Below are 288358 nucleotides of genomic sequence, written 5' to 3' on the forward strand. Positions count from 1 at the left end.
TTATCCTTGAATATATTGCTTTACTACGCTAGTTGAAAAGAGATACCAATCACATAACAGATAGACACAAGAGAAAAAGAGATATAACACACCTCAAGACATTGGCTGGCTGGTTCTCCACCTTCATAAACACCTGTACATTGTCAACTCCACACGAGCAGTATCTCTTTAACCTACACAACAGAAGAGAGCATGGCCAAGAAGGAGTGATATGACATTAACTCAGGAACAATACATGTGTATGCAACATCTCAACATTATCAGAGCTGCTAACATTTACACATCAAACTTTGCTTGCTGTGTAAAATCAGTTTATTTGTTTGTTTGTTTGTTTGTTAATTTCCATCTGAGAAGATGGCTGGATAGCCTATATTCAGCTGCACTAGCTGGTCTTCTATGAGGTCTAGTTACGTGGGAGCTGGGACCACTTCACCGGGTTAAACACCCTGCTCTTTGCGATGAATGAATGAAGCAGGATCATTGCGTGCATGAGTTGTGACTCTCTCACACACGGTACCTCCAGTGTACGTCCTATCCGAGCTAGGACAGAGCGTTTTACCTCTTACAAGAGGGGGATGATATGATTACACACAACACTGCTAAGCGGGACTTGGGAATTGAACCCGGGTCCTTTGGATCTGTAGGCAGAAGCGCTACCGACTGAGCAAACTCACTGCAACACCAATGAAAAAGACATGATGCCGGCCATCATACTCCAGGGCACTATCATACGATCATACCCAGGGTTACGGAGATCTTGTCTTCACAAGATGTACAGTTACACATTGCTATCATGGTGGCCAAATTTTGGCAATTGGCGTTAACTTTTCCAATTCCAATTCACCACTGTTAAGCTGTGTTGAACATAACTATACTCAGGTGTACAATAATAATGATAATACTTTTTTCCCCTAATCATTGCGGGAATAATAGGAAAAGATGTTATGCTGGCTCATTTGATCTGTGCAAGAAGTGGTAGGTAATTTCTGATCTTTTCCTCCAAAGATATCATTGATTATAATCAATGGCAAAAATGCTTGCCAAAGTTACATGGTTTTGAGGGAATGCAAAGAAAGTGCACACACTTAAACCACAGGCCCTATGAAAGAAACCGACCCTTGGAATTCCATTTTTGATAATGAACAGAATTTAATTTTCAATTTACATTAGGATACCCAAGATCCTTAATTAAAAGGAATTCATAGTTGTTGGGTTTTTTTTTTTTTGTTTTTTTTTTTTTGTTTTTTTTTGGGGGGTGGTATTTTTTAATACATCAGTACTACAAAATCTTTATACATAAGGCAGTTACATTTGCTTTCTCCTTTTTTCAGTAACCCATGGTACAGTGACTGTCACACACAAAAAATGTGATAATTCAACAAACTAACAGATTTCTTTTTGGCATCCCCAGGTACCACAACCGAGTCATACTGTGTGTTATTACACAATGGGCAAATGGGCAATTTCCCTTATCAGGAAAATGAAGAGAGAATTAACATTTCAGAGGAATTATGGAAGATGCTTGGAGATGATCATATTTCTTCTCATCCATCAAGGTAGTGATATCAGCTGAAAAAAAGACTACAGCATAATCAGTTGACCATGACTGGAGATAACATATATACAGCCAATGAAAGACATAAAAAAAAAATTAGGTGGTTCTCATCTACATATATTGGAAAATTACAAGTGAATATCTATTGAATGTATGTAATAAAGAAAATAAAAACATATTACAGATCCTCTGTAATTGTTTTCATTCCAATAGACTTTGAAATATTTCAGACTGAAATATTCAGAACATGAGTTTTGGTTTGCCATGCAGAAAATATGTGTCACATTGTATTTCCCCTACGAATTCAATCTTAAAGGTAGGTGATACCTTTTACAGACCTCCCAAAATGCAGCAAAACATTAAATATGAACCTCAGGGGACTTGTTTAGGCCACTGCTGAGAAATTTGGAAGTCAACAGTTATCTACAATTTGAATAATGCACAAAACTCAACTACTCAGTAGTTCTGTGTGTCAGCCACACTTGAGCCTTTTTGTTGCAGTCTTCTGTATTTTTTTTTTAAATCTATAAACACATATCTAAAAGTATAAGAGCTGATGTAATAACATATAGAGTGTGTGGCAAGAATGTACATGTATATAGAAATGTTTGTAAGTTTTGATGAACTTTCTTCACAAAATATACATGATGGACACGCATGCAGTGCTTGGGTCTGCAAAGGTAGCCTAGTAATGTACTGGAATTTACGGTGAGCCCCGAAAAAAATTCAATTCAAAATCTAACGGTCAATAAAAATGAACTAAATGTTACCTTCCACTTTCAATACTTCATGGGAGTTTCTAAAATGATACTCTCTTCAACATACCACTGTATTTATACAACTCTTCATTTAAGGCATGCAAATGGGATTCCCTACCTTTAAGGTGGATTTACTATTTTGACAGAAATTCTGATTTAGATTTTATATCCTCATCAGAAAGATGAAAAGTAAAACATTTCAGACTTCCTTGTAAGGAAAAGTAAAAGCAAATAAAGGACAAAATGTACCTATTCATTTCTTCCAGCATACGTACGTAAGCTTTATGCACCATAGGCATACTAAAATATCCATAAAATCATATGTCTGGTTAGGTGTATATAACACTGGCTGCATCAGGCCATATCTTGGAGTAGTAAATCAATACACCTTCTACGCAATTACCTAGATGGACACACTCTGGGAGGAAGGGACAAAATCAAGTACAAAAATAACAGACACAGGTATTATGTTTAGACCGAAACGATCCAAGAAATTTTAACATGTCACAGAGGGGGGGGGGGGGGGGAGAGAAGGAGCAAGAGAGAGAGAAGAAAGAGAGATGGCGGTAGAGATGAGGATGAAAAAATGTAAAAAGAAAGAGAAAAGAGAAAATGTTAGAAGGAAAGAGAGAAGAAATAGGACAGGAACGGAAAATATGAGAAAGGAAATCAAAGATATCAGTAATGAAGCCAAATAAAGACCCCCCCCCCCCAAAAAAAAAAAAAAAAAAAAAAAAAAAAGCAAGATTGCCGCTTATGAAAATAGAGCTGGGAATGCAAAAATTAGGAAGAAAGAAAGAGAGAAAGAGGGAAAAGGAGAGAGAGGGTGAAAGAGAGAGAAAAAGAAAGAAAGCTATATATGCTATGCATACATCTGTTTATACATTAAAGGGATATTATAGTTTTGATTGAGACCTAACTTCAGGTTTCTAACATTTTTGGTGAGATATTGGAGAAACCTCTCATGAAATATGAAAGAGCATGTAATTCCAAGAGGAATTCAATGCTAATTTGATGAAAATTGGTTTTGAAATGGCTAATATATCCAAAACAAAGCAATCCTTGAAAAGGTATGATCTACTTTTTATTAGGATCGCTTTGTGTTACTTTGTCTTTGGATGTTTCAGCTATTCCAAAACCGATTTTCATCTAATAAACTCTGAATTCCTCTTAGAATAGTATGCCCTGTATTACTTCATAAGTGGTTGCTTGGTATCTCGCAGAAATTTAAAAGCTCAATCCTCACCTCCACCAATACAATACCATCCCTTTAACTTCTGTGACAACTTTGATTCCTGGTCCATTGGACATCCAGTGATTATGCATAAATTATGCTGCAGTTACGCTGATGCACTTTTCTCAGCACCTTATCCCCTGGTATCTTAGGGGCAAATATGTACACTCACTTCTATATATACCTACAAACAAGTACATATCTGGGTCAAGCCAGGATATCTCAATTTATTCAGTCAGAAAGGGCGTCACACGTGAAATATCAAATCGCTAAGGCGTGGGGGGGGGGGAGGGCTTGGTCTAGATGACAGAGTATGGAATGATGACAATTTAATCTCAACTGTCAGCTTTTTAAAAAAGGGGGAGGGAAGAAAAAAAAAAAACATGTTGATAAATAATATTCACTGTCCTGAGGGGCGGGGTGAAAAGTGAGCACACTGACCCACAGCTTGTGGCAAAATATGATGAAAATAACTCGAGGGTGGGGCACTGATGATAATGAGACTATCCTGATAATGTTTGTTTATTCCCAAACAATCAAAACTGTCAATATTTGATGCATCACTGAGTGTATATGCTCACGAGTCATACTCAGTAAAACTATCAATGTGAGGGTTGGTAAGCAGGCTAAATATCCCTCTTCCAAAGCATCCCCCACATTCCTGCTCGTCTTGGCTGATGTCTTTTTTTTTTTTTTTTTTTATTCGGGGGGGGGGGGGGGAAGCTACAGAAATATGTAGGAATATATTCTATGCCTTGAGCAATATCTCCATACATTGACCAACATCCATATTTTTGAAGTAGATGACTTCACAATACAACTCTGTATACAACTTTGGTTTGAAATAACGCAATGAATGCGAAGAATAGCATGTAGTACTTGTACAAATAAAATGCAACTGAATATTTTAAGATTCCTTCACTGTGTATTTTGTGTGTGTGTGTGTGTGTGTGTGATGATGATACCTGTAGCAGAATATATCTCACAAACTCTACAATTACTTCAGAATCTGCTGATATTCATCATCTCATAAATGCCAGTTTTAAACATAAAAATGTAACCTGTTCCAATGTTTTAATATTATAACTTTTGAAAGACTCCTTTGGTTCTTATCAAGCATGGCTCTACAGCATTTTGAACTGATCTACTGTAAAAATTGATATATTTGTGAGATTAATTTTTGGCACTGAGCATCTCAGAATTATTTTTACTAGTCCTTGAATTCACCCTGTGCAATTATCAACTCCTTCAAAATGTGCATAGAAAACTGTGAAGATACTATCACTGTTTTAGAATTCGCACTAGCCAAGAGTAGCGTGAAATACACAAAAATCAATATAACATGAAAATTTTTGCTTTTGCAGTATTGTGTTTGAATGTATGTACACAAAATTACTTTTTTTTTTACAGTATGCTATGGTTGCTTCCTTTGAAAATGTTTCAGTGATGGGTTTTTCTTTTTTTGTTAAAGCTTGTGTCTTTTATGGGTTATCTTTTACATTTAGACTGATAAATTCTATATTATGTACAAGCTGGATTCTGAAAAAAAAAATTGATAGATCAGCACTATACAAATGACGCACAGGTTGGAGTGTGTCAGTAGGAATTGTGTGCATAAGGTGACTATGGAATGTTTAATCCCTAAGGTGAAGCTGAATGAGTTTAGGCTAAATTCCATAGTTAATGCATGCACAGTATTCTTCTGAAGCACTAACAGACATTTGCATATCTGTTTTAGAGAACCGGGGACAAATTTTTTCCAGAAATCAATTTCTTTATTATGTAAGCTGATGGCAAATCTACTGGATTCATTTCCTTTTGGCTTGCCATAGGTGCTTTGCTTCCTTTATAGAGGGACTTGACAAATCTACTGGATGTAGGCTTGACTGTACTAGACAAATTTACTGATGCCTGGTTAGTTACAATGTAACCAATAGGCAAAAGTATACAATGACATGTTTACAGTGGCTATTGTGTGTCTCAGAGTCCATGAGGCCACATTGGCAGTGAAAATAAACACACAGCTCTCAACCACTGACATTAAAGGACAAGTTTACCTTTATAAACATAAGGATTGAGAGAATGTAGCAATATTAGTAGAACACATCATTGAAAGTTTTAGGAAAATTGGACAATCTGTTCAAAAGTTATGAATTTTCGAAGTTTTTGTGCAGTAACCGCTGGATGAGAAGACTACTGCAGTGAATGAATAACTTAGATGTCACATGCGTACAACAATATAAGGAAAATATAAAGAGAATTTCACAAAATTTCATCTTTTGAAAAAAGTACACATTCCCTTGACTCGTTACCGACATATGTTATGGGAAATATTATTCCCCCTGCCTTCAGAAAGAGGCAAGTCAAGTGCTCTTTTATTATGCAAAAAAATAGTGAAAATATGATGAATTTTCTTTACATTTTCTTTATACTGTTGTACGCATATGACTCACAAGCTGTAGTAGTCTCCTCATCCAGTTGTTCCAACACAAAATTTTTAAAAATTCATAACTTTTGCATCGATTGTCCAATTTTCCTCAAACTTTCACTGATGTGTTCTACTAATATTGCTACATTCTCTCAATCCTTATGTTAATGAAGGTGAACTTGTCCTTTAAAGAATTTTCTCAACCCATTCTATAAGATCGAAAATCAATATACAGGGACTTAACTAGGTTATCATAGTGAATGGTAGCTTTACAAATGGTAACGAAAGGGTTTGTTTCAATGAAATCAGCAAGCTCCCAATCAATGATACACTGTAATTCATTATGCAGTGAAGCAATTGATTGATTAGATTGCAGCATTAATAACAGCAACACTACATCAGAAGCATGCTGGATATGCAAGACGGAAGCTGCAAATTACATTTGTCATGAATTAATCAAACAATTTGTAACAGCAATTCTGACTGTGCAACGCAATTACACAGATTACGTAAACAAAGATCTTCAAAATGTGTCCTTGAAAATGTATCTCCATTTCAAATCTTGCAGCCAAGTGTATAATGTCTTCTTTTCAACCATGGAAAAGATCTGAGTAGACTTTACCACATACACTGTTCCTTTGCTACTTAAACAGGCTCACCATGAAAACATATCACTCCTTAAAGGATGGTATAGTTTTGGTTGGGACGGGACTTTACATTTCTGACTTTTTTGTGAGATAATGAGAAATCTCATATGAAATATGAAAGGGTATACAATTCTAACAAGAATCAAAAGTTTATTTGATGAAAATTGGTTTTGAAGTGGCTGAGATATCCAGAAACAAGAGGTCCTAATAAAAGGAGGGACCCACCTTTTGTTAGGAACACTTTGTTTTACTTTGTCTTTGGATATCCCAGCCATTTCAAAACCAATTTTCATCAAATAACTTAAAATTCCTCTTAGAATTGTATGCCCTTTCATATTTCATGAGTAGTTTCTGATTATCTCGCAAAAAGTTAATATCTGAATCCCCCATCTTAACCAAAATTATACCCTCCCTTTAATGACAACTTTTCTCATCAGCAAAATCAGAAAACTGTGAGGGTTCATACAAGACATTTGCTTCTATGCTTTTATTTTTCCACATTTTCAGTTTGGCTTCGCTCTGCAAAAAAAGTAAAAATAAAAACACTGAATGGAAAACATCTGATATCAGAGTATGAATGTTGGGAACATTACCAAAATCTCAATAAACAGACACACACACAATCAATCAATGAATATATTTCAACAAAGTTGTATTTTGAAAATGCTTCTCAAAGTAGAAGGTTTACATAGGCCAACATGAATCATATAAAAAAAATAGATAATTTGGCGTATCTGAAAAATATACCTTGCAGCTGTACCTTGTACATTCAAAAGTTTGTAGCAACCCAAGATGTTTACAAGACTGAATTTCATGATGCCATGTTCACTTCCCAAATCAACACAGATAGTCATTTTGACTTCTGAATGATAAAACATCTCTTAAAAGGCACTTGTGGTTTAGATTAAGTACCTGAAGAATGTTTTCTAATGCATATTGTGACTAAGACCGTCAACATTCAAGCAAGAACAGAAACATATAAATGCAATCAGAAAAAGGCAATGTTTTCTTTTTCTTACCTCTGTCTAATGACTGGATCCGCAATCTCCGGATGGATGTACTTGCACAATGCTTCTTTTAAAAGAACTGTCTCTTGAAGTCTGTTTTTGTGAAAGACAGAGAGGAAACTGTTGCCAGTATCAAAAATCTTCCATTCTCTGTTAGTGAGTTCAGATTCATGACCTCAACTCCAGGTACAGTCAGAGTCAACATTTTTGTAATGTGGATATTTTTTTTGTGCATTTTGCACGACCAGAAACTAGCACGAAAATAAAAGTGCATGAAACTTTTTGCTTGTTAGTGTATGATATACCACCAGGTAATGTCTTGATTTTATAAAATGTTGATTTTAGTTGGTAATGATGAATAATTATGCACCTTACTTTCATTTTCGAGAGTCATCTTACTCAGCAGAATGCGAAAAATTATTCGCTCACAAAATATCCACTTTTACAGCAATCCATATACAATTACAAATAGTGACTACACTGCATATCACTCGTAGGCTCTACAGCTTGCAATGGAAGTTAGAACATGCAGAAGTTGATTAAAAAAAAAAATCAGCCACAGCACATCTTCACCCCTCTGCAGTAATAATCTCTTTCCTCATAAAAGACCTATTTCATTATAATCATCATTTTTTCCACTCATTCCAACTTATTCGGGAAGACATTGACTTGCAATGTTGATTTGAGTCAACCAGAATCAGAGGGGCAGTCAATGGATGCGTACTGCCAAGTTGGCAGAGGCGTTATGTACTAAACCCACGTGATAACCGTTTAAAGTGTATGCTGAAAGTTGTGTGCTTCAATAGATGGTCTGATATTAAAAACTCAGAGACACAAACATGTGACTAACATGTGACTACTAAACATGGGGATAGAAAATGAGGTGAGCCCTGGTCAGGTCCTGAGGTTTCTGTAACGCCTGGGGATTATCTAATAACTACTTTGTGTGCAGGGCATGCATACATATTTAATTCCTCAAATAGATAGTAATATGCATGTGTAAATTGGGATGAAAATCAAAATGACTTGCCAGTCATGGTACATCCATTAATCGGTCTGTTTGTTACCTGATGTCAATGTACTCAGCTTCTGCTTGAGGGAAGAGCCATTTTACATGCCACATCATCAGTTTAGTCCTGCAAGGAAACAAGGATCACAATTTTATCTAAATCAATGAATTAATGAGTTGCAAAAATAACAACTTGATGTACTTGTAAGAAGTCATTAACTTGAATAAATACAATGTACGCAGTACCCAATGCTAAAAGGGATCAGAACCAGAAATGGCTGTGGGGCAGAAACTCGGTATTCTAGTAGATACAGTGGAAACTCAGTATAACGAGATCCTTGGGACCAAGACAATTAGTTCTTTATAACAGATGTTTTGTTACATCAGTAGTCAATAAACAATACCAAAACAAAGGAAGTAAATTCATTGGAACCAGAGAAATTAGTTTGACATATCAGGTATTTTGTTATATTTTATCTCTTTATGTAGAATTTCCACTGTACAAGGGTCCAATCTGAGTATGTATGCCACTACTAAAAACACTGAATATTCAGTGTTTATCTATATTGATGAAGGGCAACTTGCAATTAGTTACAATGATCACAAATTTGTATCAGTTAACAATACAATCAATTTCTGACCAGTTTGTGACAGCTTTAAGACAATCTGTGATCTGTGCGCTAGCAAAACCCTCTCGTCTTTTTTTTCTCCCCATTTCTCACACTATCAGGTCGACCTCTTTGTTATGCAACAGATAAACGCCCTACAGACAGACCGTGGCACTCACTTTTTGTTGAAGCTGGTAGAATTTTCCCGATGCTTGGTGAAATGATGGGGCAGAAGCCTGAGTCTGATGTGTCTCTTGTATGCCTCTTTGCTCACAAGTTTCCACTGTCAGGGCAAAACAATGCAAACTTACAAACTAGTTGGCCATGGCCTGCCGTAATTTCAGTTTATGAGCAATCAGACACTACAGACCTACATGTAGTAATGGACTATCTGATTCAGTCGTTTCTACGAAATATACTCCAATACTTGGAATCATGTTTGCATGCAAGAGTAATAAGTTATTGCAATGTTGGGCAAACCTCAAGTAATTGTGTTGTTTACTTTTTTTTTTCCACGAACAACCTGTGATGAAAAAGAGCGCTCAGATTTGTAATATTTTCGAAATCTGAAAAGGCTATTTGCAAACAGGAATGTGGAAAGTGTTCTGTGAGTTTCATGGATACTGCTCCTTATTCTAAATGACATTGTTCTTACACAAAATGGATATTTGGATACATATAACTTAAATGCAGATCAGGAAATTATGAGCTCTTGTGGTAATATGAACTCATTTAGTAAACAGAAAGGTGTAACAGGTGACACACACATGCATCAACTGGAAATATGTCATCCTTTCAGAAAATAATCTATGTTCATTTTTTTTTTCATTTTGCACAATTGGCATAGAATCATGTTGTAATATAAACCAACACAATAATCCCCTTATAGCTTTACAGTACAAAAGAAGTTGCTATCATGGCAACTGAAATGATTAGTTATGAGTCTAAATACTTGAAATGGCTCAGATGCGTGTTGTTAGACATGTTACTCACTCTGAAATTGAGGAAGCCTGGTTTATTCTTGATATCACCGACTGCACTGTAGCGCTTCCTGTCTGCATCTTCCAGAAACCTGTAGTCTGAGAAAGGGAATCACTTTGTCATAAGCACCACATCACGATAACATCATTTAAATTATGAATGTAAGCTTTAATTAAAAAACTCAATACCATATAAGGAAGATATGTAATTAAAAAAATTTAGAAATTCTGACTGTTATTTCATTATCTCACAAAGAAAATAGCATGTTGGAATACTTTGGCATAGCGTTTATGGTAAATACTTGAACAAAGTTTGAAAATAGGACTAGTACAATAAACATCTTCAAAATCCCATCCCCCTCCCCCCCCCAAAAAAAAAAAAAAAAAAAAAAATACATAAATACATAAGGAAGTTTAAGTCTCATCTCCAGAATGCAAACACCTAAATTTATCCACAAATCAATATTAAAAATGATATACAGTTGAACCTCTCGTATCCGCACAAGTCGGGACCGGGGCTCATCCAGATAAGGGATTTGGCCGGATACGGGAGACTCAATGCTTTATACATGTACATATACATACACATGTACTGATGTAGCAGATTGTAGTACCACATGTAGTAATGTGTATACTGCAACCTTTTCATTGTTACACTCAGTAACAGACCCCAAAATAGAGGTGTATGTTAATGTTGGAAGTAATATGTAATTCATGTGTGTTTGTGTAGGAGTTCTCAAGGAGTTGGGAATCCCCCTTTCCTCCCGTAATTATAAAAAAAAAAAATAAAAAAAAAATCACGGCGAGATTGCGTCCGTATAATAGAGAGATCCGGATAAAGGGAGGCCGGATAAGAGAGGTTCAACTGTAGATGGTGCAAAATGACTACACTGCAAATGGACTGCTCAGCAAAGAAAAAGGAAGAAGATAGCATTAGAATGTGAGAGCAGATTCATCTTATGTTTATAGAAGTAGCATAATTAGAGTAAGACAACTATCTTCATCATTCAATGACAAATCTTACTCTTCTCTTAATTCAAAGCTTTTGTTTTGGCTGAAATTAGACATACCACTCAGAAGATAATTTTCACTGAAGTCTTTCACAGCTACAAAGGCTGTCTTGTCCCTGATGCCTGAACAACCAGACTGGGATTTGTGCTGCTTTACACAAGCTAAACTGTGAGTTGTAAAGGACAAATACAAACAAGACAGGAAATGAATTATCACAGACTAACTAGTGAAATATATTAGATGCACTACTCAATCAGCAAATGACAATAAGTGAGATATGTGATGCATGAAATTTAATTCACTATATTTGCTGCAAGAATACTGACAATATTTCACGATACAGTATATTTGTTTGAATACATTTAAACAGCCAAATGGTGTTGATACTTCATTACAAAGATTCTATGTATTTCGAAAAACTGAGAAACAATATGATGACACTCTTTCTTTATCAAGAAAAAACACTGCTGCACTTGAAAAGCAAAATAAGGTACAGATTATTCATCAATACCAACTTACATGTCGATGCAATACATTATCTATAATGTGAAAATAATTGTTGGTTTTCTAATCCACCCCAGTGGCTGGCGAATAAACATCCATTCAATTGGACCACCCATAAATCTCCACACGACCAGATCTTTCCTCTTGTCAAGACATGGTGGGATACTTTGCTCAGTTTTTAGGTAGCCTACAACAGACTCAGAAAAACTTGCCAGCTGTGCCAATATATTTGCTACTTTTTTTTTTTTTTTTTTTTTTTTTTGGGGGGGGGGGGGAATCTGCAATTATTACTATCTATCTTAGATCATTTTGACCACAGCTATTCCCAAAGCTACTATGGTAATTGACTGGTTTGAAATATAGATGTGTAATGTGCAACATACATTTCTCTGAAACAAAACAAAACAAAACAAAACATAAAATCATAGTAGGCCTAAAGAAGGAAAGGCCTTTTTGAAACACATACACAGCAATTTATGTTTGTTTGAAAGATTGGGGTCTTACCAACAGGTGGTTGTCTGACATCTTGGACAGGTATACTTTGCTCTTTCAGAGGCACAGACCATGCACTTCCTGTTTTGGTGCAAGCATGCGTGGAAAAAATATGACAGAAATGGAGAAGACTGTTGGAAATTGAAGAAGTATGAGAGAATGCATTTCCTCTCATTTAAAAAAGACTAACAAATCTACAACTAGAAGCACTAATGAATTAAATGAAGGTCATTTAAGTTTGAAACATATACATATAGGTCTACCCTCTTAAATGATGATTCTGAAATTATAACTCTTATAATACTATTATTCTTTTGAATTAGATATGGAAACGCAATGTACAAGATGTTACAAGACCAAACTGAAGTAAACAGATCAACCACTGAGGTGCCATATGGTCATCCTTATTGACCAGTGTAAATACACTGTATATACCTTGAGTATGTGTCAGTCTAGGCCATTATGACATGTTTTTACATTAATGACAGTATTCTGGGTCTGGATCTGGGCCCCATTTCATAAAATGTTGATATGATAGCAACTCTTCCTGGAATGACAATTGTCATAGTAACGACAAGAATCCAGCTTCCTGATTGGCTGTTGCTATTGGAAGTTGTCATTCCACCTAAAGTTGTCATGCTAACATCTTTTATGAAATGGGGCCCAGGTTGGTTTGTCAGTCATTAATGTCCTCCCAGCAGACACTATCTACAATAACTTGATGACATGAGAAATGCATTGCATGTGGAATAACTTCATGGTATTATAGTTTTAACGATTAGATCCTGAAGGATACACTATAGATGGAAGGAGAAAATTATTTGTAATAGTATTATTTGTAGCAGTGCAGTCCACATGAAATAACGCAAAATATTCTGTGGGTAAACACATACAACATGTGGAGGCAATTTCTGCACTGTAAAATCAGAAGCCAAACTAACTAGAAATTCTAGGCTTCTGAAGAGCAAAGTGTGGCGTTATAAATGTACCTTCCTATCCATGCTGATATCTCAAATTCGGGAAACCCAAATTGCACGAAAATGACACTCTTCAGAGGATAGTTTAGCTTTTTTCCAACCACTCGCATAAATTTGAACCAAATTGGTCATCACATCAGGGAGCTACGAATACGATATCAACGTTGACTTTCCTGTTATTGCTCACGACAACTCACTTTTCATTGGCAATCGCAGCGCACACAGCCTGCACAATAAAACTGAAGTAAGCTACTGTACGAGCTGAAATTTTCACACACAGATATTTTCGTGAATTGCTACATGTACTTGGAGAACATTTTCGCGTGTTGTTAATTTTGCAGTTGCGAGGGTCTAACTGAACTTAAAATACTTATTTGCGCGTTGTTATTTTCACGTGTTGTTATTTTCGCGGTTCAAAGGCGATTTGCGAAATTTGCGAAAATAAAACCACTGTAAAAATTTCAGCTCGTACAGTATCTAATAAGTATGCAACTATTGTGCCAACTTAAGTTTAATGCAAGTAAACTGGGAGCAAAAAAATCAACACCAATCTCATGATCAAGACAATGCAATGGCAATATAACATTATTTATAAATTTAAAATGATTTAGGTCTAGACCTATGATGGCAAGTTGAATGAACTCAGGTGAGAAATGCAGTTCCTAGAATGCACATAACCACACATAGACTGAGATACACATGCAGACAGACAAACATACACTCTATCCAGAGTTTTTCAGTGTAATTTGCAAAGTATCCAATCCAGTTCCTGATCAACACTACTGATCAAGAGACACGCTTTCGGAAAAATTACTACCAACACCATTTGGTATATATGGGACTGTCATTTTCGACGTCTCGACAGCTACAAAGCGCAAGCATTTCAAGCATTTGCACGAGAGATACCAGTCTAGACCTACTAACTTTAACCAAACTTAATTTTTACAACTAACAATTATGCATTCGTTAAATATGCAACATTTGTGTTATTCTACTTGCCTCTGTCTCTCTGATAATGCTGGAAAGTCAGTCTCTTCGTCGACATTCATCGTCATTCACGTGTGCTGCATTCATACACGTAAATTACACGTGCGTTCGATGTTTGTGTTTACGCTGTAACACGCGACGCGGACGACGCAAGAGTGGAAGCTCACCGGACGGACCAATTGGCTGTGCACTGCAGGCGTTGATGTTTAACGTGTGTTTGTAGGACGGTTTATAGGATCTACACATTATCAAAATTCCAGCAACATGATGGATTGAATGAATGAATGAATGAATGAATGAATGAATGAATGAATGAATGAATGAATGAATGAATGAATGAATGAATGAATGAATGAATGAATGAATGAATGAATGAATGAATGAATGAATGAATGAGATTTGAATGAATGAATAATTGATTGATTGATTGATTTCCTTTACTGATTCATTGGCCATCTTGGCAATTCTTCGTACATTAAATGACAGCATTATACATTTATAAAAGAACACCCAGACTACCTATAGGTAATTCATGTAATTCAAAGAAATTACACAAACTGCAAATGAAAATGAAACACAATGACACATGACATCATAATTATCCACTGGCCTACTGAACACAAGGACCATTAACATATCATTTTTATACAATTCCGGCTTTAACTTCAAGTATTCATTGATATCCTTTCCTGAAATATTAAAAAATGAATAGATGAATAATATGGGTTTACGTCCCACCTTACGAAAAAAACAACAACAACAAACAATCACATGCACTAGATCGACAGATATAATCTGAGACCCACCACTTGACTATTCACTCGATTTCTGAAACATATGATCCATATTATCTCACTGAAGAATGCCCTGAAATCACTGCAACATTCGCATAATTATTTACACATCTAACACAAGAATCGTTCGGTGGTAAATTTACAAGTATGCAAAAAAATAATAATAATAATAAAACGGGCAATAAAACAAATCCCTTGGGTATGCCAAGTATCACAGCGCGAACATCATAAACGAATGTTCGACCCGTTTGACTCTTTCTGGCTTCTTCAGCAAAAAGAAAAAAAGAAACAATAAATAAAATCATGTAAATCAGCAATGTAATGCGAAGATGAACACCATTAACCAATTTTTGAGATAACAAATGCAAAAGTATTGTACTTAGCGGAATAGAAAAAAAAAAGTTGGCTTTACATATTGTATTGAGGCAAATCCATATCATGAAAAACATTGTATGTAAATACAACATAATTGCTAAAAAAAAAAGAAATACACATAACAAATCTGTTACAAAAGAACTTCTGAAATGAATATAGGCCTACGAAACGTGCGAGGACAACGTCTGATTCTTGATCTGTTTAAATTGTAGCAACGACACAGATAATTATCATTTATACTCACACATATTCAGTTACAGTCTTTAATTGAATCCATAGACAATTACCATGATCTACTTATTATATTGTTTGCATATAAATGGTTCGATTCTGTAAGATATACTCCGTCTGAGACTGAGCAGACGCTATACACAGGCTGGGCAGAAGACGCGCTGTAATCCATGTTGTTTGTCAGATTGTATTACATGGCTTGCATATTGATATCGTTGTATAGGTCCATGAACATTTACCATTTTTATTTCCTTGACAGATGTTCACGAAACTTGGCAGGTAGCATATCTACAGGGTGATATAATTTCCTTTTTTTTTCAATGAGCACCTCCCCACCCCCCCCCCCCATTTTTCTTTGAAATCTTCATTAGAACCCCCAAAAGATAGAGATAAGTTCACGCTGTTCGCTATAAAGACTGTACTTTCAAGTTTGCTTATGGTGGATCCAGAGGTGCCCTGCATGGGGCGAGGGAGGATTGGGGTAAAAATTTCAGCATCTTCTGGAAAACCCCACTACGGTTTTCACCAAACTTGCCAGATAGCATCCTTTATACGGTGATAGGATCTCAGGTTGTTTAAAGGAGAACTCCGGCTGATTATCAGACTTCAGACTTTTACATTACAACTATTGGTTATACTTGGTACTGAGTTCCAAAATCAATAGTGGCTGGATAAGGAAGAAGAATGTTTTCAAAATTTATACAAATCACAATGAACAAGAATGACGACATTTCAGCTTCATGAGTGGCGGCTCAGTTATAAGCAGAACAAAAGAAGAAGGCATGCGTAAATTCTACACAGGTGACCTTGTTAAGCAAGCGGTATTGTAATGGATTTACGAAATTTCTGAAGTATATGAGACTCCTATTACTCATACATTAATGGTGAGCCCCTACTCATGCATTCTACGGTGAAGCTGCCATGTCATCATCCTTGTTTAGGAGAGTACGTGTACAATGTAATTTGCTTTGGGTTTTTAGAGTATTGGTTTCTCTGCTCAAGGACCACATTATTATTAATTACACAAATCTAAACATGGAGCTGTCGATTTATGTCTCCATGACTGGACTTCCTCATTAACTTGAATAGGAGAGAGCAGGTGCATGAATGGCATGCTTTGTTACTAGGCTATATAGAGGAAGAAACATCCATTATTATATCTGATTATATATTGTGATACATTGAAACGGTCTATTGGATGGCAAAAAGATCAAATCCTTCACTTCACCTTTTTTTTCTCCCTAGAGTTGTTCTCCTTCAGCAGTGATTTTTTGTAGAGGTAAAGGAGACGGATTTACAATATTATCTATGAATATGTTTTATGAAAGTTTGTTTATGAACAAAACAAGTCAGGTAGAGGCAACGACAATGTCCTGATCATAATGATAATGGTTGTGACGGCCATTGCTGTTTTTGAAAATGCAGTAAACTTCGAGACGCCATAACCTTTTTGTTCTTTAATTTCTGGATTCAACTCCTGCCAATATCTACTTATTTGTCCTTACTCTTCTGTTTTACAGTGTTTAACATTACTTGGAACACGGAGTATAGCGATGATAAAGAGTGGGCATTTTTGTTCGAAGTGCTGGCCCAACATAGCAATAGTCACCGACCATCTGTGTGTATTGGCATGAAAATCAACTTCTGAATGACTTAAACTGATAACCATTGGCAGTTTGGTGGCGTAAAATTTATAGATTTGGGGGAAAACTGTTAAATTTGTTTATATCGGTGAGGACAAGGGTTTTGCCATGAAGGCAGGGGGTAGGTCTAAACACAGATCGTACATTTTGGTTCTGATTTTACCGAGCGTGCCTCATAAGACAACAGGTGCCGAAAATTCCTTCCGTGATCACAGAATTCGATTTTCACAGGATTCAATAAATTGACAGGCCCCATGTCAAACACACTGTTTTGGTTGTGCAATGTTTATGAAAATGAACGAATCTCTCGTTTATTTGTACTAAAGAAGAGAAGGAATTTTGTCTCAGAGGCAGAGGTTTTATAATTTGCTCCTTTGTATGTTTGCAGTAGCTTGTCTCACAAAGCAGCAAGCCGTCTGAGTGTGCATGTATCTGAATAAAATTCAGGTTTTGAAAGGATTCACTTGACTGGAAAATGTTAACCGCACCCAGTCTGGTGGCGCAGGCAGGTGTTAGAGGAGTGATATCTCTTCGCAATTTGAACACATTTTTATGCGGAGGTTCTATAGAATGACCTTCCATAGATTTCAGATATGGAGACAATGCAAAGAAAATATTCTCGGTTTTCACTAGTTTAAACTGTATTTTAGTAAAATGTTGAAACGTTGATGGTAATATAGTACAGAACAAATCCTTCATTTTTTTCAAATCTTCTTACCATGAAAAACACCATGACTGAAAGAAAAAGGGATGGTTATTAGAATCTTATAAAAAATAACATTCAAAACCATCTAGCCAGCGCACTTTCGTGCATAATTTTGTACGCCAGGTTTAGCCCTTAAATGTTAAATCTTTCTGCTGAAGTAATTGGCTAATGCGTGTTTTCTGCGTGTAGTACAAAAAGAAGTAGGCCCTACATTTTTCTTGTTACTGATTTTTGTTCGCGTGCCCTGTTGTCTGCACACGAGAAAAATGCTTCCGAAAATATATAGAAAGAAACAGCGAACTGCTGCTCGCTGGGTTTGTTGTATAAGTGATGTATACTTAAACCATGCTTGGACCTACTTATGAACTATGAACGGAGTTTTTTTTTTTTTTTTTTTTCAACCCCGTCAACTCCCTACGCCACCTGATAAGGCGCACCTTGATGATTGTGGTTGTGAATAGTCCATCGTCGATGACAAAAGAACCGTTTCCCTCATTTCGGTGTTATTTGGCTGACGTTACTTTTCAGATTCGATTGCCCTTGAATGAACACGCGGGTGAGCAGCAAACATCAAACCATGAGGGGAAAAAAATATCTCACAAAGATGGGAAATTACTAAAGTGGACACTATTGAGAAGTGCTGTCTTTTCTCAAATTAATTCATTTACATCTGCGATGGAGCGCATGACTTCTTGGCGGCATCGCAAGGAGCATGGGTATAAAGGAGACATTTTTTTTTCTCCGTCACTAACTGGTTCTAGAATGCACCATACCTAAAATGCAATATACCCAGCCAGCATCAGCATGATCAGTAGGCCAGTTCTGTAATGTATTCAGAATTTGCATGCTTTGTTAACAAAAGTTGCCCTTAACAACCAAGAAGCCCGCCCGACGGAGCAACAACTAAGCAAATTCCTGCCGATGGAACTTAATGGGAGGGCGCAGGTGATTGAAATGCTTCTTTACGAGACTGTTGGAAGAGAAACATCCATATAAATTGTAATTAATTACAGAAACGGTCTATTCGCCGTCCCCTTCAATATAGGACGTTTGGAGGACATGCGAAGAAAATTAGTAGAGATTGTAGTTGTTTACCTCAAAATGCTGCATGCAAAAAAAAAAAAAAAAAAAAAAAAAAAAAAACGCATTAGCCATTACTTAATTCGGAAGATTTAACATTAAACCTAGCAAATGATATTAAGCATAATATTGTGCGCAAGATGGTTCCATGTTCATTCTTTTATGAAGTACTAATGCTCCTTTTTTTCAGACCGGGGTATTAATAACAAGGAGATTTGAATAAAAACTCAAAGTAGTTGTTCCGTACAAGATACTGTGTAACCACCAAGTTCCATACAGAATATTAACATTTCCTCTGAAATGCAGCTTAAAATTGTTAAGATTAAGAACCTCTTCTTTGGTCTCCGTATCCAAACGCTATGGCAGAGCGGCTTGGAGCATGGAACATCAAATCCCGTGAAATATGAAGTACAGTATATATAGTCATGCTCTATATGCAACCTACGCATAAATCTGCACAAAGAGATTCCACTCCTTCTCCAACACCTCCCTGATACCAGTGAACACTTATTTCATCAATAGGGCAGCCAGTGGACATTTCGTCCCTTTTGTATTTTCTCGTCTAGCTTGCCTCACATAGCATCAGTTGGCGGGAATTTGCATTCATTTGAATGAGATCAGACTTATGAAAGGGGGTGTGGTGTGACAAGAGTGTGCCAGACCCAGGGGGTGTGGTGTGACCCCCCCCCCCCATTTTCTTTTCATTTTATTTCTTTTGTCTGAACAAAATTTAAGGAGGGGGCATGTGGTGTGACCCACCCCCCATTTTTCCCCATTTTATTTCTTTTGTCTGAACAAAATTAAAGGAGGGGGCGTGTGGTGTGACCAACTCCCCCCCCCCCATTTTTTCCCATTTTATTTCTTTTGTCTGAACAAAGTTTAAGGAGGCGGCGTGTGATGTGACCCCCCCCCCCGCCCCTCATGATTTTTCATTTCATTTCTTTTGTCTGAACAAAATTTAAGGGGGGGGGGCGTGTGGTGTGACCCCCTCCCCCCCCCCCATTTTCCCCATTTTATTTCTTTTGTCTAAATGAAATTTAAGGGGATTGGGGGTGCGCCTGGTGCGTTCCCCATTTTAACTTCAGGTCTAGACCGAGATTTACTTTTCCCAGCTTTTCAAACGGTGGTCGCGTTCCGAGGTTCTTTTTTTTTTTTTTTTAACCATGTCGCGGTAGTTTTCGTCTGTTTTGATTTTTCTTTTGTAAACTCCTGTTGTTGTATTGTCCCAGGCGAGGAATTTTATTATGTGGACGTTGTCGCGACGTTGTTGCCGCTTTAAGGTGCATCAAAACAGAGTTTAGGCATACAGTGTATATGTAAAACTCTCGAAGTTCCTCGTCTCCTTACCGTCTGTAACTACAGAGGGCGCATCTCCTTTTATGGCGAACCGACGTTTTACGTGCGGAGAGAAAATGAAAGCAACAGAGACAGAGAGGGAGAGAGGGAGGGATATTTAGTAATCATTCTGAGAGTTTTGGCAAGCTATTTACCTCATTGGCATTACAGTGGTAATCATAACAATTAGGTAATTTTCAATACAGTTCTGAATCAAGCAGTCGAATATGAAAGAAAATTATTCATACCAAATTTGGCAAACTTTTCACCAAATAATGCTTCGTTTGAGATCATAAATGGTTGACTGCGGTATCAAATACTTGAAAATAGATTGACACGCATAACCTGCAGACTAGTTTTTTTTTTTTTTTTTTTTTTGAGATCGTAAGACTGAAGATGGTGTATATAAATTTTGGACGAAGAGCTAACTCTGCTTTTCGCTTTTTGCACCAAATACTACGTTGAATCAGAGTTTTTGAAATAATTACTTTGCTTTGTTGAACGAAATAGAAGAAAAACTGGGACATCATTCAATAAATTGAACATCGATTTCCCGTACAGACATTTCGGCTTTTTCAGTAATATTGTGAGCAGATATAATTTGATTTGTCGTTGTCAATTAATTTTATTTTAATCCATTAATAGGGTAGGAGGCCAGTAACTGCACGATTTTCTTCCATGAAAACACACACACACAAAAAAAAAAAAACAAAACCACCCTGTCATTTTCATAATGATTACATTCCAATATTCTTGTGCTACCTTAGTATGACCATATTGATTACTAGTAATTAACATTAATCAATTAAGTATTTTTTTTTTCTTGAGACCCGGATGAAATAATTACGCAGCAGAGTTTGACAACTATTCATATCTTGATGGGCTCGGTTGCCGATCACATCGCAGGCGTGGAAAATAAGGCGCCAATAAAAAGCGAGGATAATTGAATTACACTCTATACAAAAATATGAAAAATATATAGATTTGATATATTTGCATATTTGATCAATCTGTCACACGCAAAGCTAAACAACAAAACTGTCCTAAATTCATCCAAAAATGTTAGATTAAAGACCTAATCAATGGATATAATAGCAGAGAAAGCACGTGTCAGTGTAGGCCTACTCTCATCTGTAAGGGCTCTCTTTTTGATAATCCGGATCTCTGTCGTTTGTAAGAGTTTTGTGATGCCAATTTGAAGCCGCATTCCGGGAAAAAAAATATGGCAAACCAGGGAGATGTTAGAGAAAGGAAAAACACAAGAATATCTCCTTAATACCCATGCCCCGTGCCGGCCAGAAGTTACGTGCTCTTTCGCAGGTGTTATTAATTAGGGTGCACGTCACGAGACCGACACCCACGAGTCATACAGCTCACAAGTCATACGGCCCACGAGTTCGACACTAAGCCAACAAGGCCCACGAGACTGACACATATACGCGCCGTCTATCTGTCGAACTCGTGGGCTGTTTTTACCTAGTGAGTGTCGAACTCATGGGCTTTATTTGCCTAGTGTCGAACTCATGGGCTGTATGACTCGTGAGCTGTATGACTCATGATCCTGTTTTCAATGTCGAACTCGTGGGCTGTATGACTCGTGGGTGTCGGTCTAGTGGGATGACCCCATTAATTCCTTTGACAAAAGACAGCCATTGTATCTAAGCACATTGTATGCATCACGTCTAAATTACAGCATACCTATAGCCAGCAGCAATTCGCTGTCCCCTTCAATGTTTTCGGCAGCGATTGTTTAGTGTGCAAGTAGTATAGGACTTGCCAAGAAAATCTATCAAAACTGTACTTTTTTAATCTGTAAAATGCAACTAAACAAACACAAACACACACACATTAGCTAATTATACTTCATTCGAAAGATTTGATATTCAAGTTCTAAACCTGGTGAACAATATTAGGCACTCAAAAACTTATGTACAGGTTATTTATTTGTTAACTTATTTATGAGATACTTGCACTCCTTTTTTCAGTGTGGGGTATCAATAACGAAGAGATTTGAAGAAAAAAAAAACTTAAAGTAATCATTCCGTACAAGATTACCACCAAGTTCCATACAGGATTTCAACATTTCCTCTGAAATGAAGCTTAAAAATGTTAGATCTAGAACCTGTTATTTGGTCGTCATATCCAAACTCTATAGAAGAGCCGTTTGGAGCATCATGGAACATCACAGCCCGTGAAATGAAAAGCATTCAGTTGTTATGCTATAGAACACATACGCATAAATTTGCACAAATTGCGAAGAGATTCCACTCTTTCACTCGGCGAACCAATACCGTCTTTCTATCACCTCGTTTCTTTCTTTGTACAGAGAAAGAACCGCACACACACACACACCCGCCCACACACAAATCATAAGAACAGCTGACAGCTAATTGTTTAAAGCCGGAGCGATTACGATTAATTAAACCCACGTCCAACCGAAGAATACATTTTAGTTTAACTATCCATAAATTGAGAGTTATCTTTCTCCTTGCTGCTCTGAATCAAATCACATGAAATCCATGGCAGGTCTTTTAATGCCTATAGCAAATGACAAGAGAAGAAAACCCAATTTAAGAATTAAAAATGAGAAACGAATGAAAATGAAAATGAAAACGTTATCAATGCTGAATAAATCTAACATTTAATCAAGAAAGCTCTCAATCAAGCAAGCTCTCAATCAAACGAACTGTTGCACAGACAGGAACTCTAAATTTGCCAGTAAGAGACATTATACTTATTCTTTGACATTCGTTCAGTTGTGTCTGCATAAATTAATATTGTATACATTATTATGCGATATTGTCAACACGTCATTTAGCACGGCTGGAGAGAAATCGTATAGAACTCGTATTGAATTTAAGATGACTGTCTGCAGAATGTTGAACATACAGACTTTTGCTGTCTATTTCATGTGAAAATGATTTTGTAATTTATTCAAAACATTCATATGTTCGTCAGGTAAATCTCTTACTCCGGTAACACTGAAACGAACAAAATGATATAAAGTAACACTAAGTGATATATTGTACGTTCATTGAAATGACGCACTAAGTGATATGTATATCACTTACGATTAAATTACAACCCTGAAACTCTACGTAAAATAGACGATAACCTCATAACCTAGCAGAAAGAGATCCCTAACAATATTGACAAAGTAGACACTGCAGTAATAAACACCAAAAAACATCAACAAACAAACAAACAAACAAACACAACTAAAAACCAAACACCCAAAAAGCAAAACACAACAAAACTATCAAACAAACAAACAAACAAACAAACAAACAAACAAACAAACTGCAGCATAGCAACCTTTCAAGCCTTCGACAACAAACGCCTGGCAATACAACCACTAGGCATAATAATTATATGGGGTCAATCATGGCTAAATTTTGGATGGATAGGATTTTATCCTCGGGGTAATTGTATTCAATCGGGAGATATCATTTACGTTATAGAACGCGGATCCATGCGGACCGGGGGGTTCTCGGGTCATATTTATTTCTCGGTATGTTTATTGCTAGGGAATTCACATGTTGAACAGAAATTCAGGGGTCAAAGATTAATGGAAACGTTTATGGAGGACGATACAACTACGTGTACATGATACTGAGGATATTGGCTTTGCCAAACAACTAGGTCGTTATAAGACGAACAATATGTTAGCTGGTCCTTCTTTATGGAATGCTTTGCCAAATGACTTAAAGTGTATCCACAGTTTGAATTTATTTAAGAAAAGATATAAAATACATTTATTAAGTCAATAATTTTTCTGCTTTTGTATGATTTTTAATCCAATTATTATGTATAAGGATTAACATATTATGCTAACTTGCCTTTTTGTTTTGTTTCTTGTCAGTTTTGTACTTTGTAATGTCTTCTGTTTAAGTTTTCATGATGTGTGTTTTGTCTTGTCAATGTATAATTGAATGTATATTTCTTGGGGATTGACCGTGAAAGGCTGGTTTAAACCTATGTTGATTCCTCCACTTCTCTTGATATAACGCCTATGTTTTTTATGGGTCTTTTTTTTTTGCCTTTATGATGTCCTTTGTATGCTGTCATGTACAATGTAATTGCCTCTTTTATCAGATTTGTGGAAATAAATTGAATTGAATTGAATTGAATTGTTCTGTTATACGCAATGTCGTAGGTACATTTGCTTATAACGCCTCTACCCTACCATGCCTACGGAATAATCTACACCAGAATTTAAGACAAATCACTGATATCAGCAGATTCAAATTTGCATTGAAAACGCTTTTTTTACAGTGTATGCAAACATGAAGGTCAGTACCGTCATTGTAATTGGAATTGTATGTTTTTGTATGATCTTTCCATTCTTTTTAGCGCATATAGGGACACATGCACTATGTGTTATGCGTTATCATAAGTACTGTTGAATGCACCTGGTCCTCAGGATATAGAGTAAGCACAACAAGGATGCCTACATGATGATACACTTACGAAGTATGACTGATATGTTTGCCACAAATCATGCGTTGATAGGCATTATAGCACCATCATATTCAGTCTTATCAACCACCGACGCATGGAAAAGTAAGATTAATGAGACATGGAGAAAACGTATAAATTCATAGTTGGTGTTCTTTTCGTGTAACCGTTAAAGGGATGATATGGTTTTGATTGACATGAGGTTTCAAGTAGCTTTTAGTGACATAATGAGAAACCTCTTATAAAATGTCAAAGAGCATACAATTCGAAGATAAATCAAAAGTTTATTAACCCGATGAAAATCGGATTTGAAATGGCTGAGATATCAAATAAAAATGTAAAACAAAGTGGTCCTAATAAAAGGTGGGTCCCATTTTTGATAGAACCTCTTTGTTTTTGGATATCTCAGACATTTAAAAAACAATTTTTATCAAATAAAATTTGAATTCCTCTTAGAATGATATGCTCTTAACCTCATGGTTTGAGGTTTCTCATTATCTCACAAAAAAAAAAGCTTGAAAACGTGATGCCCCATCTCAACCAAAACTACGCTATCCCTTTAACTCCTACTCAGTGTCATATGAGATCAAAAAAAAAAAAGAAAAGAAAAGAAAAAAGAAGAACCAGTCTTAATTTGCCTTACGACCATGAATGGTATCTTATGACGTGCTAGATGGAATTATTCAAAGCTACAATCACTGTATAAAATAGATTTAGATATTGTTCTTCACCGTAACATTTTTCAAATCAGGAAACCATATGACCATTATTATGCAGGGTGTCTATCCCGGTGAAGTGGTCCCACCCCACATCCAACTGGACCCCATGGAAGACCAGCTTAGTGTAGCTGAACATGGGCTATCCAGCCATCTTCACAGATGGAAAATGAACAACAACAACAACAACAACAACATCCCTGGCAACGCTTCCCTACCCCCACCATCCAATTGACACATTTCTAAGGTTTCTCTGACGTAGCAGCAAGGAACGTAATTCGTATAAGCTCAACAAATCAATGCTCGGGAACTCAGTGATAATGAAATAATAATCAGGAATAATTAAAAACTCGATTTCATTAAACTACCCGATCCATTTATACATGCATCAAAATACGTTTAAGTCTCGTAAACGCGCTTTCTCTCGCTCTGATGACCAATGTTTTATTGACTGCGTTCTTCCAACTGCATTGCACCCTCCCTCCCCCATCCCAATGATAAGCATGCACGTGTAATGATAGTTACATAACCTTTGATTAATAATGCTAACTTCTTTTTTTAAGTGGTGAAATAGGGGCAGACACATGTCAACTACTAGTAATATATAAAGTGATCCTAATATCGGTTATATTTCACGCATTGTCGACCGTAGCAGGGTGTGCAAACCGCAGCGCGAGCGCGTATAAGTGCACTGGTGCAATAACCGAATTCTGGTAATTGAGTTGGCTGCGTGTGGTTTGCACTGCAGCCAAGCGCGATATCACAATCCCCGCCCCTTCGATACCGCAAACGACGGAGCCGGTGCGCTGTGTTATCACCCATACCGAGGCACGCGTAATGTGAATAACTGGAACGGGTCGTCCGTTTTTTTCGCGAGCCACCGACGCACTTGTGATGGTTACCACGTCTCAATGGATCGTATCTCCTCCTTTCTCACACTGTCATCGTAGGACACTTTAAACACAGGATCTGAATCCGCGCGTGAAGGGAAGGGATTGCTTCAGTCGTGTTTTATGGGGGACAAAACACAGGCTCGCTACCACCATCAGCGTGGTACCAATGCACCTGTTATACTGTCACTACCACAGAGGAAACATTTATTCGCTGAGCCATCGAACGCGACAGACGACGGTAATCAACGGGCGGACTCGCACTCACGTGTATTTCGAGCTGTTATCATGACAGGGATCTGCCTAGATCGCTACGGCAATAATGAGCTTTATTCGTACCACAAACTCGCTTGCTTTTATCAAATGAATTGGAATTTAACATTTGAGTGAGCAACGTCGCAGTTGGTCCATCGAGCAAAGGCACTCAATTTGCATGACTTTCCACCAACCAGATTTTCATCTTCAGAAGATACGAAACAAGTTCCTTGCTTTCCGCGTGCGTACAGTAATTCTCTGGTGTTGCTCTCCTATATTTGACGCTACAAACAAGTTGCTATATCTTTGAATTTGATGGTCTACCTACATTTCCTGTAGGAGTTAATGATAATCTCTTTACTCTTTCGAAAATTTACTGAAATTTGTTTCCATTGACGTAAGCATCATGGGGAGAATGAAAACGTTGTCCACTCGGAAGCTGTCCACTCTGCTAACGGTTATAGCTGTCTGCCTGAGCGGCTCCAGCGGTTTGGCCACGTCCTCGTACGCCTCGCAGACCCACCCGAACATGTCGGCTTTGAAATCAGACGACGGGGTGACGGATCTTTATTTCGGCGGGATATTTCCCATGAGGGGCACAACATGGAACGGAGGACAAGGCTGCCTTCCAGCCACCATGCTGGGCCTCGAGGACGTGAATAACAGGACCGATATCTTGCCGGGATATCGCCTTAACATGCTCTGGAATGACAGCATGGTAAGTACACACTATAGACTACTGCAGCCTTTGTCTGTGTGTGTGTATGTGTTTATGTGTGTGTGTGTTTACAGTATGTGTTTTTTTTTTTAAATAGTTAGAATGGAAAAAAATGTGTGAAGTGATGTTATGTCAAGACCAAGTTAAAGCCAGCCAACACTCTTGCTTTGGTAGAGCATATGGAAGAAAAGAGTATTATTCATTATTATGAAGACTCAATAATACTGAAAGTATTGTGGACTTTAATGGTTGTCTCGCTAAGCAGGTGATATATTGAAGTGTCACTATTATTAATTTAGTTTTTTCTCTCTCTCTCTTTGCTCAAAGCTGATATGCCCTTGAGACAAATTCTCGGGACAATTGATGTGTCCTAAATCATGATTAAGATAATATAGTTTTCAACAGGAACAATGTGTTAATAAGAATTGCATATAAAACCAGGGCCCCTTGCACCCAAATATAATGAAGGAAGGAGATATACTGGTAGATCTAGTGGCTTAGTGCCTCATTTGGTTGCCCTTTTTCTTCTTAGTTTAGCAGTGGGAGCTGATGGCATGAATTATAATTTCCCAACATTTTCTCCCTTATAGTCCCAGGCTTTTAGTGTGTACCTGATATGTTCAGCAAGACTGCTGTGTGAAGATTATTGAAATGTTTCTCACACATAATGTTCCTCTCAAAGTTGATATATGAATACATGGATACCAATATTACCATGTTATGTAATGGTACCTATCTTTATGGTAGCACTTAGCATGGGAGTAAACAAAACCCCTAACTCTGAGTAGCATGGGTAGATTATCATCCCAATAGCTATAAAATATTAATGTAAATATATATCTCTCAGAGATTCATCAACAACTTTGTGATTTATATATAGAATCCTTTTCTAGTGCAAACTTTTGTGAATGGAGTTATTGTTTATCTCAGATATATGAGAAGTAGCCAGCAATTATGGTGTAGATAGATCCTATAGGTGATATAAACACAGCATACCTGATGGAGTGCATGAAACAGATATTGTAATCTCCTTGCCCATTCTCTTCTTACCATCTGTGCTACTGTATGATTGATGTCTGACTTGCATGATATCATCTCTGACATTTTGAGGCAGACTGAACACATTATACCTACATGAACAGCAATCCCTCTCCCAGAAAAAGAGATGGATATAGAGCCGTGGGTATACATGCAAGATAAGCCTGAGCTTCTTTTCCAACCAACTCCATCCCACCCTCCCATTTTTTCTTCTACCGATGTCCTTGTCAGTAGAGCTAGTTTCAAAATAGCCAGGGAACCGGAGACATTTGGCGGGGAGTGACAGAGAAACTTGTGACTGTCACTGGCATCGTGTCTCTGAATGTAAACTGTATTCCAAGAACGTGCCACAAGACTCGCCCACAGACACATCGACTCGAACATAATTATGTCCTGCGTACGTGTGCCGGCATGTATAGACAATTGCGCTAATCCCGTCCGGAGCACCACGCATTTGTCACAGTCTTGTCACTGGAGTTCTGCCTCGCTCAAATTCATGTCTCCTGCCGAACAGTTCTCCTGCCAAACAGCTCTCCCCTCAGAAAGAAATCGATAGAACTGCCAAAAATTTTCAGTGTTACTGCTAAAAAGAGGAAATGACAAGCTGTGCTCCTATGAAATAATTTCTTTCACTTTTGATTTATTGTCTCGCTTTATTTGAGTTATCAAGTTTTGTTGTGTTTGTTTCTGAAGAAAATTTACATTTCAATGTTTTAATCTCTTTGCATGATAAACTGGATTTGATTGAGACGGTGGATATATTTATTTGAAAGTTCTGAGCAAAGTTTGTTTACACTGATGTTAATGCTCAACTTAAAAGCCATTTCAGCAAGAACTAGATTTTTAGAATCATTTCCATATTGGTAGTGGATTTTGTTTCCATAAATGAGAGATATAATCCCATTACCAACATGGGCATCTGTTGTGTACCATAAGAATGACCATTTAAGACAAGGGCTCTCTTAAAGCTATGTGGAGTTTATACTTAGAGTTAGATTATGATCAGGAAAAGATATCTAACGTGGAACCTAACAGTTCAATATGAATAGACAGTTAAGAGCAATCAACAATGATGAATGTATACAAAATATAATGGCTTGCATTATATTTCACTGTGTCATAGGAATTGAATGGTATAATATTCTGTTATACGGGTATTTTTTTTTAAATCAAAATTTTGATTGAATTTGTGTGTGTGTGTGTGTGTTTTTTAAAGGAACTCTCATCCAAATCATGCTAAAATTTCAGTCCATTTGCCCACTGCTGGTCCAATGTCTAACATATAATTCTGTGATAATTGCCCCAACATTTCAGACCTACTTAATGACTTGAAACCATCAATTTCTGCAATTTACCTCGGCGTGTGAGAGGTTTAGTCTAGGCGCTTTGCTCTAGTGACCCTATGTCTTCCCTCTAGCAGACAGAGCTCTTCCATTTTCTCTGCCAGGCCATTCAATACCCTTCCCGACGATGACGACATCTCGGAGAGACTGCTCACATCAACAACCACCTGACATGATTTAGGGCCTACTGTTTGCATAGTATATATACATCAATAGAGCCTGATAGGGAGCTTGGGTTTTTTGGCGGCCAGAATCTCAACCTCCCTCCACTATGTCGGTCACCATATAGATTCCGATGCACTTCTGAAAATGGAACTGACCTCCACCGCAATAAATTGCTTTTATTTCTGCATGATGGCATACTCACGGGTGACCTGGTAACATTGCCACTCATATGTATGGTTGGGATAGGATCAGGGTAGGGTTAAGATGGGAGGGGGTGGGGAGAGGCAGTCCATACACTTGCATTATACGGAAAGTAACAGATAAGGGTAAAAACCTGAAACATTATGATGCAGACTATGACCAGTTGTATAGCCTGGGGTTTGCCCTTCATCGTAGGTTACGTCTCATAAATGTGGTTTGTTGTGATCAAAAGTTCTTTAACCCATCAGCCATCTCAAAACATAGGACAAGGTAGTTGTGGATGCCAGCTAATGGGATGTGTGCATCTCAATTGTAGCAATAAATGGCTCAGCAAGAGATGTTGAGAAATTGAAGGAGAACTCTGGATGATTTTCAGACTTTTGCATTTGAATGTCTATAACTTGGTTTTATTGGGTACAGAGTTAGAGAATTTAGAGTGATTAGGATAAAGAATAAGAATAATTTCAAAATTCATTATAAATCACGGTGAAAAAAGGATGACGACATATCAGTTTCACATAAGAATGCAGGATTGGATGCTAATGAAGCAGAACAAAAAAGAAAGTATGCATGGCCTCTACACAGGTGAGGTTGTTAAGCAAGTTGTATTGTAATGGAATGACATTGCTATTTTTCTTGAATATATATGTGAGTCTCCTATGTCATCATCCTTGTTCAGTGTAATTTGCTTTGGGTTTTTCAGAGTATTGGTTTATTTGCTCATTGACCACAATAAATTCCACAAATCTATACAGGGCACTTGATTTATGTACTACATGATGTGAAATTATGAAAATCATCTGGAATTTCCCCTTACCCATTTAGGACAAAAGCTGAGAGTGTGTTTGAAGAGGCCAATGTCTACAATATTAAGGCATGGGCTGCTGTCGAAATTCATTAACATACTTTAACTCCTGTGTCCTAGATCCTGTTTACAGTGAGTGAAAAGGCCGGCTCTGCCACGGCCGAGCCCGGCCTTCATTTCACTGTAAATGCGCAAAAGGCCAAATGTGGTACCAAAATCGGCCGTGCATTTGGCCAAGCTCTGCAGGTAGTCTCGGGTGCAGCCGAGCTGTGGCCGAGCCGCGGCTGAGCCTGGCCTTTTCTCACTGTAAACGCAGACTGGACCAAATGCGGTACCAAATTTAGTCTGGCTTCCAGACCCTCTGCCTGTACTATTTCGCTATTCAGGGTATTAATGCCCTCAACATCGAAAACTAGTATCGTTTAAGGGGGTTTTGTCCTGCAGACGTCTTTGCCTTTGGCAAAGGCGGCGACTTTGTTGTGGGGCGGCGACTTCATCGCCGCGGAGTCCAGTTGGCAAAGAGTATGGAAACCAGACTATACCACATTGCGACCGGTGCCCTCCCAATAATAATGTTTGTTTACAAGCAGAGCGCCACCATGACAAAATATTGAAAAGTTTGAATTAGAAGCCCGGGCTGAGCCTGGCACTGTAAACGGACAAAAATTGCGGGGCCGAGTACCGCAATTGAGGCCGGGTTCGGCCGCGGCTCGGCCACGGCTTGGCCTGGCCCTGCACTGTAAACGGGGTCGCAGTCTTGGCTGAAATGATGGATAAATTATTGCCAAGTCCATAATATTTATTTCTAGTATGTTATGAGCTACTTTTGAAGTAAAACATCTAATAGGTACTCATGGCATGTGAGGGTTAATATGAAATCCAAATTGCCAAACAATTGTTGATTTTATTTACCTTGATGTTGTAGATGTCGTGTGTCTCATGCAAGTAAGCAGCATTGAAAATATTGATGCTTAAAATAAAATTGGTGTCAAACTCAAGAGCCATGATGTACTGAATACCACTGCTGTAGAATATTTGATTGTCATCGTGACAATAGTGCCGTAAGATGATAAATGTAGACTTTGATCTACTTGAAAACAATTTAGTGCCACAGTCTATCACAATAGAATCTTGAATATGACAAAATTATGGCTTGTATTGCTTTGATCTCAGACTCTCTTATGTGGCATCATATAAAACTTCTGCTATGGAAGGGGTGCTATACAGGGTTAGGGTTGAACAAAAACCTAAAACAAAACAAACTCTCCCTAAAAGACATCAGATATTTGACATTGCCAATAGAAGTGCCCCTTGAGCTGATCAGCACCACCCCACTCTTAAAAAACACATTCCATAGCCCATGTAAAGTTATATAGGGCTTATGGTGTTTGAACAAAATGGAAACAAAACTGGATTTGTGACTGTAATATGACTATGGCCTTTACATGTCATTGGTTTCATTAGACATCAACATTTTCTTTTTGCCCTATAGTACATTTAGGAGCACATGTGCTGTCTGGTCTCAAGTTGATAATTTACTTTACAACTATGGGCACAAGATAAAACAGTCACACTGGCACTACCAATACATGAAAGATAAATGGGAAAAATATTATGTCTTATCTGATAAGGAAGGTAAGCAACTTTGACTGTGTAAGGTTACAAAAACACATCTTGCATTCAAGCTGCAGACTTGTCCATTGAGGAAAGAAGATGTTACAAGTTGCTGTATTATACATTTTGTCCATGTACTGTAAAACCAAAAATGTTTATGTGCGTGAAACTTTCACAAATTTTGCAAGGAGCCAAGATTTGCAAAAGTGAAATGCACGCAAGTGTTTGTCTACACAATGCATTGAATGCCAGTGGGGATTTGAAAAATTTTCATGCCACCGAAAGGCAGTCTCCAGTGCGCAAAACTTTTATGCTGCAAATATATCTGGTTTGCAGTAATTCATAGGATCAGCAATCTATGAAGTGAGTAACTATTTTATCACCAAATGTATCCCAAATACTCTTATACTTGTTTGCAAATTCATCCTCTCATTTCTTATTTCAGCCATTGTAAATCATTCCACAATTTCATGGGGCTTAGTTCTGGATACTTGTGATATGAAGATGATAAGAAAGGTTAGAGTAACAGCCATTGACTGATATGAATGTGCTTAAAGGGAGGATTTCACTAAAACACCCCCTTCAAAAACAACACTCTTCATGGCATGCAACTGAAATGCGTGCTTTGTTTCTCTCTAGCATTCGAGCCTCGTGTGGAATATGACTTTGGACATGCACATTGCATGATTCCACTGCTTTGGTTTTCTAGAGAAGTCCCACTGTGAACTCCGTCTTGGCATGGGAGAGTCAATGTTTACAAAGTTACTGCTCATCAGAGTTTCTGTTTATAGATGCAAATGGAGATTTGATGATTTACAGTCTGGGGAAATGTTCTGCAGCAGTCCATGCATCCCATGTGTTCAGTCATGGTATAGTGGTCTGGATGAGGGGAGGATGGGGTAGGAGGACAACAAGAGAATAGCAGAGCCGCTAGGAGAGGATGGACAGGGTATCGGAGAAAGGCAAGCAGAAAATGGGAGAAGAGGATAGGATTGGAGGAGAATTTAAAGAGGAAATTATGAGGTTTATTAGAAGGGAGAGAAAAGGGAGATGTAAAAAGTGAAATGGCATATAGTGAAAGAGAAAGAAATGTCATGACTAAAAGAGGAGTGTTATTGTAGAGGGGGAAGGGAGAATAGGATTGGATGGAAGAGTGAAATGAGGAAGGTGATGTGGGGCGAGGCAGAAGAAGAAGAGGAGGAAATAGGGAAAGAGGACAAGAATTGGTGGAGCAGATGAGTGCCCAAGGATACTGTGAGGGAGGATGGATAATGAGCATGTAGTAATGGATATACCTCTCCAAAAAATCCAGTTAGAGTCCGAGAATCGCATAAACAGGTCAGATCTATCACATGGCTGCGTGGTTTTTTAGTGGGCACCCGGGCCGGGGCCGGACACCCAGTGGATAAATCTTTTTATAGGCCTCTTTGTCGGCTCACTTGAAGTGTGATTGCGAGAGGGGATTGATGACACCTAATCAGATTTTGGCATGCGAGATTAAGCTCTCACCCATTTTCTATCTCCATCGAAAGAATGATAGGGAGATGGACAGAGAGAAAAGGAGACACAAATAAAGTAGGGATGACATAGAGAAAGATATTTAGGAAGAGAAAGAGGATGTAAAGAGATGGAGAAGGAGAGGGAGAGACAAATGTAGAAGAGGATGTTACCTTGTGACCCCTTAAACCTCATGAATTATGTATAAGGAGGGCTGGGTGAGGGCACGGAGGTGTGAACAGCGTTGAACTCCTTGTGGAGAAAATTGATTCCCCGAGTTCTTCCCCTCGGGTAGTTTGTAGCCAAGATTTCAGTGGGCAGTGACACCTTTCTTCAGGATGTCGTCCTCTCGATCTGTCCATCGAGAGAGAGAGACGACGGCCAGTCACCTGCAGATATGCCGGATATCGGTTGATGTATTCCAGACAAGCAGACAACAGCCTCTATCCGTCATCGAGTTTACCTTTCCTGACACTTTGTTATCGACGTGGTACGTTCTCACCCCCTCTGTGGTAGAATCTGATAGGAGAGCGATATGATATGTAACGCTGCATCCCTCCGACTCGCGTGCCATCAACCATCTCCTCTAATGCATCTTACATGATCACTTGAAAGTACTGTCACTTTGTACAGACTGTCTGAGAATTGGAGACATCACTCAAATCCTATGGCTTAACTGTTCCTCCTAGCATTTCTTGTTCAATGACAACAGAAAATGTGATAAATGTAAAAAAAAAATGGTGAGGAGGAAAAATTTACAGTGTGAATTTACCAACATCTGACTTCCAATTTGATATCATGTTCACAGTACAGTGAAAACACATAGGTAACATATTCTACCATTTCTTTTCATTCAGTAAAGGGATACAAACTTTGTATATGACTGATGTTTAGGAGGGATATGCAGAGACTCCAACTCTCCCGTTTTCGACGGGAGATCTCCCGCCGAAAGCCCATTTTTGCAAAATCTCCCGTTCTCCCGCTTGAGATTTGATTTCTCCCGCCCTGGCTCTGTGTCTCCAGGTGGAAAGGATTTCTTACTTATTGCTATCGTATGTTGAAAAAATAAGCCTTAGATAGCACCAGAGAACATCTAGAACCCTAGGAACTTCGCGGTTTGCACACATCAACTTGGAGTCTCCCGTTTGCTAGGGGTTTCGGGCGGGAGAATCTCCAGATCAGGAGGTGCTTACGGTTGGAGTCTCTGGATATGACTTATCTATTATCAGAGGAAAGCTAAATAAAGAAGCAGTGATATGTGTACTTGTGTGAATGCCAGCAACAGCCACCAAAAAAAAAAAAGAACTTTCATCTCTCATCATCTTCCAAACATCCAAAAACTCCCTTGTTTTATTAACCCGTTGAGGACGGGCTAATTTTATTACAACACGCATTTCCCATAGACACCTGCTCGAGTATACTTGGGACTTGTCCTCAACAGGTTAATGTTAATAATCCAATAATAAAGCGCATTTGAACATGTACATTTAAAAACGGAAGGTGTGCTATGAATATATTATTAATTATTATTACTATTATTGTTATCATTATTATTATTATCATTATATTATCATTATTATTACTATGTATCATACAGGTACATTCATCCTACCATCTATGTACAGTGAGTAATGTCTACCTTTTTGAATGTCTCAATTCTCCTTTCTGGTGTTGAAACTAAAATTAAGAATTATTAAATTCATATCTGCTGTAAAATGTCTTTTTTTATGCATGTTTACAAGAAAAGAATGTTTACGGTCATTCTTGTCGGTGCTTGGGGAGATCTATCACTGAGAAGTAAGGATATAATTGATGCACTGGTATGTACCTTTAAAATGAATATTGATGTGTTGAGGGATAGAACATAATACAATGAAATACAGAGCTACTGTGGGAAGCATAATTGGCATTAAATGAAGTGGATTTCATATTTCAAAAACACAGACAAAAGGATAATGGTAGAGACCTGGCTGGAAAAATGAAAATTTATGTTTGGGGTAATTGTCACATATTGTTCCTACATATTCCACAAACACCGAAGAAAAGAATCACCGAAACATGAAATAATGTTATCATGTATATGAAATATATTTTACTCTCTCACTTTCAAGTGAGGTAGATAGAGATAAAGAGATAGAGAGCATAAAGAGAGAGAGAAAAAAAGAGATGATCCTTTGCAACATATATCTTGTTGCAAAATGTCCACTGTACCTATATCTCTCTGGAACATTTCCCCTACAACTCCTGTACCAGGAGGATGGTTTCAGATCGGTTTTATGCATACACCTAAAGGTCCATGACCTAGAATGCAATTTGATGACTGAATTTTGTCGGTAGCATAAAGAAATAAAAACTCAATTATACCCACGGCAGGGACCCCATGTTAAAAAAAAAGAAGCCAAACAAACATTCATATGTGGGAAATTATGGTCTAAAGTTTGAATAAATTAGAATCAAATGCTTGCCGATCCCACGTCCTGTTTATGGAAATTGCATAATTGCTGCTGTTCGATATTAGAAAGTATTATTATGTGTGTTCCAAGGATTACCTGGATATTGAGCCTACCCAATCTAGACCTGTCATGATGATAAGATTTAGTTCCTAGAAATAAAATTGCAGCCAACAGGCATATCCATGATTTATATAGTGAAAGGAAAATCCATGGAATATATATGAAATGTACCAAAACCGCTGGTGACAAATACAAACAACATTGATTTTAACTGAATTTCAGTGATATATATAACAGAGAAGGCAGAGTTTTGGGAGATAGAAAGAGAGACTGTTTAGAAAATGGAAATAGTATTGTTATGGTTTTTTTGTGTGTTTTTGTGTTGTTTTTTTTTTTGGGGGGGGGGAATCTGAATGGATGAAAATGAAAGTATGCAGCTCACATTATCTTTCAGTGAAGGTGGATATTGGTAAACATATGAAGAGAAATGAGCAGAATATACAGAAATGGAATTTTGGTTAGCCTGTAATCTAACAAAATTGTGGGAAAATTGAAGCAGATATGAGGAGAATGTGCGGAACTGTTTCTGTGTTTTTTGGTTAAATTTTTATCCAACATGAGACCAGTACAAATCAAAGGTGAATCACAGTTGGCCATTGATGTAGAGATAGCATTGTTATATCAACAGTTTGTATCACTGTAATGGTCTCTGCATGGGCTTGACAATAGGTGACAAAAGACACTATTGGTCGAGACAAATCAGATATTGTTTGACATGATGTCATACCATTGTTATAATTTAAACTGAGGCACATCAGAAATATCTACATGTAGGATCCACCGACAAAGGTCTCTCATAAAAACTGAATAATAACTAATGTAACTATTTGACAACATTCAATTAGCTTTCAGAAAATACATTATTAATACTAGTGCTAGTGCATATATGTTTAATCATGATGTATGATGTAGATGCTGGTACATCCATATATCTATTTCTCTATCCATCTATTCCATAATATCTGTGTGTGATGTAAAAGCATTTTCAGATATTACTTGTATTCATCATTCATAGTTGTTCATTGTGGTATGTTTGCATCACTGTGACTTGTGATTTGGAAGCAATAATTTGTTTTTGATTGTGATGTCTTCTTAAGTTTGCCGGGATCACTTGTGGGCCATCAGACTTACATTAAAGCATCTGTCACAGAGAAATGCTGTTTGAGTTTAGTTGAGCTGAACAATATGATACTGTTCTGATCAACAGATTAGGATTCTTTTCATGATATGGAATCTGTCTTGGCGCACTCAGCGGCATTAATTAATACTGCCAGGAGTGCAGGATATCCAAGCCCAGGAATTTAGTAGATAATTGTTCATCAGAGAAGTCTTTTTTAAAGAGCAAGTTTTGAAATGGCAAGATCAGGCTTTTGCTACCAAATTATCAATGAATGGAAATGAGACAAATTCCATATCATGCAAAGAACGTTGATGCATTGATCAAAGCATTATTATTATTTTTTCTTGCATAATTATCTATCCATCTACAATGCACAATTTTATTACACCGGACCTAATTTCTTTCATTTTTTAACCATCAAATATATCACTTTTGTTTTTGTATTCAAATGTATGGATAAGTTCTTATCTTGGGCCCAAATAACAAATTCAGCATCTATTGTACATGTTCCCACTAAAGTCACCATCCCTGGAACAATTAACAAAACTTATCGCTATATTGGGCAAGACAAGACAATTTCTCAACTGTCTTTGTTCTGATGGTATGCATAAGATTTATGTATTAGTAAATTGATATACAATATGTTTGTCTCTCACTCCTCAGCCATGTACAAACTCTTGACTGTCTCTACAACAACAACAACAAAAAAAGCTTATTCAAACCTTCTATAGAACGAGGTGTGAAATAAGCATTGATGTACATCCAAGGTTGCAGATATCTTGTGGCAGATTGAATGGCTGCATCCATTATTTATTCTTTCTTTGTGGTTGGTGCAGAAATTCACAGATGTTGGTTCTGTTCACACTGCAGTGGGAATTTCCCCAAATGCAGTTCTCCCAGAAGGCATAATTTCTATTGTGTATTCAATTTGTTGTATAGTCTGGTAATACTGGACATAGAAAATCAACACTAGGTGTGAATGGTCTGTCGAAACAAAAACAGACCATATTAATTCTATGTGAAACAAGGTACATAGAGAATCACCTGACTGTTATATTTGGAAGTGACCCTGCAAGTTTATGAAATGAGACTTCCTCAAATGGCAGGGATCTCCCCACCCACTGAAGTTATCAAATAACTGAATATTTGATATATAGATATATTTGATCATAGTATTTCCCATTGACCTTTTCTCCATATAATTGTTTATCATCATGTGTAATAACTCTTACTTATATTTCATATGTGTATGATGCATGGGAAAATTAAGTTTATTTTTTTACTTTTTTGTGGGAGATTTGTTGATTTAAAAAAAAGAAAAAAGCTGCTTGTTTTTCTGTGCAGGTAGCAAAGACAGAAAATATTTGTATTGAACCCATCATAAACTTTTTATGTAAACTGTTTCCCTGTCAAGATGTCAGAAATATATTTTCATATTCTGACTCCTCAGAATTCACCGTTTTAATGTGCTGCATAGCTGCTGAATGTATATGGCATACTTCAGGCAATGCAAATTATGGAATGAATAAACCGAGTGGCAGTACTACAGTGCATTAGAGCAGCTTGCTAATGCATACAAAGCCCAGGGTGTTTCTAGCCATTACTCCTTGTGAAAAGCTATCTCTGTTCCTTTTAACCTCCACTAAGGAGGTTATTTCTGTGTAGGCATATGTTTGTTTGTTTGGTTGGTTGGTTGGTTGGTTGGCTGAAAAATTTCTTTTAACAGACTGGATGAAAGTCCCATGAAAGGTCCATTGTGGTAAAATAAATGGTTGATTAGTTTTTCATGGTGATCCAGACCATGATCTGGATCCTGGACTTTTCTTATGGATATGTGCACAATTCTATGGCACTAGTGATTTTCGTTATTCTTTCCAAGGTTTTGATCATCAGTAGATTTATTGCTGAGTGTTGATGATTATAGAGCCAGCCCTCGGGCACGTGATATGAAGGAAATATGGACAAGATTTACATTGCATTACATTCACAGTGCTTACAAACATTTTGCACAGATATAAATTTTCCTTCTCTTTTTGAATTATGATTACATTGAAAAATATTTGCTGTCCAGTCTGCAGAATGATGTGTTGCTCTCTGTGAAGCAGTGTAATGCACTGGTTCATACGATATGAATCATTTCAATCACATATTAAAAATTTTCTGATTTCTCCCTTTCAAGCTGCTGTTAGTACTAAGATATTGTTCCTTTCAGCTGCGTAGACCTCTAAGTGTTCATGGGAGGCATAAGTGCATTAACTCAGCAGACATTTTACTAAATGCCAATACCCTTTTCTGCTTCTTGGCTGACCCTTCTATCTCTGGTCCTTTTAATGTAGCGAGCCAATCAACGAAGAAGTTCATGCAGATTTCCTATCTCAGATTTTTTTTTTTCCCCTGTCCTGAAGTGGACTCTGCCGAACCTTCTGATTTCCACACGAAGTGTGCAAGGTACTTGAAGGTCGTTATGTACATTACGTGTAGGCCCTGGAGATGAGACAGAAAAAGCTGGGATGCTCTGAACTTGAGAGAGGTGACCTTTGATCACAAATATTATTGACTCATCTTTTGCTTCAAGTGCTCGATGCCCCATAACTGTTGTTTGGTGAGAGACCAAAAAAAAAAAAAAAAAAAAGAGAAAAAAAGCTCACTGGCAGATATATATCATGTGCGTAGCATTCGCATGCAAACAAATAGCATTTCATCAAACTATGGCAGGTTGGTTATACAAATATTTTCATGGGCAAAAATTGCAATGGTCGTAATTTTATGAATCTGATTCTGTTTGATGACTGTTTGCCCTTTGGCAAGTTGAAACGTGACTTCAGAATTAACAGCAGAATATGAAGCGGATAGCCTGAGAATTTTGTGATGTCAACTTCGATTTACCCAGTGTTCAGAAAATGTCACATATTTACCACATCTGAAATCATTTAGCATATAAACTAGAATAAATTTCTTACCTCTGCTCAGTCTGCCTGCTTTGAATAGAGATCAAACTTCAGGAATAGGTGAAAAATATATTTATATACTATAACCTCCTGTGTGCATACTGTATTAGTAGTGTGAAATATTCGTATCTACAATTTCTCTAAATGCCCAGGAATAATAAAGGAAATATTGATTATAATGATGATAATAACAGAAATCATACTAATGATAATGAAATTGATATCATTATAGATACAATTGTTGTAATCATTGCTGTTATTATTCTGCCAAACCAACACTGCTGAACAGCTTTGCACACTCTGTATCAACCTATTGAGGATGAGTCCCGAGTATACTCGGACACGTGTCTATGGGAAATGTGTGTTGTAGCAAAATCAGCCCATCCTAAACGGGTGAAAAAAAAACAACAACAACATGCAATAGTATTGTGTGGTGAAAATCATGTGATAGATAGTCACCCAGTAAGGTCTTTTAGGTTGTGCGTGATAAAAAGATCTACCAGAATGTCACGACTGGTTTATTGTGAATGACAAAGTATAAAATATTGCTGTATGTACTTGTAAATGTATAAGACAAAGAGCTCATCTCATTAGATCCCTTCAAAGGACTTCATCTTTGACATTATAGCATCCATTCTATGGTACCCCTTCCCCCTGTTTTATGGGATAATTGCACCACTTTAGCTTGCGGCTATGACACAGGAGACTTTAATTCAGCTCTGATGTCTCCGTAACTAGACTAATGGTATGAGAGACAGATCTTTAATAGCATCTGTAGACTTGAAAGGGGGGGGGGGGGAGGAGGGGTGAGGCATACGACCCATCACCACTAAAGCCTGCTAAATGGTCCTAACATCAATATCCTAGCGTCAGTTATTTTTCAGTTTTCCAGACTCACAAAGCTTTTTCATGACATTCAATCTGTCCTGCTTTATTTCCTAAACCCTATCCTGAAGCAGTAAGATTAACCTGTTGATCATTAGATGTACTATAAAAGCGGAAATTTTTGTGGTGCTGAAATTTTCTTGCAACCAGAAACTGGCACGAAAACTGTACCACTGTGTAATGTCTTGATTCTGTGGAAATAAAAGCATGCAAAACTCACTTTATGAGGCAGAATGCGAGTAAATACTTGCAAGAAAATATCAACTTTAGCAGTATATTGTTTTAAAGTATGCATTTTGATGTCTAGATTAGATGTAAAGTCACGTGTGCAAGAAATTGAACATTTAGTCCCAACAGGTCTTTGAAAAAATACCTCAATTCCTGAGAAAAAAAAAATCTTATTCCAATATATTCTGAGATTCTGATTTTTTTTTTTAAACAGAATGCTGTTAGGATATGATACTTTTTATGAATAGGCAAATATAGTATTTCTTGTGCAAAGGATGTGTTCACAGAAAGATGTGTTTGACCCTGAATTGCAGCTTTTGATGCCTCTGCCACTAAGTGTCACCGGAGGCATTATTGCAGTAGAAGCCTCTTTTCTATTAACTATTTCTTTTAGCTGTAATTTAACAAGTGAAGTTTTGTTTACGTAGCATAGATTGGTAGCATACTTTGACTACTTCACATCTACTTGACAAGACACTTTCCAACTTTAAGCAGCATTATCGATTCAAACAGCCTTCTTGTTTGTCACTATTTAATGAAGTTGGTCGTTACTCAAGTTACATGTATGACTGTGGTCATCGGCATTTTTTTTTAGCAGTTATATGTGCAGTCAAACCTGTGTATAGCTGCTACTCAAGGGAGACAAAAAGTGGCCATTATAGACAGGTGACCACTACAGTATAGATAGGGTTGTTAATACACAGATTTTTATCTCAGAGGGAATTGTTTGTAGTGGCCGTATGTAGCAGGTGGCGGCTAAAGACTGGTAGCCACTAATGAAGGTTTGACTGTACTTCAATAATGGAAGCGCTATTCAAGTTCATTTATAATGTTTTTGTTTTGAGTTGGTTATTGATTGTTATGTACTTTATAACATTTATCTCATCCTGCTTTTAACAATTTTATGTCAATGTTTTCTTATATCAAGTATTATACATGCAAAAAGTGCAGATATAAAGTCCTTCTTTAAAAAAAGAAAGACAAGTCAAACCAAACTACTTCACCCAGACATAATTGGAATGTCAGCTCTGGATAAAAATACAGGGCTTTGCATCTCTCTACCTAATCCCTCATATCTGATTTAAAGATGAAATGTTGATGACAGGGAAGATTTTTGCAAATATCAGTTCAAATAGCCTCCCACTCGCAGTGGGAAATGGAATATTTCCCCACATCAAGGACTGTATCTTATTGCTTTCTCCCAGAGGTTATTAGGAATTACAGTGTGTGTTGGAGAAAGTTTATTGTACACTGTTGGATAATGCATTTATATGTTTGGTGTGCATATTCTGATTATATCCAGGATCTGTTACTAGCTATATCAATGTTGGTTGTCACTTAAATGTATTAAAGCTAAAATATTATATTTTGGATTTTGTTTGTACTTTGGAAGTAGGTATGTTGTGATTATTTCTTGTTGGTTTTAATATGAGCTTAAATTGTTGGTGAGACAGTTTTGTCGAAGTAAAATGGTTGTAAATATTCTCCTTTTTAGTAACATGAATTGGATGAAAGAGAAGAGAATGGATTATACTGCCTAGTAACCCATAGTATCTGATATATGCAGAAATTTTCACCTTTCATCATAATGTGATGGTAACATCAGGCCCAAATGATCAAAAAAAAAAAAAAATCTTTGTAGTTCGAGTTATTACAAAGCAGCCCAGGTTTCATGTAAGAGATGCCCCCCCCCCCCCCCAGTGTGTCAGCCCTACACATACAACATGCTTGTTCCAGATTCCCCCTTTGAGTATGAAAATGGGTTAAGACTTTTGACTCTCTATCATAGGCTTTTGGAAGGGAAGCCGCTCAAAATTGCCCCCATCACAGGCATTTGGAAGGGAAGCTAGCAAAATAACCCCTCTATCACAGGTTTTTAAAAGGGAAGCTTCTAGAATTACCTCCTAAATGAAGGAAGATTGCCGAGGAAAAGAGTGTCCACACTTAGTCAGAACCCTATTCTAGACCCTATATCAGGACTGTTTGAGAAGGACTTTAAGCCGCTGAAGACTAGTTCTGAGTATACTCGGGCAGGTGTATATCGGAAATGCATGTTATAGTTAAATCAGTGGGTTAAAACTACCCCTAATTAAAAAATATTTAGATAAAAATACTAAAGGACCCCTATTTGAACAACTTCTCTGGATTTTTTTCCCCGAAGTCAGCCCCTAATATATATCCCTCTTCCTGAAAAATCAGGAATGTGCATGCTGTACCGATGACCTGAGTGTGTGAGTGTGTGTGTGTGTGTGTGTGTGTGTGTGTGTGTGTATGTAAGGGGGGGGGGGAGGGACCTAATCTTCATTGTGCATTTTTGGTCAATTGAGAAAGATGTCTGCATGATAACTGTCAATGAATAGAGATTTCCCTTTCCTGTAGTCCCTATTATGTCACCATAGCCTTCCTGATGGACTAAGGAACATTGATACACCCAATTAGGCTTGCAAATTATCAGCAACTAGTTCAAATTTAGATGGGATTAAATCAAAAGTGTTGGAAGTAAGTCTGAGTACCCCTGCACATAAGGGCCCGAATTCACGAAGGTGGTACAATTGAAACCATGGTTTAAACCATGGACAATTTGTATGGAGCGCCAAGTGTCGCATGGCCTATTTCATTACGAAATCAGTAATTTCGTGATGAAATGACAACATTTCGTCAACGAAATGAACATTGCATCAATGAAATGGTCATTTCATCAATGAAATGACTGATTTTGTGATGAAATAGGCCATGCGACACTTGGCGCTCAGTACAAATTGTCCATGGATTAAACCATGGTTTCAATTGCACCACCTTCGGGAATTCGGGCCAAAGGGTTTAAAAATCTTACTAAAATGCTGAGCAAGAGTGATATATAAGGGGATCGAGGTGTAGATATCTGATTTAAATAACTCTTTCTCTCTCTTTACAAAAAATGAAATAAAAGGTGATTTCTCTTCCTCTACAGTGATCGATGCCGCAGATATATTTTTTGAGCTTGCAAATGACCTTTGGAAATCAAATGTCTGTTAAAACTGCTTCCACTCTGACGTCATCCCAGCCTGTTGTTGGGGAGGTAGTTCTGCCACTGGTATTGAAAGCGACATGCCTCTGGGGATATGACTAGAAAAAGAAAAATAAATCAGAATGTAATGAAAGCATCCTCCCTGCATATTCTCTCAAACTGCCAAGGGTTAATTGAATAGGAACGCTTTGTTTTGCAGGCCGCATAATAAATTTACATTACTAATACAATTCATCAGCTCTGTCCTTAAATGTAAAGATTAAAGGGGACCTCTAGCCTCAGGAAGACTTTTGTTTATCTGTTTTTGCTTTAAAAACTCATGCCAATGATATAGCTATAGCATGGCTGCCATTTCAGTGAAGAGAAGAACCAATGAATACTTGATTGCATTTGTAGAATTTATCTAAATTGTAAGGTCCACCAAATCAATACTGTTAAGTGAGTTTTGCTTCAGGATAGAAGCGCTGCAAGACTGAGGTTTAGTGACCATGTGCATAAAAACTGGAATCTTGTTTGTTAGCATTTTTGCTCCATTAACAGAGACAAACCGTGAGTGAAAAAAAACAAAACACCCCGAAACAATGTTTAGCCGTATTCCTTTCATTGATCCAGCTTCAGACTTTTATTCATGCATAACATGTGCAAACATGAATGAGACAGGTGTACCATTTTAGCAGACCATGTAATTTTCTGATGTTCTTCCTGATTGAGCAATTGTGCTAATTCTGAGAACAGGCATCAAATACAGCATGTGGGAATGCTAAACTAGGATACAGCCTTGCCATTTGACATGGCACTAAACAGAGTTCAAGTCAAAATTCAGAACTATAAATTCAGAATTGTGATGTCACATGCATGAAATAATACACACTGTAAATAAGTTATGAAGAGAGTTTCACAACATTTCATTTCATTTTAAAAGTATACTTTCTCTTAACTTGACATATTGGCATGTGATGTTAGGGAAAATTAATATTCCCCTGCTCATTGGAAGAGAAAAATCTAATGCTGTGTTATTATGCGAGAAAAGTGAACGTGCAGCTGTATGCTTAATTTTCTGTATATCTTCTTTATATCGTTCTACGCATGTTACATCACAAACTGTAGTAGTCTTCTCATCCAGCGATGGCAGCACTAAAAATTCAAAAATTTATTACTTTTATCAATTCCAGAATTGGACAGATAGATGCATGAGCATATAAATATATCATTCAGGGCATCAAATATTCATACATTTTGGACAGTGAGTCCAACATGGGGAGGACGTTGTGAAAGCATTAGATCCCCTGTGACCCTGGCCTAGTGTCAATATGAATACAAATAATAAAAATTCAATGAAAGTTGAACCTACCCTGCATTTGACCGGTGAAGCTGTCTTTGTAGTTCAAGTATAATGTATTCCTGTTACAACGAACATAATTTCCACATAATTTCATTATACTGAAAGTAAAAATTTGCTTCCAAAATTCATAATCATTAAAGTCTGTGGTGCCAAGTTCCCTTACAATGAACATGGTTGTAGCAAAATTCTTTTTGCAACAAAGTCATATTTAGTACCATTGATAAAGAAAAACACTAGAAATGTACTCTTTTACAATGAAAAAAATGCAGATCACTTGCAAAATTACATGACAGAACAAACATTTACAGAGCATCTCTGTGTGGGCAAATGTTTTACATTTTCCACTCACTTTGCTCTTTGTGCCATACACTGTGTCTGATAGAAACTTGTGTTACGTCATGCTATATGTTCAAACTAGTGTATTCTATCCCATAGATGTAGTATGTGCAGTGCATGCAGTGTGTGCTGTGTGGAATAGTGACAACATGCATGCATCATATGTGTGTGTGTGTGTGCAATGAAGTGTTGGTATGTATCAAATGCTTCAATATTAGTTCATATGGAGCACAAAAGTAGGAGCAAGAAGGAAAGGCCATGTAGAATCCTAAACATTCACTTTTATATGTTTGCGTTTTCAATTTAACACCCATTTTGCACGCTCTAAACATTTTAAATTTAAATAACTTTTTGTTTAAATTCTCTTGAATGAAAAATGTTATCAAAATCAATGAGATAGCATCACATCTAGCTTTCCTTTTCCAAAAATGATGAGGGTACAGTAATCAAGATACAATTTATGTGTGTTTATTCAAATTCATGAAATTCTTCTGTCGATGCAGGGCAATTTGTCAATCAGTTGCAATTTATGCGTGGTTTGAATGTTTTTATCATTATTTATTCTGTTTGTTCAGTTTATGATGTAATTTTGATATAACAAAGAATACTACTGGTCCCAAGGACTTTGTTACAACAGCCATAGTTGTATGTATCTACTCTTAGTTCTGAAGTAAGATAGGACTGCATGGCAATAAGATATGTGGGTCATACTGTGAAAACAATTTCTAAAGATTTAAACAAATAAACAATTTCTGTCGAATAAAATGAAGAGAATGATTAACATATCCCTTATACCAAGAAGTATCTTTGTGGACAACTCATTGCAAATGTAGACCAAGAAAAAAACAGAAAGAAACAGGAATGAGACTGAGCCATCTTACATCCCACAGGGTGCCTGCCAGCTTGCTACATGCCTGTAAGAAAAAGGAAAAAAATCTGTCACTGCTTGACATAAATCACACTAAATTTTGTGTGCCTAAGCTACCAACATGGCATATGGGTATCCATTAACATGGGGGGCACAACTCTGTATGTGTGTGTGTGTGTGTGTGTGTGTGTGTGTGTGTTGTGCCAGATAATGTGTATCTCCTTACCTTAGGTCTTTTAGTGAGTGTGTGTGTGTGTGTGTGTGTATGTGTGTGTGTGTGTGTGTGCACTTGCCCTTGTATTCCACATGTGATTCATGCAGCCGCCGGTAACTCTAATTCAAATGTGAAGAGGTTCCAGCCTGCATATTTGGGGAGGGGATACGATGGGAGGAATATCGCCATAGTAATATTTTTTCCCTCTCATTTCTGTTTTTTTTTCCCTCCCTCTTCCAGTCCCTCTTTTAAGATCATGATCATTTGATGGTTAGGGCAGTCAAGGGCTGAATTGTGTGTGTGTGTGTGAGTGTATGTGTGTGTGTCTCGTGTGGTTTGGTAGTGGGAGGGTCCCGGAGTGTGTGCATGTCATGTTTTATGAGGCCATGATTGCATCCTGGGGCAAGATCACAGCCAGTGAATCTCCCTTAGATACGGGGTCCGCACCGCCCCGCTGTCTGTCATGCCAGTCGTATTCCCGTCAAGACGGATATTGTTGGTAAAACAGATTTGTTACTCGGGTTTTTCTTGTCCTGGATGTCGAAGTAATTGGTATCCTGTTCTTTTTTTTCCCTCCCTCTTTTTTTTTTTTTTTTTTTGAGGATGCCATAGAATTTCATGGGTGTGCTCTATCTTAGCTTCTGTGTTGAGGAATTAGTCAAGAATGCTGTATTTATAATCATTATTTGAAGCAAAACCTCTATATAAGCAATCAGTTACATCATGCTTACATCGCTGCTTATTTTCTGAGATGGATTTTAATGGTGTCACTCCAATTAACATAGATTGTAAAGCCATCATGGTATAACCAGCTCTGTGAGAATGTTTGAGGAGCTCTAACTGTATGTATTTTGTAGCCACAACTGGCTTTCAAAGATGCACATTTCAGGCAGCTCTCGTCAGACATTCGCGAAATTTTGATCACATTTGTATCCAGGCAAAGCTCGAGTCCTGCATAAATGCTTCTATTGTGTGTGTAGGCACAGATGTTTGCCATGGACAGCCGTTTCAACAATCCACAATGTACAGTGTGTAGCAGTGATGGAATAAGTCTGGCTGACATTGATTTTCACTCTATTCTCATCCGTCTTCACTTCAATACACAATTCCGCATGCAGTGTGTCGAAAGACTGAATTTAATATGTGTAAGAGAAGAAATGCACATATGCCTGAAAAAACACACCAAAAGAGATAAGGGCAGCAGACAATTATGCTAGCATTCAGCTGTAAAATATACACAGACACCACACACATACAAACACACACACATACAACCACACACACAATATATATATGCATATATATTATATATTCATACATACATTTAGGTGTATAAAATATGGATAATGCATTTATTATACAACATTGTTACATAAAGATGTAAAATAGGAAGTTGCATAACATATTTTCTGAGTCAGCAATCATATACTTTGAGCTTACACTGTCCTTTAATTTCCTGTCTCTCTCTCTCTCTCTTTCTTTTTCTCTCTCTTTCTATCGACACAAATGGTATGCCAATACCATGTTTGGGAGAATCATGTGCAGAAAAGCATGTGCCAGCAGTTGCGAAGATATAACATTATCATTTGTTGTTGTTACTTTCTATTTCATGTGAGGAATTAGCTAGTTGTGCTCTACAATTCTTCTGACATTTTTCTGAATAATCCTGCTGTGTGATTTAATCATCTTGGTGTGACATCTGTATATCCTGTACTACCCTACTTTGGCAAAAGGAAGCAAGTGACAAAAGTGATATTTCTCGTAAAAGAGCAAATTGTTTCTGTCATTTACACTGATGTCAATGGACTACCATGATGTCTTATCTAACATATCTCCTCGTAGGATGAGTGTTTCTGTATGAAATTTGGCCTGGAAGAAGAGCTCATTATGTGAATTATGAAAACATCAATAACTCAAATTCGGATGGTATGTCACTTGCTTCCTTTTGCCAAAGTAGGGCAGTGTAGTTTTCATGCACAAATTAATTGTCCAGAGAGAGGCATATGTATGTGGTACAAGGTGTACAGGTTCCTTGGGGCAAACTAATCAGGCAATCCGCAGTGTATAGTCGCTGCGGGCATTAAGCAGGAGCCGAAGTGTACACTGTATGTGCAGTCCTGAGTGCAATGAAGTCATGATGTATGCTGTCACAACATGAGCTGTGGTAGGAAGAACCATTTGATTGACGTCTACATTGACCAGAAATGTGTGTATGTGTGTATGATGTCTAGGTGTTGTATATGTGTGTGTGTCTCTCTCTCTCTTTGCATGTGTATGTCTGTGTATTGTGTATGTGTACATCTGTGTGTTGTGTATGTGTACATCTCTGTGTTGTGTATGTGTATAGAGTGTGTGTAGGTGTGTCTGCATGAGTAGATGTTTCTGCATTAACCAGAAATGAGCATATCTGCATCTTGTGTTTGTGTAGTTTAGGCCTATATGTAGATTTACCTGCATTAGTTTGTGTACAGCTTATGTATTAGTGAGATGTTTGTGTGTAGAGAGTATATTGATAGTTGGATTTATTATGGGTGTTTCTCTGCATAAATGGGTGTGCCCAACCTACTTTATTCTGCACATCATCCAGATCAACCCCAAAGTGCAGTTTCCATAATCGTTTCGTATCTGCTGTGAATGTATTCTATACTTTTGTGCAATTTGAATTATGAGTTAGGTCTCTTCTGTGCAGTCATCATATCTGACTTACATGTTGATAAATTATATGTGGATAGTATTAAGGCAATATATAAGCCCTAAATATGATTAGATGAATGTTTGTGTAAGTTGGTATGTTTATATGTAGGTATAGGTATGTATGGATGGCATGCTTTTGTATAATATGGCATTATAGACAAACCTACACAAGGGAATGAGATAACTAAAGGTTGGACATATGTGTCTTTATGATGATAGACATGGTCAATCTGCAACAAAGTATGTTTATAAATTGTTTGTATTTGAATATGGTTTGTTTCAAGAATGAGGGATATTGAGCCCTAGACTATCACAGTGATAATTTGTGTGTATGTGTGTGTGTCTGTCTGATCTGGATATCTAAAAGACAATTCAATTAATTGGTGCTAGAGTTCTATGATTGCCTGATTTTACTATTCTATAAAGCTAGCACATGTTGAAATATCTAATCAAAATGAAATGTAATGTCCCACAGCAAAAGCACTCTTTTATTTTGTTGTTATTGTTTCTGACTGTATGGTAGCATGCTACTCACAGCTGAATAAAACGAAGTCTCATTGAAGAGGCTGCCAGAAATATATATCACATGCTGAGAGTGAATTTCAAAAGGTAGAGAATGGCATGAATTCTAATGGTACATGTACATTTCATATCTTGGTAGATAACATTATGTTTTCTTTGCTTATCTTATGTCGGGGCACCCGACAGCATCGCTCCATTTCCATGTGCCCCTCAACCCTCAGAGAGACGCACACGTTGACCGCAAATCAAATAGCATTAGACCTCTGAAGATCTCCAGCTGGTTCAAGTGAACACACATTTTTAAAGTGTCAAATGTAACTGCCTACAAACCATCCTTACTCCAGTTTTTTTTCCTCCACCGCCAACCCTCATTGCACAACTTGCACCCTATCTGTAATGTAGACACATTTTATGCAAGTGAGAACACTCGCTTGCCTTTATGGTTGTTCTTGTTGTGGGACGTAATTAAATTTTAGGCTTTGGTCAGATCGGCTCGCGAGTGGATGCAGACGTAGAGAGCCATCCAAATTATTTCATTACCTCTTTCGGGCTTGGCTGGTGATAATTGGTGTGTTACCGTGAACACATACATGTATGAGGCGAGGGTGTGTGCTATTCATAATTTTTGCAGAGTGCGATCGGTTTGCTCCCTTTGACTGCATGATGCATCCATTTACCACTTGATTGGTTGTATTATACGAGAGAAAGAAAAATATAATAACCAGTTTGATCATGTTGGTAGTTCAGATTAGGCAGTAATGGTCACGGCACTAGCGTTGCACTTACACGACCTAGAAAAGCACCACGAACAAATAACAAATATTCCATTTTACACACTAGCATGATGGAGTGGCCACTGAATTAGAAGTAATTTCCGATGTGTTTTATTGATGTGATCTCGCAACCACAGGTATAGAGTCATTCTCAAGGCCATGTATTAATTTACTGGTTTGACTGCATTTTGCATTGTGTTTATTATAGGAGAATATACTGAGGCAAAGTATTGATAATTATATTGGAAAGTTGATCATTACTTTTATCTTCACCTCTGTTGATAGGAATGCATTTACTACTGTCATTGTCATTATCATTTTAATCATTAACTCTATTCTCACTATTATTACTACTAAAGTGATGATGATAAAGATAATGATTGTTATTCTTTGTTATCGTACTTAGTAAGGCAGTTCTAGGAGAAGGATGACATCAGGAGAAAGTATGATTGATAGTATGTATTTTGTTTGAAGCTGGGGAATGCATCAAGCCATGCTTCCTTTGCAAAATCCATAAGTGACTGCTTTGGTAAGGGACAGATTTTTTTTGCAGGGTCCTGTTGCCATCATATTTCTGCAGTCTTTCACAGCTATTCACAACCCTAGTACTGCCTCCATCAATGTGGCGATCATATAATATTACTCTGGATATTACATGCATTTACATTGATAATCCCTAGAAAAATGTAATTTTTTGAGGGACAAGAAAGTTTTTAGTCACATCATGTCATAAATAGCACTTTAATGCCATTTCAATGAAGAGACAAAGTGTAGTCATCAGAATTATAAATGTCAAGTGTGGATATGCATTTTGCTAAGGAAGAGCTAAGGAAGAGGATGGAAAATGATACAGAAACATCACAAATAGGACTGAATGGTATTTTTTAGAAATATACATTGGACTTCAGAAATATTTGGTAGAAATAAGTGTTATAAGCCACATAATTTAGATGTACTGCTTTTTGTTTACATGTTGGCAGATGCTACTCCTGTTAGAATTGTTAATGTTCCTGTGAGTTTGCCCTTTTCACACTTTAAAAGGCAGTCAAGCATAATGTTGTAAAAAACCCAGAAAGTAGCCTACACTCTATTTCATCCAGAAGGCTTACTGTATCATTAGCATATTTATTCTAATTTAGGTGTGCCAAACGCTATCATATGGTCACTTCAGCGCTTTGAATAAGAAGTGAAATGAAAACTCTCTCACAGCAACAGCAACACTTACACTTGCATCGTCGCAGAGATGGGGAAAAACAAATCCATTTTCTGTCATACATACTGCTCACAAAACCCTGGGATCTATTTCACCACTGTTTGCCGTCCTCTAGCCAGGCTTGCTATAGCTGTTCTGTATGCCAACTTTGCCTCTCCAGCTATTAAACAATGACAGCAATTGTCATGTTGACACTGGAATTGTTGTGAGTGGAGGGCACTGTTTGTGTTGGACTCTATGCTTTGTCATTGGCCCATTGACTGCCGTGGTGATGGAGGGCCATCAGGTGCCACATGTTCCTTTTCACCTATCAAGTCCTGAGCAAAATTTGTTGTAAGAATGACATCTTGTTACCAGATTGCCATTTGCTATAATCCTACATATTATTTTGGAAGAATATTACAATTCAGTAATCCTAGGCAAAATATTTACAATATGTATAACACTTTATGACAAATACATAATCTTGTTCATTCTTATGATTTTTATTTGTTTTGTTGTTATTGTTGTTGTTGAACTAATTATATATATATATATATATATATATATATATATATACACACTTTTTTTCAAGATTTGATCAATTTTATCTGCTGCAGGCAGTTTTACATATATAAGCCATTAATTGTCAAATGAAATAAACTTGTTCAAGGTATTGGGACTGGAAGGGAAGATTGTTCCATGAAATGAAGATTTCAGGAGTTTAAAATGATAAAGATCATGGTCACGTACAGGCTGTATTCTTTGATCTGTATACTTAAAAGTCTTTTCCAACAGAGTCCACAGGAATCTTTCTTAGAACTAGGTAGCACTCCAAGAAAATGCAGAATCCAAAAGCTTTGTAAGATATAAAAATGTAGCTCTGATCAATTCCCTGAGTAGTGTCATCGCAAATTTGACTGATACAACCCTCACAATGAGTGTATTTTTAGGAATGCATTTACTGATATCCAGAGAGCATCTGGTAAAGTGCCAGGATGACCCCCTTTAGAGTTCTTTTTGTTTTGTTTTTTGTGTTTTTTGTTTTTAAAGAAAGAAAGGAAAGGGCAAATTGTACTTTATGAACATTTTGAGTATGTAGGGGTTGGCATTTCCTTTCGATATGAAGTGTTCTCATCAATAACGTGAAAGAGAAGAAATTAAGATGTCCGCCCATTCACATAGACGTCACTTGTGATTGATGTAGTGGACTGGCTCCACTTCCAAGGGGCTGTTTACTTTTTGAGTGTTAAAACTGCAAAGTTCGCATCAGGCCGCTGACACTATGTAAACAAGGCACTCATCGGATATCACCGCCATGACCTCGTCCAGTCAGAGAATATTCCAGTTGACCGGATGGACGGTGGATGAAATTAATTTTCTGGACCGCCAGTATACAAGTTAAAGAGTACACAGCACTCGGTTGAATTCCCCCCTGCCCTAGTTCGCCAAGCCTGCATACCAAGTAGGTACCGTAAAAGATTCTAGCTGGCCAAACTAATGAGCTGTTTCCGTAATGGTCAGTGTGGAGGGATAGAGTGAAGTTCTTGTGGTCAGTGGTATCAGTCTCATTAATATGACCATTATAAATTATTCCACTGCACTACTGATGTGTAGGAGGATTAAGTAGGGGGAATGCATAATTTTTTGCTGTTATTATCAATGAGTCACCACCAGTAAAAAAAGTAAAAATAATAGCTGGTGTTTTTATGCCTCCGCCACGAAGTGGTGCCGGAGGCATTATGTTTTCGGGTTGTCCGTCCGTCCGTCCGTCCGTCCTTCCGTCCGTCCGTCCGTCCTTCCGTCCGTCCGTCCGTCCGTCCTTCCGTCCGTCCGTAATGAATTTTGTGGACAAGGTAACTATCAAAACCCATTGAGGTATCCTAATGAAACTTGGCATGTATGTGTATTAGGGGGTGAAGTTGTGCCTATCAACTTTTGGGTGCACATGCTCAAGGTCAAAGGTCAAAAGGTCAAGGTCAAATACATAAAATTTCACTATTTCCACCACATCTATTGAATGCCTGAAGATATTTTCTTGAAACTTAGTGTATACATGTATTACCCAATTAAGATTCTCTGGTGAAAGTTTGGGTCATGAGGTCAAAGGTCAAAGGTCAAAAGGTCAGGGTCAAATACATAAAATTTCACTATTTCCACCATATCTATTGAATGCCTGAAGATATTTTCTTGAAACTTAGTGTATACATGTATTACCCAATTAAGATTCTCTGGTGAAAGTTTGGGTCATGAGGTTAAAGGTCAAAGGTCAAAAGGACAAGTAAAAATATTAAAACTTTTTTTTTCTCCATACCTTGGAAAATTGTTCAAGGTATCTTCATGGAACATAGTATATACATATACTGACTGGAAGTGATTATCTAGAGAATGTAGGGTTCGTGGGGTCAAAGGTCAGGGGTCAAAGGTCAAGTGCAACACTTCAAAATTTTACTATTTCCCTCCTATCATCCAATGCCAGCAGGGTTATTTTTTTTAACACTTGGTGTATGCATACATGTGTAACCTAATAGAAATTCTGTGGAAAGTTTTTTTTTTCTTCTTTTTTTGCCTCAAAGGTCAAAAGGTCAAAGATCAAGTGAAAGTGCTGAACTAACTTTTTCCTCCATATCTCGGAAGTGGCTCAAGTTATCTTGAAACTTAGTACATATTTTGCATGTTCTACCTGAAAGTGATTATCTTATGAATTTTAGGGTCAAGGGCCAGATGAAAATGGTAACAATTTACTATTCAATTCAGAAATTGCACTTTTTCTCCACACCTGTACCTTGAAAATTACTCAATGCCTAAATGTATGAATAGGTCAAAGTCGAGTTAAAGTCCTTAAATCCCTAGATACATGCTCTCCTATTCATCCAATTAAACCTAGGTCAAGGAAGGTGAACATTCAACACATTTGTGACAAACTTGTCATTTCAATATTTTGCCAATTTTGTGAAAATGTAATCACACATTGTCTACATGTACTATCTAGACCTATTGGGAAAATCATGCATTATGGCGGAGGCATACCAGTCGCCAAAGCGACATTTCTAGTTTCTTCATAGAATGATTTTGATGAAATTGCTTGTGTTTCATTATGTTTGATATACTGTAGCTACCCATTTGATTTGAATTATTCAGGCAGATCAATAATATTCTCTGTCACGGTGTATCTTTCATCAGTTACATTTCACAACATACAGAAAGTCTGTCAACATGTTTTGAATTATGCAAGTCTGTTGTTCCTAAGAAATGGTGGTGTATCATATACACAGTAAATTAATTACGGTGGTGGGTGTTGCAGCATGGAACAGGCAGGTACTGGTTTATGGTACATCAGAGTGTAACCAGAGGAGTGCTATGCAATACAAAGTACAAAGTTTAAAATGCCTAGATGCTTGATTAACAACTCAAGACATCATACTTTGCACTCATGCAGCACTTGCTTGTAGCATTAATTTGTCATTTGGAATAATCTATACTCGTTAAGTTTAAATTTTGATGATTATGTGGTTACTTGGGGGGGCATTTCAGTGCCTATTGGGAAATAATGTCTGGACTTTTGGCTCAAAGTCAAACTCAAGACTTTCATCTTGTACGTAGCAGTGACATTTTAAGACCCTGATCTTGAAAAGGTTAATTCATGGTCAAAAGGATATTTGCAAGTCAGGCTAGCATCTGGTGTTAGTGAACTTGGACAAAAGACAAGTGCACTCGTTCAGCACAGGAAGAAGTTGAGGGGTGAGGGTGGAGGGGGAGGGGGGAGGGGTAGGGGGTAAGGGGAGGGCTGAGCATCTCCCATAGTGATATTATGAAAAAAAATGCACTTCCATGTTTTTATCTCTATAGCATGTGGTTCCCTGCACCATAATGGAGCCATTTCTGAAATTTGAAAGTCAATACTTGACCTCGGCATCCTCTGATGGCATGGAAACAATATTAAATTCTTGCAATCTGCTCTTTTTGGGGGCATTTTTTGTTTTGCTCTGTTGGCTATGCTTTGCTTGGTTTTGTTTTTGTTATATTTTTATTAGTTTTTCTTAGGCAATAAAGGGCCTTAGTGATACAAAAAGAAAGATATACAATAGGGGATTTGTTTTAGTTTAAATGTCAATTCATTGGTAGTATTGTATCCAGCCATGTATCGAGGTTCTGACCCAATATGAAATCTTCCTCAGGAAACTTTGATATGCACCGCTTTTTCTTGCAAACTCTTTTTTTTTTTCTTCAAGTCTTGTATTACATGATGCACACTTGAAATCATGAAAGAAACAATAGCAGTAACAAAGTTTGCCCAGGTTCTGTGAGACAAGAAAAGTCACTCTTGTATCCTACCTCTTGACCTAATTGTGGCTGATATTCTCAAGTTTCTTGGAATGAATCTCAAATCGCTATAAACCTGTATGCACTCCAAAATGTCAATAAGCTCTCAAGAATATATAACTGCAAATGAAAACACTTGAAAAGTAATATCAAACAGACGAGAGGATCCTTGGGTTGGTTTCAAAAAGAGCAATGCCAATGCCAGTTGTTGTGTGCCAGAAATCAGAACACAATAATCGTAGTTGGTCAGAATTATTATTAAATACTAACCTTTGAAAACAACAACAACAACAACAACAACTTCAATTTTTGAATCTTAACAATAAATTTGTTTCAGCCATGAAATTCTATGTATACCTTGAAGTTTGGGAGAAATTTGGGGAGATCCAAACTTGGAAAGGTAAACATCTTTTAGTCATGCAAATATTTTGCATTTATAAATCGTTTTAAAGCAAGACGTGATCTAGTTTAAAAGGTTTTCTGTGGTTAACAGTGTATACCATGGTCATACACTGTTACAGCACTGTCAATTTATTGCTTAAGCCTTCCTGCTTAAATTACATTGTATATCAATCAACTACCAAGACACATGTAAGGCAGGCAAATGGTCTCATTAAAGTTGTTGGCCCACTGATACAAAAATTAGAGGAAGAAAGAGATTGCTCCAGTTTGAAAAAAAAAACCCAGAAAGATGAGTAGACAAAACAAAGAATAATATTGCTTCTAAAATTGTTAGAGTGTTGATAATGCTGTTTGATGTAATTCTCATTACAAGTCTGTGGAATGCGCGTGAGGAAATCAAAGTTAAAAATTCAAGAAAAGTCCCATCCTCATTACTAAGTTGGATCAATCAACATATGGTGCTGTAACAGTGGAAATATTTTGTGATGTGGATTTTTTTTTGTACATTTTGAATAACGAGAAACCAGTGTTTTACAAAAATAAAGGCATGTGAATATTTTGCTTGTTACATGCAACACTTAGTTATATTTTGATTCCAAATGATTAAAGACACAGAAATCCCTCTAACTCAACAGAAACACAAATATATATATTATATATATATATATATATATATATATATATATATATATCTTTCAAAACTTTCTGCTTGTATGGTGCTCTATTTCAGACATCCACCATTTCACTAACTTGTAGTTTTACAGCATACTTTCATCACATACATCCTAGAAAGCTTGGCGGAGGCTTACTCGGCTCATCCACTAGAATAAAAACAATTTTCAGCATATATGACATAATCATTTATTCTAACTAAATGCTTCAAATTTACTAGAGTGCTATGTTAAGGGAAGACACTCATTCTAATCGCAAAGAGCATAATACATACCTTATTCCTATTTCCCCTGTTCCTGCATAATACAAGTATATTGTGTGCAAAGCTTACAGCGAAACACTCCCTCATCCTTGCTTCCATTTTGTCTTGCATACAATCTGTAATCCATGGACTTTTGCTCTCAGACATTTTGCAACAAACTTGGATTTTAGTCAACTCATACATTTTGTAGATTTACCACCAAGTGAAAGTTACCATGTCTACATTGTGTACTGTATATGCCAAATATTTCACGAGGTTTTCATTTTTGCAAATTTCACGAGTCAGTTGCTATTCGCGAAATTAAAGACACGCGAAAATATTGACTCTGAACTCGATGTGGATGTGATGTATGCGTGTACATTTCTCCGTTCAGTAGGAGACTCCACTATTGTTAATTCAACCACTCGCGAAATCGTCGGGAATTCCCGATGCGCAAAAACTTAGACTCGCGAAATATATGGCATATATTGTATATAAGTTCTTGATTCAGCTCTAGCCCATCCATTTTGTTGGCATGATATTTTAATTCTAAATAATTATCTTCCCCTTCTCTTCAGTTATTTCAATCTATGTATGGTAGTTCCCAACATGAAAGTAAATAGGCCTACTACACACAATGTTTGTATAGATTCAATTGTGCATCATTGTTGTTCTGCCTGTGTTCTGAAAAATCAGAGGTCTCATGAAGATGTGAACGTACTGATGTCACTTAACCCTTGTGTGCTTTCAGTGCTGATTTGCACAGAAAACCTCATAGCATTGCATGTACTGTCTAACGTCCATGGTTCAGAAAGGGTTAAGACTAAAGTATCATTGTGTTATCCCATTAATTTCCAAAAAATGGATGAACCACGTAAATGAGAATATAGGAACTTATGTTCGTCTATACACTTTACAGAAGTCTTTGGGTTAATATCTCACATTTTTGCATGCTTCTATCAAATAATGCTATTCACAGTAAAAATTAATTTTCCCTTTTGGAAGAAAGGGGGGGGGGGGCTGAATAATCCTTGCAGAATCCTAGTGTAGTGCTAATCAGAGGGAATGTTATTGACTTGTTTTCAAACGGTAGGCGCTGAAAATCAGATATTACGTTTGATGAAGTCGTACACGCCATATTAATGCTAAATACCCCACGGCAGACAAAACCTCACATAAATTTGATGTGCTGCCAAATGAGAATAACAACCTTTTTAATGCTGACACAAATCCGGCGGCTAATCAACTCGTCTGGCACAGAAGGAACAAAATATTAGTCGGAGGTCAGGACTCGTAATGACTGGGCCATTTACGCTTGTACTGATAGAAAAAGACATCTGCATTTCGTGCATTCAGGAATTATGTCGCGTTACGCTGGCATGGGGCTTTAAATTAAATAAGCATGTGCCACGCCTGCCCCGTGTCCCTAATTACAAGGTTTCCATAGGGGGAAAAAAAAAAGACACACATCGCAAGTAGCTCTGAGCATTAAGCTATTGATGTTTGGTAGCAATCGTGCATGTGTGTGTATGCGTTTTGTGTGTGTACGTGGGTGCACGGTCTTGTGCATCTTCCGATGTAGATCAGCGATAAGATTGTAGCCAGCATGAACCCTGTGCTGTGCTAATTGAAAGAAGCACTTGGCTGCAACTGTTCAGTTATGAAGGCAGGTCATAGATTTGGCCAGTGACTATTCACTTGCTTGTCATCAGGCTCATTGTACTCAAAGCTCTACATGCTAAATCTCTACCTTAAAAAAAAAAAGTTGTAAATTATGATTTTCCATCTTGAAGTTGTTTGCTTCTCTCTCTGTGTTCTGTATCAAATTTCAAAATAGATTTTTGGAGTATCAACATTTCTTTAGCCATCGCATAATTTAAGATTAGGGCTTTTGTGTGTATGTATATCTTGATTACAATAGGTAATTTTGATAAGAGTACTAGGCAATTCCAGTGCTGGTTTACTTGCATCTGTGTTATGCAAACACAAATTCTTTGTGAAACTATTTACACGTGTGTCTTATGATTCTCAAAGAATTTCACAAATTATTTGTGAAATTATTTTATACATATGTCTTGCAATCAGTTGAGCAGTATCATAGAAAGGCATTTGTGTGTATGTGAACACATTTAATATGTTTGCAAGTTTGCTGAATATTTGTGAGGGGATATTCATCTTGTTTTGTACTTGACATTCTGAGTGGACATCATCTGCTTGCCAGCATGAATTGTTGCTGATTCTACATTCTAGGCCATCACCAAGCTGTGAACTTGAACAAAAAATGTCTCTTGAGGTACATATAAATCTTAAGGAATCAAGGACCCGTATTTATACCAGCCATTGAAGTCGATGGCTGCAGGGGGCAATTTTCCAACTTTCCTGTGATAGAATGAGGGGGTTTACATACCACCTGCTCAATTTTCTTTGTTTCCCTTGGTCCTAGGATGTTTGTAGGCATGAAACTAGCAGAGGTTGTGTGCGTTCAAACACAGTCATTTGCAAGGTAATGGTCTGCCGGGAGCCCTGGGCCTTGTATAGCAAAATTATGATTTCCTCCTATTCCCATCCCCTTCCATCCCCTAGTCAATCCTCATGATAACAAAATAAAGAGTCTAAAACAAACAAAATCCATACTTTATGAAGCAAACATATTCTGTAAGATTATAATTACATAAAATAAAACATGTGTCTCAGGCAGCTGCCATTGATGGTACATAAATGATACACCCCCTCCCTTGACTAAGGTGTTAGATTACTCCAAATACTAATCTCAATTTAATGACTTGTCTTTGTGAAATGTTGAAAGTACCAATTATACATCAGTATGCTTTTGTTTCTTGTGGGGATAAAGATCCAGATCCCATTAAACATCTTTCAACTGCATAAATGAAGGGCAAGAAAAGTGCAATTATTTAGTTGGTACATCCTTCGGTTTGTCACAAAGACAATTTACTGGTTCATAATCAGATATCTGTACGTAATCAGTACCACAGCTGAACAGCATAAATATAAAACTTTCTAAATGAAACTTACTACCCAGCAAGAGAATGTCATTTGTGACATTGTGAATGTCAATGTCAACTGAAGTTTGATAATGTTGGACCTTATTTTTAAACCTTTGAACCCTCTTATTTCATACAACTGATTGCTTTTTCTCTACATCATTCAAGATATGAATCAGGTAGCTTATGTAAGTCAATAACTGCATTATTACCAAACCTGCGTCAGGGCATTTTGGAGAACAGCCTAGAGTGGAGATGGTTTTGTGCTCCAATGCACTAACTATTACTGGGTTATGACGTATTTAGATTGATGAAAAAGTGTAGCTATTTAGGGGACTCATAAACAACTTTGTACGATTATGTGCTAAATATATCTGGAATCATTCAATTGTGTATATGTTTGGGTCTAAATTCTGCCTGTTTTATCAGTAAGAAAAGAACAATATGGAATGAATACTCTCTGACTTTCGTGGTTCTACAAGAGGACATCAAGGATGCCTGTGGTTGGGTTTGAAGCGAATCGGTTCTCACTGTAGAAACCGCATCAGGCTCCTCTCTCATCACTACTCACTTCGAGGGACATTTTATGTTAAACAACCACAATTTGGGTCAATCTCAGGCGAGCGGTAAATTGTCATTAAATCCCATATCTGCCGGCAGCCCTGAAGGACACCGCGGTTTTGACGAAGCACCCCCATTGCATCATTTACACATCGATATTGCCGGGTGCAGAAAAGGGCACAGGAGAAGTTGTGCCTTCTGAAGAGCAAGACGGCAGGAACTCATGCCCTCCAATAAAATTCATGTGCTGAAGGAACCCTAATGCAAAAATAGACGGAACTGCACCGCATGCCTCGCGTGGCGATATACCAGCAGTTTGTACGAATCCTGCAGTTCCATTTATTTTCATTGATAATCACTGCAGCGTCGTGAGCAGGGGGACTCCATGCTCTGCTTGTTTGGGGTTGTGTGACATTGACCTGATTTTGGAATCCCTAGCTGTCATTCACCTGAAGTCAGAGCTCCGCTCAAATTTCTTTTATCACCAGGGCATGTACTGCGAGCATGATTAATCATGAATCAATGCTTGTTTGCGCGGGCTCAGGAAAACATTCAAGAACGTTGAGGAATTCTTACGGAGCATTCATGTCTTGCTCTCGGATGTGCCAAGGCAGCTGGTAGACATGTCTCTTTATCACATGCAAATCCGTGCTTCAGGATGCCTTCTTGGTGTCGAATACTTCATTTGTAAACTTTATTAATATGAAATACATGACTGTAAAATTAATTCAAAACCACTTTGATGATAAACTACCATATTTCAATTGCACATGAACACACAAGGAATATTTTGAAATAATCAAATATTGTATTAGGCCAATATTAATCTAATGTGATCTTGTGTATTATTCTCAAGCTGGAACTTAAAGACACAAGCACAATTGACAACAATTTGGGTATTCCAGTGACCCTTTGCCATTACATAGTATGTTACATCTTGCAGGGTTTAGGCAATTAGTTGTCCATAATGTGTACTTCCCCATTCACTTTCTCACTCTTTATCTGTGTAATCTTTTTGTCTTTCTCATTCCCAGTCTCTTTCAGCTGATACAAAATGTCTATCATCAAGTTAGTTACTGGAATCATGCTGTGGGTGAGCAACACACATTGCTCAAAGTATTCATGTGTGCGCCTTTTCATTAGTTTGATGCTTACTTTCAATTCAATTTGCAATCTTATCAGGGTCCCAGATCAAGACTGTTATTGCCATGTTGTGCTTCAATGTGCCAATGATTAGAGAATCTTGAAGGGGGGGGGGGGGGAGGAATGGGTAAAGGGAAGTGCGGAGGTGGAGACATATTAAAAGCAGAGAATGTGCAATATCATAAATCAGGATGATACCAGAAAATATCAGCGGCACCATCAAGCTCTCTGCAAAGATTTATTTCAGCTGTCATCAAGACGTTAAAAGCAAAAATTTGTCCTCAAATTGATCCTCCTAGTCTGGATGGGAAGGGGGAGGGTAGGTAGGTATGCTACTGTGAATTATGAAAGCTCGTTCTGCATCCATTGTCTTAAAGAGTTAAAGTGGGTGGCGACTACAGGAAATGTTGAGAATGTGGGGCAAGAATGAGCTATTTCTGTGCAAACCTTTGTCACAGCCTAATCCTGCCGAATTCTGTTAAAGGGTCAGAACAACATTTCATCTCCTCAATGTATTGTATTTCAAAGTAGCTAAGAGGGGCCTGGAGGCATATTGTTTACTGTATATATGCCATATATTTTGTGAGGCTTTTATTTTCATTTTATTCATATTTGGGTGCTATTCGCTAATATATAAACTTGCGAAATTATTAACTCTGATCTCGACATCAGTGTGATGGGCATGCATACATTTCTCCTTTCCTGATCATGACTATACTTCACGATTGCAAATTTAACCACTTGCCAAATTGTTGGGATATCCCAATTTGTGAAAATTAGATTCACTAAATATATGGTGTATACAGTATGTTTCACGTGTTGTTCGCTCATGTGTGGTCCCAGTCAAGGAAACTACTTATTGATGACAATCTCCTTGACCTGTACCTTAAGAAATGATGGCATGTATGTATTTCTTTAAAACACAGAATTATACTTATTCCTGTAAGTATTCTTATTCATATTTTTGATGAGAGAGTTGTTTATTTTTGTCATGATTATGTTAAGTTAGTGGGTACATGAAGCTTAGTGATATTATCTATTTGAATGAAATTCTTTTGAAGAACTGAATGAATATTACTGTAGTCTAATTCTCTTGTTACATGACTGTAAGTTTAGCCATGAATAGCTTTTTTTTTTTGGTCGTTTGAAATGCATTTCCTTTTACAACATTTATATTGAGTTTCACTGCATCAACACAAAGAAAATAAGGTCTATTGTTTAAACTTCATCTGAATTATTCTTTAGCTTCGGAAATTTCATAAATTTCAAATATTTTATTCTTTCCCTTGCATGTGATGGCTACTACAGAAGGGGTTTTGTCAAGCAGGCTGTGCAGAAGAGCAGGTTGCATGCAAATCACTGTGCTTGTATGTAGCTCCGACCTTCTGAGAGAATCTAATAACGAGTTGGTTATTGGTGTGGGACCGCTTGTTAACTCGTTTGTTTTTCGGTAAAGTGGGCTATAGGGTCAGGGGGACATTGTCTGGGCTGGCCAGATTTTTGTAGTGGCATTTAATTTCTGTTTGCCCAGGGTATGACCTTTGTCTTGTCCTAGTTTAAGATTGAATTTAGCACTGTATACATTGCTGAAGGTTCTTGAAGGAGTTAAGTCTCAGGAGTGGGGTAGTGTAATTGCCAAACAAAGTTTCATTTTGTGATATCCTGCATTCATAGAGGTACAGATGAATGCGTCTGTACCCTTTGAAGGTAGACTGGACTAAAGAAGAGAATATCAGCAAGACAGTAAAATGTGAAATAAAAGACTTATCAATTTGTAATCATTTGAAATATCTAAGGGCCTGTGGGTTGATGCAGAATGTTTTGAATACTAGAGTTAAACACCACTCCTTTCTTAAGTTTCCTTCTATGAAAAGCAGAAATAAAGCAATTAAACCAAAAAAATGTGTTCATTTCATTATAATCTGATATTTATCAAGTAAGAATTTGAGATTAGTAGGCTTTAGAGTAATAGAGTAAAAGAGTAATATCAATCACAGTCACATATGTGCAAATCTAACGAGACGACATCATTTTTGAAATCTCTCAAAAGTTTAAACAAATGAAGATCAATTTTAGTTGATAACTTAGCAGCTACAACTCCCTCATTAAACTTAAAATTGCGAAGTGTTTATAACACAAAATTTATTCCGTGCAATGGATATGACTTATTCCTTTTTCATGTTTTTAAAGAAAATTACATTGTGAAGATTTGCATGTCTGTCAGCGGGACACTGAAGAGACAGTTGGAATCACTTCATTAGATCTATAGCTTGTAAATGATATACTGTTTGGAAAAATCTTCTATAATTTAGAAACCTTAGAACTTTTTTAATACCATGTGCTTTTTAAATGAAATGTCCATGTTTCTTTTTGTTTGACTGCAACTCACAATTTGCTGATGTCAGTGTATACAGGAAGTGGCATTTCGGTTTGTATAGGGTGCTATAGAAGATGACAAAACTGATAGTCATGCAGATCATGGAAATGTTGCCGCTTCTGTTTTAAAGAAAAAGAAAGACCTTCCTTTGATTGTTAAAGGAAACTGTGCCTAATAAATTTCATTCAAGAGCAAATTGCATGGATGAGGATGCATGTTCCTGTTTCACATTTGGAGAACCAAAATGTAGGTCATGGCTTTTATTGGCAATATACCTCTCCTGAAGGTCATAGGAAGCCATGGAATGAGGCTTGGTCGATGACAGATGAATGGAAATTTGTGTATGATCTGGCTCTCGAATAAAATCACATGAAATTGAAATCTAACTCGCTGCACAGAAATGCGGCGATTCGCAAATTTGTTTACGATAGTGAACTGGCCCATTGAACAGTGAGAGCTGGTGACTATTTTCTTACTATGTGGCAAGTTTGTCGTTATTGTTTCATTATATGTCTACATTTTACAGCAACCTATGCAAGATTAAATGCTCAGCATAATATGTGCCTACCTGTGTATGCTACCACTTTGTGACAAAGTGTCAGGTCATGCTCTCAGCTAAATTAAAAGTGTTTGATGTCGAGTGACTTCACATTACAAAAATATTACTCCATTAGAAAACTTTTGCTCTTATTGTTTTAATTGTCATTAGATTGATCAATTTAAAGATTACTCCTTTACCTGTCACGTAATGAGCAATCGGTAGGGTTTCTAGAGCACCATTTGTTACTCTTATCAGAGGGAAAACTGTTTTCCCCACAGTTTCTCTCTTTATGGCTGAGTAAGTTTCAGGAACTGGGGCTCCACTCCATGAATTATTGATGCGTGCCGCCAAGAGGGTTAAGAATTTGTCGGAACCTCTCGCCGAATTACGTATGCTCCACATACGCAGCATTTACATTCTGAGCATGAAGGATATACCTGTGTTATTGAATTAAGATTTGAAAATGAAATACGTTGATGGGGGTGTGCACATTGTAGCGTGAGATGCATAAGTGATGCTGCAATTAAGGTTCTACTTGACTCTCGTTGAAATGGTTGGCATCACTGTTTAGCAAGGCTCTAATTGAATGACTTCAGACTTGTGCGTCAAAAGATTCCATCAAGGATTCCAGAGCCCGACCCCACTTTCATCAGTGTCCTTTGGTCTAGAGCCTTGAGAGTTTTTCTCCCAAAATGTGAAACTCTTTCACCCTTGTCAATCAATGCAAAATACCTTCTATAAATATACCTGTCACTAAATACGTGGCTTGCTCTTACAGAAATTTCTTTCTCAAATGCTTGCCTCTTTCTCCAAGAGGTTGTTTTTTCTGATTTGTTTGTTTCTTGTCATACAAATGCTATTTGAAATCAGAAAAACAAGAACAGAAAAAGCAAAACAGCTTTTTCAGTGTGACTTGGTTGTTGCAAATTTCAAGGAATAAAAAAAAAAAAAACCACCCACCTCACATCCGTAATGATTGACCAAAAGAATCAGCACAGTATTAGTGACATATACCATTGACTTGGATATATGTATTTGTGAGTCATGGAAATACTTTGGGTTTTTAAAAATCAGCAACTGTCTCTATTATCATTCTCTGCATTTTTATTATTTTTGTGTATTTGCTGATGTAACAATGTCATTATACACCTGTACTTGTAACATGTATTACTTTGATTGTTATCAAATTATAATAAGACAGAGAAATTGGTTTCTCATGTATACCATATTCTGAAGGTTAATTTGATGAGTCAAAGAAACAGTCTTATGTGCTTGATATTGTATTTTAATCAGATTGGTTTATAGGCAGCTAGTTTTTAATTCACTTGTCTTTGTATTGTACTGTAACCTGCTTCATTCTGTAAAACATCCTGCCTGTTTGCACTCGTTACTCATGATTATGTTTGAATTATGTATGTCATGATTATTACTTTGTAAGGCACAGTAAAAAATATTATAGTAGCTGTGGAATATAAATGTACTTTATTATTATTATTATTATTATCATTATTATTATTATTATTATTATTATTATTATTATTATTATTATTATTATTATTACTATCATGATTATTATTATTATTATTATTATTATTATCATTATTACTATCATGATTATTACTATTGTTATTGTTATTATTGTCAAGAAATTGCCTCATTACATAATTCAACTCATGTATATTGTAAGTACTGATTTTTGACAGCAGCCAAAGTAAACTTGTATCCATATAACTATTATTCTCTTCCTACTGTTGGCTTGCAGTATTTAAGTAACAGAAATTGAAAAAACTGTGGTATAATTTTCTTTTTGTAAATTGATGGTACGAATGTCGTTAAACATTGAAAATGGTAAGAGAACAGACCTTAGGTAATGAGGCATTCTCAATTCCAGGTACCAGATTTGTGTTCTGTCGGGGTCCAGGGTCCCGTTGCATAAAACTTTTTTTGCAACCTTAGAAAATTCTGGTTGGGATTTGCCCAACCTGAATTTTTTAAGGTTGCTCATCTAAGAATGTAAAATCCGTTGCATAAAAACTCTGGTTGGGAGCTTCCAACCGGAATTTTGTGATTTCAACCGGAAAAAAATCCGGTTGGAGTTTTATGCAACGGGCCCCTGGTAAGCCTAGCTTTGTACATTTATCTTGTGTGGCACAAAACGCCAGTAATGTAGATCAGAGAGATTATTACAGTCGGATACAAAGCAGGCTGTATGGCATTAACACATTCGTACACGACAACCTGGCAACATCAAAGGGATATTGAAATAATCCATTGAGCATGTACCATTGTGCATGGCAGAAATTGAGAAAACAGGTGAATTAATTTGTAAGGAGTTCTGGCGGCAGCACATGTTAAATGAGCTTATCATGAAGCCTTTGTGTAATTCCTTTAACACTCGTTCCTTAGATTTGTATGTTTGTTTTTTAAAGGGATGGTATAGTATTGGTCGAGATTAGGATTGGGCTTTTAACTTTTTGGAAGATACCAAGAAACCACTTATCTTGTAATCTCATGCTTTCCAGCATTCAAAAATATTCCATGTCTAGTCTATCATTTTTGTGTGTGTGTGTGGATTTTAAATGTGAGGAATAGAAACGCTTCATGCCTTAATACATATGCTCTATATACTGTTAAACGAGGAATGGTCGTGGGCATTTTAATTTTGCGAATTCGGTGAGAGCCAAGATTCGTGAAATCAAAATGCAAGCGAAAGTTCTTGTTTACACTGTATGCATTGAATGTTAGACACATCTCGCCAGAAAAAAAAAAAAAATTCATGCCACAAAAAAAAGGCCGTCAGCTCCAATTCGCGAAAATTTCATGCTGTGAAAATATATATTTTTTTCAGTATTTGATTAGAGTAGAAACAAATGGGGGGGGGGGGGGGCTGGCAGACGTACAATGGAATACACATGTATTGATACTGCTGAACATTAATTTCTCAAACATTTCTAAATCATTGATTTGTGTATGTTAGGTAACCATACACTGGTGGTCAGATTGGTTTCATGCTTTTGAATGGCCCGTTTGGTTTAAAAAAAAAATGGAAGAAAAGATTGATGGAAGGTGATGGGTTAAAAATTCTTAAAAAGTTTTTTTTTTTTTTAATTCTCAAGTCTTTACTGATCTTGTGTGTCTCTCTTTCTCTTTTTAAAAAAAAAAATCTTGGAAGGAAGTTCTCTGCCACTTTCGTATTTCGATAGTCTGTCCCATGAAGTATATCTCTCAGCATGCAGAGTCTAATACCTCTCCCAGTGTGCTGATCAGCACTAGCAATGAATTGTCTGTGCTCATTTGCAAGCCACCCTAATTTCCTCATCAGTTCTTCCTCGTAAGTACCAGTATTAAGCATCTTTTTTTTTTTATTTCAACCATGAGGCTGTGCAGAACATATCATTTGCATTTAATGTCCCTCGAATGCTCCTCATGCTATCTAACTCTTGGAGCTCTATTTCGGTCGTGTGAAATTACAGGTGCATATTTTTCATGACAAAAAAAACCACAAAAACCCCAAACAACAACAACACAAATATACCCACAGTTAAAATTACGAGCAAGCTCTATACTCTTTCTTCAATACGCATGGAAAGTAGTGTGGCTGAATATGATGTCTACTGTACGAGCTGAAATTTTCGCGGTGGTTTTATATTCGTGAATTTCGCGAATCGCCTTTGAACCGCGAAAATAACAACGCGCAAATAACTAAGTTCAGTTAGACCCTCGCAACCGCGAAATTAACAACACGCGAAAATGTCCTCCGAGTAGCAATTCGCGAAAATATCTGTACGCGAAAATTTCAGCTCGTACAGTATATCTCATGTGAATATCAGCTGTAGTGATGCTGCTTTAAGCAGCTGCTCAATCATAATTTCAGCAATTACATCTAATTGCATTTATCAGTGATAGTAATTCTGTAATTGAATTGTGCAGTGTGTATTTTTGGTTTTTACCTCTCAGTTTCACTTGTGTTGTACTTTGTGTGTATCAAAGCACATTGAGATTAATATATCAATATAAATTTGTGATACCACATCTAACCTTATAATCAATAGAAAATTATGATATTATTCTTTTGTCATTCATGATTTATATGTTCCTTCTGAGATCAGGATTACCTTTGAATGTAATCATGTATAGCTTGAAAAGATTTGCTTCTTTATTAAAGAATAACTTAGCAAGAGAACAAGTCATTGACTCGACATGCAGTGCTATGACTCTGAACTGTAGGAAATTGAACTTTCTCATAAATTTAACCCTAATCTTCATTCCAGTCAGATGAAATATGAAGACCCACATCAGCAGTTTCTATCACTGAAAATTGTAAATTCTCTGCAATCCTGGATTTCATTGCCAGGCATCCTGGACCAAGACTTGCCTTCTGCGTATCCAGGGAAATAGCTCAATTTTAGTCTAATCTTCCAGAGTACGTTAGCGTTGCTCCCATGCATAGATGTGAGCAGTGCCCCATCTTCGTTGATTTCAATTCCCACGGCAATCATTTCAGTTTGATGTCAATTGAAGGACTGCTATGTGTTAGGCTGGTTGAACAGGGATAGAGAGGGAGAGAAAAGAGGATAAGAGAAGCAATTATGCACAATTCATGAGGACTTCCCGAGCTGAAATCAGATCTCACGGAAACTGATACTGGCAAGTTCTTGCCGTAGAAATCTGAAGGTGCATGTATGCGATGCGTTAAGCATTTTTCATCCTCATCGAATTTCAGGCGTGATTCGATGAAAGTCCGATGGTGTCGCTCTCTCTCTCTGTCTCACTCTTCTTCCTCCAACCTGCTGCCCCACCCAGCCCACCGGAGTTTCTTCGTAGCCAGGCGTTAGTGATCCCATGTCAAACATTTTAGCCGTGTTTGTATCTCCCTCCGACGACACAGATAGAAATTTGATGTCAGTCTGCCGTGGGCTCTCTGCTCTCCCGTCCAACTCCTCACCAACACATGATGGAGTGGACTATATGTGATAACCTCAATTCTGCTACAAAAATTTATACCTCTCTTCTACATATTTGATACCAACCTAGTTCTTGTGGTAGGCACGTATGTGTGAGCGTTGCTTCTCCAAACATATGTCTATTGAGAGAGAGGATACAGTGTACAGATCAAATTGTTCTAATTCAATTCATAGGAAATCCAACCCTCTGCATAAACTCTGCATGTGTGGTAGATAAGTAATACTTTGCTTTTGTGAGGTAAGTGTAAGCATCTCATATTTCTATAGCATCACCAGCCGGCCATGGAGAGACCTGGTTCGTTTGAGAATGGCGGAGCAAATACAAACTGAGCATTTTCATTTTAGGAAACAGATGAGCAATGAGAGTAAAGAAAATGGAAAAAGAACTAAAAAAAATCACCCCAGAAAGCAGAGAGATTCTCAGTTAGGATGTGAAGAAAAAAAAAAGATGTGGATATCAAAGAAGAGGGAACAGAAAAGAGCTGCATTGGATTAAATTATTGCAATCTCCGAGTAGGAAATTTGATACTCCGAGAGGATTTGGTGCTCCAGCCGGGTGCGACAGAAAGTGGAGAGAAATGCAGAGATTTGAGAGGGGTCGAAGGTGGCGCTGAAATGCGGCGGCGCTGAAACGCAGCGTTCTCGTGGGGGGAACAATGGTCTGTGTTTGTCGAGCAGCACACTCCGTCAAACCCATGTGTGTTTTAGCAATGAGTAGTCATTGCGTGCATGGCAAGAATAAACGAAAGAGCTGATGAGAGCTTGCACAAAACTGAGCTCCACCGGGAAATTGGGAGTCAACCTCACTTAGCAATACAGGGTCAGGAAAAAAGAGTCGCTGGAGGAATTAAAGTGGCAGGGGAGGGGGTAGGGAATGTCATGCTTGTAGTTGACTGGTTAGTGTAGTAAAAACATGCAGCAGTGTTTTTATAATGCAAGCATCAACAAAATCTGCTTGTGTTATTTGTTGTTGCCTGTACACTGCCTGTACACCCTTAAAGCTTTAATACTGTCATATCATTAATGAGGTTAATCATGAGCTGTATCAAATCACAACTTAGGGCCCTAAAGTTCATGCATGCTGTCCTCATTCAACTTAGAATTGCTTAAAGGCATAATTTACCATTTGCACATGAACCAAAAACCCAGCATTAGTGCCTTATAATAGTTCTAAAATGTGAGTTAGGGATAGAAACAACCACTGTAAAAATCTGAATCATTATAATCGATGTTAAGTATTGTTAAATGCACAAAATGTGAACAATGCTTATAATAAAAATGTTTCCAGACTAAGCCGTCTACAGTTATGGTTTTTTGAGAAAAATACTGATATCTCCTTATATTTTAGGCTTTATTGGGAAATTTTATGTGGTAGAATGTTCCTTGATACAACAGACCTACACATATGCATCAAATGTGATATCTTGAAAATTTTTTAAATCACTGCTCCCAAAGTTAAACAGAACCTTTAATATGATGTAAAAATTTGAAGATGGTAACATTACAGTGTACATTTGAAGTTTTATAACTGTTATGCAAGGTTTGTTGCATTACTTTATTTTCATAGTGTGCATCAACTAAATTATCTCACATATCCTCATATCAGAAATGTGAGAATTGTTATGTGCTACCGCAGTTTATGGTAAATATCATTTACAAAGAATTTTTCCTGGTTACCTGAGTTAGAGTTAGTGTCAATACGGGACTTAAAAATATTGCTTGTGTGAAATTTACTTGGAAGATATTACACATACGACCTGTGCCAAATTCTACTGTGCTCAAAGTTGCTGAATGCTGATAACTATGAGCAGGCCTTTTGATGTGTTTACAAGCAAAGCTCTGGCTAGAAATAGAAAAAAAAAATGGAATGATGCCTTATTGGTATTGGCATGAAGAAAAAAAAAAGAGCTTAATAGGTGACATCAATAACTCAATATATGAGTGAATTCAGTGAGCTCCAGTGCCATCTTCATAGCATGGAGTGGTGCTGTGCTTCTGGTATTTCAAGGTTACCAAATGATTTCACATCTTGTGTAGAAAATGTTTCCCCTGCTTCTCTGAAAAAAAAAGAGTCTAATTTATCTACTGTAAACAGATATACAGACATTTCTATCAGTGATTACTCTGGGGAAGACATCAGAGAATTCTGATCTTCAAGAAATCTGGAGCTATTTCTTCTTCTCTTTTTTCTATCAGTGAGCTGTTATGAACCAATTTGTATTCCCCGCTTTTCTCGGAAGAGAGATGTAGACTCAGTTTAAATGTAGATGAAAAGCAGAAAATGTTGGATTGCAATGTATAGGCTTCCCATGGTCATTAGATGCCTGGATGAGTGATGGCTATTTGAAAATAATTCCATACCTGGAAAAGCCATGAACAAGAAATTATCTGTTCTCTGGAAAAAAGGAAGTTCATTTGTTATCTCTCAAAGTTGTTTTTACTACTTTTAATGTTGATTAAAAAGTGTGTAATTTTCTCATGGGACAATGCCAAGCTCATATGATATTGCAAACAAATGTTTATACATTTTAAAAACTTTGCTATTGTGAGCTCATAGAAATGCTTACAGAATTTAGTTTTGTGTATGGTGTAGGAATCATGTATCAATGCTTCAGGTTTTACAGTTGCTGTTGCCATGATTTAAAAAAAAAAATTAGTATGTGATGGTTTTGTCTGCTGAAACAAGAAAAAAAAAACACAGCAAAAAAAAAAAAAAAAAAAAAAAAAACCAAGCCCTTGAACTGCTTTAGCCAAAATAAAATGGTGCCAATGTATACATTTCCCCCCCTTTTTTTTTTGGGGGGGGGGGGGAAGGGGAGGGGAGGAGAGGGAGTTGTTAAGTTTCCAGTCAGTTAAGAGTTTGGGAGGTGGAATGGTGCAAAGAAGGAGAGACGCTAAGAAGTGGGGCGTGAAGTTGAAGTCACAGCCGTGGAGAGAGAGCGGGCGTTTTTCAAGAAGATTCTTGAACGGAGAGGCACTGTTAGGGACGTTCAAGAGTGGTCCTCCAAGCCATCAGATGTAACAGCACAGAGTAGGCCTTGGAGATTTTCCTGCCGCTGATTGGCATGAAAACCATCATGTCACATGCTTGTCTGGTTTTACAAAGTTTCTGAAAAAAGAAAGAAGCAACAACGGCAGTGACAAAAAAAAAAGGAAAACAAAGCAAAAGCGATTGAAGAGGTGGAGGGCCAGTCAAGATCCAAACATGTTCTGGTCTGTTTATGACGGCGTGAGTGGAAATACATTGGTTTCTGATGGTCACCCGAGAGAGGTTGAGGTGCAGGTAGGCAGAATTTGTAGACGCAAACATTCTCCTCGAAGTCATGTGATACATCCGAATCCCATTTAAACATTGGCTATTATCACAGTTATCCTACAGTAAAATTGAAAGCTTTTGCAGAATATACTTTTCACATGTTAATTCTTTGTCTTTAAATTTTCAATTTCAGTCAGCATCAATCGTTTATGATTTCACAGAAAAGAGCACACACCCTGATATGCCACAAATATCTCGATCTGTGTTGTTATTTCTGCAGTAATTCAGCACAGCAAGAAATTCTTGAATGTCTTCTCCACAAAATATTTCATGTTTTTAGAATCTGCTATGATTCCACCTCAGAATTTGAGTACAGATTAAATGATCGCGTAACTGCCATTTCTTTATTATGGTTTTTAAAAAATCTGAATTTTGACCATTCCCAGCTCTTGTTTCAAAAGGATTTTTCTTTGTTTCTAGTGAATTTTAATATGCACCACTATGAAAATTGCTCTTTCTTTCCTACTTTTGAACCCAATCATCCCTATTTTTCAGTCAGAGAGGTTGGGAGGTCTGCTTGAGTAACAACCAAACTTTATTCCTCCCCTCACCTCAAACACCATTGTCCTGCAGTCTTGATCCCGACGTGGGCTAAATAGATTATGTCTACTTTGCATGAATGCATATTCGTGACAATATAGAAATTATTATCATTACTTCTATCAAATCTAGAATGCCTATTGCAAGAAACTCGCTGTAAATAAAATTCTTAGGAAGAGATATACAAAGTACCACCGTAAAGGACAGTGTAAAATAAATGAGACAAGTTTTACCAGTGTCTTCAAGCATGATTGCGTCCAAACCTTAATAAAAGATTCATAGGGTTTGCTTCGGGCTATTTTGACCTCCTCGAGTGCTAACACTCGATCAGAACTGAATCCGTCATTAGTAAACAGCAACACATAAACCTCTCAACACTACGCACAGGACTGCTGGCGAGGCATTAAGTGAGCATGGAAGATTGTCATCGGACGCCATTCAAACCAAATCAATATGGATTGACCAAGGAATGACCCATATATTTGTAATTTTGACCTGATGCATTTCTGTGAATTGAAAGGAAGGGAGGATTTGATTCTAGCACCTTGCAAAGATGAATAATTGATTGGAGAAATTCAAGTCCCCCTGGTCATCACATTCAGATGACTGGAAAGAGCTCTTTATGTTGTGACTGAAAACAGTGAATTAAAAAACAGGAAATTTCCCCTTGGTCTGATATGTGTACTGAAGTTTATAAAGTCAGCACATTCCTCAGCTGATGTTTTAGGGCCCCGATGTCATGTGGTGACCTCCTTTCAGTAAGTTTGAAGTCAGAAAGTCCATTCACGTCAACCCTTTGAAAATATTTAAAAAAATGAAATGTAGAGTAAAATATATAGAAGCAGTTTTAAATGTAAGGACCTACCTGCTACTATTTGATAAATCAGTGGTGGAATATGTGTTAAGTCTGTATGTTTAGAATTACTTTTTGCACTTTTTAACTTATATAGGGTTAAGCATTTTCAATGTAAAATTTATGTATGATAAAAATTTAGATATATGCATGCATTTCTGTAGAAATAAATAAATATACAGAGGGCCCATATATGTTTGCATATATAAAATGCATTTGTTTTTCTGTCAATATACACTCAGCCAAAAAAAGGAAAGTAAACCCTTTTTTAAAGCTCATATTTCTCATAGAATATTTGACTTAATATTGATGCTTTATACACCATGTTAAAGGTAATTTAATTGGCTATCAACCTGGTAGTTCATATAAAAGGGAAACTTTACGCATGTGTGGACACATGTGTTTTTCTCTTTCAAGGCACAAAAGTAAAAATTGCAAAAGTGGACAAATTCTCATTCATGTGTATGTGCTCTTCGTGTAATAGTGAGAACAAAAGACAAGTTTAACACAGTGAGAAACACAAATCAATTTGCAAAAATCACCTTCTGACCTCTATAATGTCTTTTCAGCCACCAAAGATAAAGGAAGGCAAGAAATAACAGAGGAAATGAAGAATCTTCTGTCAAATCCAAATGCAAATGACATTAGAGAAGAAGCAATATTAGCAAAAATTGTGGACATTTGAAATGTTATTTCAAATTAAGGAAATTGAAAACGATCATCTGGTTCTTGAATTTGTCTTATGAATTCTAAAATATCTGAATTAAGGAATGAAATGCAGAAATTCTTTCCATTTTATCACCTTTGTGACTAACTCCTTATGTCATCTGAATTTTAGTTGAAAAAAAAACCCTCTATTTTCCCCCTTCAGTTTCCACTTTGTTTTCATTGGAGGATATAAAAAGCTACAAGGGATCGAAAACTTCTTTTTGCTATTCATTCATGTCTCTTATTGTGTTAAACTGATCTTTTGTTTTCAATGCTATTGTGAAGGGTATTTGCAAATGAATGACAAATTGTCAATTTCTGCAATTTTTACTTTATTGTGCATTGGAAGACAAAAACAAATGTGTTCACTTATGCATGGAATTTCCCTTTGTACTAACCTACGAAGTTGATAGCCAATTAAATAAACTTTAATATGGTATATGACACAAAGACTTTTACCAAAATCTTCTATGAAAAATGTGTAATGGAAAATGTGTTTACTTTCTTTTTTTACTGAGTGTATATTCATAGATGTCACTGTCATTTTAGAAGCATGGAACCCCTGATATGTGACGGCCGTACAATCTGATAGAATTGTAAATGTACATAATTTCATTTCAAAATGTCATGGCTGTTCACTGACTGCAGAAGAACTATCCCAGTTCCTATCTCCCTATCGCTGCATTTTATATCACATCTTTTCTTTTTTCAGTTTGAAGCATTTTTTTTTAATATGTGTGCATGTACGCATGGCTGCTCCCCTCCTGCACATTGCACACGGCTAATGTGCAGTGACTGTCTACAAATTATACTTCAATCGCTTTCAAATTCACTGAATTTCACAGCATGCCGTAGCCACTTCCTGTCGATGCGGCGCTGTCTGTCTGAACCTTGCTTCCACGTGCGCAAGGATGCATTAGAGGATCTGTTCTGAGCACACTTTGTTCTGCTCACTCACGGGAGGGAAGTGTCGATGGTGCCGATGCTGACAAGACAGCCATCTGTGTCAATATACGATAGCTTTGATGCTCTGTCGCACGACTCGTTTCATCCATGAAACAATGACAATAACATACAAACAACCTCTTCTTCCCCCGCCTCCTTCTCACACCGGTGTTGATACATTTTAGTCAATTGGTTTACTAACACGTTTAAATATATGGATGCATTTCTTTCAGGATATTGCATCAGTCTGTTCAATATGCCATTTTCAAAATATGATTAAACTTCGGCATATTTTTCTCCCAAAAACGTAGTAGCAAGCTATTAAATGCACCTGTTCTACCTCCATGCTTAGAATCAGATGTCATGCATTACTGTGGGATACTGCCAATATGTAAAGTGCCATCGTGGGGCCCTGTCATGGTTGCATTGTGGGATAACTCGATGGCATTGTCATTTCTGGTTGTCCAGCTTGTGTTCTTATCCACATTTGATGCAATATCATCAGTGCTTACATATCATTCATTACTACAAACTCTTTTCCTCAGTGCGAATTTCATGTGTAAAGACGTGAATTGGTTTTCACTTGGAATGATTTGTGGCCATTAAAGTCATGGACTGTCATTGTGATGTTGCAATGTGCTGGTCACATAATGGTAAAGAAATCTCAAAAGTACCCATGGATAAAAGATATGATCTGGGTTGAATGGCTGACCAGCTCTCTTGTGCATGGTGCTTCTAATCTGACTTATCCTGAGCTGCATTTATCTATCGCCAGAGAGAGAAACAGGATTCAAAACATGCTGCAAATGGCATTTACTAATGTGGTTTGAAATCGCCATTCTTGGTGTGTCGCATTTATCTAACCGTCCTACAATCGCGATTTGAGTGTTGTCACTGCGCATTTGCTTTACGCCGTTTGACCCAGAAAGGGAAGGTGTACCACCAGACAGGCCTTCATTATTCATACACAAATAATGGGTAGAAAATGGCGCATGCTTTTCTCTGCAACTGGAAACAGGTGGGAGTTGATCTTGAGATGTAAACATGTTTCAAAACAGCATTGTGTTTATGTACTTGCAGAAAGGCGATTGTGGTCTCAAACACGTTTCAAATTGCCCTTCGAATGGCATTTCAGTCGACATTCATAAACACATTTTATAACACAGATGCGCTTATCTAATGCTCGAAAGTGCATCAAATGTGTTTAGGATCATGATTCTGCCTCAGAAAATTTTTTAGATAAAGCGCAGCCCTGGTCACATATATGTGTTCATGTCCTGGTTTGGTGAGGAAGATGCAGCCCATCTTGAATCCACGTAAGTTGCTTCCTATCCACCCCACAATGCATCTGAAGTAGGGCCAGCTGGGAAGCATTTGCATATTTTGGTGGTGCCCTGAATTGATGCTATGTTTCTCAAACCTTTTTGGCAAGCTTTCCGGTCGACAGAAACAAATTTTCTTTGGGCATGCACAAAACTTGCAATATTACTTCCAAGCTGGTGCATTCATCTTACTCGCCCAATGTTTTACAGTTCATGCATTTGATCTGCATGCAGTCATAGTTGTAGCTATTTCTGGCTATCCCTTGGGCGATCTTTCTGGTTGTTAGGAGCCATGTCTGTTAGAGATCCATACGATTTGAATACAGTCCATTCTCAGTTATCTGGCCATGTCGGGACTGGCGCCAATCCACACAAAATAATGTTGCCACATAAGCGAGATATGCCAGCACAGTGCTTTTAACCCATTGAGGACGGTTTGATTTTGCCACAACATGCATTTCCCATAGACGCTTGCCTGAGTATACTTTGGATTTGTCCTCAACGGGTTAAGGAAGTTGTAATTAGGTACACATAAGACATTGTTGATGAACTATTCACTGTGATGACTTACATGATGTTTGCCATGTTTGATTAAACTCAGATAATGTTGTGATGAAATAGAACAGGTATGACAGGAAGTATGCCTTCCTTGGTCTTTGTTCTTTTTCGCAAAGCTATTTTTGGTTGCTATGAATATTCATTGCATAGTGATGGACAGTTGATCCTGACTTTTTATTTCTTAATATTTGAAAGATAATCATAATAATGTATATAATAATTGACAGTTCTTATTTAGTGCATAACATAAAGTGATAATGTCCCTATGTGCTTAAAAAATGAAAAGATTATACAAGAACAGACAATTCCAATTTACAGTGATGGTACCGAGATTCATGTTTGCTTACATTGTAAACAAATGCGTCTTGAAAGTAGACTTGAATCTATTTATATCAGTGATTTGTCTTAATTTCTAAGGTAAATTATTCCATAAGGTAGGGGCATTGACAGCAAATGTTCATTCTCCGTAGAATTTGGTTCTTCTGTTCAGAATAACAAACAAATCTTTGCTTTTTGAACGAAGCTTCCTCTCTGGTGTGTAGATTTGAAGTAGCTCCCTTAAATGATGTGGAGAAATTATATAAAAACATTCGAATGCTAATAACAATATCTTAAACTGAATCCAATTTTTCACTGGAAGCCAGTGTAAGCTTCTTAAAACTGGTAAAATATGTTTACGTTTCTTGATTTTGGATACTGCTCGTGCAGCAGAGTTTTGGATTGATTGTGATCTCTGTATCTTTTTGACCGGCAGTCCATAAAGCAATCCATTACAAAAATCAAGGTGGCACATGACAAAAGTATGAACTAATTGTTCTGCGGTGTGTTTGTCAATAAACTCTCGAATTTTCCCAATTTTGTAAAGTGCAAATGAAGCAGAGCAACATTTGTGCAACACAAAATTTTCCATGAGCAATTTGTCATCCAAGATAATACCTATTTCTCTTGTACTTTCAGTGAAGAAAATGCAAAGACAATCATGTGCCAGGGCCCTGTTTTATCAAAAGATAAAATCGATTTTAAATTTCCTTACCACACAGTCTGCCATAGACTTACAGTTCAAATCAACTTTATAATCAATTCTAACTCTTCATAAAACAGGGCCCTATCATGTCTAAGTAATGGCCTGTTAACTTGGGTCAGAATATGTGTGCATGTTTAGAACAGGTTACCACAACTTAAAAGACCTTCCAGGTGGTGAATATGTGAAATGGGAATGTGACAGTGTGTTCAAATTGCATATCTCGGGATAGGAGTGTAATACACAACTCCAAACAAGAGTGTTTGAAGAAAATAAAGACAAAATCATGTCAACTGTTTTCACAATGTGTCTGAAACGGTTTCCTCTCCACCATCCTTCACGGAAACTTCATACATTCAAAGTCAGGTGGCGGCCCATCATAGAGCCCATTCCTAAAAGTAATAATGCTGTTCATGTGCTCTTGTGCAGTTTAAATATTTCACTGTGCTACCTTCTCCACTTCATTTTATCAGTAGCTTTGTGTTGCTTGCGGTGAGCTTAGCTATTTGTAAAATGTTCAGACACTTTAATCAAAGGGAACTCTATATTGGGTCCTGCTCTCACTAATCACCAAACTGCAACAACGGTATCTTGGGTAAAATCCGATATTCCGCCTTAGCAAGACTTGCAAGACTTGCCTGCATCCATTGTTTTATTTTTTCTTCCTTGCTAATGCTGTTTTTCTTTTTTTTTTCTTTTTTTTTTGGGGGGGGGGAGGGAGATCATGGTGTATGACGTATGATGGCATATATTGGGTGAATGTGATATTCCCACTGTTTCTGAAAGGTACACTTTTAAATATCTTTCCTGTGGCATCATGTGTGAGATTTTCATCCAAAAGTACACAGAGTAAATTGATGCCAATCACCCCCGCGGTGTTTCTACAGAAAATTGGAACATTCTATTTGGCTTCGAGAGAGGAAATCTAGAACACAGGCATGCATGCGTGTTCTTTGCATGCCCAAAACGACATGGGAGGCAGGAGTTTTTGGATGGTAAAAGAATCAAATAAAGCAACAAAACAAGACAAAAGTGAAAGCGAGGTGCACAAACTTGTGAATATTATGACCAGTGAGCGCAAGGAAGCTGCTGGACACTGGAGGTTTTGGACCCCGTGAGTGTATCCATCCTGGGAGCACAGAATCAAGGCAATGACAGTCTGGGAGTGAAGTCGACAGACAATGTGACAGGGTCAGCAAGCTAAGAAATTGAGTTGGGAAGAATCAGAAATTGAGAGAAAGATATTGAGTAGGGGGGGAAGGGGAGGGGGAGGGGAGAGTCAGAGGAATTGAGATGAAACATATTGAAGGAGGAGATAGGGTGTTATCTTATATCCCAGTAGGTATGTGTGCAGTATGCATGTCAGAAGATGTGTGCAATCCATCAGCCAGACTGCCGTGCCTACAACGTGCTGATGCTCAGTGGCACTGTAGGTGTAACAAGTTTGCGACTCATATCACAAGAATGAAATGGTGATTGTAAAACCGGTTGGCAATCATCCAGAGGGTCGTCAATCAATATCGAGTCGAACTCTACTGTGAGCTGTGAAAGTGATGATAGTTATGCTACGTCAGGTTACAATTTTTGCGTGGCGGGGCAAGATGGAAGAAAATTGTGTTCACTATCAGTGGTTCTGTGGCAAGGTTTAAACAAATAATGTCTTACTTCTTGAGATGAGCAGAATTTACTGCTTTTTGTGTGTTTCTTTTTCCAGTCCCCTCTTTATTTCACTCCCGTCTCTGTCCTTCTCTTTTAATTATCCCTGCTCAATAACCTGAAGCAAATTGTATCTCCATTGTTTTGGCAGCAAGGGGCCCCTCAGAAACCGAAGTGACTAGTGTCAAGATCCATTATTCAGCAGAGTTGGCAAACTTGGAGAGAAAAAAAAACCCCAGAAAGAAACAGAAATGAAGAGAGAAAGATAGCGGTGTGTCGGGCATTCATTTTCACCATTTGTGCATCGGAAGTGATAAGCATTTCCACAAAATGACCAACATAACCTTCCACTCATCTCTCTCTCTCTCTCTCGTGGGCTTGCTCCAGTAAAGAGGAAAAGATAGAGAGAGAGAGAGGGAGACAAGAGAAATAGGCTTTGCTCCCCCAAAGAGAGGGTGAGAAAGGAGAAACACATAGCAGCTTTGTCTCTTCGATGGTGGGACCTCAAAACTATCACTCCGTATCTTCTGTTTCAAGGATGCGATCGATCATAAACTTCAGAAACTGTCAGAAGAACCAGCAGGTGAAATCGAGTGACTTCAAAGTATTGATTTAAGTCTCTTCCTTTTTCTTCTCCTCCATCAAATTCAATCCGTTCTTGTTGTCTCCATTTCTGTCATCATTTTTCATTGTTTCAAAAATTTCTTGTTAGAAGCTTGTTTAAATCTCTCTGTGTTTGTAAATCTGTGTGTCATCTCTGGAAAGATGAAGAGTTTTAGCAAACTACACATGCAGAGCACACTTCTTATTAGGGGAGAGTTAATTTCAGAGATGCTTGAACATATTTGACAATGACTTATGGTTTTGATAATAGATAATGGCAGAACACATTAATAGGAATTTATCATTCAGGTCTCAGTCAGAAGTATTTCTTTCCTTTCACATAAATAGCAGGTTTGAAAGAAATTGGGTATAGCAGACTCATTAAGCTTTTGAGAGGCAGTTTATTGATGAACCTAAAGCGGTGTTTCCTAATACTTCTTCTGATTCACAAAAAAAAGCATCTAAACAGCTTACAACAGGCATTCATGGGTATAGCTTGCTGACAACTTCTGCATTCGTGTATTGCATGATGGTTAAGTTGGACAAAAATATTTTCATATTTGTATGCATGAAATAACATCATGGTGCAAAGATATATTCCTTTCCATTACGGTAATGATGTTTGCCACCATCCCTGAGTCATTAGCATCATTTTTAGCTGCATTGGCTGTAATATTTATCACTTGCTTTCTTTTAAGAGTCAATCTATCAATGGAAGTACTTCATATAAACATCGTGTTTTCCAGAAAATTAGAGCCTCATACTTAACATGCAAGGTATCTCAAATCTTAATTGCATTGTTTGAAAGAGCTAGTGTTTCATTTTTGCATTTCATCAGTCTCTGTTCTTGTGTTAAGGCTGACGTGAGTGGCACGTTCCGGAAAAACAAGCGCCTTGTCAACAGCCTGTATTTTGTTCCCCCTAGAGATTGTTTGCGGCAATGCATGTATTCATGTAAAGAAAGGGAGAATACTGTGAGGCATACATCAGTGACAATGGTGAGAAGGGATGAGGCACATCAGTAGTTTTCTATCAATGGCAGGAAGGGATTCCCACCACCTCCCATTCTGTTCTCTTTGACCTGGTGTCACCTGCATCCATTTCTCATTGGAATTCATCCATCTCAGAGGCATTCACCTCCCTCCGTCTCCTCCCAAGTCAGTTTGGCGACATCCCGGCAGAGAAGATGACCTGATGGGGTCACTGATGAATTGTTACCTTGGTTACGCTGAAGAGGTTACTGTCAGTTGTTCACCATTCTTTGCAGATTGTACCCTTCCTTCACAGAGTCGTTTCAAAGGTGTATTTGCCAGTTCCTTAACCCGTTGAGGATGGTTTGGTTTTGCTACAACACGCATTTTCCGTAGCATTCCAGAGCGTACTCAGGACTCGTCAACGGGTTAACTGGTTGATGTATACATTGGGTTCCATGTGATGTGTCAAGAAGGCGTGCATGTGTCTGATGGTGGTTTGCATTATAGATCACAAGCATACTGCATTGTAGAAGATTGATTTTCTGATGGCTTGTGTCATTGGTGAAATTCTCAATTCGATTTGCCTTATTTACTCGGCTATTTCAAGGCAATGGTCATGCTGCAGATAAGTCCACAAAAGCGGGTGTTGTAAAAATTAAGCTAAAAATTTTGACAAAGTGTCAAGCGATTTGACTGAGACGTAGCGCACATGAAAGATACCCCCATTCCAATGCTTGTATTACACATCTCACAATGGGGGAATGACATTGTGGTGTCGGGTGTCCAGCATTGGGAAAATGATGATCCCAGTTGCAGGTTTGCCCCGTGGCGCGAGTGCTTGTCGGATAGTTTGTTCTCCCATGAGCCTTTGCTGCCCCATTTTCTCAACTTTCTCACAGCTATTTTAATTTACACACATCCACTTCACTTTGTGGTTTATTCTACCTGACCAAAGGGCACAAACCTTCAGATTCCTCTTTATCCATCAATATCTGTGCTTTGGAAATGGGTCTCCTATATATCTAGCACTCCTCCCCCCCCCCCCCCCAAAAAAAAAAAAAAAAAAAAACTATATGTGAGCCTCATGCAGGCTCATTTTGCATTCAATCCGACTTACTGTCAGTTTAGGTGCATTTTAATTGCGGGAATGTTGTCATGATTGCAGCAAAGTCAATCAATCAAAGAGTGCTAAGAGTGGTTCAATCCTCATTGCTTCATGTCATGTAGCACTGAGCAGTAATGGAACTAAAGCCCCATTGCTGGAGGCAAAAACAATTTCTGTAACGGCTGCTAGAATAAGTCACAAATATGAAGCTGGAGTTTATACCTACCTATAGATATCGCCATCCCTCTGTTCAAGAAATAAAAAAAGACCAATGTACTGTATGTCCCAAGCGTGATATATCATTCTCAACCAGCCATACTCTTTCCGGCTGCACCAGATGAAAGTTATTAGATATGTAATGATGATGCATTCACGAAACTTTTTGGCCACAATTTGGAGAGACATTTCTCAATGTCATTCTACCTATTTACATAGATACTAACTTTCACACTTTCTTGCAGAAATATTTGCTGTTAAAAAATGCTGGAAGGTTTTATGGAAAAAAATATTTTCCCCGAATTTTATTTCAACATATTTCTATTGCAGGAAAGTTAAGCATACTTTATCTACCAAAAATATGCCTATTGAATTTCAGCCCTCAATCAGAATTCTGCACTGATGTCTACAATGCTTGCATCCTTATGTCTTTGCTGTTTATGTGTTTTTTGTCTGGTGTTGATCCAATTATTTTCTCTCTTTTTTATGTATGAATGTTTTTATTAACATACAATGATTATTGACCGAAATTTGTTTTCCTAGGCATCTGGAACAAATACAGACGTAGACACAGACACAGACAGACAGACATACACACATACACACACACACACACAAACAAAGAATGTCTGAGTCACCAGAATTGGAATATTCAGTAAGGTTGAGAAGATTTGTAATTGAGTATGCAAGTGCATATTTGATCCCAGTGATTACTGTTGGTATTCCTCTTCCTTGCTGGTATATCAGCATTTTAGATAGATAGATAGATAGATAAATGGTATTTTATTGAAGTATTCATGTCTCGCAGTCATACGACTGAATTGCACATAGAATTACATCGTAAAAGAGACAATAGATATTACAAAAAAGGGTATTCATACAAATGAAACACGTAAAATACTGACATCAAGAAACGAGGTCATACGACAGGACATGTAGACCTACAGACTGGGCAAACCGTAAACATAATCTCATAACAAAAACACAGATGATCATGGTTCGGTATTCACACACTCTCTTTCGACACCTGCCTCACACACTATCACACGCCCTTTCGCTCTTTGTCACTTTCACTCGCTCTTTCTCTCATGTTTTTGCATACGCACCACTACTACGCTCACACAATATATTAGTACATTAACAGACCTGCTGATTTCCTATTCTCGTTACACCCCAGTGATCACTCTCGTGCACCTGATCATCAAAGTCTATACTGATCAATGAGATTCTTCTCGGGAGATATGCACAATGAATGCCTATTGAAATACACTGTATATTGCACTGAATTAATTACGGGGGATTCTAAAATGTGCAAAGTATATATAATTCCACTCCCAAACAAATAGGGTGAAAAACAGCAAAACATGTTCCAGACAATGAATTGGTGTAGTTGAGTTGAGATAAATAGAAGAAGGAGGAAAGAGGGGCATGGGTGGGAAGGAGAGATAGGGCGGAAGAAACAGAGAGGATAAAAGAAAAGAAGGAAATAAGAAGGTGTACACCAACAGAGCGCCTATACAATATTGGGTGGGATATACATGCATGCAAGAACCAAGGGAGGTTAAGAGAGAAATAGGGATCGGAGTGTCGGCTGCAGCAAGTATTATACAGTTCTGCGAGGCACGTGGCACCTGTACATTGTGTATCATAACAAACAGATTATCCAATAATTGAAATAACACGCAAAATTAACGCTTTCATAAGTGTAAGCCACAGACTCTACACGCGTACAATATACCTCTTTACACAAAGATATCATCTTTGTGGTGTAAATAGGAAGAAATAAGAGGGATCACATCAATGAGCATAAAATTGATCAAAGTGACACGAAACTCATTATCCGAATACGACATGAGACATAATGTTGGGTAAACTAGTTCTTCTTCTCGTAAAATAAATATATACAGTTAAATGTGATTATCATTGCATTAAAAAAAAAAAAACATATTACAATCATACAGTACAAAAAGCACTGCTTAAAGCCGAAAAATGAGAGAAGCTGGAAAGGCCAAGAGAAAACGGGAAATAGGAGTATACATCGTAACATACACACAACGGGAAATAAAAACCTACCCATTGCAAATCAAAAGCTACAAAATGAAATGTCATATAAACCCCGCATCATTGTATAAACAAATGATCAATGCAGTATAGACGTGTAGATAAAAGGGGGACAACCAGTCAATGGTCATAAAACTTGATCAAAATATCGTTGGTTCGTCATCCGAATACACGTGCACCGAACATTGTTTTGCGTGAGATTATTATACTTCTCGTGACATGAAAATGCTGTATAGTATCGTACAAAGAAAGCAATGATACGGTAAAGCACAAGGGGCTGCATGGAATACCATCATGAGTAAAGGTTCAATTATGATAACAATTTCCGAGCCTAAGAGACGACTTTTGCTCACAATATACAAGGAAACATTACAATGAAGTAATATTTGCCGATGAACATGATGCGAAACAAACGTAAAACCTGTATAACATCATTTAGAATTCAGTAGTTTAGTCATGAATGGTACTGGGCTATTTTTGTAACGGTTGGTGCGGCACCTAGGTTCTTTGTACAACTTTGTATGTCTTGAAGATCTTGTGCAATCGTTAAGCATGAACCAGTTTTTTCCAATCTCTAGTTTAGTGGAAGACTTGGCAAAGGAGAGGCAGAGTTTGACACGCCTTGAGGCCAAGTCCTGAATCCCCGCTAGCTCGAGTGAAGTGCAATAGGAATTTCCAGGGAAGATAATTCTCAGTGCTCGTTTCTGGATACGTTCGATGGCGGATGACTGAGCGACAGTAAGCCCGGAGTGCCAGACAGGGGAGGCATATTCCAGGAGGGGTCTGATGTATCCAGTGTATACTGTCACAAGGTCAGCAGGAGGAAGTCGGAATTGTTTCAGTCTGCGGAGCATGTACAGGCGAGAGGCTGCGCGTGACGTAATGGAGGACACATGGTGATTCCATTTAAGGTCGCTTTGGAAAGCCACACCGAGCAATTTCATGACTGACACTTCCTTCAGAACATCGTTGCACAGAATGAGATCAAGATCAGGTGGTGGCGTTTTGCGGAAACTGACACGCATAATGTGGCATTTGTGTGGATTTAGCATGACATTATTGTGACCACACCAAACTTCCAGGTCACACAAAACAGGTTGCAGGGACACACTGGGCGTAGCACCACTGATTTCAACAGCGCCAAGGGACATATCGTCTACATATTTCCACCGACGAATTGAGGAATCACGCAGTGCATCATCAATGAGAACTAGAAACAGGAGGGGACCAAGACGGGTGCCTTGAGGGACACCAGCCGACATCGCTCTTGGAGGTGAGAGGACGCCTCGGTAACGAACTTGATTTTGTCTGTCCGTCAGGAAACTGCCCGTCCATTCAATCAACCATGGAGCCACGCCGGAAGCGAACAGTTTCTGCATCACGATTGAGTGGTCTACCCGGTCAAAAGCGCGAGTGAAGTCAGTAGAGACGATGGAAGTGATGGATTTAGGGCGATCCGCGTTTTCACACAGGAAGTTGTAGATGTCAACGAGACATTGCGCTGTGGAGCGACCTGCTCTGGCACCAAATTGGTTCGGGTCTAACTGATGATTCAGGTGACGCAACAGATGGCGATAAACAAAAATCTCAGCTATCTTCGCAAAGTGATCAGTCAGGGAGATGGGCCTATGTCTCTCAATCGAGGAGGAAGATTTCTCTTTAGGCACGGGAACAATGATTGCCTTTTTCCACTGCTTTGGGACAAGACCTGACTGGTAGGAAGAGTTCAGCACCTCACAGAGGGGTGTTGCCAACTCAATAGCAAATTCCTTGACAAGACGTGCAGGTATTCCATCAGGACCACTTGATTTCCCTGGTTTGATTCGTTTCAGCTCCTTGAAGACCTCATACGGTTGAAGTAATGTTGGAGGTTGGGAGGGCAAGAATGCTGGTAAGCTCTCACGATCAAGTACAGGTATGTCGAGATTGATGCTTGCGAAGTGGTTATTGGCCGCTTCAGCGACAGCATAATCGTCCAACTCAGGAATTTCCGGTATGGTGATGGTACTTGCGGGTTTCGCTGCAGATGACAAGAGTTTGATATGTCTATACCAGCTTGATGGGTTCTCTTGCTTCAATTTGAGAACACGCTTTTTGTAGAAGTTGCGTTTCAGTTCCGCTTTCACCCTTTGAACTTTGTTACGCAATCGTTTCCACTCCCTCTCATCTGTTCGAAATGCTCGTTGTCTCTGACAGATCAACGCTTTGAGGAAAGGCGTTACCCATGGTTGATCGTTTGAGTGCATTTTGGTTGATTTCAGCGGAAAAAACACATCAATTTTCTCTCGCAGGGTTTCATAGAAATTGTTACATTTTTCTTGGACAGAAAGCTGAGGGGATGTGACTTCAGCCCAGTTGTGCTGTGAACACCAGTTACCAAACCCACGAATCGCAGAGTCTTTCATGGGACGAGTGATTTTACTGACCAATTTGTTTGGTTTCTCACCTTTACTATAGGATGGTTTCCAAAGCACAGCATTGTGATCGCCACCAGTGCCTAGAGGTGAGAGGATGTCTGGTGCGGAGTAATCTCTTTGCATATTTGTGATTATGAGGTCCAATATGGCAGATCCACGTGTGGGACTCCTCACAACTTGAACAAGACCACCCGTACATGTAAGCTGAGAGATGTCGGCTCGGTTAAAATCACCAAGAATCATGATACCAGCGTTTGTGTGCCTAGTGTTTATATCGTCGACACAGTTCATGAGGTACTGGATGAGATCGTCGGCGCCATCGTACGCGGGAGGGGAATACACAGCCGCTACGTAAATGCACGAAACGTCACGGGGTAGTCTCTTAGGCCTGATTTGAATCCAAAGAATCTCATGATCAGGATGTGGTGGGAGAAAACTGACAGTCTTAGGTGATAAATCAGGTCTAGCGTAAATCACCACTCCACCACCACGCCGAAAAGTCCTCGATTTTGCGTAGGACAAGAAATCGTTCACTGCATAGTCACTCTCGGGCTGGTCAGCTCGAAACCAAGTTTCACTTACTACACATAGGTCACACCCCAGTTGTTTGACGATGATAGCAAATTCATCCAGTTTGTTATTCAGAGAGCGAGGGTTGCAGAGGTAAACAGTCGGGAATGTAAAATAGTGCAAGTTTGAGGAACTTACGCATTCAATTCTCTGTAACTGGGGGGTGCGGGGCCTGGTTTTTGTTCTTCTACTTCTGTTGCCAGTAATGACCTTAATAGCTCTCCTTTTGTGAGAACCAGCTCGGCATCCGCGTCGCCTGTAGATGCCGAGTTCCTTTGTCCGGTGGAATACTTCAGTGGGCAGTCGAGAACGGGTGGCTATGTTACGTAATGACGTGAGTTCCGATGGAGAATAGAAGAAACGTTTGCAATCTCGGTTTGTACTTGACCCTTCAGATTTCAGCTGGAAGGCCATGGCTTTGGTAGAGGTGGATGGTGGCAATCCGTCGGCTTGCAGGAGGGACAGTGGTCCGTACAGTGCAAGTACCGCAAGAAACCAGTAGTAGGCTGTCATCGTCACAGCAAAGGTTTTCCAAAATCTTTCCAAAACTGAGGTTAAAGTTTCAACCAAACATTGCCAGGTGATTCCACTGGGCTACAATGACACACTAGTCAGGACATTATGAGTGCAACAGGCAAAATATAGGTCAAATCCAGCAAAATTCAGAAAAAATATGAGAAGGTTTGAAATCGGCGTCAGTGTTGAACGACAGCGCCCTCTTCAACCCATATAGTTGTCCTTCCAAATGTTTTACGTCAGAGCTCTGGCAGCAACAAGTGTAATCAAAACATCTGACATGTTTTGGTATATTTGACCCACTTTTCTGTTGATCTAATGCTGGATGTTCCCCTTTGACCGAATATAGCCCCGGAGGAAAAAACACACCTTCTTGTTCAAATCTCATCTGAATCTGTGCGTGTCTCGGACCACTATAATATATTCATGGCTGAGTACTAACATCTTACCACCTCACAAGGAAATAGATCGGGACAGTGTCACTACTTGTTAGTACTCATTTGGCACTTCACAACAACTCGCTTGTTTTGGAGCTCCATATAAAGCATTCTCTGTCATTACTACCTGTTCTGGTATCCCGAACGTGTTTGTTTCAGCATGTTTTCTTGAGACCGAAGTTTCAAAATAGCACGCTATTTTGTGGGTAGGAAATTTGACTGATGTTAAATTAACCTGCTATTTGCGCAATGAAGATGCGAATAGCACACTATTACATCAGGATGGTTTCCCCGAAAATCGTACTTTAGTTTGTGAATTATAGCGCTGTTTTGGTTGCCTCTCCATCAACCTGAAATTTTCTTGATCCCGGACATCCTAAGCCGCGTAATGATGCAAGTGTAAGTGCGTCATTTTAGCGCTAATATTCTAAGCAGGCTGTTTTCCAGCTAATTCAAATGAAGGCTCACATTTGCAATATCAGGCTATTTTTCTCCAAACTGCAAAATAGCCTGCTAGTTTGAATTAGTTTGTCTGATGAAGACAGGTCTGTCCATTAATGCTTTATGCTACTCCTTCTGCTTTGAAAATGTGATAAACGAATAAACAAGGTGTGCACATATTGACCTGTGTGTTATTCCAACTGTCTTGAGTGCTACTATTTGACTTGTTATTTGAGTGACCTTTATAGCTATCTTGAGTCACTCTTACACACCTTTTAACAAAGGTATAACCTTCAAGCAACATAAAGGTATATTCATATTGAATCATTGATATATATCTACATAACAGTGACTAACAATGCCACCCAGCGTGATAGTTCATTATCTAGTTGAGGACGTGTTGCGAGTATACTCGGGCAAGGGTCTATGGGAAATATGTGTTGTAGCGAAATCGGCCCATCCTCAATGGGTTAAAGAATATTGTAGATGATGCACTAGGTTCAGATTATACTCTAGAGTTTGAGCAGGGGGGGGGGGATATTTATATCAGCACTGTCAATTTTATCAGTTCGTGCCTGTATGAAACAGTATCTGCTTGTTTTCTTAAGCACTGGTCAGCTATGGGTCAACCACTCATAGGCCAGTCTGCCACAGTGGTGCCACCAATCACTTAAGGAGAATGTGGCCCACGGGCAAAAGTTGTTTTAAGTGGATGTAATGCAACAAATGCAACTGATCAATGACGATTGCGGTGAGATCGGACAAATATGTGGAGAGTCGTCACAGCTAATATCGGTGAGCCCTCTACCCCAAAGTCGAGTGAGGAATGTAAATCGCCTGCTGTGGTTGGGTGGTTGAGAAGCTGTTTGCATAATACTCCTGTATCCTGTTGTAAGAGTGTTGCTGATTTCTGAAAGTTCCCAGAGACAGATGTCTGCAACTATAACTGTGAGCAAGACAAGTAAGTGTCTTTGATTTTTATACAGAAAAAAGCACTGGGAAGAGATGAAACATATGGATATTGTATTTTCAATATCATTCAAGACAAAGTTATATACTTTTAGTTAAAAAGAAAATGGGAAATAACATCTTTTCCCCAGTAATAAGCAAGGTACAGATGATTTTATGGACATAGAAATGTTTTTGCAGCACAGCAGGGCACAGTACTGTACATTAACAGTGCTGTGTATTGATAAAAACTGTATGCACCTATAAAATCACCACATTCTTTATATCATGTAATATGATTTTCTGTTTGTATTATGTTGAAAAAGCAAATGATAATAATAATGATAATAAGGATAATGATAATAATAATGATAATAATAATAGTGATTATAGAAATAATAAAGATGATAATAATGATATTAATAATGACAATAATGATAATGATAATAATAATACAAATTTAATTCCCTTATGCAGGATTAAGGAAATGATTTAAAATCTCAAAATAAAAAATTTGATGGAAAACTGGGATATACGATGGTTTGGATGACCATCGAGGAAATGTACATGGATATTATGTCGTTTTGTCAATATGCATACTTAAAACCCACAGAATAGTCTAGATTTGGAAGTTGTCTTGTTATGTTTGAATTATTGCACTAGCTATTCCCACTAGGAATGACTCATGTTTCTATGGAAGAGAAATGTGTTGAAAAGTAAGCTTTTTCTTTTGTTTTGCTATGAATTCCATTTTTCACAGTCCATCTCATTTGTTTGCAGTAGAAATCTTTCATGTCCAACACCTGGTACTCATGGATCACGAAACCTTAGCTGCTAAGCTCTTCATAGAAGCCTTGGAATGACAAAACGGAGCTGCGGCCTTTTCAATTTGTATTCGTTCCGCGTCCCCTGATCAACAAGATGAGATGCATCCCATGCTCTGTCAGCCATCAGTTTAACAACATTGTGGTGCTCAAGTTCACACTCTAGGCGTAACTTTGCACTCCCCTACTGCTTGCATCATTTAAACTTGGTTGCTGTCACCTCGGCAAGCATGCATCAGGTTGCATTTGCATGCCTTTCTGTGCAAGTGGGTGATGTAAAACTCGGATTAAAGCACAGCTTGCATTCTACCCACATCCTTATTATTTTTGTGGACTTGGCAGGAGGTTCTTCACTGAGAAGGGAACTATCTAGGAATATTGACCCATTTCCCCAAAACAGAGGAGGCCTTTAATAGCATATCAATTCATGATGGTGTGGGAACGAAGCGGTGTAATGTTAGGCATGTGACCAGGGTGCAAAAGCTAGTGTTAGTTGTGGAAGGTTGCATCATTTAAACTTGGTTGCTGTCACCTCGGCAAGCATGCATCAGGTTGCATTTGCATGCCTTTCTGTGCAAGTGGGTGATGTAAAACTCGGATTAAAGCACAGCTTGCATTCTACCCACATCCTTATTATTTTTGTGGACTTGGCAGGAGGTTCTTCACTGAGAAGGGAACTATCTAGGAATATTGACCCATTTCCCCAAAACAGAGGAGGCCTTTAATAGCATATCAATTCATGATGGTGTGGGAACGAAGCGGTGTAATGTTAGGCATGTGACCAGGGTGCAAAAGCTAGTGTTAGTTGTGGAAGGTACGTGACAAGTTCATAATACTCCTTAATGTGTGAAATTGCAGGGTTTTTTTTATCGATTTGATTACCTTTTTTTATTTACTACTGTGAAGAAGGCCAATCTAATTCAAGATTCAAGATTCAAGATTCAAGATAATTTATTGTCATGTATAAAATATACATAAAATTTGTTTTCGGACATACATAAAGATAGAGGTGCATAAATGAAGAATATAAATCATGAAATAAGTTAACATAAGTTTTATACCATACATACATAAATATATACATTTAATAAAAAAAAAAAAATAAAATGAAATATTGCAGGAGAAAATAAGCGTATATAAAGTATGCATTTTTTTTTTTTTCCCTTCGCCCTATTCACCCCATCCAGGCACTTCCATATGCTAGAGCACTCCTCCAGTTGAGACTTTAACACATGTTCTACACACCACCACTACCCCCCCCCCCCCCCGACTCTCAGAGAGTACACTTCCACATACACACCCACACACACACGCACACACACACACATACCCCACACCCGCGAGTTACACCCATATAAACTTATACATACACACACACACACATACACCAAAACTATCACCTAATCAACGTGAAAGAGCGCTCCAGCACACAAAAAGCCTGGGCAAGGATAGGAGACAGTAAATTATCTCAAAGAGAATTTGCTGCGTGACAAAGGCTATAAAAAAAAAGAGACATTCATACACCATACTAAAATATAACAGGCAGTGTGACGTATTGCAAATACTCAATAATGTTATCATATTTGTATTTTGTTGAAAAGTTCTCTTAATTCTTTTCCTTCTTTCCTTTTCTGCGTATGTTCCAGTAACAAATACAATATATAATAAATTAAAAATGTTTCATCACAAAATCTAAAACATTCAATTCAGTCATAGGTCATAGGGTTGGAAAGACATGCAGCTCAAAACTTCCCAGGTGTACTGTTGGCTCATCCACAATTACACTGCTGCTGTTTACAAGTTTGTGTACAGTTATTTTGCAATGAGTCAAAAATATGTAACAATTCAACATAACTAATGAACAATACAATTGTCATCAAGTGCACACATACTGGACTTTCACACCACAAATACATTGCACAAAGGGTAGTTAAGCTCAACACATACAGTCCATGTAGATAGGTCAGAGCCCTGCTTGGGCCGAGTCATCTGGCACTTGTCTTAAAAATACAACTCATGAATCATGAATCATTAGAACAGTTCACATATTTTAAACATATAACATATACTATAAATAACAAAAAAATAACCTCATCTGTTAAATCTGCTATTGAAAACTTTACATGCTGCGATCAGAAATGACCGTCTGAACCTCTCCGTCTTTACTTTTGGAAGTCTAATTCTACCTGATCTGTTTACAGTCACCTCATCATGAAGCGGATGTGATTCATCTTTCATTACAATATCAAGTCTAGACACAAGAGCAGATTGTACAATATCCTCTAGGTGTTGCACAGGCATTCCTATAATTTTACTGGCTTGTGATACAACCCTTGTCAATTTGGACTTATTTTTCTCTGTTAAACAACTAAACCATGCTACTGATGAGAAACACATGACAGACTGTATTACACTTTGATAAAACAAAACAAGTGTTTGACTCTTCACATTAAATGACCTGAGTTTTCTAAGGAAATACAATCGCTGGTTTCCTTTTGACTGAATTTTCTTAGTATTTGCATCCCACCTAAGTTTATCGTCTATAATTGTTCCAAGGTATTTGTACTCTGACACCTGCTCTATGGTATCTCCCCCAATGGAAATCCTGTCATGATTGTTTTGACCAGTTTTACCAAAATCAAAAATCATCTCTTTAGTTTTCCTGGTATTTAAAATCAGTGATGTTTGTTCACACCATTCCACAAACTTGTCAACACTTCTCCTGTAAACCATTTCTTCATTGTTACGTATCAATCCTACAATACATGTGTCATCTGCGTATTTCACAATATGACAAGATGGACTTACTGGGCTATCACTTGTTAAGAGAGTGAACAAAATAGGTGAGAGCACACATCCTTGTGGTGCCCCAACATTCAGTGTTCTATCATCGGAAACTACCTCCCCTAGGCGTACTCTTTGCGACCTGTCGGTCATGAAATCTCCTATCCACAGAGACAGATATGGGTTAACCTTCATGACATTATGTAACTTTCCAGTTAACAACTGTGGTACAATGGTATTGAAAGCTGACGAAAAATCAACGTACAACACTCTAACATATGACTTGGACAACTCTAAATGCTTAATAATAGTATGTAACAGGTAGGTAAGTGCATCGTCAACACATCTCTTACTCCTATAGGCAAACTGAAGTGGGTCACAGTGTTCCTTTGTCTGTTCAATCAGAAACTCTTTCACCAGTTTCTCAAAACATTTCATAATGACAGGTGTTAAAGCAACTGGTCTAAAATCATTCAGTGTAGCAGGTTTAGGAACCTTTGGAATAGGACTGATTGTTGCACATTTCCAAATATTGGGTACATGAGAAGTATCAAGAGACCATTGAAAGAACTTACAAAAAACTTGGGATAACTGCTGTGAACATAATTTGAGAAGTTTCCCAGATAAACCATCCGGTCCCATTGATTTGTTTGTTTTGATTGATTCCATGACCCTCCTTACCTTTCCTTCACATATCAGTATTCTATCACTACTAAATATCTCTTTCTGTATTTCCTGTTGACAGTGAGCAAAAGAATCTGAAAAAACTTGGTCATCCCTGTCAAATCTACAATAAAACTCGTTTAACTTTTGAACAAATTCAAAAACATCATCCCCAATAATACTACATTTTTTCTTTTGAGTACCTGTATCAAACCCTGTCATCAGTTTCAAACCCTTCCAGGCTTCCCTAGGATTTCCTTCTTGAAATTTGTCTTCTATCTTTTTCCCAAACTCTCGTTTCCTAGCCTTAATGTGCCTCTTAAAATCCTTCTCAATTTTCTTCAAAGCTTCCCTATCATTGTTACAAAAAGCTACATTCTTCTGATGAATAAATTGTCTGCAACGTTTATCCACCCATGGTTTATTATTAGGGTATCGTTTAAAAGTTTTTTCTGAAACAATCATCTCCTCACAGAATTTAATGTAATCTGTTACCACTTCTGTAGCCCTATCCAAAGATGAAGAATCCAGAAGAGTGTCCCATTCTGTACAATCAAAGCATGCTCTAAGGGTCTCTGTAGAATCGTTTGTCCAGATTTTCACCCTCCCTTTTGTCAGCTTCTGACGTTTCAACTTCTGCCTATATTGTGGAATCAACTGAATGATGTTATGATCAGAGTTTCCCAGGGGTGGCTTAGCAAACGCTCTATAACCATTACATATGTTTCCATAACACTTGTCCAATGTGCGAGTACCTCGCGTAGGTATATTCACGTATTGGTAAAAATGTGGCATGACAGAGCGTAGATCGCAGCTATTGAAATCTCCTAGCACAATCTGCACTGCATCTGGAGATGAAGCTGCAATCCTAGAAGAGATATCCTGTATTTTAGAAGCAGCAATGTCAACATTTGCAGTTGGTTGAATGTAGACAACCATGACGTAGATGTTAGAAAATTCTCGTGGTAGGTAGTGTGGTCTGGCCGAAATACATAATAATTCAATATTTTCAGAACAGAAACTGTCACAGATCTTTATATTACTTTCATCACACCACCTTTCATTGATATATGCACAGACTCCTCCTCCTGCCAGTTTTCCCGATGCCTCTGTACGATCTCCTCGAACACACACAAAACCATCTATATCCGAATCAGATGTGGTGTCTTTGGATGAAAACCAGGTTTCAGTAAAGCACAGCAAACAGCTTTCACGGTATTCGTAGCGATAATTCACACACGCTTTCAACTCATCCAACTTATTTCGTAGGGAACGACAGTTACCTGATATGACTGAGGGCAACGGCGGCCGAAAACTCCGCCTTCTGAGACGAGCTCTAACTCCTCCTTTTCGTCCACGCTTTCGACGTTTCAGCTCCACTGGAATGTCATGACAGTCAGGCTCGGACTTGCGCACGCTGTCAGACCCGGCGAGTCTGAGAAGAGTGTCTCGGTCGTATGTTATGCGGCTGACCGGTAATGCCGTGCTGATAAGTAGTGGTTCATATCGTACTGGGCTTGCTCTCAGTACACAGATGAGTCCACTGACCAGTATGGTCAGAAGCAAAAATTTCCCGCTTAAATTCCACCAACAGATCTTCATTTTTGCGTAGAAAAGTCCAGCAAGTGTACAGATGAGACAGTTTATACCAACATAGAAAACTATACGGGAAAAAACCAGAAATCACGAAATCACGAAAGTTGTGCAGGTGCAGGTGCGAAAAATCGTCCGTGGTCGCCGCGGTGCAGCGCCCTCTATAATTGTTTGCATGTTTGTGTGTATGGGATTGCATTATTCTTCTTTGCCTTTCTGACACATTGATGCCATGGAGGATTAACAAAGTGATTAAAAAATCTAGTGAAAATAAAAGCCAGCAAACTTTTTTTTTTTGGAAGAAGCAAAAGATCAAGTTAAGTGTTTGTATAGATGAAAAAAGAAAACCCACCAAAACTTGTTTTGCTCGTGTACATCATACACCAACTTTTTGTCAACTCTGAGTTTCATTTTCTGAGACTTTCCAAAGAGAAGTCATACTTCATTGCCAGGTTCTCAGCCACATCATAAAAATGAACACCAAAAGATTTGGATCCCACCTCCAATTCATCAACATCGTCACATTAAACATTTTGTGAAAAGAATGACACAGGAGATAGTCCATTCTTGTTTTGTGCATTTTTTCAAAGGTTGTTACATTCCTGAGTTTTTAGAGTGAATACTATACATTCTAGATTATGCAGTTTATCAAAAGTCCTTTTACTCAAAGGAACCTTGTTTGATCCCAGAATAGAATCTTCTAGGATTTCTGAATGTTGTATTGGGAATGGGTAGGGTTTAGTCTGAAAAACAGAAAGGAAATGAAAGATTAATGCCTTAATTCTGTAAACTTTGTCTTATTATTATCCATCATGTTTCATCCAGAAAGGGTTTGATGGTTTTAGTGTGATGACTACAAAACATTTGCTCAACCTTGAAACTTGCTTTATTGTGAAAGTATTTCTGTGAGACTTCCTGTGGTATTTATGGATATTCTTTGGGGAACTGTCGCCTCTCACATGACAACCATGAGTGATCACATTGTGTAATCAGTAGTCATCAAATGGGGAATACAGTGATGTTTTTCCCCCATGAAGTTTAGCTACCTTTAAATTTTATCGCACCGCGTACTCCCATCCATAAACACCAGACTCTCTGAATTAGTGTTGTGGGAATCCTTTCCTGAATGTATGTATAAGCTTTGAAGATCACACGGTCATTGTCTTCTGAAATTTCCTTGAAATCTGGTTCTGACCCCAGTGAGTACCTGACTCAAGTACATATTTCCTGAATGGGTAAAGGAAACATTTTCAGCAGCTGAAGATGTTGGTGAGTTGTTCCGGGGGTGGGCAAAATGATTCCTGCACAGCAGCAGCCCTTGAATGTAGTGCCATGATAAATGAATGCCTGATTGCCTGTATAGCATATCCCTGGTGGTTCAAAGACCGAAGAGTGAATGACTTCCGTATATGTTTTTTTTCCCCTTTTATTGTGATGAGATGCCATTAGTTACTGCAAAAATATTCAAGTGCCGCATCCGGCATTGTCCACAACGGCATGCTGAGGCCCCCATCTTTCTTGCTGCAGCACGTTTTTGCACTTTCCCCCACAACACCACCCTCTCCTTTATCGCAAGTGCATCCTGAAGATTGGCGACCCCGCCGCCTGCCCCAGTTTCTGTAGAGCTCTGCGCCTGCCCCACGGCGCGATTTGTATCCAGCGCATATCGAAGAGATGAGGCTGTTTCTTTCCCCGCCAGCTAATAACAAGCTCCCGTTTCATGTTCTCCCCGTCATGTAGTCTCCGCGGCTGTGACGTTTTGGGATGGAAACTCGGCATGAGGAATGTGGGATCCGCGAGCCCCTTGCCGCCAAAATTGAAAACTTCCTCTTTAATGAGAACCGACTCGTGTTTGAAATGTAATTATGAGTTCCAGAGCCATTGCAGTCATTGAGTTTGCCCTGGATTCTGATGTGGAAACTATTTAACTGTATGAATGTGCTGGGAAGAACATTTGCAGCTATAATCGTTGTAATATGTACAAATTGTACATGCCAAAAGTTTTCTTGGGAGTTGTTTGAGGCAACAACTTTTGTGCATTCACCTCGGAAATTCTGCCGCAAAAAAAAAAAAAAAAAAATATGAAATGTTGTTTTCAAATGATGAAAGGATAGTGCCTTATTGCTCAAATGCACATCCTCTCTTATGACTATGTATAGACAAAAATGATTTAGAGTACTTTGAGCGCTCATTGCCCATAAGAGGATCTAAATGACAAGAAAGAAAAGCGTTTGCTTTGCAGAGAATCACTTGAGAGCCGAACCCAATCAGCTTCTTCACTAAGTAGGCCCTACATGCCAAAAGTTGACCCTGAGATAGAAATTTGAAGATGAATGAAAAGGCCAACCCAGTGTTTGAAATGTGGCATGTAGAATATCTCAAGTCATAGAGGCTTTTCAAAACATGATCATATTTCTTTGAAGTCTGTTCGGTCACTATTCTTTTCTCTCTCCTCATTTTTTTTTTTTTTTTGGGGGGGGGGGGCAGTGGAGACAAAATTCAATGGATTTATTGATTTTATTTGTTGGAGATTATAACCCTTGCATCAAATTTAAGTAAATAAAGTACAGTATGGTAAAATACCATGAACATCAGAGTCTCACAATCTTTGTTTTCCAGACCATGTTTATATTATTGTACATATTTAGAAATAAGAAGGAATGAAAATCAGTTATAAGGAAATAGACAGCATTGAATACATCATTCATGGATACCTTCATCAGAAATACTCTCTGTGAAATACTAATACTAATATTGCAGTAAAAACATTAAAAAAAGAGATCATGTCATCTTTGCATTTTTTATACTTCTTTTGTGCATTCTGATAACATGTCATTGTACATAGCACAATTCTTAAATGTAATGGGACAGCTGGAGAAGAAATCCCAGTTCAAAAGAAATTCTGATTCAGAAGCAGACTAATAGTAGCTGTTATGCCGTTATCATTGCATAGCAGTTTCAACCATGAACTCCAACACTTTTTCCGTTTACAGTATCTATGGCTGCAACCTTTGGGGATTATGAGTTATAGCGTGACTTTGCCTATTGGAAAAATAATATATGAGTAATCAAATTATGCATTTGTCTGTATAATGAAGAACTCCAGATTTCTGCATTCTAATCATGTATGAATGTTGGCGAGATCTTAATCTATGTTCTTGTATCCTCGCCAAATACAGGAAAAAATGCTTATCAAAGAGAGCATGAAGGCATGATGTCGAATGTATAGAGATGAGAGTTTGTTGTCTGAAGAGCAATAAACAAATCATTGTACAGCAGGCAGGGATGTTTTTCATAGATTCATTTTTTCAATAACCTCCTGTCAACATTTGTACAAAAGTCAAGTATTAGATCTTTTTGGAAGAAGGAGTTGTTACGGATTGTGGGTACACTACAGGGCAAGCTTTCCGTCCTTGATCGGGCGGTGAGTGGTTGAGGTATGTTTTTTCTTTTTTTTTTCCCCAAGCACACTTCAAGCAGTCCAATTTTCTGTGATGCATTCCAACCTTTTGTAGCAATTTCTCTTGATAATGGATGTCATGGCAACCAACTGTTTACAATGTGTCCGTGACTCCTGGGAAGATCCAACGGATACGCAGGTTCATTAATCGAGATTACGTGGATTTCGCGAGGGTTGAACTGAGTGGCTCGGTCATGCGATACAAGAAGAAAGGCATCTTGAGGCATGTTGTTACATTACTGAAAATTGCGACGTGGAATGTCACAATGTGACATTTTGAAAGAAGTGTACAGAAAAAGGAAATATTTGGGAGTGGAGGATGTCTCCATCTTCACAGAACTTTAGCGGGGAAACATTTTGAAGATATGTTAGAAATCACAATGTGGAATGTTGTGGTGTGGCACTTTTGAAGCAGATATTTTGTTCATCGAGAATGACTTTGCCCTAACAGAATTGCATAGAAGAATTCTTTGTAAAAGACATGTTGAAAGATGCAAATTGGTGCCATTTGTGAGGTTAATGCACAGAGATTGAAGTAAATACTGTCCTTTAGACATACAAATGTTCATGACCTTTTGTGTATTGCAGTCCATTCTCTCTGGAAGCCATATAATATATGCTTTTATCGCATTTACAATACTTTATTGATGCACTCTCTCTTACTCTCCTTTATTCAATCTTCTCGGCATTTTTCCCCAAGAATTTCAAATTTCGGAAACAGGCTTTGAAAGTGATGTTCTATAGCAAGTAACTTGCATGTAAAATCCCTTGAAGTGGATAACAATTTTATATTTTGTGATTTTGTGATTTTTTTTTTTCATGGACTGACCACTAGATTGTATAAAAAGCGCATAGATTTGTTTAGTAAATTCCTCATCCAATCATCTGTGGTGTTATAATGTCTTTAGCTGCTCCCATAGGCTTTGTGGTTTTATCATATAAAGCAGTGGACACAAACAGAGACAAACAAACCTGGACAGACACGTATGGACTCTTTCTGTTGCTGAAGCAAGTCCTGTGGGACACGTTGAATTGAAGATAGGGAAAAATGGTGCAAGCAAATAATTATATTTGTGCATCTTCTTGGCTTGTTTGGGTTTCCCTGGGAATTTTGTAACCATAGTCATGAATGTGCAATCTTGATATTATTTTTATTGCTTCAAATTGCAGAGTATTGAGACTTTTTTTTTCTTGGTATATCCATGATGCTTCACATTTCTGGTAGGAATAGGGAAAGTAATGGAATTTCAAATCAATTGAGTTGGTCAATTACCACCTGATTTTTCCCATGTGCTTCAGTAACAAAGATAATGAAACTCACATATTTTTCAATTGTCCAGGCTGGAAAAAAATGGTTTGCACTGTCAGCTCTGCTTATCAGTTGAATATTATCAGGATATGAACTGATATTAGTTCCATGAGCCAGGAATTAGACTTGGTATATTTTAGTTGTATCAAGCATATGGTAAATGTAGCATCAGCGTACACAATGTGTCATTTAGATTTACAAATCATTCAAAATTGTAAAATATGATGATTTTGGAACATATTTTTTTTTTTTTAGGGGGAGGAGAGAAGGATTTGATATTTGGACTGGATTCACACAGATAGATTAATGATATTGCACAGAAATATTCACAAGAAAAACAAAATGCTGGCCCATGGTATAATCACAAATATGCAAGCAAGGTGATTGACGTGCTGTGCAATCGATGCTTGAAAACTTCATGACAGAGGACCTCACACAGAAGTTTCTGCACATCTTGCGGTTGGTTGCGGGATTATGGTCAGAGCTGAAAATCATGGCAGCCTGGTCATCAAATTCCATTCAATGCGCCGAGACGTGTTTGCGCTGGACGTCTCGCAGGCCCGAGGGGAAATCTGCTAAAATGCTGCAGTAGCCTGTGTGTGTGTGAATGTGCGAGTACACAGGTGTCACCAAACGGTTAGAGCATTGTACGAAATGCGAAATACTTTTGGATAACTTTGTGATACTGGTCCATCTGGGAAATCAAGTTCGAGATACAGCGTTCTCACTGCTACAGAAGCTTAGGTCATGGGTCATGCTTTTCTAATCGGAAGTATGTTTTTCTTCTGTTTTTCCGGGATGTATGTATGATGATATCTATGTATGTATCCATTTGTTTGTATCACACATACATACTTGTACATGTACATGTCCTAGGAAATTGACAGTCTTGTCCCGTAATTATAACATGTGGATTAGTGTGAATATAGTGTCTGTAAATTATGCAGTAATGTCCTCATGGAAATGTACAACAAGTCTAACACACTTGAGGGACTTATTAAAGTTTGTCACTTTGGTGTAAAACATACATGGCTCTGAACTGAATGCTACCCCTGTTCATGTTTCCGGTTTATTAAACCTTTGAAATAGATTGTTGTGGAATAATGGTTTCTGATTTAGCTAAATATTTACCTAATGCTCTTCAAAAACACTAACTTTGACCTATGCTCGTTTGAGAGGAAAGTGGGCGTCGGGTGTTTTTTCCGGCTTGAAGTAGGTGCATGAAAAATGATTATAAGTATACCAATAAGCACCCTGTGGAGTTGCTCTAAAATAATGGTGTCGGTTAGGCATTGCATAGCAAAATGAGGTTAATGTATCAAAAGGGACATGTGTACCTGAAAAGCCCATAAGGTGATAGAGATCAATTACTTTGCATACTATGAGCACACTGAGGCCTACATTTTTTGAGTGATTACAATCCCTGAAAGTGTTGAAGGGACATCTACCACAAACTTCCCGCCATGTTACCCCATATGCCTGAATTTTCACCCCGGGCCTAAAACAGGTAGAGGAATGGTGTCATATCACTTACTCCAGTTTTGCTTCCACAGAACATGCCCAATCCTTTGAACATTGAGCAGAGTAAGAAGTTTCTTTGAGAGAAACTAGTCTTAACTTGAAAAAGAAATAAAGTTACAAGCTCTTTTCCATGAAATTTTGGTGATTTGAAGGGCCTTCAAACACTTCAATGTTGTCTATACCATTTTTTTTTTCAGAAAAAAAGTGTATAAACTATGTGATTGTATTTTTTTTCTCTCACTGATAAGAAATAAGAAATGCAGGGATAGACCAGAAAAAGTTACATCTCAGTTGTGAAATATGGAAATGTTTCATATTACATCATGAGAAACTGAACCTTTAACCAAGTTCAGCATGCAATAAGAATGCACACACACACAATACACACACACACACACAAAATATTGTTGTAAATGTATGAAGAAATATGATACATATTGTACGAATTGTGCATTTTGTAATCATGTTTGTGTTTTATTGCTTACCATTTTAGTGTCTGGATTTTCCTCAGAAGAACTGGTAATGTAAAAAATTAGAGGGCTAGGGATACAATTTAAGCAATGTGTTGTGTAGTTAGCTTGGGAAAAGTTCATCTTATAATTCATGTTTATTCTCATATAAAGAACTCATACCAGGAAAATTCTACCCTATATCACGTGTAACCTGATACTGTAGTGCAGACAGCAGTCGGAGCTGATTTAGCCTATCCTTGCGGTGTATCAAGGACACTGGCTTCCCAGTACACATATTAAGTGGCTGTGGAATAATTTTTGGTTTTTCGGGTTTTTGCAGATGCTCGTCATGCCATGCTTAAAGTGGCCTTGCGGACATGGACGAGCGGATCTCAATCCACCTTGATTTTGGGCATAGATTACAGGCCATTTTGTGCAGACGGGTAAGAGGTCGGCGTTTGCGTTTCGGCAAACATCCCACACTGCCCTTCAGGAGTTGGGTTTCGAGGGTGTAATATCGCCAGATCCTCTCTCTTCCTCTTAATAAGTCACTTGTGCTGGGCATTTTACATGGGTAATCATACACCCCTCCTTCACTCCTATTTTTATCATCCTGATGGCATTTTGGATGTGAAGAGGGCAAGTGCTCATTTGTGAAAGGGCCCCCATGTCCAGTGAGTGACAGAGAGTGTTGGGCCTGTCAAGCGTGGATTTCTTCTTTAAATCCTCCGCAGAGTGTTGTCTTCTACAAGAAAGGAGAGGGGGGATTAGATTTCTTGCCCAAGTGCATTTGTGAAGTACATTGTGGGACAGTTAGAAACAGGAGTCTTGAACAAAACATGTGTCTGACTCGAAAATGAATAAAACCGACAGTATTTTTCTCATCTGTTGGATGGTGTACAAAGTCGTATGGAAAAAGTATTCTTTGCTATACTATATTCTTTACTATACTATGCGAGAGACGTAACCAGCAAATAAGCTAAGGCTGCATTCAGGTACCTCATTCATAGATGTATACATACACATACAGACATTGACACACACACACACACACACCAATATGGATTAGTGTGTGTGTGTGTGTGTGTGTATATGTATGTATATATATATATATATATATATATATATATATATATATATATATATATATATATATATTCATTTACTCATACAGACATACATCTGTATGAATATGTGTGTATTTGTATTTGCATAAATTAGATACACTCTTTATCTGTACGTATTATGTGTGCATGTGTTCTGTAGTAGGTTTTGTTTGTTTGTTTGAGAGAGAGAGAGAGAGAGAGAGAGTGTGTGTGTGTGTGTGTGTGTGTGTAAGTGTAAGAGAGAGAAGTATTAGTTTTGTCACTGTAGCTAGTAGATAATAAAATATGTATGCCATTGGGATTGATTATTTTAAAGTACTTTATAATTCTTTGTCGGTTTCTCTATTTCTTGCCATTATTGCAAAAAAACAAAAACAGTTTCTCCAGGGATTTGTGTAGAATCATATTTTCAGCAAAGCATTAATACTTTACACATATCATTATGCCTGAATCAAAACTTAGCATGCACATGTTTTTCTCCTAAATACTCTTGCTTTACATATTCCTCTGTCATTCTGTACCAGGAGGCATATGCCAATGCTTGGTATCATAAATAGTGGCCCAGTACGATCATACAGAACCTTATTCTGTATTTCCCTAGTATGAGAAAAGAAAGTAGAATAATGAGCTTTGCAGTGTTCCCGATGTAAAAGCTCTCTCACTTGTATTGCCCACTTCTGCATTCATATCTAATGCTGATAACAGCCAGAAACACACCTGTCACTTTCCTATATCGTTTGCCGTTCAGTGGCTCCGACTGAAGCTCTTTGCAGGAAGCCACATGGCAGCTGAAAAGAACTTTTCAGAGGAAATGTGGTTTCCTATTACACAAGTACCTGTGTTTTGCATATTTCTCTGTATCTGTTAATCTGCTTGTATTAGGTGTTATATATATATATGAAGAGTTTGTTTGCAAAAACCGATAAGTCCATTTTTGAAGATTTTGAAGTACGGTCTCTGTCATAAAGTACAAAATAATACCTTTTAAATGATATATTGATCACTACATATAAAGGTATATTTTTGAAGTTATGGTCACAAGAAGCAAAAATTTTCTTATTATTCTCCTTATTTTTCTTGACCTTTAATCGCAAATATCTCAATTTGACAAATATGGACTTATCGGTTTTTCCAAACAAACTCTTCATATGTTACTATAGCTGGTGAGGAATACTGTAGAAATAATTCAAATCAAACGAGCAAACAAAAAAGGATGAATTTTAAAAGGAGATTGAGAGTACAGATGAAGATGTTGACTTGGAGTGTGCTGTTAAAGCCAGTAGTTTAACATTTCTTTCTTTGCTGATTTGTGCAGATAACTGGAAACAATAGAGCTTACCTTTTCCATCTGTCATCAACATTGCTGCTGCTTATAAACTATTTCTCATTAAAATCCAATTGACATGTCCAGTATTTACATGACAAAAATAGGGAATTCAAAGACTGATTTAATACCCCCAACACATACACTTCCATGTCTCCTTCCCCCTGAACCCTACTGTACCATGATTGCTTACCATTACCCCTACTGTTAACCCGTTGAGGACGTGTCTCGAATATACTCGGGCAGGTGTCTATGGGAAATGTGTGTTGTAGCAAAATCAGTCCGTCCTCAATGGGTTAAAGGGCTTTGTTCGCCAATCAGCTCCAATATCCTAAACCTGTCAAAGATGAGGGATCTCATAATCCTATTAATTTGAACTGTATCACAGTGCCCTTTTTGGAAGGCAGTTGTGTTGTTACAAGTTTATCTGGTCAAACCACCCTATAAATAGAATTTTGAGAAAATTAAAGAATCACCAACATGTAGCCAGGTGAGTTTGCAGATGCAGGAGTGTATGACCATGTAAAGGGCTAATTTATGACCATACTGTCTCTTTTACACCAATTCCCCCCCCCCCCCTCCGACTTGCCTGTCACATGGCATATGCCAGGTTGTGATGATGAGTCTCGGCCAGACCTACTAGTAGATGGAATGCACGTCTGAACCTGTACAAGGATTTTTTCGTCGTGTCCATGTCGTTGATCTACTGCAGATTGTAGACAATTACGGCAGATCGGTTTTAAATTATGATACCATTTGCAGAACGGTGCCTGTATGCAGTGGAGCCACACAGACAAAGAACACACACACACATGCTTAAACACACACATGCACATGCAGACTCAGCCAGACAGACAGACAGACAGTCATGTGTACATTCAGCATACATTAATGCTCATGAACCTTGGCTTGAGTACCTGCAAGCTAGAATGGCATAATGGGTAGAGGTTACATTTGGATTTAATGGAGTTAGTCATATTTGTGAAGTACGTAAATAAGCAGTGTGCATTATTGGCATCTGCTGTGAGTGAGAAATGCTTCTCATTTCACAATACTGATATTGAAAGATTTATTCAAGTCAATCTATTTTAAGTTTTACAAGCTACAGTCACAAGTTGTTCAGATATTATCTATAATTCATAATTATTTGTGAGGACCATTGCCATTGTTGACTGCTTTAAGATTTTTATAGGGTTTTGAGGGAGAATGGAGAAAAAAAAAAAGAAGTGTAGGTGTAAGAACAGTTCTGAAATGCTTTTGTGCTCACAAATATAAGATATATATATGAAACATTGGATACTCTTGCTGACAATGGTCTAAAACCTGCAAATCGGCGTTAATGACCCAAAATACATAACTTTTGGCCTACTTGGAAAATCAATCCCTTGTTACTTCTTCCTGGGTTTGTTACATGTGGTCACATGTGGATGAATGTTTCTTTTGTCTCATAGAGATAAACATTCAAGAGCAACATCAGAATACAATAGAGCAGGGCTTCCAGTGATTTTGAAATAAAAGCATACGAGGAACCGCTGTTTACCTGGCAAATCGCTCCCTAGCCCGGGAGGATGCCATCAGCGGTGGGCCTAAAATTCAAAGTTGACGGATATCTGTCGGTTCTGCCATGTTATTCCTGCCCCAGATTGCGGTGCCCTCGCCCCGCGCTTGCGAATGGTTTTAGCAAATGCTGCCAGCCGGTGCGGCAGCCAAACGAAAAGATGAAGATGCAGTTAGCCGAGAGCCGGAATTACCTTGACTGTTTGCTAGTGCCTCTCTCCTTCTCTCCCGGGGGGATATTTGGATTACTAATCTGGGATGAAATTTCCATCAGAGTATCAATTCCTGTTAGCGGCAATTCAACAATGCTGTGTCAGAGATGATGGGATAGAAATAGAATCCCCAAAGATTTAGTAGTAATACTACGACCAACCAAATGCAAAACTAGCAAAACTCTTCTGCATCCTGTATTCCCTTTTCCAAACTTGACTTCTTAAAGACCTTTTTAGACGTGAACATTGGTCTTTTTACATTTGTTTTGAAATTTGAATAAGGACAAAGTGGAATCTCTATATATGTTAGACTGGGGGAATGATGGTCTTCATGTGTTAAAACTTACAAACTTAGTTTTCGTGATCTAGAACTCTTGCTTATACTGAACATTTGAGCAGAATTTAAGTACTGTATGCGCTGTTATTTTCGCGTACAGATATTTTCGCGAATGGCAAGACCATAGACATTTAAAAGCAGAGTAGCAGCATACCTTGTGTAAACAAAGAAATGATTCTGTTTGCATAGGATATCATCGTAGTACTGTAAAACGAATGTTCACTGGCATTTCAATTTTGCGAAATTTACGAGAGCGAAGATTCACAAATTTAAAATGCTTGTAAAAGTTCTTATCTACGCTATACGCATTGAATGTTAGAGGCAACTCGTGAAAATTTCATGCCACGTAAAAGGCTGTTGACTTCAATTCGCAAAAATTTCATGCCGCAAAAAATATCATGTTTTACAGTAGTCTGCTTTTTTTCTGGAGTATGTTAGGTTGCATATCAAATCTTATCTTCAAGTTTAAGTGGCTCGGAATGGTCAGTCACTCGCCTTTTTATCCCTGCATTGAACTTTTTGGCACGTTGTGGTATGCTAGCTCATGTAATAACTAGCACCTAAGAGATGCTGTAATAAATCAGAATAGAAAATGACACAAGACTTTCAGCCGTAATTGTACTTTCTACAACTTCCTAAAAGAATGTTCCTTTAAAATGAAAAATTCATACAAACTGAATTGTGGTCAATACACATATATGCATTTATGCACCTGTAAGAATTTGTTTTATTCTTGGCAATAACAAAGGCACTGTGTACCTCACATGAGAGAGCAATGAACTCAGAAGCTGGACTGTTCTTCTCATAGTGTCTTAACCACCCCCTCCCTTTACCACTGAGAGAAGCTAACATCATGTAAATGTTAGGATCTTTTCTCACCCAATAGGGAAGTAAAGTGGAGAATGGGAAAAATGTGAGCAATTATGTTTTGTGAGTTGCATTTGACATCGTTTGTATGTGTGGCTGAATCAATATGAGGTTTGAGATGTGATCAAACTTTTTGCATGTCTCGGCAATTGTAACATATTTGACTTGCTCAAGCTGCACCAATTCTGTTGTCGAGCTTGGAGAAAGAATACATACATTTGTATCAATGCAGCAAATAGCACCAGTACTGTTTCCCCCACCCTACCCCTTTCAGCGAATTTAATTATGCACCTAAGATGCTTAACTAAAGAGACATGAAACAGGCGGTCCCTGTACATTGAACTGTACATGGCAACTTTAATTAAGTTGAGATGTATATCAACAAATTGTGCTTCCATGCGAGTTAACAAATTGATTTGCAATTTGCCTTGAATTGATATGTGTTCTCGACATCAATTCACAAGTGAATGCCGCTGCCAGTTGTTCTCATCACTGTTGTTTCTTTTCTTTATATGAATTATGCTTATTTTGTTTTTTTTTTTCCTCTCTCTGTATATATTCTTGCTTCCTTTCTGTATGGACTGGCGTATGGCTGGAAATATCCACAACGTCGCTCCACATGGCACACTTGACATTTCTTGCAATATCAGGTGAGTTATCATTCCGCAAATTTTTCCCGACATGCTGCCATTTGAAATGTCCAAGCAAATGCAGGGAAAGTCCAAGTGTTGAAGGAAGGAGGGGAAGTGGTCAGCTTGACCAAGTCTATATCACTTCCTATAAAGCTTTTAGCCACAGAATATGACATTTTTTAAAAAGTGCAGTGGTCATGCCCTTGGTTTATCATAAGTGTAGCTTGATCCAAGAACCCTTGGACATCCCATTTTAATCATTCCTCACTTGACAAGCTTTTGGGGTTTCCATGGCGACAGGTTGTATCTTCTACAAGGGCTGACAGATGCATAGCTTGGAAATCCATCAAGGACCCATCCATATGTCGGGAATGATGATCAATAATTTTCCCTTCAAATTGACCTGACATTGCAGAGCGGTTGACCATTCTGCGGTATTCTCAAGTGGGCTCATCCACAGAGTACATCACAAAAGTACAAGCTTTTCTCAGCCTATCTCCCATATACAGATTGTCTTGAACAGATTGAATTTAATCACTTTCCATTAAATATTTTGACTCTCTCAATGTATCTGTGCTTCACATCTGGTATATTTCACTAGGTATGGACAACCACCCAGGAATTTCTACTCCATTTTGTTCTATTATCACACATACACAAACTATACCCCATGATGTAATATGACATGTGGGGGGGGGGGGGAAGAGAAAGATGTTGTGATCATATTAAAAAAATTGTTTTGAAGATGATTGCAACTGAAAAAATTGTTTTGTCACTTTGTAGTGTACAGAATACAGTATGTAAAAAAAAAAATACAATCAGATTTTTGCATTGATAACTTCCAATATGATTAAACTGTCTGAATGCTATTTCAGGGTCTAAAAATATAACATATTACCTATATTTTGCAGAAAACCCCATTCAATTTGTATTGGTTAAGTGGTCACAGAGAAATGCGAATCATTGTGAAGCATGTCATGGATGTGATTCTTCCAAGTTTAGCATTTGGATGCTCTTGGAACTGCGTATTAATGTGTGAACACAATGGATAGAACTTGGAGGGAAGGGATTCCTGACATGCTCTACAAAAACCCTCATTTCTCTTTGACCACTGAAGCAAATCGGATGGGGTTTTTCTGCAAGACGTGGGCAATAAGTTACAGGTTTATACCCTGAAATTGTATTTGGATTGCTTTACCATTTTTAAACTTATCATTGCGAAGGGTCCCATTGTAATTTTTTTTTGGGACATACAATATATGCCATGTTTATGCAATTGGATATGTCTTGTTGACTCGTGCCTACAAGGTAAAATTAGTTCCCAAGAAGATAGCTAAGCCCATATGATATGATAATCTTTATGACTCCTGAAATCAAGCTGAGAAAATTTGAAAGTTTAAATGTTCAGCTCATTGGCTTCAGATTGATGAAGACAAATATCTTCTAAGTATGTGATGCCTTAAAGCTGGCACAGTACCTGAGATGCTCACAAATACCAGAGTCAGGGACTCAATGCTTGCCAGCAATGGGTTTTATGCCAGTACCACAAAACTTGTCATTGCTCTATTTTGTCGTTGAAGAAAGAACAAAAAAAAAAAAAAAAAGAAAAAAGAAGAAGAAGAAAGAAATGGTGTGACAACAGGAGTTGAACCCTTCCCTGGTATAATGGACATCAAACATATTGCCTCTCTCAACATTTTATGCTCCAAGCTACTGATTTGTGTGGTTTTTTTTTTGGGTATAGATGATACAATTCCTGGCCCCCCCCCCCCCCCAAAAAAAAAAAAAAAAAATGGGGAACTGCAGACATGTGGATTTAAACATTCATAGAGGTCCATCCCTGTAGAATTTGAGAGTGCACAAGAGCAGAAGTGAATGGCTCAAGTGTTTGGTGTGAATAAGCAAGTTTGCACACAAGTTGTTTATCATTCTCTTTGATGATATATACAACAAGGCAGTTCACTGTTGCGTAGTGTTTGACCAGTGTTAGATGGCTGCTATGTCAGAGGCGCAGCTGGGTTTTTCATTAGGAAAACTCTATTTTCTCCACGTTTATGACCACATGATAAGATAAAATGTCGTACACCTATTACTACTGATATGAAATCGAGCTGCTTCCTATCCTTGATCCTGCAGGAGGCTCCAGGGGAAACCTTTAAAAAAAAATTTATATGCTGAGAAAAGAATAAAAAGAATACCTCCCTAGGTTTGTTGTTATCACCTTAAGTTGAGATGCATGCAACACATGAGTCCCTTACCCCCCCCCCCAAAAAAAAAAAAAAAAAAAAAAAACAAGGAAAAAGAGAGAAAACTCTTGGGAACATCATCCCCTGCTGTGATGTGTAAATTTTGTTCATGTATGAAAGATCCATGCTGACAGCTGGAGCTATCCCTTATCTAATTTCACCACAATTGTCAGTTTTAGGATGAATATTTTCATGGTTATCGACCCCTGAGCGCTACTTCCACAGCAAAAGTTTTTTTTTTATTTCTATTGTTTTGAAAACAATATCATTTACTTACATTAAAACATCACACAAATATAGTTTAGGCAAAACAAACAAAAATATGATACTCATCTTTGCTGATTTTCATGTACCTGCATTTGGAAATCTGTGGTTATATGATAATGGGTTGAAATGAAAAGTAACATTCCCAGCTTTATGTCACTTGATTAAGGATGCCTAGATAATAATCTCCAGGAATACATACACATTCACACACACATATATGCTGTATACACACACAATGACAATGCATATCTATCTCATTGAGGAAGCATTTTCTGTTTCATTTCGAAGGAAATCCTACTTTCTTTAACTACTTTTAGCTCTTATTGATTCTCACAAACTCTTGATATGCTCCACCCATATATACTTCCCCCAAGAATACAAAAACTGCTATCTTTAATTTTAGGTGCTTACTTTCTGTCGTTATAAATGAAATCCATTTCCATTTACTACTTCAACCCGTAAAGCTGCCCACAAACCTATTAATATGCCTCACCCACGTACTCCGCCCTTCCCACACGCATACCAAGTCGCCAGTTTCATCCAGGCAAATGTGCGCTGAAGTCTGACATGATTGATAGACCTCAATAACTGATAGAGGAATTTAGTGAGCCGCGAGTGCCATAGTTTTCCTCTGGTCATGAGGTACATGCAAATGAGCAATACCGCAAAAGATCTCCAGGAACGCGTGATTTGCTCACTTCGTGCGTTGCATTCAGCAACTAATGTCATTACCTTGCAGGGAGCTCTTTAGTTGCAAAGTCCCAGACTTATGGACTGATCTGTGACTTGAATAGTGACTACCTGTTTCAGACAATGACACTACACAGCTATTCTCTCTATACCTGTATATCTCTCCCTCACTTAATTTCCTCTCTCCCTTTTTCTCTTTCTCTGTCAGTCTGTCTGTATGTCTGTCTGTCCATCTTTTTCTCCAGTGTTATATCTATATAAATCATTGATATCTGGGAGAATTCTGCCTCCAAACTCATTTCCTTTTTATTTAATTGGCTCTTCAGAATTTCGCTGCTTAGTTGATATTGGACAAGTATTGAATGGAATTGCTTAAAGGGATGGTACAGTATTGGTGGAGATGAGAATTGGGCTTTTAACTTTTTTGCAAGATACCAAGTATACACTTATGATATAGTACAGAGCATACCATTTTAAGAGGAATTCAAAGTAAATATTTGATGAAAATCAGGTTTGGAATGACTGAAACATCCAAAAACAAAGTAGAACAAAGCGATTGTAATAAAGTGTGGGCCCCACACTTTATTACAATCGCTCTTTTTTGGATATCTCAGCCATTTCAAAACCAATCTTCATCAAATAAACGTTGAATTCCTCATAGAATTACATGCTCTTTCATATTTCATAAGAGGTTTCTCATTATCTCACAAAAAAATGTTAGAAACCTGAAATTAGGTCTCAACCAAAACTGTACGATCCCTTTAAACTTTTCAAATCTGCACGATGTTATGAAAGAAATACAAGAAATAATTTGAGAGAAATTTATAGGAACTATAATCCTCAGAAATCGAAAAACTTACGATTTAGCTATGAGTTTAGCAATAGAGAGGAACCTTGAAAAGACTGCTACCAAAAACAAGCAATAATACATGAACAGCATAGGAAGCATATGAAGGAGAATATATTTTTGATTTTACCTAATGTGAACCACTAACAGTAAATAATGAAAATTTTAATCAGAAACATGCAGCACCAGAGACCATAAATATTATCAGTGGGACTTGATCAGTTCAACTCTGTACCCATGCTGTACCTAGATTTTATATTACCACCTATCTCTGTCACATTTCTTTCTTTGTATTTTTTACTGGACATTACAATACAATCTTTTTCTTTTCCTTTTCCTGTCCTTCCCAGCCCAAGGCATTCCTCTTCTTCTTTTTTTTTTTTCAAAACTGTGTAACTTTTTTTTTCCAGTTTACTTGGAGTTGACTGAATATACCTATCTACCCTGTGAATAATCTCAACTAAATGGGGTAAAAAGAGGAAAGAAATGAAACTAAGTCACGAAGATCTAGAGAGCAGTTAATCACACACAGCCTGCCTCAGTTTCTAGCTTTGAGTTCAAAGTGAAGGTACCAACGAGCACACACAGAAGAGGTATTTATATGTCTTGAAGGCCAGTTTCTTGGAAGACAAATGACCAGACGTCACATGTCTATAAACAGCATGCCTTGAAACCCTACCTAAATTTGGCTGAAGTTGAGCCATGAGAAAAGAAGATGCATTCTTGAAATGAACCAAATACTACCTCTTCTTTGAATTGTTTACTTTCTTTAACATTTCAAGACCACAAATTTGAAAAAAAAAAACAAAACAAACCACACCGGTATTTGTGTGCGTGTGTGTCTTGCAGGATTATGCATTTTGAGCTGATTTTCTGTTTAACCACCAAAAGTAATCGCTACCAGTAGGAAAAAGTTAAGACAATCATATAAATACCAACAATAATCCCCCGGCCCCAATTTAAACTGGTAACGATCAATGGCACTTATAGTAATGCCAGATCTTCTCTGCTGTGCATTTAAACTTAAATCTTGTTGGCTCTCATTCTTCTCAACTCTTCCAAACCATTTTTCAGTCAAGATATAATTTCTCAAGCTAGACAGATGTCTAATTTCAGAGTGATTTACCATTATCAAAATGAAAAACAAATTAGGTTTTAAGTATAGATTAAGGTTCATCTTTTCCTAGATTTGATTTCCATTGGTATATACAAAAGATGAACCATGTATTTATACATGAAATTTTCCCAATTTGTACTCAGGATTTTTTTTAACCTCGAAATATGATTGTTGCTTTCAGTATGTGACTTTAGCAGTAAAGCAGTATGCTTTTGTTTAGACATGCAGAGGATGGTAGGTCTGTAATGCAACAATCAGTTCATCATTGGACTCCTAGTTTATGTCTTCATATATGCCGTTACGCTGAAAACTCTTGTGCTCACATGTATCATAAACATTAACGTTGGGAATGCCATGGTAATGTGATAGAGTTATAGACGAGGATGTCATGAAGCTGTGAATCACGTAGCCTTCCCGGAAACCCGATCTTCCGGGGGTGAGAGCTGATTCTGATTGGTCGCTGTTGGGATCGTGATCCACGGCGTCCGATTCCGGGAAAGTATGTGTGACTGTGCATTGTATGACGAGGAATGCGCGGATTCTCCCCTCTGGACTACGGGAAGGTATCACATATTGCGATGGGTCAGGATTATGAAATCAATAATGCAATATGAAACTGACTTCATAGATTTTTCGGAGGCCAGTGTCTTTAACCTCCTATGGCTATTGGAGAGAAATTCAAAGAAATTACTTCTTTCAGTGTCATGCTATCTCTCTCTCTCTGACTGCGTCATCAGTCTTGTCATCCCTCTTCATTTTCTAATGTTTTCACTTTTTTCATGCATACCATCAGTTTGTCCCATTTATCACCCTCATTTCCCATTACCCACTTATACCCAGGATATGAGTCAAAGAAAACACATCACTTATTTTTGTTATGTGGATATAACACATATGACTTGACATGGAATTCAAAAACAGCTAGAAAGGGGCATATGAAACTTTATGTCACAACCAAGGAATATTCTAAATATGGAAAACTTGAACGAAAATTGATACTTTTTTCTTATATGGACCAACATAGGAATAAATGTTTTGTGGAGACTTGTATCCCCCCCCCCCAAAAAAAAAAAAAAAAATCCAAAACCCAACTAAATCTATGCTATGATTGCATTTGAAGTATATAATTTAGTGTAATGATATGTTCTCATTTTTATTTGGGTAGCTTCGTCAGGTAAAGTACTGCTTCCCCATAGAGAGCACAGGCACAATCACCACCCCCAAAGCTTCACCAGGCACCCACTTTATACCCCTAGGTCAACAGAGATGTTGGAGGTAGGTTAGTGTCTTATCCAAGGATGAGCACACCACCTAGGATTTGAACCCATGATGCTGTGTGTTTGATCCAGTCTAAGACCCCGTTTACAGTGCGGGGCCGGGTTCGGCCGCGGCTCGGCCATGGCTGAGCCCGGCCTCAATTGCGCGGCCGAGCCTCGCAATTTTGTCCATTTACACTGCTGGGCTCGGCCGCGCTTTTAATTCAAACCTTTCAGTATTTTGTCGTAGTGGCGCTCTGCTTGTAAACAAACGCAATTTGGTATAGTCTGGTTTTCAGACCCTTTGCCAACTGGATTCCGTTGTGACGAAGTCGCCGTTCGGGCAAAGGCCTTTGCCGAAGGAAAAATCCTCTGCAGGACAAAACCACCTTAAACTATACTAGTTGTCGACGTTCAGGGGGTTAATATCGTGAATAGCAAAATAGTACGGGCAGAGGGTCTGGAAGGCAGACTAAAATTGGCCGCGCATTTGGCCCAGTTTGCGTTTACACCAAGAAGAGGCCGGGCTCGGCCGCGGCCGAGACCACCTCCAGAGCGAGGCCCAATGCGAGGCCAATTTTGGCCTTGCATTTGGCCTTTCGCGCGTTTACACTGAAACGGGGCTGGGCTCGGCCGCGGCTCGGCCGCGGCTCGGCCGCGGCTCGGCCGTGGCCGAGCCTCGCACTGTAAACGGGGTCCGTAGCCAAAACACTCTAAGAGAGAACTTCTGCATCAATTCACTGCAAAGGCATGATTGCAAAGCATGGTATAGTGCTGTTCAGTTCAGCTATGGTAGAGTGAAATCAAATGAACTGAATAGTATAAATTTCATTTAACTTTAACCTGAAAAAAAAAAAAAACAAAAAACAAAACACAGCAACAACAATGTTGTGGCATTAAAAAGAGTTCAGTATCTTGACCAAAAAGCAATATTCAGTAGCAACCACATTTTAACAATATGAATAGGAGTGAATATGTCATAGCTTCATGTGTCTCCATAAACCTAACATGCCTCTTCTTCTCAAAGACTGTGTCAATATAAGTTGTTATCAATTGGTGTAGCTGTTTTCCTTCAGACTGTTTCTAAATATCACTTTGCATCATGGTGCTACATCTACAATATACCCTCAAACTAACCACGACTGTTCTTCCGTGGGTTGGTAGTGAAAACAGAATTAGCCTGTAAAGGTGTGCTTTTTTATGTAAAGATTGAAAATTGGTTCACCAGTTCCCTTCAGATATGACAATTTGATACAGAGTGAATGTTCTTGTTTTATCACATATTGAACTGTTCCAAGATGCTTATTACATGAAGTACTGAGTAAGGTGCTTTATTTGAGAATATATCAAAAGGTGGTAAAGACTGATGCCAGAAAGTTGTAACATTAGATACAACAGTGCTTTACCAAAACAAATTCCCTTCTAGAATGCAGGGTGTATCACTTAATTAGTCATCATCAAATTCATCTGGAAGATGAGAAGAACAGAAGTACAGTGGATACTGAAGTGGGGCCTTTTTTTTTGTCTGCATCAAGCAGAAGAGAAAGAACAGAATTGTGAAAAAAAGAGAAGAAATGAATTTCTCTTTGTGTGTGCGATTGCTAATGAGAGCGGCCCGAAATCTGAGATTGGTCAGAGGCAAAAGATCAATGAATTAATGGATCGTCTGCCATTTAAAACGAAGAGATGGTTCAGCAAAGTGGCACAAATCTGGAGCAATGAGAGACAAAGAAAAAATACTGTCAGCGACAATTTTGACACCAGCCGTATTAGCTCGATGCTGACTGATTGAGCGAACCATCCAACTCTGCAGTGTTTCAAGCAAGTCAGGAGGGGGCCCCGAGGTGGGGTGAGGGGGCCCTGGAGTTGGGTGAGGGGGTTGAGGGATCCCTAGAAAATTGCCACATTGTATTACACTGCTGTAGGCATATTTTGAGACAAGTGAATTATTTTTGTTGTTTTTCCCTTCTTTTTTTTCGAAGATGTGCAGATCCTCTGTAATTGATAGCTTGCTGTGATTCAGAGCACTGAGAGGCAGGTAAAGTGTTCACATATCGAAACAAAATCTGCAGATGCTATGCTTTGATCTGAGAGAGATTTGATACTATAATATGTAAATCAATACACAGAAGCACTGACCTTTGATATTTTTCAGTGAACGCAGTAATTTTATATTGATGTTTTCTTTTGAATTCAAGTGTTAAAAAAAGATTCATGATTGACCTATAAGCTTACAGGGCCTCTTCAGTCGGCTCTCGTTAAGTATGTTTGTGCATTTCTGTAATGAAATTTGTGTGAAAGGATGAATTTGATAGGACAGTTTTTGGAACTTAGAGCAGAGAAATGGAAAGGTGTAACAGATCGGGAACTCTACAAGTAATGTTGGTTGAGGATAAAGGTGTTGGTTTCTTTCAGAGAAAGCTAAAAACAAAATCTCATACGATTGGAAGTATTTACTTTTGATAATCTGTTATGAGGACTTCTGGTATCTGCTTGACAAACAGTATTAGAGATAATACGTATATGTAAGCTTTACAGTGATATACTATTTGTCTCAGTGTGACATTACACAGAATTCTGACTTTTTAAACCTTGAATTATTTTCCTAGAGTTTATCTGATTTGTAAAAATGCAACTGTATACTTTGAAAATAGCATCCCTGATGAAAACTGAATTAGTTATTTTCACCAATGATTTCTCAGCAAAACATAAAAACATACAAACTCTACTGTGGCTTTGAGTATTAAACTATATTAAAATAGTTCCTCATGTGGAAAGGTATATCTAAGAATTTCTTGACTTTTATTATGTTATGGTTACTTCCAGGGAAATCGATAATTTTGGGCCCATAAATTGTCTTGAAACACACTCTTTAGCACTTGCAGCAGGTAATGTGAATGGGTTCATGTGAATAGTTCAATTTGACAAGCAGTAGAACCACTTCTATGGTGTATTCAATGGACTCAGTGCTATAAGAAAGGGGTGTTTGCTTCTGGCCTTGACCTCCAGAGGGCAGCAAACACATTTAGTCTCCTCAGCCCCCCTCTCTGTTTTCTTTACTTATTTTGGCTTCCAGCATTTCTGAAAGGTGCTAGAAAGCATCTACATGTGTTTTTGTTGTAGTGAGCTGTGTTTGATCTAACCTATTAAAGTAGTGTATTTAAGGTTTGGTAGATGAAAGTAACTTGTTTTGTTCATACAAAGAGGGACTAGACCTGGGCCCTGTTTTATGAAGAGTTATAATTGATTATGTAGTTGATTTCTTTCATAAGTCTATGGCAGCCTGTGTGGTAAGGAAATTTATAATCGATTATATCTTTTGATAAAACAGGGCCCAGATGACTGAAATGAAGGGTAGTAAAACTCTCCTGAGCTTCAAGGGATAACTGTGGTTCTATGGTGGAGGTACTTGTTTACCAATGTACTGAAAGAAAAAGCAATTTCTGCCCCATAAACTATTTTAAGCAACATGGGACAAAACAAACAGACCAAGCATATATCACATTATGATATCCTTCTTAATTGCCAGCAAAGAAAATCTGGTGCATGCTGTATCTTTTTTCTTTTGAGCTATTAAAAGGAGCTGAAGAGAGACTATGGATTTGATTCTTGGGTGTGTATGGCCCATGGAAAGATGTTACAAAGGCTCCCTTTTCTGATTACGATAAGTGCAGGAAGAATCTTTGTTGCACGGTTTACGAATCCGGTCGATGCTGTCTTGGAGGATGCTGATGTCATATTTGCTAGATGCCTTTGGGTGCTCGTATTGCTTGACTCCATGCACCGTGCAAGGTCAATTGAGGACAAGAAGATATCAGTCTTCCGTACAAATTTCCTTCCAGAGTGCCTCGCATTGATTTCCAGATCCATTATGAAATAGATATATTTCACCATGGAGAGTCTCGACCCCACCCTGGGCAGATGGAACACAGGGTGCAGTCTGTTCTGTGATGAGTGAGTAGACTCGGTGGTTGCAGGACTGATTAGATTGCTGTCAGTGTGTGTGTGTGTGTGTGCATGTGTATTTCTATCTCTCTATCTTTCTCCGTCTATTACTCCATCTATTATGTTACTGCATTTTGTCTTTAAAGATGGACCTTTTGTGCAAAGTTTGTGTATAATACGGTTTGTCTTTGTATGATGTTTTGTTTTCGTTTATGTGAACGTTTCTGTTTCTTTGATATGAAAAGTGAACGAAATTCGAATAAAGAATTATCCAAAAAAATATGTATCTATATACGTATCTCTCTGCAGGGGCAGATCCAGGAATTCCGTAAAGAGGGGGCACCTTTACAAAATTAAAGGGGGCGCATACGCTCCCCATTTTTTTCTATTTCTTTTGTTTTAACAAAAAATAAAGAGGGGGCACACACCCGGTGTGCTCCCCTCTGGATCCACCACTGCTTCGATACATGAATAGATATAGACATAACTATAGATACATAGATAGATAATAGATAATAGTTGAAAGAGGTGTAGATAATAGGAGAGATATATGAAAACTAGAAAAGCACTCTAAGTATGCAGACCTCTGCCAAGCAACTAATTCCCACCCATCATAAACATGTGCCGAAAATCATCCAATTTCCCATTATAGAAGCCTTTGTTTATGTCATCAGCTTGTAGCTGCGTGGCGCCTCCCACAAGTAGAGCACACGCTTAGAGTGCGTATGTAAACCTCAAACAAATAGCTTGATCTCTTAAGTTCATTGGCCCTATCTGCAATAAGATTAAAAATCCTTCAAAAATCCATAAAAATATCCAAATCGCTACCAAAATTTATTGATCTGTTCCTTGCGTCATTATCAACTTTTCCTGCAAGTTTCATTCAAATCCATTCCCAACTTTTTGAGTCATTTTGCAAACAAACAAACCAACGCCGATAATCACTCTACCTCCTCCTTCTTTGGCGGAGGTAAATATAGGTATGAATTATATCTGAATATAAAGACATACAAGTGAGAAAGATAGAGAAATGATAGGGAGAGAGAGATAATATATGATATTGTACATTCATAGTGAATCTCAGTGCAGGATCAAACTAAAGTAAAAGTTAGGTCTTCAGTTGCAGGATATTGTCTAGTTTGACAATGAAGAAGAAAAAAAAAATGAGAGGAAATGATGTAAGGGGAAGAAGGCAAAGTCTTTCTGTAAAATATCCTGAAGCAAAAAACTAAATTATGGGCAGGAAACAGAACTTGAAGAAGGTGTGAAGAAAATGACTCATATCTTTAATAGAGCTAGTGTTATGGTGGGAATAGAACGGTAGAAAACTGACACGAATGCCAGGAAATGAAGCGCAAAAATTCTCATTCACACAAGACTGCTCTCCAGCAGTACCTACAGGTGGCAAAGACAAGCTTTCCTTGGGGAGGAGCTATTTTTGGTCTCCCGCTATCAAAGCTTCCTTTGCAGAAAACATTAGATATTTGTCATAAATGACAATGATGAAGGGCTGATCAATTTTCAGCTTGTGGTTATATATTGTCAAGTGTGTGATAAAGAAAAAAGATAAAGCCTCAATCACCTACTAGTGAATGATAAATGAAATTGAATTTAGAGCCATCCTGTACTTTGAAGCAGTGCTGCCCAGAGAAAAAAGCTATCTATAGACAGCAATACAAGTCGTATTAACAATAATAGTGATAACGGCATATGATTGCGGTAATAGTTTAAACAATAGCAAGCAGTGATAGTGCTAGTGATGATTGTATATGGAGTAATATTCCTGATAATGCCAAAAGAAATCAGTGATGATGTGAATTAGGACTACTGTACTACTTACATCGTCATCATGTTGATAACATCAGTGACTTCAACAAAAGTGATAAATTTTGGTGATTTTGTCATTTCAGGGGAATTCATCTGAGAAATGGTGATAGTAGAGAGGATGGTGATAACAATTGGGATATAAACCAATAAGGTCTTTCAGATTGAATCTAAGCCCAATGTCTTGGAGAAACAGTGGTGGCAAGAACATCTTATCAACCTACCAGCTACTCATGCATCAGCCAGTATCATGGCGAGACACATCTTGCTGTAATGCAATGCCCAGATACATCAAATGCCATCCTATTTTTTATCATGGATGAAGATGATGATGAAAAAGCCATCGTAATGATGATTATGATGAGGATGAAGAGATTGGTGGGGATATGATGTATTACTCAAATCTTCTGGTTGCCATGGCAATCACACAGTCATGTAAGTGGTTTTGTTGGTGAAGATGATGATGAATGAAAGTGGTATGGAGGGGGGGGGGGAGGTTATATGGGACAGAGCGTGTCAGTTTGATGGAAAGGATGATGCTGTGTCAAAAGGAGTCAGGAAAAAAGAGGAACAACAATGTGAGGGAAATAATCCAATTGATGAAAATGTCATCCAATACGCCCACCTGCGCTCATGCGCGGGCCTGGCATCCCCGTGCTCCTCGGCTCTTTAGGTCGACCACCATACAAATCACATGAGCTAGGGGTAGAAAGAAGGACAGAGAAACGAGGAAGACAGAGGAATGATGGGAACATTGAGACCTGTGTAATTTGCGATTGATGCATTGAGCCCATCCATCAAGGTAGGCTGATGTCATCGAGGGTGGAGAAAGTGCAGAGACTTACACCGAGCTCTGGTCTGCATCTACTATAACCTTCGCAAAGGGTTTAGCGTGTGATGCATGTGATTTTCTTTTTCTCTTCCTCTCGTTCTCTCTTTTAGCGATTTTCTTATCCCCAGTGCATGATGGGCTAAATATAGGGAAATGTGTGTCCTGTGGTTCATAGGCATTGGTGCATAGGATTTAAGATATTGCAGTCCGTATGGGTATACACTGCCCTAAGCTGTAATACGCTGGTGAACTTGGATGCGTATGGCTTCTTATCTTAGAAGATTTACTGTATGTAAATGAAATATTATTAGTTATTTTTTCCTTTCATATGAGGTATCATACTGATGTGTTTAAAAGAAAGAGCAAGAATGTAAACAATTGAGTGAACCATGCAGTTGATTTAACACATGGGTAGAAATAGCCTAGATCATGATTATTCTAGCGCATGCAGAACAGTATTCACAACTGATTTAAACAGAAGAAAAAAAAGGTGAATTTGGGTGAGGTACTTTTTGTGTTGTTCAAGCAGGGGCAGATCCAGGAATTCCGTAAAAGGGAGGCGCCTTTACAAAAGTAGATTTGGGGGTGCACGCGCCCTGCATTTTTTCTTTTTATTTCTTTTGTTTAAACTAAAATTAAAGAGGGGGCGCGCACCCCGTGCGCCTCCCTCTGGATCTGCCACTGGTTCAAGAGTGTTGTGCAAGATGTCTTCATTACGTTTTGACCCTTCACAATACTGTACAATCTTTTCCCCCACAGATCCAGTCCATGAGCTCCCCCATGAGTAACAACGATGAGCTAAGTTCTCCTCTACAAAGTAAGGTCAATCCCCTTCCATCAAGAAGGCTAATTATGCAGAGAGATGTAACTTAGCAGTGACAGACGACTATTGTGGGGAAGATAGGCTGACGCACGCGAAACCATGCCATGCGTCATTGTCTCATTGCCTGGGAACTGGATAGGTGTTGCCCTGTACGAAGCCCTTAGAGTATGTGTCCATATTCTGAAGCTGGTAACAATTACATGCATTACAAAAGCAACATGTATTTATGCTAATCATACATGTTTTGTATGTGTATAAAATAAAGAGCTTCATCACAAAATGGGCTAAGCACAATTTCTGGACATTTCAAATTAAGTGTATGTATGTGGCTTTTTCTGTTAATAAAGATTAGCCTTTATAGATGGGGTGTGCATATCCCATGTACAGTACATATGTGTAGTCTTTCAGATCACTCCTAGCTGAATGTGTAGACTCATTAAATTCTAAAAATATGTACAAATGTTGTGGGAGTGGGTGAAGTAATGACATTTGCTTCATGTTCTGTATGTGATGCCACTATGCAGTGGGTTACCATGCGGTACATGTCTGCTCATGATCATTGAAATGTCGTGATGGGCAAACTGATAATGTGCAGATTAAATTTCATTCATGAACAGTCCCACTGTGTGCTCACGTGCCTTCCTCTCTTATTAGTGGATGGGAACATCGGAGCAGTCAGCACAATGATCATTAGGCACTTACTTATTACGGGGCTTCAATCCCCATGGAGACTGTCGAAGATGACACGCCTCTGTGTAAAATTCAGCCACACAACTCCAAGTGTGCATTACAGGCAACAGTCTGTGAACAAAAAAAAAGAAAAAAAAAGATAAAAGAATTGCAGAGAAGCACTTAAATACGTCAGTGGATATTGAAAAGGTCAATGTACGGCACAATATGTTCATGTAAGAGTCGGGGATAGATGTGAACATTGGACCAATCTCTATGTCTACAGAGGAAACCCCATGTTGGTAGTTAAGAAACGTAGCTCTCACAATATATCTGGCTTGAACAATTGATCAATCTGAAGGCTTAACCCGTTGAGGACGAGTCCCGAGTATACTCGGGCATGTGTCTATGGGAAATGGGTGTTGTAGCAAAATCAAACCGTCCTCAACGGGTTAAAAGAATTCAAGTCACTGCTTGTTTCTCTAATACCATCAGCTATAGGACTTTGCAACTGATTGACAAATTGCCCTACATCGACGTAAATAAGCACTGAATTGATCAGTGTTTTTAGTAGTAGCCATGATAAAAAATCATGGGCGTACATACTCGAGCAGGATTCGAACCTACGACCTCCTGATCACCGGACAGGCGTCATCTCCACTAGACCACCGAGCTTTCGCCCGACAGCAAGTGTTGATTCTAATCCTTATAGCATGCAGCGGGTTCTGCTTTGTTATTCAAATTCATAAATCTTCCGCCGAGATGTTTTCATTGCAACTGATTGACAAATTGCCCTACATCGACATCAGCTATAGGACATTGCTTGTATCATACTATAATCAATATCAAGAGACTTATGGAGTATTTCTTCTAATGCATTTGCCTTTGCCGGAACTCTTGAGTGGACCACAAATAAAAATTTTGCTTTAGCTCTTTACTTGCCCAGGAACTTGGCTTAAGTGTTTTGATCAGCACCCACCCAAACTTGACCTAGTTGTATAAGTGAGCAAGCTCACTCGGGTGTAGCAATGCGCCTCTGAATCCATCAAAAAGGCCCAGGTGATACAACTGGAAGTACCTACCTGTTTAGCAGTTAGGTACTCTAATCACTGGCAACAAGCTTCCAAACATCTGAACCAATTAGCAAAGAAAGCACTCCACAGTGGACATCCCAATTGGAGCATAAGTGGTGCCGTAAAGTTTAAAGGCAAAACATACTTCTGGTACGCCTGCAAAATTGTCAAATTTTGCTCCAAAATGTACATGTATGCCTAAGAATTGTGTGGAATAAAGCTGTAATGACAAGATACTCCTTGGGTGACGATGAAAATGCGAAATATTAATAAGAAATTTCAGCATCTCAGAACTTACCTGATCAGGGTCAGGCTAACTCGCACTCGGGAACAACTCAGCCTCACTTTGATGATGGGGCTGAGTTGTCCCTCTGGATTGTACAGTGGTGTACTATGGGAGTGCTTTGCATTCTGGCTGGTTGTAGTTATGGGCCAAGTTGATACAACACGCGCATCAAAGAACCTCTTTGGAGCGCCTACAAATTGAACATGGACCTATGTATAGAATATGGTGATCACAAACTGCATATGAATTGTTTGAAATAGGGCCAAGTTGTCCCTGAGACCGAGTTAACCTGGATCCTTCTGGAATAAAGTTGTTATACCAACTTTTATTTTTGATCTCAAAATACTCTGAAACAACGCATTATCCCGGCAAATCGCATCAGCCAGGTAAGTTTTTTGGTGGACTCTTTCAATATATTGCAAGTAAATATGAAATGGTGCAAGACGGATTCTCAAACCCTTTCCAGAACTATGTTTTCACTTTAAGGAGAACATACAATGTACTTAATTAACTGCACACCTGAAGACCAGAAACACACGATAAGTGCCATGTCCCCAGAATTCCCTTTCATGTTCTGTGATGTTTCTGACAAATGGGTGCTACTTTGTTTAGACTCCAGTGTAATCCACAAGGACAGGCAAGCCCAGAAGTGATCACTTGTCTAAATCCAATCCAAGGAAGGACGGCAAAGTTAAACCTTAAATAGATGGAGCATTCACACATGTCATGTACGTCGCGTCAAACAGCATTCTGAAATATAACCTCACCTGCATTTCGCTCTCAAGCAAGTGTCTGATATCATGACATCATATCTTTCCAGAGTAACATTCATCCTTAGGGGATCACTAACCTCTTTTTTTATTTCCTCAGAAAGGATCTGTTCCAGAAAAAAAGTTTGGTAATTGCCTAGAACTGTCAAGTCCATTCCCATTGGCAAATGTTGTGTGTGTCTTAAAAATTGTGATGTCAAACTTTTTTAATCACACCATAATCAAAAAAGAATGGGATATATAGAACTTAAAGATAGTATTTTATATTTTCTCACTGTATTGTCCATGCTGGATAAATAACTGAGCTGCTGCTAACGATTGGCAATTGACAGGGAGGAATCGGTGAACCGAGTGGGAAGTCATGTGACAAAAATCATTGGTATGTTTTTTTTTTCTTTTGTTAGCGCACTCATCGCAAATCGTCACAAGTTTCAGGCACAATCACAAAATTGCACTCCATTTTGGAATACTTTTTTTGCCCCTGGAGCTTTCTCAAGTGGCTTTTCCCCACCGTTTCTCAGGAACATTCTCCAAAATGTTCTCAATGTCGCAATTCTTTGCTGCGAGTGTGAATGGCCCCATACTCGAGTTTTTGATTGATCTGTACCTGGCAGAATAGAGGAACTCAGGTGCCGGTGTATATATGTATTTACATGCACACATCAATAACTGCGAAGAGCTTCTTCCATAGTCCACTGCAGGTGTAACCCAGTTTCACAGTGGAAATCATGTCTTTGAGTTGGCCATCCCCGTACCAAGTGTAGAGTTTGCCATCCATTACTGATGGTTGGCTGGCTTGCTGAATTGAGTGCTGAAGAGGCTGTTAGTTTACTGCTCGATGTTTGTGATATGAAATATGGAGAGAGTTACACCCCGACCATTATCTTGACCATTAAAGGTCCTGTTACCTTTGGAAACAGTGATTTTAAAGATTTTCAAGATATGACATTTAATGCATATGTGTAGGTCTGTTGTACGGTACCGTACCACAAAACATCCTATCATATAAAATTTTCATGATAAAACCTAAAATATAAGGAGATATCTGTATTTTTCTCAATAAACTGTAACTGTACACAGTTTAGTCTGGAAAATTTTTTTATTTTAACTATTGTTCACATTTTGTATACTTAACATCAATTTTACTGATTCAAAGTTTTACAGTGGTTGTTTCTATCCCTAACTCGTATTCTAGAACTATTCTAAAACACTTATGCTGGGCATTGTTTCATCTGCAAATGGTAAATTATGCCTTTAACCCTGTGTATGCATGAACTTTTTCATCAGTGATTTTTGCAAGAGAAAGGAGGAGTGATAGTGTTGTGAAATCAACAAAGTGAACAAGATTGATGTCTTCATGACAGGTGTGACAAATCCCTCCCCCCCCCCCCCCCCCATTGCATGGTCATCTCACCAAAGACTGGATTCTTGTAGAGAGATCAAGAGAGTCTGAGTTGTTTGAAACTCAATCCCTTTCATTTAGACAACCTGAGCTTGTCTTGACTTGCCTGACGTGGCAAGAACTAAGCCTTGCCACCTGGATTCCAAGTTTTATGGGATTTCTATGCAGCTGAAAGGAATACTGTCAAACATGATTTGAGCTTTTGTAGAGAAATGTCTTTATAACTTTTTCCCTGCAGGACCGTTCTATTGCTATGCATTTTCTATGCTTATTTTCTCAATCTATTTAAATCTTAAGTGTGCAGTGACCATAGGATACCTTCACTTATACCATGAAATCACTATACTGCCGTTATACTGTAATTATATTGTGAATATGGTATGTAGATTTTTGTTCAAAGTCATGTACTGCTGATTCACATATGGTTTTCATGGAAAAATGCAGGACTGAAGTCAAAGGAAATTAAGATTGATGTTGTTTGAATTTAATGCCCCTGCCCCCACAAGGATTGGAGTCATGATCTCACTTAGTCCCATCTATTAATGCACAGCTCCTGCATGCTGTCTGTACTTAACCGCTAGAAATGCACCTGTTTACTGCAGGTTGATTGGCTTGTTTGTTACCAAGCTATTTCAGAGTGAGATATCCATAAATTTGAATACATTATCAAAGCTGGCTTATCTGTACATGCAGCCATCCTGCGTACTGTGACATCATTGCAGCTGAGGATGCGGGGGACAGACATGGTTTAGACAAGGGTGTCAACAGCTGCACTTTAGGACTGGAGGAGCCCCCCTGCTCCCCGCTTTGGGGGAGTCAAAATCACTCAACAGCTGCCAAGCACCATTTGCTTGGATGCACCTTGTTTCACACGGAGTCAATAACAGAATGTAATAGTTCTCTAAATTGGCTGTGATATGTGGGTTCATTGAATTACTCTCTGTCAGCGAATGACTTTCTGTCAGTAGGTGATGGGTGAACCAAAAATATTGTTTGGAGCATCTCTGCCAAAACAAATGTGTGGATCCTGTCAAAAAAAGTTCTACTGACAGGAAGTTTCTTCAAAGAAGGGTCTATGAATATCGTTTTTGTTATTGTTATGTTTGTCTTGCAAGGTAAGCCCACACTAGCTCTATTTTGCATACATACATGTAGCTTGCAGTTTTATATTTTCCTGTGACATTGGAGCCCATCTATTCAAGTTGAATACATCCATTTACATTCACTAGAAGGCATAAATGGTATACCATTACAGCTCATGGTTTAGTTTGCAAAAGAATTCAGTAACATACCAGTTTCATTTTAAATGTGTTTCTGTCCTCACAGACCTAGAAACTAGCTGTTTCATTCACATGTACACACCTTACTCATTGCATATCAATACTTACTGTGCACTTTGCATTGGCCTATGTTTGTTATTGCTATGTTGGGCAAGCCACAGGACCGATCTTCTGAAAAGAAAAAAAGTAATTGCTATATCCTGCTGATCATCTACTGATGAAGGACCAATATTGATTGTGATGAAAAAAAAACAAAAAACATCAGTGCTGAGAGTAAGGCTATCCTAGCAATCATCATGAAATGGGTGCAATGAACACAAATCTTTCGTATCTCAGACCTTGAAAATACTGCTGAACATTCCATAAATTTTGACCAGTCTACATTTAAGGACGGTTGGTATCAACTAGATGACATATCTTTTGATTATTATAAATCACATAAAAAAAAATAAATGATGAAATGATTGAATGAACATATGGGTGAATGACTTGAATAGAAAGATACACATTTTGATTAAAACAAGTAAGTAGATGACTCAGTGTATGAACACATGAATTGATTACTAAAGAAAGAAATCATATATATTAATGTTTGTTCAAGATGCTGAAATCAATCATACTGGCTTCTGTCCAGCTGTTGTCATGGTAACTGTAGCTATTGTAGGTTACAATTATTGTAAAGCATCTCTTGCAAGAAGATATAAATTTGGTCAATATTTGTACAGCAATGGTATTCATCATTCCAAGTTATCTGGAAAATATAATAGTAATGTACTATGCAACCTTTTCCTTTTTTGGCAGCTTATATAAAATATTTCAGAAAGTGTTCAGATAACTGACCTACATCATACATTAAGAAGTTAGCGAAGAATAGGGACTAGAGAAGAGGAAGTCAATTGGGAGCTATTTGATGACGAAAAGGCAGTAGATATATCTCAGATGGTGGCAGAAGAGATGAATGAGGGAATAATGCCTCATAATGTGAAACTATAAACAACTTTTGTTTTGATGCAGAAAACTTTCATCATTTGGGGAGATCATACAATAGGAGATTCAGGCTTCTACCTTTAGTAGAAAGCCAGCCAGCAAATCACTAAAGGTTGGTAGAATCCTGAATCTCCTTTTGTTTTGAAAAATCAATTTTCTTATGTTTTACTACTCATTTGTTTTGCTGGTTGTCAGCAGATACGAATGTGACACTATTCAAAGAATTACCACTCTCGCCCTCTCTGATTCTATGAGCTGATCATGGAAGTATAACTATCACCCAGTTTATTGGTTATGATTCCAAAGAACTAGCTCAGCTGCATAATCACGTTTGTTACACGTCAGTCGGCACAAAGTGCACACCAACCAGCTGAAAGAAAGGAATGAATGAACAAAGAAAATGAAAGATCAGAAGAGAGAGAGAGAAAAAAAAAGTGAAAGAGATAAAGAGAGAGAGAGAGGGTGAGATAGACTGAAGGGGTGGGTGGAGGACTATATATATATTCTTTTCTGAAAATGAACCGTATATTCCATCTTGTATCGATTCCATTTTACGCATTGAGGTTTTCTGATAGGTGCACATGCCTTATTGATTCTGCTTTCCCCTCACGAGCTGCCAATTTTGATCCAGAGACCTGGCGAGAAAATGAAATGAAATAGAACTGTTTATGTTTAGCTTTCAATTCTATACCATGCCGTTACAAGACCCCCCCCCCCCATTCCTTGTCGCTCAACCCAGTAAAAGAAATCCATAAAGGACATTGATTCTGTCTGTTTATTCAAACCACATGAAATTATCAAAGTTTGAAATGCTAGGTGGGAAAAAGGAAAACACTGTCAGAAGTAAAACAAAACAGTCAGAAAACTGGCAATAGACTATCAACTGTCAGAAAGGGTGTCAAAGGAAATATGTTGTTGTTGTTGTAGTCAGCTTGTACTTTTTGTCCCTTTTAATTTCTTCACTCTGTGAAGAACTATTGAGGAAAAGTCTTTGTAAAATGAAATAAGCTGCAAGCCTTCCTCTCTCTTGCAGCTTTGTCTTTACATTAGATGAAGTTTTGGTTTGGTTAGGAAAAGGACTAAAAGAATGATTTGTTACAACCTCAAGGAAGAAATAGTGGCAATCAATAGCACACACATCATTTCTGTGTCACCAAACAGTAATCAAACTATATCACCACCAAAAGTTTTGAAATAGGAAGAATCAGCAAGAACCAACTCTATGACTCAAGCACCATGTGTGCAACTTTTCTCTTTACTTTTCAACTGCATGGGTTTCTTCATATGTGTAATGCCACTGGACATATATCACGATATGAACTCATGAATACATTAATTTTGCATATATGCATATTCATGGCATGTTGCAAATTCGCTTGGTTCCATATTTAGATTGCAATTTAGATATGAAATTCAGAGATAGTCATGTGAAGTGTTTTTTTGCATTTGCTCATATTTTCCTCTGATATCATATAAGAAAGATCTGAGTTTTTGTCAGTGCTCTCCCAGCTATTAGTACAGAAAAATTGTATTGCTGTCAAGTGGAAAGAGAGGGAAATATTTTCTGTCTGCGTTGATGCTGGAACAGGAAATTAAATTTGGTCCCTGTGACTGGAGGGCATCTGAATTTGACAGCGGAGGGCCCTGTGTGAAATCATGTGCACTGGAGTGCCCTTCGGCAGTGCACAGAATCACCCATTTCTTTCTTTCTTTTTTTCTTTAGATATTTTCCGCACTCCAGATCAGAAGCTATATCTGGCCCAATTTGGTGCAGTAGGTTAATGCCTCTAAAATCTAATCAAATTACAGAGGAATTCAGTCAAGGGTAACATTCACACTTTCATGACAGTTGTCAGACTAATGGCGTGAATGATAGTTGTCAGACTAATGGCATGAATGTAGGCAAGAGTACAAGCAAACATCTGTCTTGTTAAACACAATTATGTTTTTTTATCTTACTGGCAGAATAGAAAGTTTTTGAAGATAGCTTTTCCCTCTTAGAGCAAGGATTCATCTGTACTTTGGATGCTCAGACATTTGAAAAGTGAATTTAGACAGGATTGTGATCATTCAACTATTGTATGGATTGTCTTTCTCAAATAAATTAAACAAGCCTTAGTTTTCATCCTCTGTAAATCTATATACTTAAACCGCATCCTTCCTTAGGCACATTGCTTGAGATTTTGTGCAATATTTACCATAATCATCATCACTCATAGTGTTATCATAATTCATACTTTCCCACAATAAAATGTTCCTTTTTTCTTGATTGATGATGTGGTTAATGTCAAAATAATTCAAACATACAAAGACAATTCTTAATCATCTGACATTAAAATTTTGGTGATATCTTACTGCATTGTAAGTATGGTTTAAGATTTCACACTCACTTTTTTTAGTTTTTTTTTTAAAAATCATTATCATTGTGTCAATAGTAGAGAAGTATATTGTGATAATTGTAGTTGTTGTTATTGATATAATCCTTGTCATTGTCACAATGATCGAAATCAATGCAGTTTCCATTATTGCATTATCTACAATGCCACTTGTTTTGTATTGCTATAGTCCAGGTTCAGAAAGAAATTTGCATTCATAATAGGTTTTTCATTTCCATGCTCTGCTTTGCGATAACAAGTGCATGTCTAGTTTCTTACTGTGCACACAAATCTTGGCGATGGTTCATCGTCTTCCTTTCTTTCTTCTTTATCTTCCGTGTCTTCTGCACTCAAAAGAATTACAATCTAATCTCCCACCCTTGCAGATGTCTAAAGATCCAGTAAGCCTATGTCAGAAATTTGTTTGCTGCGTGCCCATCTTTCATCTCCATATCTTCCTGTTTGGGTTAGGGGGGATCTGATAAGGACAGATGTGATTACTACATGAAGAACCTAACAAATATACATGGATGGGGAAAAGAACATTACATGTTTCCCCCCTTGAGAAAGCTTCACAAATTGGAGCAAGGAGCATTTCTTTATTATCGCTATTCGACATGTCCGAGTTGAATAGATTACCCTCACATCTTTTCCTTGAATTTGTTGCATAAGGGCCACAAGGGCTTTTCAGACGGGTACAAGGTATTTTCTCTCATCCTTCCATTCCCCCCGACATGTATCTCGCTTCATTAATAACAAAGGAAATCCGTAATGACATTGAGTATATATATCTTCAAATCTGATTTCCATCTCCCTTAATCCCCCTTCCTTGCTGTTTGATTGATTGCGGATGACGTAGCTTAAATGTCACAATTGCTACTCTGGTTCCGTTGTCATCCTTTTTACCGCAGAGGCAGACAAAGGCTGCCAGCTAGTGTCCGTATGTTTGTTTTGTTTTGTTTTTTCCTTCTCTCTCTCTCTCTTTCAAAATATGATTTATGCTATTAATAATCCAACTAGGAATGAGAGACAAACAGGATTCTTATTTCTTCCTTTTTTCAATCAATCATGGCTCCCTCAATTTCGCCTCAAAATTATTGATTTTCAGGTCTGCACTGCAAAAATACCTCTGCATGGTTTCTATGAAGAACTGAGATGATATATTTCCTCTATGTTGATATACCTTGGACAAACATACTAATCCAAATCAGCATGCCGCTACTTTTTTCCCCCATCTAACATGTGAATTTACATTTTGGAAATACCTTATGTAGGCACCTCTCATTCCTATTGTAAACGTCCTGAAAAAAGTGATAATAACAAACAGTCCTAGCATTGGTTGAGAGATAATTTTATGATTCATATTTTTAGTCATATCCTCTGCATAAGTGATTTGTAAAAGCAAGTAGCATTCCTTACAAATCATTGCCACTTCCAAGAATCAGAATTTTGGATTGTTAATTTCTAGGTGTCTTTTACTTTGTCAGTCTATTGAATATGTCATTACTTCTGTATGATTTTGTTACACAGTCCCATTCTTACAACAATGTAATTGCTTATCGAAGTTCTTTTTTTTTGGGGGGGGGGGGCAAGTGGAAAGGGAAAAAAGAGTTTCAGATGTTGTAGATCATCACTAGCTGTATCAGGGGGTTCTGAGAATGTCAAGACATTGCATTCATGTCATGTTAGAGCAGAAGCTGCCCTAGAGTAACGTTATTTGTTTTGTCACAGTTTTTGAGATTGACCCGTTGAAGACGGACTAATTTCACTGTAACACGCATTTCCCATAGACACCTGCTGGAGTATACTTGGGACTCATCTTCAACGGGTTGAGAATGCTGTGAATATGTGATGTGATGATTTCAGTGAGTTGTCATATATGTAGGCTGAATGGGTCTACCTCCTTTCTCTGTGAAGTGTGGGGGGGGGGGTTAGGGAGATGGGTGGGGTGGGGGCTATGACTGGTAGCATGCCCATAATGATGTTAATTGAATGTCTCATCATTGAATTTCCTCCAGCATACGTTCAAGGTATATAGAATGTGACACTGGGGAGGCCAGTAGATCAACCTTTCATGTTTGACAGAGAACGGAAGAAGCAAAAGAAACGAAAAACTTGGAATTCTAGAATCATGTGTAGGGAACATCATCCCCACCTCTTCCCCTCCCCGCATCAATGTCCCCGATAGGCTGGGAAGAGGCCATTTGCTACCATCTCCACGGTGTGAAATTATTCGGTGGTTTTTCAGGTCTATCTTGTCAGTAAATTATACGAGATAGTGCCCTTGGGAAAGTTTCTCTGCTCCTTGTTTAAAGAAGAAGAAGAAGAAAAAAAAATGAGATAAAATAGAGTCGTGGGAGGAATGAGGGTAGGGCCTCTTCCGTGCCATTGAAGCACCCAATTTCCTCTCGATTGATTCCCTGCCTTTGTTTTGGCCGTTGTCATTACTCTCGGGCCTTCCGGCTGCCGAAACCAGCCAGCGCTCATTTCCACGCTCTGGCGTTTTTTGAGTCTCGGCGACAGGCGCCAGGTTCGCGATTGAAGGGAAAAGATGGAAAATAAACAAACTTACAGATGCTCGTTTTTGCTGGTCCCATGTCGGTTATTATCATCTAATCAATTGTGCAGCAGATGATATTTGGGTCTGACCTGGAAAATAAAGTTATGGGATGAGGAAAGGCAACACCTACTCGTTGACCCACCTTGGAAAAGGGTGTCACTATCACCTGGAAATTGTGTATATTTAGGACAAAACGGAATCTAACAGCTCAGAGTTTTTATTATATTCTAATGATTTGTATTGTACTTTTTTTAATCAACCTTCTTTTTATCCCCTCTGTTCAGTCTTTTTCTTTTCCTTTTTTGTTACATTTCTTCTGTTTTCTTTTTGTGTCCCCCTCTCTTCCCCTCTTTCTTTCTCTCCTTTCCATCTTTATTTTATAGCACTTTATATCATCAGCTGAGAACCAGAAGGGCGCTATTGTGTTCTAAGATTTTGAGCATTGAATAAAAACTGAACGATCATATTTCATGAAATAAAATGTTTACTCAATCAAAAGTGGGTGGATTTACAAGCATTGTTCCAAAATATCAGGTAAAATAGCACCCTAGTGGTTTTTAATTTTTAACATTTTACTGAAAATGAAAATGGTTTGAAATTGACAGCATAATGTTGAGGATATTGAGGTGTACAACATGATACCAATAACTCATTTAGTATTATCAGCTGAAAGAATTGTGATATGTTGATAATGATGGTTATGAGGTGTAGGAACAAGCATGATTTTTTTTTTCACCCACAATCCAGCTATTCTATATTATATCATATTTACAATTCCACTTGCGTTGTCAGTATTGATGCATTGATGGGAATTTTTTTTATGATTGTATTTCCTACAGTGGTTCGTTATATATACTGTACATTTTTTTTTTTTCCCTGTAGGCCTACTTTTGTCATTGTAAATCAGACGCAATTCAGCCAGTGAGCTGTAAAGTTTGATAACAAATAAAGCCAATTATGAAACCATTTACAATACTGTGATGCTGTTCGATACAAATCGAATAAAGAATGACAGGTTCTTTCTTTTTTTTTTAAATTTCATCTAGCCAGTGTGTAAAGAGTATGAGAATGGAGATCACTCTCCATAAAAAACAACATCAAAAGCAAATCAAGGGGAAGCAAAGAAGGAATAAGGCAAAGCAGTGTTTAATATTCATTTTCTTTGGATCTTCCTTTTTTCCTGTAGTTGGCGTGGGAATGTCATTAGTTTCCCGTGACAACAGAGCCATTAATTCATCAATGCCGTCATCTGTGTAGACGGATGACACAAACAAAACAAGTGACAAATTTGAAGGGATTTCCCCTTTTAATGAAATCATTTTTTTTTTCTTTTCAATCCCACGATCAAGATGATGCCAGAATCTTCCTGACATTTCCTCAAGCCACACAACAGTGTGAAAAAAAGGCTACATAAAACCCATTCATACTGGCGAGGAGCATTTAAATAACTAGAAAAGTACTTGGAGAGCGCAGATCTCCACCAAGCCAGCAACTAATTTCCACCCATACATGCATGCAATTTCCTAATTTAACATCATCAGCTTCCTGCTGCATGGTGCCTTGCGCAATCAGAGCATGTGCTTTAGTGCACATAATATGTTAGCTTCCAGTATGTGCAGGTTGAACTCCCAAGTTCATTTACCTTATGTGCCAAAAGATCATAAATTCTTTAAAAATCCTTTAAATTCCCAGATCACTACCAACATTAAATTATCTGTTCCTTGTGTCATGTTTTATTCAAATCCATTCTAAACTTGTTGATTTTGCAAAAAGATAAACCAACACCGATGATCACTCAATCTCCTCCTTCCTTGGCAGAGGTAAAATGTGTTTGAGATCCATCATTTCCATTGGAAATAAAAAGGAGAGATGAAAATGCTTTTCATTCTCTCTGTAATTTCATCCTTCCTGTCTCAAAGAACTATTCCCTCATAGTTAGAATTAAAGTACAGAGGGTCATGTGACTTCAGTACACCTTTCGTAATTTCAATTTGCGCATCAGCAGTAAAAGGTCATATGTACCAACAGGCATGATGATTTTTAAATTCACTGAGATGAGCACTTGTGATGTGATGATTGATTATTCATGTGATCCCTATAAGTGGTGACAGTCAGCACACCCACCTGACAGTAAGACAGGTTTTTGGCAATGTAAAAGAAAAATGGTTGTTAATGCATTCAATGTAATTATACGAATGCTTCCCCAAGTGCTAATATATAGACCATTCTGGTTACCTGCTCTATGCAAGTTCATTCTTTCTGTAAACATGAATTCAACAAAACATTACCCTGGGTAAAACCTATTAATATGTCATTTTGAAAATGACTGAAGTGCCTAACCAACTGAGAAAAGAAAAAGGTCATTTGTGCCAACATGTACATGAGCTAATTGTGAACTGGCTTATAAGAATTTGAATTGGTGAGAGTTAACACAAACAAAAACACTGGTCAAGGACCTACAGAGTTTGAAAATATGCATTTTTTTGGACATGTGTATTTTCTTTTGAGCCCAACCCTCCCTACAGTAAATGTCATGCATTTGCATTTTGTTGTAGCTTCAATTTTTTTTTTCTTGGAAATGTAGGCGTCATTGTTAGTTTTACTCTCTGTGGTAATGGTAAATGCAAGCTGCTTATGAAAATTAGACTTGCTTATCCCCAGCTGGGCTACCAGTATACTTTATGCTGCTGTGAACAATTTTGAGGGACCTGATAACTATGATTTCTGTTTTGTGAAATGAAATATTGTGCTTTCCATTCATTTGTTTGACTACACTCATCTAGACCTGTTTCCAATTAGGTATGTAATAGTTGCTTCAGTGAGCTTTATATCTCATTAAATTGCAAATGAAAGGCAACATTGATATTGATGAGTATAAGAAGACAGTAAATACTGTAGATGAAGGACATTTGAAGGAAGCTTGGAACAAGAAATTATGCAAGCTTACTTGCTTCATCGTAGGGAAGGTATATGCATCAGCATTTTGAACTGGATTTAAACTGTGGTTCATGATAATCATGGTTGTTGAGTCTTGATATGAACCTGGTACGGCCTTCTGACTATTCTATGCTCGATGCGAGCAAAGATAAATGAAGATGAGGGCGCTTCTCTGTAATGAGAAAGAAAGAAAGAGAATGAGAGAGGTAAATTGTCATAGCTGCATTTGCTTGCCTGCTGTTGTTATTTTTTGGTCCATGTCTCCTATCCAGGGAGTAGGCAGATATGGATCTAACACACAAGCCCCCCCCCCCCCACACACACACACAGGAGTGTGTAAAAATATATGTCTTCTTTCTCATAAGGTAGATGGAATTGATAATGAAGTGAGTGAAATGAAGGGTGATATCTGAATGCCCTCTCTTGATATCTTCACCTCAATTCTTGTATGATTATTAACAAATTAATTAACATTCATTTATCGTCTAGAATATTTCATTGTTACAAGCAACTCCCATTATAACGAAGTCTTTAGGACAGCCATTTTCTTCAAATGGTATATCAAAATGTTGGCATAGCTAAACAGTGAAGTATATAAACATGTGTAGATGATGATTTATGGACCTGAATTTTTTACTTAATGCAGGAATTTTGTTATTTCTGTGTTCATCATAACAGAGGTGCACCATACAGACTCATGCTCAGATCGTGATTTGTGATGTTGTTTATTGTCCCACAATTGCGATCAAACCTGGTAAAGGCCTAAAGCTTTACATTTTAAAAAAGTGGGGGGGGGGGAACTACTTCTCTGAATATAGCCCTTGATTTTGTTCACTGTTATATATAAATCAATCTGCATATCAGTAAGAGTATTTGTTTGTGTGTGTGTGTGTAAAGTGTGTCTGTGAGTGTGTTTCAGGAGATAATTGTCTGGACTGAGTTGGACAAGCAGTGGTTGATTACCAGTGTCTCCAAAATCATTTGTCTGACTGCATGCATTTTTGGAAAAGTGATTTGTGTGACAAGTTAATGAAGACAACAGATGCTGAATGTTGCTGCCCTTCCACTTGTCTTGGTTAATCCCTCATCAGTAACTCACATGTGTGAAATTAACACATATACTACAAGCAGCCAGACATATTGACACCTCACTTTAATTGGAGAAGAAAAAAATCAAGTAGAAGAAGATGATTGAAATTATAGATTCTCTGTAAGTGGAGATATGTGGAAATACATCTCAGAGATCCGGGACGTTACGGCAGGGATGCAAAATAGATCTATTTGTGCATTTTGAATGGGAAGTGCATGAATGCAAAAATGTCTGGAAAGTCTGCGAAGTTAACGGCCGGCAACTCATCGGCCGACAAAGGCGACGCTGCAGAATGGAATTCCCGAAGGCAGTTATGCAAGTGAGTATCGTCACCTCAGGGAGGATGCTTTCCGGTTATCTAATCTCTTTCCATTGGAGAGAAAGTTGCTGTCTCCCACTGAAAACCGCATCCTCGGTGGAAATGGCTCGCACAGGCATGGGAAGAGTGACAATACTAATGGAGATACTGTGACTGTAAAGTGTTTTCCTGCAGATCTATATAACAACACAAAAATGAGATCAAACAGAGAATGCAAGTATCAAACTCGTTGCCCGGGAGGGAAACAAGGGACTGATTATGCACCTATCAATGTACAGGCACTTATTGTATCCATCAGCGAAAAACACAAATCTTTTGCATTTCTCCCTTCTTTAAGGGGTGCTTCCCAATGTGAATACCCAAGGCAAGTGATTAGGATAGTACTTTGTTAGCCAGTGGCCTAAGGGAATCAGCCATGACATGTATAAAACATAGGATTTGCCATATTCAAAATGCAATAGGATGCACAGTGTGTTTCTGAAAGGTATTTCCTTTAAATTTTTGTTATTTTGTTGGATCATTTAACAAAGTTCATGAAGAGTTTATCAGGAAATAAAATGCTTGAACTTCCTATTGCAGCAATGAATGGACACAAACATTTTCTTTTCTGCCTGATTGCAAAGGAAAAAGGTGCGACTGTAACATCAAACTAATGGCTTGAATGTCATTATCATGTTAGTCATCTCAAGTCATAACTATGTGCCATTACAAAAGAAAAAAATGCGTAACTTTTATATTTTACTCAAGAGAAAGCATTATGTGAGACAGAACCTCTCTCATTGATGGTTCAGTAGCCATGAGTGTTTTCATATCTTCATAAGATTTTCCTCTTTATTACATCCTGCCACATACTATCAATCCAATTTTATGGTGGATAATCAAACTCACCGGCTTAGCAATGAAGCTCCCCGCGCTACACCCATGGAGCCAGTAATCCCCTACCCCCTCCCCCACCCTACACCCTTACTGTGTTTCATTCTGCAGTGCTGGAAGGAGCTACCCTAAGGAGTAGGTAGGGTCAATGAACTCACACACACACACACACACACACACACACACACACACACACACACACTGCTATGCGTCAGATTGTCCTCACACTGACAGGAGGATGATTTGTTTTGCCTGATGATTCGAGCAATTCAGATTCCAAGAATTGCTTTTTTACCCCTTGTGTGCCATCTATCTAGAAATATTGCTGAAGGATTATCTGATATTCACATCTTGATTCACTCCAACCAAACTTCCTCGTGTTTCTCCTCCTCCTCTTCTTCTTCTCCTTCTTCTTCTTCATCTTCATCCTCTTCTCCAGTCTGTCCTTTTTGTCATCCCTTTTATCTTTCCTCATATTTATTGACTGTAAAGTATCTTAAAATAGATGAGCACCAAGTTACATAAGGGCAATAACTTTTATTGAGTGTGGAGAACTGATGCCCCCTTTTTTTCTCAACTTGTTGCATGTTGATGGCCCGTGCACATGGGAGAGAGCACATATTGAGTGCCTGTGTGATTGAAGATGTCTCCTTTACAATGTCCTTGTGATTCATGGGATCAGTAACCCAATAATTGACGCATCTCCCTTGATTGATTTGACAGAATGACAGGGGAATCTTCAGTAAGATATGAGTCATAACAGCATCCATAAATCTCCGTTGTGAGGTTGGCCTGAGAACAGAGAAGGCACGCTGCTGCTATTTCTGGACATTGAAATGACCGGCCTGATAGCTCCAGATGGGCTCAGCGACAAATGCCAGATGTCCTTCACATGACAAGCTTTTTGTTTTGTTAAGATTATCCAAACTTTGAGCACTGGTCAACTGTTTTGCCCATCCCCCCAGCTCTCATGACATGACCCATTCTGAGATATCAGTAATCATTAAGGACATTCCAATTTCTCCCTGTCTCAGATTCCATCATCCTAGCCTTAATTCCCCTTTTATTTCTTCTGTTATGTATGAGAGAAAAGAAGGAGAAAGAGAAGAAGGCCAATAGCCTCTTGAAGGTAGCTCTCTTTTTGTCCCAGCTCTTGAACTCATCTTCATCTTAGTTTACATTCCTTCCAGCCCCTATCCTTGCCCTCATCTCCTCCCCTGCCTCCCCCTGCCTCCCCCTTCCCTGCCCTGTTCTCACCCCTCGCCCCATCCCCTGAGGGGAAATTAGTTTATTTGGCTATCAGAGATTGTTGAGCTCTGCCATTTTCTGCTCTAGCTCAACAGCTGATTACATTCCTCGGGGAAACAGGTGTAATGGAAGATGAGGAGAAGATTGAGAAAGAGACAGATAGGTGAACGGAGTGAGGAGAAAGAAAAAGAGTTAGAGAGAGAGATCGAGAGAACGTATGTGAGAGAGAATAATATGGTGCAACAGAAGCCACACTTTGTGAGGGATGATAGCATGATAAAGTGTCAGAAAAAGAAAGGGATGCAAATTGGAATTGGGATATAGAGCAGAATACATCATTTCTTCACAAAAGACGACCTAAGTTGACCCATGAGGTAAAGGGAAGAAAGCAAAGGAAAGGGAAAATGTCACTGAATATCAGATAAAACAGAGATAGATGGACACAATGCATTGAAGAGAGCTAGAAAGTCACAAAGCAAGAAATAACAAGAATGCCAGGAGTAGATTTATTAGGGAAATAAGAGTATTTTGTATTATACAATACTAAAGGTATGACATAAGAGAAGTGCAAATGAAGAGTATTTTTGCAAAAACCGATAAGTCCATATTTGCCAAATGGAGATATTTGCGAATAAAGGTCAAGAAAAATAAAGAGAATAATAAGAAAATTTTTGCTTCTTTTGACCATAACTTCAAAAATTTACCTTTATATGTAGTGACCAATATATCATTTAAAAGGTATCATTTTTTACTTTATGACAGAGCTCGTACTTCAAAATCTTCAAAAATGGACTTATCGGTTTTTGCAAACAAACCCTTCAAATATTTTGCAAAGTAATCCTCAGAAGAAACACACCTTTTATGGGGAAAGATAAAGAATGAGATAAAGAGAGGCTAAGTGGAAGAAAGAGAGAGAAGGGATAGAAAGTGCAAAAGGTTGTTAGTGATGCAACTATAATGAGCTTACGTCATTTGTGACCCTGCTTCACGAAGCCAACAAAAAGTCACCAGACATGCATTTATAGTTAAGGAATATAGAGCGGACTATAAGCTTTAAAATGATGTAACACTGATTTCAAATGGACTGTCCTAACCTATCTAAATATTAAAAAGAAAGCAGACACTCTGGGTAAGTGTGAACTGAGAAAATAGGCTGTGAAGTACAAAGTCTATTTGAGCACTTAATATTTACTAAACCATAATAGCTGTGTGATGAATGAGACAAGAAGGATGTAAACCACATGAGTAACAACAATGAAGGGATTAATGCCAACTTTCAAAGAAGTACCATTATCCTTTAAAAAAGTTTAAAGTGAAGAGTGTGCAAAGGATTTTCAAGAAGTGAAAGGGGCATGCAAGACATAGCTGATCTTCTCACTACTTTACAAAAAAAAAAAGGCCATAGAAAAACTATTGAAAACACTTCCCATTCATTTTATGATTCCAAACTTAGGAATAGTGTAGCACAAGAATGGCTGTTTCAAAAAATATGAAAAACTCAAGATTGACATGGTTAAACCGTGTCACTTTTTTTTTGAGTCCTCACATAAAATCAAGGGGTGCAACTCTTTGTTGGTTTTGTGATGCATGGTCACATTTAGTACAACTGCAAGACATCAGCTGAAATTCCTGTTCAGTCATAGCATTTGATGCAAATGCAGTTGGATTGTCTTAGCTCCTGGTGTCTCTACAAGTACAATTGATGTGGATCTGTTCCGCTCCTGCATTTCTTTATACATAACACAGTGCTTATATAGCGCATATCACTACCATGGTGTCTCTATGCGCTTCTTTGTGTGTGTGTGTGTGTATACTCATGAAGATGCACTTTTTAGTGAATGACTTCTTGCTAGAGCAGTTTATGTAAATTTGCGGAGGTACAATATTAAATATTTAAGTTTGCTAAGATGCAACATTTTATATCAAGACCTATACTTGTGTGAGTTTCTAAAAAATTAGCTGATCCTCATTTCATAAATGAGGTTCCAATATTGAAAAGTTGCACTGTAATTATAGTTACCATGGTAATGACTCAAATGCTCCTATCTGATTGGTTGCTGTATGGCTGCCGCCTTATAGAAAATGTTTTTTTTAGCAACTTGTAACTTTTGTAAAGAGTCTATTGCACGGTGCCCTAATCAAATTGCATTCAGATTTGCTGGCGCTTGTCTGTTTACAGCATTAGAACGGATCCTTGAATCATACATGAGGCATCTAGAAGGGACCCCTGGCTCGAGAAAGGGATCATGGGTTTACCCCACCATCCACCATGTACAATAAAACCAGGAATGAAAATGAGCGTTTAACTTTCGTGAATTTTGTGAGGAGCCAAGATTCGTGAAACTAAAATGCACATAAGGGTGTTTTATCTACACAATTCACAAATGCCAGTGGTGATTTGCGAAAGTTTCATGCCGTGTAAAAGGCCGTCGGCTCCATTTCACGAAAGTTTCATGCTGTGAATGTTTCTGGTCTTACAATGGTGTGACCATCGTATTGTGTTGCTGAACATGAGATGGCAGTTGAACTCAAGTAACCTTCCAATTTCTCCAATCCGCAAAGAAAGAAAATGGACAGCAGAAAGCAGAGAGGACATTCCAGAGAGAAATGTCTCCCAAAGTGCGAAAAGAAGATGTGCCAAGAACGAACTGTAATAGAATACTGGCATGCCATTCGACAAGAGATTTATGTCAATTTTTTGTCTTTGCGGGTGCTGTGGTGGGATCGGATGACGCCGTGCCAATATGTCAAGTGCAGGAGACAATACGATCATCAAAGACATCGTTGTTTGGTCGATGGGCAACACAAGATGGTATGCTTATGCCAGGCGAGTTAGTTCACATGGTAGGTCCAAAGCTCATATATCATTAGTGACTTTTGATTTTTTTTTACCCTCCTGAGCTAGAAGGGCATTGCCAACCATACTTTTAACTCGTTGAGGATGAGTCCCGAGTTTACTTGGGCAAGCGTCTATGGGAAATGCGTGTTGTAGCAAAATCAAACCGTCCTCAACGGGTTAGATTGTACTTGGAAAAACCTCTGTGGTATGCAGTAGCAGGCAGGCACTTTACTAGTTTCCTTTTAACCTCTGAATAAAGAGTGTCACAGGCATTTGGTGTTCAAGTTTCATCCTTGTCTGTCTGTCTTTGTGTGTCTGTGGGTTCATCAAAAGTTTAGCATTTTCACAATAAGTAAAACACAAGTGTCAATTTAACTTTCATTTAAGCAAGCGAGAATAAGTTCATAGGATATGTGATATTGCACTGGCATTCTGTTCTCCAGAAATGCGACTTTGTTTTTTTCCCCCTGGAGGCGTAAATCCAGAATGGACTGTGGCACACCTACATACTAAGTTAATGAGACCAAACTTGCCTCCTGAAAATGACTGATATGCAACACATCATACCTTTGCAGCATGATTTTGCTATAGTGTGTGATTCCAAAAGCTTTATTGTATAATCATTCAAGATATGCAGCTACGCAGGGCATTGTAAACTGCATGTTCAACAAAAACCTTTGAAATATATACCCAGTGTAGTTGAAGTGTAGATAGTTTTTCTAGGTTTATGTGTGTGTCTTTGTGGGTAATAAAACACTTAAATAACTGTATGGGAGATCTCCTTATGATATATCACAGCATTAAATATAGTGAATAATTGGAGAGCCTGTATGTACTTGAGAATGCACAATGTTCAGTAACAAAGAAAAAAACAATAAAAAGCATACATTCATTTTTCATATTCTTGGATGTAAGGAGAATTGCCACTGTGAAATAGCTGCAGAGTTACATAAATGTATAAGATATAATGTTTGCTACTAATGAAACCTGAAAGGTAACTGCTTTTCTAGAGTGTCCACTGGTCTTGTTATTATGCAAGTAGTATTCTGTCTTCCATTCTTGATTCTGTACTTCAATGTGAATTCAAAGGGCATGTAAGAGACCAGCTACAAGTAAGCATGCCTACTACTGAACAGCAGGTTCTCAGCGCAGGTGTGACAATCGTGGGCGTCACATTACGAGTCTTGTCCCATTTATCCCACTGTGCTCCAGTCGTATCATTCTATCCTTATCACCTTCATCTTCTCCTATGTTTAAGCCATGTTTTTGTCTGACGCTTAACAGAAAATTCAAACACTTCTGTCTTTCTATCGGTGACTTCGTTTCTGTAGTGATATCTTTTGGTTTGCATCATGAGCACATAACTCAGTGTTTTTTTTTCTTCTTGTATTGTTTCTCATCACAACTTTCTTTCTAAGTTTTCTTGCCTTTATAGAGACATGTCAAAAACTTCTATTTGTCTGCCTTTTCCTCTTAGTTGCAAACTTTCTAAAGTTAATGTTGCCTTTTGCACCATCAATGTTCAACTCTGATTTTTTTTTTTCCATTTTATGTTTCACTGTCACCTAGCATAAGTTTACCTGCACTCTCTTGGGGAAAACTTTAAGATATCACTTACATTTCACTGCACTCACTTAAGTTCTATCCAACAGTCACCAATGTTCTAGCCTCATTAACTCACCAGGTAGTTTTCCTTTTCAGTCAAACTCATGTGCTACATCATTCATGCTTATTTCTTTTTGCCTGTCTCTCTCTGTCTCTTTGTGTCTGTATGTCTGCTGTCATGTTTGTCTTGCTGTCTGGTTGTCTGAATGTGACTGTCTATCTTGTGTGTGTCTTGTCCCTTTTTTCTCTTGAATGTGCCTTCTTTTTCTATCTCATTCTTGTGATTCTCACTTTTCCACAGAGGCTTCCTGCTCCTACATGAAACAATTTACAGACTTGTTTCTATGTTTTCAGAGAAGAACATCCATGTAACAGTTGCCATGGAAACAGTCCAAAGTTGTGAGCACTTCCTCATGAAATGTCTTTCGTGTCTCCTTGAAAGTGATTGCCTAACGTAGTCGAGGAGCATTGAATGTGAATTAATTCCTAGACATGAAGTAAATGGATGTATGGGTTCAAGATAGGAAAGTGAATAAACTGATCATGTCATAGAAGTGTTATCATTTGCCATGAGGTAGCTTGACAGACATATCAAATATTGCATACAGAATGTCATGCCAGATATATATATATTTATATATATTCTAATATTTTTTTTTCATCAGTGTTTGCATGTCTGCTATTTCTTGCCCAATATGTCAGGAAATACAATCAATGTAATTCAGAGGCCTTGTTCTCTGTATGTGTAAGGTAGTCTCAGGGAAGTAACATCAGATATGATTTTTAACTTAAATAACTCAGTTGTTTCATCTTTCAAGGTTTACATCACTCAGTTCAAGCTCTGTAAGTGATGAGTTCAGAGGAGTGACCCACATTGCCTCTTTCTAAAAAGCAAAGGGAAATATTACTTCAGATGGTTTGGATACTTGGGTATTTTTTTATTCATTGGTTGTATTTATGGCAATACTGGCATTGTAGAGCAGAATACATAGCAAGATCTTTTTACATCGTCCAGATTAGCTGGCTGGTTTTTTTTCTATGCTTTCTACTTCAAATGCTATACATTCTGCATTGTTTTCATCACTACAACTCTCAGCATTTCTTTTTTATTTGTGTGTGTGAATGTTGCAGTCTTGTGCATGACTTGTTGATTTATAGAAATCAGACACTGTGCACTTAGCCCTGCCCCATTCTTCAACACACTTTCCCCCTCCAGCCAGTAAGCTTTCCACTCCCCTTGCTGAAGCAGCCCCTTTTAATATACCTCCTTTGTACTATGGAAAAACAAAACAAAAGTGAGGGGTTATTGACTGACAAAGGATCATGCTTTCAGTACGTTAAGACATCATGCTCTCCCCCTATGTGAGCTTTTAGAAGATGGTGATATGGATCCTCATCAGATGAATGGCTGATAGCTATAATGTGACCAGCCTTTTATTTTGCCTAAAGACCCAACTTCACTTTTCAGTGGGCCTAAGTACACTTACAACCACTCATCTGCACACAGGTGCATTGCCTGTGCATGACAAATGCATTACAATTTTGTGTGTGTGTGTGTGTGTGTGTTCATTTAGCTTGGAGCTGGTGGTGGCCTGGGAATCTTATAAAAATGGCTGCAGTGGAATTCAAATCATGTTATGTTTTATAAAACAGATAATGCACATTAGTTTGTTTGAGCACTTATGAAATTATTTATCCTCAGTAACTTTTCAACAGTCAGAAGTTACTATTAGGTTGGGTTTTTTTCCACTGATGCCCTCTCTGTAATGTGATTATTTGTATACTGTAACTTTGTCATGTTACCCTTATTTGCCTAAATTCTGCTTGTCTTCACATAAATTAATTTTCAGGGTTTTGATCCTCTCTAACTCTACCTCAACTATGTGCAACCTGTTAGTTCACAGCCTCAATGACATTTGTTTAGATGATGGCATTGTTAGAATTAAGTTAGTAGTCTAACCAATATGTTACAGGATCGGCCTAAGCTGAAATATATTTTTGCAGCCAAATGTGTGAAATGTTTTGAACCATGTATTGATAAAATACTTATTTTTTTTATTTCACTTTTCACCTTGAAGATTTAAATGACAGCTTCTGTTAGTCCTGCAAATCAGATCATTTTCCTTGATTTATCCTTTTCCTCATGAAGCATAAAAGCGTGAATAAAAGTGCAGATAAAAAAATGTTTAAAATAATTTATCGTAATCTTTAATTAGCTGTGATGTACTCTCTTTTTTCCCCTTGGACATCATTGGTGTCCTAAAAACCTTACCCCCCCCCCATCCCCCCCACCCCCCCCCCCCCAAAAAAAGATGAGTGTGTACAGATTTGACATTTGTGGCCAGTGCAAGAGCGTGTGCATAGGGCACATTCTGGTGCACTGAAATCAATATTTGCCAAGCAGGGACGTTAGTAGTTCAGTATGCTCTCTTCCTGTATGATTGGATGGGGGCCAGTGATTACGTGCCTTGCAGTCAAAGTTTTCAAGTCGGGTAGGACCGCATTCTGCAAACTTAAAGATTCCACATCAAATTAGAATCAGTGGGACTAAGAGTGTGCATTAGAAGATTTCAATCTGTTTAACACTTCCAGTCAAACAAATCCAAAACAGTATGAAAACTCATCTATGCTGAAAACCCATGTACTCATGAATGTGAACACTGGCTTAGTCAGGCGTATACTTTGACTCCAAGGCCAACCCACATACTAGTATGACATCTGGTAGTGCTCTATATCCAGTGAAAACTGTTAATATCAACTACTATCATAGTACATACACATATGAAGAGTCTAAATGCAAAAACTGATATATCTATTTTTCTAAACTTGCAATATTTGAGGTTAAAGCTGCTGAAAAGTGAAAAAAATGATTAAAATATGTGCAATAAATTCAATAATACATTAATGAATATTTCTTATGTGCACTATGTGCAGTATCATTCAAAAAATCTCAAAAGATTTGATTTGTCTATATTTGATGATGACCTTACTTTAAAAACTATTTGAAAATGGCATTAATCTGTTTTTGCATTCAAACTTTTTATCATTTTTAACATGATTTGAAAGTTATGACATATATACTGCAAGAGACTAAATGGATCACAATAATTTTTTTATTCATTTTATCTTTTTCTCTTTTTTTTTTTTTGGGGGGGGGGGGGAGCTTGAAGATATCCTCTTTCCCCCTCTTCCCAATTCCTTTTATGTTAGTAACTACCATTAAAACAGAACATGTAGTTTAGACTGTGCATTGTAGAAAAGAAGATGAGGTCAGAAGGGTGAGTAATGTTTATTTCATCCCTTGATCAAGCAGAAATCTACATCGCTATGTGATGGAACCAATGTTTGTTTTTCTCTCACGTTGGTTGCAGACTTGCAGTACCAGGTCATTGCAAATTGCATGGAAGAGTAAATGCATACGAGTAGATATAGATGGATAGAGATGAAATGAGAGATAGAGAGATAGAATGAGAGATAGAGAGATAAAGTGAGAGATAGAGAGATAAAATGAGAGATAGATGAAATAAGAGATAGAGAGATAAAATGAGAGATAGATAAAATGAGAGATAGAGAGATAGAATGAGAGATAGAGAGATAAAATGAGAGAGAGAGAGATAGAATGAGAGATAGAGAGATAAAATGAGAGATAGAGAGATAGAATGAGAGATAGAGAGATAGAATGAGAGATAGAGAGATAAAATGAGAGATAGATAGAATGAGAGATAGAGAGATAAAATGAGAGATAGATAAAATGAGAGATAGAGAGATAAAATGAGAGATAGAGAGATAAAATGAGAGATAGATAGAATGAGAGATAGAGAGATAGAATGAGAGATAGAGAGATAGAATGAGAGATAGAGAGATAGAATGAGAGATAGAGAGATAAAATGAGAGATAGAGAGATAGAATGAGAGATAGAGAGATAAAATGAGAGATAGAGATATAGAATGAGAGATAGAGAGATAAAATGAGAGATAGAGAGATAGAATGAGAGATAGAGAGATAAAATGAGAGATAGAGAGATAGAATGAGAGATAGAGAGATAAAATGAGAGATAGAGAGATAAAATGAGAGATAGAGAGATAAAATGAGAGATAGATAGATAAAGTGAGAGATAGAGAGACAGAGGGAAAGACAAACAGAGAAAGAAAGAGAGGATGATGATATGTGTATGTATCTATACAGATAGGTATATAGTATACGCCCAATAAAAAAAGATAGAGAGAAGGAGTAAACTTTGTCAATTTTTAATGTGCCAACGGACGGTCGCACGTCTGATTCTGTCGGTGGCGTACCAAGTTCTCATAATCTGCTCAAATGCACAAACCTGCCCAAACCAATAGATAAATCGCCAAATGCCACAGTGCAATGAAAGCGTATCTCGCAATTCTATTCCTGTCACATGTTGCTTGTATATTATGTGTTGATTGACTATCAAGCGGTGTTCCCTGCTGGATTTGTGAGTAAATTCTAAGTTTCTGTCACTGTTTTGTGTGCAAAAGTCAAGCCTTTCCTATAGTGTAGCTATTAGTTATTTGAAAGAAAAAAATGATACAAGTTGTCAAACAATTTACATCAAAGCAAAGCTTGGCATTTTCTCTACAACTTTGCTCATTACATGTCCAGGGTAACACAAATCTCGAAAAGTCACATATATTTGAAAAGCAGAATGTTTCGGAAAGCATGACTACATTGCTGTCTCAGAATATTGTGGCACATAGGGGGTTAACACCATGGCACATAAAGAGTTAATGCATGAATCAGAGATGGATTGAGAGAGAAGAAGATGAATGAAAAGAAAGGAAAAAAGTGACTGAGGTATTTTTGTGTGAGTAGATATAGAACGAAAACCTTCTATGTATGTATACAAGTGTAGATAGATTTGTAGAAAGAGGAAGAGAGGAGACAGACATACAGACAGACAGACAGGCTATGTGTACGTACAAGCAGAGTTAGATAGATGGAAAGAGAAGGAAAAGAGTGATCATATGGTGTAAATTGTTTAAACATGAATTATGGGTCGAACCATCAGTGCTTGAGCAACCGTACTAAGAAGGATGAGAAGGAAGCTGGTGACATAGTTTCAGAATGCCCTTTGTTGGCAGGGAGTTGTAAAATGCATGAAGTGATGCCCCCTGGTTGGGAGCCTCAGGGGCATACGCATGTTCTTGCACATTTTTAGCAATCTCCCACTCATGAGTACACATATGTTTTGATCACAACCGTATTTTTTCATTTTTTTTTTCTATTACTAAAATGTAGATGACTTAGTAGAAGGGTAAAACAGTTTCAGTATCAATCACTATGACTGAAGTCAACCCGTTTTTTTTTTTTTTTCCCTGCGAGAGATTAATTGCTATAGTAGTGATCTAATCTGATTGAATGCTCATGGAGGGAATGATATGTCTAAATGAATGGATAAAGCCAGGAATGAATGACACATACACAACTGAATAATTGAAGAATGAGGACTGTTATGCGTAAGCAGCACTTATTCATGTTTGCAAAGAGTTCCTTAATTCTGTCAATGAGCTTTACAAGTACTAGTAAACTTCCGCCAGTGCCTTTCTGGCTCTCGATAATAATGTGCATTCACCTTTCTCGTGTAGGGAACAACCTCTCTCTTTTTGTCCCCTCCCAATCTCTCTTTCTTTCTTTCTCTCTATCTGTGTTCTTCTGAAAGAGTTTAGTCGACATTTGTCCTGAGATGAACCAGACGAGGCTTTTAGCATCTTCCCATGTGCTAGGAAACTGGCATGGTGCCGCTGTTTTGGAAGCGAATTAAGATAAAAGTATGGGGCAATTTTTTCCTTTAACATTTTGATATATCTTTGTGATAGTACAAAGAAAAAGAAAAGACATTGCCAGGGGACTTTGGTGATGAATGTAGCAAATGCACTACAGAGAAGACACATCACAGCCATCATTTTGTTGTTGATGTCATTTTACCCATCCTGCTTACTACATGAAGGGGGCCCTTCCCTCTTAAGAATGTCTTTGCACTTCAATCCGAAAGAGTTGTCATGGTATGGTTGACATTTCATGGATTTAGAGGTCTGTCCTCAGAGTAAGTCTTCCCTCAACTCCACCGTAATTCCATCCTGTAAAGACTCTATTTGTCCAAAGATAGTAGTAGAAGGCAAATATTCATCTGAAATGCCAGATTAGTTTTGATAAAAGAGAAAAGTGAAAGCATATATGCTGCTTGACTTTCAGGTACTGTGTGCGATGCAGAGGGGGTGCTGCCATATATAGTATAGTAACACATTGTGCAAAGCCATTTAATCAGGAGTTAGATTTGAGCTGCCACTTTGGCTCTTCAACTTTCCCTTTAAACTGTCATTGTAAAAAGTACAATTGTTCTCTTTTCTATAGGAGAGATAATACAATTGGGGATGTATAGTTTGTCATGTGATATGTAACCTTTAAAAAATGGCATCCCTGCTGATCAAAAATCTTCTGAGATACTGTTTTTTTTTTTTTTTTTGCATGATATGCAATATTGGCTCGGAAAATTATTGGTATTGTTTTCAGAATTGAGGTTTGATCTTGAAACTTAGCTTGTCTGCTAAACGGCTAGATTTCCATTTGCCGACTTCAAATACTGTCCTGTAGAGAGAGAGCTCGTCAATCCGTATCTGGTTTCAGACAATCCGGAATACGATCCGCTAGGTATATTTCGTGCGAGAACACGCCTAGTTTGATGAATAGTAACAGTAGGACAAAGATGAAATGAAAGCATTTGGCATTTGAAGCCTTACTAAGAGATTTTTTTTTGCAGCTTTTGACCAAAATTGCTGTGAACACAGCCTTAATGGCCTGAATGGATTTCCAGGAAAAAACTTGATATTCTATTCAGCAGCATCATATTACACTTTTTTGGGGTTTCATTTCTCAGTAGAATCTAAATGTATAATAGTCTAGCAGCATTGTATGATCTTTTTTTTTTTCTATTTGTTCCCAGTAGATAGGCAAAAGACAGTGCAAAGTTTCTTAGTTAAGGAACACTCTTTTTTTGCAAACTTTTGCTGAAATATTTGGTAAGAGGAAAGTTTGTTTAAAAAAACAGTAGACACAGTGTTCATTTTCCTTCTCTCTTTAATTATTTGTCACAATATTAATGACCTTTGAAAACATGTCATATTATACTTTGGACCTTACTGTCTCCTTTCAATTTAGATATGAGGACATAAAATGAAGCAAGGTCAAGAAATGACATAGGCCATGGTTTATGAATGCCATAATATCTTCCTCTATGGTGCAACAACTTCTTGAGAAAGAAACATGCCACTTATATATATCATAACCTAGCTGTACTGTGCATTGTCCCCTGCAGTGCTTTCTTCATCAATTGACACAGATCTCTAGAAACTAATTGCCGATGAATAGAAATCGCCTAAAATCTGAACTCGTTATTGTGTCACCATGGCCTCCCTGTTGGACTGACTCACTAGAGCCCTTTTTACACTTGTGTTTCTTAACCCCGGACTTTCTCTGACCCAGGACTATCGTTAGTCCCGTACTAATCTTTTCAGCTTTTTACACTGGCCAATTAGTCCCGTACTATCCCTTGTCCGGGGCTAAGGAGAAAACTGACCTTTTTACACTCGTATTTCTTAGCCCCGGACTTTCCAAACCACATGAATATTCATGATTACGCTGTGCACTGTACACGTACACGCACTCACCGGCAGCACTTGATTACCTCGTTTCTGATTGGTCAGTTGGGGTCGGACTTCGTCTCCGTCGCTTAGCCCCGGATTATTTTTTCGTTCTGTTTACACTCACTTGCTTGGCACTGCAATTGCCAAAGATAGTCCCGTACCAACGGTGGGGCTAAGGCCCCCCTTAGCCCCACCGTTGGTACGGGACTAAGCAAAAATTTACAAGTGAAGAGTTTGTTTGCAAAAACCGATAAGTCCATTTTTGAAGATTTTGAATTACGGTCTCTGTCATAAAGTACAAAATAATACCTTTTAAATGATATATCGGTCACTACATATAAAGGTACATTTTTAAAGTTATGGTCAAAAGAAGCAAAAATTTTCTTATTATTCTCCTTATTTTTCTTGACCTTTAATCGCAAATATCTCCATTTGGCAAATATGGACTTATCGGTTTTTGCAAACAATCTCTTCAAGTGTAAAAAGCCCTTTTGCTCCACTCGAGTGGGTTGGCTCATTTACACTGTGGTTAGGTTTAGAGGAACGACATGACTGCTGATGAACAAGCATGGCAAAGTACAGCTAAATGCCTGTACATACTAAGGGTTCAAATAAAGTTGTCCATGTGAAGTAAGAATGGATGAGTTTAACAAGTCACATGAACACATGAGTAGTAATTTCAAAAAGGGTTCGGTATTTTGAGCAGACAATTAAAGATGTCTAAATAAAGAAGTCTTAGGTACATTAAAAGAACATAAAAATTATGCTGAGAAATTTGTGCCTTTAACCAGTTGACATTGAGCTAAAAAAATCTTTGCATGCATCCATTTGGTATGGAAATATGTATGTGGCAGCAATGGTAAATGCAAGGTCATGCAAGAATCTTGTTATTGAATCAAGGTTATGTAGCATCCCCCTATGTTTCATTTCCCAGAAGAATTCAGGAATGGGTTGATATATGAATAATGTTTAGGCCATAGATCAGCCGATATATGTGGGCAATGTGATTTCCAGCTTTAGTTGACATTTGTCATGATTCCCTCCCTGACAAAGGTAGGAGATGAGCAGAAATGAAGGATGTGACAGGCACGCCAAATGTGCTCTTTTTTTTCTTCAGGTCTAGCTGGTTCTTCTTAATCTCTCCTCATCTTGTGGTCCGATTCTTGCTCTCCCGTTCAACGAATGTGGTGTCATTGTTTGACCGTTTGTTTGTCCAGTCTGTTTTTACCCATACAGTAGCAGGCAGATCACTTTTCAAATTACGGGCAGCGCTACGATAAGCTTATGCACTAATCCTGAAAATGAAAGAAGATTATGCTTTCCTTCTTTCTGTCACTGGGGTTCAAGTAGCAGCCAAAATGAGGTAAGGGATGGGAGATGGAGCGAGCAAAGAACTTTGAATAAGAGAATGAGATAATGGGCACAGCAGCAGAATGAGAAGGAACATTTGAAGAGTTTGTTTGCAAAAACCGATAAGTCCATATTTGTCAAATGGAGATATTTGCGATTAAAGGTCAAGAAAAATAAAGGGAATAATAAGAAAATTTTTGCTTCTTTTGACCATAACTTCAAAAATGTACCTTTACATGTAGTGACCAATATATCATTTAAAAGGTATTATTTTGTACTTTATGACAGAGACCGTACTTCAAAATCTTCAAAAATGGACTTATCGGTTTTTGCAAACAAACTCTTCATTTGCTCCAATATGTAGAGAGGTCATGCAGATACTGTTAGATGAAAGGGTATGATGTAGTTAGCAAGGAACACATGAACTAGAATAATCTCTGCATTAGTGTACAAAGTTATGCTGGAATGGAAGAAAATTTAACCATGGTACTAGTGGATGGAAAGTTGTTAACAAGCATTTAGCTCAGCAGAGATGTTAGGGAGGGGGAAATAGAGCTATGGACAAAATCATAAAGAAAAGAGCACTTGAAGTGAAAGGCCATGAAAAATAGATGTGGTTTTCAAAAATAAAGTATTGCATTGTCTATGTTGTGCATGTTGACTTTATTCTAGAAAAATGAGCTAAAACTCCAAAGAGAGAAATAGATCATGACACATTGCATTTGATGGAACAGACAAAAATAAACAACAACTTGCAATTGTCAAAAGATTGAAAAATGCCCTAAAGGAGGCCATTGTATTTGTGCAGTCAAGTAGAAGGCAATCATGCACAGGACACAGCAGAGCAAGTAAAACAGAGAGAGAGAGAGAGAGAGAGAGAGAGAGAGAGAGAGAAAGAGAGCGAGATAAAAAAAAACTAGCTCAAGAGAATATATATCATGAATAGATAGATAGATAGATAGATAGATAGATAGATAGATAGATAGATAGCTCATGGGATTATATACCACCAGATACAAGTAAAGGTAGATGGATAGATAAAAATAAAAAGCTACCTCAAGAGAATATATATCAATAAATAGATAGCTCAAGAGATTACATATCAATAGATGGATAGATTGATAGATAGATAGATGAGAGAAATATAGAAAGCTACCTGAAGAGAATATATATCAATAAATAGATAGTTCAAGAGATTATATATATCACCAGATAGATAGATGGATAGATAGGTAGTTAGGTAGATAGATAGATAGATAGATAGATAGATAGATAAAGAAAAAAGATAAAGAGCTACCTCAAGAGAATATAGCAGGAGATAGATAGCTCAAGAGATTATATATCACCAGGCAGATAGAGAAAGAAAGAAAGATAAAGAGCTACCTCAAGAGGATATATCAATAGACAGATTTCTCAAGAGATTATATATTACCAGATAGATAGATCACTCAAGAGATTATAATAGATTGAGTGAGAGAGAGAGAGAGAGAGAGGGGGGGAGGGGGGAGATATATAGAGAGAAATTGAACAGGCAAGCAGGCAGATAATATCAGTTGACTGCAAGTAGCCCAAGAAGTGCAATATATGTATACATATAAGTAAAAAGCAATTTTATATAAATACATATTACTATAAGGTAGTCATATATATGAGTGCATATCATTGTAAGGCAATCATATATGAGTGCATGTTAGTGTAAGGCAATCATATATGAGTATATTATATTAGTATACAGCAATCATATATGAGTACACAATAAGAGAATAGTGAGAGTGCTATGGTATGAAAAAAAAGGCAGAGAGGGAAAGAGTGGGATAATGGGATGAAAGAGAGGGAGAGCCTTGGAGAGATGGAACAGACCGCAGGACAACAAAAATGTCAGAAGATTGCAAATACGTAGCCTGAAGAGCCCAGTGTTTGTATATATATGTTAGTAGAGTGCATTTGTATATGATACAGTCAGCAGAAGGAAAAAAATAAGATGTAGATAAAGCAAGAAAGAGAGAGAGAGAGAGATGGAGGGGGAGGCAGAGAGAGGAGGAGGATGTTGAAAAAGAGGTGAGAGTGGTAAAGGTTGTGGTGCAGTAGCTTTTGTTTGATGCTTCTGTAGCCCAGTCTCTTTGAACTTCCATAATGGGGAAATTGTGTTATTCAAACAGAATGCCATCTCAGCCAAGTTTTCCATAACAGGTAATTTGCCCTTCTGAGAAAATTGCACTGGACCTGGGAAAACTGCAGAGTAGTAGAGCTTTCCAGAACTCCCGTTTTCACTTGACATTCCCTTAAATGACCAGGTGACGTGTAAATTTTCTCTAAAATTTTTCTCTCCAGTTTGCAATCTTAGTTTCTCTTATTATTGCCATTAGTTGGAAGCCTGTGGCTGAGAAATCTCATTTCTTAAAGCTGTATAAAGATATGAATTGTAGGTTTCTAGGCCAGTTTGCTGAATTTTTAGAGTCAATGGTGAATTGCAATTTGTATGATTAACCCGTTGAGGGCAAGTCCTGAGTATACTCGGGCAAGCTTCTATGGGAAATGCGTGTTGTAGCTAAATCAAACCGTCCTTTGTATTCTCAACTCCAATCCGTGTTCGATCTAGTCACGCCTATGTTCAGTGGAAGTTGTAGCTGGATGAACCAGCTGTAATTTGTACAACTTCACCATATTCACATCTCATCTGCCATGTCTAAAATGATCATTTTTATATAGAATTATCCATATTATATAGAATGAATGCGTTGTAATTTCTTTGAAAAGAAGGTACCTCATATTGATTACAATTTTAGAAATCAAAGGAAGTTTACATAATTGACAGGCAATTTTTTAATGTGTGTGTAAACATGCCACATGTGCAAGAATGAAAATGAGATTGAGAGAGAGAGAAATAAAAACCAAATTATTCCAATATATTTTGACACCAGTTTTTTGACAAATGGTAAAAAGATATCAATGGGCTTACAGTACAGATACATAAATAATGAATGAGTTAAGAGGTAAAACTTACCAAAACTAGTAAAGGTGATATCTATGGATGTAATGACAGATACTGTTCAACAAATGAGATATTCTGACATGCTTGTCAAATCATTGTAATCTTGTAAGAAACTTGTGATTAATCAATGGAACTTAAAAAAAAACTACAACAATGCAGACATCATCAGATCATTATAAATGAAGAAGATTGACACTATGAAAAAGGAAGTTTGTAGGGTATAAGCCTTCATTCCACAAAGTATATACTGTGTAAAGGACGGCAAAGTTGCTACTTTGCGATGGGAGATGTGACGCTGTCCATGTTTGACAAACTGATGCATTCTTGAAATATATGCATCACGTGGAGGGATCATAACTCATAAAAGTGCTTTGACATATGTGGTGGTTGCATGGTTCCTGCAGCAGATCAGATGTGAAACCAAGATAAGACTGGCAAAAAGTGCAGTGAGTACATACAAGGGAGGAAAAAAAAAATCTGCTTAGAGACCAGAACCGTCCCACCACCGTGCGTCTGACCAAAATGCGAGCTAGTCGGCATTAATGTGGTCTTGGCGCGGCGCTGACAAAATTCCCATGGTTCGTGCGCTGCATGCAGCAAATGGAATAGTGATGAAAGCATGTCCGTAAGGAGAAACAACACACTTTGCCCCACCAAATGCACATTTTGTCGTCGATTGTGAAAAGGGCAACTTGGAGGATGAGTGGAATTTTGAGAAAAAAAAAATATGGCCACCACCTTTCATATTCACCCCTGGCCACGACAAATCCTCCCACAGTCAATTATGGACTTCCTCATTATTTGTTTGGAGAAAAGACGGCATATGTGACTGAATAACGCAAAACCAACAAAAGGTTGCCAGACATGGGTTCTTAGCTAGAGCAGATTCTGAAAGAGCAGACTTTAAGCTTTAGAATGATGTATAACTCAATTCAAATGGACTCTCCTTACCTATCTAAATACCGAAAAGAAAACACATACTCTGGAAATGTGTTTTCTGAGAAAAGAGGTTCTAAAGTAAAGGGTCTTTTCAAGTGCTTAATCTTTGCACCGATCCATGCTTAGCTGTGCAAGGAATGGGACAAAAAAGGCTGTAAATGTCTGCTGCAACAACAATGAAGCAATTATCGTATTAAGCTGAAATTCCTCATATTTTATTAGCACATCCTTTCTGTGACTAATACTAATTTTCAAAGCAGTAGCTTTATCCTTTCAAAAGTTACCAGAGTTGAAAGGGAAGAATGTGTAAAGTTTTTTTATGAAATGAAAAGTTGCCTCTGAGACAGGTCGTGATCACACTAATCTAAAAAAAAAAGAAATGTAGAAAAAATGCTGAAAACACACTTTCCCATTAATATTTATGATCCCAAACTTAGTAATAATGTAGAAAAAGAATAGCTCTTTCAGAAAATATGAAAAAGTCGAGATTGACTTGGCTGACCCGTTTCACTTTTTTGAGTCCTCGCGTAAAATCAAGAGGTGCATCTTTTTGTTGGTTTTGTGATGCACGGTCAATATATGAGAAAACGAGTGAGCAAGATGTCAAGTGATGTCTTGACATGGGTTAGGATGGAAGTCAGCTGACGTCCTGAGGTTATCCCATGATCTTTTACATAAACAGAGTTCAAGGTACTACCTACTCCCCTTTAAATCATCCCATATTGAAAATTTTCCCCCTCACTTGCTCTCCTGCAATATAAAATTTGTTTACTTTATGTGCATTTGAGATAAGCGTTGCCTTTGATTTCACCTCTCCAGGCTTACGTTTGATTTGCGGAGGTATATCCGTCCATAGCCAAGTCGGAAAACCTGGCCCGATCCCCACATCTCCTGGCTATACCTATCGTTCTTTGCCCCCCACGAATGACCAACATGCATTGAGAGATTACTGTCTGGGCTCAAAGTGGAGTTGGCAAGTGTAATATTCTGGGGAACGTACACTGCGGCATTGGTCTGCCTGGATGAGGTGTAGCCAGATGCTTTGCTGTGAAATTTTATGTTAGATTTTCCTCCCGATGCCTGTGTGTCAGATTTTCCTCCCGATGCCTGTGTGTCAGATTTATTGCCTTTTCTGGCAGAGAGCTAACACGTAAAACACATGAATCTGTAGATAGTGTCATTGTCTTTTCCAATGGATACTGTGAGTCAAGCGAAATCATCCCTCACTTTCAGCTCATGAGCTGCTTTTGAAGTTATAAATAAAGAGAAGAAAATTCAATACATGGAGTGAATTGATAGACGTTTATTTGGCTATTTTCTAGAATTTGAGTCATACCAAAAATCTGCCATACTCGTGTGATGAAATTAATCGCAGGTTGTTTTGTTGCTCATTGTGGGTGATGGACTGTGGTTGATCTGCAGGTGGATCTGTCTTTGATAGCTTGCTCCAAAACTGTTCCTTTTGCTGCCATTTATTATTCAACCAATTGATCACAGATACCAGATGTATCATCAGTGATGTTTATTAAATCCATTTGTTGTATACACTATCTCAAGTCTCAGGCACAGAAAGGACTAGAATCATGATATGTGGAAAGCAATGGGCTAATTGAATGCAGAGTGTGTTTCTTTTATCCTAATCCTCAAATCAGGGGCATTTATCACTTCTTTTTGGCAATGAGGTCATCTCTTTCAGGTGTTTGGTGTGAGTGGAAAGGCAGAGTTTCTTGGATGGCAAAACCAGGTGGGAAGGGGAGAAATTGGATCACTCCCCATTTGCCGAATGCATCACGATCTAATAAATCTGGTTTATTTAGCAAAAGAGAGGCGTTGTGATCCTGAGAAAGAGTAAATGCGTTGCGTTATTGCCCATAAATCAAATACAGGTTGAAAAGTGCTTCTGCCCTTCTTGATGCATGCCTCTTTCATTCCTCTCCTGTGTGGCTTATATTTCTAAAAAAATGGTCCTTTGTTAACTCTCTTGATGCTAGAAATCATAGCTTGTGGTTAGTCTTCTCGGTGATATATCTTCCTTCTTTATATCTTAAAAGATGGAGATTCTGTTGAAGGTCCAGTTTGCCTGGTGGGCCATGGTACTTCGAGGACTGTTTTGGCTATTGAAATTGGCATGCCGGCATCCTTCTATACCGCCCTCGCCCATCTCGGCTCTCGCTTTCATGCAGCCGAAGCTTACATTTTCCTCACGTTCGCTTGTCCAGGGAGAGGGGCGTGTTTGGTCATGAGCGCGGACGGCTTTGTGCAAATACGCGTTCGGAGCGAGGGGGGGACTCACGCCGGTTGTTCACGTCGCTGGAGCCCACCGGGGAGCTCAATCCATCTAAGGGGGTGCATTGGTGGTCCAATACAAATATGCACCTATTATCACTCTTACGGCAAAAGGGAAGGAGGGGAAAAAGAAGCTGCCACGCACTTTGCAAAGTGTGATCGCGATGCCAAAAGCACATGGACAGATTTTTTTTCTATCACTCTTTAAAGGAATCTTTGAGAGCAAAAACTGAAACAAAAACAGTGACAAATGTTTGAGATGTGTAGACGAGTCAGAAGAAAGGGATACAGACCAGGAGATTCCCGCTATGTTGAAAAAGGGAGATATGTACACCTGAAGAGGCTCTGAGTAGTAGGAATAGAGTCAGAAGGGTGTAAAATGCATTTGACGTTTGTCTTAGAAAAAAACATGTACTTGTTCTTTTTCTGTTAAGATCTCTAAAAAGGAAGAGATAGGTGTGTTTGAGTATCTCTTTTCGGTAGCTGTAAAAAGTTTTGGCCTCTTTGTGCATGAACTAGATTGTATGCCAGAAAACTTTTTGGGAGTGCTGTCGATTTTGATGATGTGGATGTGTGGGGCATGCAATTCATGAGGAATTCAAATCCTTCCCATTAGATAAGAAAATGAAATTAACTTCCACCCAGCTTGAACCTCACTAAATCTGGGCATTAAGCAGGATTTAAACTGTCTAAACAAGCAAGACAACAACTTGACATTAGATGCCATTTTCCATGTCAAACTTGTATGTGTGTCCATCCATCTATATCTATGTTGTAAAAACAAGAGACTGTTCAAATAGTCATAACATTTGAAGTTGTACTTTTCTGCACTTAACCCGTTGAGGACAAGTCCCAAGTATAGCTCGGGCGGGTGTCTATGAGATATGTGTGTTGTAGCAAAATCAGTCTGTCCTCAATGGGTTAAATGCATCAAGAAGAATCAATTCACTTTGAAACTCTGCGAAAACATCATAAATAGCAATCTAGATGAGCAGCAAAGTCAGTCTATGACAAGGAACTGTAAAAGTAGATATTTTCATGTGAGTATTTTTTTTTTGCACTTGGCAGAGTAAGATGAATTTCACATGTTTTTAATTCTTTGGAATCAGGACATTGACTACTGGAACAGATGGCTTGCAAAAAAATTTTCATGTGCTTTTATTTTCCAAGTAGCTTCTGGTTCTGCAAAATGCGCAAAATTTCCACACTGCGAAAATTTTCACTTTTACAGTATTACTTGACACGGTTATGCAGCATTTCATGTGAATATTTGATATTCGCATGATGTCGGACTTAATATTGCAGTCGTGTCAGTAAGTTCATAATTACTTGGATGACTTGATTATGGTTTGCCATGACTATTGAAGGTGTAAATTATGCAACCGCTTACATTCCATTGTAGAAATGATGACGCAATTGCGTGGGAGTCTCATTCCCTAGGTGATCTAAATGATGAACAGCTCTCATTATTTAACATTAGATGTCTTTGTATCACACAGGTAATGTCTTATGATGTTAGTTACGAAATGGGGATTACAGAGATGACTGAGTCATTAATATATTCTCACCTGCTACTCTATTGTACCGTAGATGGTTACAAGTCATTATGAAAGTTGTGGGATCATTTGACGTAGAACATCTACCTTCCCCCCCCCCCCATGGCTCCTTGTTATCGTCTATTTATATCTCTTCTGATTAGCACCTGTACATCAATCATTAGTGAGGGGATGATGTTGCAATGATGCTATGTCATGTTGTCATCTTCATCATCAAGTCATTGATTATGCTTCATCCTCCTGCTTGAAACGTCCCTTGACAACATCTCCATGGTTACTCTGATGGTGATGCTGTGATGCTACGGAAAAAGATGATTGTTGCTGACGATGACCCAATATATGGCAGTTAGTGAAAGAAATTTTCTCATATAATCACATTATTGAAAATCATACAACTCTTGGTAATCTTAGTGAAATGCAGTATTCTGGAACGGAATAAATAGTTCTTTTGTGCTCACACCACATTATCATCTTGTGCCATCTCTGTTACCATGGCGACAGCTCTTTGATGATGCTGTCAGGGTAGACAACTGACATAACCTATCTGGAATGATCATTGGCTTCATTGCCTCCACCCATCCTTCATGGTCCTCCCTACCTCCCAAAACACCTCATCCTCATCCTGAGGCTTCATCAGCATCCCTCCTTGGTATCCTCCTTGCATCTTGTTCTTTCTCTCCTCCAGTATCTCTCTCTCTCTTTCTTTCTTTCTTTCTTCATTTCTTCATTTCTCCATCTCGTGTGCCTCTCATTCGTCTGCGAGACAGATGCATGATAGCCACGGTGATCCGGCCTCATCAATTTCAACTCCTCAACAGCCGAGTGCACTTGATGATGTGGGGATCAATGAGTGCCCGCAGGGCTGTGAATGGTAGATAGGGGGGCACCATGTAATCCACCATAGCTGTTTAAGCCAGACCCCCTCATTCGAATTTCCCCTCACATGGCTTTACAAGGCTTACTTTGAGAACCGCACTGATACGCGTCCGTGTGGATTTCAACTCTTGGCATTTGTGGCAACGTATTTTTTGACTTGTCTATCTACGCTGCTGAAGTGTGCTGTATTCCGGGTATTCCTACATGAAAGCTTGTCATTTAAGAAAGCTGTCACAATTTCTAATTCACAGAACGCCAACTCATTCTCCATGTTTCAGCAGAGGCTTAGGGCACATATCTCCCTTTTATGATGTCAAGGGAAGATTTGATGAAGATTACATTCATATCATGATTAGAGAGGTTGTAAGTGGCAACTTGATGCATAACAAGATGAATGATGACAAAATGAAACTTGCATATCATATGAAAAATATGTATATCAACCTCTGTTGATACTTTCATTCATATAATGTAAAGGCTTCCATGGTATATATTTTTTCAAGACAAAGATACAGAATCTTTCATGGACATTCATCAAACTTCCTCTTTTATATCTATGAGTCCAACTGACCTTGCTTTGAACAAGTTGCAAAATGACAAAATATATGATTTCAGAAAGGTGTCTGTGTCTTTGAAATATATAACAGGATGATATCAACAAAATAATACAAACCTATGTATCCTTCACAAAATTCATAGGTGATTATAGGTAGTTACATTTTTTTTTTCAGGAGTCATCATAGTGCATGTTTTAGAATTAATATTGTGAAATGTGAATAGTTCTTCTATGTACTTTATAGACCAATTCACTAAAATTATACAAGAGATTGAGTAAAAAGAAGTTTTAGGAAGGAAAAAATCAAATGAGAAAGTAATGTCAGATTACAGGCAATTTTGCTGTACTGTGAGTGATCTTTTTAAGATTACTTTGTCTTTGGATTGGTTGTATTTTGTTGTGCTCCTCTGGTGCTAATGGGCTCCAGCCTTTTACCACAGTCTCCTGTCACCCAGCCCCCTTTTAGCCCTTTTCCTGAATCGGTATCTCCATCTCCATTTCCAAGGCATCATTCTCTTGCCTAACCTTCCTGTCATCCGCAGCTATCTCAGAGCTGGAGTAGGGTATTCAGGCACAAATGTTGTAACTTGTCCCACAACTCTCACTGAGCATCAGCACTGTTGCAAGAATTCTGCACTAGAGCCCACCTCAGGTTTACTGACATGGTTGTGAAAGAGGGTAAGGCTTACCTATAACCGGGCTGGAGCTATTTTAGGTGGACTGGCATAGTCTGTTGGTGCAGACTTCAAATATCCCTTGTCATTCCAGCAGACATACATTTCATCTTTCCAAATGAGACATAGAGAAAGGGGATGAAATGGTACACATGTAGGTGCAGAAAGCAGCTTGATACATGTGTATGTGGCAATATATAGTCAAATTTATCCAGACAATGCATCCATACTGGTGGTTTTGTCAGTTTTGTCATATTTTTTCTGTTTCCATGTTTATATCTCAGTTAATTCATTCACAGGACAGAAATGACACCATACTTGAAATACTTGAAATTCCTGTCTTTAAGAATATATGCATAGAAACACACTTTTGGGCTTTCTCTTACAACATGAATATTTGGTGTCTTGTCATATTCTTCAACTGAGTTGAAAAAAAAAGCCCCTCTATATTCAGTTATTGAATATGATGACAGAGATGCATCCACAGAGCAGCCCAAGTTCCTCCTATATGTGAGGAACCCAGGCCAGGGCGGAATTGCATCAGCTCTTTGTGAAGTACAAAGGCATTACAGGCGAAATGCGACAGAAAATGAGGTAAAAAGGGCTCATGAGGGTTCATTCTCCAAGTCTAGCTTCCTTCATTGGAAAAGAGAATATGTGGGTAGGATGGTGGAAGGGAGGTGCAAAGTCACATGAGGATGTTTCTCCAAGGTACATATCGGAATTTCCCCCTCCCCCTTTTTGAGGTAATGATAGTAGAAGTTCAAATGCACTTTGCCATCATCATCTTATTCGTAATGATGCGGCCGGCCGGGGCTCGTCGCCATTGACAACAGATTGATGGGGAGCAACAGTTCAATTTCTCATTTACCCCGCCTCCAGACATGAAAGCCGAGATGCTAGCGGGATGCAGGAGAGGGAGATGGATACTATGGTTCTGAAGATGCCGTTCAGTATTCTTGTATTTCTGCTTGGTTTGCTGTCTACATGCATTCCCACACTGTGTCATTTTCCTTTCGTGCACTGCCACAGTACAGAGTTTGGAACCTTTCACAGCTGGGCTGAGAAATGACATATTCTGATCAGTCAGTGTTGGCCTTAATGGACTAAAATGGTTTTATTATACATAAAAAGAATTGTGCTCATAAAAAAACAAACAATCTTGTGATCACATAATAGAACAGTTATTGTTGCAACTTGATAATGGTCCATCACTTGTTCTCTTCTGGATCCAGGATGTTTAAGATTGCTTTCTGAAATTTCATCTCTTTTTATTGAATATTTATCACTTATTTGGGGAAATACAATGTAGCATTGAAAACATAGATTGCTTATATGTCACCCTGTGTTGCAAAATGTTGTCATTGCTTTGCTATAAATCCTTGGAATCCACTTCCTAGTCTCAAACCTCCAAAACAACCTTTATATCTGACTTTTGATATAAACAAGCAGTCCAACGATAGTTAAATGATATTGTTGTTATGCTTTTGCAAATGATAGCATAGAGCTTACAACATGTTGTAGTATGCTTGCAGTATGGATGTTTAAATGATTATGTTAATTTTAAGAAGGATGGACATGTACCAGCTTGAAAAAGCATCTAAAATGCATTTTAGGTCATATTTGTTAAGAAAAATCTTTCTGCTTCATATCTGCAGTATGATTTTTGCCTTCTCACTCTCCTGCTTCTCTCTCTCTCTCTCTCTCTCTCTCTCTCTATATATATATATATATATATATATATAGTAATATATATATATATATATATATATATATATATATATATATATATATAAAGTAATTGATGAACAGATATAGAACCAATACTTGACCATTCGTGAAACATCTGTAGTTTTACCACTTTTACATGTTTTGCCGATTTTGAGCCACCATTACAACCAACCCCCAACCCACTCTTCTTAGGTCTTAGGGGGCCTTTATGTTGGTAAGAATCTCTTCGTTGAGAGCACTTTAAGTGTGTTAGGCAAAACATCACTTGAGTCATTGGTGGGTGGGAGAGTGATGCTGTGCATTGTTGTGTGTTTTTGGACTGCAGCAGCTAATCTGGAATCGGTTTGGGTTTTATCTTCTGCACCCTAATTCAAAAGTTATCCTTTCTCATTACCGAGAGAGCCATATTGTCTGAGGAGGAAAATTGACAATACCACAGCAAGTGTAGTATGAGGGAAAACAAGACATGTAACAAAAACAAGAAGAAGCATCTACTCCAAAATCCATATCCTGTATAATGGAGATGAAAAAGACAGGCAATAAAATCCATGTATGTAAATGTCATTTTTGTTTAAAATTGTAAACTGAAATGTAAATAGCATAGAGAAATAAATATTTTGCCAGAATTTGGTACTTAAAGGAAGTCTGGTATGAAGCGGCTTAAGGACACATCGTCCGCAGGGAATGGGTGGCTTTAGTGGAGGGGTCAGTGATGGAGGATAGCTTTGGTGATTCTCTGTCCACAAACCTTTTATATCTCTTTCTATTTCAAGACAGGGAAAACAAAAACAAAAGTCAAGTATGGGATTAGGAGAGTTCCCTTGTCTGGCAGGCAGGCACAGGTTATAGCATGGAGACAAATATATGTGGACTGTCGTAAATGGTCACAATAATCGTCTTCGAGAATGAGACAGATCATTTGTGGGAAAATTGACGTAGATATGAGGTATTCTCTACTGCTGTCTGTCATCCATGCTTCCAAGGCCATAATGCTGATTGGGAGCTGTCGAGACTCATTTGAATTCTGTGCAATCACTGCAACATTTTTTGTCTGTTTCAGGCACAAGACAATTGTACTCTCTTATATTTTCATCTCGCATGACTCTCCACAACACTCTAAAAATATCTTTGGCTTGTATTTCTCACGTTTTGTGTTTAAATGGCAGTAAGGCATGAGGATTGTATGGAAACCACTGTCCAGTGCTCGGTAAAATGAGTTGCTGGATGCAATAACCATCCGTTCACACCCCTTGCAAAGCTCAAATGAAGTACTTAGTGTCCAGTTCATCTTCTGCATAATTATCTTGCCCCTTTTCTCAAGCATGGAGATACTCTTGGTTTTAAAGGTATATCAGATTTTTGTCATATTTGTTCAGTCTTTCACGGTCTCTTTGAACAGGACATAAAAATGGAAAAAACTGCCTGCAAGTTGTATTTCTTGTCATTGATGGATTTGAACAATTTTCTCCACGGATGAAAGGTTGTCATGGGGTTATTCATTTCATCAGTGGGGAAAATGCAGACACAATCCACGCATGCCAATTGTAAGTCATCTTTTGCCAGGGTAGTGTTCTGAATCTAGAGATTCATACTCGGTGCACCCTTGGGAAAAGGTGATTTTAACTGTGGATGTAGCATTTTGCATCAAAAGCAATCCCCACCTACGGGGTTGAGGTATGGAATTGTGATAAGAAAACTTAAAGGAAAAGTGTTCTAGTGATTTTCACAATAAGATAATGAGATTCCTGTCCATTATTATGCCTATTATTCATTTTAGCAAGAATTCATCTCTCTTCGTTGATCTTCAAATGCACTGGCAGCACATAGGTGCTCTAAAGTGACAGAATAATCAACATTGTGAACATTTTTTTTTTTTTTTTAGTGTGTGGCCTCTTTTTGTGAAAGCAAAGACAGGAAAAGAGATCGAAGGAATGCATAAGGTAGCGTGATGAGAGAGTATGAGAGACAGGGATAATAGAGAAAGTGTTTGTGAGAGAGAGAGTGATATACATATATATATATATAGAGAGAGAGAGAGAGAGTTTGAGAAAGGGAATCTGTCATTCATGCTGAAAACAAAGTCAGCACTCCCAAGTGGCTGTAACAATAGAAACAGTGATCGCAAAGAGTGAGAGAGGGAGAGAGTGAGAAAGTAGGTCAGGTTTAGAGGATCAGTCCCAAAGTCTTACCCTTTGGTACAGTAGCACTGTGATTGGGTTACAACTAGATTTCATTTTTGACAAAGTGTGCCACTGATGCTGGTACCTCTGACAGATGCAGCACTTGTAGACATATGTCTGTATGTATCTCCCTCCCCTTTAATATTCCATGTGATACCTTTAAATATAGTTTACTTGTATGAGATATTGTCGGCGGTCATCCGAACCATCGTATATCCCGATTTTGGGTGAAATTTTTGATTTTGAGATTTTTAGTCCTTTCGATAAGGGGACATTCCATTAAACGTATTGTGAAATTTTCAGTTTGTAATTTGGTATAATTATTGTGTAATTATGTACAAATGACGTACAGATCTGAGTGGGTCAGTCAGAATTGTGTGCGTAAGGTAACTAAGGAATGCTTAACCCATGAGGCAAGGCCGAGTGGGTTTAGGCTAAATTCCATAATTATAATGCCGCATGCACACTATATTCCGACCGGCACACGAAAAGACATGTGCGTCATCTGTGTTATAGAGTGGGACCAATTTTCTTGCCAAAAATCCATTTTTTGATCATGTTACCCAATGACAAATTTACTGGGTGCATTCCCTTTTGGCTTGCCATAGACGAAAGCCTGAAAATCATGCATCCAGTATTTCAAAACCATGCATCCAATAATTCCTGGATGCATGATTTTTCAGCCAATAGGCATCTCATACTGAGTGCACGAACGCTTGCTCAGTGTGCGTACTCTTGCTATTAGTGCATGATAACATGTTTACCACTGAGAGGCAGCGTGTGGCAAGTAGAAAATTAACACAAAATTCTCGACCAATAAGATCACAGGATTTTTGCTACCCATTGTATAATCACAAAAAGCAAAGAAAGCAAAAATTGCATATACGACGGTTAGGATGACCGCCGATGTTATAAGCATAACAAATTTATGGAGGTTTTTTGTTGTTTTCTTTACGATCTGGTCTTGTCTAAAAAAATTTCTTTAGGGGTTGAGTTTGCAATCAAGAACCACAGAGAACATCATGAATATACCAGCATTACTAATAGCTGTGGATTGTGTAAGCTCTGCCTGTATATATTGCAAGCTCGTATCAGGACTGAATGCTTTGAATTGGGACTCATGCTTTATATGCAACTTCCAAAATTTGTGAAAATAAAACAAAATTATAATGACATTAACAGTAGTAGTGAGATCATTATCCCCCCTTATCCCTCCTCCCCCTTTGCCCCCCTTCCTCCCCCCCCCCATTTTTCCAGTCGGATACATTAACCCATAGACACACTTTCCCTGGAGTAAAATTGGGCTTCACATGGATGAAAATGATCCCTTTGCTGTGTACGTGGGCCGTCACTCTGCCGTAGTATGGATGACGCAATGCAAGAACTGCATCAAAGAAAAAGTACAACACTAAATCAATGTGAAGTTCTCTCATGCGTACCTAGATAGCTAGAGCTCCTTTGAGCTTTAACTAGATCATGCATGTGGGAGTTTGGGCCAAATTTGAGGTAATGATGCAGCGATCGATAATACTGTGTTAGAATCATGTGTATATTACAGTCGGAAATATAGAAGAATGTTGGATGAGAGAAGCAAAATGTTTTATATTTCACCGCTCTCTTCTCTCATTTTCTGCTGAAAAGAGAATGTATTTGCAGACAACTTCATGATTCTGTTGAGTTTTTTTTTTCTGATTGACAACACCAACAAAAATTGGGTCTTTCAAAACCGATATTTATATCAGGTTAGCAGTGATGTAGAAAAAATAGGAGTAGGAAAATCAATAAAAAATAAGGACAGATGACATCTTTTTTTTCATTCCTGACAGGAGAGTTAGAACATGCTCTGTAATCAATATCCAATCAGCCTTATCAGAAGTATGAAATTGAAAACAGAAATCAGGTTATGAGGAAGAGACATTGTGCATGTATTTTGACAAACCTAAATTATTTTTCTAGGGCAAAAGTAAAATAAAATGAAAGCACATGTCAAAAAAATGAAGACTTTAAGTTTGAATTTTGTGACACCAACTATCCGAAAATGCCTGGCATGATGATATTATCAAATATTGTAGGAAAAGATATTTGCCATTGCTGTGATGTCAGTATTCATATCATCACCTCATCATCATTATACCATCTTTATTTTAATTATCACCTTCTTTATTTGTTCATCCAATCATATTTGGAGTGTGAATAAAAAAAAAGTTGGTGAATGAGGAAAAGTCACAAAGCAAAAGGACGTACGCTTCAATGCTGTACTGCTACAGATTTCTTGACTATAGTAGAAATAGAGGTAAAAATAAATGCTGAGGTACAGCTGCATCCGGTTCCCCTCCGGTACGTGCCGTGCCAGCACAATAATTGAAAACTTCTCAGCCTCTAATGAATGAATCTGATAACCTGTTTAGTTGTCAAAGTGTAAGCTTTGAGTCTTGCACCATGCAAAAGGTGTTAATGGATGTAATTAGGTTAGCCACGAAAAGCCCCTGGTGAGCTTCAATTCCAGGCCTGTGAGAGAAATAATACTTGTAGAAACTTAGAGGAATCACAAAACATCACTGGAAACGGACATTCACATCCATCTCTGTAAGTGTATAATTGATAAATGGGGTTGTTGAGTGTAAAGATGTAAACGATATTGAGCATTAAGGGCTATATCAGTTAAAGATATTTAGTAAAAGAAACGGTTTTCTTTTAGTCTGCTATACTATTATATTATCTTTGCTTTCAGTGTTTCCATGATCCTAAAAAAAAAGAAGAAAAAGAGAACTTTATTCCTGTCGTATGATTAGCTCATGAAAATTAATATGCATATCTAACTTATGAAATGCCTGTTCATATCTATACCAATGACAAAATCAAAGAATACAACTGATGATCCTGAGATGTATTATATTTTCAGGAGAGTGTGTTATCTTTTTCTCTGAACTCATTACCATACCAAACTTTCATAAATGCCAATTCCTCTCACATACGTCATTGCACAACACCAAATGGAAATAACACAATAAAACTGATTTTCCAAGGCTTAAAATATCTCATGTCAATTTAAAACAACTGTTATCTATTTATGCCAAAACCTTTATACTTTTGAGCAGTATTTTTCATTGGGCTTATTGGAAGATAACCTGCCATATTTTCCACTTTTTCTGTGTTTGATTTCATTGTTGAAAATCATATTTTTATTGATTTATTTCCCTGTTTGGGGGATTCAAATTGAATTTGTGCATCCACTCCACACAATTTGAAATGACATGCAATATATCTAATGGCATAAGCAAAACTTGATCCGCATTAGATATGAACACAGACCCATGGGAGCTTTCAATAGATCGCTGCTTTCCCGTTCCAGCTCACGTGGTAGCTCTTATTGCATCATAACTGTACAAATTTGATATTTTTGAGTGTGTATGTGTGTAAACATGTTTGAAAATGTGAAGAAATGTTTCAAGGATGTATGCCTATCAAGAATTAGCAATAAGTAGTATAGTTTTATACGTCACCACTCAGAGTTTTGTGCTGTTTTTTGCATATTTGAGAACTGCAATCTAGAAATGAATACAAACAGTGAACCAGGAAAATGTGCAAATGTTACATTTTGAGTAAGACATTTGACTTTTGATAAGTTACAAATCCACTTTGTTCAATTACATTTCAGTTAATGAAAAAGCTCATGAATTGAAAAGTAGTCACATTACATTTTAAGCTTGATAATCATAGGCCTATCAAATATGTACCCTATTTTTTGAATTAAAATGCCTTGATAAATGTAAACATAATTTATGAAGCTTCATTTATAACCACTGAAAGTTGTGATTTATTCATTAGCTGAGGTCTATCAAATTTGAACCATATTTGAACTAATGCCATGTTACCAATATACATAAACACAATGTAAGATGTTCCATTTACATCCATTGAAAGTTGCGAGGTTTATTTATCGATTGAGGAATTTAAAAATATTAAGTGTACGATGCAAAATCATTTGTGAATTTCTTGTGAATAACAAATGGGTTAAAAAGTCTGCATCTATTTCAAAATGGCATCCATTCCATTCCTTTAAATGTGGATTTACTTTTTCTTTACAAAATGATGAAAAAAAAGAGTTATTTCCCAAAGTGCGTGAATGGCCAACGGCTACACAATATCTCTGGTGCTTTTTACATCATTGAAGTCATTAAAGAATTTGTGCTGTTTTATAAGTAGGATGATATCAAGAACAGATTCCCATTTCCATTCTCTTGTTGCTGTTTTTTTTTTTTTTTTTTTTTTTTGGGGGGGGGGTTGGCATTATTCCACACTATTTGATACAGGTGCAAGCCATGATATTGTAGATGTGGTTTTGTTCAGATTGCTAGCGTGCGGCCTAGGGCATCATCACCCCTCTTCCTCCCAGGGCAGGCGGCTGGCGCTTTAGCAACAGTTGCTTCGCCGGATGTATCGAGGGAAGCGAACGTTCCAGGAATAGCCTGACTTGTAGAATGACAGAAATCCTGTCTTTTAGCAGATGAGAACAAATCACGTACGTGCATTGAGCAAGTATATGAGAGTCCATTAAGAGGGCTGCTGGTAATTCAGACGCTAAGTGGAATCGGCACAGTGCAGCATTTAGCATCGCCAACGGCGCTGCGGAGCGGAGAGGGAAGGGTATAGCTTTTAAAATGGCGTGTCCAATTGATACAAATAGGCCCGCATCAGAAATGGTTCAGAATGGATCCGAACGGTGTGACAGAAGACGGAAACTTGCTCAATTGGGGCAGGGGGAGTTTTGGCGATGTCGGCCCGGCTCGCAGAAATTTGATGTGTCAGAATGTCCAATTCGCTCCCATCATTTCCTTAAGTACTCCTCTGTTTGAAGAAAAGGAACGATGGTGTCCAGTCTGAACAAGATACAACAAAAGAGGGAAAGATTTGGACACTGGAAAAAGAAAAGAAAGAAGTGATGGAAGTAAAGAGGAAGGAAGGATTGTTGAAGGGGATATTGCAATATAGAAAAGAGAATGTTGCAATCTTTCTATGTATGTGTGTATAATATGTAGATATACTATACAGGAAACAGGATAGGAGGTAACAATAGGAGAAATATGATGAGGAATAGAAAAAATTGGAGTGTAGAAAAGATGGGAAGACGGGAAGACTAGAACTTCAGCAGAATAGAGACTTACTGCGAGCGAGACAGGATATGAGGCAAAGAGGGAAAAAGTTGTGGAAAGAAAAAGAATATGAAACAGAGGAAAGGCAGAGTTGAGTACCTGGTAATATTTGTGTGTGTGTGTGTGTGTGTGTGTGTGTGTGTGTGTGTGTTGCAAGTGTTTTGAAATGCTGTTAATGATTAGAAGGCATGTTTAGAGAATGTATTTCTACATTTGATATGGAAGCTGTGTCGGCAAAGTGAACGACCGCATGAGCTTAGAAATGACTTCAAAGTAGGTTCACTTATCTCTAGAGGGACCTTGAGAATGTGTGACCTTCATGCATGGTTACCAGCCCTTGCAACAGGTTTAGGCCTGTACTTAACCTGCCACTTATAGAAGAAGGTCTGGCATGAATTAATTAAGAGGAAAATTATAATACCGTTGATGTAGTGGGTTTATGCAAATGCTGAAGCAATTCTTTGTTTCACACAGGGAAAACTGAAGAACGATTCATTCATGGAGTGAAATATGTAGATGAATATTGAATTGATAAAATATCTTACTCATCATCTAACTGATGTTACTGATGATGGACTTATTCAAAATGTTTTAAAAATAGTGCTTTATCCCTTTTTTTTTGCAATTGAACACTTTGAATGCAGTTGATGACTTATAACTGTAAAAAAAACTTACCATCTTTTTCTTCTCTTCTCTCTTCTTTTCATGTCATCTTCCGTGGTTCTGCTACTTGCGCTGAGCAGGTGAGTGAATACTAATTACCTTTTTGTATGTTCATGTCAAAGAGAGTTTCAAATAAACATTCATGTCAGGTGAACACTTAGATTTGCCCCCACCCCCCCAAAAAAAAAAAATAGATAAGATTGAAAAAAAAAAATCAAATGAACCTGTCTCGTTCTTTAAAAAAAAAAAATCATAATTTTTCCATCATTATTTTGGCACTCATGAATTTTACTGCATATCAGATATTGGAGATTATATAGGATTGAACTTATTAAAATCATTATGGCTGCACAAAAGCAGAAAAAGTACAAATGTTTAAACATTTGAGGGAGAATTTTTAGCTTTGATATTTTGAAAGGTGTTGCCAATCTAATGATTGAAATAAATCTATCAATTCTTGAGCTTTTGATCATTTTGCAAACATAACATGCAGTTGTATTTGGCACAAACCGGACTCTTACAAAAGGGGGCTTTTTTCTACTAATGAAGCACTATTACTGATTTTTAGTAAAAATCATAATACACAGACTGTGCCAAACTGTATGAAGGTGGATTATGGGACTTAATGGGTTAACCCATGTTTCAAAGAATGACATTGCAAACAAGAAGGAGATTTGCGCTTCAATTCCAAATTTGACGGTGAGTGCCCTCACCTAGTTCTGAAGCCTGGCAAAAAACCTGTTGGGGAACCAGCGTGGTTAACCGCACAGGACCACAGTTGTGAAGAGGTCTTGAGTGTGACTCCAGTATACTGGGGTGTTTTTGAATTGCCTACCATGCTTGGTCATTGTGTGCATGTGCTTGAAATTACCTCGAGGGAGTGACGGTGAGGTTTTAGAGTGTAAATGTTATGCATCGACAATTTACAGATAATATGGAGAGTGTTGCTCAATAGCAAACACAAGAGAAGTTTCCTAGTGTTTGCAGTTGTGTGGTATTTACATGGGATTCATTATGAATTCATTGCATTATTGTGCACTGGTATTTTTAGAACGTATGGATGTTTGTGATTTTGGACCAAGTGCCTACTTCTTCTGTCGAATGATGCAATAAAATGGGGTGAATGAGGGGTTATAGACTTATAGGCTGATATCTAAGCTGCGGATCTAGTCCAGGGCAGTACCACCTGCCTGAGCAAGCTCCTCAAGCCCGCCTGGGAACTTCCGCAGGTAGCAGTCTTCCACGATGGGATCATGGAAGACTGACCAAGTGCCACCAAGATGTTGCTACACTAGGATCATTCCAGCTCTGTGGAAAAGTTGAACTCGGCAAAAGGATTATAACATTGATGGCATTAGCACTCTTGTGGCTCATTATTAGTGATTTCATAACAATGTACTGGTTTTAGGAGAGCTTGAAACAAACAGCTACTCCCATCATGAAAAACACAGCCATAATGATGCCAAATGCCCTATTACTGTAGATAAAACTCTTAGATTTATTTTTTGAAACATAGTTTTTTGCCGTCATTCATGACAAAAGGTGAGACAAATATCACTGTTATTGCTCGATACAGCTATGAGAATTGCTGTTGTTTAATGTCACAAATAAAAGATGCTTCTAATATTGTAATATGGGTGTGATCCTTAGACAAACTTATGTCCACTGGAGTGTACTGAAATGACCATTAGACTGTTAACACCACCAGACTGTGACAGTGTACAACCCATAACTAAACCACAGCTATGACTTGAGAGATTACCAAGGATGAAAATTTTTCTTCAATATTAATTTGAGAATATAGTCCTTCCTTTGTGGAACGAGGGCTAAATCTTAGATCAGCAAATGGTGTTTAATATGTTGCTGGCAGTTTTATCTCAGAAGAATTATATGACTTTATTTCAGATGTCGATAGCTTTAGTCATGTTAATCTTTGTTGGTTCATTTTGATATTACCTCCAGGAGAAAGAAATATGATAAGAGATCGGTCAGTCAGTCAGAATGTGATAGAAATATAGTCATCAGCATAGATCTACAACAATTTGTGAAGTACACTCTGAAAAATACTATATCTGCCACATATTTTGCCATATGTTTATATTTGGAAATTTGTGGAAGTCAACTGTTCTTTGCAAAATTATTAAGAAAATGCACAACGATTTAATTCAATGTTCATTGATACCAAGCCTGAAAATTGCTAACTTTTTTGTTGAAAAAGGATTGCACACATTTAAAAAAAAAAAAATCCATTTCTGTATTTTGTGGCAGAAAATTCAACCATGCCAGAAATCCTACATGTATGACTATATAACATACAGTTTAAAATGATGTCTTCGACTGTAGTGTGTGGTACAGTGTATTTAAAAACTCATGTGATATTATGTGTAATAACATTTGAGTCCATAGAGAGTGTAGTGTTCACCTTCTGTTTATTTCCTGGCAAGTGAAACAGGTTCTCATTTAGACTCATGGAATAATTTTGGTACAACTTATTTCAAAGATGGTACCAGCTAACTTGGTATAAATTTGTATGAAAAAAATAAAGGCTCTCAAATTTCACTCCAATTGGAATAGCTCAGCAAGTCACTCCTTTTTTGTGCATTCTTCTTTGGTGATTTATCACTCTCAATATTGCAACACTTAATTGATATGCTATAATTGTTGCAGAGCTGTGAGTAAGACTGGAATGCAAGAATCTGTCCATATTTCATATCCTCAAGGAAAGCTTTTAGGGACCAAAATGTCCAGATCAGGATATCCCCTGAGGGACAATCCACACAAAGAGTGAGATCGGAGGTGAATATCCACCCAAGATTAAGCGGTGTACGCCGTTCCCCTCCCTGCTTGCAGTCGTAAATCACCGCCTTCCTAATTCATGTTTGGAGAACATAGGCGTGATATCACGTAGAAGAGAAATCTTCCACCTTTGACCCATTTAGGTTGTTCGTAACTGGGTCGCCATCAATAATTTGACAAAAGGCACAGTTGATCCACATTTTTTCATACCCGGGAAATCCTCTGGGAGAGCTCATTGTGCCATACGCTTCTTGAGGGAAAAGCGCAGAAGTGTGCGAGCACCTCTATGCAACCATCACTGGGCGAGGCAATCGCTCAACTGCCGTAATTATGCCATTTTCTTACTGAGAAAATTATTACCAGACATATTTTGAACATACATTTTGTTTTCCTTTGCACATATTAAGGAGCACACAGATACAAACATACTCCCCTCCCCGCAACATACTTATACACATACACTCTTCATATCATTATCAAGTGATATGCTCTTTTATGTAGACTATCCCATATTCTCTTCCCTTTTTGATTTTCTAGCTTGCATTAAAGTTTTCAGTATTTTTGATTTGCTTCAAGGCTGCCATCTTAGTCTACCTTTGCTTATCATGACAGTCTCCTTGTATATCTTTTCTGTTTGTCATATTATCACAGTTGCGTTTTTAAGAACAAATGCAGAAATAAAGCACTGAAACACACCAGTTTGATTTAGTCTGACAGAAAGTCTGACACTTGGTCACTGATGTATGCCAGGGATAATATTATTCCCCCTGCTGTCTGCAAAAGGTATGTCACATGCTCCTTTATTATGCTGGTAAAATGAAAATATGTTATATTTTCTTTTTATTATATTTTTATCCATAGTTATAACTAAATTGTTTGTTTTTTTCTTGAGTGAATTTTGTTTGAAATTGCACTTTGCTGCCACAGCTCATGAAATAAGGGAAGTGTGTATTGGTAATCATCACACTTTTCCCGTGGGAACGAATCATTGGGGTGTTCGCATTTTTTTCCCTTTCTCTCAACATTTCTTTTTATAACTCTTGAAGTTCATATTGCAACATTAACTTCAATATTTTGCTTACATGATCTGGGAGCTAGTGCAGGTGTTTTCGAGCTATACCAATTGTGTGTGAACGTAAATTATTCAGTGCTTGAACAATCAATCATATCACACATTTCCCCAGAGACGGAAACACTACACCGTGTTAAAGAGCTGCCAGTGTTGAGGCTCAAATTGAGTAGAATTTGATGTCGTCACACACATGGTTACATAGGAAATGTGCTTGCAATATCAGTGTGCTGTTGTCGCATATGGATCTATTAGTATCCCTTTATCATGCCAGGAACACGAGACCAATTATGAGAGAAAACGAAGTTACAACACAATTTCCCTGCGGATTTTTGCGATTGAAGCAAGTTTACTTCATACCAATGTCTCATGAGGCAGCCGTATGAATTGGCGTTAGTTTCCATCAAGGTGTCCTAACTCTTGAAAACAGAAGTTTGATTGTCTTCGTGTTCTAAATATAAATCTCTGTTTGACTGTGAGGATATTGGAAGACAGTCCACACAATTTGTATAAACACATACCAGACAACAATTTTGGAAGAGATGTTTGAAGCGAAATGTTTAAAGAGAGCATTGTGTTGATTTAGTTTGAAAACTTTGCTAAAGTTAGCTAGTCTCTGTGATGCAATGATATGGCTATAGGGTTGATGTTTGCTATTTAGAAAAAGGGCAGTTTTATCAGTTCAAAATTTTCACATGATTTATTTTGGTGAAATTGGAATCATCATCATCCGTCCCCTGTTGCATTTATTACAGATTTTAATCAGTTAAAGGTGCATGGTCCCGGTGTCTTAGTCAAATGTGTATGCGGGCACACGGCGCAAGTTTCCTATAGAGACCTACGCTATTGACTCCTCTTTAGCGCTTACGTTTTGGCCCACTTCCCCGAGTCCGAAGAAGTCCGATTCACTGTAGTCAGTGGTCGGATCACAGTTCGGCTTATGATTCGGCTGAGGGGGATGACAGCTTTAGCAAACTTCTTTTGTGATGTCATAATAACAAGCACATATGCGCGCACCCTGGCATTACCACAGACTGCGCGATGCGCAGAGAAGACAACGAAGGCAACGTTACTTAGCAACAGCTACGCACTTTACTCTTGATGACATCTCAACACGGTAATCTTCGTATCAATGCTAACTGTGATTGGCAGTATCATCAACAGCGCCCTCTACACTACGGGACTATGCCCCTTTAAGACATCCTACACTATAGGCGCGGTCAGACTGGCAAAAGATCGAGAAGTTTAAGATCGCGAAGTTTGGTCCATTCGTACGCGTGCAAGAAAGAGTGCGCCGTCCGATGGCTAGTGATTGTGATGTAACAATGCACATCTGAACATGACAATGGCCTCGTGCTTCGGAGACAACGCCCGCAAACAGATCGAAAAGTTTCGCGAGAAGTTTCGCGGGAAGTTTGTGGTCACACTGGCAAAACTTTGAGATCTTAAAGATCGCGATCTTAAACTTCGCGATCTTTTGCCAGTCTGACCGCGCCTTATGATACCGTTTGTTGCCATGAAAGAAAGAAAATCAAACTCTACATGTGTTTCAACATGATGTATGAGAATTCACCATTGCATCTTCATTTATCAGTATTTCATTCCTTGTGAATGAGAATGAGTGTTCACCTTTTCATATCTGCGCCACATGAAATTAAGCCAAGAAATTGTCAATTGTGTGCAAGAGATCATTTTCTCTTGTGTCACTGGTGTCATTGGAGGGCAGAAATTTACCTGATATGATGCCGACAGTCAAGAAACCATGTACAAATGAACAATGAACAATGAAACAAACAAACAAACAAACAAACAAACAAACAAACAAACAGAAAGATAATATGATCATTAGATTACAGAGATTATAGTTTGTTGTCAAGTTACAAAAGGAAAAAACTAATTTTGAGCTCTGAAAGGAATGGTGTAATTTTGGTCAAGATGGGGGATTCATATTTTTTGTGAGATAACTAGAAAAATCTTATATGAATGAACATGCAATTCTGAAAGGAATTCAAAGGTAAAGATCAGTTTTGAAATGGCTAAGATATCCAAAAATAAGGTAAAAACAAAGTGGTCTTCATAAAAAGTGTGTCTAATCTTTTATCAAGACCTCTTTGTGTTTTGGATATCCTGGCCATTTTAAAACCAATTTTCATCAAACAAACTTTAAATTTCTCTAAGAATCGTATGCTCTTTCATATCTCATAATAGCTGTCTCATCATTCCACACAAAAAAGTGGAAACCTGAAGGGGGAATTGAATGCAATTGCAATTTAAATTGCAATTTAAAAGTGCTACTCCAAAGAGGTGAATCCTAGTGACACAAATCATATCAGTCTCTGAGGGAAAAGGATTCAGGGGATGTAGAAAAGATGAAGTATTCAAAGCAAGTTACGAATGCCTTGGAAGACTTACAGGGATGGTATAGTATTGGTGGATACGTGGATTAAGCTTTCAAATTTTTGCGAGATGCCAAGAAACCACATGGGAAATTGTGCAGAGGATACAATTCTAAGAGGAATTCAAAGTTTATTTGCTGAAAATTGGTTTTAGAATGGCTGAGACATTCAAAAACAAGGTAAAATAAAGCAGTCATAATAAAAGGTGATTCCCACATTTTATTTTTGAGTATCTCTGCCATTTCAAAACCAATTTTCTTCAAATAAACATTAAATTCCTCTTAAAATTACATGCTCTCTCACATTTCATATAAGGTTTCTCATTGTTTCATCAAAAATGTCAGAAACCTGAAGTTAGGTCTCAACCAAAACTATACAATCCCTTTAACTAGGGTATACCCAGACATACAGTGGTGAGAGACAGTGCACTTTCAGATTTTCTTTCAGTTTTCCTTGTGGTTAACCACTGAGTATCAAAATGTCCTCAGATGAACAGGTGCTAAGTTCCTGATGTTAACATATTGACAAGGGATATTCTTGATGCAAACTTTTATGGTGTCAGCAGCGATTCAAAAACATCTCGGGTTACTTCTTCTATTGATCTCTTTTGATTTTTCTTCCTTTATGCTCTTATGTTTCCTTAAGAAGTACCCAGCATATTGACACATTCAGGGTTGTTTTATCCCTTTATTTCTATTTTGTTGTATTCCGTTCTTGACAGATAATACTTTATGGATGCTCTTTGATTACCAATTTGCACTTTCTGCAAGTTGGTGGTCAGTCTTTTGGAAAGATTTGGCCTGACCATGACACTTTTTTTTTAAATCCCCCTTAAGATATTAACCTAGAAGGACAAACATATTTTGCCTTAAACTCTGAGGCCTACATTAGTAATCCAGGATGTGATAAAGAACACAACATATATTAAACATTGTGTTTATTTATTTATTTATTTATTTATTTATTTATTTATTTATTTATTATTTATTTATTTATTTCTCAAGCAATGACTGAAAACGTGCTTGAAACACAGTTACAATGGACTCTTTCCCACCTCATGGTTTTCTGCTACTAAAAATAACCATCAAAATTGCAGAAAAAAACCGCAGATTCCCTAATTCCTTATTCCAGGGGGCATCTATGCCAGCTGCAATGTCTATAGACAGAATTGTAAATTTTCTCCCTTTTGTCCAAAATTTATGTTTAGTTTACTTATAAAAAAAGAATATGTATTATGCAAACTGTTCAGCCTTTTCAAGGATCATTCTTTCTAGAAGGAGTTGTCAAGTGGTGTTCAAATTATTCAAAATTCTGAAGCAAAACGTGAAATGACTTCATATCCTGACAAAAAAGAATACACAAAATGAATGCAAAACCTTCAATTTAAGGGTGGTGAAACAATTTCATTACAAAGCTTTGCTACCAGGTGTAGTGCCATGATTGTGGATTGCTGTAATCAAAATGTGGTTGTTTGATATGCTGGCTAATTTGAAGACAAAGACAGAGACTTGTACCTTGAAGTTTCTTCATGTTATTTATCATGTTACATCCACTAACCCGTTCCTGACTAGACTCTTAAAATCCTATAGATTTTGCAAAAGGTCTGCAAGGTTCGTTCAGAGAATGAGTTTAGAAACTGGCCACTATGAATGCAAGTTAATACTGTGAAACAAGAAATGTTCGCGTGCGTTTTAATTTTGCGAATTTCGCAAGCTCCAAGATTTGCAAAATTTAAATGCAGACGAAAGTACTTGTCACTATATGCATTGAATGCCAGTGACAATTCACGAAATTTTCATGGTGCAAAAAAGGTTGTCAGCTCCAATTCGCGAAAATTTCATGCCATGAATATATCATGTTTTACAGTATGAGAAAGGGCAGAATCATTAAACCTTATGTGTAGTTCAACGGAGTACCTTTATAGAAAAGCATTAGAGTAAGGCTTGGCCAGGTAATACAAATGTCCAAGGCAACTGAATTGGTTGGACTAGCCCATCTTCTTGTCAAGGAGATATCAGGTGATATATGTGATACGTGTCCTGTAATGCTTGGACTGCATGATGGGGTGTCACCAACTTCAAGTGCGATAGTCATGTGAATGCATTGAAAAAAAAAAACTTTCCATATACATAAGTTGTTATTTTACTCTATCAAGAGGTTCTGAAATGTTAGTGAGCAGTTTCCCAAAAGTGACAGTGATGTTTGTCTTTCAAATTCACATGTTATGCTGCCTTTGTTGCCACATAATCATGTTGATATTGTAACTAGGGGAAAAAGGAAATTAAGTTGGTATCATACCATAACTGTTCTCTGATTTTTTCATTTTCACTTTGAGCTGTTGTAATTCCCCAAAGCCTCTGGACTTGTCTCATGTGGTTTTTGTAGGCAATGGATAAAAAGTTAGCCAAATCTACACAACTATAATCAGTTCTGCTACAAAATATGAATACATCTAACTGATTTTAAAAATGTCCCGACCCCCAACAGAAAAGAAAAGTGAGGATGGGAATGGGTCTGTGGCTCGCATGAAAGAACAGCTCTCGAGAACATTACCCCAAACTGTACAGACCCTCAAATAGCTTGCTCAGGGACGTAAGAGTGTTTTGGAGAGTGTTGGGTTGCGCAATGGACGCATGTTACTGACATTTTTTTCATGCCTCGAGTGCGCATGGCAGCTGAAACAGTAGGATCAAACCACTTGAGATATCGAGGCAGGGCCGCTTCAATGGCTCATCGATGATGAAAAGTAATCTTGCATGACACGGCCATTGAGATGAAAATGTGTGACTGATTGACATTTTGCAATGATATTGCCATCTTGTTTTCAGTATACTATCAGAATGGCGAAAATCTATCCCCGATAGCCTATTTGCTGAGTGTGACTTTTCAGGAAACTTGGCTTGATTCAGTAACCCTTTCGTTATCATTGGCAGTTGTAATTTTTCATGATGCCATGGAGGACCACAAAACTAGTAAGTTTATTCCTGATTTTTCAGCTTTTTTTTTACCACTGAAGATAGAGAAAGTCATCATTTACCATGGATAAGAAAAATAAAACAAAACCAGTAACAATCTGGCAACAATAACCTTTTTTTTTTCTACTATGCAGACCAGCTTAATCAAAAATCTAGAGGAAATTGATGGAGGGAAGCTGATTCTTCAGTTTGTGATGATTAGTCTTTGATCTATTGGAAGTTCTTCCAGATTAGTTAGTATTTTATATCACCTGTTATAAGCTCCTTTGAGCAGATAATGCATACTCTTGCATGCGTTGCAAGCTTACTGGGACTGCCCCTCAATTTTTCTGCAAGATGATGTCAATGCAGAAGCGACAGGGCTGAAAAATATGAACATATCACTTAACAGCACCACTTGACACAGATATAGTAGCTCAGCATTGTGACCCTGCTCCTTTCCAGTCATCCATTAACCATAATTGATCGTAAACATTCTGGTGAAGATGGGTATTTTTTTTTCTGTTCTCTGGTAGGTAGTGTGCTGTCTTTTGAAAGTACTGCTGCTCTAATCGGGTTTTCCCCATCCATGTGCTTAATTTCCACCTTTTTTTTTTCATTCCTGACCCTGAATGTTCGTGTTCTCTTTGTTATCCTGTGCAATTCTCTTGGATTATGGGGAAGGAATCACTGAGCAGTTACCTTTCCTATCTGTAAGTTTCAAAAAACTTAGCATGCTGCTGAAGATAGAAGTAATTCTCTAAATACTATGAGATAAGGTGTATTTGGTTACCAAGTTCTTGTTCCTGTGCTCTTTTCCCCTACTCTAGTAAATGGATATATTATGTAAATAGAATTCCATTTGTGTGTGTTCACAGCATTTTACCATCTTGAGTAGATAGTACCATGCCATGTATATGCCCAACAGAAACAATTCAGAAAATACTTTGAGATGAGGTGTATTTTGTCACTGAGTTTTCATTACTGTATATTTTTTCCCCCTACTCTAGATTATTAATATATTTTGTGAATAGAATTCCAGTTGTCTTTGTTTACAGCGTTTTGCCATCTTGAGTAGATGGTAACATGCCGTGCATATGCCTCACTTTTCGTTGAGATGAAAAAGGAAATCAAACAAAGCAAGGCTCTCCTCGATTTTTATTGTTGTAGATGTATCTTTCTGGATTGCTGTCAAGTAATGAATGGATTCTCACCCACATAGGTGATCATTCTCACTGGTAAGCACTGGACTGTCAGAAACAATCTGCCATTATCCATGTGCCAGCGTTTCCCACGCATACATTTGTAATGCCGAAGGGTGCTAGATCGGAGGCATCATGTTTTCTGGTTGCCCGCCCATCCCTCCCAGATCTCGATACACCTGAGATCTAGAGTTACATAGTGGATGAAGACCAGCCATGTCTCAAGAATGTCAGCACTTGTCATGACATGAGATCATGTAACCAAAAATCTCTATTTGTCATTGTTTGTTACTGCTAGTTTGTATGTTGTGCTGTTTAGGAGACAAAATGGGAGAAAAGAGTGAAATAAATGAGATATGTTTACTTGAAGAATGAAGGCATGAAGAGAAAGAGAGAAAGAAAGATGGATATGGTGAAAGAGAAAGTGAATCACAGAGGAGGTAAGAAAAACAAATTAACCCATTGAGGATGGGCTGATTTTGCTAAGTACAGGCATTTCCCTCTGACACTTGCCTGAGTATACTTGGGACTCGTCTTCAATAGGTTAGAAGAGTATGTGAAAGTGGATGGCAAAGATGATGTAATGTGTAGGAGTATATAGATGAAGAGAGAGAGAATGGTCAAGGGGGGAGTTTAAGGAAGATGACAGAAAGGAGATGAGATGTAGGTATCTGTTTGGTTTTTTTTTTTTTATTGCTCAACCTACCAGAAAGAAGCAGGACCTGAAATGGAATCAACTGTATCTCACTGGTGCAAATTTTTTTCTTTCTAGGTGATTCAGTTTGCAGGTCAAGCTCTTGTGTAATGCAATAAGTTTGTGCATTTGGGCTAGATGGACTTTGCTGGTGATTATCCTTGCTTTGTTTGAGTCTTCCTTTGGGGATAGGAGTGGGGGTTGTTGCGGTTGGGATTTGAAGGGAGAGTAGGTAATGCCTTTAGGATTTTACCAGAGTTTCCACCCGTAGACAGGAATGAAAAATTGATTGGAAAGCAGAGCGGGTAAAGCTGATGGAACGGATTGCATCTTCAGGTAAACATGCGGGTCTTGCCAAAAAGACCCTCAGGGTGAACGCACAAAGAGAGGGCAAGGATGAATGAAAACTAGGCAGGGAGGGGAGTTTCACACTTGCAGACAAGCCCATTTATGATTCATGTTTCTGAAAATCTGTTTCTAAACCTGTTTCTTAGTGGTAGGGAGTGTGCAGAATCTGCAATGAGCTGCCTCACGTCACAGATTGATTATCCATTGAAGACTGATCCTGAATGTACTTGGGAAGGTGTATGGGAAATATGTGTAATAGCAAAATCAGCATGACCTCAATGGGTTTAGGAAGCAAAATAGAAATTGGTACCCAAAGTGGAAGTGAATAACAAGTCATGCTACACTTCCCTTTCTCTGTCATATTTTAGCAGTCAAACTGTCGAGTTTGCATACATTCTTCCAGAATTGATCTTGTCTGGACTCTGAATTTATGGAAGTCAACCTTTGTAACATGTTCCCCCAAAGAGACAGGGCACCTTTTAGAGCAGTTAAAGGCATAAAGTGATCAATTGGATTCTGTTGAATAACCTATGTTGACAATGTTCGTAGGAGTCCAGTTTTTGGATCTTAAAATGAATCTTTGTTACTAAGGCTGGTCTGATGACACTTAACATGCAAGTGTGAAATAATGGAACAACTGTGTTGTAAATGATATGTAGGCAGAAGATAGAGGAAGAGGAATCCCTGCAACTCACAATGTACCAGTCTTGTTGTTTGCAATGCAACATGCAACACCCATGACAACCACATACCCCCTTGTGACAATATCATCTTCAGAATATTCTTAGCATACATCTTTAGATGTTCATGAAAATGTTGTAATTCCAGGGAGAGAGAGAGAGAGAGAGAGAGAGAGAGAAGGGGGGGGGGAGGGGAGAAGAACGAATGAAAACAGTTTGTAGTGCAGCTTCCAAACATTTGTGCGCGGACGACGCAGCCAACATGATCAAGCAGCAGCAGTTGCCGCGGGCAACGGCTGATCAAATGTTGCAGGTTGAATTGAATATTCAGGTAAACATTTATCACATTACTGGTCGGCTACGTGCCTGTGGAAGATGATGACGCCACGAAAAGAAATCTGCCTGATTTCCATGCGTAATTGTGAGATATATATGCGAGTAAATGCCAATTTTCTCGGGTTATTAACCACTTGGATGTTCTGACAATTATTTTATTCTATTGTCTTGATGAGCTGTTTGCCTCCACAGTGAATCGTGCATGCTATTTGCGTCAAAATTGGTACAAGTTTAAACTCTGCCGTCGCTGCTCTTTCAGCCTTCCAGGGAATTATGATAACCTTTTGATTTATCAGCTAGCATTCAGTTGGGCAAGAATCATTTTCTGCATTCAAATTGTGCAGTTTTCGTCTTTCATTATGACATTCCTGAGAAAAGTGTCTTAACTGTGCTAGGGTGTGTTCTTACACGTAAATGAATCTTCTTTGTCAACCCCAATTTTTAGAAGGAAGGAGTAGAACAGTGTTGCTGCAAACTATACTGACTTGATAGTCAAATGAACATCTCACAGCATGCACGCATAAGGGAGCATATACGTGCCGTACATTCAATGGCTATTTAGCCGTTTTGTAATTTTTGATGGTACCACTCTCACATGTTCTATATTCATGTAATATGTTAGAATTAATTTTTCAAATTATTTTAGAGTTTGCTAAATTCTTTTAATTTATTATTATGTTAGATTGTGTTTTGAGAAGTGGAATATTCAATTCAGAGTTTATGAAATGTCAGATTTTTGGTTTGATGTTAGATTTTTTAACACATGTTTTTATGCTATGTATGTCAAAATTATATTCATGATGCATGGTCTGGGTGTTGTGTTTTAATGTTTTGTGTATGTTTGTATAAAACTTGAAATGAAATAAATTTCCAAACGGGCAACAGAAGTTGATATTCGCATCTTTGAAATGGAATTAAAATTGGGTGTGTAGTTTGGTGGTAAAAACAAATGAAGATCAAGCTAAGTGCGGTCTTCTTCATATATGTTGTAAAAGTCAAACTCTCGAGATTGCAGGTACTCTGGTTCAAAGAAAAGATTTGATGGAAAACAATTCCATGATTGGCTAAAACTAGATTTGAGAAATTCAGGTTTTCTTTTTAGACTACCAAAGATTGCTCGCTTGTTAGGAATCATCTGTGTAAACACGTTCATAAACGAGTTATTTTACCAGACTGAAAACACTCTGAAGGCTAAACCACACACATTGTTTCAGCATTGCCTGGAGTAAGGGTGTGAGAAGTAGTGTTGGCATTCCAGCGTCCCTTTTTGAGTTCTTTCGACAGTGCTGTTGTTTGCCGATCTCCGATACGCTTGTTTAATTTAGCAGACATCAAGGTTGATTCTCTTGACAATATGAAGAGGTATATGGATCTCTCCTTGGCAATATATCACAGTTTTTTACCAAATTACATGAGAATGGGACATTGATAGCAGAATATTATTTGCAAGTTAGAATGAAATTATATGTTGTGGAACTCTCGTGATTGAAACTTGGTTGACAGACCCTTTTCTATACCTTGTACTTCTAAATCTAATATTATCATGAAATGAAGATTCATACATCTTTTTTTCCTGTCTAATACTGATACTGTTGCATTTAGTTAGTACACACCCACTCCCTTTCCAGATTCCAGACTCTACATTGCATTTGTGAGGGGTGGCCACGATATTTCTGAAGCTATGCTCTCATCGCTGAGTCTTTTAATCCATCTTGGTTCTCATCTGAACACGCAACAGCCAGACTTGTCTGGTGGCAGCAAACATCGCAGGATTTTTCGTACGCCCCCTTGACGCCGGACAGACAAGTGGGAAGGGGGTGGGGGGCTTGCAAGAAATGGAGACCGGAGTTCAAAAGAGGTTGCATTCTATGGCCTTGAGTTCATCATCATCATCATATGGAGGCATCTGCTCAGTCTATAAAGTCAGGGATCATGTGATGATAAATGCAGCTTTGTAATATCTTTATCTCTATTGCATAAAACAATTCTTATGGATGAAAGCTGTACTGGTGACCAACCTTGGGTGTCAATATCCTTACTTGTTGCCGCCGGTATAATAGTGATTCCTTGTAGACTTGATATCTGTTTCTTCTCTTTGTTTATAAGCAGTAGGTTGATAAGGCATTATCCTTTTCATTTGTTGGTATTGTAATCCTAGTTATTTGATTTACATCATTTCCGTTTTAAAAGGCAGTTTGTTTGTTTTTCATCCAAGTCAAAATCTTCCTTGTTGTCATGCCCAATGTTGACATCCCTTCATTAGATCTATTGCTTGAGTTTTTCAATTCCTCGAACCGCACTCAGACCACTCAAACTTTTGATTGAAAGTGAAAGGATGACAATAATGTGCAGGGGAGAAAATTGCATCCATCAAGTTTGCCGTATGCTCGTTAGATATGTTGACTTGGTGTAATAAGACTCTTCCGCCGCGAGACGAGAGCTGTCAAAATATTACCGCCCCTGTCAACTGTTATTTCCCCTCCTCCCCCTTTAATATGTTGATCTGTTTTGGCTGTTAATCTCATAGCCCAGAAGTTCATGCTGTCCCCTCTCCCCACCCCCCATTCCTGAGAGATTAAGAGATCTCTGCTTCATCTGACAGGCTAGTCATATTGTTTGTCCCTCTCTAAATCCCAAGCTTACACCACGGAACGTGGTGCCCTCCACAGAGATTGACATTTCCATATTTTGTCTTCATTTATGAACTTTTGCTTACTGATGACAATGTGTAGGTAAACTGTTGTCAGAGGAAGGAATCTGGCCAATTCCTATATGTACGTGGAACCATCAGCCTATCTTTCTTTTTTTTTTTTCTTTTTTTTTTGGGGGGGGGTAACTTTTTTCATTATAGTTTGGCAGTGATTAGTTTGGCAGTGATTTGGCAGTGATTATTTTTGTGCACAAATCTGATTTGAATTCTTCTTCTGAACTAACAACAAACAAACAAATCAAACAAATCAATTATAGCCTTTGCTTGAGTTCATTGCAAAACTCTAAGAAGTTGGCATATAGTGACTTTGTATGGGGATATGGTGGCAAAGGCTATGTGTCTTGACCAGAATCCTGCTACGTATAATTTCATTATAAGTAGGGAAAGGGAAAGTTATTAGGCCATGACATCTGTGCTTCATCTCCTTAAAGAATTCAAACTTCATATTTTATTACTTTCTGATTTTGTTTCCAGTTTTTAGTGAAATTTCTACCCTGTTACTCCTGTGTGTTTTCAGAGATAACTCTTTCCAAGTAATTTAATATTGTCATGGTGTGGTGTTTTACTTCAACCTTTTTAGAACAAGTCCCGAGTACACTCAGGCAAGTGTCTATGAGAAATGCAGCAAAATCAGTCTGTCCTCAAAGAGTAAAGCAGGAGCTGGCTCTGCGAGGTACATCTGAGTGAAGACAGAGACAGATAACATGGTATACAACCAGTAAACTTGTGGAGGATAATGGAGTGATGCAGGTGGATTAAGTTTACAGGAATTAGAGCTGAGAGGCAGAAGGGGTGGTGTCCATCACATCCAGGTCTACTAGATCTTCAATAACTGGTTGTAGTAGGCATTGTGTAATACCAACCTCTCCCTGTCATCCTGTCACACTTCATCCTCCACCTCTTCCTTCTCCTCCTCTCTTTCCGGACCTTTAAAGACTTGTTGCACCAAGCATCATGTGATACACAGCCTCTTCCAGTCATCCTCCTGTAACCCCTATTCCTCCCTCCTCTTCCTCTAGACTTTTAATCACTTGGTAGTACACCTACTGACAATTAACATACAGCCTCTTCGTATCCACCTTCTGTCCTGCTCATCCTTTTCCTCCTTTTCCTCTTCTTCCTGTTTTTTGTTTTGTTTTCTCTTCATCTTCCTCCTCCTCCTCCTCCTCCTCCTCTCACTCCAGCTACTCCTCCTCGAGACCTTTTAATGACTTGGTGCATCAAGCATCATGTGATGCACAACCACTCCATATGATCAATCTAACATTCTTCCTTCTACTCTTCTAACCCATCATCATCATCAGCATCATCATCATCATCATCATCATCATCATCATCATCATCATCATCATCAATATCATCATCATCATCATCATCATCATCATCATCATCAATATCATCATCATCATCATCTTACTCATTTTCCCTTGCTCCTCCTCCTCTCACTCTGGCTACTCCTCCTCGAGACCTTTTAATGACTTTGTTCATTAAGCATCATGTGATGTGCAGCCACTCCTTATGATCAATCTAACATTCTTCTTCTTCCTACTCTTGTTACCCAGCATCATTATCATCATCATCATCATCATCATCATCATTGTCGTCGTCATCATCATCATCATCATCTTACTCATTTTCCCCTTCCTCTTCCTCTTCCTCTTCCTCCTCTCACTCCAGCTACTCTTCCTCTAGATCTTTAATAACGTGCATCAAGCATCATGTGATGTGCAACCACTTCTCATGATCAATCTAATATTCTCCCTCCTCCTACTCTTCTTACACATCATCATCATCATCACCTTACTCATCTTTTCCTCTTATTCCTCCTCCTCCTCTTCCTATTTTCTACCCCATCTCCTCCTGCTCCTCATCTTCTCCCTACTCCTCCTTGTCTCTGAGGATCTTTTCAGAGTCATACTGCAGACGTCATGTAGGAGAGATGTTGTACCATTGGCACTCTAACTTCTGCAGCTGTCCAGCCACAGAAGTTCTGGTGTTCAGAGTTTGTGTAAAACAGACAACATCATCCAGGCATAAGCACCTCTAGACGGTAGGGTTACAACATGCTTGTTGCTCTTCCCCATACCCCTCACCCCTTCCCACACCCCCACACACAAAACTCTCTCAAAACTTTTCCCCCAGCATAAGGGACGATGCCCCGTATCCAGTGACTTCTTGGTATCCGGCAGAAGTCTCCTGAAGCGTGCTGGCGCCCAGCTGCCGCAACTATCTCGCTACGCCTTGCCATGAGGGGCATGACATTCTTGCCACGTGGATGGCCACTGTCTGGTTCCAACAAAAGTGCTACTGATATCTGTTTTTTTTCTGCCTCAGCAAGAAATGGGGGAAAGAGACAAAAGCAGTTGTGTCTTGCTTTCCGTATCCTGTCCCCTCTCCTTTCTCTTGTTAAAGGGATGGTATCGTGTTGGTTTGAGATGGGGTTTCAGTTTTCAAACTTTTTGTTGCGAGATAATGAGATGAGATATTAAACAGCATGCACTTTTAAGAGGAACTTAAAATCTATTTGATGAAAAATGGTTTTGAATGGCTGAGATATCCAAAAACAAAGAGGTCCTAACAAAAGGTGATACCAACCTTTTATTTAGACCACTTTGTCTTACTTTGTTATTTATATCCCTTTAAGCTCTCTCTCTCCTACTCCCTCACCCTGTATGATTTCACTTTCCGTCTCTTTTTTTGTTTTGTCTTTCTATCTCACTCTCAATATCTTTGATCTGTCTTTTCTTTTCTTTTCTTTTTTCTGGAGTTGGTTAATGTTAATATGCATTCATAAAAACCAAGTTTGAACACTAGTTATTTCAAACACATGACTGAGCTGGTTTTCTAGAATCTAACATCTTTGGCTCTGGCATTTTCTACAAAGTGAAGCAGCACAGTTGCTAATTGTGTGTTAGTGGAGATAATAATGCAAGTGGTTTAGTTGGTCTATCCTAAGCAATACCAATGAAAGTGCACATACAGGCTAGTAATGTTGGATTATTTGTGAAGTAATAAAAGGCAGTCCTTGATGAATGGTGACAGCTAAAGAGATAGATGGTTGTATAGGGGCAACGTACAGATCATGTGTACCTCACATTAATTGCAGCAGAGGATCATAGCTCAAATCACGCATACCTCACATTAATTGCACAAGAGGCTCATAGCTCTGATCACGCATACTTCACATTAATTGCTTAAGAGGATCATGGCTCTGAGTCACGATCAGGTACCATGGTATTTGCTTCTGCGGTTTTATGCACAAATCATAAATCATCAGCAGAATCAGCATCTGAACTGTGCTAGCATTAAGTGATTGATGCCTTTAGATTTGTTGTAATAGGTTGCACGAAACAGAAAATGAATTTATGACTTTGCCAATCAGCAGTTTAAACTAACAGACCTTCGGTCCAATTTTTCAATGAAACATCCAGTCCCCCCCCCCCCCCCCCACCCTCTCCCAAAGTTCACATCATACTATTAAGCTATCAATTCACACATATAAAGTCTATGCCAGTCTTCCACCCCATCCCATTCCACTTTTCTTGTCGATTGGTGAAATGGCGCCAATGTATTTCCCAGCTCTAGTATTCATAGACTTTCCTCCCCCCCCCCCTTTCCAACAAAATACTATTGATATCCATTGACCGTAATGCTATAGTGTTTCGAGCATCCGTCTGCCTGATTTGTGCAGAGAGGTGAGCAAGAGGGAAAGGACATGAAAATATGGTGTACATTCAAGCTCAACGGGAGCATTCATGCGGATATTGCATTGTGCACTTTGTAAGCGCTTCCGTATATTGCACTTCTGTCTATCATTTCCAATTTCTGCTCAGTAATGCAATTCCTAGGTTGCGTTGGCTTTCTTTCTCTCTTTCTTTTATCGGAAGTCATTGCAGAGCAGGGTTTGATCGATGGGAGAATTTGGCTGGAAAGTTCCCGGGGTTATTTCAGCGACATTTATTGGCAGTCATTTTTGCTGGTAGATTGGATGATGCATTCAGGTTAATTAGTGTGAGAGCCAGCCAGGTTTCAGCAAAGGTGATGGAAGGATTTCACTGCCGAATTGAACTCCTGTACAGCAGAGGGGAAAATAGAACATTCCATTAAATCCATGAGTGATGTAATGGCCATGAATAGAAGATTAAGTTTTAAGTAACAAATATCAGTTTGTGTCATTGAATATTTGGCATCACTGAACATCTTTTTTTTTTGGGGGGGGGGGGATCTAGACTGAAGAGGTTTGGCATAGGAAGAACTTACTAGATTATGAACACTTGTATCTGGCGTTGGAATTGATTTTTTTGTTTCCACTTGTTAATAAATTGGACTTTGATTGATGATTTGCGTGATGTGATGAAGAATGCTACTATTAATTACTTCCTTCAGATTGCAGGGAAGATCAGGCGATCATTTCTCCTGTAACAGAGTAAGCAAGGGTGACTTGTATTTCTTTTTGTACTCCACTTGTTGTTGTTGTTGTTGTTGGATTTTGCTTTAAAAAAATCCAAGAACTGCAATAGCAGTCTTCTTTCTTGTTGTGAAATAACATACATTGAATACGACTACACAAATGAGTAAAACAAAAAACAAATCTTCTACTCCTGCAGTCAAACTTGAATACATATTTTCTTTACTGAAATTTCCAACCAACCTTCACAAAAATTGTCTTAACCTAGAAAGCCATATCCCAGGAATTGACACATCAATAAGTGAAATTATTTCTCTGAAAATGCAGCCATTTCAGTAGTAGCCACTCTCTATATTAAAGTTAATTTTTGAGTGAAATACATATTCTAACAAAATATTTTGTTAAAGGACAAGTTCACCTTCATAGACATGTGGGTTGAGTGAATGCAGCAATATTAGTAGAACACATCAGTGAGAGTTCGAGCAAAATCGGATAATCTGTTAAGAAGTTATGAATTTTTGAAGTTTCTGCTCAGTCACGGCTGGATGAAAAGACTACTATAGCTTGTGATGTCACATGAGTACAACAATATAAAGAAAGAATAAAGAAAATTCAACATATTTCCATTTTTCTCGCGCAACAAAAGAACACTCGACTTCTCTCTTTCAGAAGGCAGGGGAAATAATATTACCTTAACATACATCAGTAGCAAGTCGAAGAAATGTGCACTTTATTCAAAAAGTAAAGTTTTGTGAAATTCTCTTTTTATTTTCCTTATATAGTTGTACGCATGTGACATCATACACTCTAGTAGTCTTCTCTTCCAGCAGTGACTGTGCAGATACTTAAAATATTAGTAACTTTTGAACGGATTGTCCAATTTTCCTCAAACTTTCACTGATGTGTTCTACTAATATTGCTGCATTCTCTCAATCCTTATGTTTATGGAGGTGGACTTGTCCTTTAACTGAAACAATATTAGTTTATGAGTATCTTTCACTTGGCGTAATGATGTTACTAATATCATACGTCATGAGTAGATGTGAAATAAGCAAAAGTTTTTATTTCATAATTTTCTCAGTAAGTAATTTGACTAATGTTCTCATCTGATCCATGGATATCTTGCTGGAGAGGACCAAGTAATAAAGCTACACTTTTTGTATTCCATTCACCTGTGTACTCAATGAGAGAAATTTCCATGGATTAATGTAGTTGTTTATAGTGTGCCTTTTGGAATTATGATGCAGAATATCAATCACTTTTACTAGTGTGTGTGTGTGGAAATGTGAATGTCTTCTTATCATCTTTCTCACACTGTATCATAGAACTCATCAGGCCCTTCAACAAACACACACACAAACACACACATCGCAACAACACACAAGCACAAAACTGAACAGAAACCAAACCAAACAAAACAACATAATCCCGTGAGATGCCTTGTGACATGATACTATTGGACCGTATCAGTTGCCGAAATGAGTAATATAGGCTGGGCCAATGGCAGCTGCTCGTATCTCCAATGGAATAAATGTGTGTTTTGTTTGAGTTCCAAACTACAAACCCATTCGCAGATCAAAGAATCCAGCGAACATAGATTGGTAATCATCTGCCGACTCATTATGGCTGGGGTCTTTAGGTGGTCTCTGCTATGAGTGTGGGAGAAATGTTATGTCTCTGGGGTAATATGCTGTTGAGGATATTCTGAACCTGCTCTGCGATGCATAAAGTGATGCAGGGATATGGTATGAGCTGTGATTGATTCTGAGCATGTACCTCAAACGAGGGGAAGCATCCAGTATCTACCAGATTTCTGCCAATCATCATTCAAGTTACGACCTTGATATGTGCTGCGGTCATTACTCATGTTTTTGAGAGCATCATATTTTCCATACCATCATATTTTCCATCTTGGTTACAGTTATGATCATGTTGCCATCTGGTGTAATAAGAATCAATTTCTGTAAGTGCGCACAATATTGAACATTTGGCTGTATAAACGAGAGTACCTTCATGAATGTTTTGAGTCTTATTACTACAAAAGGCCATTTTAAAGTGCCTGTTTGCATTTGCGTAGATATTTTGAAGGGGGAAGCAGTATTCATATCCTACATACTTTAAAGAAAATAATCTAGTTTTTGTTACATTTGTAGACATGGATCATGTCAAACTTTCATAGAATCATGCAGATAGAGTTTGACATTGATGTCTCCCATTTTATATTCAGAATTATCTTAAACTGTTCTGATATAAATAGAGCACACTCTCCCAAGCAAACAAGAATTTAAAATCTATAAAAGGTGACAGGTGTGATCACTGCTTTGCAAAATCATGGTACCGTCTTAACCCATTGAAGACTAGTCCCAAGTATACTCAGTCAGGTGTCTATGGGAAATGTGTGTTATACCAGAATCAACTGATTAATCCCTTCTTCTCCTGGGTATATATTTTTCCCCCTCCAGGGTAGTGGGAACTGAAGCCAGCTAAGTTCATGTGTTTTTGCCCTTTACTTTCCAAAATTAGACACATCTATTCATTTTTGTTTTCTTTGAGTTATATTGCTGCATACCCTGTCATTGCAGTACTTTTTTTATTATCAAAGGTGTGCATTTATTTCTGCCCAGGGTATAAGTGCCTTCTTGCAAAAATATCAATTTCCGTAGCAACGCTGGACAGGGAGGGTACCAAAACAGGCGAGTGGCTGAAACAAGTGGCCGCAGAGCGTATGAGGCCTTTGGAGATTTGTTCCTTCGAGCAGCGGGATGTCGCATTTCAAACGAAAATAGTAGGTATTCTAGCCAGCAGGCGTCCTTTTCGCAGTTTCCAACCCTGTGAAACTGGGTCGGCTCGTTCTTGATGCAGGTGCTCTTTGGAAAAGTACTCTTCTTGACGGATATTCTCTTCCCAACTGGAATAATCTCCCTAGCTTTCTGTCCTTATATCAGAGACATGAATTCTCTCCCTATAGTTTGTGTTTTTTAAATGTATTTCTACCAATTCTCTCTCTGTCATACACATGCACAACCTCCCCCACCCCACCTCCACCCCCCCCCCCCCAAAAAAAAAGGAAGACAAATTTTTTTGAAGGTATATTGGAACCTTCAGTCCATGGAACAAGAAATGTGATTACGGAGGAAAAAATACCCTCTGGCCCGCCAGACCCGGGATGATGCACGGAGAATTATTGGGTGATGAGGCTTATGCTTTGCCCCAAATTGGTGTTAGTGTCTGTGATTAACATGGGCCTTCTCACTCGAAGTGGCCATTAGTGGTTGTATACCCCCAGTGTCACAGAGTTAGGGAAAGTGGATCCTGTTTCTTTTCTCTTTTTGGGAAGGGGTGGGGTTGGGGAGGGGTGGGGTAATGGGTTTAGAGGTAATTATGGTAAAGGACTAGGTAACTTACTAGGTAAGTTACTGGTACCTTGCCATGAGGAAGGTAGAAGAAATAATGAACTCTTCATTCATGTCATGTTTCCCTGTATTCTCTTGTCGTGTATCAAGATAATTATCTGTCTATTTTCCTTTTCATTGTATTCCTTTTTCTGCGTGTGTTTGTATTTTCTCATTTTGTTCGATTTGCTTTTCTTTAGTTCTTTCTGTACATGATTGAAATATGTCCAATATCGGGAGTGGAAAGTTGTGAAAATTAATTCAGACAAATAAGAGAATAAGTGATGAAAAGGGTATCTGTTATAGTCAAAGAATATGCCATTATCATGTTATTCAGCCTCCCCTAGACACACTGAAGTTGCTGAATACAACAGTGTTTTAGCATCGTATGAAAGGGCAACTCATAATTGTATTTGTGCTGATTTCATTGATTTAATGGTTTTGATATTCATTACATGTTTTCAGTGATGTAATATTGAAAAGATTTTCCTATAATGATGAGGGTTCAAAAGCAAGTTTCAAGAACAGATATGAAAGCGCGGGTATTTGTTAAATCTTGGTTATCATGACACAGCAAGAGAGGGGTTAAAGACCCTGATTGCTTCATTTGCCATCTGTTGGCTGTCTGGCGGGCAGTGTGCTCAACTGGGGGCCCCGGGACGTGACGAATCTGGCAAAAGTCGTCTCTTAACGCAGACACTTAGCAACCTCTTCACAGTGCTCCAGCCAGTACCCTGTTTGCGTTTAATCCCCCAAATATGAATGTGCCCCAATCAATCATCGGGACGCTCTAATTCCTTCCTCTTCTCCCTCTGTTGAAACAAAGCTTGCCCCGCCACCAGAGTCGGCGGGAACGCTCCTGCTTTACCCGTCATCCATTTCTCTTTCCTAGTCAGTCGTGAGAGAGAGAACTTGGATTCCAGACTCCAAACGGGACCTTAGCCATGTCTGAAGTGAGATTGAACGGAAGACCCTTCCCGTTTCATCTCCGTCTCGATCCCCAACAACTTAACTCCTTCGCTCCTTGGTTCCTCCCACCCCAAATTCGCCCCCTCATTCATCAGCTCCTATAAATCCTCCCGGCTGTGGCTCCATAATTGAAAGTTTGCTTAATTATCAGAGTCAACTCTGATTCAGGCAAGTCCTGCCCGCCATTCATCATCGCCACTGTAACCCCTGTCCTTGCCACGGCATTTTGCTAGCGGCGGATGGTGAAGCAGCTCTTCTTGGTGGGAGATAGTGACCATAGGATGGATGGTCACTAGTAAGGTTTATAAATATTCCAACTTGATTAAAATGAAATAACTGGTGCTCCATGAGTTTCACAGACCATATTACTGTTTTGTTTTGTGTTTTTTATTTTTGTCAGCCAACTATGATCTTGAGTACCTATTTTTGTTTATTCATTTCACACAAATTATAAATACATGCCTCCTAGGTATTTATTTCAGTTTTAAGTTCAGTAAAATGTCACTCTATAGGCAAGCTGACTTCTTGAGATATGGCAAAAGTAAACAAAGAGAACATCAATGTCTTACATGAAACTGTAAAGAAAAAAAAAGAAAAAGAAAGTTTTGGACTCGTTGCCATCTTACTTTTCTTTTCAGCACAGGTATACTTGAATAGAAGAAGATAGGACATGTCAAGATATACATGAAAATTTCATAAATAATGGTGATGAAATGTATTAACCCATTGAGGACGGTCTATTTTGATACCGCTTGCATTTCCTGTGGACACTTGTCCGAGTCTACTTGGGACTCGTCCTCAAAGGGTGAAGATTATTTTCTGCAGTTGTAATATTTTTATTGTTTTGTCTGTACCCATGCTATCCCCAATGCACAGAAATGACCTTGAGCATGGAATCCAACTTTAGTGTAGTTAAGTCTGTCACTGTTATTAATGACTAACCTGCTTGATCAACAGTGATGTCATGCATATGTGTGTTCTCAAGTAGCTTTGTTTTTTTTGTGGGAAAAAAAAAATGCGGAAAAAAGTCTGTCCCATACCTATTTTGAAATAAAGATGATGTTGTTTTGAAATAGAAGTGAACATTTTCCCTGACACGCAGTGAACCTATAATAGGTGATAGGAACCTTTTTGGGTCATTTGCAGAGTGTGAGGAGATTTTAGCATCATGTAGTAGAAGAGTTAAATAGGTGCGGTAACTATTTCCAATATGTGGGTGTTTTAAAAGAGTAATTTAGATGTGCAAGTTTCTGGTACAGAATCTTGTTAAAAGCCACTTGTAGGTAGGTTGTGGGATTCTATTTTTAGATGTGTTATGAAAGTGATTTGTAATGTGATGTTTGGCAAACACTGATTTTCTAATCCCAACATTATAAAGGATTGCCCAGGCCCTAAGCTTTCCAGGGATGTTGAATCTATAATATCAATAGTCTGTTAAAAAACAACAACAACAACACACACACACAACAGGAACAACAAAATTAACCACAGAAATTCCAGGTGAGCTGACCACAAAACCAACACTATTTGGAATATATATATCTTTTAAGTGTCAATGCCTTCAAGCTAGCAGTAGCTTACGCCTTCCAACACTGTATTAGCATTGTTACACAATAACAACACGCTTCAATTGAAAAAAGAAGAAGAAAATTCTTTCCTTTTTAATTTCAAATCATTGCTGCATGCCCTGCAATTAAGACACAAGATGGTATTAACAGGAAAAGTTTAGATTTAAAAAAAAAAAAGAAGTCAAATTGTTCACTTTATAGCCAAATAATCTTTTGTTGCAGGTTCTGGTCCATATTGTCTGCTACTCTATTAGAGTTACAAGGTAATAGATATCATACTTTGATGCTGAGACTTTGATGCTGAGTCCTGTGTCTGAGGGGTTGATAAAGGCTATGGACCTTTTGGATTCGAAAATATCTTACAGAAACCATTGTAACGGAAGATTTCATGTTTGAAAGTTATTTTGTGGACAAAACTTTTTTCTTTTCAATTCAATTCACTTTATTGACATTCATAAAAAATAGAAATATGTACAGTGTGAAATGTAACAGGAGTTCACAGAGAAAGCCAAAGGCTTGCAATGCAAATGTGATCCCCTTTGTAGACACAAAATTATACAGATTCAGAGTCAAATTCATAATACTTAATGAAAGTGATTTTACACACACAAATAAGATGAAAGATGAAACATGTACTAGTACATTAAACATTTCAAGCAAAACGGACCAACAGAACAAAACTGACAAAGATGGATGGATACATTTGATATAAGTTATAATTTAGTAGGCTCTTATAAGATGTCTTTGTTACCAGGAAGTATTCTGGGTAACAATAAAGAGTTATTTCTAGGTAGGATTTATTAGCCCTCTTTCTGTATTATCAAAGTGAAGAATTTTTTTTAGATTGGATAAATGATTCCATGCTTTGAGCATTTGATAAAATTCACTTGTATGTGGGTATGGGGATTTCATGTTGGGATAGATTACAAAGGTAAATAGAAGATGGGACTTAAAATCTATGTTAAGCTATCTTTTAAAGCTAACATGTATATTTGTAGGCTTAGATGATGTGTGAGAACATGATACTAGTTTTAGTGGATCCTTCGTTGAAGCAAACAGGCTATAATTTTATCATGTGATGATATTTGTTGAGATGATAACTTTTCCATTTCTTTCGACTACTGGCATAACAAATTTATGTTGTCAAAACTACATATAATTTACTCTTGGCAGTTAATCTGATAGATAGTTGATAACAAGGTCTCTTGGTTCTGCATTTGTTTTTTGAATGAATGAGTGCAGACATAATGTTAGCCCCATCCCCAGTTGGCTTTAAGATTCATATCTGCATATACCGTAAAACCAGATATTTTCGTGTGCATGAAACTTTTCTGAACTTTGTGAGGAGCCAAGATTTGCACAATGCATTGAATGCCAGTGGTGATTTTGTGAAAGTTTTGTGCCGCGAACGTCTCTTGTTTTACAGTAGCTTCCGGACCATCCCCACCCACAAAGATTTGGAAATCTGTTGGTGGGTCCATCAACCCAATGCTGGTGAGGATACCATTGTGTCCTCCTCCTCTTCCTCCCCACCCCCCCCCCCCCCCATCCTTTGTCAGACTAGAGGCAAGCTTGGCTGATGGCCATGGGCAAGGGAGGTTATGGGCCTGTGCTGCACTTCCTGACAGAATGCAGGTGGATTTACACCATTTTAATGAAGCCCCATGTCCTCTCTTAGGCTTCTTAACCCAATGAGGACGAGTCCCGAGTATACTCGGTCAGGTGTCTATGGGAAATGCATGTTGAAGCAAAATCAGCCCGTCCTCAATGGGTTAAAGAGTCTCAAGGACATGCCTTGTCTAAGGCTTGAATGTCATCTGAGTCACAGAATTGTGATTAGGAGAGCTTCGTTCTGAATGCCACGCAGCAAGACTTCTCAAGTGCGCAGGCAAGGGAACCAACGTGCATTTAACCTTGGAGAACATGATACAAATAATCCACCCTCCTCTTCGACGGTTGGCTGCTCGGTGTTTGAGCTACCGCAGAGCACAAACATCTCAAAGAGTGCTGCAAGTTGAGAATGTACGACATGGTGCTTAGTGGCTGTGTGCTAACCACCTCAAATGTCACCTCAACACTTGCATCAGGCATTTAGATTCAGTGCACAATGCCCAGCTTGTGTGACGTATAGGGATTATTGTTACAGCAGAAAATGTGCAATTTATCAAATGATGCTTTTTGTCTTTCTGTGTAGGGTATTCTCAAGGTGAAGGTGTGCAGTCAGAGACAAAAAGATTTCCGTATTCTGTTCAAAACTATTTTGAAGGGGGTTTTATCATCTTACTTAAAGGACCCAATCACATATTATGTGGTTTGTCCCCAGGAGAAAGAGACAATGGAGTATCAGTCAGTATACATCAAACCATTTGAAAGGAAGCTGAAATAGACAGCTATATATTAATTATTAGTGTAAAATTATACATTTTTATGGATATTGTGTATATTTTATTTCAATATGGGAATAAAAACAGCATTAACAACGGCACCAACACTAACAACAGCTGCAGCTGCAGCAGCAGCAACAGCAACAACAACAACATCATCATCATCATCATCATCATCATCAACAATAACAATTACAATAACAACGACATCAACAACTTTGGAAGCTCCTAGGAATAAAAAAACATGTCCTCACATCAAGGCTGGTCATAAAAAATATTGCTTGAGTGACTTTACCATGCCCATCATCATAACACATTACAACACAACAAACAAATAATGCCAAAACTGTTACCATGCATGAAGAGATCAATGGACATGTGTTGTATGATAAAATAAATTCATGTAAGCTAGACCAATCTCCCCTTAGAAATTTTTCAGGAATACTTCTTCAAATGCAAAGATTTTAACCACAATATAGTTCAACAATGAAGTAAATAATATCATTAATAGAGTGAGATGTAAACCAGACTGATGGAATGTTGTGTAGAAAACTAAAATAGGGTGTTTCATTAATATTTCTTACTCCTGTATTCATCATTGGTCCTTCCACAGACTTTGTAAGTGAAACTATGTTACACGATAAACTTTACATGAGTGAAATGCCATTCAGAGAATTTCACAAGAAAAAGTAAGTGCTTGTAAAACTGGTGCCTCAATGAATAATGTTTTCGCTCCATTTGAAACAACCCCAGAAGGCATAATCGAGATGAAGTACTGTAATCAGCCTTAATGTTAGCCCACACACATTTATATTTATACATACCGGTATGTGATCATATTCCTTTCTCTTGCAGCATAAGATATTTCTTGTCTTGATCGAAACCCGTGGGAAAAGGTATCACCTAACTCATGCATACTGTCACTTCTAGAATTGTAACTCTAGTGCTACCACCTCTGGGGATATTTGAGTTCTTTCTTCTATTCCCAGCTGTAAATCGCTTCTTTTGTGATGAATAAACAGGCATAATAATTGTAATGTGAGTTATCCAAGGGCATAAAAATTCCCCTGTATGACATCCTTTGGCTTATGACAGGTTAAGTACGTACAATTGTATGAAAGGCATGGTGACATAAAGGGTGTGGAGACTTGTAAATCTTGTGATATGTATGTCATCACTTAACCAGACATGAATATAATGAATGTAATTGAACAAACACAGCTAGTACTGTTGGAAATAGAGAAATTGAATTAATTGAAAGATTCAATTTCCAGAAACACCAAGAAGTGACAGCTAACAATTTGCACATATGACACTGTTCCACACCATAGAATCTCTTGAACTCCTTCCATTGTCATTTACACAGTGACCATTCCTAATATGAATGATAACATTCAAGAAACTTAAGTATCCAGTTATTAGGCCCGTTCACACACAAGGGAAAAAGTGCGATTTAAAAATCGATTTTCTTATCGCGATCAAAATTTCGAAATTTTTTCCAGTGTGGACAGAAAAATCTCACTAATTACCGCGATCCTTATCGCGATCCAACTCGCACTATTAGTGCGATTTTTCAGAATAATCGCGATTATTTTGCCAAGCGTCGTGTGTGTGAGCGCGATCGAGATTCGGAAATCGGTATTTTTAGTCCCATCGTTCGTAGTGCGTGCGAAACTCTATTGGGACTGCGGGGTCAGTCTTCAGTCATGCAAGATTCGCACATGCGCAGTTTGGCCACTGATCGTTCTTTCCTTGCTGCGAAGTGCGATTTTTCCCTGTGTATGAACGGTCGAAAAAAAAATCGAAATTTGGATCGCGATTGAAATTTCAATTTTCGTTGTTTGTGAACGGGCCTATTATCTCATTCAATGCAATATTTTTTTTTCCTGATGCAAAATTCTCTGAAAATTGTTGGAGTAGAAGTTTAGAGGGCTTATAAAAATGAACAGAAGGTGTAAAAAGGAGTACATGATGTACCCCCCCCCCCCTCCTTAATAAGGATGAGGTAATCCAGTGGCATTGGTTATATGTCCAGCCTTACTGGCCAATGGCAATCCCATCTCCCTCCATCACCTTGCCGCATGATTGACCACCAACCCAAATGAGCATGTCGTCGTCGATGTCGCAGGAGGGATTTAATGGCTTGTTAGAGGTAATGACCAATTTAACTTGGGAGGAGGTATTGCATTCAACCATGTCAGTGAGTGAGTAGTGACCCTATTTTATGCCCAAAGAATGAATGCATCCAAACCACATAAACCGTGCAATCGCATGGCCTAAACACTGGTAGATATCTCTCTCAAGCATTTTAATTCATCAGAAGCATGTGCTTTTCCTTTTGTGTATGTATGTGTGTGTGTGCGTGCGTGTGCCTTTACATTTTATTTGAGAGATCTGTATCTCATTAAAAATAGAACAAAATTATAAAGAATCAAAAACTCTTCTTATTGTGCATTTTTAGTACAAAGAATTTTTAAAGTAAAAATCAGCAAGTGTAAAAGATATTTGCAAACAAGCCTGCCACATATCAAACCCAGAAGTCTGAAAATAGCACATCGATTGATGAGCTTGCAGCATTGTCTAACTTGTATTGTTACATGAATAATCAGTGCAAGAAATGTCCCCCCTTGCTATTCTATTCATTCTTTTGTGTACATTTAGTGACAATTCATGATTGAATAGATGATTTCTTAGGCTTAACCTAGGATTAGGTAGTCAAGGTAACCGTGGTTTACAGCGACTACTAGTGGATGGCCTTGTTTGTGTTTGGGTTGTAGGATGATTTCGCAATGGAATAACCGTGTTTGGGGCTGCACACAGAGTGAATGACTGTTCACAGCTCTGCCGCATCTGCAGGCAATCGCTGTGCAATGTTATCCCTCATGTTGGGCGATAACAAAATAGGTGGTCACTAGTGTCGCGAGTGCCAAGATTTGCAAAATTAAAATGCATGCAGAAGTTCTTCGTCTACACTATATGCATTGAATGCCAGCGGCAATTCACGAAAGTTTCATGCTGCAAAAAACGCTGTCAGCTCCACTTCGCGGAAATTTCATGCTTTAAAGTATACTAGCTGGTTGGTAGAAATAAAAAGGAACAAATAATATGCATTTGTTCCCTCATGTTTTGTTGACCCTTAGAAAATTTTGGAAAAAAAGTAATGAAACCAGTGTCGCCTCTGCTGAATAAAAAAGTTGAAAATTACAGAGTGATATAGAGTGAAATCCTTGAGATGGCAATACTTTATGTATTCTTTTATATATGTAATGGTTGCTGAAGATCTCTGAAATAAATATAAATTTCCCTCTCGTGTGCCTGGAGTAGTACGTACACAGCTACATTACACTCTCTGGTCAGAGCCTACTTTCTGTGTCAAGTTGTTGCTCAGGACACTAGCAGGACGTCGTCGGTCCCCCATCGAGTGCCACTTGCCCGGAAGATCTGGTTCCATCGCTGCCCACTCGCGCAGCTTGATTTATCCGCTTTCCAGCTCCGATTTCACTTCTTTCTTCAGTTATCTTTTCTTCTTGTTGTTATTGTTGCTTCATCTCTCTGTCCACCCCTGCTTCTATCTCTTTCCCTTTCTGACCTCTTGTCATTCTTTTCAGAGCATTTTGGGTTGTCGACGTCATTCCTTTGTGTACTACGACGCACCAACTTTCCTTCATCCTGCTTTTAAAACTGTTATGTTTTGTGGCCTGCCACATTTGTTATTAAAGGACAAGTTCACCTTCATTAACATAAGGATTGAGAGAATGTAGCAATATTAGTAGAACACATCATTGAAAGTTTGAGGAAAATCGGACAATCCGTTCAAAAGTTAAGTTTTTGTGCAGTCACCGCTGGATGAGAAGACTACTGCAGTGTACGATGTCACATGCGTACAACAATATAAGGAAAACATAAAGAAAATTTCACAAAATTTCATCTTTTGAAAAGAGGACACATTCCCTCGACTCGTTAATGACACATGTTATGGGTAATATTATTCCCATTGCCTTTAGAAAGAGGCAAGTCAAGTGCTCTTTTATTATGTGAAAAAAAGTGAAAACATGTTGAATTATCTTTACATTTTCTTTATACTGTTGTACTCATATGACATCACGAGCCTTAGTAGTCTCCTCATCCAGCGGATCCAACACAAAAATTTTAAAAATTCATAATTTTTGCATTGATTGTCCAATTTTCCTTAAGCTTTCACTGATGTGTTCTACTAATATTGCTGCGTTCTCTCAATCCGTATGTTTAAGAAGGTGAACTTGTCCTTTAACTCATCAAAATGCTTCTTATTCCTCATTGAAATACATGATGAATGGGGGAGGAGGTGATTAGTAGGGAAGGTGAGAGAACAGCTTTATTCAGGGGTAATTATCATGCATTCAAATGTATATATTTATACACAATCATGTAAAACTTTTTATGTAGGTGATTTAATTTAAAATTCCTGCACCTGTGTAGTACCTTTACTGAAAGTTTTATTCACTCTTGATGTTATTTTGATTCATTCTTGTCCCATAGACCCCGTTTACCGTGCGGGGTTGGGCCGAGCTGCGGCCGAGCCGCGGCCGAGCCCAGCCTCAATTGTGAGGCCGAGGCCGAGCCCCGCAATTTTGTCCGTTTACACTGCAGGGCTAGGCCGCGCTTTTGATTCGAACCTTACAATATTTTGTGGTAGTGGCGCTCTGCTTGTAAACAAACGCAATTTGGTATTGTCTGGTTTTCAGACCCTTTGCCAACTGAATTCCGTGGCGAAAAAGTCGCCGTTCAAGCAAAGGCCTTTGCCGAAGGAAAAAAATCCTTTGCAGGACAAAACCACCTTAAACTATACTTGTTTTCGACGTTGAGGGGGTTAATATCCTGAATAGCGAAAGATACAGGCAGAGGGTTTGGAAGCCAGACTAAAATTGGCCGTGCATTTGGCCCAGTTTGCGTTTACACTAAGAAAAGACCACCTCCAGAGCGAGGCCAAATGCGAGGCCAAATGCGAGGCCAATTTTGGCCTCGCATTTGGCCTTTTGCGCGTTTACACTGAAATGAAGGTGGGCTGGACCGCGGCCGAGCCGGGGCCGAGCCTCGCACTGTAAACGGGGTCTTGGTATGACAAGGTAGGCCAGGCTTTCTGCTTTGAGAAGATAATCTCAAGTTCTCAGTCTGTGCATAAACATTAATTCATTGCATCTTCTGGTAGCAGGCCACAATAGTTGTATGCATAGAGATATATATAGGATAGGTGTACATTTCCTTGAAGTTTTCAAAACTCCATGTAGCCACTTTCTCCACTGTCAGTGAATATTAGCATCGTGTTAAAGTTGATACGAGCACAACTAACATTTTCTCTACTGAAAGATTTGGTTGTTTGGAACTCAAATGAGACAGATTAGAAAATAGAACAGAAGAAGAAGCTAAATTGGGAGCTGTTTACCTTTTGTTAATCATCTTGTAATCTGTCTCAGTCTAGAATTTAGAAGGTGACATATTTTCTATTCAATTCAATTCAATCTTATTCAACCATTCAGCAAAAACATACGTATACACATGCAAGCAAAAATATGCATGTATATATATCGGAAAGTGTACATATATAAAAGACATATATGTACAACATATCAAAGCATACAAAAATAATGTAGAAGTATAAATACAAAAGACAAAATATATATATAGTTATGATGATATAAAGATCTGGATTTTGAAAAAAAGGAAAGTCAATGATAAATATATCAGTAAGAAAGCAAAGTGTAGAGTAAGTATTTGGCATACTGTCTTTGGAAAGTAACAGTAAACCTCATTCATATGAGGCTCCGTGCCTTCCATGCAGGTACTATCCCCCTCCAGCCTGCAGGTGATTTCAGAGACTTTGGAAAGATCAAAGTTGGCCGTCGTCGATTGCAGTATGCCCAGAGATTTACGGGGATCACTTTTGTTTTGCTTCCTCAAAGTTTTCATGTAATCCTGACCACATTTGATGGTCTCCAAAAAGGATAAGAGAGTCTAGATTGTGTAAGATTGTGGAACGCAGAATGGCGAGGGATTTGCGGGGATCACTTTCGTTTTACGTCCCCGAAGTTATCGTGTAATCCTGACCGCATTTGATGGTCTATAAAGGATGAGGGATTCTAGACTATAAAGATTTCTCTATCTGTGCCATGCAATCATGAGAAACTTTAACAAAATATCTGATTGTGCTTTCAATTTGTCTTGGGATGTTTTCATAGAAGGATTTATTATCTAGGCTAAGTCCATCACTTCATCTGATTTTTTTTTTCTTCTCCTTTTTGCAATGCAACGAGGTCTGTATTGATTTACTTATCTTGTTTGTTCATGCTTTATATGTCAGCTTTTCATAAACAAAAGGTGTTTTCATTTCATCAACAATAGCCGTGGGAGTGGGAGAAAAGGCGATCAGCAGACCTGTCTCTATAACAAAGTCAGCTGCATCAATAGACGACTTGTAGGTGCTGATGGATGGCATGTTTTTCTTTCATTTCAGTGATGAGGGTTTTCTTTCAATTACTGACCCTCCAATCATTCCTCCATCACGCATCATTGTGTTGCCGTGGCGATCCATCCCGCTCCCTCCTATTGGGCGGAACGAGTCTCGAATTGCGGATCGGAGACGGGATGACGCCGCGAGGCTATTGCCGCATCGCACACACCTCACACACCTGGTTTCACACCAGCATGGCCCATTTGCTCCCTCTTTAATCCCACTGTTTGTTCCCCGGACTAATCTCCCTCTTGCCGCTGATCACGATGTCTTGTTTGGGGTTCTCGGAAGCAAGAACCAGTTCTTTCTTACCTCATCGTAGATGGAGTTGATCATGTTTTCCAAAGGTCTCGTAATTTTTCGCAGGGTGGCAAATTCTGTGTGTACATAACCTTCTTTAGAAGCCAATGTGTCCCACTGTGGATACTGTTTATTTTGAGAGGCTTTCTCTCTCTAGATATTCTCAGCCTTGGAATGTATGCTCTACTGGCTAGACTAATTTTTTTAATTTATCGCTTGCTTTAATCCTTTGTGCTTCGCTGCTTTAGTTTCATCAGTGGTGGAGCTCCATTCTGTTACAGTGTAATAATTCTTCCTTGGAGTCGGGTCAGGCTTACACAGATAGACTCCTTGGCAATATGACATCAAAGATGATGTGTAACTTGACAATTTTGCAATAATCTTACTCCATAGTACAAAAAACCTTCTGAGAAAGCTGTGTTTCTTCAAGAAGGATGTCATTACTGACCATGCAGTCATTGCAGTAAAAAATTTTGGTTCTGTTGATAGTTACACAGACATTGCTTTTAATGGAGTATTTTGATACAGCCCTGCTGCTTTGTTTATTTGTAGACATAGCTTTACGCCAATTTTATGTTTTAAACCTTTGCTTTGAGTGTTGATTGGCTCAGAAAACATATAGCATTGCATACACTGTCCAATGTCCGTGGCACAGAAAGGGGTGTAACCTTTGTGTTTATTGAGCAGTGCATCGGCTACCTCTTTCTTACGCATCAAAGGTTGCTGAACTCAACCAGAGTTTCAAATCATGTGACTCCCACATTAAAAGAGATAAAAGGAAAGAAGGAGCTGATGATGATGATGATGAAAAAGGAGGAGAAAATGAACAGTCTTGGTGATCAAGATAAGAGGAAGAAAAGGTAGAGCTCTCTGGCAGTGTTTGAGCAGGCATTGACACCAGGACATAGGGTGAGATTTAAATGTCAATGTCTAGCATGTATACCAGTGATCGAGTGACTACTCTAGCAAAGTTCTTCCAAGAACAAAAAAAAAAGCCATCTGTTGTGGAAATACTTTTGTGTTTATAGGCCATCGAGAATGCAATTCCTTTTTCTTCTTCCTCTTCTTCTTCCTACAAGGCATTATTAAGACAGAGAAAACGAAACAGGGGAAAGGTTTTTAGAAGCGCAATTTTTCTCCCAGGGCATGGTGGGGGTGTTGCTGCGGAAAATGAAGTCAGAAAAAAAACAGAAAGGGACAAAGGTGGGTGATATTGAGGGGAGGAAATGACATAAGATGAGCGGCAAAGTGGCAGCTGATTGGCATTTAATGGAAGATCGAGCCCACGAAGGGAACGGCAAGCGGCGTGTAGACTGCATTATTTGCATGCACGCTCATGCAGTCGTATATATCTGTAGCTCAATGACATTTAGATACCTCTGCAGCTAAGATTGAGACCTGGGTGGCTGTATAACTTTCTCTTCTGTCGATGATGTCTCTGTTAATATCTGCAACCCAGTTTTCTCCTCTCCACCACCTACTTTTTTATTTGCCTCCAACTAATTTTAAAAGTGTGAAGGGGGGGGGGGGTATGAATGGACGTATAGAGAAGGCATTAGGGTTGTGCACCATTAAAAGCTCAGAGTTGCTTGTTTATCGCATTCACATATTTATAATATGCCAGTGCCACCAGTTTAAATGGCCAGGTGGACTTCAGTAAGTTTGATATACTCCATTCCATTATAGCCACAAAAAGATTACCGCACAAACCCTAATAGCAATTCAACCTTGCATAGCCTTTATCATATATAGCTATATCATATATTCCCAGGGGCAGCTGAAGAAATTCTGTAAAGAGGGGGGGGGGGGTGCAAAGAAGTTTATTTACCACTTCCAGGTTTCATCAGCTGACAACCAAAAAAACAAAAGGCATTATTGTAATACAGTCAGATGCAAAAAAAAAAAAAAGAACAAAAATTGTAGGTTGCGCATGCGCCCCCTTCCAATTTTTTCTTTTTATTTCTTTTATTTGATAAAAACAAAAAAAAAAAGAAAGGGGTGCATGCCAAGTGCACCCCCTCCTGGATCCGCCACTGTATTCCCGTGTATGGTATAAGATTATAGAAAAAAAAATTAAGCTGAGGAAAATATGAAAACTGTGTGGAATTAGTGAAGCATATAAACTACAAGACAGATGACTGTTTTCTGTACCACAGCTATGCAGATGAAAATGCCATGTGTAAAGGTAGCTGAATTGATCAGTGCCTTTTTGATAGCAACCACACTGCAGAAATATTGGTGTTAGAGTCAAACCACTGGTGTTAATCTAACACAGACCAGTGTCAATTCAGGACCACACGGAGAGGTGTAGAAAGTATATTATGATGATGTTGAAAAGTATACACCTTGAATTTTGTGGTGCAAATATGACAATAGCTGGTAATATTTTTGACATTATGCTGGTGTTGCGGCACTACATGGTGTTGAGTTGACGTTGCTGGTGTTAATTTCATTGATGTAACACCCACCCAGTCTGAATAGGAGACCACACCATCCAATGTTATTGTGGTGTAAATATATGTTCACATTTTTTTTTTTCAAAAATCAAGTACTTTACTGGAAGTTCTTGTTCATTCTGTTTAAGTTCAAAGTCAACATTAAGCAAGAAGAATAGGAACTAAATACCTATTAAAAGAAAAGTTTTATATTTTGAAGTGACACCCATGTGTGTTAATGTTACACCACAAATAAGCACCAGAAATTTAACGCCAGCTCGGTGTTTCATATTCAACACCCGACTTTTGGCAGTGCAGTGTCTCTAGAACAACAAGGCTTTGGTTATATTGTCATGTCTTCGTTATCATGAATGATAGTTATTTTTTAAGAGAAAAGAGATGCTCACACACTTTTTGTTAATTTGTTTCTCAATTTAAAAGACATTTATTAAAAAAAAAGAAGGTTGAGAGAGTAGTGCATTGTATCATCAGCAAGTTAAAATGTGTGCTGTTTTTATGCTTTTGTCAAACTTCTTCACTTGTACCAAATTTTCTATCTTCTGAATGTTTTCTCCAAAAAAAAAAAGATCCGCAATAATGCAGTTCTTTTTAGCTTCGCTGGGTAAACAAGTGAGATTCTAAAGGATAAAGGAAAATACTACTATCATTAAATGCAGACATGGTAGAAAAGAAGGAAGGGGGGCTGTCGATATGCTCGGAAGTAAATTAAAGCCGTCTTATCATTGCAAATTGCCAAATACAGGAAAAGTCTGTCATATAATCCATTACATCCTGCAGCCCATGGCAATGTCTAGTGCCGCAAAAGGTTTTTGATCCTAATTGTCGAGAACTAGCATCTAATTTAGTTGACAAATGAAGGCATCAACAGAGCCAGAGGGGCAAGAAAGCAAAATATGTAGAAAAAGTTTTTACTGCAACAAATGTGTTTTGATGTTTTTAAATTTGCTACCATGAATTCTTTAAGTCTCACCCCCAAACAGTTTCCATAGCCCTAATATGCTTTACGATAATGTCATTTTTGCATGACATCACTCTTTATGTTTGTCCTTATGAAGATGAAACTGTGGCATCCTAAAAACTGCTGCCCCATCTAAACTAGATCAAAGCTACTAGCAGGAAATTTGAAAATGAGGTCCAAATGGCTGTTAATGTTTACAGGTGAATATTAGTGGAAGAAACTTCATTATGAAGAGACAGTGTGGTGTCAATTAAGTTTGCCTCCTGAATGGCCGTGTGGAGTTTGTGTTGTATATTCTAGTTTTGTATCTTCTCTCATTCCAAGTCAGCCGTGAGACAACTTCAAATGTACAACTTGTACCTCTGTGTTTTGTCTTGAGTATTCTCTAAGTTAGCCTTCACTGTAAAAACATCGGCCTTAGATTTGATACCATGGGTGTTGAATTTAACATCAATCAAGTGTCAATAGAGGACCACACCTACAGGTGTAGAAAGTACATGTTGTGATGATGTTGAAAAGTGTTCACCTGGCATGTCGTGTTAATTTGATAATGTAGCTGGTGATATTTGGACACTGTACTGGTGTTAATTCAACAGTGACACTGCATAATGTTGATTTCATACTGCTGGAGTTAATGTCAATGGTATAACACCTGCCTAGTGTTAATATGAGACCACACCAACTGGTGTTACCATGGTGTAAGTGTTTTCACATCTTTTTCTTTTTAAAATCAAGTATTTTATCGGAAAGTTCTTGATCATCATGTTGAAGTTCAAAATCTACAGAAGAATAGAAAGTAAGTGTATATTAAGAAAAAAGCAATTTTATATCTTGAAATCACACCCGGAGGTGTTAGTCTAAAACCACAAATGAGCACCGGAAATTTAACACCAGCTCAGTGTTTCATATTTAACACCAGACTTTTTGCAGTGTTCTATTCCTTGAGGGTGCGGATGTTTTCGACAGATACCACTCCATCTTCTCTCTTTGTTGTGCAAACATAACGGAAACATTCATGGTTTCAGAAACAATAGAGACACTCCCTCATTGCATGTTGTTTCTTGTATATCATGATTGCTGTTCAAGAAGAAAAAAAAATCCTTCCAAGATGCAGTTGTCTTTTCCCAGAAAGTGAAGAAAATACAATAATTTGGTACACTTTCACTTAACAAATCTGTCAGGTTTTTTCTGAAAGTAATGCTCTGTGAATAGTAATATTATCACTCTCTAGATCCAAAGGTACATGTTGTAAATACTTGCCCTTTTTGTTTTTTTTTTTTTAGTGCAGTTTTTGAAGTGGGCAGTGTTGTAAGGGAAATAAGATAGGTCACTAGGAGTATGTGACATTGCTTCAGTAAAGATAATAACATTTTCATCTTCTTGTAAACCAAAATATTACGCAGCTTTTGAGTACCATTGTACAAAAAACAACTATCAGTGTACTGTCTCGACTTTCCATGTTTACGTTTTGTTGTTTTAGTTATTTGCCCTTTTCTGCACCAAATTCAGGAATACGTGCTTCCATTTTGCGAGCAGACACAGGTACACTCTCACACACATTGGGTGGGATTTCATTATTCAGTCATCAGGACGGCCTAAAATTTGATACAAGAGACATTTTCAGTGATTCCATGACCTGGCGAATATTTCGATTTTTGGATGCAGCTTTTGGACAGGCGGACAAATCTTCCTCTGTTCAGAACGCATTATTTCCTGTCAGTTATCTTGTTACTTTTCATCTCAAATTCTGTAGACCTCTTGATTTATTCTCTTGTCACTGGTGTGCAGGTGATTTAGCTTTCCTTCCCTCATTGACTTATGCAAAAATCTCTCCCACACTCTCTCTCTCTCTCTTTCCTTTCAACATTCTTTGAAGAATTGGAATATTCCATCATAAGAGCACAACAGAGTAGATGCTCATACAACATGGATATTATTGGAGTGATGGTTGGTTGTTTTTTCCCGAAATTATTTGAACAAGTAACTGGGGTATGAAAAAAAAAATGGGGCATGGAAGTTGAGTTTGTTAACATTTCTTATTCATCATCTTTATTTTTTTCTTCTGATTTCACAAGATCACTTATGAGCACTTCTTTTCTCTTTTTTGTTTCCTTTTCAAGTATTGTGGACTATTTCCAGCGTAAAAATGGCCGATAGTCTTATGTGCGTGTGTGTATTTCTCTTTCTCCTTATGTATTCTTTTAAGCATATGCATGTCTTTCAACAGTCTCTTGTTGCACATTTTAGATACGTGCATTATTATGCCCGAGCAAAATGTTATGGGTTGTATGACATTATCAGGGGGGTTACAGATAATTAAGGATTCAGCTCCAGTTAACACTGTACTCATCATTATAGAGGAAAACATGCCCATCTGTGGCTGGACTAATGGCGTAATGTCTGCCTCGCCATTCTAACCCCAAGCTGCCCGCAGCATCATACTAGACACGAGACTTGGGCACCTTAATGACAAAGCATCAGCTGGGAGGGTGTTACAACAACCCCCCTGTTAAGGAGTCAGCTGGGTTGATAACCCAATTCATGCTGGCTCTGTAATGGTTCTCTCTCTCCCCCCCCCCCCTCTCTCTCTCTCTTCTTTCTGTCTCCATTCACAGATGAGTTTGTGGAAACCTCAAAAGAGCAATACTTGGTGGAAACAGTAATGTAAATGGTGCATAATGCCTTTAACTTTATCATTACTGCTGGTGACGTATTTGTATGCCATCATGCAATTACTCATGTGATTTACAGATGGCTGATGCTTAAGAGGGTTAACGTACTGTGTACCTTAGCATGAATGTAATGCAAACTGGTTCATGATGGTTCAATGAAAGTTGTATGTGGTGATAGAATGAAACGATGTTTTTATATGTTATTTCTTTTGGGGTGGGGTTGGATTGGAGGGTACTGTGAGAACATCTGTCTTTAATTGCCTCAATGCATATCGCTTCTATCTCACTTCCAAACAGAAATCCCAATGCGTAATGATTGTGAATTTGTGCAAGCTATTAGAATCTATTAATCAAGTTTGCCTTTTACATCAATTGCCTTCGATGATCGTAGCATCATCACCTCTTTTGCTTGGCAAGTCAGCAGAATTCAAAGGTTGTATGAGTGTCTGGATAATCATCTAGAATGATTCATTCATGAGTAGATGCATTTTCAGCAAAGACTTGAATTATGTCAATTGTACCAGGCCTGCTTGACGTAATCAGGTTAGCTGTTCCACAAATCCATGACAGCTGTTTTTATCAGAAATGCGAGCTCAGTAAGAACTGAGTTCAAAATGAGTGATACATTAAGGCTCATTAGACTTTGAACTGAGATCTTCTCCTGAATGGAATTCATTGCACTGTGACATTTTGTTGTGATAAACATGAGAAGAAAATAACATGCAGACAGAATTATGTAATGATTCTTTTTAATTGCTAAAATTCAACAGCATCTTTAAGTACATGAATAACAAAGTATCTTTATCTTTAGTTCAGTGGCCTTATCAATGAACGTAAGTCAATTCTTTACTTGTAATCAATGCAAATCATATAAAGGCCTGAGGAAAAAGATACCGCCATTTGGTTTTGTCTTTAGCTGCAATGGTGAATTATCACGAGAGAAGCTATAACACAGTACTAAAATATCTTCAGTAGATTTAGATTTGGTAGATACAATGTTGATGAAATTCTGCATTGAATTTCCAAGAAAACTTGTACATAGGAACAACTCTTAACATGCTTTTTTATCTAAATTCTTAAATTTTCATGTTTACTTACAGTAGGAGAATATACTATAAAAGGGAAAATTTTTGTGGTGTGAACATTTTTGTCCATTTTGCACGACCAGAAACCAGTGCAAAAATAAAAACATGCAAATATTTTTTTTTATCATGCCATACTGTCCATTAAAGGATGTCTTTATTCTGCAGAATTAAAAACATGCAAAATTCATCTTACGCAGCTAAGGGGAAAAAATTATTCACACATTTCACTGCAGTGCATGTAATACATGCAGAACATAGAATGTTTTGCTTAAACTGGAGGAAAAGGAAACATGATGGCAGTTTGTTATTTGAAATGTACAGTAATCACACATTTAAATGAATTTATCAGAGATGCCATTATCACACAATTTTCCCACCAAATTGCACTGAAAATATCACAAATGGTTATATTTGTAGAAATGATTAGCCCTCAATCACTCATTGCTACATCGCCATCATTCCAAAATGGACTTCGGAACAAGGGATTCAGTTTCTTCTTTTTATATTCATTTCAGAAAGTACTTGGGTGAGGGAATGGATAAAACTTTGTCAGTCTGGCAACTAGCTGGTGCTATGCGGAGAATTTTCTCACATTGTGGCCATGTCTCAGCTACTATTTGCCCATGCTAACCATCTGCAAATGCAGGGGGAAATTGCCTGGCATTTTTTGCGGGATGCTGTTTTTAGCTGACAGGTGGTAAAAGGGGGTAAAAGGTGTGAAACCTCCCTCCCCACGCACCTCTGACAGGTCGGACATGGCACCTTGTCTCCGACATCAGCTCCTAATTTCCAAGAAATATGGTGAGCACGCACCACTTTGACAGTCTTGATTGTGTCACCTGCCTTGCTTCTCCCAGGGTCCTGTAACTTCATTGCTCTGTATGAACGTTATAGAGAAGCATGAAGGGAATCATGAAATTATCATTATTATTGTCGAGAGTTTCTGATAAAATGACTACGTCTTGACTTTTCCTGTTACGTAGTTTTTGGAATTTTGTTGGACAATGTCACCCTAACTCAGTTAAAATTAGTAAGTATGTGACCGCCCAACTCAAAACCCAGAAAAAGTTGCAGATTAGGATTCTCAGTAATGAACAAAAATATGCCATTTGGGTTGATTGACTCAAATTCAAAAGTTTGTCTCACATGGGAGAGTAATCTTTTTTCTACAAATTTGATGGCTTAAAAAGATGAAATTGCAATATTAGCAGTGATTCGGGACATCTGTTGTTTAAACTGGGAAATAGAATGTGTTTTCATTGATAATCCTGCACAGTATGCCTGAGTGATCCTACTCAAGTACATCCACTTTTCTCCCTTTTCTATGAAACTGCACCTCCTAACTCTCTCTTATTTCAAGCACTGTTTGAATGGGTGAGGATGGTCCAATTTTACCAAGTTATGTATCAGTTTAAAGATTCGAGCTTTATACTCTTTTTAAACTTTGTAGAGATGTGGAAATTCATTGTGGCCAACTTTGTGTATTTTTGAGGTGGGAGGTCACACATTTTTATTGTCATGTGATGCTGTGATTGGTACCTGCCAGTTCTAGTATGACCACCATCTAGGGGGAATTAACCAAATGTCAGTAAAAAAAAAACAAACAAAAGAAAAACAAAAGAAAAGTTTTGGAAATTTTGGTTATATGCATGGGCACGGTGGATTTGGTATGCTTCATATGCTATTCTAATTACAGAGGGGTAAAACATAAATTTACTTCCGATGATAAATGGCAAAGTAATTTATCAGTCACCTGATTGTCTAACACCCAACCCCCCCCCCCAAAAAAAAAACAATAATAAAAATAAAAAGAAGAATAAAGAGCGTAGTCTATGTAGGCACATATTTCACTTTCACAAATCAGGAATAGTCCATGCTGCCCAGTGAAGATATAAAGTGTTGATTTTCATTTTGTAAAGTAGTGAATATTTTTGAGGAATCAGTCATGTGTTACCTATGTAGTAGGAGAAAATCTATTGATGAAGACTCCAGGTGGTATTACTGTAAAAGCGAAAATTTTCACGCTACTGCACTGCATTTGCGCTACACCAAACCAACGTGAACATTAACCCATTGAAGACAAGTCCCAAGAAAACTCTGGCAGGTGTCTAAGGGAATTGCATGTTATAGCTAAATCAGCCCGTCCTCAACAGGTTAAAGCACATAATTAATTTGGCTGGTAATATGTCATGATATACAATGGTTTGTCACCTTTAAGAGGGAACTGGTGAGGTGTTTCAGTCAGCAACAGGTTTCTGTTAGCACCCTCCGGAATGCTCTGATAGTATCCTGTGAGGTTTGTTTCTTCTTCTTCGTCTTCTTCTTCTTTTAAGAACCAAGAATGAATGGCCATGTTTTCAGCTGTATGCTTGCGATTGATCTGTTATCTATGCTTTCTGTCAGACTTGGTATACTACTTGCAGAAAATGTTGTGAAAGATATACAAGTCTTACCGATGGAGGGCGAGTTTGCCAGACTTATGAAATCAGGACAGAGAATTTGATATGCAATGATTGTTTGTTTATTTGTTTTGGTGCATTAGGTGTGTTTTTTTTTTATTCTATTTTTTTTTTTTTTTTTTGGGGGGGGGGGGAGGTTGACTCCATGTGTGAATGCATGTTTGCTCCCAAAAGAGAAAGATAAATACATTTCATAGAGTCTCTGTAAGCCTCTCTCTCTCTGAAGTCAATTTTTTTTAAACTCCAGACATAGAGAGGGGGCATTTATTTGTGGAGTGGGGTTTGACGGTCTCGTGCAATCTGAAAGCACAGAGAGCAACATAATTTTTGTTACAAGGACCACTTGGATCGGTCCGCGGTGCATTCTGCAACCCCCTCGACATTTGCCGAATGTGTCTGAATCACGTTTTGTGGCCGCCAAAGAAGTTTTCTATGATCCCTTTTCTCCTCCATCTGCCTTTTTCTCACCCATCATCTCTCTTTTCTACAAAGTACGTGGGCACAATATTCTGTATGTGATGTTTGTGCCAGGCAGGGTTTAAAGCTCGTGTGTCCCTTTTGCAACCCTGATAATTAAGTTCCTTTCATAAGCTTGGTTATTGTAGACCTAGTTGATTCAGACCTTTCCTCAGAATAGTAAAACTGGAAAATACTTTATGATGGAGGGGAAAACAATGCTCAAGACTTCCAGGGAATATATCTGGACCCCAGAAAAATTCAACCTATTATTCTCGATATCAAAGTGGAGCATATTCTTAAGTGACAGTGGGTTATTTTTTTATTTGTTTTTATAAGATTTTGAGTTGTATCACCATAAGATTTCTTAAAGGGTGTTCGGAAACAATACTATTCAACCATGCAAAATTTTGTGATGTTTGGAAAAGGAACACATGACGTCTAAACTGCATTGCAACATGCTTCAGTAGAATTACTGCTGTCTTATATATATATCTTTTTTTCCTTAATGTAATGACAAATGTCAAGTAATTCTTGGCTGTACTTACATGCAGACTACAAATATTATGCGTACATTTCCACTGACAAATGGGTTGTTTGTAGTCCAGTGTTTAGGCATGCAGAAACGGCTTAGTAGTTGATGATCGTTGATATTTAATCATGAATATACATCTTGAGTGCCAGAAAAAGAAGTGGTCACTTTGATTTGGGGTTACCTTCTTCATCTTTATAGAGTCTAGAAGGGTGCATGATGTAGCCCTCTTGAAACTGGTGGGCCCTTATCTTATGTAGATATTAATTCACTGCAAACTCTTTACACCTTCACTTTATTTTGCCTACTTTCATCCCAGAGAATGTATGAATTGTTGAACCTATCTTGAATTATATTTTGTTGTTGTTTTATAGAAAGAAAAAAGAGAGAGAAAAATGGGGCCCTATACAAATAATTTGCCCCAGACAGCACTTAACATAAAACAGACATTATAAATCTTAGGAAAATATAAACAAGATTATTAAATATATATGTATTATATATGTATTATATATGTATCAAATATATATATGTATTATATTATTATATATTATATATTTATATATAATATTATATTATTATATAGTATTATATTAATATATAGTATCATATTATATTACTATATATTATATTATGAATTATATTAAGACGTTAAAGGAGGAGATGTCAAATGTGGTTTCAGGTATTACAGTTGTACCTGCTATGCCAGGATTCTGTGAGTTTCTATCACTTTGTCTCTCACACACCCACACACAAACAAAAACACACACCAGCATACACAGATGGTCTATCTTCTCTTTGTTCCAGCCCTCCTTTTCTTTTTCTCATCCACCAGCTCACCTGTCTGTCAGTTGTCCCATTTCTTTAATCATTCTCTTTGGCTCCTTCTTCAGGCATGATCCCTCTTTTCTTTTCATCCTTTCCTGAATCTTCCACCTCCTGTTCTTATATGCTCTCTTCTTTTTCTTTTACTGTATGCTCCCTTCTCTCTCCTATTTCTTCCTTCCCTTATCTTTCTCTTGTATGCTCCCATCCTTTTCTCTTATGTTACTTCCGTTCTCTTGATATACGCTCACTTATGTATATGCCCCTTCCATTCTGTTTCTCTCAATGCTCTCTTTCATCTCTTGCCTTTGTATGCTCCTTTTCTTCTCTTGCTTTTATATACACCCTTCTCTTTCTCTTATATGTTCCTTCCCTTCTATATCTCTTATATGCTCCCTTCCGTCTCACCTCATATATTCATTCCCTTTTCTATCTCTTGTATGTTCCTTCCCTTCCCATTCTTTTATATGCTCCCTTCATCTCACCTCATATATTCATCCCCTTCTCTATCTCTTGTATGTTCCTTCCCTTCTCTTTCTCTTATATGTTCCCTTCTATCTCACCTCATATATTCATCTCCTTCTCTATCTCTTGTATGTTCATTCCCTTCTCTTCTCTTATATGCTCCCTTCCATCTTACCTCATATATTCATCCCCTTCTCTATTTCTTGTATGTTCCTTCCCTTCTCTTTCTCTTATATGTTCCCTTCTATCTCACCTCATATATTCATCTCCTTCTCTATCTCTTGTATGTTCATTCCCTTCTCTTCTCTTATATGCTCCCTTCCATCTCACCTCATATATTCATCCCCTTCTCTATTTCTTGTATGTTCCTTCCCTTCTCTTTCTCTTATATGTTCCCTTCTATCTCACCTCATATATTCATCTCCTTCTCTATCTCTTGTATGTTCCTTCCCTTCTCTTTCTCTTATATGTTCCTTTCTATCTCACCTCATATATTCATCCCCTTCTCTATCTCTTGTATGTTCCTTCCCTTCTCTTTCTCTTATATATTCCCTTCTATCTCCTCTTATTATGTTCCTTCCCTTCTGTATCTCTGATGCTCCCTTCCATCTCTTTCTTTTGTATGCTCTTCCCTTCTCTTTCTGTTATGTTCCCTCTTCTCTTCTTCACACATACCTCCTTCTGTCTCTTTTTTTTTTCTGGATGTTCCCGAATCAACCCCTTTTTCTTCCTTCTGTCCATCTCTCTTAGGGACTGTTCCAGGTGTTATTATCACCTCACTATCCCTCCATCACCATTTGCCATTTCTGACCTTCACCATCATTTAAGTGAAGGCAGCCCCGTGGCCTAGACCTTTTCGCCTCCCATTTCCCTGATTTGGTTTGCTGGTGTTAGTCTGATTGGATATATTTGCAGGATTAGCGAATGTTCTTTTTGCCAAAGCACACTCGCGTGTGGTATTCATTTCCGCTGCAGCTAATCCTGCAAGCTTATTTGTAAGAACCTGGAGCAAGTAATTCCCAGGGAGGTAATCCAATTCTTTTTTATTCCATACTGCTCTGTAGACTTTTGCATTGCTGTATTACCCATCTCTATGTTTGTGGACTTTAGAAAATTTACAAGACTCTTCACTGTGATTATTTATTTGAATTGGTATTGTATTCAAAACACCGACAGTAGGGGGCTTAATTCCATCACTGACACGGTGATAAGGAAGGTGTATCTGCTGCATAAAGGCTTAATTTGCCTTGCCCATCACAAAATTTGCAATATTACCCCCACGTAGCATGTGCGTCGAGAACATTGAACTTTCATTTAAAAAGAAAATAAACCTAGCTTCTTTCTAAATAATTTGAACTGCTGTACTGCTTGATTTTCTATGTGTTTGCTTTGACAGGGTCATTTGTTTGTTGCTCATTTTATTGCCAAACTTTCAAATACCAAGATTGCTTTTTCTTTGATGTTTCAGCTTAGGCCAATATCATTAATTCTACAAGATATTTTCAGATCACATTTTCTGTAATTGACATTATGTACCCCTTTTTATTGGTCTTTTTGTGATATGAATAAGCTCCTTTTATTTCTTTTAGAGTTACAAGGAGTAGATATAAAAACAACATATTGAATGCATGCCTCCAGCTCTTGACAGAAACAGATCTTGTTTATGGCAAAGCATATAACTTTATTTTCTTAAAAAGCCTCTTTGATTGTCTCTTACACAGAAGAAATATTAAAAGAAAGACAAAATGCATGATATAACAGCCATCCATGCTTTATTCATCACCCAAAATTTGTTGGTTTATGACCTTTGACCCTCTTTGGATGACTGTCTCAACCGGTGCTCCTGATGCTGTTAAGGTATGCATAACATTTGAAACTTTTGTAGTCCCAGCATGCTGGCCAATATCACAGCTTCAGAGGTTGATCTTACACTTACACAAATAAGAAGCTACCCTGGAAATGCTAGCAACCTGTTAAAGTACTGTAAGGGGAACAAAATCCAGTGTCTCTTTTCCACTCTTCACATGAAATTTTGCTGGGAGGATATTTGTCATGAGGTGAGGTAATCCCGATGCTGTGAAATCGTATCCCCTAGACAACAGCTCCATTTGTCCTTGCCAACTGAGTAGTCATGACCTTGGCCCATCTAAGTTGACCTGATGGTTTCAGTGAGCCAAAGCTTGTTGTCAGGAAGCAAGGAAAGAAATAAAATATCCGTATTTTTTATGGGGGGAGGGATTTGAAGAATATTGCCTTTATGATGTTTCTCCACTTTGCTCCTCATAGAATAAGTGATAGAGCTCTCTCACTCTTCTTTTAGCAGCAAAAAAAAAAAAGTAGCAATACAAGTGTCATTTATAAACCATCCTTTTTCCATTCCGTTGTTATAGTGTGACATATATGCAAATCACTCTACTTGTGGTCAAGTGAAACCTTGAACATCTTTGTGTGTGTGTGTGTGTGTGTGTTTGTCTGTCTGTCTGTCTATGTACATGTCTGCGCCTGTATGTGTGTGTGTTTCAGAGGTATTTACATCAAGAATAAGGGATACGATGCATGATGTATGAATGAATTTTATAGATTACACTTGACAGATTCTTTGCTTCATTAAACTGTCAAGAACTCAATATTTTTGTAATGCAATATGTACATATGAATCACTTTCAGTCTATGATTTATCTGATTGTACATTTTTGACAGAAATGAATATGATAAAAGGGAAAGAACCCACCAACTTTCCTTTCTGCCTCAATGATAGATGAGGCAATGACAATCATCAAATTCATCACACCTATAGTATTCTGAATACAATTTATTGTTCTCTGTTTAGTCTTTTAAAGTTAGCTTATGATTACTAATAACCCCACACTTTATCTATTCTTTAAGAACAATAGTGTCAGTGACAATAACATTGTCATATGTGCATTTTGTAATAATTGTATGCAAGAAATCATGCTTGATGTTTTGTTATACTGTATGCTTCGGTTTGATGTGAGTAGTAATACTGAATTATCCCTTTCTGTGGCAGGGACTTTGGACAGTGTGTACTACACTATGCTCAAAGCATACAAAGGGTTGTATAAGCGTTATAAGACCACATTCTTCAATAGAGATAGATGAATCTAGTACTGTATGAGCAAAATAATAATTTCAGAAGATAATGTGAAAGGTTGAAGCTGAATGGAAATGTTACCCCAAAATCATTAAAATTAAAGTGTTATGGTATAGAGGCCCAAACCTTGCATGAGTTTCACCGAAGCATTCACTCTTCTACTGTTTTTAACGAAATCAGTTGATTCTACGATCTAACAGATTTCTTAAGTTTTCTAAGAGCGATTGTGTAAGTGCGAGTCCATTCACCTTCGGCTGAGTGTGGCATCATATATCCAAAATCTTTTGATCCCACGAAAGAGCAAACACTTATCATTGTTTCGTCAAAGGTCTTCTCACTCCATAGACATATCAATAAGCCTTGTAAATGGATTGCAGAGCAGTGTGGACCGAACCACAGAATATTCATGCATACGACAGACGGACCGTGGGAGAAAAACAAAATTTGAGCTGTTCCTGTCTGTTCTGAGCCTCATATGAAACACTTCTGACGGTTTTGCATTCCCCTCATCCCGCAGAAAATAGTCTCTCGTAAACAGCAGCCGTGAAGGTCACTCGCAGGCAGCTACCTCTAACGTGGGGGGAGACTTCTCTCATGTTTTTATTGGCCACGAGCCCCGCGAAGGACGTGACCAGATTTCGTGCCAATCCAACATCTTAGGCAACGCTTAAGCAAAAGGAAGAAGATGAAGAGGAATCGCAAGAAAGCAAAACTGAATGATACTTGACTTGTGTGTCTGTCTGTTAATGTGGAATTTTTCTCATCGGTCGTTCCCAACGAAGAAAGGCGATCTATTTTGAAAAATTTATTTTTCACCGCCGCTTCACTTCAACTCTGACATTCAAAGAGAAAATGAAAGAATCTCGTTTATAAATATTTTGTAACCACCTACAAGGGTATGCACGTAGGAGACTACCAAAGAGTTAATGCAGTAGACATTCATTTTGTCTTGTCAAAAATAGAATATTTAGACTTAAGTGTTTGTCATGCAACAGTGTCCATGGATGGCTGTTTATTAGTATTTTATCGTATGATGTTACTCGTCATTTATGATTTCCATTATTTGTTTCAGTGGTCCACTGAAACTGCTCATATGTAAATAGTTGACATGCATCAGGGGATCTTTTTCTGTGAAACTGAGAACTAGCTTAAAGTTTGGTATCCAAGATGTGCATGTGTGTGTGTTGTGTGTTTGTTTGTTGTTTTTTGTGTGCATGCACATTCCTTCGTGCGCCCAAGATAGACATTGCTCAGCATTCAGTTGAAAGTGTTTACATTGTTGTGTTTCTTCTCTTTACTTTGCTCTTTGCAGTGTAACCCAGGGCGGGGCACTAACATCTTCTACAACCTCCTCTACACCCCACCCACCAAGATCATGATGCTGACAGGGTGCAGCACGGTATCCACACCGGTAGCAGAGGCGGCGAGGATGTGGAACCTTGTTGTGGTGAGTTGCTGAACAAACCTACAGACAGACAGACAGACAGATAGACAGATATACAGACAGACAGATATACAAACAGACAGACAGACAGATATACAGACAGACAGACATATTGCAAACCAACACTGGTCACCTGTTAGACCATCTACCATAATTTGTGTCCAAAATATATTTGCATGTGATTGCCAAGACATACAGTCATACATACAAACATACATATATACACATACATACATACATACTTACATACATACAAACTTGCATACATTCATACATTCAGCATTTTAACACCTGTGTCTGCATGCACACATACAAATGTGCTCTAAAAACAATGTGACTACAAAAGAGGTGATAACCTATACATATCCAGGCACAGGTTTTAAAAGTTCCCCCCCCCCCTCAAAAAAAGAAAGAAGAAAAAGAAGAAGAATAGAAAATAATCATCTTTAAAAAGATGATAGTTTAAACAAAGTCATTGACTGTTGGTATAAAAAAAGGACAAAAGTGGAACAAGAAATAGAAAGTCTAATAGATATTCAGGCAGATGCAATGGTGAATAGTTTAGTCATTTTGTCTGCCTGTTTATTTCCCACAGAAGGACACGAGAGGAGAATGTGAATATGAGCAAAATATGAAATCAATGTTAACCAGACTGTACATCCACAGGGAAGGCAGTGGAGAAAGTCAATTTGTCTGAGAGCACATGGCTCCAACCACATTCACATCTCGTTGGACACAGTCTAAATCTCCCCGGCAGAATTTGGGGATGCCAAGCTAATTGAATTAGCTTAGGTATTGTTTCTTTTCCCTCTGATATTTAGTCCCAATATTGTCAAATAAATTACCGAGTGTAGACTCAAGAAATTACCACTCATATTCTTCCCAGCGTGAAGCCAGAATCAGCCAGAACTCCTAATCAGTGGAGATGTAGAGCCGATGGACAAAGAATGGTTAAGGCATGATAGTCATTTTCATTCAGTAAGTTTTAGGATTAACCCACTTCATCTCAAAACAGTCTTTTTTTTTTATCGTACAGTGTGTAGAGTGGAATTGTACCTCTCAAGGCTCTTTGCATTGTCTAGAGAGAAGATTTGAAAACAGAATTTTAAAAAATGAGTGGTCAGATTTCATTATAACAAGGGGATCCCACCGTAACCTTATTGAATACGCTCCACTGCTGGGCGCAGCAGGGGACGATGAAATCCAAACTCAAGGAAATAGAAAACTGGGTAATTACGCCGAGTAATGGGCCATAATGCGCCGTAATGATGTTGACGCAAGAAAAGTTTCTTTGTTTGTTCTCTTTATCTTTCCCTTTCTCTCTCTCTTTCTCTCTCTCTCTCTCTCTCATTTACTGTTGTTTTCTTTCTATGCAAGGGGGGGGGGTTGAAAATATCACATCTGTTTTGCGCAGATATTTGGCTTTGAGTGTGTTTTGTGTAATAGAAACAGCCATATCAATGAAGGTCTGTAGAGAGACGTTTCCAGGAAGTTTGTTTAAATTGCTTTTTTTCCTTCCTGTTGCAAGATCTCTGCTCTAATATATTTCTGGAACTTTTTATCTGATTGGACAGACATGACCTCTTTGGTACAGTCAGTTTGATTTTTTTGTTCCGCGATAAATGCCATTTAGTGCCTGCTTCTGCCTGTTGGGAGTAATTTGACCATCCGATAAATAATATCATCTTCTTGAGGGTAATCTGCCTTCTTCAATCTCAAAGATTATTGTAGATATCAGCCAGGCTTTTTTTTTTTTGTCTCTTTGCCTCCTTCACTGGGATTTTACCCTGCTCTTTATGAGGGTAATGAAGGTTGTTCCGTTCTCTTTTGTGCATAGGTCTAGGTATGTAGGTAAGGTCATTAATCCCTTTTGCAAATGTCACAAAATTTTGCGTGGTTGAAGATTAATGTCTCTTAATGTCGTCCATGAATTCATGCAGTAAGACACCTCAGAGTTTCTAGAGGATTAATGAAAAACTGACCCCATGTCACACGAGAATATGCTCCCCTTTTGTGCCAAGAACAACAGTTGAATTTTTTTTTATGGTCTGAATAAATTCACTGGAAATCCATACTGTAAAAATGGAAATTTTTGTGGTTTTGAAATTTGCGCGCAACGAGAAACTAGTTAAAATAAAAGCACGCAACTATTTTTGCTTGCTATTTGTTCCAGTAGTTGATGTCTTGATTCCGCCAAATCAAAAAACATGCGAAACTCTTCTTACCTGGGCAAGCGCAAAAATTTAGTAGCACGAAAATATCCAATTTTACAGCAGTAGTGTAACCCCCTGCCATCATGGAGAAGATTCCAGTTTTCTTATTTAAAAGGAAGGTCTGCAATACTTACTGCTGCCGTATAACAGCTTCTGAAAGGAATCTAGTTTTCAGGGCTACAAAAGGGACACACAAACCATCAGTCTACTCTGAAGACTTTGCAATGAGGGTAAATTGACTTGCAAAAGGGCACTATTGCCAGGATGGGATTCGGATCTCTTTACACATATGTGCATGGAAGCCTGTGGGTGTATCAGCATGGTCTTATTGACTCAGCCACAGCAACTCCCCTATCTTGTTGCAGTACACAGAATGACACACACTCACAATGTATGTTGATTTAGAAATTACAATAAATATGCATCCAGTGACTTAGCAGGGAGTAATGGAACATTTCAAGCATTTGTATACAAACAGTCCATAACAGTAACTTTAAACTGCTCAGATTGCTAACATGAGTTGATAAGAGAAGTACATGTTGAGAGAATAACTCTAGAAGGTGATGTGTCCAGTAGTCCAGTATTGTCCTAATTTTAATTTTTTAATCTAAATAAACTCAAACCTGTCTTGGCGACCACCTGTCTATAGCGGCCATCTGCCATATACAACCATGAAAACGATTCCCTCCAAGAAAAATAGCAAGTTAAATAACCTGTCTATAGTGACCACCTGTCTATAACGGCCACTTTTTTGTCTCCCTTGGGTGGCTGCTATAGACAGGTTTGACTGTATCATTATTTTATGAAGTGTATGTGAAACTGAAATTTGTGTTTAATGTGATGGTACTTCTACCTGTTGTACCTTTAATCTGTGTGAAAGATCCAGACTTTGTTTCCTGAAGCAAATGATAATATAGAGAGGAATTGCACTTTAAAGTCAATTAATATTAAGCAGTGATATTTTTCTCTTCATATGCATGAATGCAGTATCGTGGTTCTCAGCTATTAATAATAATTAACCATCTGATCAAATCCTAGTGAGTACGAATTGTCTGCTGCAGTTTTCATAAAACAGGTGATATGAAATATACTTATTTTGGGGTTCTCGATTGTATTTCCTGCAGCTTGCCTTTGGTTCCAGCTCACCGGCCTTGTCCAATCGGAAGCGCTTCCAGACTTTCTTCAGGACACACCCCTCGGCAACGCTGCAAAACCCCACCCGCCTCAAGCTGGCCCGGTTGTTTGGCTGGAAGAGAATATCCGTCATACAGGAAAGTCAGGAGGTGTTCACATCAGTGAGTATCTTCACCGTACTGTCCCCAAAGTCAGGTTATCCAAGTTAGGATAATCTGTGAACTCTACTTCCACATTTCCAGCTTTTCTTCACCCTTTCAAGAGCAAATCCATGTGCAGATACATATGAGTACATCACTTATGATTATAATGTGAATACAAAAAACAACAAAATGAATAAATATCTGATCCTGAAGGAGAAGAAAAATCATTTAATGGGCCATGTACAAGTCTTGTAAATTTTAAAAGCAGGAAATCTTGGAAGCGAGTCTTGTGAAATTGGCACAAGTGACAAGATTAGAATTTCACATTACTGTAAAACAGAAATTTTTTTTCATGCATGAAACCTTCACAAATATCGGAAGAATTAATTCAACATTCATGAAAATAAAATGCATGTGAAAGTGTGTGTCTACACAATGCACTGAATACCTTTGGCTATACACGAAAGTTTCATGCCGCAAACAAAGGCTGTCGGCCCCAATTCACGAAGGTTTCATGCCATGAATGTTTCTAGTTTAACAGTAACCTCTCTTGACTCTCCTTCTCAGACTATTGAGGATCTAGAGAGACGAGTGAAGAACTACGACATGGAGATCGTCAGCCGGCAGAGTTTTCTCACTGTGCCCGACAGCGCCGTCGGGAACCTGAAGAGACAGGACGCTCGTATCATCATTGGGGTGTTCTACGTCGGCATGGCACGGCGAGTCTTTTGCGAGGTGAGCTTCAAAAAAGGCTTTCGTGACTACTGCACATGTCTTGAGTGAACCCCATTCATATTCACCAGCTATCCACAAAATAAGCAGAGATTTGGCATCAATTTTTAATATGTGCTACCAGAAGTGAGGGGTATGAGTGGCTGGGACCCAGATAATGCAGTATTTGCTTCCTCCTTTTTGCAGCATTTTTTTTTTGGATCTAATCCTAGGAAAAATAATGCAATATTGTGGGTGGCAAATGTTATTCACTGCATCCACAAAAAAAAAGCCACAAATGTTGCAGCTTTGAACTAAAGCACATCATACTTTGAGCTGTGGGGCCAAAGTTCAAAATGCATTTTGCAACATTTTCTAAGCACTGAATACCACTATATTTGTGGGCGCTGTTCATATACATCGTGACTCATTACTGTATTATTACAGCAGTGATATGGTGTTTTTGACATATATGAACTAGGATTTTGGCAGTACATGAGAAAGTCTACTTAATGATGTGAATCAGCAGTTATGTGGGTTTTGGCGTATGTGAACAGGGCTTCTGAAACATAACATGGTGACACGGTGGGAACAGCTTGCTAAACTTTTTAGGACCCCTGAGCCATCAAATATAATATATAGGTGTAATAAAATCATGTTTACAATCACGCATCCCTGCCCCTCCTAATGAGACAATCCATGAAATCTGAAGAAGCCGTAAACTCCAACTGTTGCATCGGTGGAGTAGAGAAGCATAAAGTCAATCACAAATAATCTGGTACACCTCATCAGAATGGAATGCATTTGAACTTGAATGAATTGACATAATGAGTCTTGGAATGTTTTGCAGTTAAGTCCACATCACCAAGACAGATGCTGACTTTGTTCTTGGGAATTGCTATGGGAATATTATGCTATTGACTAATTCCAGTTTCTGTAACAGTTAGGAACATGGACTGCACAAACAGGACTGGCTCAGAATTCCTTCGAGATGAACAATTAAAGAATTTTATTCATTTTCGATCTAAGATATGTGTTGCTATTTCAGCTGTAGCATAGTACGGAGAATATGCATTGGTTAGATGTTGCATTGTCATTGTAAAGTTAGTCTATTTCAACAGGTCCAAAAGTGTTTTGAAGTGGAATAGACTGACTTTACAATGACATCAACCATACAAAGAAACATAGTCCTTATGACTGAATGACTAGAAATTGCTCTCCTTATTAGCATGCTCTAATTGATAAGATGGGAACAGAGTGGAAGAACCACGTAAAGCCATCAAGTGGCTTAGTAGGAAAGTTTCCATTATAGAGGAATAAAACTTTGAATATTTTGACTTGCAGTGATTAACTCATATTTTTTTCTATTTCTATACACAATTTCACCTACCCTTTTGCTAGAAACAAAAGTAGTTTTTTTGGGGTTTTTTGTCAGTGTTGTTTATAAAAACCTCTGTGGACTCTCAGCGTCTTGAAGATGAGAGCACCTTGCTCTCAGCGGTCCGTGGAATTTTGTCTCAACATCAGTGGAATTTGAGCGCAGAAAGTAAAGTGCAGCAACCCACACCACAGGAATGGACAGTATGAAGCTGATGTCTGCTCATACACCACAAAACTTGTGCTTTGGCCAGAGAAAGGGGGCATCTTCATTCAGGCAAACACATTTGTTATGTCTATTGACTCGTGGTCGCATCAGCACTTGTTGCCGAGGGATGACAACCGTAACACAGAATTGGGCTCAGCACTTTTTTCTCTCTCTCTTCGTAATTTTCTTTTTTTTTTTCGCATGATGTTTCTTTTTCTTTGGCCACAATGTCTTGAGAACCAAATTGATTCGGAGGGAAGGGGTGAGCGGAAGAGGGACTTTGGAGTGTTTTTGTGACAAGAGGAGATCTGGCGTTCAACTCCACTGCATACCTTAGCCAGGCATGATGTCAGTTATGGGCATAAGTAGGTTCTCCAGGTAGCCTTTGCTATACCTGCCCATTATGACTAGTTGAAGTGCGAGGTAATATACTTCTTCCTTATTAGGTGTGCTTTTTTCTTCATCAAAAAAAAAAAGTAAAAAAAAACCACATTTTTTAAACAAACATGTTTTTGTAAAGAAAAATATTTCCTGAAATTTGTTGCATTTGTACGTATCATTTCGCAATCTGTTAACCCCAAATATTATAAGTTCTCACTTTCAGAAAGTGATTTTATTGTGAATAGATATGTATGTGCATAACATATGACATTGGTATTCCTGGATTGGTCTATGGTCCAGCAGATAGTGTAGATTTAATACTTGCCTTCCATTTGTAGCATGAATTGTAATGCTTCAAATATTAAAGTCATAGATGTTGAAGATAAGAAAACTTCCTACTAAGATGATTTTGCAGAAAAATGTGACCCTTGATATTTGTTCAAAGTAATAAAAGATTGATATATTACCTTCTTCCTATCCAAATTTGTAAGTCGTAAGAATATTTTGAAGATCACAACTACATAATTTTTATGATGCATACCACTCATTCAGCCCTGTATAAAGAATGCCATATTTCCCCAGACAAATGACTGAGCCTAAGTTTAAAATCCATTTCTCCCTCTCAAAGTCATTTTTGGTGAAAGTGATTTATCATTTCTCTAGATTCTTTCTTTTTTGTGTGAAAGTGGCCCAGATATATCATTTGCATGCTTAAGAGTTCAGGAAATGAAATATAACAAAATGCATAATGTGATACTTGACTACTTAATCAGGTTTTTGGGGAAGTGGGCCACATTTGTTCACTTCAAAATATGTCTGTAAAAACTAAGCTGTAGTGTGACTTCCAAGGCATCTTTATACTAAAATCCCTTTAAGCTATTTTTGAAACTAATATAATAATCCGTATCGTAGTCTCTGGGGCAAATAAAGGCACCACATATCCAGACAGGATTAACCCTATTGCAAGTTAGAGTATGTTTATAATATGTTTAGTAAAAGGACATGCATTACCATTACCAAGTATCCGTGAGCAGAATGCGAGCCATGGTTGAAGGGGGCACGAATTCAATGAAAAGTGACAAGGACTACGTGAAATTAATTTACCTCATTGAGAAATGACAGTACCATAGAAGAACATGAAATTAGGACAGCCCACTCTGGAAGAAAAACACTGCAGTGTAAAAGTAGGCAAAAGAAAAGGAACATATGTGTGCTTGAAAAGTCATGCAGAACAAATGAACTGTGTCTACTGCAGAACAGGCCCACAGAAATTTAGTTGAGAGTCGTGTTTGTAATGTGCATGCTAATGTTTCCCTTTGCTTGTTACAGCCTTTATGTGACTTTAAAAGTCTGTTATTACCATCAGGGAGTTGCTCATCTAACTCTATCTATATTTCATTTTGAGATGCTGGTCGAGAGAGGGATTAGAATCCTCTTGTCAAAAACTCTTGAGTGTCTCATCATAATCTTTTAACAATCATTGCAGATCATTAGTAGTTCATTGCTCTGCATGTGCACCCGTTTGTGAAAAATAGTGCTTAACAAGACTGAATAATACATTCAGTGTATAGGTCATTCTTTATGGCATTTATGTGAATTTTTCATCAACTCAAAAAGCATAATAAAAATTGAATTAATTAAAAAATGTGATGCTGCTCCACAAAATCAAAAAAAAGTCACCACACATGGATTTTCAGTCAAAGTCATATTCTAAAAGAGCAGATTTTAACCCGATGAGGACAGGCTGATTGTGCTACAACACACATTTCGCACAGACACTTGCCCGAGTATACTCGGGACTCACCCTCAATGGGTTCAGCTTTAAAATGATGTATAACTCAATTCAAATGGACTGTCTTAAACCTATCTAAATGTTGGAAAGAAAACACACACTCTGGAAAAGAGTGTACTGAGAAAAGGGGCTCTGAAGTTTAGGTTCAATTCAAGCGCTTTATCTTATCAAGCCTTGCACTGTACAATGAATGGGACAAAAACAGGATTTAAGACTGTGTAGCAACAACAATGAAAGGATTATAAGATTAAACTGTTTAGTGTATTTTATTAACACATGCTATTCATGACTAATGCCAACTTTCCAAGCAGTAGAATCATCTTTTCAAATGTTATTTGAGTTTAAAGGAAGAGTGCATAATGTTTATTTTTAAGAAATGAAAAAAACACACATATTCCCTCTTTTCTACAAAAAAAGAACTGTTCTAGAAAAACTGTTAAAAGCTCAAAGTCCAATTCATTTTATGATCCCAACTTTAGTATAGTGTAGAAGAATAATTGCTCTTTCAGAAAATATAAGAAACTCAATATTGACCAGGTTGACCTGTTTCACCAGTTTTGAGTCCTCGTTTATCAGGGCTTGCAACTTTGCGTTGGTTTTTGTGGTGCACAGTCACATATGATGGATTCATGAAGGAAATCACTTGCAGCGCTCCTTATGAGTAATGACAACTGAAAATGCAATTGAAAACTGGTGTGGGAGGGAACATATTGAATGTTTATTCAGACTTGTTGAAGTGCCATTCAGGGAAGTTACAACTCACCAGATAAAGTTAGGGGACTCTAACCTTCTCACGGGGTCAGTTGAACCCTGAGGTCAAAACATTCTGTGTCCTCTCAAGAGCAAGAGCCATCATCTGTAATGTTATACCTGGCCCCCATTTTATCAAAAGATATAATGGATTATAAATTTCCTTAACACACTGGCTGCCATAGACTTATGATAGAAATCAACTTTATAACCAATTTTAACTCTTCATAAAACAGGGCCCTGGTATGTTTTACTCAAAGTACTCAAGTAACATTTACTTTCAACATTACCTTCTTTTTTGTAACTGTTTTGCCACAATCAAAGCTGTGACAGTGCAGTTTGGGTGCATCCTGATCACAGTGCAATTCCATTGTGCTGAGGTGACACTAATCACATTTCCATAAGCATCAAAACAGAATAAAGTATAAAAATATATGTGATTGTATGAGACTGATTTATTCTGGTGACTTCTCTGTAGATATTCTTCTATAATTTGGTACTGTTGTGTATTGGTATACACATTAAAGTGTTTTCCCATGTGTGAACAGCCCAGTATATTTTACCTATGGTAGAACCTAACATTTGAATGCCAATCATGAGATCGTGCTCATGTCATTGCCAGTCACCATTTAATCAAACGCATGCAATTTTTGTCAAGTCATTTAAAATATACAGCGACTGAAATACTTTCATTGATATAAAGTTACATGGTTTAAGATTCTCTAAACATATAATGTGAAACATTTTTGGCGATGTCACTTTAGAAGAGCATAATCACTAAAGTTCAGCTTTTAGGCTTTAGATAGTTATGAAGCATGACTTCTGAGGAAGGTGTCCTTTGCGAGGGTATGGGCAATTTGAGCCCTTTTGTTTGAATGCTTTACAGGTTTGTTCACAATTACATTTTTTGGCAACATCATCTGTCACATTCTTCATAGCTTAGGTCACAGGACAACCTGTGTGAAAACTTTCCCCAATGTGCACCTCATCAGACTGATGATGAGAGTAGCCTTGTACACATCTCCTTCACATATAATGCATGCTGGGGGCATAATCTATATTGTAGGAAGTGCAAGGCACTTGAGTCCTATCTTTCTCTCTCCCTCTGTCTCTGTCTTTCCTCTCTTTATCTTTCTTCCACCCTTTCTATCCTATCATGCTATCCATCTATCTGTCTATCCTCCTTTCCCCTATCTCTTTGTACTCTTTGTTTTCTTTCTCCTTCTCTACCAGTCTTTGTCATTTTTCTCTCTTTATTCTCTTTGTTTCTATCTTTCTGTTCCCTCTTTATACTCTCTTAGTATATCTTCATCTCTATTTTCTTTGAATGTATCTTCATGTACCATCTCTATTTCTCGCTCTCTCTACTACTGTAAACGCAGAAAATTTTGCATTAATTTTCTTGTATTTCTCACTACTTTTGGCTAGCGCAAATTCTATATCCCACGAAAATATCTTCTCAAAATTTCTCTTCACTTTCTGAATGGGATGAAAATTTTGCACTGCCAATTCATATTCCATTCTCTTTCATCACTGTAGTTCTCTCCGTCTCTCCTCATACCTTTTATCTCACTCTCTTATCTCTTTTCCTCTTTTTTTCCCCTCTGTCATGCGCCCCACCCTACTGCCTATATGTGATGGTCAGTCATACTTTGCTTTGGTTGTTGTTGTTGGTTCATAATGGTATACATACAGAGCATTTTATTCTAATGAGCTTATTTCCTCTCATTAGTGTGCTGGAATCGATGAAATCTGAATCAAGGGCGTGTTGACCTAGATGGCAAGTCCTCGTCGCTTGTTGAAGTATCATGGGCTAAAGGGGGACAAGGGAGGGGTAACTGGTGGAGGCTAGAGTTGGGAGGAGAAGGGGGATGGGGGGGGGGGGAGGGACTACAGCACAATGATTAAAGGAAGAGAAGTCAGGGGTATAAGGTGGAGATTTTGGACCACTGTATTGGATTAGCTTTGACACACGAAGACAATAAGGTTTGTTCATTAGTAAGATGCATAAGTAACAGAGGAAGAGAACTCCATGGATGTAATAGAAGGACAACAAGGAAGCAATATACTGGAGGAAGAGAGAAAGGTGAACAAAAAAAAAGAATAGATCGTGAGAGAGAGATTCAACAGAGGTGAATATCTAAACAAGCAAAACTCTTGTTGCAAACCTCTTTATCAGCTACCTCAGGAGGAACATACAAAATGCTGAAATTGGTAAGAGAAACAGTAATGAATGAAATATGAAAGAACTGGTAGCATCGCACAATGATATGTTTTCCTTGGTGGGACAAACAGACAATAGAGCTTGGAATTTACTAGAAATAAAAGGAAAGCAGGTGGGGGATTAGCAGGAGGAGAAAATATGGAGGCAGGACCAGGAAGAGAAAAGGAGGATGAGGATGATTGTGGGCGAGTGCCGAGATTGGCCGCGAGAAGATGGGTGTATTGCGACAGCTGATAATCAGAATCAATTTGTCAAGTATGGCTACTGAGGAGAATATACAGCAAAAAAGGTGTTGGCATCCAGTAGCAAGGTGTACCTCGGAGAAGGACAGCTCCCTTCTTTTACCGTCCATGACCTTGTAAGCGAGTCTTCTCATTAACTTGTGAGACATATACCAGCATGTGATCTCCTTTTTTTTTTCATCCCCATCAAATTGCCCAGCAATTTGAAGACCAACAGTTTGATGATGTGGTCCCAGCCGTGTCCAGGCTCGGCTTACAAACACGAGTAGCGACACCCGTCGCCGACTTTGGTCGGAGTTGCCAAATGCAGGGCGAAAACCAATTTGGCCGGTTCTCCACCATTTCCCCTCCAACCCACCTTCTCTCATCCACAACGTTTGGCTCGATATTTGCGCAATCAATTAAGTGAGACGCATAGTTGAGTCTTGGGGATACAGGCACAGTGATATTGATGCTTGCAAAGTGCCTGCATACAACTGTGGGCTGTTTAACTTTGGCAACACTTTGCTGAGCAAGCAGTCAGTGAATGTCAAGGCATTTTATTTTTTGTTTTTCCTTCTTTTTTTTAAAAACTAAACTTTCCAATTCTCTGGAAGATTGACTTCCACAGCATAGACTTGTCATGATATATAAAGATCTTTCATAATGGAATTAGTGCAGGTATTTGCCTGGGTAGAATATTGACTTTCATACTTTTACTTTTGTATCATTTCATATGACAGGATAAATTGTGTTTGGAGTGGTTTGTATACCAATTACAGATCCCCATGGATATATATGAATGTCTATTGATGTTAAGCAGCAATAAGTAATACTGTAAATGCTGTTATTTTTGCGTACAGATATTTTCGCGAATGAAGAGGTCACAGACATTTTCGCGAGATGTTGTTTTCGCGAATTGACACGGAGGCCTACATAAGCGCACTACTATCTTAGCGTATGGCGACATTTTCACGTGTTGTTAAATTCGCGGTCCAACTGTGATTCGCAAAATTCGCGAAAATTAAACCCTCGCGAAAATAACAGTGTATGCAGTAATAAAGCAGACGATTGGGTAGGGGCCATAAGGCTTGCTATTTTTAAAAAAATCATCTTTATTTAATGAATTTATAATTTGCTGCAAGAAACACTGGCACAGTAATCAGATCAACTTTGATGCAAGTCATTTGTAATATAATGGGTGTTGATTGTGGGTTGTTAAAGAGGATAAACATTCCTCCTATCTAGGGTAAACATGCTGAAATTATTCATTCATTCATTTCTTTTCATTTTATTTCATTTCCAACAAGACAAAACATTTAGGCTTACATGCACATGATACAATATCAATACAATGTAGTAACGAAGAAAAACACTGTGAAATTAACAATACTTCACATCACTTTCTGATGACAACGAATTAAAATCAAAGTTGCAGGAAATGGAGGAGATGTGCTGAAAAGCCAAGCTTGTATTGTGCAGTCTCCGCGTGGTCAGTATAGCTACTTCCTGAACAGAAATTATAACACTAAGGAAGTATTATGCATTTAAATTTGACATACAGATACACAATCTGATATGGTGAGAATGGGAAGAGAAAAGTAAAAACTGAATTGGGCTTAGCTCTGAATTGGAAAGACAATAATTTGCATATGCTGGCGTATAGGCATCACCCCGACTTAACTGCTTTATTTTTGTTAGAAATAGTGCGGCCTTATCGCCGGTGAATACGGTATTACAGCATATTTCAGTTGTAATTTTTTGTAAGATAAATTAAACAGTCTCAGCAAAAACTTGCCTTTGCAAGATTTTGCTTTGCAGGAAGTTGACCTTACCTTTTTACAAGTATATTTAGTAAATGTTTGCTGTTATGCTTCACATTGATTCAACACTATGTTTAATGTGAAACTTTTCATGTCAGAGGTTTTCACCAAATGAATAGATGTTGATCTTCAGCCCCAAATAAAAAGCCTGTTCCAGTGTTGTGTGCAAGGCACATACATATACATATGCAGCCGTAGACACACACCATTGCAGAGGACTATCACGGGGCTCAACACACGTAGCGAACATCAATACTTTGGTCGACCTTACTGATGGAAAGTATATTTGTCTAATGCAAGCCCCTGTATCCACCTCGCATTGTGATATCTCATATTGTGCATGATTTGTGACAGGCGCGATAAGCCTTCTCCGATGAAAGCAATTCCATCAATTTTAAACCTCACACGAGAAGTCATCTTCTTTGGATTGACTTTTAATGGGAAATTCCATCCCGTTATTGTGCTGCTTCATATGACCAAAAGAAAAAGAAAGAAAGAAAGAAGTAAATCAGAGAAAATTTGTGAAAAATTGGACACACAAAAAAGTTATGAATAAGTATTGGTAAAGTTAAGAGAGTGAAACAAATTTATAACTCTTTGTGATCCAGGGGTGGAGCATCTTCCATTTGTTATGTGTACAAAATGTCCATTTTTCTCAAGTATTTGGACAGAGACAGCACTTAGCAACTAAGGAGGATACGCACAAACATCTCACTCTCATTACATAACATGAACAGGTCAAAAAAGTGTTTTTCTTGTGAGAAAAAAAAATTATGAATTTTTGTGTACAAATTACATAGAAAGCTGTTCAACACCTACATCACATGGAGTTACCACTTTGTTTTACTCTCAAAATTTAAACAGTTCATAACTTTTTGTGTGTATGATTTTTCTCCCCAAATAAATACTGATCTACTTCCCTGATTTTGTTGTTGTTGCTGTTTTTGTACAAAGCAACATGATATGTAAATTCCTCTTAATGGGACTGAATACATTGGGCTTCCAAAAGAGAGTGTGTGTGGGCATATTGCAATTGCTCTTTGAAAAGTTTTGGGGTTACAATTTGACAAAAGGCAAGAAAATCTTGTAAGTTTTTTTTTTTCAATTATGCATTCGACACTGTGATTTTACTGTTCCTTGAAAGAGTAGAGGCATAAATTACAATTTGTTTAGGTTTTGTTACGTGTCTTGGTGTCCCCGTAGAGTTGACTTATGCAATAGAACTACAAAATTACAGAATTACAAAAATTGTCAAGGTTATTTTCAAGGTTCAAGGTTGTTTCTTCTTTCAAGGTTGTTTCTTCCTCTTGACTTTAGTCTATCATGGAGAGAAGACATCAACTCTTGTAAATTTGCTACTACCCCCTCACAACTTTTAATTCATGTTTATTCAAGAGTATATCTCTCCTCTGTCACCCAACAGCGCTTCTCCGGTGAAATCAATCTCTACTCTCTGATGTCATGCCTTTTAACACATACTTTTGCTCTGTTCTTCATAGAGGTGTATTAATCAGTAGTTTTTATTCACTCAGGCTTACTAAAATTTCTACCTCAGCCATGAATACATTGCACTTGAACATCATATGTGGTGCTTCATCAAATCACCCATATAAAGTGGAGATCATAAATGGAAAAAAAAATACATGTAAAGCCGACTTTGGCAATAAAACCCTTACTCTAAGAAACCTTTACTATTGCATAGGTTAGCTCTACGGGGACTTTCTACAAAAATAAAAAATAAAACTCTTACAATCTTCTAGTATTTAAAGGGTGTGTACAGTTCTGGTCGAGGTGAGGATTTAGCTTTTAACGTTTTGCGAAATATTCAGAAACCACTCTATGAGATGTCAAAGAGCATGCAATTCTAAGGGGTTTCAAAAGTTTATTTGATGAAAATCGATTTTGAAATGGCTGAGGTATCCAAAAACAAGGTGAAACAAAGAGATCCTAATAAAAGGTGTGGCCTGTCGCCTTTTATCATTATCACTTTTTTTGATATCTTAGCCATTTGAAAACCAATTTTCGTCAAATAAACGTTGAATCCTTCATAGAATTACATGCTCTTTCATATTTCATAAGAGGTTTCTCATTATCTCACTTAGGAATGTTCAAAACATGAATCCCAACTCAACCAGTACTGTACAGTCCCTTTAATGTTTAAAAGAAAATATTTCTCATTTTATGAAGTTGGGCAAATTATATATCAATTTATAGATTAGCATCTGACAAATTCATATCTGTCAAAAACCACAGAATTATTTTCCCAACGTGTTATGGCTGTTGTGATGACACATCACATATTGGCAACTCTTTATAAGGCAATTTAAAGATACGGCATAATACGCTCAAGCTCCATATCTTCATTTCTGCCCTGGTGTTCAACCAATGGCAGGGTGTTCAATCTAAGTCGAACTTTATTTCAGAATGTAGATGAGTTACATGTAAGCCTTTTTTTTTTTTGCTCTTAGTAGATGCAGTAATAACCATCCTCATGAATCTCCTTTAATGATGAGAGATCCAAATGGCTAAGTGATGAAATGCCACCATCAAGTTCAAATGAAGTTACTCCGTGGCTAGTGAAGTTTTCTGAGTGTGGTTAAGAAGACTTGTGGGTGAGGGTAGCAGTTTGTTGTTGTTGTAAAGTTTGTCTTCTTGCTCATGACCGCCCCCCCCCCCCGGACTTTCTTTCTTCAATTCTGACACTCAAGGTCCAGCGAAGCGTGTACACGAACTGACAATTAAATGCCTGCAAGTGTGTCTGGTTTGAGACGAAGGGGTGATAAAATAAAGAAGGAGAATTGTTCTATAGTCAGACTGGTACTTCCGCTACCTGCTACTTCACATAGTGCACAGACCGCTGAATTCCTCTTGCAGACTCTCTTACTTCTATTGGTCCTCCACATATCCCCACATCCTACCTCCATGCACATATGAATACATACATACATACATACAGACATACGGATATACATACATACACACATATGTGCAGACATACACTCCCATACTTAGATATACACCCTACATCCTCATATGTCAGCACAAGATCATGAGAGTTTTTAGCAGTTAATGCCTTCTGAATCCATTTGGCTAATTAAGAAATGGGATCTATACCGTAAAAAAGAAAAGAATAAAAAAGATGGTTCCAACAGCAAGAAGCTTCTACTCAAAGCATGCATTTCTTCATTCATTCATTCATTCATTCATTCATTTATTTATCCTTCCATTCAGTTATCCATCTATCCATCTATCCATTTATTCATTAATTCATTCATTCACTCTTTTTCATATTTCCATGTGAAATGCCATTGAAGTATATTACAGGCTTAATCACTCTCTTCATGTCGCCCTAAGGGGAGTAATAGATATGACAGATCCTCTATATAAACAAACTTGTTTCAAAGCAGGTACTATTACAACAGTGATAAAATGGCACAAAGAATAGATCTAGACATGTACTGTAAAGTGGATATTTTTGCGCGACTAATTTTTCGTGCTCGGCCGAGTTATAAGAGTTTCCCGTGTTTTTAATTACGCAGAATCCAGACATCACCTACTGGAACACATGGCAAGCAAAAATATTTGAGTGCTTTTATTTTCGTGCTAGTTTCTGGTTGGGCAAAATGCGTGAAAGTTTCAGCACTGCAAAAATTTCCACTTTTACAGTATATGAAAAAAACAATTAATCAACAATGAATATGGAAAGACACACAAAAAAATGAGATGAATTGTGTCAAAACTACGTGTTCCATGAATACTGCATTGCAGTCACCATGTAAATGTGATTACTCCATTTCATCATAACAGTGCTCTTTGAAGCATTTTAATTCCCACATGGAAAGCAAGGAATTCCTCTGAATGTATTGCCCCCATTTATTAGATGGAGGAGGGGCTTTCCCCCATTAACCTTTAAAGAGCTTTGGCATTCAGTGTTGATCCTTTTTAAACAAAGCTATTAGATCCAAATATCTCCTGTCAGTTGGGAGTGCTAAATATATACGGCAATCAAGGCAAAATGTGTCTCAAGGGATGAGAAAAGAATTGACATTTTGGGATGCCTGTCTCTCATTCTCTTTCTTTCTCTCTCTCTCTCTCTCTCTCTCTCTCTCTCTCTCTCTGTCTCTCTCTGTCTAGCCACAGTATGACTGGCAAAAGCTCAAGAAGTTTAAGAGCTGTAAGATCTCAAAGTTTTACCAGTGTGACCACAAACTTCCCACAAAACTTCCCACTCAAACTAGGGATATTTCCCCCACCCAACCAAAATGAACTCTATAGCTACTGAAACTTTGCAAAGTTTGTCACATGACCAGTCTACCACCTGTTTGTGGGTAGTGCCTCCAAAGTACACTGCCATTGTGGTGAACAGGTGTTCATTGTTACATCACAATCACAAGCCATCAGACTGTGTACTCCTTCTTTCTTGCGCACGCACACTATTGATCCAAAGATCGAGAAGTTTGGCTGGCAGTGTGAACAGACAACCAAAGATCGCGAAGAATTCACAATCTTTTGCCAGTGTGACCACAGCTTCTCTCTCATCTGCAATTGTCTCGTGACTTGTGTTGATGTGTTGGATGTGTTCATCAAATAATACCACTAGAAACCTTGACTCCTGGTCAGGTTTCCTCACCTTTCTTTTCATTGTCAAGCCATGATCAAATGTGGTGCTTGCATATTGTAATTTCACATTGATGTGTCAATCAAGTTGCCATAGAAGTGAAGAAAGGTGTGAATGTTAACCCAATACCAGCTAAAATTCACTCTGCAAAATCCTACATTTTTTTTTGATATAGACAGTAGGGACATTCACACTTGTGGCAAAATACCGCAGTATTTGAAATATTTATTTTGAATATTTTGTAATTTGAATGCAAATACCTCCCCAAATACCCTACTGTTTAGGGTGGGTGGTAATTCAGAGTTAGTGGGCAAATTATGCATGCGGCATTTGAGTGTGAATCCTGGCATGAAATACCACCTTTCAGACAGCAGTCTATACCCCTTGTGATCTGACATACTTCCTTGTGCTCTCAATGTGCAGTGCTTACCTCAGAGAAGTGCACTTTCTTGCAAAAAAAAAGTGAAAAAAAAATACCATGGTAGTTTGTCAATGAGAGTGGTAATAACCGAAATAACCACAGTATCTAATACTGTGGTATTTCACTAATGAGAAAAGTGTGAGTGCACCTACCACCTTTAAAGGCATTATACACCATTTACAGATGAAACAAAAACCCAGCTTTAGTGCTTCAAAATGGTTCTAAAATGTGAGGTCAGGATAGAAACAACCAACGGAAAAATGTTAATCAGTATAATCAGTGTTAAGTATTGTTTAGATATACAATATGTGAACAATAGTTATGATAAGATTGTTTCTAGAATATACCGTCTACAGTTATGGTTTATTGAGGAAAAATATTGATATCTCCTTATGTTTTAGGCTTCATTGCCAAATTTTTATATGGTATGATGTTTTGTGATACAACTGACCTACAGATAGGCATCAAATGGGATAACTCAAACATTTTTCAAATCACTGTTCCCAGTGGTAAACAGTACCTTTAAAACAAGCCCATATTCCACGGCCAAGTAGCCTATCATAATGTATAGAAATATCATGAACACTTAACCCGTTGAGGATGAGTCTCGAGTATACTCGGGCAGGTGTCTATGAGAAATGTGTGTTATAGCAAAATCAGTCCGTCCTCAATGGGTTAAAGGAAGTACGCAGGAAGGAAAAGTGAAGGAGAACCAGTTATCAGAAATTGCCATCCCACCTGTTTGGAGAGGTAACGGTTGATCTTTTCATGGACCTACTACATACATCCATGGACATTCATCGTATCGTTGATTAATTCATGCGCCTATACATCTCAAAAGTGCCCCAAAGACATTTTTAACATGCTTCACTCCTTTGATCCCATAATCATCACCGCCAGCAAGCTGGGAGAAGAACAAGATGGAGATTCGAGAAATATAAAACTATATGCGCAGAAGAAAATAACTCACAAAAATCAAGTAAATTGAATGTGCAGTTGTGGTGTATGTTAGGAAATCACGCCTCAGACAATTTTGCCTGGGAGAAGCAGGCAGTTTTTAAAAGAAAGCGAACATTTTTGCAGAATGATTACAATTTGCTGATTGTGGAACTTTTCCTCCTTATGTTAAAAAGTTCCAACATTCCATGCCTTCTGTAGCCAAAGGCAATAGTCTTTTTATGGAAAGAAAAAAATGAGGTATTTTTCATGTTTTGTTTTCATGACATTTTGTGATAAAAGTACTGCTTGCACCTAACCATCACAACCATTCTGTGTAGAGTTTTAAAGATATGGTACTGTTTGCATTTAATGGTGCAGGATTTTTCGTTATTGATCAGTTTGCTTTTTGTGCCGAAACTTTTTCCCCTGACTTCAATTTTTTTTTGCATTACTTTTCCTTTGTTGCACTTTTTGGCCATCACTACTTTGAAATCAGCCAGTTTCACATCATTTTTTTTTCTCCTCTGTATTATTATTTTTTTTCTGGCATTTCCTTATCATGTTGGCCAAGATACTTCTTTTGTGAGTTATCTTGTCTTGCATAACTTGTGCTATTCCATTCTGATGAAAAGGCATTCTTCATGAAAGGACAAACTCACCTTAATGTACATGTGGATTGAGTGAATGGAACAATATTACTAGAACACATCAGTAAGCTTTAAGGAAAATCTGACATTCCATTCAAAAGTTAGGAATTTTCAAAGTTTCATTGCCACCATCGCTGGATGAGAAGACTACTGCAGCTTGTGATGTCACATGCGTACAACAATATAAAGAAAATATCAAGAAAATTCAATATATTTTCACTTTTCGTGCATGATAAAAGAGCACATGACTTGCTTCTTTCAGAAGGCAGGGGGAATAATAATACCCATAACATATGTCAGTAACAAATCAGGGGAATGTGCACCTTTATTTTTTTTTTAAATGAAATTTTGTGGAATTCTCTTTATCTTTTCTTTCTATCATTCTCCGCAAGTGATCGCAAACTGTAATAGTCTTCTCATGTAGCAGTGACTGCACAGAAACCTTAAAAATTCCTAACTTTTGTACGTATGTTCAATTTTCCTTAAACTTTCACTGGTGTGTTCTACCGATATTGCTGCATTCACTCAATCCACATGTATATGAAGGTTAACCTGTCCTGTAACTTAAAGATTTCATTTATATAGCATTCATATAGCCAGGGATATAATGCAGGGTTGGAGATGCAGCGTTAAAAACACAAAATGATGCTGGGTCAGAGATTAAGCTATTTTGTGGGGTAGAAATACCCATTTTGAATTTGAGCATTGCGCTGTGTTTTAAGTACATCCATATCTACTGCTGATGTCGTGAGCATCTGTTCTATCCCTTTGCCAAGGTTATTCTTCTTTGCTGGCAATTCACAGTCATATAGCTTGGTGCATTTCCTGATTGCTTTCTGTATGAAGTCCTAAATTTACAGTTACCCCATGTTATTAAAAGAACTACATAAAGAAAGGTTTATTGTGAAGATAGCGGTTCTCTATGGCAAAGAAGGTTCTAAGCCTTTCAAATACAAGGTTAGTGGTAATCATGTTCCTCTTAAAAAAAAAGTCTGTGTGGAGGCATAAGGGCTTCTTCATGCTCACTATTCATGTTTGCTCAACACTAGGGGCAGAAGGACTTAAGTGTCTGCGCTAGCAGCTGAGCCCAGCACAAATACCCAGCCCTACATAGAGCCCTGCCTCAGCTTCGTCTCAGGGCTGTATCAACATCTGATTCCACTTAAAAATCCCCCAACCTACGTGACATGACATGACATGCAGATCAGGACGTTGTAGGACAGGTAAAGACATGGCAGAAAGAAATAGGACAAAATGCTTTTTCAGTAGCCCACATACTTAATCCGTGCAATAAACCTTGTTGAAAAGCCTTTACGACAGTAAGAGAAAAATGAGAAAGCCCAGACTCTTATTTTATTTCATACTTCCTTTTGTTCTCAATGACTTGAGAAAATTAAATGTCTTTGATATATAAAAGGGATAGTGTACCATAATGACCTTGAAGCCAGGTTCACAATATATTTGCTGTAACACCTGTCAAAACTAACAACTCCTAATATGTAGATTGACTAATTCATTCACATTTATACACATTTTGCACAAAGTATAAGTATTTTGCTTCCCCTGGTCCTGTTTGATAACATGTATCAATTTTAGGTTCGGTAAGTTAGGTAAGTCCCATGTATTTTTCTGATGAAAACCTGCACACAGCTATTGAAGCCATTCTATTGTAGCATAGTGTATATATCACTGGCTTTGCCTCATTTTATTTTTCTGCAAACACATATCATTTACTTTGTTTGCAAGTGAGAGTGTGTATTCTGATCTCTGAAGATGAAACAGAGACTGTATGAAATCAAATCAATTAAAATCATATCATTGATTTGATTTGTAAGTAATCCATATTGAACCCTTATATCCTTCAGGTTTGTCATAGTATGGATACATTGTTATGTAAGAGAAATGTGTCTATTTATCCCTAGGGTGTTTACAGGTATTAGAGCTTTAAACAGTGTTACAGAAATGGTCTGAAAGATTGCAATCCAACTTTCACTGACATTGCAATCCAACTTTCACTGACATGATCTTTATGTTTGTTTTTTTTATTTTATTCTAGAAATTCAGACAATCATGCACCTGATACAGAATCATGTACCCATACATTGATTTCAGACTCATTTTGTCCCATAGGGAAATCATTTAGCACTGCTGAGACCAATAGAAGAAGTTGTTGAACAACAACATAAAAAACAACAAAATAGATACAAAGTCAGTTAAAACATTCACCAAAGTCATGTGAAGGCCTGCAATACAGTAAATTAACATCATCAGATTTCAATCAAGTGAGAAGGAAAAAAGATGACTTCTTTGCTTGCACATATATGATTTGTGGGACATGAAATAAGGTCAGTTCTGTATTGCCTATTGCCTTAGTATTTTGTCATGTTGGAGTATTGCCATGTTTGAAGTACATTTTGTATTGGCTTCCCATGTGCCACCTCCAAGGGCCATACAGTGACTTTCTGACAGTTTGCTGTGAGTTTGCTGTATGTTCATCAAATATTTCCCCATAATGGAAGGAAAAAGGAGATGTTAACATGGTACTATAAGTCAATACTTCTCTCCCATCCTCTTTCTGAACTCATTGAGGACGGACTGATTTTGCTGTAACACACATTTCCCATAGACACCTGCCCTGGTATTTTGGGGATTCTTCTTTAACTCGTTTAGGAACAGTCCCGAGTATACTCGGGCAAATGTCTGTGGGAAATGCGTGTTGTAGCAAATTCAGTCCATCCTCAATGGGTTAACAGGTTAAAACAAAAAGAGGAAACATGCATGGGGGTGCCATTATCTGCTTTGTGCAATGTGAAATGACCAATGTCTATATATGAGTATCATCCTCAGCTTTCTTCATATTTACCCTGCTCTAATTAAGACCCAGATTTTTCTCCCCTTTGTATTTTTGTTTGTTTTTTGGGAGGGAAGAGGAAGGGGGAGGGGAGGGGAGCATGTGGCACCTTTTTTTTTTTCTAGCCCCTGTCTGAGTTGTGAAGTGTCCACATGCCCCAGCATTTAACCTCATCTCCACTGACAATCACAAAAATGAAACAAAATGAGAATGGAGGTGAAGAGGAAAGGAAGAGGAAATTCTTGCAGCTGCTACAAAGTTTGAGACGGAGTTTTATCTCTCGTAGGAGGGCAGGTGAAGGGATTAAAACGGTTGGAGGATTGTACAATGTACTTTTTGAAGGATTCTGATACAGGTGTTGGCAGGTGAGCAGCGCCAATGAAGAAAACAAAGCAAAAAGCAAAGCTTTGAAAGAAGTAGCCCTCAATGTCGACTTCATAAAACTAACTTTTAAAGCTTTGTTTCTTTGAGAGTATGGTATTGTTAAGTGTGGAGTTGTAAATGTTTTAATTCAGAGGATTCTCAGAATTCTCAAAATCACAGTTCCAGCCTTTCTGTTCAAACCAACAGCATACTAGGCACCATTTTGTTTTCAACTATATCATAGGTTTGTTTTTGGCAGAATGTTGTGAATTTTTACCCTTGTGAAAAGCTGTAAGTTCTATCAAAGTTATGTAGGAACTCTTGCCACTTAAGTTGCATATCTGAAATGCAGTCCTGCAAAATGAAACCCAGGAAATATGAATATTGGCTATACAATGAAGAGTGCTTTGAAATAATTTGAATCTGCACTTTACATAGATGAATAGAAAGAAAATAGAGAAAAGGAATATGAAAATCCCCCTGAAACAACAACATGTTGTTTTCCTTTACACTTCAAGAAGGAAACTAATGAAGTGTTTTGCATCATTATCATAGTTTGCAAACTTGTTAATAATGACCTTATCCTATGTGTAAGAGGACTTCCTGTCTCAACATCATGAATTTTCAGGAGAGCAACAACAATTTCACACTTTGGTCAAAAAACATCAGTGATGATGACAGATAATGTGGGAAGGTATTGCAATTGACTGATTAATATTTTCACCTTTGTCAATGTAAAAAAGCGCTGATTTGATCAGTGTTTCAGTAGTAGCCATGATAAAAGAAATCATAGGCATACGTACTCGAGCAGGATTCAAACCTACGACCTCCTGATCTCCAGACAGGCGTTATCTCCACTAGATCACCAAGCTTCTGCCCGACAGCAAGTGCTGGTTCTAATCCTTGTTTGTATCATTTTCGATTAAACAAACAATTGTACCATTTCAAAAACTCAAATCAGTACTTTTGACATTCACAATTGAGTCAGGAGGTTTTAGATAGTATTAGAAAATTCGTGATCTTGTCACCCCAGGGACGATGTGTATTTACCCATTGTAAAGGTGTACTTTGTAATCATTGCATGATACATAATTTATAGCTATAGGCATTGTTGTGAGCGAGGTCCGAGGTAGTCTCTCCATGCTATTAGACAACAACTTTGTAAGTAACAGGTGTGTGGACCAGACATCAACATCATTATTAAATCTCCTGCGTGTAATTCTACCATTTTGCGTGACTCTCTAGTTTTATTTCTGTCTTTGAAACCACCAGGCCTACAAGCAGAAGCTGTACGGCCACAAGATCGTCTGGTTCCTGATTGGCTGGTACCCTGACAACTGGTATGAGGACCTTGAGGATGACAAGCATGTTAACTGCACGGCGGAGCAGCTGAAAGAGGCGCTCCAGTACCACATCACCACGGAGGGGATGATGCTGAAACCGGATGACACCCCCTCCATCTCTGGCATGGTGAGATTATCGTCATGATGATGACACAACATTCACTTCTTCTTCTTCTTCTTCTTTTTCTTCTTCTTCTTCTTCTTCTTCTTCTTCTTCTCCTTCTTTTTCTTTTTCTTCTTTGTCTTCGTTCTTTTTGTCATTGTCTCTGTCTTCCTCTTTGTTTTTATTTTCTTTTGTTTGTTCATCTCATGTTGTTGCCCCTAATCATTAGTAGTTGATAATGTGTTTCTTTGTTTCTGTGAAGTAATGATAATAAGCATAACAGTGGCGTCTTATTAAGTGCTGAAGTCCATCAAAAATGATGTTCTTGGCATTGTTACATAACCAACATGAACTACACATTTTGCAACCATAGGAAAATTAAATACAGTTCCGTAACTTATTTGATCAAATGGAATAACAAAAACAAGGAAAGGAAAAAAAGGAATTAATGTTAGAACATAGAAGATCAGCCATAAACTAATGATACAATAATGAGTACAAAAATTAAATGAAAATTGGTAAGTACAGGGAGCTGCATGGATATTAAGCTGGTGCTTTACCCTGTTACTGTGCTCTGTATGCCTATTGATGAGGATAATGTGTGTCTAAAAAGATGTCTAAGGATAAGAGATAGACATGCCATCATGTTTGGATGTGTTGGGAGTGGATGGAGGTAGCTGAGTATCCCTCTCCCTCATAGAGGTGTGCGTGGAGGGTCCTGAGTATCAACTGACTGATGGTCAGTGGCCAAGGAGGGACTAATGGGAGGGTCAATGTCCCAACAGACTTGTTGTCAGTGTTGCTTCATTGCGGTCGTTTGACTGACCACTCTCCTTGGTTTTCAATCTGCCTCTGGATATGGGTGAGATTGGATTTAGAATCGGTCATGAGTCTCCCACACCAAACAGAGACTGGAGGTTCGCTGTCCTCTCTGAAGCAAGAGAAATACATCTCTCTCTTACTCCCTCTTTCTTCCCTCTTTTTCTCTCTTTTTCTCTCTTCCCTGAGTCATACTTACTTTGTAACATTATTCCTCAATGATGGGTCTTGGGTAATGAACTTGGGATTTCACACGTTCCTAAATCAAGTTTCCATGTGCAAGCCGCAAACATCCTACCCGTTCTCAGTCTGAATTCAGTCGGTAGCTCAATAACCGCAGAATCCCATCGAGCCGAATGGTTTCCCCCAGAGTATGTTTGTCAGCTTTGCGGTGAGCATTTATAGCAAGCCTTCTTCAAGTTGGTCCAGTAATGGCTTGCTCATGTCAAGCACACTCGTGCCTTTTTCCGGACTTTGTCAGAAAGAAAATGGACTCTTATCTCTCGTGAGTCAGTCAAAAGGTTACCTCAATGGATTAACCTCTTGTATTTAAGAGCACCGCTCAATGATACTTCTACATTCTCACTTAAGTGCTAGGGTTGTATATTCCGCCTTCTCCTTTTATTCCCCTCACATGATAATTCTTCATTTCCTGAAGGACACGCATGACATCATAGTTTCTTTGATCAGCTTGCCTGCATCCGTTGATTGCATTTAAATGTCATGTCTTCATTAGGTTCTTTGTTTTTAACCAATAATGTGTTTACGTATTTTTCCCTGCATGTAATGGCATTTTGCAGAAATATTCAGCCTGCAAATGTTTTGTTTTTTTTTTTCACTTTTTTTCTTACTTATAATTGTGGTAGTTTTAATTGGAAATCTTTAAGCTACAAACTGGTATTTTCCTTCAGTAGCACTCATAGTGATAACACAACGTTTATACGCTCATATGAGCACTCTTTTTATTTCTTTTTTTTTTTTCTAAGGAGCGGAGGGGAAAATCTGTCGATAAACCGTGGAAGAAAGACACCTTTTGACATTTCATTCCATATTTACAAAAAGAAAAATATGTAGCTCCTCATATAGTTATCCATTGTAATGATGTACAAATGGATGAACAGACTGTCAAACATGGTTTAGTTTTTGCAAATCATTCTGTCCGTATTCAGATATATTACCATGCTAGTAAACAATTTCTAAATGATTTGTTTGGCCTCTTCCGTCTACTGGAAAACGTATGTGTGATAAATCTTGTCACTCACCAATTCTTGTCTTTTTTTGGCATTTAATAATGATTTTCCAAAGACAATTGTTTTTGCAGGCTTCATGTTTTGTTTTTTTCAAAGTATCAGAAGTTGGCAGCATGGACTATGTAACTTATCAGATTATCACATGATGCCTTCAAACATAGGTATGCACCGTATAAGGATGCATTGCTTTGCTGTCTTTGCTTCCTAATTGTGGGGGCAGAACATGACAAGAAAGAGGATCAATGTCTAGAGGTGAAACATGGAATGACAGATCTGTTTATCTCCACACGTGAGACCTTTGGATTTAGAACTAGACTTCCATGTTCGGTGGGGGGGGGGGGGGGGGGAGGGGGGTGGGAGGGGGAGGGGGAGGGATAATTTGTGGAAAAGGAAATGCTCGGGACAGCTTTTGAGCTCATGCTCCAAGTTTCGATCCCCCGCATCCCAGTTCGTCAATCCGCTTACGAGGCCTAATGCCATCAACTTGCGAAGATCCGTCCCATGTAATTGGATCTTTAGGCCAGGTCACCCGGGCAGTGGTGTGTGTGAGTGTGTCAGTCTGTGTGTATGTGGGTGGGCATGAGATGAGCTTGTAAAGAAGTCACATGTGTCATTCCATATGTTTGCAGAAGTTTTTGTCTCACCAGACAAGATGAAAAATCAAAACGAAACAAACAAAAGCTAGAAAAGCTGAAGATGAGCGTTTTTTAGTAACATTATGTGTAAGTAGTCCTTGCAGGGACTGTAATTGCCCTGTTGCTTGGCAAAAGTGGTAAGTGGAGAAGCTGTCTTTAGCAATTGTTATGTCATCCAAACAGAATGCTCATGTAATGGGTGTGTACAGTTGTCTTCTGATCTTTCATACAAGTATTATGTGTCATATACAAGATAGCTGCATTACCATCATTACCCACGTCTGCTGACCTCGCTGGCTGTAGTGTGAGTGGATGTTAACTCAATAGTTTTAGCCAAGAAGTCTGCGTGTGTAGGTTTGTTTCTCTTCTTCTTCTTTCTTGGTGTTGTGTGTTCCTTTGGGAAAGACATGCTGGCAGGGAACTCCGTCTGCTCAAGGACAAGGGATGTGAAAAACAGGTGTTAAAACAGTCGAGACAAGGCATCATAGGTTCTCGTCCACTTATTGTTCCGCCTTTTAGGCATATGATCACTGCGCCTGATCACAAGCCCAATCATTGCCCGAAAAGAAACGTACGCCGCTTTTTCGGTGACTTAAAACGCAACAAAATGGAATGTACCTGGACGATTTTAATGATGTTGATGATGTTTGAGGGTTATGCAGTGTTTTTCTCTCTTTTCATGAATATTATGTTTGTGTGCTGTCTGCTGATTTAATGTCTTTGCAAGGCATTTTTAACCATTTTGCACAAAATACAAAGCCTTGACTGTATTTGCCAAAATATTTGAAGATGTATCAGTGTCTACTTTGTTTTGTCAGAACCCAAGGGGAATACCTTTATTCTTGTCTCTTTTTTCTAAAGGTTAATGAGAGTTATTTCTAGCATTCATGCTATGTCTTATCTTTGTGTAACTTTTATGAAACACATAATATACTTTTATTTTTTCTCTCTGTGTAGTTATATACAGTCAGGCAGAAGAAGATATAACAGATCATATGTATCTTCTCAAATACCTGTTTTTCTCCATTGTTTCAACAGAATATTATTACCATTTTTTCCTTTCTTGAGTTACTTTCTCTCTTTACTTCTTGTCTTCATTGATTTTTCTATATTATCTTTTTTTTGTGCTTTCTTCTCTTCTCTCTGTCTCTTTTCTGTCATATTTCAAGGATTTTCTCCCCCTTTTCTTTCCATCTTTTTCTTTTCATGCTTTGAAATATTTCTGTATAATCCTCACAGCCCCTAAACTAGCTCTCTGTGTACCATGATGCCAACCCCTTGTGTGTCACATTATTCTGAGACCGCACTGCTAAAGTGCTTTTCAAAAACAATTTGTTTTCTGAACCCAAGTATTTTTTAAATTTGTATGCCAGATATGCAGCAAGAATATTGAAGAGAAAAAAATTCAATTTGTGCAGTGGCATATGACAAAGCTATGATTATTTTTCTTGCAAATGGCCAGTAGCTATGTTATTGACCAGGGGCCTGTTGCATAAAAGTTACTATTGTGGTAACTTTGCCATCTAATGGTAACGACCATGGCAACAATACTCACAGCCAATCAAAATCAAGAATTCCATGAAGTTACCATTGGATGGCAAAGTTACCATAATAGTAACTTTTATGCAACCTGCCCCAGGTCTAGGACGCATAACTTTTGCAGACACAACTGTGACAGATAATTTGGATTTACTTGAAAGACCCCTATAAAATACCACTGTTCAATCATTGAGCAATGCAAGCTTCATGTGTTTGGTGTTAAATCGCGACTGATGTCATTATTGTACTGTTATATTTGGCTATCGATCAACCAATTTTGGCAAGTTTGTGCATTTGAGCAAAACATGCGAACATGGCGCGCCAGCGACCGAGTCGGACGTGCAAACGTGGCACATTAAGAGTGAACTCTTTTCTTCCCCTTTTCATTTTATCCTCACTCTGTGTCCTCTGTTTTCATCGTCCTTCCTCTCTTCTCTTTAACAGTAACCCCTGATCCCTCTCACTGTCTCTAAATATGTCTTTCGATGCATCATTGTCTTTGAAATGTCACGAAATCACTGCGGTTGTCTGAAATAGATACTAGCATCTAGGTAAGGACACACAGGCTACAGATGGCATTCTAGTGTTTTGATGTTATGCCAAATGCGATGGTCAGCCACACCTACTTGGCTGATTGTTATATATGCGTGCCCTTTAAAAAAAAAAATTGCAGGCAAAACAGACTTTGGAACTGACACAGTGTCATACAAACCAACATCAACACACCATTATGGCTTCAATTGGAAGGGCATCTTTCTCATTTGTAAATTCTTTGAAGCATTAAGGGAAAATTAGATATAATTTTCTTTCATTTTATCACATAGATCTATTGTAAGACCTTAATCTTAGTCATTTCAATAGTTGTTATGATTCTTTGTTCAGAGTACAAACATTAGATGATCAGAAATATATTTTAAACTTTTTTTGTGCCGTTACATTTATGCTATATTCCATATTTTCAAGTCAGTGACAATTTTATGCTTCAAGTCCTCAGCTTAATGAAACTTTACCATCAAATGAGGCAAAAAGAATGCTTAAGTGTGTACTATGCTCAAAATCCATGAATGTTATTTTCGTTGTTGTTGTTACAGAATATGTTCTTTTGAGTGTAATTCATTCCTTGATTATCATCTGAGCTGAAATGCCTTCTAATCCATGATGATTATCTGTGATGTGATAGATACATTTTGGTGTGGTGGCAGGTAATTTTGTAAAACTTGTATTTAGTTTTTGATGTCTGTTTTCTGTATTCATTGTGCTACTTTTCTCTGACACAACACCCTGGCAACATGGGAGGCCTGAAGTATCATGTCTGTATACCAGCGGCCGACGCCCACTCCCAAACACCCCATCCTCAATCCACCTGACACACAAAACACACAACCTCACTCCACATTTTTTTTCCTTCTTCTTCATCCTCCCTCTCACCAGACACACTCCATTGATTGAAATGTAAGTGAATGTTCGATGCTGATCTGAGGAAGTGTCGCTTACAGAGCTCAATAACCAATGGGATTTACTGGGAGTCACTGGATATCTGCTAGTGGTGATGTTTTCCTCTTAAATATCTGTTTTGGTGCAGTTGCGGTCTGATGTTCTATCTATTTATTGGCCTCTGCTCGTCTATTGTATTCAATTGTCAGGTTTTCTTACCATCCTATTTTACATTATTCATTTTGTTTCCGACTACAATGCATTCCTGGTTGTGAACTACAAAATGAAAGAAAAGAATAAAAAGTTTGCCGAACAAAGTTTCAGAAGTAGGATTGATGTCGAAAAGATTTTGAAACATGAATCTCCAGACTGTGTTTTGTTTTTCTTTGCATTTTATTCCAGTGTTTGGAACTTCGTGAACAAACTTTTGCGCCCTCCTTCCTGTGGAGAATGGATTGATTAAAAAGTGAAGGAATGCGATATGACAAACTCGAATTCTATCGAGCCTTTCCCTATCAGATGATTAAATCACCACAGACTTCCTAAGAGACCAGCAGGTCACAATAGGCTGAGGGTAATGTTACCAGTACACAAATGAGATTATACCTTCCTTCTCTGAAATCTAAAGATATGGGCATATCAGCCGTATCATTTTTCTCCACTGTTTGAGCTATACCTTTGATGTCATCATTTTGCATTCCTTATCAGAGCTACAATTAGCTGTAATATACACTGTGTAGGTATTCAGGGCTTTGTCCATCTGAAAGTTGATCTAAAACATAACGTATTGTTGAAATGCTTAGAACTAATTCTGAATAATGCAAATTGGTTCCACTATTTTCTTTTCAAAAGGAATTCACCTTGATAATCATCGATGGTATTGAATCTTTGTACAGGATACCTCATCAACATAAACATTATCACTATGAAAACACTTAATTATTTAAAAACTATAGGAACTGTGTAGCTTTTTTGCATTTCCTAAAAATGCAAAATGGCATGCCATCAACTCTAGAAGTGGACCCCCTGAAATCAATAAAGACAACAATACATTTTTTTTTTTGCACTTACATGTGAGAGGTTGTGTAATTCGATGGATGCACCTTAGATGTGCAATCTTTCTCATTGACCCGAAAACAGATGGCTTAATCAAATTTTTCCGGACTCAATCCAATCTTCGCTATCCCTGGTATTGTTACCTCGCAGGTGCGAAGGGGGGACTGTTCTTCAAGGACACTACTGCTTTTAGCACGCGGTCTAGATTGGCACACATTTATTTGTAAATCTGTATGTTTTGTTGTTTTGTTTTTTTAGTTTTTTTTTCAATCACGGAGAAGTGCTCTAACAGCAAGTGCTTGGTGTTAATATAGGAAGTGATTTAGGCTCATATACAAGTGATGATGCGGGCTCCATGGCAACACATCTCTCTCAGCCTGATACCGTTGTCGTCTCCTCCTCCTCTGTCACTCTTGCACGTTTTGCTTCCGTTCCAGTGGTGATATGATTGAATGCTCAACTAGAGCGGAATGGCCATGACATACATTTGTGGTTCAGAGGACTAAATACTACCATATCCCCCTTCACCAGGCTCTCTCCCTCTCTCCTCCCTCTCCCCATATCCCTCCTGCTCCATGCTCCTTTTCCTCTCTCGCTCATTTTGCTCTCTCTCTGACGTTCTCTTGTAAGAGTGTTATGAGTTGTAATTCTCACAAACCTTTTCAGAGCCGGTAAGGTGAAGTCATGTGATCACTTTGGTGTTGAGGGGAGAAGTGCTCTAAATCTGCGGTTACACGTAGAGAAAATAACAAGACATTCTGTGGCTATGCGTAATAGACAAGATGATAATGGAGCGTGTGTGAAGTCACAAAACATCCAGGGTCGCTATGGCTACGATGAGATGCTAATCTCTCTCTCTCTCTCTCACTTTCCTTCTCTTCTACAAGTATTGCATCAGGTCATATTCCTATCTGTCTCCCGTATGATATTAAAGAACAATATAACAAATGATACCAGACCTGGCATTCCTGCAAAGGGATTGGGATGGCAAGTCTCAAATGCTGTGTCTGAATAGCGGATGACAGCTTTAACCCTCTGGATGTGTCATGTGTAGAATCTAACTGGAATCACAACATTTGAGAGGCAATGGGTTAAAATGATGACACAGTCATCTATGTCTTTTTCATTGTATTTTCTGTAAACTTTGAATAACCAATTACATTGGTAAATCCCAACCACTTATTCTATAGTTCATGCTGATATTTTCATTGTACCGTTATGTTTTGCGAATGGCAGTTGATTGGACATTTTCCAGAGTTGCTAATATCATGCTTTGTGCTCTTATTATCATGATAATGAAAGAAAAATAACCCAAACAGGTCATGAGATCAAATCTTTTAGAAAAAAAAACTACTTGTATTCTACACATGTGAGCAGGGACCACTATTAATATGTCTATGGCATCAGGGTTCTGCTATTAGCAATTAACCCATTGAGGATGAGTTCCGAGTATACTCGGGCAAGTGTCCATGGGAAATAAAGTGTTGTAGCTAAGTCAGTCCATCCTCAACGGGTTATTATTGCAATGCAATGCTGCAGCTGTGAGTGGCATGTGTTAGAGATTTAACAAGTATTAGAGATGCAGCCATTGATGATATTAACTGTGGTTAGTGGTCCATGACTGTGTCATCATTTTAACCCATTGCCTCTCAAATGTTGTGATTCCAGTTAGATTCTACACATGACACAGCCAGAGGGTTAAAGCTGTCATCCGCTATTCAGACACAGCATTTGAGACTTGCCATCCCAATCCTTTTGCAGGAATGCCAGGTCTGGTATCATTTGTTATATTGCTCTTTAATATCACACCAGGAGACAGCTTTTGATAAGGCAACTGTGAAAGATAAATCAAACATCAGTTACATCACTAAATATCCAAACTCTGTTTCCGTGAAAGCAAAACAGGGCAGAGATAGACAGAGGAGGAGGGAGCTGGGGTTCCAGGTAACTGCGCAGTCTCCGTAAAAAAAGAGAAAGACAGAACGAAAAAAAAAAAAAAAACGAAGAGTCATACCACGCTCTATTAAAACTCGGTCCGCTTGACCTGCATACCAGCTTGAGAGCAGCTCGCGACGGTCAGTAGGTCGCAGACTAGGCCCCGCCTCCCGGGATGGGCTGCGATCGGGTTGCCTCCATGGAGACTTTTCCGCACAGATGAGTTTAATTGCCAGAGCTGGGTAAATTACACTGGCAAATGAACAAATAAACGCAGGCTCAACCACAGTGGGGGTGGGTTTGGGGGGGGGGGGGAGTAGGATGGGGGTTGGGATGGAGAATCAAAATATGGATATGGAAAGAGATATGAAGTAGATGGTGACGACATGTATAAAAGGAGATGAATAAAAAAAAAAGAAAGAAAGGGAGAGACAGCAGTGAGATATAGAAATAGAGAAAGAGATAAAGAAAAAAAAATAGAGAGAAAAAAAGAGATAGAGAAAGATAAATAGATAAGAAAGAGAGAGATATAAAAAAGAAATAGAGAAAGAGAAAAAGATAGAGATAGAAATAGAAATAGAGATAGAGAAAGAGATAGAGAAAGAAAAAGAGATAAGAAAGATATAGAAAGATATAGATAGAGAAAGAGATAGAGAAAGATATAGAGAAATAGATAAGAAAAAGAAAGAGATAGAGAAAGAAAGAGAAAGAGATAAGAAAGAGATATAGAAAGATAGAGAAAGAGAAAGAGATAGAGAAAGATATAGAAGAGAGACTAGTAAAGGATGAGAGTTAGAAATGATATCAGTGACACCATAAAGAAAAAATTGTGCTCTGGCCAAATACCAAGCATAGGTGTCGTATGTGTTGTGCTGGGCATTACACATTGAAACAATGTTTTCCAAGCATAGAGAAATTGGCCTAAGATGAAGAATAGATGTAGAATCAACATCTTTTGTATTAATGTGTGTTTGTGTGTGTTTCTGTATGTATGTATGTATGTATGTATGTATGTGTGTGTGTGTTTGTTTGTGTGAGAGAGAGAGAGAGAGAAAGAGAAAGAGGAGGAATAGCTAGACGGTCAAAAAGGGGCATGTAGAAAATGATTTGATTCGAAACAAATTATTATTTTTGTTTTAATAATGCTTTTAGTGTACAGAGCAATCAATACTGGAGAGAGCCGTTTTCCTAGGTCCAAACTCCTCAATCTTACAGGAGTTCGTAAATACCAAGGTTATTCCAAGCACTTTGCATATGAAGTTCAGATGAAGATTGATATTCTAAGCATTAACCCATTGAGGAAAGGCTGATTTTTCTATGCCACGCATTTCCCATAGACACCTGCCAGAGTATAATCAGGACTCGTCCTCTATGGGTTAATAATTCATAGCAATTCTGACTGCCATTTCTCTCAGAAGTTTGCCAATGATGTAACATTTCTATTTTGCAAGATGCTATTTAGAATTTTAATTGTCATCTATAATATGAGGACAATTATCCCCCTAGACTATCCCCTCCCCACCCCACCCCCTGCTAAATACAGGTTAGTGATAGGGTTAGAATTTGGGTTAGGGTCAGGATTAGATTCAAGAGAAGGATTGGATTAGGGTCAGGGGAAGGGTCTGGGGTAATTGTCCAGGGAGAAGATGTCCTAGAACTATCATCTGTATCAGAGACAAGTCACAGATTCCACAGAAATGAAAGCTGCTGACCCAGAATACATGCGGCACATTTGAATCCATAGCTAGGGAATTGTCAAGATACATGGAAATATGAGACTTACTAAAGACAACATGATTTTTCATAAATGTCACCTCAACGGAAACAATCCGTAACTTTCTCTTTTGGAGATGACGTGCTCTTCCATCTTTTCATCATGTGATAATAAAGAGTTCTGTTTGCATGAAACCGATTCACTCACCACTGCACAAATTGGAATCGTGACTAAAGAAATTATTCATATGGTATAAAGCTTCCCCGCATGAGAGGCCAGTCCACTTTTAAGATTGGATTGCATCTTGCTGGACACCACGTCTGACCGGGCCTGCTGTGCGAGTGAGGGGTCGTATGAGTAATGCCCCGAGGACAGGAGTCTTATTAGCCAAGCCCCCAAGCAGTCATTTCCGTATTGCTGGAAGCGAATGGCCGCCAGACTATAATCGCCTTGTCCACGTGTCCAACTTTCCGGCGTGAAGGTGGTGATAAACTGTGAGACTTGATGAGCCCCAAGAGAATAAGCAATTTATTTCTTTTCCTATCTTTAGTCTTCATTTAATCACAGGAGTAATCCAGTGATTCAGAAAGTGGTTCTTACATAATAAACCTTCACTTGTTTTGTAGTTGTACTTAACCCATTGATCACAAGCTGATTTTGCGATAATGCACATTTCTCGTAGACACCTGCCTGAGTATAATCAAGATTAGTCATCAATGGGTTAACTCCAATGATGAAGAAAACATCAAGTATCTTGTTGGTGTATTGTGTTCCAAGTTGAGTGGGCTCTCAGTGATTCTTGTATGTTGAAATAATGGATGCACAGACCTCTTTCACAATGATCTGATTTTCAGGTCATCATTTTTCCAGATGATGTTGTGAAAAAGACAAGATATAGAAACGTCTACTGCTATCATTACAATGATTAGTGATCTTAGAAATAATATGACAACAATAATTACAGAAGCAGTAGTGGTAGCTGAAATGATGATATGTTGTGGTATATTATTATTATTATTGTTATTCATTCAAGCGTATGGCGCAATGTGCCTGGTTGATACCGTTTGAAAACCATTGCTAGTCACCTGGTGCGAACCATGAGGGGTTGGCATTATTCGTCCATTTTCCTGTGTGAGTGGGTAGAATGCAGAGACTTCAACTCTCCCGTTTTCGACGGGAGATCTCCCGCCGAAAACCCACTTTTGCAAAATCTCCCGTTCTCCCGCTTGAGATCTAATTCTTCCCGCCCTGGCTCTGTGTCTCCCGTTGGAAATGATTTCTTACTTATTGCTACCGTATGTTGAAAAAATAAGCCTTAGATAGCACCAGAGAGCATCTAGAACCCTAGGAACTTCGCACACATGAACTTGGAGTCTCCCGTTTGCTAGGGGTTTCGGGCGGGAGAATCTCCAGATCAGAAGGTGCTTGGCGTTGGAGTCTCTGAGAATGACCACTTCACCGGGTTGGCACCCTGCTCTTTGCCATGAATGAATTATTGTTCATCTGATGATTCTTTTTTTTTCATTGTGTTTGTGGTATTTAATGTGGTTTTTATGAGCAGTACTTTTATTATGAGCTTACGTATTCACTAAATTTACTCTATTTCATTAAATGTCATATAGGTGGGGAAATGAGTTAATGCAAGTTTGATTATCTGGCATTGCATTTGAATTAGTCTTGGCAGAAATTACAGCAAACTGGTTATTTGAATGATAAACACTCTCATTAAACCATTAGCTTACAGTAGTTCCCTTCCCTCAAGATTAAATAGATTGGTTGGCAGAGGTACTGAAATGATATGCATGCCATTATGGTTAAGCTGATTCCTGATATAAAGCAGAAACATTGTCCTAGGCTTGTAGGACATATCAATATTTAGTGTATGTAAAATATATTCCAAGGAAAGAAATGCAGATGCATGTAATGACTCTTAACTGGATCCTTAAGACAAAGGGTAAATAAGTTTGAATACAAACTGGCTTCTTGAAACAGGCAACCAAGGACATCGGTCAAGCCACCATTAACCTTTATTAGGTCATTACTGTGTCATGTATTTACTCACAAACTTCAGATTAATCTTAGGAAGGAATTAAACATGGCAGTCTTTCCATTAAACGTCTCCGCTCATTTGTTGGCTGCGTCAGTAGCCATGATTGCATCAGCTCTCTGGTTTGGCCTCTATTTCTATCAGTTTTATCAAGATGACCTTTTCCAACTCTGGTTTGATTACAGAGTAATAGTACTAGAGAGGGTGTGTTTGTTTGTTTGTTTGTTTGTTTATTTATTTTTTAAGCAAACTGTGTAAGCATTAATGTGTGCTAACAAACAAGACAACATTTTGAACATGCATTCAGAAGTGTATCGTATGTTGGCCCCAATGTCTGACCAGGAGACAAAGGGAGCCTGCCACCAAAGATCTTGTGGTGACTACAAATGGTGTATGCATTGAGTGTTCCAGATTGAATACAACATCCACTTGCTATGTAAAGACAGAGTATGCTCACCCTCAAATGTGAGGGTGATTATTCTTTTTTTTTTTTATATTCCAGTGTTCTTGTCCTTCTATCCCTTAGGCCTACATCCATTAACCTAAGATTACAATCATCTTGCATTACAAATGCTAAAAAAAAGTTTGTTATGTTCTTCAAATGTTTATTTCTGTACTTCTTTTAATCTTCTTGTAAAGTTATAGTAGTCTTGCCCTCCCTATTCAGAAATTCAATATTCTCTTCATTTAAATTTCGTTATCTCCGTTTTTCCCCATCTATCTCTACCTCATTCAGACTTCCAAAGAATTCCTGGCCAGGCTGGACAAGAAGATAGAGCAGTCTCCAGCCTCAACCTCTGGCTACCCAGAAGCCCCCCTTGCCTATGATGCTGTCTGGGCCCTTGCTCTGGCACTAAACAAGTGAGTGAAATGGATGTTAGTTACCACAGAAAAAGAAGTGGTTAGCCACCAGTCTCTTCTGGATGTCTAGGTAGAAAAGCACTCTGAGAGCGCAGACCTCTGCCAAGCAGCTACTTACCACCAATGATCTTGCTCTTATATAGAGATCAGTGATTTCCACTCACTAAAAAATCACCTGATTTCCCAATATAGAAGCCTTTGTTACGTCATAAACCCTTTAGATGTGAGGCACGCCTCGCTCTTGAAGAAACTAGAGCACTCACTTTTAGTGCGCGTATGAAAGCCTAAAAAATGTGCAGCTTGAACTCCCAAGTTCATTCCTTCATAAAATCCACAAAAAATTTCCGCATCACTACAAAAATTCTATCTGTTTCTTGTGTTATTCTCAGCCTTTCCTGCAAGTTTCAGCCAAGCCTGTGCACAACTCCTTGAATTATTTTGCATACGGACAAATAAACAAATCAACAAACCAATGGTAATGAAAACATAACCTCTTCTCTTTGCAAAAGTGATATGATATGTTATGAAAGACTAAAAGATTCCAGTGAACTAGAGCAGCAATAGAGTTTCCAGTTGAAAATTGAGACCTCAAATGAAAGCAGAAACAGTGTTGCAATTGATGCAATTTTGTGGTGGTCTGCAGTTATGCCAAGTTTGTAGTAGCCAGTAGAATGCTCTTTAGCATGTGAAAATAATGTAATATGATTTGTTTTGGATAATTTCATGCCGGAAGAGTCATATTTTCATTCACCAGTCAGAGATTTATGCAGTCTGAAAATACCAGAAATCAGAAAGGATGCACAGTGTCAGGTCAGGTCAGGTCAGGTCACATCTGTAGCACTTTTGCCATTGGCACACTGAGATGTCCTTCTCCAGGTTCCCTTATCCTGCACCATTCTCATACAGATTTCCACTGGTTTCTCCACCCATCTCCTCACATCATCCACCCACTTCCTTCTTGGTCGTGATCCTTGGGCAGTGTACTTGAATGAAAATTACTCTCTGTTGGTATTGACTATGTTCATATCTTTAGTAGATTGAGAAGGTTCCAAAGTGGTTTGGTCCAGACTACATGCAACTGTGCATCACAAAACCAACGAAAAGTCTAATAATCCAATTTTGCATTGGAAACTGGCTAACTGGGTCAACATAGTCAATATTCAGGGGTTTGTTTTATCTTCTGAGAGAGCAATTTATTCTTCTTGTACATTTTCCATTAGTTTTAGACCATAAAATGAAGGGGAATTATGTGTGTTGTTGGTTTTTTTTTATTTTGCAGTTTTTCTAGAACTCTTTTTTTTGGAAGAATAGTGTGATAAGTTTTTGTCTCAGATGCCCCTTTTCATTTCTAAAATAATCCTATACACACTCTTTTTATTCAACTGTAATAACATTTGGAAGGATGATGCTTCTGTGTTGAGAGTTTGTGTTAGTCATGAATAGACTGTACTCAATAAGTGTGCAAAATTTAAGCTTAATCTGATAATCCCTTCATTGTGGTTGCTATAGAGTTTGATATCCTGTTCTTTGTCCCATTTATTGCACAGAGCATCACTGGGTGAGATTAAGTACTGTGGACCCTAAACATCAAAGCCTCTTTTCTCAATAAACACTTTTCCCCATGAGGTGTACTCTAGTTACATGATATAGACGAGTTAGGAAAGTTCATTGTATTGAGTTTTACATAATCTTAAAGTTTAAATCTTCTCTTTTAGGATCTGCTCCCATGTCTGCGACTTTTTGGTGGTTTTGTGATGCATGGTCATGCATGCAGCCACCAGCTAGTATAATTATAGGGTTTTAAGAATAGTATAAAGATTAAGAACCATTTTTTTTGGAATGCAAGCTGTGTTGTTGTTTTCTAAAGTTTGATTTACTCTGCTAAGTATGTACAATCTTTCCACTTTTTGATATTTTGCTTTAAACATGACTTGATCTGCAGAGATGAACAGCGTGGTAATGGTAAATGTAGTGTCTTCAGTCTTCCACCAAAACTGCAAGAAACTACATCTTGGGAATTCTTTAGTTTCGTAAACTCGTGAAGATGGACTGATTTTGCTGTAACACACATTTCCCATAGACACCTGCCTGAGTATTCTCATGAATCATCTTCAACAGTTGAAAAAAGCAAAGATTAGATTAAATACCAACAGAAGATGGGCTGGTGGATTTCCATATGGGAGATAGTGCACGTAACTCTGTGCCAGCTTGATGGTAAACCAGTGAAGTGTATACATTCCATGAGTACCTTGTCCCAAGGGTCAGATTCAACAACTAGAAGGTGAAAAGTGAGAAACCACTTTTGGGTGAAGAAAAAAAAAAACCCAACAATAATATTCAAAGACTACTTGTACCACTCCATATCTAGCCAACAATCATCATGTTTCTGAAACTGAGTGAAATTGTGTACATACATACTCTTCTTTTTTTCCTTCTCCAACTCAAGATTGCCAAAAATGTCCTCTTACCTTTTTTCTTTCTGCCTAACCCACCACATCCTTACTCGTTTGAGCATTTGTATGCCTGGCCCAATGATGCAAAATGAAATATTCCTAGAAATGGAGAATTAACAACAAAACTGGGTCAATTTAGGTTTCTTGTCAGCATGATATCTAGGGCTTTTTCATGGTGCAGGAGCAATGTCAAAGTTTTGCTTTTCTTTTCTATCTAATTCTCGCCTGGATGACATGAGGTAGATACCAAATGATGTGCACGATGCCTGCCATGTATCTCAGTTGCTATTTACCCACACTTAAGCTGATTGAACTATTCCAGTCACTGTTGATATCATGTTCACCTCACTGGACTCAGCAGGGGATTCGGGTCACCAGGGTAGATACCAGTAGGCAGCTCCTGAAATTGCCCCCCCGACCAACCGACGTGTGTGCAGATGCAGTTTTTGCACTGTTGGTTCCGGTTTCTGTGGAGATTGAGTTCTTTAATGGTGTATGCACACACCTCACTGGTACACAGTGAGCCCTAGATATATATCAAGGCTGTAGGATATGAATAGCTGCGGGCAATAACATTTGTGACAGTGCATCACAAAACAAACAAAAAATCACACGCACTGATTTCATGTGAGGACTTAAAATAGGTGAAAAGGGTCAATTTGGTCAATCTTGACCTTTCTTATATTTTCTGAAAGAGCAAGTCTTCTTCTACATTATGCTAAAATTTGGTATCATAAAATGAACATAAAAGTGTGTTTTTTTAGCAGTTTATCTCGAACACTTTTTTTTAGAATAGTGTGAATATGTGTGTCTTTAGAGTCCCCCTTTCATTTCTTAAAAAAAACTTGTACACACTCTTTACTTTCAATTCTAATAAATTTAGAAAGGATGATGCTGCTGCTTTGAAAGTTGGCATTTATCATGGACAGAATGTGTTTATAGAACATGCTCAATTTCAGCTTAATCTGATAATCCCTTCATTGTGGTTAAATCAGTGGTTTTCATCCTGTTTTTTCCCCCCATTCATTGCACAGGTAGCACGGCTTTGTGAAGATTAAACGATTAAATAGACCCTGTGCTTCAGACCTTCTTTTCTCAGTTCACACTTTTAAGTTATACATCATTAAGCTTAAAGTCAGCTCTTTTAAAATATGCTCTTAATTAAAAATCCATGTCTGGCAACTTTTTGTTTGTTTTGTGGTGCAGGGTCACATTTATCTACTCTCTTGTTCTCATTTTTCATCAGTGTACAGAAATTGGTTGCAGTGGGGGGACTAATAAGCACTGCTTTAAAAAAAAAAAAAAAAAAAAAAACAGTATTCCCATGATTTGTGATGCATAAGGAAAATATGATTTAAGAAAGCCATATTATGGTCTTATAAATCTTTAGACTTCCCAAAGATATTCTCTATTCCAGGCTCAGCATGATTTGTGGGCTTTTTTTTTTCCCGACAAGAAAAAAAAAAGAATGTTAAAGGTATGTTTTATTCAGAATTGTTTGACTCACCAATATATTGTTACAAATGATGACTTCTGTTCTAAGGATCATGCAATATGTTTTAGCCAGAGGGTTAAAGATGCTATTTCAGGGAGGCCACAAGTCCCACAATATCATTTCAAATCTCTCCAGTAAATATTCTTTATGTTTCCCCCTATATTAGTCATTATCTTTATTGTATATGGCCCTAAGGGGAGTGTTTGAAAAACACTGCTTGAGATTGGATCACATTGCAGTTGACAAGAAATGCAACAATAATATGCTGTTTTCTCCCTCATCCATGGAAAAAAGACAAAATAACCACTCACACACTAGCACACACATACATGCACACATGCCCACAGGTACACACACACAGACACACTTGAAAAGCTGCAAAAATTCAGAATATTAACCCTATCAAACCCAAAGGCAAGGCATCTGTGTGTTATAGAATTTTATGTAAGTTGCTCATCATCTGATGTTAAGTCATATGATCTGGTCTCCTCGGAGACAAGAAGACATAAAGATTGGAAAAACATTATGATCAGTATGGCATTGTATTACATTATATTGTATGTGCTGCTAAAAAATGAGGATAAAAAAATAGCAGAAAAAAAGTCATATGTAATATTCCCCATCTCATCCATCTGCCAAGCCTGACTGTACTTTGAGTGTCCCAATTGTAAGGACCCGACAGTCTTCCAAATCCATGCATATAAATTCATTCAGCTGGGTATGTGATATCATTTTACTGATAATGACAGGTGCTTGAGAGATTACCCATACTCTTTTGCTCACTTACGTATCACAGTAAGCAGTGCCTCTTGTCCAGATTCTGAAAAAGTTTAGCCGGCTCTTGTAATTGATCCTCTTAGCACATCTAAGCAAGGCAGGCATCAATTTACATTTGTTTGTGGTTATTCTTGTTTTGCTGGGGATGGGAGGGGGAGTGAGGGGAAATGAAGACATTGACTTATTACTGTCAACTCGCTCAAATGAATCAATTCAATGCCAATCAGGTGATGTTGTGCTTTTATTTTGTTGTGTCCTCTTGGGTTTTTTTTTTTTTGGGGGGGGATGGACAAAGGCAGGAGGAATGATTTAGAAATGCTTAGCTTTTTTTTTTACTTTTTTTTTTGGGGGGGGGGGGAGCTAAAGCAAAGGAACTTTTACCTCACTTATTTCAAGCTCAGAAAAATTGCTAGAGTGGAGGAGATTCCATGATCTTATGAATTACAGTGAAAGCTTTAGGAGCTTTTTAGATGGATAAAATTGGTTTATTGCAATTTGAATAGATTAGAATTCCTGCATCAGTTTCCTTGTGGTTCTGGCAGGTTTGTATGACTCCTTTATCTGCCATAAACAGAAGTGTTTGAATTGCTCCCGTACAAATATTTATGTACTTCTGAGTGTAATAGAACAGGCAGAGAAGTTAAGATCGGGAGGGTATCAAGACAGTATTTTGGTGGAGTATATCTTCGTCGGTTGAGAATGATAAGGGCGTTAAGTTGCCTCTAAACCCATAGTGTTCGGTACAACTTAACGCCCTTCTCATTCTCAACAGACGTCTTATGCCATAGATGAGAGTTGTTTTCAGGTGTGTTTTAGAAAGAGATACATATGTTTATAAATTAGTTGACATGCTGCCAGTAACACATTAACTCGTCACTAGGGTAGAGTTTGAGGGGATGCCATTTAGCTTGCCTCAATCTTCTGTGGACAGTGTTCCAAAAAGTGTTGTTTGATGCAGAATCAAACTCTTGATGTGTAACTCTTGCATGTACAATGAAAAATAGTAATGTCTTTCATGATTTTGTCAAGTTTGTAAAACAAAGTGCACCAGCTTCCTTGTTTGAATGGGAGATTTTTTATTTTTTTTTATTGAAAATCATTAATATTCATCGATAGATACAGATTGTGTGTTTTGGACATCAGCATGCAGAATCTTGACCATGAACAAGAAGTTTGGAAATGTAACATACCCGAATTCTATGAAATGTTTCAGTCAGAATCTTGTGTGACTTCATACAATTTAAATGAATACTGTTACATATCAAAACATCAAAGCAACAAACCTCAGGAAAAAAAAACTACTGTAAGTTATCTTTGAATCTCACTAAAAGTTGTATTATTATGTAGATGATGAGAAATATGTTGAATGTTGCAATTATGCATTTCTTTCTGGCCTGTAATTTATAGATATCTATTTATATATTCTTCAATATGTTTCTTTAAATTACATACTTATTAAAGCACATTTGTTATATACTTTCTTTTTGACTGCAGGACTCAAACAAGACTGGCAAACAGCAGCTTACGTCTGGAGAATTATACGTACGCAAACAAGGAAATTGCAAATGAAATATACATGGCTCTCAATTCTTCCAATTTTGAAGGCATCTCGGTGAGTACGGCTTATACCAAGAATGTAAATGCATATCATGTCTAAATGTATAAATATATTCATATTCATATGAAGAATTTCATCACAAAATGAGTTAACTATATTCTAATTGATTTGAGGTATTTGTAATTAAATCTGCTCAAAAACAGTAAAAGTAATGAAGAAAATATTTGATATCTTAATCATAACTTCAAGCATATTCTTAGTTATACAACAAGTGAGGTATTATTGGAAGCATTTTGATTTGCTTTATCTGAATCTTTTTAATGGGGCTTAACCTGTTTTGAGATTAAGTTCTTCATATGTACACACACATATGTATACATATACAGTTTATCTAATGATAGCTGTGTTCAGACGAGGGCAGTTTTGGTCGCAGTAATTTCAGAGGAAGGGTCGGAGGAAGCTTGGTCAAAGTAACTTCGGAGGAAAGGTCGGAGTAGTGCCCGTCTGAACAAGGTCGTGGTAACTTCCTCCGGTCGGAAGAACTTACCACAACCTCTTCCTCCGACCAAGATACTCCTGAGTTTTCTCAGGAGTATCTCACTACCACAACTCGCTAGTCGGAGTAAATTGCCCGTGCGGACAAGCCCTCAGAGTATCTACGAACTTTAATACCTTATGACCTAGGTAAAACTTCCTGGGTGAAATCGCAATGTTGACATTTTGCGAGTACACGTGCGTTTGTAGTGCAATTCTAACCTAGTCGATCGCAACGAAGAAGCTAGCGCTCAGAAATTTCCATCAACAATGGAGAAGACAAATGCCGCTGGTAAAAAACAATCGTATGGTCGACGAGCACGGCACTACCACTTCCAGAGGTTACACCGACCCTCCACGCTGATCCCCGCGAAGGCCGTGGTAAATTAGTCGGAGTTTCTTCCCACGACCATCGGTTGACACAGGGTCGTGGTAAGATAAGTATAAATTTGCTGCGCCACAAAATTTTACTCTGACTAGAAATACGTCTGAACATGGCTATGATCGACTGTGGTTAGAATAGCATGCCAAATTCACTATCAGCTGTTGATCACTGGCAGTACAAGTGTTTCTTTCCCTCACTTGTGTTAATTTCCCTCTTTTATCTTCTAAAGTATTCCTTTCAATGTCTGATAAACTTTTCACCATTGCCTGAGTATCATTTCATGAAAGCCCATCCACCTGTAATAGATCAATACATTCTATGGATTAGATTTTTTTCCCTTGTGTTGGATACAATGTTTAAAGGAACTGTTTAATGCAAAAACATGTGGACTTGTGTTGAGTCATATTACCCTGATCATCACGTATGTGGCCAAATAAATATCTAAGTGACATTCATATCTCCATGTTGCTAATATGATTAACAAAGGACCCTGCCAGGGGAAACATGCAAATTATGCTTATCCTAGGAGAAGGTGCTTTAAAATGTCTTTTCACATTAACACTATACCCATGATTGATGGATAATGTCACTGACAGAATCTTCGTTTGGACAAGGAGGTTTTATACATTGGAGTTCCAACTGGCTGTGATTATTCAAACAGTTGTCAGATTTCTATTGATGTACAAAGGAATTCCACAGGTGCACTTGTACCTTTGATGATCGATGTTTCTTGCCGCCGTCTTGCTCAGCATTCTGAAGATTAATTTTGAACGTTATCATAATTTTGGCCATATTTTGCTCATATGTTTATTAGATGAAATGAAATTTCAATTAATGATAAAGCACGTAAAACAAACGACATTTCTGTCCAGAAATTTGCGCAAAAGTGTAAATCTGAGTTGTATCATGTGAACATGTTTAAAACTGTACCATCCTGGAAAGCTGGTTTTATCACTTTTCCGCTTAGTTTCCACAAATGAAACTAATATGGAATAATCTTCAAGTATAATTCTTTATTGATAGATATATCAGATTAGTGCCCGCATATGCCCAGTCAAATAATTTTCATCTTCATTTCAGCATTTTTTTGCTCAATTTCTATTCGCGCATCCTCATGTCTATACCACCTACCTTTTATAAGAAGGGATAGCGAAAAGTAATTACCATCACAAAGAAATATCTTCCTTTGAAAGCGGCTAGTGATTACGCAATGAGACACGAGTCAATTGTCTTCCTATCTGTGCGGCAGATCCTGTTTTGCACATGCTTCAAATATTTTTGAGCGGCGGCTTCGAACATCTAGCAAAGGAAATAAGACGGTTGTGACTCCATTCTCTAGAACCTCCTTGGTTTGGAAGGTATTTGTGGGCATATCCAAGTGATCTGAAGAAAATGATAGAAACATAATGATAAAAATAAAAGACACATGTTTAGATATTCTTTTGACTTTCTATTAAGAAGTGATGATCAGAGTATTAAGAATCAATACAAGTCAACATGCATTTGCAATGCATTGCACTTAAAAAGAAAAAATACACTGCCACTCATGTGCTGTAGGAAGTAAAATTCATATCATACTTTCCTCATTTGTAATGTTTGAGTGTATGATTATTTTATATTGATACACATGAAACATTGATTTCTATTTTTGATATTACATGACTTGATTCATTCATGTGAGAAATTCAGGTAATTTCCTAGAGAGTTTCATGTAAAAAAAGAAAAGAATTGTAATGTAAGAGTGTATGATGATTTTATATTGATACACATGAAACATTGATTTCTATTTTTGATATTACATGACTTTATTCATTCATGTGAGAAATTCAGGTAATTTCCTAGAGAGTTTCGTGTTAAAAAAAAAGAATTGTGACAGTGTTTGGTGATGTGACTGAAAATGTGAGTGTGGTGAATGAGTTGTGACTGAAAACGTGAGTGTGGTGAATGAGTTGAGGAACATATGTGACTCTGCACCTCAAAACAAACAAAAAGTCGCCAGACATGAATTTTTAGTTAAGACCATATTCTGGAAGAGCAGACTTTAAGCTTTAAAATGATGTATAACTCAAATCAAATGGACTCTCCTAACCTATCTAAATATTGGAAAGAAAGCACAAACTCAGGAAAAGTGTGAACTGAGAAAAGAGGCTCTGAAGTACAGTGTCTATTCAAGCGCTTAATCTTTACCAAACCGTGCTGGCTGTGCGATGAATGGGACAAAAAAAAAGGAAGTAAACCACCAGAGTAACAACAATGAAGGGATTATCAAATTAAAGTGAAATTAAGCATGCCTCATTAACACATTCTGTCCATAATCAATGCCAACTTTCAAAGCAGTAGCCCTATCCTTTCAAAAGTTATTAGAGGTGAAAATGAAGAGTGTGGACAAGGTTTTTCAGAAATGAAAAAGGGATTTTAAAGACACACCTAATCACACTATTCTATCAAAAATGTTCGAGATAAACTGCTACAAAAACACACTTTCCTGCCCGTTTTATGATACCAAATTTTAGCATAATGTAAAAGAAGACCCGCTCTTTCAGAAGATATGGAAAAGTCAAGTTCGGCTAGGTTGACCCATTTCACTTATTTTCAGTCCTCACGCAAAATCAGTGTGTGCGACTTTATGGTCATTTTGAGGTGCACGGTCACATATAAGCTTTCACTTCTTTATGCATTGTTTCCGCTATGAGTCAGCCGTACATACACAGGGAGAAATTAGTGTGATGTTTCACGTGCAAACTCAAGATCACCCCGTGATGTAATTGACTTTGAGACGTGAATGATATGGCAGCTGCCTTCTCACGGGCCGGGGAAACATTTGCAGACTTCAAGAATTGATGCACTGCGTGTCACGCATTCCAACTATTAAAATGACTAATAATTCCACCTCTGTTTACTTTATGATTTCTCACTGAAGATGAGCTGGCGTGAGGAGAAAAGAGAAATATGTGAGAGAGAATCTCAGAGAGGGAAGAGATAGGTGGTTAGAGAGGGAGAGAGGTAGGGAGGGAGAGAGTTAGAGAGGGGAGAATGAGGTTGGCTGAACAAGGTGGCAGGTCAAAAATGCTTAGGAAGTTGAGAAGAAACTAATATGAATTTAAGGAACAAACATAGCTAGATAAAAAGAAAAATGAGCTGTTAAATTGAGAGAGAGATATAGAAGGAGAGAGAGAAAGAAGAAAGGAATGGGAAAACTAGAGTCTCAGAAGGAAGACAAAGGAAGAGATAGAATAGAAATGAGTGCTATAAACATAGAAAAATTATTAAAACATATACAATCAAGAGAAAACAGAAGCTAATAGAAATATGTAAAACCAATAGTGCATAAGCTGTTATTTTCAAGAGGGTTTAATTATTGAGAATTTTGTGAATCACTGTTGAACAGTAAATTTAACAACTCACCAAAATATCTCCAACTGACAGGCATTAGTGCACTTATGATTGCCATGGTGTGAAAATCACGAAACCAACATCTCACGAAAATGTCTGTGACCTCCTCATTCGCAAGTATCTGTATGCAAAAATAACAGCTCATAGAGTATACATGCAGCATTACACACACGCACACGTACAAAATCTACTGATGTTCAGGATTATTAGAAACACAAATGTAATAATTTAGACAGGGAAAGGAAGAGGAAAAAATAGAGGGAATGAGAAAAAGAAATAGAGTGAGGAAGAGAGAGACAGAGACAGACAGACAGACAGACAGGTGGAAAAGGGGAAATGTCTAGAGGGAGGAAAAAAAGTTTGCCTTTGATAGCGTGATCAGCAACCACGTACTTGACTCTGTAAATTCCAATTACGCTACATCAACACGGAAGCAATGTCTTGCCAAGAAGAAGAGATGTAAATGGTAGTGTGTGAGGATATGACTCAACCTGTCCACACAATGCCAGTCATTCATTGAAAGACAAAGTCCTTTGTAAGTGTCTCCTCCAAACTCAGAGTAATTGACTAGATAATATCTCAAGTGATTTCCAGGTAGTAAGCTTTCTTCCTCCTCTTGACACCGATGTTTCTTGGGGGAGAGGATCTTAGATAGTGACAAATACTCGGATGTGTATCATTTGATGGTTTTTTTTTTTCTTCTGCTGACTGAACTTAAAGGGGATGGCTAGTAACTGATCAGTGGGAATCAGTGGGAATGCTGGAGGATGATTGTTCCAAATCTTGTGTGATTCATTTAAGAGTACATTATATATCTATTGTTGTGTGAAAATTATTTGCTTCAGAATGGTCTCATATTCAAGTAATGTGCAGTTTAATGTTTCCAGGTTAGCGTGCCTGGTCAGTGACGGGGCATTAATCTGCACATTACTTGATTATGAGACCGTTCTGAAGCAAATAATTTTCACACAACAGTAGATATATAATGTACTCTTAAATGAATCCCACAAGGATTGGAACAATCATCCCTCAGCATTCCCACAGATTCCCAGTGATCGGTTACTAGATATCCCCTTTAATTTCACTTCTCAGTGAGATATGGAAATCATGACTAAGTCTTTTGTTTTCATGTATTCTTCAGAAGTATATTGCAGCCGTCAGTTACTATCATACTGATCTGTTTTTTCAAACCAATATGAATACTGTTCATTCATTAAATCATTAAATGTCTGTGGTAATAATTCACAATTACAAATTGAAATATATATAGCAAGAGTTTGAATGCAATAACAGAAAGATGTCATTTTAATTTTTTTTTTCAATATAATGTCATCATAAAATAGAGAAAAATAAAATCCCTTCAGCATTCATTACATACTTAGAATTTTTTGAAGATCTTATCAAAATTATCTCATATTTTAAATATTTTCTTTGTTTTTCAGTAGCTTTAATCTCAAATACCTCAAATCAAAATAAAGATGGATGTATACTTTTTGCATGTAAACTATTACAGAGTATTACAGAGAGCACCTCAGGAATATTACAATATCCGTATCAGCTATTTCCTTTCAGCATGGATTGCATGTCTGAGTTAAATCAAACCATAGTTATATCAAATCAAATTAAATCACTTCAAGCATCACACAATTCAGTGCATATTCAGATTACATCATTAGCATAACCAATTCATCTGTGTTTGCTATCACTTCCATCAAAGATGATGATGGCACTCATAATTTTATTTTTTATTTATTTATTTATTTATTTATTCATTTATTTATTTATTTATTTATATTTTATTTATTTATTTATTTATTTTATTTTATGTATGTATGCATGTATGTATGTATGCATTTATTTGTTTATTTATTTATATATCTATCTGTCTATTTTTATACCTATTTATTTATTTATTTATTTATTCAATTATTTATTTACATATCTATCCATTTATTTATCTGCTTGTTTGTCTGATTATTCATTTATCTATTCATTCATTTATTTGCATGTTTGTTTATTTATTTTTGTCCCCTGCAGGGTACTGTGGCCTTTACTTCCACTGGAGATAGGCTGGCTAGGACTCAGATAGAACAGATGGTTGGTAGGTATTACCAAAAAGTCTAAGAAATTTGAATGATTGATTTTCAAATGTACTATGCTCTCACTGAGTTAAGTTTTTTCATTCATTCATTTTTTCCATTTCCAGTAGAAACATATAAATATTTTACATTGCCTATGATTTGTGAAACACAAATTTTGCATTTTGTCTTTTTCATCTTAATGATGGAACACTAGCCAAAAGATGCTTGTGGTCACTCTCAGCATTACGGTATAAAAAGAGCCAAGCAGATATGAGGTTGTGTAGCTGTATTAAAAGAAGCCCCTGCCCCAAACAAAACAACAACAAAACAAAACAAAGCAAAACAAAACAAAAAAACGAAAACAAACAAAAACACCAGACACACACACACACACACACACACACACGAACAAACAAAACGGCAAAAACAAAACAGCACAAAATACTCTTTCCTGGAAACAAAGAGACTTTCAAATATTCAACTCAAGATCTAATTATTTTGTGCCAGTGTTCGATTTGAATTTGGCTTATGTAGATGTATTCCACCTTAAACTGCTCCGCATGAGTTGTTTTATGGCTCCTTTGAATAGATACTCTGATTTAAAGGGAAAAAGCTGACAGATAGATTTTATCAAATCATATTCAAATTTGTGAGTCACTATGGTTTATGGTATTCTGTGTAAGTATCATCATTGCAAATACTTTCAGTTTGTACATGTTTATCCATATATATCTGTATCATTGTATTTTTCTGTCTTTTAATCTTCAGCTCTATTTTTATCAATATCTTTATCTTTATGCATATAGATATGCACACATAATATATATAAACACACATACCAGTATATGTGTGTCTTATCTTTAGTTTAATGTAGCATTCTTTGTGCATAGTAATAATGACCCGGTGCATTTAAAACATCTAAAGAAAGGACTAGAATACTTGTATGCAATTAAACTTGAGACTGGAAAGAAACAAAGTCTTTGTGAGGTTGGTTTTACTGAAACTGACAAAAAAAAAGAAGACTGGGCTGATGCATTCACAAGTGAAGACAAGATCTCGTCTGTCAGAATAGCAGAATCTTCAAGGATCCAGTTCCGACAAGTTGGATGTTGCTGCATCTCCTGAGAAATGTATGATCCCTTCATTTCCTTTTGCAATATTTACTATAATGGCTGTAATGTAGGTCTCTCTCGTGAAGATTGCAGCTGTTCAGATGACAGCCACTTTTTAATGCCACTCCTCGGTGGTAGTTTCCAACAATTTCCAACAATTATTATCCAAGTTATGAAATATGAATCTGTCTTGTGTTGGATTTGATGGTACTTGAGGTCCATGATCTAAGGCAAGATGGCAATCAGACATTTTTGAGGGGTTTAAGGTAATTTTGTGGGAGACAAAGACAGCAGTGCAGTGAATTTTCAGAGAGAAAATGCACATTGATCTGGCAGAATTGTCCTCTGAAGAGAGTGAATTGATCTCACTGTAAAGAATGCTGGGAAAAGAGCTCTAGGGGAGAATGCTCTGTCAAATGAGTGGATCAGATATCTCTCTGAAGTATGTTCTACACTAGACATGATGCTTAAGCGGCATTGGAGCAAAGAAAGAGAGAGAGCGGAACAGAGATCGTGAAAACTTATTACCCCAAGAGCCACTGCAGACAATGTGTCTTTGCTTCTATGTTATAAACATAAAAACAAACAAACAAAAAAACAACAATAAACACTCACCCCCCCCCCCCAAGAAAAAAAACAACCCAAAACAAACCCAACAACAACAACAACAAACAAAACAAAAACAAAACAAAACAGGAAGTAGATGTACGCGCTATTCCAACTATTCAGAGTAATAAATGGCACTCTCTGATAATGGCTATCACCAGCATGTGCACCTGTGATTATCCCCACCCTTGTCTGTTTACATCATCAATGATTGTGGGAATTTGCAAATCTCGTGCTGGTTTCAAGGAAAGGAAAACAGAAACAGTTTGCAAATTTATGCGCTTTGGCTGAGAGATCTCATTTGCAATTAGTAGTTTCTCGTGGAGGTAACAGATAGGAGGGGTTACCATGACATCGTGTTTTGTCACCTCTGTTGACTACGCGGTATGAGTTTAACTCCTGATGTGCCATGGTGTAAACGTCCTGTGTGCGACATTATTCCGAGATGGCAACGTAGTCATTGTTTGGAAAAAAAAATATGTTTTTCAAATCTACCTAACTTATTTAATTTCTTTGTAACCCTGGATATGTAACGAGAAAAGTTGTAGAGAAAATGCCAAGCTTTGTTTTGATGTAAATTGTATGAAAAATCTAGGATTGTTATTTCAAATGACCAGTAGCTACATTATTGTAAAGGCATGACTTTTGTACACAAAACAGTGATTGAAACTTAGAAGTTAGAAGTTAGGGAACACCATTTTCATAGTCGATCATCACATAAAATGCAAGCTACGAGTAACATTAGTGGAATCACAAGAAACGCTTTCATTGTACTGTAGCATTTGGTGATTTATTGATAAGTTTGGGCAGGTTTGTGCATTTGAGCATAATTAGTGAACTTGGCATGCTGTTGACTAAGTCGGTCTTGCAAAATTGGCTCATAGAGAGTAAAAAAACACTTGCTGATGCAGACAGTCACTGCAAAGGATGGCTGGAATGTTCACTGTCTACTTCATGTTCATTAGTACATGCATTACCCCTGTGAGCACCTGTGCACTTTAAAAAAAAAAACTTTTCAAATGATTTATTTTGCTTTTGGTATGCACCCTTTTGTAGTAGGTAATAAAGAAAGATGTAATACATATTTTTGGTGCGTGATGATTGCGCTATGCTTTTTCAAATCAATGTCTTTTTTATTCCTTTACACAATCATACATGTGTGCACACTACTAGGTGTTCATTTTGAGTTCAAATACATTAAGCTTGCAAAGCAATCACTGCCAAGATTTTATTGTGTGCATTTATAAATTGCATTCCCAACATGTGATACTTGCCGTGATGGGAAAAAAAAAGGTGCTGTATGCAAGGAACTTTATGGTATTACAGATAATATATCAGTTAATTCATCTCTAAGGGCAAATAGAAGATGCCCTATGCATAGAAAGTAGATCATGCCCACCGAAATTTGAGGAACGTCACCATAACGTGTTGCAAAGCTTGAAGTCTGTTTCCTTTATCTTACATGCACAGCTAAGATAATGAAGGAAATTGTGGATTGATATCTTTGGAAATCAGGGAATTTCCCTCAAATCATCTTGAGACTACAATTTCATCTTTTTGAATTTTTTTCTGTGCTCCGTGGTGGCCTTCAAAGTCCCTAATGTGAAATCAAATTTTACCTGTTCCCCTTTTTAGCTCACCTGAGCCAAAGGCTCAAGTGAGTTATTGCAAATTCTCTTCGTCCTGCGTCTGTCGTGCGTCATGCGTAAACTTTTTACATTTCCACCTTCTTCTTGAAAACCCCATGACAGATTTTCACCAAACTTGGCAGGTAGCATCCATTGGGGGATGGGGGGGGGGGGGAGTGGGGTGGGGGTAAAGCTCCCAAATTAAGGAATCTTTGAAAATCTATTTCTATTTATTTATTTGATTAATTAATTGTTTATTTATTTATTTATTTATTTATTTATTTATTTATTTATTTATTTATTTATTTATTTATTTATTTATTTATTTATTTATTTATTTATTTATTTATTTATTTATCTATCTATCTATCTATGTATTTTATTCTATTTAATCATGGCAATTTGCTTCAGCAAAGCTGTTCTTCTGCACATCTGCAAATTCTCTAGTGCTGTGTGCAATTTAGATTAGTGACTGAATGGAAGGTGAACTTGCGGTACTCAGGTGACCGCGAGACACCTTGTCTTTTGTTTTAAATGAAAGATAATCCCAAATCTTTGAATACTTGGTGAAGAAAAAAACAGCTTTTTTTTTTTTTCAAGTGGAGTGATCAATGTTCATTAATAGAGGCAATCACATACATTTATGCTGATCTATTAGACAGACAACATTTAGAAATTAGGAAAAGCAAGAAATGGAAATGTGCTTGACCTGATTAGCATTCGCATTGTACCTGGCCTGTTCTTTCCATTTCTCGTAGATGAAATCCGTAATGCAGTTAGCGGTGCTCCCTGAAGCAATTTACTTCATGCACTGTATGATTGCTGCGAGTAATGCCAACTCTTATATCGAGTCTTCACCGTTCTCACACGTTTGGTCAAACTGTTGACCCACATAATTGTGATTTAAAAGTGTCAGAATTGATTACTCTCATGAGAAAAGAACAAATTCTGTATTTTCCTCGTGTGATTGAGTTAGAGAAATGTTACTAGCCAACTTGCCCGCATGATGAAAGAGGAAACAAATCAAACTGGGACATTAGATGGACACAGAAACTGGACTGGTTGCGTCGCAAATAATTGGAGCAGGCGTGAGATGATGAAAGGAACAGTCGAACACTCCACGCTTCTGGATAGTATTTACATGCCCTGGAAGTGTAGGTTAGGGAATATTCTCCGGCCAAACTTTGCAAAGGGACGCATAGCTGCCGCTTTCCAATGGTAGTAGTTAATCATGCACTGGTCTTCTACCAGGGATCATAGCAGAGAGAGAAGGGGGTAAGGATAGCAATGTCTTTTGTTCCAAGTCACGTATAAAGTGAGAAAGAAACCAATTGCTTTTTTTCCCCCAATGCTGTATGGGCTTTATTTCTGTAGACTTCATTTCATTCCCATTCTGTGTGTTATTTTGTCTAGCCCCTTTCTCTCCCCCCCCCCCTTTCTCATCTTATCTTTCTTGTGCAATGATCAAATGCATTGCCATTTATTAGCTACCAGCTTTCCTTTGACTTCAATATTGCATCAGCAATATCCATCCCAGCCAATTACAGGGATGAATTATTTAGCTCGATAAAGGCATACACTATGGTTATGGAGTAACTCCCTTGGTAGTAATTGCTTGTATGCAATGCATATGACTAGATGATACATGTATATTGTATATGATATATATTTATATTTGCATATATAGGTGTGTGTGTTTAGTTAACACTGTTGTTTATATAGATTCACATAACACTCTAGAGCACACACACACACACACACACACACACACACTTTTTTTTTTATAATATTCTTTTATTTGAGTTTCATTCAATGTGAAATCCATATTAACAATAAAATTAATACATCCACCAACAAAAGAAGAAAGCAGCTGTATTCTTCTTTCTTGTGCTGCTAAATCATTTTTCAAACATACAGTACAATATATTTGATTCTTTTTACCAAATCATACCCTGTTTTTATAAGGGAAATGACATAAAAATCTACATAATTCTCAGAAAAAGCTATTTTGATCAGCCTAATCAAGCCAATCCGAATGTGCCTTATCACTCACACACCGACTAAGAAATGTGTGCTACTCAATCACTTTTTCACTTAACTTCCTTTTTTTTTTTTTTTTTTCTTTTTTTTTTTTGGCAGAGCACGCACTATATACATAAATATATCAGATAAAGTATAACTCTTAAAGGGAAAAAAAATCTTGATCAACTTGATCAGATTGCTCAATATCCACTTCATTATATAAATTCTCTTACACTCTTTTGAGAATACAGCAGTTCCTAAAACATATAAAAAAAGCATTCTTTACTTAACCGAACAAAACTCATCATTTTTTTTTCCATCTAACCTATCAACCACCCCTCCCCCCCCCCCCCCCCCCCCCGTACAAGCACAAAATAACCATATGTGTATATCAGCAAAACGAACCATATTCCTGCCTGACCCCTTAACCATTATTCTACCATTGCCTAACTACATCTACCTAACCCTAACCATCCCCACCTATTTCCCCGCTAACCATTACTCTACTCTAACCTAACTACATCTACCTATAACCCTAACCATCCCCACCTATTTCCCCACTAACATACCCCCCCCCCCCCCCCCGTAGCCTTCCCTCAACACACACACACACCCATATATGCACTAGACATCAACCAAAACAACAACAACATACCCACCAGTGCGCACTCACAAACACCAACATTTGCACGCCAAATCACACTACATACTTGTGGTATCTTGGTTACCTGTTTCTTTGACAGTTAAACACACACCAAATTAAAACCGAAGCTAACTAAACATTTTACATGGGGGAAAAAAAAAAGTGACCAGCATAATGCTGATACATATACCAATTCCTAAACATTAATACGGCTAAAACCTAAACTGACCATACATCTGACTCTATGAAAGTTTCAACTGCTCCCATTTTTGCAAATGAAAACCGAGCTTACCTGCTTTAACCGCAACGTTCTTTTCCTCCTCTATAAAATCCAGAACAAATTTCTTTATCTTTTCCCTCTTAGGTAACTTATTTTGTTCTCTTGACCGAAATATTACAATTTTCATCAAAATTATCAAGGCATTCACGCATTTGATTCGATTTGAACTACCTCGTAAACCTAAAAAAATATCTCTCCATTCTAATTCTTCTAACTCAACTAAATCATAAAACTCAATAAGAAACTGCCATATCGGCTTTACTTTCACACAATCAAAAAATATATGTGAATAAGTTTCCCTTTCCAATTGACAAAAAGAACAAAGATTATCATTCACAAAACCAAACTTAAACAAATGTTCCCTTGTATATATCACCCCGTGTAACAACTTAAACTGAAATTCCCTATGTTTACTAAGTAAAGTCGTGCTTCTAGGTCTAAGAAATAAATTTCTAATTTCCTTATCACTGCAATCATACTTCACTTCACCATATCTTATTTCCAGAGTATACAATTCTTGTAAAGCTGTAACAAAATACTCATACACTATTTTTGATTTAATATTTTGAAATTCTAATATCTTACCAAAAATCTTCACCTGTATATCATAATTTAATACATCAATTTGCTGAAACTTTACACTCCCTGCGGACTCTTTCCACTTTTCTGGAAGAACATTATAAATATCATTTATCTTAAATCTCACATTTATCTTATCTCACACACTCACACACACACACACATACACACACACACACACTCACACACACACATGCCCTCACCCGCCCACGAGGACTCCCTCAACCCTTCCCATTCCACCTACCTACACACTTTGCCTTATGATACAAAAGTAACAACCAGTAATTCCTTGCATGCCTAAATAAGATGAATATAGTATTCAGGAAATGTATGGTTTGGTGTTATAATGGCTGAAATGTGGGCCTACAGTGAGTCATAACCATAATCTTGCCCTTACACAATGACTGCGGACTACGTAGTACTGACCCCATCTATTGTGTGCTATACACACTTTTCTTTAATAGTGTAATTTTCAGACAATTCTGTATGAAAAGGAAGCTTTGCACGAAGTGTGTGTACTCCATGCTGGGCCTATTTCAGTGAAGTCTTCATAGTTTTGCAGATGATAATGTTTTTGTACATTATTTAATATCTCTTAAAACATTCATGTTATTATCTTCTAATTGTGGAGGGGAGGATGAGGTTTAGTAAATCATTGATGCAGCATGAAGTATCTCACATTAACAGTAGCCCTTGTCAAACACAGCAATTTAGAGAAGACAAATGGTTACATTATCAGTTAATCTGCTTCACTCTTGCTGTGCACTCATTTGCCTGCAGGGATAATGTATCAGATTTGAAAATCTGGCAGTTGCTTTTCTCTTCTGCCGCCATCTTGTTTTGACATCCCTTTGATCTAGTATTGGTACTAAAACAAAGCTCTCCTCACCATCTGTTGAAATCTTTTTCCCTTTTCTTGACTTTTATAAAAGTAAGTTTAGAATTCTCTGCTTTGTTTTCTTAGCTCTATCTTGAAAGCTCTTTGTCCTCATGATGTCTATATTTCCTGAACTTCACTCATTTGTTGTTGGTTGGAAAGTGTCTTTTTCCCGCTCTTGTTTCAAATTGTCTTCATTTGAATGAGGATGCTGGCTGGAATCTTTCTTTCAAGCATATTTGCCACAAACCACACAACTCCCGGAGAAGCAGAATTCAGCGTCGCTGGTAACTTGGAATGAATGAGAGAAGATAATGGCCTCCGACAATGACGAGCGCTCTCCCCTCAATGTGCGAGCCTGTCCGGGTGTATATCGGTGTCCGGGTGTATATCGGGAAGAAAATCCCAACCATTATGTTATCATGTTTTCCCTATCAATATCCGGAGAGTTATTGCAACACCAGCACCCGACAATTCCTCCAACCTGGTATATATGTGGATTTATATATCTGCATTTCTCTATACCTCGGCCTCTCCTGTGCGAGATATTTTGAGAAACCACTTCGCATCACGGAGCGGATGTGGGGATGGCGTGTGCCGGTTCGAGTCAGCCAAAACTTCGATCATTTGATCAGTGAAGAAGACAGGATTTATCCCGTGCTTTTTCCTCTTTTTTTCCCCTTCCTTTTTTCTTATTTTCTTTTTGTTCTACGATGGAACTTTGGAAATGTACAACTCTCTGAAAAACTGCGGCCTTTTTGTTTTCAAGTTTTATGCGGTTTGGGATGTGTGAATGTGCGTGTAGAGAATGTGGGTATGTGGTGGTTGGTGTGTGAGTGACAGCTAGCCACCCACAGTCATGTGACAATGACATTTATAGATGTACAGTAAAATGAGATAGCAAGTGATTGTATCCCTGTGTCTCCCTGTTTCTACCTGCTTTTCTTGGTACAGTGCACTCCTGTTTTACGAACACGGTTATAACGAAGTTCTGGTTACACGAAGTAAAAATTCAGGCCTAAACATTATCCACTCTAATTATATTTATTGTCTTATTTGTTCGGTTATAACAAAATGTAGATATAGCGATAGTAAACTGCCAGTCTCGAGGACTTCGTTATAACGGGAGTCCACTGTACTTTCATTTCCTCTTCTTTTGTTTTATGCCTCTCTTTGTTTTTTCCACTCCTCTGTTTGCAGTCTCTTTCATTTTTTTTGTTCAATTTTTATATATTCTTTATATACACGTATGCCCGTAATTTCTTTTTCTTACCTTGTCATCTTCATGCCATGTTGAAATTTTTTTTTCATATCTTTATAGCGTTCTCAAGTCCTGACGTTCGTACATTAATGTGCACTTTTTTGGTTGCACTTTCTCCCCCTACCCTCTTGCAGATGGAAAGTACCACAAGATTGGCTACTACGACTATGCAAACGATAACTTGACGTGGTTGAAGACCGACCAGTGGCCAAGTAAGTAACAGAAAACCAGTCTAACGTATTTGAAGCTATATAATATATTCTACGAGACTTGTGCATTGTGTGAATGGGTTGAATCTGGAGCGAGCGCTCATTTCAGCCGTCGTTGGGTTGGCAACATCAGAGGAAAACTGGCATATGACCCCCTCATGCTGATGAAATGGCGGATCCCACCTGCACATTGATATTCATAGTTTCGTGGAATGAGGACTTGAACTTAATGATTTAACAATGTTTATGAGAAGGACATTCAGTAATAGACCTCATTCCTAGACCTTGACTTATTAACTGGGAAGAAAAGTTTAAAAAAGGAGTGAGGGGAAAACAGTTGTTATAGTTTCTAAACTATGATGACAAATTCCTACTTAACTGATATCAGCTGGCCTATATAGTTAAAATATGTAAATGACGACTTACCGGTAAGCCTCTATTTACCAATATCTCATTTGTGTAATTTGCTGCATTGGGTACCACTTGGCCAGAAGAAGTCATGAAATATTCTTTTCTCTTTCTTCTTAAGACTTCAAACAGTCAATTTGCATGCATATCAGGTATCCACGCTCCTTCGGAAATTGGTCAAGATTGATGGCTATGATAATTTTCAATTTCTTTTCAATTTTCATAGTCTTTAAGCTTTTTCAGTGAGATATATTTACCCTACTTTATCTACAAATCCTGCTACAGACATGGTAAGGAACCAAATGATGAGAGAAAACAAACAACAAACACATGCACACATACTTCTGAGAAAACTGTCAATCCAGTGAGACTATGGTAGCAAACAAGAGAGAAAAAACATATGAAGAGTTTGTTTGCAAAAACCGATAAGTCCATATTTGTCAAATGGAGATATTTGCGATTAAAGGTCAAGAAAAGTAAAGAGAATAATAAGAAAAATTTTCCTTCTTTTGACCATAACTTCAAAAATATACCTTTATATGTAGTGACCAATATATCATTTAAAAGGTATTATTTTGTACTTTATGACAGAGACCGTACTTCAAAACCTTCAAAAATGGACTTATCGGTTTTTGCAAACAAACTCTTCATATGATGCAATGAGTCGATTATATCAAAAAGAGTCTTTTACCTCACACACACACTAATAGGGTGTAAGTTCATATTTAAAAACATTCTTGTACTTGATATTTGGTAATAAAGTATTTTTATATAAAAATTTCAGTTTATGGCAAAATACCATTTTTTTTTTTAGGGGGGGGGGGTTGAACCAATCAAAACTGTATAAATATTTTTCAACATAATCAAGTCATCTAAGTGGGTAGATAGGTGAAAAAAGAGACAACCACCTTGAAACAGAAGTATATAGGTCAACAAATACTATTTATATTCATGCAATACATATAAACCAAGAATAGACAATGTAGATAAAAAAGGGGGGGGGGGGTACCAAAGCCCTCAACTCAGCCAAGTTGACTTATAGAGCACTTTTGCACTGGGCCTATTGGAATATCCATACAGGTAACCTTTTTTCGGCTTTGTGGTCAAGGGTTGATATATGACCCATGGATATATATTTATACCCCCGCATACACAAAGTGTATAAGGGGTATATATGAATCATCTGTCCTGACATGGGAGCACAACTCTGAAAGCATTCAGACTTGCAGTAACAATATGGCAGCTCACATTTTATGTATGATAATTATAGTAATCACAGGGCCCTCTGGTAGAATGGCATCGTCACTGTAGAGGCATAACCAGGATGAAAAAGAACATGTCGTCATAATGATGATTGTGATAATAGGCCCATTCTCAGTAAAAGCGTTCAAATACGGAATTTTGGTGTCGCCGACATTCCATGACAGTTTGCGGTTCCCTGAAACCTATTAGATACTATTTAAATGTTTATAATATATCACGAGGACTTTATTTGTTAAATATAAACACGATCAAATGCGGTTGTCTGCCTTTTTGTATAAAATTTTGCTGTTAAACTTCGTTAAGACCCCCAAAACGCAGTGTCGCCGGCTATTTCAGAATTATGTTTTATTGCTCCTCTCCGTCCACAAACACACTTTCCAAATATCATTTTCATGGACGATGAGCATATCATATGTGCTAATCAAAATACTCAAAAAGTTCCAAAATTTTTATTGACTTCTTTTTTTATAGCCTTTTGAAACCTGTCGCCAAATTCACCGCCAGATACGTTACCAGTTTCTTTAGTGT

At 37.9% G+C, this 288358-nt stretch overlaps 3 protein-coding genes across 3 annotated transcripts in view; 2 read left to right on the top strand and 1 right to left on the bottom strand.

Moving 5' to 3' along the window:
• The window catches only part of LOC140240848 (box C/D snoRNA protein 1-like), an 18153-nt gene extending 3872 nt beyond the window's left edge, over positions 1 to 14281 (bottom strand). Inside the window, exons 1-8 of the mRNA XM_072320622.1 lie at positions 14210 to 14281; positions 12246 to 12314; positions 11297 to 11403; positions 10240 to 10325; positions 9426 to 9529; positions 8697 to 8765; positions 7642 to 7722; positions 93 to 173 (exon numbers count right to left, since the gene is read on the bottom strand). Coding sequence (XP_072176723.1) covers positions 93 to 173; positions 7642 to 7722; positions 8697 to 8765; positions 9426 to 9529; positions 10240 to 10325; positions 11297 to 11403; positions 12246 to 12314; positions 14210 to 14265 — 653 coding nt within the window. The 5' untranslated portion in view covers positions 14266 to 14281. The remainder of the gene's footprint in view (positions 1 to 92; positions 174 to 7641; positions 7723 to 8696; positions 8766 to 9425; positions 9530 to 10239; positions 10326 to 11296; positions 11404 to 12245; positions 12315 to 14209) is intronic.
• Positions 14282 to 26482: 12201 nt separating this feature from the next.
• Positions 26483 to 175734, top strand: LOC140240349 (uncharacterized). The gene is made up of 2 exons (XM_072320114.1): positions 26483 to 27398; positions 175638 to 175734. The coding sequence occupies exons 1-2, from the start codon at positions 27087 to 27089 to the stop codon at positions 175650 to 175652; spliced, it is 327 nt and encodes a 108-aa protein (XP_072176215.1). The 5' UTR covers positions 26483 to 27086; the 3' UTR covers positions 175653 to 175734.
• A 12224-nt stretch (positions 175735 to 187958) lies between these two features.
• The window catches only part of LOC140240649 (gamma-aminobutyric acid type B receptor subunit 1-like), a 137531-nt gene continuing 37131 nt past the window's right edge, over positions 187959 to 288358 (top strand). The window contains exons 1-9 of the mRNA XM_072320402.1: positions 187959 to 188027; positions 226583 to 226717; positions 230052 to 230222; positions 230772 to 230939; positions 250803 to 251000; positions 264142 to 264266; positions 270486 to 270603; positions 276899 to 276962; positions 286085 to 286162. Coding sequence (XP_072176503.1) covers positions 187959 to 188027; positions 226583 to 226717; positions 230052 to 230222; positions 230772 to 230939; positions 250803 to 251000; positions 264142 to 264266; positions 270486 to 270603; positions 276899 to 276962; positions 286085 to 286162 — 1126 coding nt within the window. The remainder of the gene's footprint in view (positions 188028 to 226582; positions 226718 to 230051; positions 230223 to 230771; positions 230940 to 250802; positions 251001 to 264141; positions 264267 to 270485; positions 270604 to 276898; positions 276963 to 286084; positions 286163 to 288358) is intronic.

This window comes from Diadema setosum, chromosome 17 (assembly GCF_964275005.1).
Source record: "Diadema setosum chromosome 17, eeDiaSeto1, whole genome shotgun sequence".
Classification (NCBI taxonomy): domain Eukaryota; kingdom Metazoa; phylum Echinodermata; class Echinoidea; order Diadematoida; family Diadematidae; genus Diadema; species Diadema setosum.

What these genes read in the sequence shown, in the direction of transcription:
- LOC140240349 (XM_072320114.1), top strand. Translation starts at nt 27,087, where the DNA reads ATGGGGAGAATGAAAACGTTGTCCACTCGGAAGCTGTCCACTCTGCTA.